General features: G+C 43.8%; 1 protein-coding gene and 1 pseudogene across 4 annotated transcripts; one reads left to right on the forward strand and one right to left on the reverse strand.

The window, feature by feature from the left end:
• Positions 1-17,065: 17,065 nt before the first annotated feature.
• On the reverse strand, positions 17,066-228,728 carry CHD6 (chromodomain helicase DNA binding protein 6). 3 transcript variants are annotated; one of them, XM_082857421.1, is made up of 38 exons: positions 188,686-188,784; positions 187,937-187,994; positions 163,583-163,639; positions 145,714-146,234; positions 130,573-130,720; positions 128,622-128,771; positions 115,317-115,379; positions 114,441-114,499; positions 113,434-113,551; positions 109,354-109,440; positions 109,016-109,150; positions 105,252-105,373; positions 103,737-103,980; positions 102,379-102,555; positions 101,530-101,673; positions 98,325-98,580; positions 97,326-97,536; positions 87,015-87,210; positions 72,753-72,917; positions 71,306-71,485; positions 70,166-70,276; positions 68,331-68,533; positions 67,058-67,257; positions 65,963-66,122; positions 60,502-60,591; positions 58,110-58,213; positions 52,165-52,294; positions 50,430-50,490; positions 37,440-37,500; positions 36,499-36,715; positions 34,718-34,926; positions 32,024-33,607; positions 29,097-29,248; positions 28,308-28,514; positions 26,846-27,298; positions 25,002-25,196; positions 23,916-24,035; positions 17,066-18,710 (listed from the first exon to the last, which is right to left on the reverse strand). In XM_082857421.1, exons 3-38 carry the CDS (start codon positions 163,613-163,615, stop codon positions 17,814-17,816), a joined length of 8,163 nt encoding a protein of 2,720 aa, XP_082713547.1. In that variant the 5' UTR covers positions 163,616-163,639; positions 187,937-187,994; positions 188,686-188,784; the 3' UTR covers positions 17,066-17,813. The 3 variants fall into 3 exon arrangements, with proteins under 3 accessions (XP_082713547.1, XP_082713548.1, XP_082713549.1); XM_082857422.1 differs by lacking the exons at positions 187,937-187,994; positions 188,686-188,784 and adding an exon at positions 228,653-228,728; XM_082857423.1 differs by lacking the exon at positions 70,166-70,276.
• On the forward strand, positions 156,379-158,205 carry LOC309973844 (cytotoxic granule associated RNA binding protein TIA1-like; annotated as a pseudogene). Its single transcript has one exon. The product of its transcript is annotated as a cytotoxic granule associated RNA binding protein TIA1-like (transcript).
• Positions 228,729-288,358: the final 59,630 nt, after the last annotated feature.

Genomic DNA, 288,358 nt, shown 5'->3' on the forward strand with positions numbered 1-288,358 from the left:
GCCTTATGCTGGGTAAAATAAGGCAGACACAAAATACATAGTGCATGAAATTCTAGAAAAGGCAAAGCTGATGTATTCACTTGCTAGGCCTGCCACAGGCTAGGAGGCTTAAACAACAGAAATTTATTTTCTTACAGTTCTGGAGGCTAGAAGTCCAAGATCAAGGTTTGGGCAGGGTTGGTTCCCTCTGAGGCCTCTCTCCTTGGCTTGTAGATAGCCATCTTCTCCCTGTGTCCTCATGTGGTCTTTCTTCCATTCATGTGCATATGTGTGTCTTGATCTCTTCTTCTAAGGACACCAGCTATACTGGATCAGGGCCCACCATATGACCTCATTTTACCTTCATCACCTCTTTAAAGGTCCTACCTCCAAATACAGCCACATTCTGAGGTCCTGGGGCTAGGGCTTCAACATATGAATTTTGGGAAAACACAGTTCAGCCCATAACACCTAATCTACGGTGAGAATAACCTGCACAGTGGTTGTCTCTGGGAGGAGTGACGCATGGGGCTTGACTGGGCAGGGCCGTGGTGAACGTTCTGGGGCTGATGGTGAATTGTCTATGGTCATAGGGGTTTGGGTCACACAGGTATTTGCGTTTGTCAGACTTGCTGGAATCTTACACTTCAGACTTGTTCATTTCATTGAATGCCAGTTTCACCTCAAAGAAAACCGAAAACAAATATTGATTTCTAGTTAATGATATGCAAGCATAGTGTTTAGAGGAATAGTATAGTGGTGCCTGTAGATTGCTTTTGAATTGACTGATGAGTAAGTAGATGGAAAGATACAGCAGTGTGTTAACAACTGCAGAATCTAGGTGGTGGTTTCATGTGGGTGTTCATGTACAGTTCTTTCAACTTTTCTGTATGTTTGAAATTTTTCATCACAAAATATTGGGGAAAAAATATTAAAAGAATAAAATTTCCACTCGAAAATATTAGCCAGACATTTCTCATAAAGCATCCTCATTGCTAGATCAAGGTCCACTCATAGAGGGAACTGCCACAGCCCCAGGCCATCATTTGTGGATGAATGCCCCCTCAATATTTTAGCCCCAGCCCGCCTGGTCCAAGGAGGAAGGGGAGGACGACAATCCAGGGAGAGGCCCGAGGGTGCTAGGGAGTTCCGGAGACTAGCTTAGGTGCTCAGGCTCCGCGTCCGAGGAAACAGAGGTGCAGAGCTGTTAAAGCATGGCTGTTTAGCACGCAGGGCAGTCCGTGATCTGTTTTCTTGAGCCATCATGGAGAAATCAGGCTTGTGGGGGGGTGTTAGGGTGGGCATGTGAATGATAGGGAGTTAGCAGCACATAGTAGGTACACAAGTGCTGAATAAATATTTGAATGAAATTGGAAAGAAGCATTCCAAGGCCGTAGCCCTCAGGAGATGGTGAAGCTGCCGGGCCGGTGGGGCGGCGTCTGTCCCCGCCTCTTCCCCGGGCCCACCTCTGGCCTGGCCTGAGATACCTTGAGAAACGGGCCCGGGAGGAGCCGCCTGGCCGGTAGGTTCCTGGACAGCCAGGGTGAGGGCTCCTTGCCACGTTCTTAGGAGAGAGCACATCCAAAACAATTTCTTTTTCTAAAAGCTCGGCGTTAACGGGTTCCAGATGTCTGTTTGTTATATAATGGGGTTTGTTTTAATAGCATCAACTTCCAGATGTGCAGCCTGGAATCAAGAAGCCCATTGGCCCCCGGAGGACACTGAGAGCCAAGCGGAGAGCTGCCCGGGGGAGAGAGGCAGACGTACGTGCAGGACCAGGCATGGGAGAGGAGCTGGCGGTGCCTCCCGCTGCCCACTGGGCCACTCACCTGCCCGGCAGCTGTGCCCCGACTGAGGGTGGGGTGGGGAGCATGATCCAGCCTCCTACTGGTCAGCCCTGACTCTGAAGAGGGGCCCCCGGGGAACAGTCACAGAAAGGCGGCCTGCGGGAGCATGTGCTCGGGAATCCGAGTCACACCAGTGCTGCCGGGTGACCTTGGTTACGTCTCTCGGCCTTGCTTAGCCTCACTGTCCGCGGAGGTGAAGTTGATTAACACCATCCCATCATGAGGGGTCACTGTGGAGACTGAAGCAAGGTGAGGGGCACAGAGGGGGTGCTGGGAAGCCTTGGACCTTCCTGCTTGGTCAGAGTGGAAGGGCTGGGCCCTGTGACCCAGCGCCCCCCCCTCCCCCCACCCAACCAGCAAGCCCTTGGGCAGCACAGGCGACATTTTCCCTGGAACACTGGAAAAGTGTCATCCGTGAAGCGCTCCCCACTTCCCCTGGTGGCTTGTTCCTCGTTCCGTGGCCCTGCAGCTCCAACAGACAGAACATTCTTCCTTTCGTGGAGCCAAAGGCGGTCTTTGTGTGACCCCCAGAGGTCCAAGGTCCATCCCTGGAGCCCTGCCGAGCATGTCTACTCCCTCTTCTACCTGAGGGCCCTCGGGTGCCAGAGGACAGTGACCAAGCCCCCCAAGTCCTCTTGCTCTCAGGGGGCGGCAGCTATAGCATCCCGTGGATGAAGATTAAGGTGCCCTGAGGAGGGATGTTCAAGATCCTGAACAAGAAATATCAGAGAACCTGAATGTAGTCTCAGGAGACAGTCATGCCCTTACTCACAATAGGAACATTCAGTCCCTCAAAGAAGATAACCAGCCCCAGATTAACCCATAAAAATAATGCAAGTCCAACAAATTTTCAGTCAAATGGGGGACGTTTACAATATAAAGTTGACATGGAAAGTAAGTGTAGAATAGCTATTGTTATGGACTGAATGTCGGCGTCTCCTCACCCCAAATTCATGTATTGAAATCCTACCCCCAATGTAATGGCATGAGGAGGCGGGGACTTCGGGAGATAATTATAACAGAAGTTAGAGCCCTCATGAATGGGATCAGTGCCTTCACGGAAGGGACCCCAGAGAGCTCCTTTGCCCCTTTTCTGCATCACGAGGACATAGTGAGAAGTTGGCAGACTGCCTGCCCAGAAGAGGGGCCTCACCAGAACCCGATCATGCTACCACCCTGATCTCAGACTTCCGGCATCCAGATCCATGAGAAATAAATGTCTGCTGTTTGAGCCACCCCGTCTATGGTACTTTGTTAGAGAAGCCAGAATGGACCAAGACAATCATGACATCCCTGTATATGAAGATCAGTAAGGGAGGCCTTACCCTCCCAGCTGTTAAAACATATGGTGAAACTCTAATACCTTAAACAGTATGGTACCAGCACCAGAATAGCAAAGAGATAAACGGCAGGGAAAATTGAAAGTCCAGAAATAGACCCATCCACAAATGAACACAGAGTGAGGTAAAGAAATGCATTTCAAACTAAAGCAAATAGGAAATGTAGCTGGTTACCTTTTGGGCAAGGGACTTGGTGTGGGAGGATAGTGAGTGAGAGAGGTGCTGGGTTTTTTTTTTTTTGGCCATGCTGTGAGGCTTGCGGGATCTTAGTTCCCCACCAGGGATTGAACCCGGGCCCTCGGCAGTGAAAGCACAGAATCCTAACCACCTAACCGCCAGGGAATTCCCTGATTTTTCATTTTGTATCTTTCAGGATGGCTTGACTTTTCCAACCCTACTATGTATTCTTCTTTTTTTTTTTAATGTCAGCAAATTTTATGTCAGTATATGTTATCTAGAGATTTTGATTCCTCTTGGGTTTTCTCCTTTGTACTTCTCTGTTTAAAGGGAAATCTAATAAGTGTTATAAAACTAATAATAAAATGATATATAACAAACTGTTGAGCCCAGGGGAGGGCTCTCACCTTTTATGTCATACATTTCCATGACATTTGGACTACTCTGCTTCCTCCTACTCCTCTTTTTTTAAAATTACAAAAAAAATTTTTTTAATTTTTAGATTACAAGTATGACTTTCAAAATCAAGAAGAGAGGAAATGAATTTTGAACAAAATAAACAAACCAGTGCAGAAGTGATGGATTACTCACTAAACAGGACTGGACAACTGGCTCACCATTTGGAAAAAATAAAGTTAGATTCCTACCTTACACCGAAATAAACCTCAGATGGCTTAAAGATTTAAATGTTGGAAGTTAAACCAGAAAAGAATTCTAATCCATATACAATTTTAGGATAGGCAATAATTTTCTAAGACAATGTCAAACGAACAGATTGATGAATATGACAACAAAAATATGTCGGGTTTCTTTCCATCAAAACAAAATAAAGGTCAAACTGCTGCAAAAAAAAAAAAAAACCAAGATAGCTACGTAACAAAGAATCAAGAGTTTCAATATATAAAGAGCTCTTACAAAAATTCCCACCCATAATTTTTTTTTTTTTTTTTTAACCTAAGCCAAGAATAGAGGGAATCTGACCACAGCGAAACCTGAGTTTCCTGGGGCAGGTGGGGACGGCAGGTGGAGGTGGGGACGGTAAGGCTGAGCCAGAGGGTTCCTTCTGATGGGAACAGGGAGAGCTCAGTGGAGCAACTCTGGGGCCAGGTTGGGTGCCCTCCATGTGGCAGGGGTTCCCTGCGCACCCTGGCATCCACAGTCCTATCTGGCGCCAGCTTCTTCTCCAGCCCAGCCTGCCACACACCTGCCCCGCCCAGCACATCTAACATTTCCCCCTTCCTTCACACACATCAGGCACTTCCCATTTCCATGACTTTTGCAAATGCTGGCGCCTTTGTCTGGATCATCCCTCTCTCATCTCTATCGGAAAAATACACCCAACGGCTCCCTGAAGTCTCAGCTCAATGTGCCCCGTCCTGCATAATTATCTTTGATCCACCCAGCCTCCCAGGGGTCTCGCTTCAGGCTCCTGCAGCACCAGCCCATCATTCCATCCACCGAATCGTGCTTTTCTGCTTACCTGTCCTGGTCCCCTGCTAGATGACAGGGGTCTCCCCGGGCTCCCGCTCCGCGACTCCGGGTCTGCCGTGGGGCAGGTGTTCAGCTAATAATGCACGAACAGATGAATCGTACCACGGGTACAGAGCAGAGCACTTGACCTGACACGCCCCACGCTAGGTTAGTTGAGCTTCAGGGTAAGTCATTTCCTAAAACAGAACAACTTTATTAACAATAGGGACACAGATCCTTTGACTATTATGTAATTATACACAATTATATAACACATTAAAAATACATTGAAAGAGAGGTGCCTAGTTACAGTTAGAGCAAAAGAAAGACACCCACCAAGGGGAACGCACTTGAGCTACTGAAAGCCATTGCTGAGTCCGACAATCATGGCTTCATACCAGATCTATGCCAGGCTCCCCCTTCCCCTTGAGATACCCATGGTCTCGGGGCAGGGTGGCCGAGGGGAGAGAAAGAGCTATGATAGTGACACGCCCAAGTTTTGTGGTGTCACAGGAAGGAAGTGCTGTCTGTGCGCGTGGGATGATTACAGCTCTCAGGGTAGACATGGGGGACCGTGTGACGCTCAAGGTCCCCAACAGTGTGCGTTATGGTAATGGTACTGGGACGTGAGCTCACAAGGGCGGAGGTTTTTGTCTATTTGTCCACTGCTGAATGTCCAGCATCTGGAACACCATCTGGCGCAGACTAGACCTTCAGTAAATATCTGTTGACTGAATGACGGGAGATAGTCCTGGCACAGTGTCTGGAGATGGCGCCGAAGTCACCTCTGGGTCTCCCTCTGCTGAATCCTACTGAGTTAGATCACGGGGCTGTTTTCGCTGGAGGCTCAGCCTGCAGAGAACCCAGCTCGGAGGGAGCAGGGGGCAGGCTGGATCTGGGGCGGGGGAGCAGGGGGGAGGCGGAGGCACCTTCAGAGTTTGACAAGGAGGCTCGCAGGGGGCCCGGGTGCCTGCAGCTGGGGGCAAGGACCACAAAGGCAGGCGGGCAAAGGGTGGAAGGAGCTCAGAGGGGGCAGCTCCAGGGACTTGGCCTGGGCAACAGAAGCTGGCAGGATGCTCTACCAGCCCCACGGCCCGGGCCCGGAGATAAAACACACAGAGAGGGCACCAGGCTCTGAGGGATCAATAAAGGGGACTTGCCTCCAGGCTCTGAGCACCGTAACAAGAACTTGAACTCAGGGCTCAAAAACATTAGGTTCATCCCGTTGGCGAGCGGCAGAGCCAGGACTCAACCTCACGTCTTTATAATTCGAGAGCCTGACCTTTCTTCACTCTGCTAAAAAAAAAAGCAAGGCCACTGGCACAAGGCGAGCGTGGAGCCTGAGGCCAGAGCCAGGCTTTGGTCTGGGTCAGCATCGCACCAGACCTGGGGGCAGAGCCACGGGGTGTTCTGGGGACAGGGCCAGACCAGGGCTGGGGGTCGGAGTGGCTTTCTGGGCTCTGAGACAGTAACCCAGGGTTGGTGCAGGGCCTGCTGGCGCTCCCACTCCGCCCTCCATCCCTGGCCCCGCCTGACCTTCCTCCCCGGGGGTGAGGAACAGAACGGAGTGGGCCTGGCCCTTATCCTGGAGGAGCTGCAGCTGCTCCTGCAGCCCCATCCCAGCACACAAAGGCGCCTTCTTTCCCAGCATGAGGTCTTGATTTCATGTTGCCCTGAGTCCAAAAGCTCCTCTGAAGGAAGTGGTTCCCTCCCAAGGGGTGTGTGTGTGTGTGTGTGTGTGCGCGCGCACGTGTGTGCGTGTGCGTGTGTGTGCGCGCGCGTGTGTGTGTGTGTGTGCTGGGTGTGAGGGAGCTGGGTCATCAGGGTGGTCAGACCCTCTCCCTCCTCCTAGGTGTGGCCTGGAACTTCTCAATATGCATCCTTTGTGTGTATGCACGTGCATATGTGTGTGTGCGGGTCTGTATGTGTGAACACGTTTGAGCACGTCTCTGCAGTGTCTGTACATGTGCCTGTGCATATTTCTGTATACACAGCACATGCCTGTCCATGTCTGCATGCCTATGGAGCTGTGTAACCAAGTCCGTAACCAAGTACTTTTGGGGGTGTGTGTGTGTGTTTCATGTGTGTCTACACAAGACACTTGGGAGCAGGCCCCCATCTCTGCTGCCCCTGGCCATGCCTCCCCACCCTCACCTCCGCCCTGAACGTGTGCAAGCCTCCTCCCCACCCGCAAGCCCGCCTCTGCGTTTGTCTGGGAACCACCTGGCCCCTTTCAGCTCCAGGAGGAAGACAGGTTAGTACAGCTTGGCTTGTCCCATACATACTTTCCCAGTTCCCTGGATCCCAGCCGAACTCTATAAAAAGGCTCTTGGGGAATAGCCGAACAGGAAGGTAGAGACCCTGCCGAGGGGCCTCAGGACCCCCACTCCAAGCCCCAGGAGGAAATGGAAGCATCAGTCAACGGAGCTTCAGCCAGAGAGAGGGCCTCGAGTCTTGAGGCTGAGCCTAGACTGAGGACCCTCCACCTGCAGAGAGAGGGACACATCATCTCAGGGCAGCAGAGCTGGCAGGGACCCCAGGAATCCCACTGAGTGCAGAGAAGGAGAGACCCAGAGAGGTGCGCTGGGCCATTCAGAAACTGAGTCCCTTCCGAGAATCCTGCTGCCCCCGGAGACCCTTCTGTGGATAAACTCTGGGCCCTCCCACCCTCAGGGAGGTGGGCACTGCTCCCGCTCTCTCTCGGCCTTGCAGGGAGGCTCCGTGGCCTGGCTGTGCTCTCTGCTCTTGGCCTGCAGAGAGCTCACAGCCGCCGGGCTCCAAGTCGGTCAGTGGGCGTTCGAGCAGCCCCCACATCACAGGGAGGGGTTTACTCAGCACCCTCTTGACTTGGGGTGCGGGGCCCTTGGGCTGCTTCCTCCCAGCCCCTCAGAGCACAGTGGGCGGATGGGCTTTCTGCACTGCTCTCCCCCCACCGATACCCAGGCCCCATCCTCTATCGGCGCAGGGCTCTGGCTGGTGTCCTGGGTGTTGGGAGGAGGGGTGTCCAATGGGGGCAAGAAGGTCTGACCCCAAGTGAAGCCTGGGGCACAGGCGACAGCCACTCTCACTGTCAGTGCATGGGGACGTGTTGCTGCTGCTGGGGGTGCCACAGCCACGCGGGAAGGGCAGCCCCACGGGCCCCCAGGGAGAAGGCCAGAGGTCTGCGGGGCTGACATCGCGTCCTGCTGCCGAGAGCCAGCTGGGCTCCAGGAGCTTCCCCGCCGGTCCCCACTGACAGACCCTCCTCTTGCCCTCAGGAATCTTTTTCTAGATGGGGCGAGGGGCGGTATGGGACGCTTTGCTCTTACCTGTCCCATTGTGTCCAGGCCAGGGGCTGCTTGTGAAAGTCAAAAGACAAGAGGAGATTCTTTTCTTTTCTTTTTCTTTTTCTTTTCTTTTTCCTTTCCTTTCCTTTCCTTTCCTTTTCTTTTTCTGCTCATTGTCATATCAAATCCCTGAGAAATGAGCACAGACCCGCTGACTGGCTTAGCACGAAAGGGAGGGGAGCCAGAGGGCGCAAAGAATAGTCGAGAACCCAAAATCACAAGGTCAGATTTGAAGAACGTTGCACCCCCACAGTCGAATGGGCAGAGACAGTGCCACTTTGGATGGATGTCTTATCTCCCAGCTCCTGCTGCTTACGAGGCTGGGGTGCCGGGGCCAGCGGAGCCAGGGGGCGGGCAGTGGACCATGGCTGCTCCCTGGGCCTGTTCGGGATGGTGGGCCGTGTACTGAGAGCGCAGCTCCAAACCCTCCCATACCCCCGTCCACGGTGGGGGGCTGCGTCTGCATCCCCTCCCTGAATGGAGGTTAATCATCTCCAACTTGTCTAGGGAAAGGAAGGAAGTGGCCACAGGAGCTCAGCTGGCGGGAACTCCTCACCAGGCCCCCCGCCCTCCAGCTGTCTCTCAGATGCACACGCACGCCAGGAGGACAGGTTGAGGGCCCTTTCCCTAGGGACACACAGCTTGCTTCCCGATGGGGAGATTCGACAAGGGACCGCTGTGAGAGTTGGAGGGTCTCCCAACTGTGGGCCCGGGGACTGGGCTTGGGGGCTTTCCTCAGGCCCCTATGATCCACCTGAGAGGCCTGCACATCCCCCCACCCCAGTCCCCCCGAAGGCATTCACTGGGGATTTGGCAGCCCCCCTGGCTCTTTGCCAGCCTGGAACGTTTGGGATCTGTGAATGGAAAAGCCTGGATCAGAGCTGGAGTGGGGATGGGGGAAGGGGTGGGCGGTGGGACCGGGATCTTGCTCTCCTGGTCGGGCCTCCTCTCGGTCAGAGCCAGGACTGAGGCTTAACACCTCTCCAGTCTCCTCTCATCACTGCCTGCCAGCTTGGCTTGGACCCCTCCCCCATCCTGCTCTCCTCCCCCACTCACACCTGCAAGGTGGCCGCAGGTGAGATCACGCACCCAGCCAGGACCCTAGCTCCAGGGGCCCAGTGATGAGACTGAGGAGATTTCGCATGGCTGCTTCAGTCCAGGGGGTGGGAGTGGGTCCCATCAGATGTTGGCAGGTCCCCAGGGTCGCCCCATGTGAGACTGCACTGCCTTCCTGGACCTTCGGGGTGGGGGGAGCTCAGTCCTCCGGGGGCTGCTAGCTGCCAGCACTGCACCGACGTGAACTCCGGAGCCTCTCCTCGTGTCCTGCTTCTGAGAGCCAGCTGAACACCCCAGTGGGGGACAGGATAGTCACCTCCCTTAAAACACATCCTGATTCTGCTTTCTCACATGTCACCTGGGGGCTGTATCGGGAGCCTGACAGCGCCCATGGCTCTGCCATCGCTCAGGTAGCAGACTTGTTCCCAGTGCCCTGGATCCAGCCTGTCAATAGACATTTGTCTGCCCCTGGAGTTTCTGAAAATCTGAACTTATTGCATACACTTAAAAATCTGGAGATTCTATACAAATATCTGAATTTCCATCCTCTGTTGAAAAACAATCACGGTATCGGGCAACACAGAGCCCCAATTCCTCTCTGGTACCAACTGGCTGCAGCTGGTAGCCGCTGCCCCTTAGTCAGGGCAAGAGGTTTCCAGTTGGTCTTACGTTTAAGTCTTAAATCTTAAATTTATTGCCTTAACTCTGGCCTGTGTCACTCATGTATGTCACCTGCCTCACCTGGGAGGCATGCGAGTTTACGAACACTGCAATATATTGAATAAAAGGGCCCATGAGCCACTGAGGTCTCCCCAGAGGGACGCATACCTGTTTCTTAGTTCTCCTTGGGCATGGCCATTCAGGTCGGGAAACACGCCCACAGCTCTCTGTTTTTTCCATCACTGTGAAAAACACCCAGCACGGCTCTCTTCACCCAAGACTCATCCTCCCAAAAAAGGATGGAGGCGGATGGGGCTTGACTTATTCTAGGTAAACCCTTGGCACAGCTTTAAAACTCCTTTCTACACTTTTGCCCACTTGCATTGATGTCAAACTTACTAGGAAGTCATTAGCCGAATTGCCCATCTTCCTCCCCTGAAAACTGCGGCACTTCCTCCCTCCCGTGCCCTCCCCCCGTCATCGCCCACATCTGCGCCCCAGCAGATGCTCCCCATGCACGATCCATGCTGGCCGGCAGGAGCCTTGGATCCATTCAGTGTCTCACGTCCCTCTGCCTGGTGCTGAGTCAGGAGAGGGCAACGTCCGGCAGATTCGGTAGTTCTGTGGGTCAGTCCTGTCCCCCAACCAGACTCTGAGGCCCCCAGCAGCAGGGTGGTGCCTGATCTGATCTGTGTCCGGAGCACAGCCCAGCCTGCCGCACAGCAGGACGGGCCGGAAGTCCCCAGGCAGTGTCCTAGGGCCCCGTGCCTTTGGGAGGCCAGTTCACCAGCTCTCTGTCACAAGAGGGTCGAGCTGGCCGTGGGCTGGGGCCCTTTGAGGTGTGCCGGCTGCCCTTAGTCACAACGTGGGAGGGTGTGTGACGGGAACTCACTTGTCCCTGCAGAGACTTGGTCCCAGCTGCTCTTTCCTGTTTCCGCTGAACTCGGCTTCCAGGATGTGGCTGCCAGTGAGCCTTGGCCAGGGCACCCGCCGGCGGCTCCCAGCCACTGCTGCCTTGCACTCAGCTCCCCGCATCTGGCCTTCCTGTTGCCTGAGCTCCAGGTGGGACCACGACCCAAGCTGGCTCGTCCGCCAGGCCCATCTTCAGCCCACACTGCAGAGAGTCAGCCCACAGCCCCTGACGGAGGACTGTCCTGGGGGCCCCTTCCCACGGCGTGGGTGGTTTTGCATTCTGGTCCTTAACCCACATCGTGTGTCTCCCTCTGCCTGTGTCCTCCGAACACGTGTCTTCCTGCCCTTGTTGGGTCCTTTCTCTAAAAATTCCTTCTCTATCGCTGGCAGCTTCACATCTGTCCTCTGGCTTCCTTCTTCTTTGCCCCAAATAGGACATGGCGTGGAGGAGAGAGAGGGCAGGACAGGCGGTTCTGACTTTTCCTCTGAAGTGAAAGGATGCCCTGGGGGTTTGGAGGCGGAAACTCGAGACAGGCCCCAAGTCCAGCACTTCTTTGAAGTCTGTTTTATCTCAGAAGTAGATGTCACTCTTCTATACTAGTGTATGGTTCATATTTATACAAAACCACGTTTGAATTAATATAAAAATACTTTAAGTGACTTGGTTTTTGCACTGAATCTGTGAATACAACGGATGCTCCAGGACAGGCGTCTGCAAGCTTTTTCTGTAAAGGGCCACAGCTTTACAGGCCACGTGGCTCTGGAACAGCCATTCAAGCCCGCTGTGTGGGGTGGAGCCAGCCCTGGACAGTACGTAAAGGAACGTGGCTGTGCTCTAAGGAAACCTCGTGGTCTCTGAAACCTGAATTTGGTATGCTTTTCATGGGTCGTGAAATAGTATTCTTTTGACTTTTCCATTATTAAAAAACATAAAAGCCCATTCTTGGCATGTGGGCTGTACCAAACCAGGCGAATGGGCTGTGTGCTCTAGGAAGACTGGGAGGGGCCTGCGCTTTTGGATTCAGACGCCCCTCTAGGTTGCTGTCCTTCCACTCACGGTGCCACTGGAGGAGGTGACAACCACCTGGGCCTCGTCCTCGTCTGGGGAACACGTTTCGGATGAGATCATGGGCGTCGAGGCCTGGCACAGTGGGCCGCAGAGCAGGCAGAGGGAGGTGGTGCTGGGGACCCTTAGCAGACGTGAGGCTGGGCCTCGCGGGGGAGGGGAGGAAGGTCACCAGGGCCTGGTGGGTGCAGACGGCACCCTAGGGTGAGAGGCGAGCAGTTTTCACACTAAAAAGCCAGACCGAAGCTCTCGCAGTTGGGGTTTCTGGTCCTGCTTTCCAGGTCCTTAGTCAAAGCTTGGGCTGAAATGAGGCTCTGGCCTTTGGAGATGGTCTGTTTGCAAGTTGCCTCAGCCAAAAAAAAAAAAAAAAAAAAAAAAAAGTACAGTTTGGGAATTCCCTGGCGGTCCAGTGGTCAGGACTCCTCGCTTTCACTGCCGAGGGCATGGGTTCAATCCCTGGTTGGGGAACTACCCGCAAGCCAAGTTGCCTCTCTCCTCTTAGCCTCAGAGGACTCCTCCCCTCCCCCCAGGCCCTTCTGGCTAAGCAGTTACACAACCCCCTGCCAGCCTTCTTTTCCACCTTCTAAGGCTGGATGCCTCCCCTTGGACCCAGGCTGGGAAGTCCAAGCACCCAGACGCCATGACCGCCCCCAGGCTCGCACAGCAGGATGGGAAGGAAATGCCTTCTTTCCTGGGTGACCTGGCTCCTCTGGCCTCAGGGCTGGCCACTGTAGCCAGGGGGCCGCACGGGCCAGATCAGCCCCTCTCCCCTTGCTCATCATCCCTGTGTACTGCTGTTTTACAAAGTTGCACTGAGGGTTAGCCTCTCCTCCACGCCTCAGACTAGATGCCCACCCTGACTCCATTATTGGCCAGTTTATGGCTCTGGAATTGGTTTCGCTGTGTCCCCAAATCCCTTGCCATTTATCAGCTGGGTGATTGGGTGTTACTTAGCCTCTCTGGGCCTCAGTTCTCTCATCTGTAAAATGGGTGTAACCTCAGTGTTACTGTGGGGATTGGGAATATGGCCATAAAGCACAAGCCCCACTCAAAGAAGTTCCTAGTAAATGTGCATCATTACATTAAGGGACCGGAGAACACAGGATGCCTGGTCCCTTAGTGGTTTGAAATCTAGATAAACCAAAAACACCTTAGCATAATTACCTACCAGATATTGCATGGGATATACGTGTACCAAGAATATTAGTTTATCTGAAATTAAAATGTAACTGGGTGTCTTTTTTCCCCTAAATCTGGCAACCCTACCCCAACGGAGGCTACACAGACCCGGGAGCTGCCCTGTCCCCCAGCCCCACAATAGTCTCCTCACCCCTTTAGTTCACTCTGATCAACGGGCTTGTGTGAAAAGGCCCCTTCTTGGGCTTCCCTGGTGGCGCAGTGGTTGAGAGTCCGCCTGCCGATGCAGGGGACGTGGGTTCGTGTCCTGGTCCGGGAAGATCCCATGTGCCGCGGAGCGGCTGGGCCCATGAGCCATGGCCGCTGAGCCTGAGTGTCCGGAGCCTGTGCTCTGCAACGGGAGAGGCCACAACAGTGAGAGGCCCGCGTACCCCCCAAAAAAAAAAAAAGGCCCCTTCTTTCCTGTGTGTAGGGTCATAGGGACAGAGGCAGTCAGAAAACCTGTTTCCTGCAGGTGCTTTGAGTCCAACCACAGATCTACTCTGTACTTGCCTCAGGGCTTGGAGCAAGATTCTCCTCACCCTTAATTCCCCTGCTACACCCCTAATTTAACTATCTTGTCGTTCCGGGACTGGCAACCCTCACCTCCCCAGCTATTTAAAAGGAGTAAAGGTACATGACTCAAATATAACAAGCAGTTGCACGCACTTGACATTTATCATTTCCATCAACCCCATCAACAACCCTATAGGTTCAAGTTATAATTAGCCCTGTTCTACAGAGGAAACTGAAGCTTAGAGAAGGTGGGAATGCTGCTCCTGCCTCGGCCAGGGGAACCACAGCTCTTCCAGGGCCTCCACTCTCCTCCCCCCGCCCCCATCCTAGTTGCTCCCTTTGTCCTTTTGACCTTGGGAGCTCGGGACACCAGGATGGGCTTCCACAGCACCAACTTCAGTCATTTCCAAACGCATCGCGGGGAACGCCTTCCTCATAGGAGCCGGTACTTTATTCATCCCTTTCCCTCATTTCCTATCTTACCCCACGGATACCCCGCTGAGCGTGGATTACGAGGGTGGTCACGATGCCGGCCACTTGGTAGCACAAGCCGTGTGTCCTGAGGACCTGCCTGCACGCTCCTGTCCCTCGGAGACTGGGTTTTGAGTAGCCACGGTCCAGAACCCAGGTGATAGTCACTGAGCTGGCTGAACCCCACTGCTGACCTGAGAAAGAGGTCCTTTTGTGGTTTCTAGACCCGGCAAATGAACAGTAATTCTTGCAAGAAACCATTTTAAGGTATAAATGAATAGAGCATAAGGTTTTCCAGAGGGTATGACACAACTGTTCCATGTTTCCCGGTGCCAATTTTCCCGAGCGTAATTCAGTCAGAGCTGGTCTCTGAGGCTGAGGGGTCCCAGACTAAGTATCACAAAGGTTGGAGTGTCCTGGCCTCAGGGTGGTGGGGTTGGGGGGTTGTCTATCCCAGCTCTGTTCTCTGTGGTTGAGATAGCTTTGCAGCCTCTCCGTTGGCTTTCGTGAGGCAGACTGGACGCCAGCATCCCTCTACCCAGCAACCAAGATGCTCTGAGGACAAATGAGGTCACTTATGGTAAACACGCACGAAACATGAAAACACTAGCTCAACGTACATGACGAATTGTACTCTCCCACCCTCATACGAGGAGGTAGACTCTACTGGGGCAGGCTTGGAGGTCAAGAGTGAAACCAAGACTCTTTACTACTTCTACCCAGGAGGGCTCCACAAATCTAAAGATCTACAAAGCAAACTGTAGCAGAGGTCCGTCAGGCCTTCTGGAACCATGGCCCACCCATGCTCCAGGCTGTCCATCCACCACCTGTTGGTACCAGCAAGAGACCCAGCAAGGGCGAGGCTGGTGGGGCTCCTCAGGCTCAGCCTCACCGAGACTCTGGCACTTCCCTGCCAGCCTCACTGATACCTCCTGACACAGCGACCCAAAGCTGAGGATCACGAAGTTCTCACAAGCCGCAAGAACTTCGGCTACTGAGAGGCATTTCTGTGTTTTGGGGCCTGTTCCAACCCACAGAGGTTCCCTCTTGAAGCCCCAGGTGTGTGACCTGAGGTGGGGCCCATGAAATGGGGCTTAAGAGAGTGGAGGCATCAGCTGCGAGCGTTCAGGCCCCAAGTCTGGGGAGCAGGTGCGGTGCTGCACCCCCTTCTACGGCATCTGTTTTAACTCGGTGTTCTGGTAGCTCAAGAGATAAATCAAGCCAACCCTCATGAATGATATTTAACAAGCCCCCAACAGGGTGCCCGGCATAACCTGGGCACCTAGGAAAGACAGTGGGTTCCTGTGTGCATATGATGCCTTCATAAAAATGCCCAGGCAGCAAGAGACATCCAAGTGCCACTGAAGTCCTCAAATAGAAATGTGACTTTTAAACTTTTTTTTTTTTTTAAATCCAGGATCAAGACCACAGACAATTTATTATGTAAGACATGGGGTGAAGAATGATCCAGGAAGGTTATGGCTGTGAGTGACATGGAATTAGATGAAAAGGCTCAAGTTTGCTGAAGAGAGTTTAAATTTGGCTTTTGCTCTTGGAAACGTCAAAATAATCATAAGAAGCACTTATGCCTTACAGAGCAAATAATCCACAGAGTGTCATTTTCATTTTGCAAACAGGGACACAATAACAGTCAAAGAGAAGCCTAAACACCCAGAGAGTTAACATACAGGTTCGATAAGATATAACACGGGATTTAGCATGCTGGTGGGTTTTTAAATCAAATCCATATTGAACCCTGTGACCTACTGTAGGCTCTAAGTGGAACCTGGGGAAAGCAGCTTTTCCATACAAAACAACGACAACAAAGAAAACCCAGGCTCTGCTGGATGTCTATAATACTCATTTGCAGTAAGGCTTTCAAGATACATGAATTTTTATAGCATTTGTATTTTAAGGATTTAGGGCAAATACAGTTTTTTTTCTACTTGATAAAAAGAAAATTAGTACTTAAAAGGTTCAAAAAATATATCAATTGAGTGATTTTTTTTTTACATAAATAAATTATATTGATTTTCAGGATTTAACAGCTGAAAAAACCTCTTCTGCTTCCACTGGAGGCAAAACTGAACAAAATGTTAGTTAAATAGAGAGAGCAGCATTTCTAAGAAATCTGTTGTCAGCATTAGAGATCATCTATGCTACAAAGATGTCATTAAATAGAATTTGTTCAATTACTGGATTCTTTCTTCTTATATGATCAGTTTACAGAATTTCTGATTTATAACTCTGATTCATAAAACTGGGATTCCAATTTTTGAAAATACAGCTGATTGATTTTTTTTTCTTTTTCCGGCCACGATTTAACAGACTTCTTTGAGATGCTCATTTTGACATTTACATAATTTATAATCCCAAATGTATAAAAGACAATGACAAAAGCATCATAAATAAATAATGCAAACTGAAATAGTTATGTCAAATTTTTGGACCTTCTGATAAATTATAGCAAAACTGTAACAGAAAAAGTAAAAAATACAGTAAATTGTGACAACAAAAGGTGAAACTGGTACTAGTAACACTTCCAACATTTCTGACGGTCCTGCACAGCCCTGTGCCCCTGGGGACTGAACCACGAGCTTCTTTCAAGTCTCAGAGTGTGAACTGTGGGTGAAAAGTGACACCATCAGAAGGGAGGGACCACGTGGGAGGGCGAAGGAAAGCAGGTGAGGGTTGCTGGGGCCGGCGGGTGCTTGCGGGCCTGGCCTGGGCAGCTGAGGAAGAAGGGGGAATGATGTTAATTTGCAACACGGTCTCCACTAAATTGATGCTTTGGGATCTGGGTCCGACTGTAAAACATAAACCGAGTAGAGAAAAATCTGGAGAGAAGAAAAACACTTTTCACAGTCGCATTCCAAGAGGTGGTACAAACCTCAAACCCTGGCGAGTCTGAGAGTGTTGAGGGACTGTTTGCTTTGCAGGCTCCAGAAAGAGCCTGATTCTTGGCGAAGGGGAGCGTGAAGTTAGGAGCCGGGAGGCCTGGCAGTGGCCAGAGCAGTCCCTAAGAGGCCTCGGCGGGGGCACAGCTAGTCGTGTGCAGTCCTCCACCCCCATCGTCGCCGGCAACGGCTCAAGGTGTGTACAGCTCTCTCGTACTGAGAACCCCGTTAACTTGGGAGAGGGGGGATGCGTGTGTATCAAGTAATGCCCCATCAGTATTTCTTCTTGCTGCAGGTGCCTGAAAACCCACAAAGGTGTTACTACCAGTAAGGTTTCTGTTTTAGAAAGAAATGAACATACGTGGTTTCAACCATTAATTATATACTTCTGCCTATCCTACTCGTTTAGTAATCATGATAAAACTGGGAAATATTTTAACTAAAAAATATGCACCAGCACTTCTTCCTCTGTGCTTTTTGGTTCCCCAACACATTCTTCCCATTCAGCACAGCTCATGGAAAAAAGAGCTGCTCTCTGCCTCTCCTTCGGCCCTTCTTCACTGGTAAATCCCTAGACGGTTTTCCTTTGCCATTTTTCCTCCTCAAATAAGTGGGAAACTTGGAAGAGAAGGGGGCAGGGCGTGTCCCCACGTCTGCACTAACTACGATTGCTGGAATGAACGACTGGGTAACGGAGTGAGGATTCTGCGCCTCCTACACTAGGTCAACGACACTTAGCTGATGACGTGGCAAGACCCTGTGACTATTAACATCTGTTACCATAGTTCTCAGACAGGAAATCAGGTAGGTAATAGTACTTATGGAAACACAGGTTCTTATGACAGTGAAGTGAGGGAAGTAACAAACCTTGATGGGATAAGAAACTTACAAGTCATAAGAATTTCTTCAATGAAAAAGTTCTAATTGGTGACACTGTTAGAGTCTTGGGGGCCCCCTTCGCCGGCCTGTGCTGCGTGTCCTCTCTCTGGAGGCGCGGGGGCCCTGGATTCGGGGCAGCTCTGGGCACCGCCCGGCTCCCTCTCCAACCCGGGTGCAGGCTCTGGGCTGGGGTCCGGGTTGTCCCCTTTTGTTTTCTTCCTCATCCTCTTCTGGCTCTCCAGACCTACTATTTCCGAGTGTCTGGCCTGCTGCATGGCCGGCAGAGCCATGCCCATGCTGGGGGAGACAAACATTGATGGGTAAATGAGTCCGGGGGACACTCCTGGGATGAGAAACGGGTTAAAAGCCACAGGACTACTCGTAGTTATTGGAGGTTCGGCCTGATCGGAAAATGGACTAGGACCGGGCTTGTCTTCGGCTGACGTGTCCGTTTTGACATCACGGCCGCTGGGCTGGTCTTCTGCAGTCTTTTCAGCCGCCGACGTGCCACTCTTCGTTGTGCTTGACAAAGGCGCTGGCACAGCCGAGGTGCAGGTGGTGGCCATGGGGGCGTTGAGGAGCCCCCCGACCCCAAACATCTGGGGCACGGCGGCCATCCCCGGCAGCACCATGGGCAGCATGCTCAACGTGCTCTTGACCTCTTCGCCCGTGGGCATCGCTGCAAAGCTGGCCGGGAACCCCACCAGCCCCGTGAGGGGGATGCTGGGCATGTTTCTCATGTTCTGAAGTCCGACCAGGTCCATCCCGGCGATCAGGCCGTTCATGAAGAGAGGCCCCATCCCGGAGGGGGAGTCCGCCACGAGGGCGGGAGCCTTCAGGAGCTCGCTCCGGGGCCGCCTGCCCCTCCGGCGGGGGCCTGAGTCTCGGAGAACAGGCTCAGGAAGGGTGTGATTGAACTTGTTTTCCGGGAGAAACCCCTGAAAAAGGACGAAGAGACACAAGATGCTGAAGGTTACTGGATGGCGGGTGAGCAGCTGGGGGCTCCTCACCGGCCTTTCCTGTCCGCCTGCCCACCCTGAGCTGCACAGCTCTGTGCCCCAAGGGCCTCTCCCTTGAGGCTGAGAGCCTGAAACCACCGAGTCGCTTCCACTGTGCTCACGGTAGAGGGGCGCCTGCCCTGCGGAGTGGCTGCCGGAGCACTGGGAGCTGCAACCAGCCAGAGACCTCAAGTCTTAGTCGAGACTTTTTTTTATCGAGGGATAACTGACATAATATTACAGTAGTTTCATGTGTAAAATACAGAAAAGGACAACTTCATGAGTTTCCGTGTCATCCTTGCACAGGGCTGTGCCAGTCTTCTCTGCTTCACCCTGATCTGAGCGCGTGTGCTGCCGAGGCTGGCGGTCGGGACCTGAGGCTGCGACCCCTCGGCCAGACCCCACATTCGCCTCCCTCCTGACACAGGGCGGTTTTTAACTGAAGCCACAAAGCAGGGCAGGAGGATGGGGCTTGGGAGCAGGAAGATCTCAGTCCTGACCTAAGCCCCCAGCTGTGGGGGGAGAGAGGACAATGGCACCTAAGTCAGATCCTCAGAAGACGCCACAGGTCTCTGCTTAAGAGGCAGTCACAGCGGCAGGTGAGTGGGCGACACGGGTCAAGCTCTCAGCGGGCTGCGTGCACGTGTGCACATCTGCCCCGACATGAGGAGTGGCTCAGATGCGCTGCTCCTCTCGGTAGTGAGGGTCTCAGCAGTGAGGGAAACTGGCCGTCGGAGGTGCTAACGAAGGGGGTGGTGATACGGAAGAGCGGCAGGGCTCTCGGCTCTCTGCTCTTTTTGGCAGTAACACGAAACAAGCATCTGCCCTGTGTCGGGCGCTGGGCGACGGGCTCTGTGTGTAGGATCTCAGTTCGTCACCACGCCCACCCTACGAGTCGCTACTACTGCTACAGCCATTTTACAGGGAGTTCAGAGATTCATACACATGTGAAAAACGTGCACTTGAATGTTCCCAAGTCCCCAGGAATAATGCTATTTTTGAGGTCTTGTATTTGTCCTTCGAAGAATTTCCCAAAGAATATTAAAGAAAAACCAGGTCATCATGGGCAAAAAGCTTTACGATGGTGAACTTTGTTTGAGGAGAAAAGTCTTCTCAAAAGGCCTTGCTTTAGAAAAGCAGAAGAGGGAATTCCCTGGCAATCCAGTGGTTGGGACTCTGCACTTTCACTGCCGAGGGCCTGGGTTTGATCCCTGGTTGAGAAGGAATGAAGATCCCACAAGCCGCACAGCGTGGCCAAAAAAAAAAAAAAGAAAAGCAGAAGAGGGAGAAACCTCTGGAACCGTTGTGTTTAGTCACCTTTCTTTCTCACAAATCAAGAAGGGCAGGATATGCCCCCAGGGCACAGTTGGTGAGTGACAGAGGCAGCAAGAACCCAGGCCCTGTGGCCCTAGCCCACCTGATTCTCACACGTGACCAGCCACTGACACTTTGAAAGCTGGTTTGTCCTCAGCTGCTGCTTGGGTCTGGGGATGATGCCTGGGGAGCTATTCCTGCTGGTTCCTGTCTCTAAAGAGAGACGGTTGGATGTGATGGACGGAGCCAGGCTAAAAGTATCATTTCTCACTGGTTTATCTTGAGCCCATCAGTGCAGATTGCCTCACTCTGGAGACCACAGCCTCAGGCCCCTGCTGGGACGCCCATCTCAGCCCAGGGCCTGGCCACGGTAACCACCACTCGATTAACAGGCTTTCCAAGACCTGTTCCCTGTAGCCCAGCCACAGCCGAGAGCCAGGGGAAGGTCCCAGCTGTGTCTTTTCCCTTTATGCTCCCAAATGCTCATCCTCACCCTCCTCATTACTCTCCAGTGGGAGGGCCTGTTCAATCTTAGAAGCCTTTCTGTTGGGAAGAAAAGGAACCTCGAACTTGATGAATAACGCTTCCATCTTCTTTTCAAACAATCTGCTATATATAAAGCAGACGTTCTTTAACATGCTTTACTTTGAGCTCATCAGGGCATCTGGGGCTGGAGAGCTCACTGCGGGCAACCTGCATCCTGCAGGACCTTTGGTCCCTGTGGCCTTGCTCACCAAGTTCAAGTCGCACTCCTCAGGTACCAGGATGTCCCCACCCTTGTTGGGAACCACTGATATAGACAACGCTGGGCCCTTTCAGAACCGGGAACTTGCCCAGAAGGCCCAGGCTGGCTGCCTGCCCCGCTTCAGAGCGGGGGAGCAGCAGCAGAAAGGCCCGGCTGAGGAGAGCAGTGCTTCATCCCCTGCACAGTGAGGCGAGCCGGCAGAGGAAGTCGGCCCCACCTCTTCCTGCGGGTGCAAGCATCACCCTAGCCAGCCCATGGCTGCCCACCCAGGGCCGACACCCCTCCCAGCAGCTTGGCGACCACACACCGCGGGCAAGGCGGGCTTTGGCAGCTCTCCTTCTTGGTAATTACACCCTGGGAACTGACCTGCTTCCTCTTCCTGGGGAGGGTGTGGGGAGGGCAAGGAGAGGCAGAGAAGAAGGGGCAGACGCTCAGCAACGCTGCAGGCGTGGATGACCGCACGGGCACTCCAACCCTAGAACATCTTTCTTCACCAATACACGGCAGCATTTATTCCAAAGCCTGCGTGTTCCAGCTCTAAAACTTAACTCCTGGGCGGAGGCAGAGAAGGAGGTGGTGACCAAAACCTACTACTCCTCCCAGGAAGGTGAGTGGGCTCGGCCAACAAACATTCCCTGAGTGGAAAGAGGCCTAACAACCAAACGCAGTATGAGGACCCTGGTTTAAAAGTCCTAAAAACAAAACAAAGCAAAACAGAAACTAGCCCTGAAAGACATTTCTGGGACAAGTGGGGTAATCAGAATATGGGCTAGCTACAACATATTACTAATAATGACGTGTGTGATGGTGGTAATAGTGATGGGGGAAAACATTCTCAGGAGACACATGCTTAAGTATTTAGGGGTGACATGGCATCTCTGCAATTTACTGTCAAATGAATGGCTCAGGAAGAAACAAGCCAAAAAAACCCCCACTACACACAAGTATGTAAAACAAACATAACTTCACATATAAAATAAGAGGCATGTGCATGTGCGTACACACATTTAATGATGAGCGACCACTATGTACCGGGCGGGCATCCCTTTTTTTTTTTTGGGCTGTGTCGGATCTTTAGTTGCAGCACGTGGGATCTTCGTTGCGGTGCTCGGGTTTCTCTCTAGTTGCAGCGCTCGGGCTTCTCTCTAGTTGTGGCGTGTGGGTTTCCTCTCTCTAATTGTGGCACGTGGGCTCCAGGGGACATGGGTTCTATAGTTTGAGGCACGTGGGCTCTCTAGTTGAGGCGTGTGGCCTCAGTAGTTGTAGCGCATAGGCTTAGTTGCCCTGTGGCACATGGGATCTTAGTTCCCCGACCAGGGATCGAACCCGGTCCCCTGCATTGCAGGACAGATTCTTTACCACTGGGCCACCACGGAAGTCCCCCAGGGGGCATTCTTAAAGCTGAGTCCCGCGGCCTGACCGCAGCCTGTGTGATGCTGTCTGTGGGGCTTGGCTGCACACATGGCAGAAAAGGCTAAAGGCAGGAAGAAGTTCCTTGCGGGATCTGAATGTGTTTCTAGGAGAAATGGTAAGGTGTCTAGGGGATGGACACAGAGGGCAGCACACCCCAGAGGCTCCGGTCCCAAGGACCAGGCAGACGCGTGCTTTCTGTTCAGGCCTTACTGTAGGCAAAGGACCCCAAGGCAGGGCCTGAGTTCATTTAACAAAGGAGGGAAAGCACACCTCTGGTAAGAGGCTGGCTCATAAGGACAGCTCAGAAATGAGTTTTCTGGCAGGGGGTCAGTGTCTGCAGGGGAGTGATGAACGTTAATTTCCAAAGAATGTGAGGGAAATTGTTAGACATGTAGAAAGAAATGAGAAAGTCAAGGGGGAAACCACGTCCTTAAACCAAGAGGTCAGAGACTCCACCAAGTAAGGACTGGGGTTGTCTCCTGACAAAAGGAGAGCGAGGGGCCGAGAGAGACAGAGGGATGAGAACCGATGCGGAATCAGTCTGTACAGCACGAGCGGGTCTAAGGTGTGGGTTCCAGAGGATAAAGCAAGAGAGGGGGGCAAAGGGCAGCTTTTCCAACGCGACAAACCTTCTAACAAGCAGTGGGCGCCAGCCATCCTCCCCGGTGGCCACAGCAGCCTGTGGGGATGAGCGAGGGCAGTGTTTGTCGGGCTGCTGGAGGAATGACCCTCCAGGCGACCAAATCAGAAACAAGCTCCTTGGGAACATTAACGAGCAGGAAATGACTAGGGTGGGTGGTCTCTTGGAATTAAAAAAAGAAACAGCATCCAGGAAATCCCCCTAAGAAGGGAATTCATACCCAGGAAAGCCGTAGCTGGCAGAGCGCTAAGGAAGGCGTTCAGGAGAGCCTGCCAGTTCAGAGGACAACCCGGGGAAGGGCAGAGCCCCATGAGGATCCTCAGAAGCGCCCTATTTGGGCAGAGCGCACTTTGAGGAGGTTAAAAGCACATTTGTGTATCATTTGCCCAAGCTCAACACATTTTCAGGTTGAAATGTTACCGCCCCCTAGAGGTTACGAGTTTTCTATTCCAAATTTGTACTCATCTGTAAACTATAATTAACTCAGATTCGTTCCACTACAAGTATCTGCAGATGTCTTTGAAGTCGCTTCCAGGCTCATGATTCTATAATAGGAAGAGGGCAATGCTTGGAGTCAGCTGTTTTTCATTGCCAGCGAGGATGGAATAGGAGGAAATGTATTAAATGGTAGCCAGAAAAACTTTGATTGGAAAATGAAAATTTCCAGTAATGAAGTTCGTTAAACGCTGGAAACAGACTCCTGATAAGGGTTAAAAGGTATTTTTTCCTGAACGGTCTAAAATGGGGGCGGTGGGGGGAGCGCGGGGCAGGGGGAGCGGGTTGGGAATCAGGCTTTGGGAATGGTTTAAGTACAGACTTAACCCAAAAGTTTCGGACGTAAAGGTTGAAAACAAACGACCACGGAGGCCATGCTGCTGGTGAAAACACCCCAACACCACTTATCACTGCTTATCACCCTCCTGTGCAGCTCCTGGTCCCCCTGGTAAGGTCGCCTGGCTACCGCCTTCCCCTGCTGGAGCTTTCTCTCTGAGTCTGTAAGGCCGGGCTCCACCGCGAGGTCCGTATTCCTTACCCTCAGGCCTGGCTCCTTGGGGACGGCAGGAACCCTCTCTTCCCCACTCAGGGAGTTGACGTCTAATTTTCCAGTATCCTTACAGCGTGGCCTCCTCTGCTTGGGTTTGTCTGAAAAATTCTAGGAGGTAAATGGAAACCAACATTACAAAACATTCTGCCACAGATTCTTCTGATGAGGGTGGTGCCTCTCAGCTGGTTTTGCTATTTTCTCGCTCGTGGCCCTCTGCACAGGACCCGTCAGGTTAGGCTGAAGGGACAGTCCCTTGGCCCTCAGCCAGGCTCTGTCCTTGAAGCCACAGTGTTTCTGCAGCAAGCCGGAAGACAAGTCTCCGGGGGGGGCCCCTGGCCCTCCAGACCAGAGCACCTGGCTGACCCACCAGTTTCCCAGGGCACCGCTTAATCCCTCCGCTTCCCCCTGATCACTGTCTCGGATTCCCTCTTCACTGCTCCCTACTTGGCGGGCTTCGTCTGTCTCTGGAGGGTGTGCATCTGTGCATGCATCCTTCTCCTTTCCTTGGGAGCTTTCTCCTGCCACGTCTTACTAATGAGATGTACCCAGGACAAAGGTGGTGGTGGGGTTGACGAGCAAACGAGAAACAAAAAAACCAAGAGAAGATTTCGGCGCTCAGGCGCCCTCTCCTCCAGGTTCTTAGTGTGGAGGACTGAGGGCAGAGGCAGTAAGGGGAACTGAGGAAAAGTTCCCGAGCAGTAACTGAAACTAACCCATCACCTCAAAGTGGCGATGCAGTAACTTGAAAAGAATACACAGGAACATTTCCACAAAGTGGCAGCGCTTATGCAACGTAAAGAATTCTCTGTGAGCTCATGAACGTTGACCATTTGGGGGAAGGGAGGGCTGAGCTTGGGCAAGTTCTGTCCTCGTAAGATTTCCACGTCTACTTTCCGGCATGGCATTCTGATCTGGCTGTAATTTCTGTTACTGGAAAACGTAACCAGAATTTAAACTGTTTTTCTCCACTTTACAATGATGTCCTCAGTGGACACCGACTTCTCTCAGGCTTCCTGGTCCTCCTGGGCCCCCCTCAGCATCTTCGCGTCAGAGACGGCACCGACACACACTCACCGCGCCAAAGCCAGGGACCTCGAGGGGGCAGTCTGCCTGCTGCCGCAGCCAGTCCAGCAGGCTCTTGCTGGGAATGGCCTTCTCGGCCTGGCTGCCGGCTACCGGGGCCGGCTCCGGGGTCGAAGTGGCAGGCACTGGCCCTTCAGGAGGGTGTGAGGTGCTCAGGGGGGCCGGCCCTGGGTCTTCGTGGACCTCCTGGACAAAGGGAAGACAAGTACGTGCAGTTCATCACGACAGAATGAAAACTAGTTTCTCAGAGGAAAACACATATGGTGCTGTTTGCATCTTCCCGCCAGAACATGACTCTGCCTGTGCCTGACTGCGAAGCCCCACAGAAGCTCTGACGTGTTGGGCGTTCCCTCCACCCGACGGCTCCTCTCCCCTCTCGTCTCCGCGGTAGACTTCCGTACCGTCCTGTCTGCTCAGGTTCCCTCTTGCCGCACCATCAGTGACAGTCCCGGCGACACTGGCCACCCCGCCCCTCTCCCCCGTAGCACTCGTCACAGGTTTTCCCACAACAGAAAGTACCATGCTGCAGCTGCCTTACCTAGTTCTCTCTCAGCACTGCCAAAGCCTGTCTTACTCATCTCTGTATTCCCAATGCCTATATGGGGTCTGCTGATAAAGTACAATGTCAGTGCTGAATAAATATCTGCATAATAAATTTTTCAAAATACTCTGAGGCCAAGGAAAAAGGTTTCACTTCTTCCATTGGAATTCTACAATCATTATAGGAAAACTGGCTTTGCACCTCTAAAAAATGGGACAACCTTCTTATAGACTTGGAGGATTGGACAGGGCAAGAACCTGCCATTTCAGCTTCCCAAATCATATACAGAGTCTAAGAGGGAAACATATACCAAGCGGAAAGTCTAAGAGGGAAACCTATACCAAGTGATACAGCAGAGCTCTCTGGCTCTAGAGAACCAAGTCCTTGGTTTGGTTCCCTGATCTGCCATTTACCACCTGGATAATCTTGGGCAAATTATTTAACGCTTGTAAGCCTCAGTTTGCTCATCTCCAAAATGGGAATAGTAACAACACCTTCACAGGGTTTTTGTGAAAATCACACAGAACAATCATGTAAAACCCTGAATGCAGTGCCTGGCAAAGGCACTCAGTAAGTACTGTTCATTATTACTCCTTTTCAAGTAAGGAAACATGAAACGTGATTCCTGTTTCGGAGCTCAAAATTCAATAGATGGGAAAAATCAAAATACAAAAAGAGAAGTCAGTGGTCTTCGACACATTAAACAAAGTCTGAGGGGACTCCTCTGGACCAGGTGTGCAGTTTCTGCCCTTTTCTGTTGTTTACAAGGATCTCTGAGCTGAGAACACCTTAGTGTGACCTCAGGAAGCCTCACAGCGACCCTCTGTGGTAGAAGCTGCAGCCCCCTCTTTACAGAGGAGCAAAGGGGGGTGGCTCAAGGTGGCCAGCAGCTCAAGCAGCAGAGCCAGGATTAATGTTCAGGACGTCCTGACTCCCAAATCCCAGCTCCTGGAAAGCCCACTGACCTGGAACAACGTTGTTGCAAACACAGCCCTGTTTCTGCTTTACTCTTTGGATCACCAGTGGCTCCGAGACACTGGAGGCGGGGCTGTTACTGTGTGAAATGGTGAGACCTCCTGGTTCGTTTTTCCAGGTTGCATGCAGGTTAAGGGCCCTCGATGGACTAATACCTATTTCTAAAAGAGACTGAGAGCAACTGATGACGAGAAGATAAGCAGGACAATTGAAATAGGGATAAAAGATCCATAATCAAAAAGCGTTGTGTCTGAGGAAAAAGGGTTTGTCGCTCAGTGTACAGAGGTCAGTGTTTGTACTTAGTGGCTCATATACCCACCAAGATCCCCGCCTGGAGTGTCGGCTCCTTCAGAAAGATGAGGTCCACGCCTCCGTCTACATGCTTCCGCCTCCCTCTCCGCCTCCTGGTGGCAGCGTCATCTCTCCTGAGGCTTCCGTTGACGATCTGTCCAGTCACTGGGTGGATCAGGCCGGCTTGCAGAATCCCAGACAAGTCCATGCCAAGGGCTCCTTGAAGTGAACCGATAGCCCCAATCTTAGGGGTGCTGGCGCTCACTGGGAAAGGGGATGTGGCCCCTGGGGACCCCTCCGATGGGCAGGAGAGGTCTATCGCTGACTCTCCGTGCCAGCCGTTGAGGACGATGGGGGGGTGCCCGTGGGTGGCGGGGAACTGCTCCAGGCCCCGGGTCTTTGCGTCCCTCTCCACCTCGAACTCATAAGGACGCCTGTGCTTCTGTTCCTCCTTTGTGAATACCGAAGCCAAGAAGCTCTCCTGCGAACACACACATGTGGCAAGAGAGGTTTGAACGCCACCTCTGTGGCTGAACGCCAGCTCTTTCTAGGCCCCATTTCCTTGGGGCTAGTAATCACCTTCTCAGAACTTCTTCTAACTCAAACCTTCTCAAACTTTACTACTAAATCACCTGGACAGCTTGTTAGAATGCAGATTCAACCTCAGCGGGCCTGAGATTCTCTGCATTTCTAACAAGTTCCCAGATGCTGTGAAAGCTGCTAGTCCATGAACTATACACCTGGAATTGCAAGATCATAGTTTAGGGAATCTCAGCCTCAGCTGTACACCAGAATCAACTGGGAAGTTAAAAAAAAAAAAAAGAAAAAAAAGCCAATATCGAGTCTACACCCTGGACCAATTCAGTCAGAATCTGGAGCTTCTCAAGATCCCCAGCGGAGTCCAGTGTGCAGCTGAGAGTGAGAGCTAGTGTGCCAATAACCACGTGTCCTTAAACTTGACCTCTGAGTTTATAAACCACAAATAAAACTCATGCCTGCTTTGACTCCCCTCCTTTCTATCTGCTGCCACCGTTCTCAGTCCTCAAGTGTTGAACATCCCGATCTGTTCACGCCTCCCCTTCCTCATATAGTCATCAGTCATCATGACATGCCAGCCAACTCCCCCCCTTTCTTTGGAGCCACTCTGCCACTAAGCTGGTCTAGAACTTATCTCTTCCTCAGATGCCCACCTGCCTCCCAGCCCTGGAGGCACAGCCCCTCCCTGACCCCCATCTCCCATGAAGCTGCACACCACTCCCGTTGAGCTGCAAACACACTTTCATCACGCACTTTCCTGCTCCAAAACTACAGCCTCTGCTGCCTACAGGATAAAATCCAGATTCCTCAATGAACACTAATGGCTTGACCCCAAAAAAAAGAAAGAAAAAAATTCCTATCCACTCAGTATTTGTTGAATAAATGACTCAATTAAGAAGTGCAAAGCGTCCTCCTCCTTTGTTTCAAGGTCAAGAACATTCTTACAGCCTCACCTTCTGCATCTGGGCCACCAACGCTGCGCCACTGCTGAAGACATGTTCTGATGCCTCTGGCTCTGAAAGGCTGCTGCGGGGACCAGCGCCGCTGGTTAACACGGGGGTGGGCAGCGCGGCCGAGGGCTCATACTGCTGGTTGGAGGGCCACTTCCCCTTTAACACCACATGGCAGATGTTATCCAGGCGGTTAATTATCACGCGATCCTATAAAAAAGAACAAAAGCTCTGAGGAATAAGTACCAAGTTACCCAAATTCACAAAACCCCTGAAATCAAGTGGCAAGTTTTTTAACCAGAAGGAACTGATTAGAAAAGGGCGCACACAAATGGACTCACTTTACAAGTCTTAAAAGAAATGGTATCGGGCTTCCCTGGTGGCGTAGTGGTTGGGAGTCTGCCTCCCGATGCAGGGGACGTGGGTTCGTGCCCCGGTCCGGGAGGATCCCACATGCCGCGGAGCGGCTGGCCCCGTGGGCCGTGGCCGCTGGGCCTGCGCGTTCGGAGCCTGTGCTCCGCGTACCGCAAAAAAAAAAAAAAAAAAAAAAAAAGCAATGGTATCGTCTAGACAACGAAGATTAAAAGCCACAGCGCTGTAAATACGAAGATAAGCTGACACTTCTGTCTTATGGTCTAATTAGGTGCAGGTATCTTTAACGTCACATAACTAGTATCTTTTAAAGATACGAAACATTTGTCTGAGCCTGTTTCTCAGAAATATTCTAAAAGGTTTAAAGGAAAGGTGTCGAAGCTGAGGATGCTCTGGGTGGAGTGTGCAAGCTCTGGGTACCTTTGGCCACTCGGAGAAGGAATAGAGGGTTTTCTCCTGGAGCAGCTGCGCAATGGTGGGAGCCCGTGCCTCCTGCAGGTTGTCCCTGAGGTCCCCTACGATGCCCGAGGTCGAGTTCTTGCTCTCCTCCTCAGAGTATTTCCCTGGATAATCTAGGAAGGAAGGTTAAAAAAATGAATTAGGCGCTCGGGAGATACTAGTGATCTGAAAGATGAGGAAGTCTGATCTTGTTTTTTAATTAGCCCAGTGTGTGCTCATTTATTTTTAATTGAATTATTAATTACCATACTTTCTATTTCCAGAAGCACTCTATCGGTTAAGCCATAAAGGCACGACCTGCTCTAGGGCTACCCATGCAAGTCATCCAATAAGAGTTTGCATCCACAACCGAACAACAACGACGACGATGAAGGACCGCAAAGAGGCTTTCCCATTTGGTGCAGTGGATGAGAGGAAAGTGAACATTATGCTCTGATACAGAAGTGGGGATAGTGTAGGAAATGTAACACAGCAAGAGGCTGGTATTAATGATGAAGGAAGAAAAGTCCTGAAACTTACAACGAAGGTAAAATAGACCTGTTTTATATAAAAAATGATGCAAAGAAACCTAGAACGTTTAAAGTACTTCACTGATGGAAAGAAATGGAAATGCCACTCATTCGTTCAGTCTTCAGTGGTGAACGTTTACTATCACTTGTGAAATGGATCTTCAAAGATGCACTTAACGGAGATGACAGGGAATGAACTGTGTGTAGCATAACGTCCAGGAAAAGTTGTGAACCTCTTTCGTGGTGAAATGACACGGAACGTCTATCCTCTGAAACGTGGTGGTCTCACTTTTGACTGTGCAACAAGTCTCCCAGGGGGCCGTAGAGATCCCCCCCCCCTCCACCAGGAGCAGGGCCTTGCTAGGCCAGGGGATTCAAGGATAAACAAGACAGATGTGGCCCTGGCTTTCTAGGCTCTTACAGCTCCATGAGGGAAAGACAGTTGGGAAAATGCACTGATTATAAACGAATAGTTACAATTATAAACCAGGGTGAGGGCCATAAAGGGAAAGAGACAAGGTGTCATGATAGGGAATAAGAGGGAAAACCGACTGGGAGGAGGGAAGGCTGGCAGAGAGGACCTGTCAAAGGAGAGACCCCCAGGAAGATGAGGAGGCAGTGGGGCAAAGTACAAAACAAAGATGAGGCGGAGGGGCAGGATCATCGGGAACATGCTGGGCTCTGCAGGCCAGGACAGAAAATTTGAATTTTATTCTAGATCCAAAGGGGAGCACCGCTGAAAGGCTTTAAGCAGAAAAGCTGAACTTAAATTTGAAGAAAAGAGCGGAATGCTGTGTGAGGGAAAACCCTGGAGAAGGAGCCAGGAGCCCAGGCGCCGGCCCTGACAGCTGCGCCAGCTGCCGCTCCTTCAGCGGCCAAGCTCCACCCTCAGAAATAGGGCAACCCCTCTGCCTCACCTCTCCCACATCTCATGTGTGGAGGAGACCCCTGAGGTCTGTCAAAGCATCTTTAAAAGCACTGGTGCTAGGGACATCCCCCGCCCCCGGCCGAGTGTGCGCGATGCTCACCAAAGCCTATCAAGTTCACTGCTGTCTCCCAGCCCAGCCCAGCCGGAAGCCACGGCCACCAGAGGAAGTCCAGGCCAGCACAGCTCTCCTCTAGCCCATCCTCACTGGACTGTCTACACTGCCCAGGACTGAGTACTTGCTGATTTTCCCCACAACAGAGTTCCAAGAGCAATGTATACATGTAATTCCACACGTGGCAGGGACCCTTCGTGGCCTGGGGCAAGGTCTGGGCTGGCTCCTTCTGGGTCGGCTGGGGCCACAGGCTGATGAAGCTCCTTTCAGTTCAGTTTCTATGTCCTCAGCTTGGCTGGCGTGTACATTTTAATTTGGGTTCAAAACCTTTCCCAAGTTATCACGAGGCTAAAACCAAAGGTGGGAGTTCAGAAATAAAAAGGAAGTGGGACAACCCAGGGCAGGGTTTCCCTCTTTAGATGAAGTCACTGTCCTGTGGGGAGGGGCTGGCCTGCCTGAATCCCTGAACATCACTCGGCCCCTGGCACCAGGCCAGGCACCTACAGGGTATTTTTTGTTTTTCTGACAAGCATAAACAGAACTATCTTTTGTTCACCTAATATGTCCTCTTGGGTCTGATGACATAAAGACAACAGTGAAAAAGTTAAGACCCATTTGTTGTTGCTCAGGATCTCTAATCACTGTATTCATATCCCTGCAAAGTATATACAAATCTCAGGGTCACCTAGATTAACATTTTAAAATCCCTTCATTACCTAAGATTTCCCTATTTAAAAAGATCAAATCTATCTGCATTTTTTATTGAGTGGCACGTAATTTGGTTATTCTTATTTCTGTTGAGTTACTTAAAGGAATCTCAACCCAATGCACCGACATTACAACACAGGGTTTTGACATACACGTGAACAAACGGCGCAGTCTTTGCTCACCTTAATAAAGATGACGGTTATTTGTATTTTTGTGGCGTTCCTGAAAAATTACCTGCACCTCCGTTAAACTGCAGGTTCTTGGCGTTCCCTGGCTGTTCTACTTTAACCCACTTTGTAGCACTTTACCTGGTGGAATAACGAATTCCTTCCCCTCAACACTGTATCTGGCATCTATCATATAACAGCACACAACCCCTGCCCAAATCACGCAGCTGACACAGCCAAGGTGCTACGATTGCCTACAATCATCCTCAGTTTTCTGGAATGATCAGAGTTAAGCTACTCTGCCTCATTTTCAGACCAAGGCCTGTGACCTTCGCTTTTAAACAACATGGTGAGTGTAAGCAGGTCCCTTCCAGAAGCTGTAAAACCCTTAACACCCCGCCGACGCGCCCTCCCTGTCTTGCGAGAACTGGCTTATCCAAAATACAAGATCCCACACACTGTACCTTGACTCTGGCAGTTCCCGTCTCTATCATAATCATCTTTACTCTCAAAATCCACGTCTTCCGCCTTGAGTTCACTCCCTTCCAGATATGTAGGGAAACCTTGTTTCCCTTCTGCACTTTCTTTCCAGGGTTCTTTCAAAAGTTCATGCTTCACCTGAAACAGCTCTGGCGGAACAGCAGTGAGCTCGCCCCCAACTGTGACATTATTGGCTTTGCTTTTGTATGGGTCTGGGTTGTAACCCTGGGGTTTCTCCACTTCAAACTGGTCATTCTCGAGGCCGTGAGTCCACCTCTCCATGTGTTTGCAGTGACACTGACAGGCTGCGGGAAGAAAAGCGCCCTGCGGTCCAGGATGCTGGCTTCTGGCCGCCAGGCTTCCTTTCTTGGCTTCGTCCACAAGAAAGCCGCTGTGGCTCTTCTTCCCTGCCATACGAGCAGTGGGCTCGGTAAGAGGCGACACCGCTGGCCTTTCCCGCGTGCCTGTGGCCAGGTCTAGGTTTTCCTCCTCATTTTCCTCCTCTTCTTCCTCCTCATCACTGTGGTTCCGACCCAAAATCAATTTACTTTCTAAACTTTTGCATTCTAATAAATCAATTAACTGCTGATCTGATGACAGGTTTCTTTTGGAGTCATAGACACTCAGATTGCACATGTCAACAAACCCGCTCTCATTTCCTTGGTCCAAGGAAGGGGAGGCTATGCATTTGGTTTCCAGCTGCCCAAGGCTTTCAGGTCTCTGCCCTGCCTCGCTGCAGCAGAGTTCCCCTTCCTGTGAAAGAGACACCAGCAAATGTTTTCCATTTTTAATGTTCATTTGAGCTACTCCTGCTTCTAATGTATCCATAAAAGAGGGGCCTGAGGCTATTTCTGCCTCGTGGCCACCAGGCTGGAAGTTGCCATCTCTGCTTGTTGCGAGAGCCACGGCATCTTGTCTGGACTCGGTATTGGTACCTGGGCTCTCCTGAAAAGAGACTTGCTCCTGGCTTAGTGCTTTCTTACCATACATCATGCTCTCCAAGGACTCAGGCAGTAGACTCTCATCATGGGTGATGGAAATGACATCCTGAACTTTAGAAATAAAGTTTTCACAAGTCATGTCAGATAAGTTGCCCCGAGGTGGACCAAGATGATCATCCCTACCTTCTATTTTCACTAGATTCTCAGGTTCATTTTCAAGGGACTCGGAAGTCCTGCTCATTTGAGTATATGCAAGAGATTCATACAGTTTGGAGTTGGTCTGGTAAAGGCAACAGAGACTCCCTGGAGCCTGGGGGTCGGTTCTTTTGTGTTGGGCATAGTTTCTGTAGGCGTCCAGGAAGGACAGCTGGGGGTCGGTCATGATGTAGTAGTCGGTGCGGTTCAGCCCGTGCTTGGCAGTGCCGATCAAAAGGTCCCGATCGTGCTTTCCACACTCCCACCAGACGGGGAGGGAGAGGCTGGGCCTGCAGAGCTGAAGGCGCTCGTGCAGCTGAGGACACTGCAGCACTTGCTCCCGGACCTTCCGCAACAGTTCAATGCGGTACAGGGTTCTCGCGGCCCGCTCTTCAGTGATGGGTTCAACGCAGATGCTGGGATCTGGGGGGCCTGCAAAGGTGAACACAGAGCCTGTCACTTAAGGTGGCCCTTGGACACTTCCTGCCCACCTGAGCACCTGCATCTTTGATCTTATAGTTTGACTCCCTGGGTCCTCAGCAAGGCAGGGCCTTAGTGGCCCCACTAAACTGAAAAGCTGAAAGAGAAGGGAAGGTTTTTATGAAACACGGACAGACCAGTGAAGGTGAAAGAAGAGCCCGAAAACTCCAGTTCGGGAAATATTAGTTCCCGGTCAATAAGGAGGACTAGGTACCTTCTAACTAGGTACTTTACGGCTGTTATTTAGTTCTCACAAGAACTCTATGCTATACCATCATTATCCTTGTGTAAGGATGAGGAAGGAGGCTCAGATAAGCTAACTTGCTCAAGGTGGCAGAACCAGGACTCCAGTCCAGGTCTTGTCAGCATGACTCCAAGGTCCAGATCTTTCCGATCTATGCAGCTCCCTGGCTTTAAAGAAAACAGCCTAAGTGTGCCACACGCGGGCAGAAGGTGGGGTGTCTGTACATGCTGCCGCCAGTCCAGAACCCACACTGAATAGGCTCAACATTTGTTTCAGTTTTCCCAGAATACAGTCATACGGTCCAGAGCGAGTTAATCTATGAGTACGAGACTGAAGAGGGACACGGAGGAAGCTGCTGCAAATTCCAACCAGGAAGAAATTTCTTAGAAAAGGTCTCTAGTAGAGCCCAGGGAGTTTAAATGACGGCCACTAGTTTTCCATAGCTACAAGTCAACACATGAGAAAACATTTAAGATTTAATCTAAGGGAAGTGCAAAGCTCATAGTAGGATAATTCTCTATGAGACTTAAAAAAAAAGCATACTTTGGAAAAGGTAATTAATAGTAGTTTCTTAATATTTCTGTGACATTTTAATCCGAATTTCAATTTTCGTTGGAATCACATCATTTTGGGAGAGAGATTTTATTTTATGAGGGTGGACCCAATTAGAAGTCCGTGGATTTGTGAAAACCCACTGGTCTTTACCTGAATTCTTCACGTCGGCTCCGCGTCTATAGTTATACCTAACTCTGTACCTTGAAAATAAGCACGTTCTCTCCTTGTCCCACCTGGGATACAGTGACAGAGAGTGTCCTCACCACCATCCTTCCAGGCTGGCAGACGACAGACGTGCCGGCACATGGCCACAAAGCTATGGAAATAGTGCTCCAGGCTCTCGTCCGACTTCTTGTCCAAACGGGAAATGATGCGAAACTGCGTCCAGTCAAAGGTTTTCTTTTCTTGATCATAAACGACACCAAAGGAAGACACTGTTCTGTAGAAGTCGGCTTGCTCTCTCCTAGTCCACCTAGAGAGGGAATCAGAGAAGGAGAGTGAGCTGTTTTCTTTCTTGTTTTTTTTTTTTTTTTTCAGTTAAAAAAAGCCAACAACTACTTACTGAGCACCTACTTGGGAGAGCCCAGGAAGTCAAGAGAGTAGGCAGAGCGGGTCTATTTTACTGTTTATTTTTATTCAGGTTGACTTGGGTGGAGGGGCTTATAACACAGCAGCCCCTCAGCCTCTACCACCACCTTCAAATCATGTGTGCGTACTTGAGATCTTACTTCGCCAATTTTATTTTATTCTCATTATTATTTTTGGCCGTACTGCACAGCATTTTTGGCCATCCTGAGCAGCGGGATCTTAGTTCCCCGACCAGGGATTGAACCTGCGCCCCCTGCAGTGGAAGCATGGAGTCCTAACCACTGGACCACCAGGCAAATCCCCTTGATTCATTCATTTTACAAATTACCTAGTTCATTTCCTCTTGTGGGAGATAAAGATTTTAATTTAAAAGCAGTCTATATGCTTAAACATTCTGCCATACAACAACAGAGAATCACAGAATCCTGGAGGGACCTTTCAAGCCCTTAAATTCACTTCCTTCATTTTACAGAGGGAGAAACTGGTCCAGAGCGGGGAGGAGACTCCCTCAGCCACCCACCTCCCTGACTCCCATCTCACACTGGCCTCCCTCCTGGTCTTACGTAGGCAGGTTGCCCACAACGATAATCTTTCCTAGGACACGAAGGTTCTCTAGATTTTATATCCTGCAGGATTAAGATAATGACTTAAGGAACATGGATTATTATATACCACTGTAGTCTTCACCAGGGGCTCTTGGGCACAGTACTCAGCTAGGAGAGGGGTGAGAGGGTCAGTGGAAGAGTGAGAAGCAGGGAAGAAGGGGCTCTGGTTCTCTCTTTGGAGCTAGATGGGAGAAATCTACTCCCTGAATTACCAAATTTCATAAAGCCAGGAGTATACAGAAGTATCAATAATTGAATTCACTATGTGGCATTCTTTCAATTCACCGGATGTTACATCAAAAGGACGGAGAGATATAAAGACTCAAAGAACAGCAGCTTTGTTGATTTGCTCTCCTGGCATCGTTCTTAGCCTGTGCTGGCCTTAGGCAGCCATTTTTACCTTAATTCTCAGATGGGCAAGTAACTCCTTCCTTCTGGGCTGGCATTTTATGGTACTTATTGTTCTCAAAGGCTCGATAAGGACTGTTGGCTACAGTAAGACAACTTCAATGCACACTATTCACTTTGCTGCTGAAAGAATATGATCTGATACATGCTAGTGTGGTGTTTAAATCACATCCCCAGAGACTGGGGTCCAACTTAGGGAAGAGGGTAAGGTTGGAAAATCACACAAGTCTGGGAACTGTGAACAGAGGGTGTCCTAGATATCACCAGACTCCCCAGTCAGCACGAAAACACCACTGCAGTTGGAGGCTGGATTTAATTCACTCTAGAGACAACCTGACTCCATATGAGAACACCGGACACACCTGCCCTCCAGCTGTTGGGTTCCCTTTGTCACCTTTGCCCATTGGGCAGCTCAGCACGCCCTTTTGGCCACTGGCTTTTACCTCTTTTGGGCTTCCTTGTTGATGAGATCCATCTCTGAGGACCTCCGGAACATCTCTTCCTGGACCCAGTATCCCTGGTTTCCTGGTCCCAGGATTTCAGGTCGGCAGAGCTCCTTGCGGTTACAGCGCTGGTAAATGGTGACCAGGCGTCGGAGACGAGCTGTGAGTGCAGACGAAACTGGCCAGGGTGATTTGTCTGGGTCGGAGCCATCCTGGGCTTCAAACATCAGTGAGGATATTAGTATTTACAAACAGAACTAAAACAAAGGCAACTGGGTTTTTTGGTTGCTGTTCTTCCCTTTCGTTTAAAGAAAACTAAAGCTGACTTAGTAACTTAGTGGAAGTAGCTGCCGTTCAACAATCAGCTCGGGAGCTAGGCACAGCCGGAAGGGCTGCAATTGCACTTTAGAAGCAGCTTTAGGTACGGTGGGTTCTGCTCTCTCTCCAGTACAAACGTGCCTGTCTGTGGGGGCAGAACTGACTCAAGGGCCTTGCTCTAAGGCATGGGCTTCAGTGGATGCTCTGGGGCCATCTCCATTTAGAACTAAAGGCTTCTGTGTAGCTGGGCCTTCTAAACATCAAAGCCTCCGTTAAGTCTGAATTCAGAAAAACAAACCAACAAGAGAACACACCAAATACCCTTAACTTTTCTCAAAAGAAAAAAAAAAAATCACTGAAACCACGATTCCTTTTTATCTCTCAGACTCCATCCTGACTTCATTTCACTGTTGAATTCAGTGCCAGGTGGAGAAAGCTGGCCAGAGCCACATTAACGCTCCCTGGGTGACTCCCGCAGAGTTTGACGAAGGTCAACTTAATTGGCTTTTAAAAAGAGCCTCCTTAAAAAACAGCATTTTTTTCTTTTTTATTACACATGAACTCCAGGATAACTACAAACAGGGACCTTACTTTTCTTTGCCTTCAGAAGGACACAGTCTCACCTGCCCGGCTGTCATCCTTCTTTTCACCAAAAATGCCATCACCTCCATCACTGGAACTCTCCTAGGGATAAATGAAGTCATGCCGTCAGCACAACTGCAGCTCTGAAGAGACCAACTCAGAAACCCAGTCCCTACACAGAAGGAGTAAAGATGCACAAGAGACATCCCCTGCCCAAGAGCATCTCAAAGATCAAGGTGGTCCCTGATGAATAAAGCTTACTTATGCACAGAGTCTTAAAAGAGCCAGAAAGCAGTTTATTTAAAATAAGCATTTTCCCCCCTGGAATTGTGTGGAATGATTCTGCCCGTAGAGAATTAGCTTTAAGAATGATGAACTGGCATGCTCCCCTGGCAACTACATTTTGCACGCACTCTTTTAGTTGAGAATTAAATATTTGCTTCACTATCATCACTTGCAGTCTAATACTGTCATTTCACAAAGCATGGGCCTGCATTTTTGGATTTCTGCTGTGAAAAACTGTCATGCTCATGTTCATTATGCTTCATTTACTTCACAGCAATAGACGCTATTTTCCTAAAACATGACTGCTCCAGACAGGAGACCTGATGGCACAAACCAGGAATTTAAAATTAAAATCATGATCTGAGGCTCAGAATCTGAAGTAATACCACAGGCACAGAGCGTATCCAAGTTGGAGTATATGTCAACCTGGCTCTAATGGATTCCTTTACGAAGCCTTTCTTGGTCCCAGGAATGGAACTTCAGAGGCTCCTTATACACAGAGCATGTGGGAGTTTGGGTGTGGGCGAAGAGACGGTGCGAGTCTTCAACTTACTCCATTTTTAACACAAAAACTTACTTTTTCTTTTTTTTTACTGAAGTAAAGTTGACTTGCGACATCATATTAGTTTCAGGTGTAAAACAGTGATTCGGTATCTTTATACAGTAAGAAATGATCACCACTATGGGTGTACTTTCTATCTGTCACCACACACAGTTATTCTAATATTATTGACTACATTCCCGATGCAGTACATCACGTCCCTGTGACTTATTTATTTTATAACTGGAAGTCTGTACTTCTTAATCCCCTTCACGTATTTCACCCATTTTCCCACCTATCTTATTGTTTTTCTTTTATCTTTTTTAAAACTAACTTTACTTTTTTATTTATTTTTTTACAAACTTATGTATTTTATTTATTTATTTTTGGCTGCTTTGGTTCTTCGTTGCTGTGCATGGCTTTCTCTAGTTGCGAGCAGGGGATACTTTTTGTTGCCGTGAGCGGAATTCTCATTGTGGTGGCTTCTCTTGTTGTGGAGCACGGGTTCTAGGCACGCGGGCTTCAGGAGTTGTGGCACATGGGCTCAGTAGTTGTGGCGCACGGGCTTAGTTGCTCCGCAGCACGTGGGACCTTCCCGGATCAGGGCTCGAACCCGTATCCCCTGCATTGGCAGGCAGACTCTCAACCACTGTGCCACCAGGGAAGCCCTCTTATTGTTTTTCTGACTTGAGTCTTTTGACGTGAATGACAGGCGAGAATAACCCCAGGATTCATGACTTCAGCTATGGTGGAGCACAGGGTCAGATTCTGTCAGAATAAGGGTCAGCAATCTGCAGCCTGTAGATTGTTTTTGTGTGGCCCTTAAGCTAAGAATGGTTTTTAAGGGAAGAAGAAGAGGAGGAGGAGGAAGGAAGGGAGGGGCAGGAGGGGGAGAAAGAGGAGGTGAAGAAGATGTGACTCTACTGGCCCCCAGGCCTAAGATATTTACTGTCTGGTCCTTTACAGAAAACTGGGACACAGCCCAGGAGAGCAGCACCTCGGCTCAGGAGGGATGGACACACACCTATGACTGGCAATAGTTAAAATTCAAACCGCTCCCTTAGGCCCCTAATACCGGGGAAGGACCTGAGAAAGGTGGAGGGGCAGGGGTTCATTTTCTGAATGCATTTCTTTCTTACCAGAGTAGTGGTAATAGCTGACGTTACCAAGAACTATGTGTGACTGTGCAAAACCCTTTACACGGCTTATCTCCTTTGGTCATCAGCACTGCTTCCCCAGGTAGAAAGTATTACTATCCTTATTTTACAGAGGCAGAAAACAAGCCCTAGAAAGTTCTGTAAGTTGCCAAGGTCACATGGCTACCAAGGGGCAGAGCTGGGCTTCAAACACGGTAGTCTGATGAGAACCTATACTGTAACCACTGAGCTGCCCAAAACAGAACAAAAAGAGAGTCCTGGCTGAAAATCTGATTTAGAGAGTGCAACATATTTAGAATTGGAGAACACTAGTTTAATCTCCCTTCTTTGCCCATGTAATATCAGTGAAGAGAAGGAACTTCAAGCTGATCTACTGTACCATTCTGAAGTGACACTTAAGTATGCCAAAGCAGCCTTTCCCACTATTTAGGTAGTTAAGAAGCAAGCAAAAACCAACAACCAGGCCTTCCATCCTTCCTGCCATAGAGAACATTTTTGGGTATTCTTAGAGTACCCGTGAAGACCCTTATAATGCTGCAAGTTGTAATTATAGACACTTCTAGACTGAGAAGTGCTGTATAGACTATGAGATGTAGGGTCAGGCGCCAGGGCTACCACGCTCCTTATTACGACGGATGTGTGGGTGCCGTGGGCACCGACTCCACAGGGGTAGCTCCGGGCTTGGTGTGAGGCAGGCACACCTGCCATGCAGGCTTCCTTTCCACCCTCCCTAACAGTTTCTGTTGGCCTTAGGCAAACCCTCAAGTAAGGAAAGATTCTGGAAGCCGTAAGTGCCTTTCTGTCTCCTGCTCTCTCTTGATGGCAGGTCCCCTCTCTATCACTGACAGAAAGGAGAAGACCTGGCTTAGCAGCAGCCGAAGTGAAAAAGATGTCATAATCTTGTGGTCACATAACCAATTTAATGTGAGTGTGACAGACCGGTATCGCAGGGAGCACATGGAAAGCCCTGCCTCTGAAGTCTGCATGTGAACATGTAGTATCCTAGTTTCTGCCTCTGTGAATCAGTCTGAAAGAAATATTCATCTCAGAAGAAGTATGAATCAATCATTTCCAAGGGCAGGGTCCCAGAGAGTGCTGACAAGTAAGACTGTCAAAGTAAGGGCAACAGGTTAGTTCCAACCTGCAGTTTCTCCATCTTGAGCCCGCCTGTGTTTGGAGTCTGACAGTCCACTGCTCTCTGGCCTTGGGCAAGGTGTTTCGACCTCTCTCAAGCTCATTTCTTCATTTGCAAAATGGAGACAATAGTACTTTACGGGTGATCGTGGGGCACAAATGAGTTGATTATGCAAAGTGTTTAACCAAATGCTGGCACAAAGCAAATGCCCGACGCACGGCAGCCGGCACCGAGGAGATACCCACGTACAGGCCCAACTGCTAGAGGATCCTTCAGCGTTTCTCTCTTTCAGCTGAAGTGTGTTCTCTAAGGACAGCTTCATGACACAGTGGCCAACAGCAGCAATAACAACAAAAGTCTACAGGTAAGTAAATGGCCAGATACCATACTGAGTACTTCACATGTGTTTTTCATTTATTCATTCTAAACGACTAAATGACCCTTTTTAGACAGAAGGAAATTGTAGAATGAGAGGTTGATAATCTAATGCTACATATAGTTATTAAGTGGTGAAGATGGAATTCAAACCTAGAAGGCCTGACCCCAGACGAGGAGCTCTAACCACTGGGATGTATTGCCTCCGGGGGCTGAAGACACACCTGGTTGGATCAAATGCACTGTCAGTCACTAGAGTAACTTAGCTTCCCGCGTGGCACTTCTCCGCCGAGGATGCAGGGCTGTTTCCTGATCTGAGAACAGCAGATCCCCCTTGCCTGTGGCTGCTCCTCCAGGCCCGGCTGCCTCCCCTCTTTGGTCTGGGTGTGGGTGCAGGCAGTGACGGCAGCACAGACCTGCAGACCCAGGGAATTTCCTCTAAGCCCTTACAAAACTCCAGGGCCAAAAGAGCGGCGATGAGCTGCCTTCCTACATTTGTTTGCCAGGAACTGTGCTGGGTTCAGGAGCTCTGACAGTGGGAAGGATGGAGTCCTTATCTTTCTAGAGCCCACATTCTGGCCATTACAAGAGACATAAAATAAATACTGGCCATGTAGTGTGATGAGTGTTCCTAAACACAGTGGGAAAACCAGAAAGGGTCACCAACTCTGCATGGCCCAAATCAGGTAGGGGAAGGACATCTGAGAGGTGACTTTTGAGCTTCACATTGAAGGACACAGGAGTTCGCCAGGAGGAGAATATAAGAACTCTTTGTGTAGAGGTAACAGGATGCGTGAAGGCGCAGTTAAAAAAAATCCCACAGCAGTTTTCATTTTGCAGAAAAATCAAGCATCCTACTACCTTCATAAATTTCATGTAGAAAGTAGATACACATCAAATGTCATTAACACAAAATTCAAGGATTTTATAATGGAAAGACTGAAGGATTTAGAAAAAGATGTGAGCGGGCAGACACTGCTCCTGAGGAGTATGACTCCTTTTGCAGCTCATTAAAACTATTTGAGCTTCCCCCGTCTAGAATAGGAATAAGAACAACGCCTAACTGAAGGGGAAACGTGCTTTGTAAGCGTGGAAGTAAGCGTGGAAGTAAGCGTGGAAGTACTCCATCTACATTCAAATATCTCTATTTGAGTTCAGAGACCCCTTGATCTCTCAACTCATAAGAATAGAGTCATTGTTCAGTTCCTCATTGAACTTTTCTTATAGTGGGATCTGACCATTTTAGGCATTAAGTTTCCCTGCAGGAGTTTCTTCCTAGTTCACTGTGCACATGAACTCACCCTCCTTTTACAGAGAGCACCTGCTGTAGGAAGTGCTGCAGAGTGAGGACAAGACTGCTGGTTAGAACACAAGGACTACACCAGGCAGAACTGGGCCGCTACTTATTACTATCTCAGTTAAAGGAGATGGTAACCTCCCTGCATACTAGGTTTGATAGAGAACGATTTCCTTTACCATTCTAGGCTCTAGACCATCCCAAACACAAGTAAACTTTCTGACTAACTGCTTTAGAAGGCATGTCCACTGACTCTAGCTGCAACTGTTTACCAATCAAAAGCTCTACTGGTATTAAACAGAAAGGGTGGGGGAAGGGAGTAGACTAATCATCTCACATGTCCCTCTAACATTCTGTGGTTCTCCAACTGCCACGTTTGAAGAGGACAACAGCACAGTGAGCTGTGGAAGGCACAAGAGTAGCAAGGGGTCTGGAGACAACATGATAAGAAGAAAGAGGAATTAAGGATACTTCACCTGAAAAGAGACTTAAAGAGATTACGGTAGCTAGTTGGTCTCAAAATTTTTTAGTCTTATCGGAGAGGAAAGTAAGAACAGTTTTGCTCTTTGCAGGACCAGAAGAAAACTAGACAGAGTCCATGGAACCAACTGGGAGTCAGATTTCTGGGTCAGAATAAGGAAATACCACCCAACAATGAAATGGGCTTCCTTGGATGATAGCACATTCCCCCTTTCCCTTCATGGATTCCTGGAAGCACCTACACCTGCCTGGTATGCCCCCACAGTGATGTCGCAGTAGAAGGGATGGAACACTGAGACCATGCAGACATGCGTTAGGGTCCTTGCAATGCTGTGATTCTCCCATCTACCAACCAGGCCCCCTCCTATGCCCAGGTCTGTTTAATTCAGATGAATTAACTTAGTGATGGATGATACGTTCTTTGGGCTTCCTTAACCTGCTGATCTGCCTGAGAACAGAACTGGGAGAAGGAAACACCCAACCAGTGTCTTCAGTACAAGGGCTGGGGCGTGGGGAGAAGGCTTGGTTCAGATGTTGGCTGTTCCTCTACATTTGTTATTCTAGCACATGGACTAGAAGTCGATCTTAATCTGTTTATAATCTGTTCACCTCAAAATCTGGGAAAGGCACTCCCCATTCCTTCTGCTTTTGATTATATTCTATAGCCCAGGTTTTAGGGATCTGAAGAGCAAAATAAATAATACAGGCATTATTTTCATAAATGAATTTAAAAAAAAGGAGTCCCAGAGGAGTTTAACCATTATAAGGAAACTTGAGTTATTTTACCAATTCTGCCACAACTCCCACTTCAGTGCCCAGATCTCTCCAAGACTGAAGTAAGCATGAGTTAAGCATGTGAACTTTACCATGAACAGCTTTCAGAGCTGGGTCTGGCCTGCGGTTGGTCTGGGGGCTGCCTTTTCATAGAGGATGCTGCTGGGAGAAGGGGTGTGTACGTACAGCTAAAACACCTCCTACTCTCTTGACTATGAAAAGAATATTTGATCAGAAAAAAAAAAAAGCCAGAACAGCTAGAGAATATCTAGTCTGAACGCTATCATCTAGTAGCTGTGAGAATCTGGCAACGTCCTTTAACTTCCTGGGCCTGAATTTCCCCAGCTCTCACATGAGGGCAATAACACCTGAAGCTCTTACTTCACATGGCTGAGGTGAGGATCAACTGAAACAAATGGGAAAAGTGCTTTGGAGAGAGTAAAGTTCCATATGAATTTAAGGTACTATTTTCATTTCTTTGGTACTCAAGTTATTTCCATGGGAAAACACATCCCACATTCCAGACAAAGGAAGTAACTGTAAAAGCTAGGCAGAGCTTCAACCAGAATGGCAGAGCTCAGATTTTAATTGTCAAGACCAAACCCAACTTCCTTCAGGTCCAGGGTCTGAAGCTTCATGCTGATTTGCTTCAATCCACTGCTTCGCAAACCTCAAGGAGATATGGAAACATATCTTCAAAAAATAATTATTTCTTACTTTGGGAAAGTGATGTCATTGTTACTGTTACAGCAATCAGAGCTGATGGAAACCAAGGTAAATACCATTCTCCAAACTAGAACCAAAAGAAGAGAATTGAAAACTTTTGGTTGGTGATCAGGAGGAGAAGAAAGATTATTCTAGTAATGGAGTCAGGCGAGGACAATGCTACAGTAACCTCTGGGATACGGAACCCATGAAATTCTAACAGATTTATTTGCTCCACTGAAAGCCAGAGAAAATGTGGTCAGATAGTGCTGGGGCCCTAGTAAGGTTTTGGTCTGCTTATGCAAAGCCCTAGAAACTCATCTGTAAAATGCAATATAGACTTCTGCTTCTGGGAAGATGCATATTTCCCTATTCCACACAATATTTACAGCTAAAACCCCTGGACATTATATATAAAACAAACCTAAGAAAACTCTGAAAGGTGAAGAGAAGGCAGACCAACCAGGGACTTTGGGACACATGGGATGACACAGTGGTGAGTTTCCTGGGTTTTCTTTTTTGCCTTATATATCCTAGATCTGGAGGTAAAGAAGCTGGCTATCTGGAAATGACAAAGGGTACAGACAAAAAAAGTCCCAACAAAAGCCTGCTCTCTCTAGTGAAGGACTAGGAAAAGGGCAAGCTAGGAATGGACAAAATGTTAAGACAAGATGTGCTACACTTCAGCTCAACATAACAGAAAAAACTTCTGCTCACCACATCCATGCCGGCAGAGGCTGAGTGGGCCTCTAGAGTCTAAAGGTGGACTCTAGACTTCCACCTTTGCCAGGCTGGAACAGGGCTCCCCATTCCCCTGCTGGGTGGTGTCAAAAAGCCAAGTAGGGAGCTGGGACTTTTATCCCTGCTAGGTGGTAATAAGGTCCCCAACACCCATGGTGTCAGCAAAGACCATGTGGAGATCTAAACTTCCATTCCTGCCCAACAGTAATGAGAAACACCCCTGCCTTGGGTATCTTCAGGGGCTGACTGGGAACATTAACTTCTACTCCCACCAAGCAGTAAAAAGGTAGTGTACTCTGCCACCCACCCTGCCCCATTCCCCTGCAACAGAAGTGTCAGAGGCAATCAGTTACAACAGAAGTTTTAAATAAGATCCTGAGTTTCACAATGTAATACCCCAAATGTTCAGGTTTCAATCAAAAATCACTTATCACATCAAGAACCAGGAAGATCTCCAACTGAATGGGAAAAGACAATCAACAGACACTAACACTGAAATGACAGAGATCTTAGAATTATCTGACATAAGAATTTAAAGCAGTCCTCAATGAGGAATTCTGAACATACTTGCCACAAATGATAACACAAGATCTCAGCAAAGAAAAAGAAGATCTCAGCAAAGAAAGAGAGATCCAAAGAAGAACCAAAGGGAAATTTTGGATTTGAAAAATACAATAATGAAATGAACCAGACCAAACAAAAACAAAAACACAATGGACAGGCTCAACAGCGAATGGAGGAGAAAGAGAAAAGAATCAGTGAGCTCTAAGAGAGAAAAATATAAAGTACCCAGTGTGACCAACAGAGAGAAACAGATTAAAAAAAACATTAAACAGGGAATTCCCTGGTGGTCCAGTGGTTAGGACTTGGCGCTTCCACTGCTGTGGCCCAGGTCCGATCCCCAGTTGGGGAACTATGATCCTGCAAGCCATGAGGCACAGCCAAAATAAACAAAACAAAACAAAACACAGAACCTCAGGGACCAGTGGGACTATAACAAAAGATTTAACATTCATACCATCAGAGTTCCAGAAGGGGAGGAAAAAGGAATTCAAGAAATAATGGCTGAAAACTCCCCAAATCTGGTGAAAGACACAAACCTACAGATTCAAGAAGATGATAAACACCAAACAGGATAAACTCAAAGAAGTCCACACACACAAAAATCACAGTTAAGCTTCTGAAAACTAAAGAAAGAAAAAAAAAATCCTGAAAGTAGCAACAGAGAAAAGACACCTTACCTAAGGGGAAAAACAACTTGAGTGACAGAAGATTTCTCATCAGAAACCAGGGAGGCCAGAAGGAAGTGGCACAACATTTTTCAAGAGCTGAAAGAAAAGAACTGTCAACCCAGAATCCTATATCCAGTGAACATATCCTTCAGGAATGAAGGGGATATTAAGATATTCTCAGATGAAGGAAAAATAAAAGAACTGTCAACAGTAGACCTATCCTAAAAGAACAGCTAAAGGAATTTCTCTCAACAGAAAGAAGAAATCTTGGGACACTAGGAAGAACAAAGTAAATAAAAATACAGTAGATGTTCCTTATCCTCTTGAATCTTCTCAATTATATTTCAGAATTGCAGCAAAAATTGTAACATTGTCCGATATGATTCTAAATGTATGTAGAAGAAATATTTAAGACAATTATATTATAAAGGGACAAAACTAGAAGTAAGGACACTATACTTCACTTGAACTGGTAAAATGATGATACCAGTGGACTGTGATATATTATATGTAATGAAATATCTAGAATAACCACTAAGAAACTTAAAAAAAACCCAACAAAACATACCCAACATAGATAAATCAAAAAAGGGATCAGAAAAAAGTTTCAAATAACCCACAAGAAGTCAGGAAAAAGAAAACAGAGAATAAAAAAATGGAGAAAACAAAATGTCAGACTTAAGGCTTAATGCATCAATAATTACATTAAATGTAAGTGGCTGAATACATCAACTATAAGACAGGGTGCATTAAAAAATATAACCCAACTAAATACTGTCTATAGAAAACTCATTTCACATAGGCAGGTTGAAAGTAAAAGGATGGAAAAAGTTATATCATGCAAACATTTATCAAAGGAAACCAGGAGTAGCTACATTAATATCAGATAAAGTACACTTCAGAGCAAAAAAAAACTATCAGACACAAGCAGGTACATTATATATTGACAGCAGAGTCAACCCACCAAGAAGACATATCCTAAATGTGTATACACCAGACAACAGAGTTGCAAAACACGTGAGGCAAAAACTGATAGAATTGAAAGGAGAAATACACAAGTCCATAATTATAGTTGGAGACTTCAATACTCCTCTCTCAACAACTAGACAGAAAATCAGCAAGAATACAGAAGAACTCAACACTATCAACTAACAGGACTGCATTGACATTTATGCAGCGCTCTGCCCAACAACAGCACAATACACATATTTTTCAAGTGCCCATGCAACATATACCAAGAGAGACCATATCCTGGGCCACAAAAATAACTTAACAAATTTAAAACCACTGAAATAATAGAGTGTATTCTCTGAGCACAATGGAATCAAACTAGAAATAAAACCCAGAAAGATTATAGGACAATCTCCAAATACTTGGAAATTAAATAACACATGTCTGATAATCCATGGGCCAAAGAAAAAGTCTCAAGGGAAAAAAAAATTAATTGAATGAAAATGAAAATACAACAAATTTTACTATTTATAATAAATAGTAAAAATTGTGGGGCCTAGCTAAAGTAATGCTGAGAGGGAAATTTATAGCACTGAATGCATACATTAAATAAGCCCAAAAGTCTCAAATCAGTAATCTAAGCTCCCACCCCAAATATCTAGAAAAAGAGGAAAATAGAACAGAGGGGCTTCCCTGGTGGCACAGTGGTTAAGAATCCGCCTGCCAATGCAGGGGACACAGGTTCAAGCCCTGGTCTGGGAAGATCCCACATGCCGCGGAGCAACTAAGCCTGTGTGCCACAACTACTGAGCCCGTATGCCACAACTACTGAAGCCTGTGTGCCTAGAGTCTGTGCTCTGCAACAAGAAGCCACGCACCACAACAAAGAGTAGCCCCCGCTCACTGCAACTAGAGAAAGCCCGTGTGCAGCAATGAAGACCCGACACAGCCAAAAAACAAACAAACAAACAAAAACACAACACAAAACCGGAAGGAAAAGAATAATAAGGAGCAGAAATCAATGAAATTTAAAATAGAAAACAGAGAAAAATCAATGAAACAAAGTTCCAATTCTTTAAAAAGATAAAGCAGACAAATTTCTAGCAAGAATAATAAGAAAAAAAGAAGACACAAATTATTAATATAAGGAATGAAACAGGAAATAGCATTATAAATTCTGCAGACATCAAAAGGATAACAAGATGATACCTCACTGTAGTTTCGATTTGCTTTTCTCTAGTAATTAGTGATGTTGAGCATCTCACACCTGTCAGAATGGCCATCATCAAAAAATCTACAAACAGTAAATGCTGGAGAGGGTGTGGTGAAAGGGAACCCTCCTAAACTGTTGCTGGGAATGTAAATTGATACAGCCACTATGGAGAACAGTATGGAGGTTCCTCAAAAAACTAAAAACAGAACTACCATATGACCCAGAAATCCCACACCTGGGCATATACCCAGAGAAAATTATAATTAAAAAAGATACACGCACCCCAATGTTCCTTGCAATGCTATTTACAACGGCCAGGACATGGAAGCAACCTAAATGTCCATCTACAGAGGAATGGATAAAGAAGATGTGGTACATATATACAATGGAATATTACTCAGCCATAAAAACGAATGAAATAGTGCCATTTGCAGAGATGTGGATAGACCTAGAGACTGTCATACAAAAGGAAGCAAGTCAGAAAGAGAAAAACAAACATTGTATATTAATGCTTATATGTGGAATCTAGAAAAATGATACAGATTAACTTATCTGCAAAGCAGAAATAGAGACACACATGTAGAGAACAAACTTACGGATACCAAGGGTGGAGAAGGGGGGGTAGGATGAATTGGGAGGCTGGGATTGACACATATACACTACTATGTATATAACAGATAACTAATGAGAACGAACTGTATAGCACAGGGAACTCTACTCATTGCTCTGTGGTGACCTAAATGTGAAGGAAATCTAAATAAGAGGGGATATATGTATATGTATGAATTTTTCATAGTTTTCCTCCTTTCCATATTTGACTGAATCATGTCAAAAGAACTCAGAAACCAACTTGAGGAGTTTTCCATAGGCCATATTTTAACAGCATTAAGAAACAGGGACTTCCCTGGCAGCACAGTGGTTAAGAATCCGCCTGCCAATGCAGGGGACATGGGTTCGAGCCCTGGTCCAGGAAGATCCCACATGCTGTGGAGCAACTAAGCCTGTGCACCACAACTACTGAGCCTGCGCTCTAGAGCCCACAAGCCACAACTACTGAGCCTGTGTGCCACAACTACTGAAGCCCGTGTGCCTAGAGCCCGTGCTCTGCAACAAAGAGAAGCTACCACAATGAGAAGCCCGTGCACCGCAATGAAGAGTAGCCCCCGCTCGCTGCAACTAGAGAAAGCCCGCGCACAGCAATGAAGACCTAACACAGCCAATAATAAATAAATAAATAAATAAAAATTAGTGACAACACCAAAAGCCAGTGAAGATGAGGAGAAAGTGGATCATTCATACATCACTGGTGGGAATGTAAAATGGTACAGCCACTCTAGAAAACAGCTTGTCAGTTTTTTGAAAATACTAAACATATAACTACTACACGACTCAGCAATTATACTCTTGGACATTTACCCCAGAGAAATGGAAATGTAAGTTCACACAAAATCTGTATGCAGCTGTTTACAGAGGTACTTGCAATAGTGAAAAACTGGAAACAACCCAGATGTTTTTCAATGGATGAAGGGAGAAATACTACTCGGTGATATAAAGGAATGAATTATCATTACACACAACAATCTGCATCAATCTACAGGGAATTACGTTGAGTGACAAAAGCCAAGCCCCTAAGGTTACATACTGTATGACTCCATTTATATAATATTCTTAACATGACAGAACTATAAAAGTGGAGAATAGGTTAGTGGTTGCTAGGGATTGAAAAGGAGGTGAAGGTAGGAGGGATGCAGATGTGGCTATAAAAGGGCAACATGATGGATCTCTGTGGTGGTGGAAATGTCCTATATCTTGATTCTGTCAATGTCACCATCCTGCCTGTGATATTGTATCATAGTTTTGCAAGATGTCCCCCTGGTGGGAAACTGGATAAAAGGTACACGGGATCACCCTGTATTGTATCTTACAATTCCATCTAAAATCTACAGTCACCTCAAAAGCAAAAGTTTCATTAGAATAAAAGGGCAACGCAGGCTGTGAGTTGACAATTTTTACAATAAAATGTTGGGGAAAATGCAATGCAACTGCAGCAATGCAGTCAAGTTCCCAAAGACCAATATACCAAGATGGGGATTTCTCTCTTGATATTAAAGATAGTGGATTACAAACACAGCACATTTGACTCACCATTTGTTTCTGGAGGCCATCTACTTTGTCTTCTGTATTGTCTTCTTTATCTGTGTTGCCTCTAAATAAAATTAAAAAAAAAAAATGCATCACACACCACCTAGAAGCTATTTTGCAACTAGGATGCTTGCATGAAAATCCCCCAGAATCACTGACCAAAGAGAATATTAGCAGATCCCTTTCCCCACAGGCCTCAAAAGCTTGGTTTTTCCAGTGTTACAATTTCTACGAGCAACAACTTCCACTCAAATGAGACTTTAGCACGAGACTCATGATCTACTCAGGCAAGTTCAGAGGCCGGCTAACAATGATGCTATCTTTAAAAAGGTAATTACTGCCCATCAAGAACTGTCTGGATAAGCGGCTCTGATAAAAGAACAGAGTCTAAGGCTGACAGCCATGCAAACTAAGAGTCCTGATGTGCTGACCCCCAGATCCCACAGTAGGATGCCATGGAGGCAGAATCGCCCCTCACATTTAGCGGCCGTCACTTCCTTGAAAGGGAGCTCTGCTGTGCGTGCTGAGGAAGGACACTGCCCTCCGGACCATCAGCTGCTCGTCCCTAGATTAGCTGCCTAACATCTTCTCCCTTGTGAGCTTAACTACTGCTGATGCCTACCTGTTTTTCACGATCCCTGGTAAAATCAACTTTGAAGGATTCCTGTCTCAAATATTCTTCTCTCTGTTGTTCAGGTCCTGGGGGCAGAAGGAGCCTCCTACCTTCATTGCTTAACCACAGAAAGAACAGCCACCCCCAAAGATACCAGCTGTAAGCCACATTCGGGCACCTCCCCCAGGTGGTGTTTTCCCTGACCCCGTGTGCCCAACATTAACACCACTGGTCCTTCGGGCATTTGTTAGTATCTCTCTGAATGCATCTTTATTGTCTTCGGGGCAGAGGACGTTACAATAGCTAGGGTGTTCACCAGGAGCCAAGGACAGATGGAAAATGCATTTCATCCTTTTCTCAGCCTTAGCACATGGTTAGGGGGCCTGGCATTGTGCACCCTCATGTCCAGGCTTGCCCGTGGCCCCAGGAAATGCTACTTTTGGGGGGAAGATCAGGCCAAAAGCTTACCAAACACAAGCTAAGAGATATATGCGATGTTTTCCAAATATATATATATATATATATGTATATGAAAACCACAGCTTTTCGCTATTTAGCTTTCCTATGAATTTACACATTTTGGAGTTATGCCCAAAGTAATTAAAACTCAACAAAGGGGATGCTTCCATATTTTTTGCGCACAACCCAGTGACAAGACCTGAATGCCACGGCCATCAAGCAGTGGCTCCTAAGTCCACCTACTCATGGACCATGAAATCTTTAAATAACACTGGAATTTCATCTGAGGCACTTCAAGGTCAGGAAGCCTGAACTTGCTGTACCGCTTCTTAACTTTCTGCCAAGTATGAGAAGTTATGAGAGGTCTGAATTCTTCCTTGAGAATCCTCTGACCAGACGAGCCTGATTAAGGAGTAGGCAGGAGGGTGGGCAGCTTGGGGAACTCAGGAAGGACAGGAACTGGTATTTGGTTCAAAGTGTTTGGGATTCAAGGGAAAAGCCTGAGGCATCGTAGGATGTAACCAAAGCAGCAATTCTGGAAGGCAGTTCAGGTTTAAGGGAGATGCCAGACCGTGAGGAAGAGACTATTATAGAGTGCTGGATGTATGCGGTCAGAGATTCGTGGCGCGACAAGTCACACTGTGGTTGGCCCATGAAGCGTCTCACCTTTCGGGAATGTCTGAGGTCCCATCTGTAACACCCTGCTCTGCAGAAAGGGACTTCTCGTCTGGCATCCCAACCTTCTCCAGGAAGCAAAGTGCTGGGTCTGCTCTCATGGCATTGTACCTCTCGTAACCTGATCAGGGGTAATGAGGAACAACGAGGTCATGTCAGAACTCACAAGATCTGCCTTGCGCCCTAGACAGTCATTTTGTTTCCCTTATTAAATAAAACGCAAAACAAACAAAAAAATACTGATTTAAAAATGACCGGATCCTGTAAGACTTCCTGTCAGGGGAAGATCCTTGCACTAAAGTGGACACCTTTGAGGAAGTAGTGCTTGCCCCAAAATGAAAGCTGATGTAAATATTCTGTGTCCGTGAAGACACACAAGATACAGATACAATTCCTACTTGTTTGCGTCTTTTGGACAGCAAGGGAATCAGGCAAGCTGGTTTTGCAATGCCTTCCCCTCACCAACCCCCCAACTCTGGACACCCTATTATCTTGTCATCTCATGAACAGGCCTAGTTTTCTTATGGTCCAATTTTATCCCATGTGTTAGAAAGGGAAGCTGAGCAAAGTAATGGATGCAAAGGATGAAATATAAAGAGGACTACTGTGATTGTCGATTGGATTAAAACAGACCCGTTCCCTCTATATTCACAAACTCAGTATGAAATCCTAATCTACTGGCCAGGGCTTTGGAACTGCCTCTCACCATATCCCCAGAGTCAAAAACAGATGGAGGATTTCTGATCCAGAACAGGGACCTCAGACAGAAGGCAAAATGATGAAAAAATATCCCTTTTAATTTGATGATGCCATGCATGACAATTTGTTATTTTATTGAATCTAATGTAATCCTATAATGAGACAGGAATATTTGGTCACAGCTATTGTCATATCGAACTATTTTGGGGGGAAACTCCTTCATGATCATCAAAACCCTTTCCATGTTGCCCCTAACTAAGTCAATTTCTAACTCTGTAGTATGTACAGAGAGACCCCATCACAGGTGGTGATGTAGGGTGCTGTACCTAAAATGAGTACCGGCTTGGCTGCTAGTAACAGACTTGATTCTACTCTGTTGGGTATTTCCCTTCTATATTGGTTTTTGTTCTGGTATCACTGTTGATGCTGTTCTAGCCCTCATGTGTAGGCAGCACCTGGTACTTTTTATCTGAGGAGCTGCAGGTGCTTTATCTTTTAATTCAAAGTGACATTTCTGTCATCTCCATGACAGGTGCTGCCTGCACGAGGCATATGGCAGGAGAAACTGGGGCCTTATGTTCTTCTTTATTCACTTATTCCTTAGGGCAATTGTTTGATTACTGTAAGCCTCTCTCATGAGACTGTGGGCTCCCCAGGGACAGAATCTGTATCTGTTTTTACTCATCATTATACATTCAGTACCTAGCACAGGGCCTGGCACTGTATACACTCAACAAACCGCTGACTGGATGTGTCAGTTTGGCCCAGACTCTCTTCCAATAATCACTGTAGGAAGAACCATTCTCACCCTCTCCCCATGGTCTGCCTCAGCTCACATCACAACAGAAATGCCCACCATGCTCCTGCTGTCTTGAGGACATGCCTGCCATCGTCTCTATCTGCCCCCTCCCCAGGAAAAGAGGGATGCTTTATCTCATAGCTGAGATGGTGAAACCTTCCTCCTCTGACCCTTTATCATGGAGGGAGGTTAACTGTCCATGAGGGTCCTGCCCTCACGCATGCTGTGCTGCACAGGGCCTGAAGCAGGCCGGTCCCTCCAGGTGCCTACTACCTGGGTGAGTCTCTGCTCTGCAGACTTCTTCTTGTCATGTGCAGGCCTGAAGTCTAGACAAATTCGGCATTTCTATTTCTCAACCAGCTATGAAGCTGGAGGCGAGGAAGAGTGATTGACCCAGTTCCCTAGAAAACCCTAACAACTGTCCTGAACAGACAGTAGTAGGAGCTGTAATAGCAACATAAAGACATAAATAGAGCAACAGGTGGCGTAGGCTGCTTGCCTCTCTCCACTTAGTCTAGAAGTTCCTCTATAAGAACATGAACAGAAATACTAAAATCCATAGCTTGATGAGTATTTCATAAATCCAGGCTGCCTATTTCCTAATGCGATCAAGAGCGGTCAACAGCACCATTCAGCACAGATTCGCTGCAGGGTCCTTCTTGCTGTAAGCGGAAGCTCCAGCCAGTTCTTCCACGGTGGTCAGCTCGGAGATGGAACCGGGGCTTTGGTCTTCCGATCTGAGCAGGGTCATAGCAGGCTATGTCTGGGATGGAGTAGAAGACCCACAAAACCTTGGACGATGAACAGCTGTGTATTTCTTAACAAAGAAAATGGCTGCAGCTCTACAGCTCATACTATGTCTCCAGGGCATGGAGGCAAGGCAGAGAGAGCTCCTGATAGAACCCTGAAAAGTAAACGCCAGACAGCTTGGCTCTCTGAAAATATCACATCTCCATCGGCTGCTGGGTATCTGGGAGTTTGTCACCTGGTAAGACACGTTCTGTGGGTTTGGTTATCCTGTGGAGAGGGCTGTTTCGTGGGGTGATGAGGTGTGTTACCCAGGTGAGGACAGGTCTAAGCCTAGGCGCACAGAATGTCTGCTGGAGCAGACCCAGCAGAGCAGCCCCCCGCCAGGAGCAGGATCTGATCTGGACTACGCAAGACACCAAGGAGGATGGGCCCACGGAGCCAAGCATCGGCATTGGTCCAACCCAGCCTAGGTTTGACTCCAATGTCACTGTCCAACTACACGGGTCTGGTCCCATCCAAGAGTGAGCCAGTCTGCATGTGTGGCTTAACACCGGTCCCCCAGCACTGGGTACAGAGGCTAAGTCTTCCCCATCTTTACAGCGTGTCTGCTAAGCTCATCACATCACACCAGGTACTTCAGGCACTGCATGCATCACCTCCCCGGCACCTGCACCCCCAGCTCTGACCCAGAGCTCACTCAACTGGGAGAACCTGAACGGAGTGGGTGATGCACCATCTTCAAGTCTCACAGGCGTGCTCAGGAAACACTTAGGAATTATTAACTTGCAACCCTGCGAGCTGCTTCACTGAGCAGAAGAATTTTAGATTTGGAAGTAACCTTAGATATCATCAGATTGACTCTACCATGTCTGATAAGAGACTGGTTCGTTGTGCTTCACGGAGAGGTCACATGGTTCCTCTTCTTATTTCAGAGCTGAGTTCTAGCCCTGCACTGTCCAGCAGAGGAGCCACATACGGCTAATTGAATTTGAACTAATTAAAATTACATGAAATTAAAAATACAGCTGCTCAGTTTTATTAGTGACATTTCAAGCGCTCAACAGCCACATGCGGCGAGCGGCATCCATAGAGGACGGCGCAGAAATGGGACACTTCCGTCACCAGTAGTGGTTCTAGTGGACAGCACTGCTTTAGCCTAACCTCAGTGATTTGAAAAATTTTCATTGAATTATAGCTGATGTACAATATTATGTTAGTTTCAGATGTACAACAGAATAACTGGACATTTAAATACATTATGAAATGATCATCACAATAAGTCTAGCAACTATCTGTCCCCACACACAAAGCTAATACAGGATTACTGACCATATTCTTTGTGACTTATTTTATAAGTAGAAGTTTGTATCTCTTAATCCCCTTTACCTATTTTGCCCACCAACCCACTTCCCTCCCTTCTGGCAACCACCATTTTGCTCTCCATATCTATAAGCACCTGTTTTGTTTGTTCATTTGTTTTGATTTTCAGTTTCCACATATAAAGTGAGGTCATGTAGCATTTGGCTTTCTCTGCCTGCTTATTTTACTTGGCATATTACTCTCTAGGTCCGTCCATGTTGTTGCATATGGTGAGATTTCATTCTTTTTTATGCTCAAATAATATTCCATTGTATATACACACCACATCTTTTTTATCCATTCACCCACTGATGGACACTTAGGCTGCTTCCATATCTTGCCTACTGTAAATAATGATGCAATGAACATATCTTTTTGGATTAGTGTATTTGTTTTCTTTGGGTAAGTATACAGAAGTGGAGTTGCTGGACCGGATGGTAATTCCATTTTTAATTTTTTGAGGAACCTCCATACTGTTTTCCATAGTGGCTGCACAAATTTACAATCCTGTCAAAAGTACTCAAAGGTTCCTTTTCTCCACATCCTCGTCCACACTCGTTCTTTGTTGTCCTCTGATGCTTGTGGGTCACCAACCCGGGCGTGTGGGTCCCAGGCTAGACTGCACCTCCGCCTCTCCTACGATTCGTGTTGTGGCTCCTTCTTTACGTCTCCATTTGGGGAACGTCTTTTCTGCTAGTCCTCAGGTCATTCTCAGAGACAGCTACTCTGCAAGCAGGTGTAATTTCCACATGCCCGTGGGAGGACGTGAGCTCAGGACGTTCCTACTCTGCCATCTTGATTCTGACTCCCTTACCCCAGTGGTTTGATAAAGGGCTCTCAACAGCACCAGACCCTCCCCCAAAGCCTGCATTTGTAACACCAGAATCTACGTTTTGAAGGGTTCTTCATTAAAATAGGTACACGCATGGTTGTTACGGAAATATTGCAGGTTGGCCTGCAAATGTTGAAGAATTCTACTCACAGGGCATGTGTTAGAAAGAGAGTTAACCTTCCAAAGGCAGAGGAATAAGTGACAGTGGACAGCACCAAACACCTGTTATGCACTAAGCACTGTTCTAGGCCACCCACATATACTGTCTCATTTAATCTTCAAACAACTCTCCAGGTAGGTTGTCTTGATACTCTCCCCAGCGTACAGGTGAGGAACTAGGTCAGGGAAGTTTATGACTTGCCCAAGGTCACACATTTAGTCACTGGCAGAGCTGGCAGTGAAAGCCAAGTACACCTAACTCTTCCCACTTTAACCCCTGCTCTCCAGTTCAAAATTTTGGCTAATTCACCTGGCAGGGAAGGTGTGTATTAGGCACATTACAGTGGATATTATCTGGGACTTTCATTATTCATTTTAACGGTTGGCTGAAAGCAAGGGCAGGTAGTTAGAACAAGGCCAGAAATGAAGAAACAGGACATTTATTTCAGTTTTTCCAAGCTATTCAAAAACCCACCTCAGTCCCCTTTAGTCTCTAGGTTACCACATTAAAAAAAAAAAAGATGTCTATGCCATCTACTATTCTTGAATTTTTATACCAATAGGGCAAAAAATACACACTAGGAATATGTAGATTAGCTAGAACGACCTTAGAATTCTGCATACATGTGACATGCTAAAACCTAACATTTCCCCCATTTATTTACTGCTTTACTCAAGAAACCCTGGGGGCCTACCACGTGACAGGCACTAGGCCGGAGGCTGGGACCGTAACAGTGAACAATCCCACGCACAATGGTGCGGTGAGGCTAGTGAGGAAGATACACACTGAACAAAGCCCTTGTGGCCACCCTTTCAAAGTGCCTCACTGATACTTATATTTGCTATATTTTCATGACTCACACATGCATCTGGCCAAATTTCTGAGAGGATGGAGGTGAGGCTCTACTTTCTAAGAGAGACAGGCAACAGGCCTATGGAATTTTTCAGGACAGAGAAAATGTTCACTGAAACACTCACCGTGTTTGAACACGCCAATCAGAATCACTGAAACACTCACCGTGCTTGAACACGCCAATCAGAATCACTGAAACACTCACCGTGCTTGAACACGCCAATCAGAATCACTGAAACACTCACCGTGTTTGAACACACCAATCAGAATCACTGAAACACTCACCGTGCTTGAACACGCCAATCAGAATCACTGAAACACTCACCGTGCTTGAACACGCCAATCAGAATCACTGAAACACTCACCGTGTTTGAACACGCCAATCAGAATCACTGAAACACTCACCGTGCTTGAACACGCCAATCAGAATCACTGACACACTCACCGTGCTTGAACACACCAATCAGAATCACTGAAACACTCACCGTGCTTGAACACGCCAATCAGAAGCGACTTGTCGGCCTCGGCATCCCACCAGTCCACTGGGATCTCCACGCAGTCGATGTCGGGCAGAGGCACGTCCAGCTCCCTGTGGAAGGAAGGGCGTGGACTCAGAGTGCCATCAACACAGACAGAAAACAACACAAGAGCTCCCGGCCTGAACCCTCATACTAAGCCACATCCCGGGCTGCATGCTTAGAAGCTGAAGCAACAACAAATGAGAGAATTCAGATAGCTGGGGGCCAAGATATCTTAACCAGGGCTCTGCCCCTGGTTTACAGAGGGAGCTACATCAGCAGATGCACTTGGTATTCAGGCTCCACTCAGACTGAATGACGCAGAATCTGAAAGCACCTCGTGGAGAACGCACAGTCAGCCAGCCTGAGGGCTCTACCCGTGTCAGGTGGCTCTAATGTGCCTCTTCGGCTGACAGCCATGGCAAAAGCCAGCAATACGTTGGTTATGTGAAGGCAGAACACCCCTTCTGACTTCATACGTGATACATGCATTCAGGTGTCTGAATTCATACAGGATCAAATGCTGCAAAGTGCCCAAATCATCTGGATTCAACCTTTGGAGACCCCGAGCACCATTCGAGAACAAGCTAGTCTGCACTGCTGCACGCGGGGTATGAAGAGAGCCTTTCAGAGGCTGGCAGCCACAAGAGGAGGCACTTCCTGGTGAGGGTCTGCTAACGGACTGCTGGGTAAAACTTCTGGCCACAGGGATGAACACAGCTCACCCCAGGGAGCTGACATGGAGGGATCAGCCCCTCGCGGAGTTTCTGTCCATGTTCTGAGAGCCCACATGGACCCTTAGCTGACTGGCTTTATTTGTCTGAGCACCGTCCTTACTCTTTTGAAGGCTCTGGGGTTTTGGGGAGAACATCCATCTGGATGGCTCTTCCCTCCAACCTCCCAGCTGCCTGGGATGGTGCCTCTGCAATGCTGAAGTTTCTTCTCCCATCAGGTTCTTCTTGTTGTGACACAGGGCTGCCTGCCCTTTGCCAGGCCCAGCTCTCCCTGTGGGGATGCGGCTCCCTGGCCCCCACCTCTCCAGGCAGTGCTCCCTAGCTGGCTCCACTTCAGGGCCCACTGCTCTGCCTGCGTGGTGCCGTGGGCTGAACAAATTTTGGGGGATGAGCTGTGATTCATTCCTCATGGCACTTTCTGCACAATAAGGCATTTAGCCTGCACGGGACCAGTGAGAGCTAAGATTGAGGGAAGCAGAGGGAAGGAGGGAAGCGGGGGGAAGGGGGTGGGCAATGGACCTACTCGTTCCATGTTCTACTAACTTCCCTCCAACTACACATCTAAGAAAGCACATGACGGGGAGGAGAAAATTCAGATACATTACTTCTGCCCAGTTAACATTGGATATAAATAAGCAAGTTGAATTCTGCTGCATATACATGACTGACAAATTGAACTTTTTAGCAACACACCCAACCTTCCTATCCTTACTAGAAATGCCCATAGTAACTACCAAGTAGTAACAGTCAATGAGATGACTGGTCCTAATTACAAAATGCCTCAGGGGTAGGACTGTCATTGCCTGTCACCTCTCTCCTTCTTTAGTGCTCCTGTGACCACTGAAGTCATTAGCACTGCCCAGTGGAAAGTAAGAGAAAGAAACCAGGGCCCCAGGGAATCTCAAAGCACAGTTCAAATACCAACACTTGCTATGTCCCCTGGGAACAAGCAGCGTTGTGGGGGCCAGAGCAAACTGCCAATCTGGGGAAGGTGAAGGAGGCCGTCTGGGGATCCCACTTATACACTGTGACTTCTGACAGTCCAATCAAGTAGTAGCTGGGGGCTCAGCAGCCTCATTCCCCCAAACCCTGGGATATTCCCACAGGATTCTACAGCTTTGGAAACACTAGCTTACAAAACTAAGGCACAACACATCACATGGTGACAAAGTATTAGTAATACGACTAGCAAATAAAGGAGAACCACTCAAAGGTAGAAGAGGACTAAGGCCAAGAGTGGGATTCCAAGTAGAGCTTTTAGTCTACACCTGTTGGATCCAATATCACTATCAATGATATCAATATCACTAATATCTATCGAACAATGATTAGTTAAGGTAGAGAAATGACTGCTTTAAAAGCAATTTTACAACACTACTGGGAGAAAAAAACCCCAACTAAGAACCTCACCAAGAGCTGTGTTTGTAAGCAGCTGTTTTCTCCTTTATTTCACTCGTGGATGACCCGGCTGAATCATCCTCATTCTGCCTGCCTGCTCTACCAGAACTGGTCCTGGGTGGGAGGGAACACGGGCCTCTTGAAACACAGGCAGGTTTGTCCATTTCCATCAACAGGCACTTCATGGCAATTCTTTAACACTGGGAGCTAAGGTTGACCTGTTTTACCTGGCCGGAGTTCCTTCAAATGCTTTATCCGCTGCTTCTCCCAGTATTTCAGCTTTTAGGTAGTACAGCATCCGGACTCGCAGTAGTACCCTATGATACGTGAACACAGTAATGAAACACATTAGAACCCATAAGCTGCCTGTGAACTGCCATCCCCATGCTGACCTGGGGGACTTCCAGGCGCTCCCGGGTTGTTAGGGCTATGAAGTTATATATGAGAAAGGACTAGAAAAAGAAAACACCAGGTATTAATGGCAGAAATTATTGTGATATCTCCATTTCACTCAAGAAAACGTATCTCATCAGTCATCTGTTAAGGTCATCCTGTGGGCGTGGGAGGTGAGGGAGGGGAGGTGAGGGCAGCAGAAACAGCATCCCACCTGGTCCTTAACAGCAGCGGTCCCCAACTTTTTAAAAAGAATAAATAAATTTATTTATTTATTTTTTGGCTGTGTTGGGTCCTCATTGCTGTGCGCGGGCTTTCTCTAGTTGTGGCGAGCAGGGGCTACTCTTCATTGTGGTGCGCGGGCTTCTCATTGCGGTGGCTTCTCTTGTTGCGGAGCACGGGCTCTAGGCGTGTGGGCTTCAGCAGTTATGGCACGCGGGCTCAGTAGTTGTGGCTTGCGGGCTCTAGAGCGCAGGCTCAGTAGTTGTGGCGCACAGGCTTAGTTGCTCTGCGGCATGTGGGATCTTCCTGGACCAGGGATTGAACCCCCGTCCCCTGCATTGGCAGGCGGATTTTTAACCACTGCGCCACCAGGGAAGCCCAGTCCCCAACCGATCCCTGGCACCAGGGACCGGTTTCGTGGAAGACAGTTTTTCCATGGACCCGGGGGGTGGGGGGTTGGGATGGTTCAGGCGGTAATGCAAGCGATGGGGAGCAGCAGATGAAGCTTCCCTTGCTCACCCGCCCCTCACCTCCTGCTGTGCAGCCTGGACCACTACCAGTCCGTGGCCTGGGCGTTGGGGACCCCTGCTTAAGAGGTCTCACCCTGTCCACACGGCCACAATGATCTCTCAGGCAAAGCTGCCTTCCAAGAGGCTCGTTACTAGTTTCCTAGTTTAGTGACGGGTGAGGTTATGTTGAATGGTGCTGTTTTCAAATAGTTTCACTTGCACATAGTTACATGTTACATGAATATTTTAAAGTCTTTTTCATGGCGATACTGCCAGAGAGCAATCCCGTCTTCTCTCCTGTGATTCGCATGGACCACACTCAGGCTTCATGCAACTGCCCCAGCAAGTTTGAGATGAGGCAATTAAGTATTTGTTGGACAACTGGTGTGTCCTGCACCGTGCTGGTATCGTGAGTATGTAACACAAGTAAACGTTAGTTTAACCTTGTTCTTGAGGAGCCTACAACAGTCCAATCGTGAAATAAGGCCAGCCACAAGAGAATCAGAGCACAGCAGACGGCCGTGGGGGTTAGGGGCAGGTGGCTGAAGGTATGCAAAACACAGAGTGAAAGCCAAGGACAGGCACAGAGAAGCCCACCACATCTGAGGAGATGCTGCAGTGAGGGTTACAAGAGTACCTGCCACTGTGTCGACACCAGGCAAGAGTGAAGGCGAGCTACTAAAGCAGAAGCCCGGTTTACACGTACTTCTGTAGGAACAGATCTCCATGTAAGTTGTTTAAAAAGAGCAACGAGGGCTTCCCTGGTGGCGCAGTGGTTGAGAGTCTGCCTGCCGATGCAGGGGACACGGGTTCGTGCCCCGGTCTGGGAGGATCCCACATGCCGCGGAGCGGCTGGGCCCGTGAGCCATGGCCGCTGAGCCTGCGCGTCCGGAACCTGTGCTCCGCAACGGGAGAGGCCACAGCAGTGAGAGGCCCACGTACCGCAAAAAAAAAAAAAAAAAAAAGAGCGACGAGAACACAAACAGCATGTAAAGTAAATACTACTTTAGAGAAGGTAAGAGGAGGCTGTGCATTCCCACTGCTGGGCCCTGCACAGAGCATCTCTGGAAGAACCCAGTTAACAGTGGTCGCCTCTGGAGAGGGAAACGGGCGCTGGAGTGGGAGGAAAACTTACTTTTGACAAAAAATATTGGTTAACACGTGTATGTATTACCTATTCAAAAGGTGTTTAAATAACGAGGGGCTGAGGCCTCTAAAACAACACAGTTTCTTAGATCTGGGTTGGAAGTGCCACTGTGGGCTTAAGTTGTAGGTGGCAACATAGAAGCCCAAACCTTTAGATGGGAAAGAACCCTTACTTTTCTGCCATACCATTCCTTACCTCAGCTGTCAATCAACTCAATTTCGAGATGTTTTTTCAAAGCTCAGAGAATGAGAACTCTAAGAATTTGCAATCGCCCCTGATCCTTCTGCCTAGCTGGCAGTAGCCGACGGCCTCCTAGCAAGAACTGGAAAGAGGCTGTCTTAGGTACAGGATTCCTGCCCGCTTGGATCTACCTCAATCAGAGGAAGGCTTCCAGAAGATGTAAGATACAGCTGTTTCTATATCTCCAAAAAGAGGCAAAGGTGTTGACATCGGGCAGTATCTGCGGCACAGGAGAACAGAACTGAAAGCCAGTAGTATTCACCTATACTGCAAATGAGAAGTAAATCAACTCAGAGGACGGACAGACAACTCCTCTTAGAGAGCCACTTCCTCGCAGGCTGAGATGATAACCCCAGGTGGCATCTGACCTCACAGGGAAGGAGAGCTGGAGCTGGTCTGTGACACCCTTCACTTCAGCCAAACAAAACCTATTAAAACTTTTGGCTGGCGGTATTCCCTTTTCTTTCATTTCTTTCTTCTTCTAGAAAACTATTCTCTTGGTATGAAATATACTTCCAGAAAGTGCATTTTGCATAAATGTACAGCTCGATGAATTTCCACATACCAAACGCACATGTGTATCCAATATCCAGATCAGGAAGCAGAACATTTCCCCGGAAGGCCCCCCCGGTAGGCCCTTCTGGTCACTATACCCACTCTGAACACACAGTCACTGTCCTGACTTCTTAGAGCTTAGATTCGAAGCAGCTGCTTTTTAACCTTTTGAAGTTCTTTTGATAACAACTTCACGGCCCTAAATACTACATGTACTACTAATTACGCAAATGCTTTGAGTACTCACTATCTGTCAGCATGTATCAGCTCACTTAATCTTCATAACGATGCTGAGGTAGGAACTATTATCCTCATTTTTAAAATAATTCACCTGCAGGTAAGTAATGGGGCCAGGATTCAAATCCAGGCAGTCCTGACCCCAGAACCTTTCTTGATATTGGGTGATATCACATCTGATATTGGGGTGGCAGTAAATTTGCTAATTAACAGAGCCCACAATTCTAGAAGCTCACAGTCCAGTTATGCTAAAGAAACTCTGCCTGTTCTCTGGTGCACCTCAGGACAGAACCAGGACCCAAGATCAAAGGGTGGAAGATTCAAGGAAGCGGATTTTAGATTCAATATACAGAAGGACAATTAATTAGAATCATCTGGTAATTAAATGAGTACTGCTGAGAAGTGGTAAACTCCCATCACTAGGAAGGCTCGAGCAGAGGCTGGAGGAGTCCCTGTTGGGACACTGCCCACAGAATCCCCACGCTGCGTGGGAGGAGCTGCAAGACCCCTGCCGGCTCTGAATCTCTTGGCTGCTGAGCCAGGACTAAAGAGGACAGTACTCTCCATCAGATTCAGATGGATAAACAGCAGTCAGCTTCTTCAAACCCAGAGGAGTGCTTTACTGCATTATTCTTTGATTCTCGGGGTAAGGCCCGCACTCAGGAAAGACCTCGGGGCTGGTGGTTAGAAATGTTAAGGAATTCCTCAAAGGTCACAGTTAGTTCGGCTCAACATCTGTGATCATCTGTGCGGGTGTCAAGCGAAGTTCTATGTTAATCTCTCCAGCTGGGGATGGGAGAGCCAAATGTTGCTGCTATGACTTAATAAGGCAAAACCCGAGTCCTTCGTGCTGCTCTTCAACGTTTACTGAATAGATTCTGATTCTGTCATGGCTACAAGCACCGCCATTCTCCAGCCTACAAGGCTAACGGCCACAGAGTTACCTGCTTTCTGTATTCCTCGTCACACATGATGGATTCTTCTTCAGTCACAGCTCTTGTATTTGACCCTTTCTCCCCAATTCTACAGTCAGCACCCTAATCTAGGTCATCACGATCAATACTTAGTATTATGACAGAACTCTCCTAGTTGGCCATTCAGCTCCAGGTAAACACCTACTCCATCTTGCAAATTGTTACCGGATTAATTTTTCTCCCCCAGTATCACTTTTTATCATGTCTCACTTGTTCAAGAAATATGGTTGCTTAGTACTTACAACAGACTCCTCAGTGAGCCTGCCATACCAGGTCTCCCATCAAGGAGCCCTCGTCCCTGCCAGCTTCCTTTCTGCTCCCTCACAGTGACTCTGATCCAGTCAGTGAACATGCCGTTGGGTCCTGCCCCAGCCAGGCTCTGCTATCAGCAGCAAGTGCCCTTTAAGTCTTGGCTTGAGACCTACTGCCCCAGAGAGCTTGTACCTTTGTGTGCGGTAGTTTTTATTACAGTATTGGGCATGAGACCTACCTTCAAATATTTGGAGGGATCAAAGGACAGGGTTAGACTTCAGCAGTAAAGGAAAAATAACCACAACCCAACAACTACAGAACCATTAGGTCGATGCTACAGGGAGGAAGAAAAGACCTAGCAAAACATCTTGATTTACAGGATAATACACTCTTTATAACCAGAGGTGTGCAAGCTGAGGCCTTCTCACTGCCTACCAGGAACACTGAGGAGGTAAGTCTTGCCTGGCCTAGGAAGCTGGGCTAGATGGTTACCAAGGGTCCTTTTACTTCTAACAGATAACACTGTACAGCGATGCAAGTACCCACATGCAAACCTGTCATTGTTTCGTGGCTGGGTGCCCTAACTCCTCCAAACTAAACTTCACAAGAACAGTTTCATTTTCTATCACTTTTTCCTTTATTTCCGCCTGCCCCACCCCAGCTCTTAGCCTCGGGATATAAAGAATACTATCTCAAATGAATGTCCACCAAACACCGGGAGGCCACGAATCTCAAAGCAAATCTGAAGAGGAAGCAACCTGGCAAGCGGGTACGGCTGAGAGCGGTGGCCACCAAGGCCAGTCTTCTGCTCTCCCTGATGTGCCCTCAGGGCTGGAGGGAGGGAAAGGAAAAGGAGAGTGAGCAGTGAAATCACCAGCGTCCTCCATGGATTTTGAGAGTCAGGTCAGAAGATCCTGTACGAACTGCTCTGGTAAGAGAGGCCGGGTTCCGGGGGAGAAAAGGGATGATTAAAGGAGGTAGAGAGGCTTCAATGCGACTGAACCCTGACCCAGTTTCGAGCACACAGCCTATCCGCCTTTCCAGACCTTGCATGGTGGTACAGGGGCATCAAGTGGCCTCCCACAGCCCCGTGGGGGGGTCCCAGGAAGCCGCGCTGTCAGAGCGGAGCTGCCACCAGGGGTGAGGGGGGCACACTCACTTGTTGCAGTGCTGTTTGAGGTGCTTCTTGTAGCCATCATCATGCAAGACCACCTCGGGATTGCAGGTGGCCAGCCAGTCTGCGTTCTTTAACTCCGGGAGCAGCAGCTGGTTCTTCGTTTTCTTCCCCTTCCTCCCTCTGGGGACTGGAGCTGACAACCCTGAGACAGAAAGGTACGGAACATGAGCCGAGACGGCTTAAACGCAGCTGTCGGAACAGAGCTGGGCTAGGGTGGCAAAGAGGCAGCCGGGCTATGCACGGTGGCCCTGGACGACAGGCCCCACTCCTCCGTCCCCCAGGCAGGGATGGCGAGGAGACAGCCGGTCCCCTACTTAGTAACCCCCAGGACCATTCAGTCAGGCAGCAAGAATCTACCGAGTGTCCTGCAGGCAGCAAGAATCTACCGAGTGTCAAGAAAGGTGTAGCAGGGCTTCCCTGGTGGCGCAGTGGTTGAGAGTCCGCCTGCTGATGGAGGGGACACGGGTTCGTGCCCCAGTCCGGGAAGATCCCACATGCTGCGGAGAGGCCGGCCCGTGAGCCATGGCCGCTGAGCCTGAGCGCCCGGAGCCTGTGCTCCAAGCGGGAGAGGCCACAACAGTGAGAGGCCCGCGTACCGCAAAACAAAACAAAACAAAAAAGAAAGGTGTAGCAGAACCTGTGCCCGTGGGGACCTCACAGCCTAGCCGGGGAAAAGGAATGCTCGGTCTGAGACGTGAAGGTGAGCTGTGTCTCAGCACAGGGAAGGAGCAGTACAACGAAACGCACAGACAGAGGTGGAACTGAGGCAGGGCACGCTGTGTGAGTCCCCATATCAGAGAAGGAACCCCTGTGACACCCAGGTTAGTGGGCAGGACCGGCAAGTGGGGAACTTCAAGAGGGCCCACCTGCACTTAAACGAAATATCACAGCTAACACTGGATGATTCTGAGGGAGAATGGACATGGAAAACACCAGCATCCTTTCCCACAGGTAGCCTTCTGGAAATACACCTGAGGAAGAGATGTGCCCAAAGCACGGCAACATGGGCCCACATGGGAGGAGAGAGGGAACCACAGGGGTCTGCGCTTCTCAGCTACGGCCCGTGCCACCCCTCACCTGAGTGGTTCTGGAGAGTCTGGGCCTGCCCATCTTTGGTAGGCGTGATCAGTTCCCAAATGAAACTCTTGATCTTCTCGTCCCCCTTGTAGTGCTTGACACAGTACACCAGCAGGGCCCGGCAAATCATCTCCATGTCCTTCTCGTTCAGATGCCACTTGAATCGTCCATGGGTCAGAATGTCCTTCCACCGGCCCCAGCTGAGAGTGGAAATACGGAACGGTGTTAGAGGGCGGAAGGGCCACGCATGCCTTCAACATGGCAGGACAAACAGGAGCCGAGTGCTTCTCGACCCCTGCTGGGCTTCCTGATCACCCTGAGGGCTTTGTCCTGAAAGACCTTCGAGGATCGCATACTGTAGCACACCAAATGTCACTGAGGTGACCGGGACACTGGACACAGAGAGCTTCATACGGCCACTAGAATGTTAAGAAGGGAGGGATGAAAATATCTGGAGCGAGGAGTAAGTCTGGAATTAAAACAGAGTCCAGGACTTCCCTGGTGGCACAGTGGTTAAGAATCCACCTGCCAATGCAGGGGACATGGGTTCAATCCCCGGTCCAGGAAGATCCCACGTGCTGTGGAGCAACTAAACGCGTGCGCCACAACTACAGAGCCTGCGCTCTAGAGCCCGCGAGCCACAACTACTGAGCCCACATGCCACAACTACTGAAGTCCGTGCACCTACAGCCCGTGCTCCACAACAAGAGAAGCCACCGCAATGAGAAGCCCGCGCACGGCAATGAAGAGTAGCCCCCACTTGCCGCAACTAGAGAAAGTCCGCGCGCAGCAACGAAGACCCAATGCTGCCAAAAACAAATAAAAATAAATAAATCTATTAAAAAATTATTAAAAAACCCAACTGACTCCAGCTGCAGTATTTGAAAGCAATGGTGAGCTCCCAGAAGCTAAACCCTCTACTTCTACCAGAGCCAGAGCCCTGCATGAATCATGCCTTAACTCTAACATCTGCTACACTGATTCCTTATATGTCCTTGGGGGAAAAAGGCAGGAAATCAGTACCAGGCAGTAAATTAGTACCAGAGATCTGCCATGACAAGCATATGAGAAAATCACGGCCCGTCTACAACATGGCAGCAGAGTGCAGTGACTGAGGGGGGCCGCGGGCAGAAGGCAACGCTCCCTCTTCTGCCAACAGACCCTCCATCAGCCCAGACCCCAGAGGTGAGTGGAGAGACACACTGGACAAATCTCTGGGACTGAACCAAAGAGGGGAAAACAACAAGAACAAACAGGTGAAGCCAATACCCACCCAAAGATGAGCAGGTTCTTCTCCACCCGGAAGCACTCGGCTCGGAGGTAGCGTCTGGTTTTGTCATTGAGGCGCCTGGACCTCGTGGGCCTCTCATCAGAGTCACTGTCCAACTCTGAAAACTCCATGAGCTCATCCTCCTCAAAAGAGTTGTAGTGTTTGGTCTGCTTCCTCACGCGCGGGCGGTCGATCACTAAGCTTTCCTGGAAACAAGAGAGGACTGCTGGGGAGAAAGTCCCCTTCACTCTCCCTGTATCACAATGCAGATCCTGCTGCTGTTCCTCAGGACACATTTGGGAAAGAACCACCCCCATCTCGTCCCCCAGCAGGAAAGCCTCTTCCCAGCACACCTGCCATGTCCACGACAAGCAGAGGGGACACTCTGGGACTTGATGAAGTTGGTGTGTCCCTCCGCCCCCAGTGCTGGCCGCCCCCATCTGCTGGTTTTGCAGTCTAACAGGGGCCTGGGCAGGCGAGGCCCCCCAGTGCCAGAGTGGCCTCCTGTTCTTGCCAAGAAGGGTGGGAGTGGTGCACCCCAGTTGTTGTGCCCGGCATGCGGAGGCCGCCTGTGCTCTGGAGACAGGAGGAGTCGGAGAGTTCCATCTGCTCAGCAACTTTTGGAAGACGAACACAAGTTACTGCCACTTCATTCTGCCTTCCACTGGTGCCACTAACCTTTTGTCTTTCATGGAAAAGATAACTTCTAGCTCAGGAAACTCACCCATTCTGGCAGCTCCCTTGGCCAAGACCATCACTTCTCTGGTCTCCATCACTTCATGCTTCTCGCCCCTCCCCCCATGCCTCTTCCCAAAGCTCAGCTAAGCTCCTGTATACTGTCTCAGGGCAAGAGCTTTTCCTTCCCCCTCTTGCCCACTGTCCTGCACACAGAGTAACTCCCTGACTGTGACATTGTTAAACACTAGAAACAGGTTATTAAGGGGACTGCAGAATCCTCCTACCAGGAGAAAAGAGGTTGGATTAAGCAACCTCTGGCGATCCTACGGAAGAATAGTTAAGGCTGGAAGCTGGTTACTGAATCAGCTAGATGTAAGCAGGGACAGTCTCCTGGGTCTGTGAGTCCATGAGAGTTCAACACTCACCCAAGAAGACAGGCAGAAAGTGATGTGTGCTCATCCCTGAGGGAGGTAACTGGGTCAGAGATGGAGGGAGGGGAAACTAACACATATGGGCTGCCTCACATGGGCTGGGCAGCCACCTTCACAATGTTATCTCTAACTCTGCCAAGTGGGCGTCACCACCTCCTTTGTTCACATGTCCTTTTTCACTCTCTCAGTGAGGTCAGTTCCCCTGCCCAAAGACATACAGCTGGTCAGTGGCAGAGCCAGTATTCAAACTCTGGTTTTATTCCAAGGCCATTCTCTTTCTCATGTTCAGAAATAGGAAAATTCAAGATACTGAAAAGAATGGAGGTGAACCCAACAAACTTTTCTTCACCATGCTTTTTTCCTCTAATGTTCGTCGGAGGTAAAGTTCCTTGCATAGGAAGTGTTGAAATAGAGGAAAACGGTCACATGCCAAGGATAGGATTTTGGCTTGGGTCAGAGGGCTGATCTTGACCTGTCTGGCCAGTTCCAGTTCTAACTGTTTTTATCGAATTTCCTGGACACCCAGCAGACTGTATGCCCCATTAGGTCACTTTAAAGATAACATTTCTCAAGCTCTACGTGCCAGGCATGTTTTAAGTGGGTTACATACAGCACCTTATTTAAGAACTAAGGCTTAGGAGTAAATAATGATTTGAGCTGGTAGGAATTTACGGTCCCATAAGACACCAGTGAAATGTTCAATGAAATAAAATATTCTCAGTGCTGTACCTTCTCACTCTTTGCTTCAGTGTCCAGTTCAGCTATTTTAGCCCATTTCTGCCAAAAGTTTGGGTCATCTAAGGAAATATCCGTTCTGTTTCCTGAAGCCACAAAGCTAGCCTGTGAAGAAGAAAGAGCCAATAAACTGTACTTGAACACAAATTGTAAAACACCTGTGTGATCTCAAATGCACCAGAGACTCAAGAGTATTCTCCATCCACATTCAAAATCAAAACCCCTAACAGAGCTGCCAAAATGAAAGTGAAAATCTTGAAGCTATTGTTTTAAAATTTTATTTTAAAGGTGGGGTGAGGATATTACAATTTCAACCTACAGGATCATTTTTTATAACTTAAACTCGGAAGCAGGAGGATAAGCCCTGGGAGATGATGGCAACGTATGTCCAGTTGCCCATGAAACGGCTGATTCTTAAAACTTCCCTGGATATAGATTTTCTTTCAGTTCACCAATCCCCAAGTTTCCACTCTGGGAAAGGCCCTGGCTGGGCCATATGAGGTGTACAGAGATGAGCTATGGCTCTAAAGCACAAAATGTCCCTGAAAAAGCCCTTCCCCCATAAGCCACCAAACAGGTGATTTGATCACACAGGTCATGAAGCTCACAGAACCTACGGTGAGAGAACCTGAGAGTGATCTGACAAGTGGTCTGGTTAGTTGAATTCTAAATCCAGCGACCTGACGGGCAGAGGAAAAAGGCACCTAGACTAGAAGCTGGGAATCTTGAATAAAATCTCTTGTCTCATGAAATGAACAAAATACGTGTTCACTGGAATTTCAACTCCCAGATCAAGGAGTGCTCTCCAAGGGACTCGGGATGACCATTCGAGGGTTCTGGAGCAGTCTCCGTGAATAGTGAAGAAGGCAAACTGCAAACCCAAGTGTCTATCCTGCCCACGGAAGATCAGCTCCAAGGATTCAGAGCGGTGATTTCTTTTCTAGCTTGTGACCCATTATTCAAAGCCTCTCTAAGAACCTGCATCTTCAGGGTGGCACACAGAACAGTTGTGTAGCCAGACCATTTCAACGGTTTGCATTTAGACAAACAGCAGCCGGGCTAATGAGGGTCAAAGAATAAAGACTTCTCTTTCCACTGCCACCCCACGTGGACTCTGCGGAGAGGGCCTTATACCTTGGCAAAAGTGGATCCTTTCCCTTCAGACTGGATGGTGATGGTGTGGGTTCTCCTCTGCAGAATCTGGTCTATGTCCTCTTCACAGAACTTGGAGCCTTCGTCTTCCTCATCCATTAAGGCACCATAAGCACCTTTCCGGAGCAAGTCCTCTACCTCCATTTTTGAAAGCTGCTGTACCTGGACAGGTCACCAAAGGCTACTCACAAAGTGGGAAACGCACAGGAGAAAAACAGCCTGAAATCTGACCTTCATGATTCAGTACCCAGTTCCTCCACTAATTGCACATGTCAGAAGACTAAAGACACAAGATTTAGAAAATGAAAACCCAGAGAGACACTCAAGAGAATGATGGGGAGGGCAGGCAGACAATCCTCCAAGGGGCTCTGGAATAAAACCCAGCACACGACCCAGTGGCCCTGACATTCCTCAGGATGCTGGTTATTATCAAGTGTCACAAACCATTAAAACTATGCACCACTGAAGAGAATATATTTCATGTTTATTTTATGTTTTAGTTTGAGTCTGTATCTTTAAAAACCTCCAGATGTACCAAATGAGCTCAAGAATAATGAGTTATTCATTATTAAATAAATACAACAGTATTGGAAATGATGTCATTTCTTAACTAAAGAAAGGATCCCATGCCAAGTGTTATCTTCTCAACTGCTTGTTGAAAACAGGAAATGGGAGTTCAAAACACCCTTTCCTGGTTCTAATTAAGAATCTGGTTCTCTTTATATCAATCACAGGAGGGAATTCCATGACTCCCAGCACTGGTAACTTGAAGTATTAAACTTAGCAACATACTCATAGCTAAGAGGATGTAGAACATCTGGACTAAAGACAACTCAGAAGGGCCAGAGATTAAGGAGATATTCGGCTTTGTTTGCCTAGACTTTAATACAATTCAAGAATCTTAGCAGCAATTTTTATCCCCTCTAGAGGGGAAAAGAAGATTGTATTAACTGCCATATTTCAAGCTGATCCTTCATTCATTCATTGTTTTCATTGATCATCATGCATTGAATGTCTTTAACATGCCAAGTACTGTTAGGGGTGCCGGGTAAGATAAAATAGCTCACCTTCAGGGAGCTCGAAGTCTGTAGTATGAGATAAAAGCATGGTGATAATTTAGAGTTAAGCGTTAAGATCTACTGATTTCCAACAGGCAATGTGTAAAACTCTATTTACTGAAATGTTACTGCAGGTTGGGCAATCCTACCACCCAACTGCTCCTACAGATTCCTTTACTCATCTATAAAATGCAGAGACCTGAACCTGAATTACCCTCTATTGCAGGGAATTACCCATTAAAGATGTGCGGCCTGACTCAATTTAGTGAAAGGGAACCTTAAAACGGCTGTAGGAATGAAGAATTCAGAGAGGCCCTGGGCTGCATGATAAATTCTTCTCTAGGCTCGAAAGCAGGTACCGGCATACTCACTCCATTCGTGCTGCCTTTTCGGTTGATGTCCTGAAGGACAGCCTTGTCCAGACCCAGCTTCAGGCTGGCCTTGTCAAACATTTCCCGCTCGTAGGAGTTCCGTGTAATGAGGCGATACACCTTCACGGCTTTACTCTGGCCTATCCGGTGACATCGGGCCTGAGCCTGGGAAGGAAGGAGGGTCACACACATCGTGTCACCAGACAGAACGGAAGCAGCCCAAGGAATGGGGAAATGCTTATATTCCACGTGGGGAGAGTGGCTGGCTCTCACAGTTACGAGTCATGGGACTGTTTCTGGAATAGAATTCACCCAAATGCCAGCTACCGCTTCAAGAGCACCCATTTCATTGCCCGTTATTTACTGAGTGACTGCTGTATGCTGGGACAAAGAGATGAGAAGGACCTGGCTTCCTACCCTCCCTAGCCTGTGGTCTGAATGCAGGCACTCATTCCCAGGATGCTGTCTCGCTCTCTGGGGAAATGTCTCACCCAGAGCAAGCAGCACCACTTTTTAAGTTTTCTCATTTTAATACAGAAATTTTCATAGACGAAAGTAGAGAAAAGTATAAGGACCTCTTATGGTCAACTCTTGCTTCATCTCTGCTATGCCTCTACCCTCCAAGATTACTATGAAGCAAACCCTTGGCATCATATTGATTCATCCTCACATATTCCAATATGTATTTCTAAACATAAGGACTCTTGTAAAATGTATTACCATCGCTATACTTCAAAAAATTAATCCTAAGTACTAACTATCTAGTGTCCCAATTTCCCTGCTCATCTCATAATATTTCTTTAAGTTTGATTGTTTGGATCAGGATCCCAATAAAGCCCATGCATTGTAACTGGCTGATGTATCTCTGCCTTTGATCTCTCCTATTCTTCCAAATGCCAGTTACTTGTTGAAGAGACCAGGTATCTGTCCTACAGTTTCTCACAGTCTATATTCTGCCGCCTGCACTTTGGCTGTGTCACTGAATGGATTCCTCCGTTCCCTTTATTTCCTCTAAACTGGAGTTATACCTTGAGACTTGATCAGGTTAAGATTTTACCTTTGGCAAGTGTAATCCATAGTTGGTGTATAAATTTCCATCAAAAGGTACATGATGTCTGGTTGTCTTTCTTTTGAATTGATGATCATTGCCTAGATCCATGATTTCATTAGCGGTTACAATTCCCCTCATCAATTTTTTGGTTACCCTGATGTACAGTTCATATAGGAGAGACAAGCTAAATGTCTGATTCTTTCTCTTTATTTAATCAGTTTCCAAATGAACACCCTCCAAAAGTGACTAATGAAGAGTTTTATAATTAGTTTCTTAAGGAATACAATGCAAGTATGCATTTAAGTAATATCTGTGCTATTTTTTACTGCATTGCTGTTTTATTTTTTTTAATAAAATTTATTTATTTATTTGTTTATTTATTTATTTATGGCTGCGTTGGGTTTTAGTTGCTGTGTGCAGGCGTTCCCTAGTTGTGGTGAGTGGGGCTACTCTTCATTGCAGTGTGCAGGCTTCTCATTGTGGTGGCTTCTCTTTGTTGCAGAGCACAGGCTCTAGGCACACAGGCTTCAGTAGTCGTGGCATGCAGGCTCAGTAGTTGTGGCTCTCGGGCTCTAGAGCACAGGCTCAGTAGCTGTGGCGCACGGGTTTAGTTGCTCCGCGGCATGTGGTATCTTCCCAGACCAGGGCTCAAACCCGCGTCTCCTGCATTGGCAGGTGGATTCTTAACCACTGCACCACCACGGAAGTCCCTGTTTCTTAATGCTATTCAAATACGGCCTATGGAAAACTCCTCAAGTTGGCTCCTGAGTTCTTTTTTTTTTTTTTTGCGGTACGCGGGCCTCTCACTGTTGTGGTCTCTCCCGTTGTGGAGCGCAGGCTCAGTGGCCATGGCTCACGGGCTCAGCCGCTTCGCGGCATGTGGGATCTTCCTGGACCGGGGCACGAACCTGTGTCCCCTGCATCGGCAGGCGGACTCTCAACCACTGCGCCACCAGGGAAGCCCGCTCCTGAGTTCTTCTGACATGATTCAGTCAAATATGGAAAGGAGGAAAACTATGAAAAATTCTGGTATTATATTTGGAGGTGTTAGTATGAACTCACAGTTAGGGGTGTGTGTGTGTGTGTGTGTGTGTGTGTGTGTGTGTGTGTGTGTGTGTGTGTGTGTGTGTGTGTGTGTGTGTGTGTGTGTGTGTGTGTGTGTGTGCGTGTGTGTGTGAATATACACATAGATAAAGAAAAAGATATGGATATGTCTGTATTTATATTTGTATGTTATATCAAAGACCAGCAGTATCTAACAGCTCCCTTGCTTTCTGGTATGACAACATGTTCCACGCTCCCATTGTATATTTCCTGCCCAAACCTGGATTCAGCCATTTTTTCAAGTAGTCCAAGAGCTTCTTTCAGTGGGAAGTGGCAGTAGAGACAACAGTCTGGATGCTCTAGGGACGCTCCCTGCCACTAGGTTGGTCATTGTTCCTGGGCCTACTCAGTGGGTAAAAGCAGAAGCGTTTGTGTGTTGTGTAGTGTATACGACCACGGGCACACATAAGACAAATTACATCATGAAATCATACTGATATTTTCATTCAAATTTGGGACTACGGGGTTTTAACTTCATTAACTCTACATCTGTATTGCTTTTTAACCATGTTGAAAAGCTCAGTTCTTAACCATGCCAATATCATTACTCATCTGATTTATCCCGCAAATACATGAAATATCAGAAAAACAGTATCATCATGATCACCACCGAAACATAACTACTGAAAACAATGTAAGGTTTACTGCCCTCCCACCCTGGGATATATCCCACCAAGAATGTACGAACTCCAGTGTTTTAAATTTTAAATACACACTGGGGCTTCCCTGGTGGCATAGTGGATAAGAATCTGCCTGCCAATGCAGGAGACACAGGTTCGATCCCTGGTCCGGGAAGATCCCACATGCTGCGGAGCAACTAAGCCCGTGCACCACAACTACTGAGCCTGTGCTCTAGAGCCTGTGAGCCATAACTACTGAAGCCCGTGTGCTTAGAGCCCGTGCACCACAATGAAGAGAAGCCCCCGCTCGCCACAACTAGAAAAAGCCTGCGCACAGCAACTAAGACCCAACACAGCCAAAAATAAATAAATTTATTAAAAAAATAAAAAATAAAAAAATAAATACACACTGGCAGATAAGTTTCTTTTTCACAGTGGCAGGATCAGCACTTTCTGTGTAATCTAGGATTGAGCAAATGTGTAAATATACTGAGGGTAACAGGAGCCAGGGTTTTCATTGCTGAAGAAGGAAGTTACAAATATGGAAAGAAGAAAAACTAGAACAACTCTGTGGCATTAGAATGGATTTGGAGGTATCAGTATTAACTCATGGTTAGATGTGCACATATGTGTATAAAACCACACAAAGACATGAATGTGTGTGCATCTGTTTATGTGGACACATGCATGTACATACACACATATACATATGAATGCATGTTATGTATATATATTCCCTGTGTTTGTATGTATGTAGTCTAGCTGTGTCCACTGAGAGGGCCTAGAAGAAATGGCATCCCAGTAGCAAAGAACATAACGAACCCTCAGATCTTGGTTTCTAAACTCCATTCTCCATAACAAGAGAGAACAAGGCATGTTAGAGAAATGATTAATTCCAGGGCCAGGGTAGTCAAAGTACAGGATGAGCCTGAAACATATCACTGTGCCGGAATATAAGGAAGTACTCAAAGAATGATGGAGACGCATCAAAATAACACCTGAAACCTAAGAGGCTTCCGCTGGTTAGGTCCAGGACTATCTGAACATCAAAATAAATATCGTATGGAATATAACCCACTGAATAAAAGAAGAACCCATGAGTACATACTGACATAAATAAACTAATGGGAGAAAAGGGAAAACTCTTCCTCAGAGTAGAAAGTAACTAAAAAATGTAGAATGACTGTTAGAAAATCACCCCTTTGCAACCATAACAGTGATGACTGATCCAGGCAAAAATAATCAAAGGAAACTAAAACCAGTGGGTGAAACTTTGATGAGGAACAGGATATTTACATAGTCTCAAAGCTTCTCTCCAAAGCTACTTAGTAATTTCAAAGGGAAAAATAGCAACTTCATAGTAGAGAAATCCGGCAGACGCCACTAACTAAGCTCAAAGTACTTATTATCAACAAATGGACATCATGTTCCTCTCGACACGACACACTGAGAAGACGTATCACTTCGAGGTATCACTAAACCTGAACTCAATCCTGAGGAAATACAGACACAAAATAAGGGCCTATCTATAAAATATCTAGCCTGTACCCTTCAAAGACATCAAGGTCGTGAAAGGAAAAGAAAGATCAAGGCACTGACCCATTAAAGGAGACATGAGAACTAAACGAAGTGGGTGATCCTAGTTTGGATCTTGGGGGACTAACAACTATAAAGAATGTTGAAAGAAATGATAAAATTTGAATATGAACTATTCTTATTTCTTTATTCTGAGAACTGAACCCTGGTTATATAAGAGAACGTCCTTGCACTTAGGAAATACACACTAAAGCACTCAGGGGACAACTTACTCTCAGATGGTTCAGACAAAAAGTGGCGTGTGTGTGCGTGCACACATGTGTGTAGGTCTCTGTATGTACTCAGAGAGACAGGAGAGAGTTAGGGCAGAAACGATAAAGTAAATGAGGCAAAATGTTAGCAGCTGGTGAATCTGGATAAAGGGTATATTGGAGTTGCAAACTGAAATTATAACACAATGAAGATACTGAAAAATGAAATACAAACATTTGAGCATAACTCTTGGGGTTATGCTGTCCACATCATATAGAGCTAGGTTCAACTGTTTCATTTCGCTTTTGAATTTTAGGGATTGATTTTTCCCACATTAATTTAACCACAATGAAGGGAGTGGGAAAGAAAAAAACTAAACCAAGTAACCTTGGAAATTGGTATTTTGATTATATACTTTAAGACCACTGACCTAAAAAACACTTTAGTCCAATATTACGCACAAGTAAATGTTTTTGTAGAATACGGGTTAGTAATTCTGAAACTACTTTATGCATATACGAAGATCGAACAAATGAGTAAATGTACTGTGTTATGACAATGAGACCAGGCTTCTCACAGCCAGAGAAAGGAGTTATGAATTCGGAAGAGTGCAGAAGGCTAGAAGGAATCCTGTGATGTTGGACTGGAAACAGAAATCTCACTACAGATGGATAGACAGGGAATAAATACAGAGGTGTGGTACCAGCGCTTGTGTCAGTATGCACATCTGTATTTCCTAGCTCTGTCTGCTCAGAGTCTAGAACCAGTAACACTCCAGTGGCAATGGGCACACCTAGTAGCCAGACCTTGGTTTCTAAATGCCATTCTCAACTAAAAGGAACCAGGGAGCCTTGGAGGAACAGTCAGTTCCATGGATATGGCAGGAAAAATGTAACATGAACCTGAGTGTCTTGTGGTGCCAGAAAATAAGAAGTGCTCACAAACTGACAGGAGCATGTCTAAAGGACAGAGGAGACAACCTGAAGGGCCTCCTAATGACCAAATCTGGACGGCAAAATAAACAGTGCGAGTAGTGGATTATAACCTGTAACGTAAAATCAATATCCAGGAATCCATACCAATACAAATACATAAAGAAATGGGGGACAAAGGACAGCTGTTCTTTACAGTAGGATTCCAACTCCTACTGTAGAAGGAATGACTGAAATAGAAAATTACCGTTTGCCAAACACCATCGTAATAATTACTGAAGGCAAGAACCACTGATGAGTGCTAAAATTAATAGGCAAAAGTATGATAGGAAACAGGATATTTATAGCATCTCAAAATATCTCCTCCCAACATACTGACTACGTTTCAAGATAAAAATAGTAACTTTACAGTGGAGAGACCTGGCAGACACCACCACAACCAAGTAATCAAGGTTAACATCACAAGTAATAAGACATATCGACATCATGTACCCCCTGAGAAGGATATAACATCACTTCTATGATATTCTTGCCAAAAATACATAACCTCAAATCTGATCATGAGAGAAACATCAGGCAAACACAAAGTGAGAAACAATTCTACAAAGCGGCTGGTCGGTATCCTCCCAAAGTGTCAAGGTCACGAAAGCTAAGGAAAGACAGGAGATGTCACAGATTGGAGGCGGCTAAGGAGTTGTAACTTCTAAAGGAGATGTGAAATCCTGAATTGGATCCCAGACCAGAAAAAAGAACACCGATAGAAAAATGAAGGAATTTGAACAGGCTCTGTAGATCAGAGCACTGTATTGATGTTAATTTCCTGGTTTCGATAATTACACTATGGTTATACAGAATGTTAACATTAAGGGAAGCGGGGCAAAGGATCCTAGAACTCTGCACTATTTTGCACCTTTTTTAAAGTTTAAAATGATTTCAGAATAAAAAGTTTTTAAAGATTTTGTTTTATAACGCTATAAAATACTTAGGATGGTTCCAAAGTCAAATATACAAAAAGGCATATTCAGAAAAACTAGCTTCTATTCGTCACTTCCCTGTTCCCTCACCGCCTCCCCCCAGGAGGTAACCATTTAAAATCTTTCCATGGCGGGGAGACATGACAGACAGACAGACAGACAGATAGACAGCCTTTTTAGGTAAATGCTAGCATACTATACATACTTTTTCCACCTTATTTTTTTTCACCCAACAATATATCCAGGAGATGACTCCATAGCGGTATGTAGAGATATTCCTCATTCTTTTATCAAAGCTGAACATACTGTTTTAGGCAGCAAGTCTCCTACTGATGGACAACCAGGTTCTTTTGTTTTTGGCTATTACAACTAGTTGCCACACCTTCTTTTACTATCTTTAGTGATTGTAAATCTTCATTATTAGGAGAAAATCTGATGGACAGCTCTGGTAAATAAAGGAAGTGATCAAGGTAAATAATATGGTTTGTGGAAACTATAAGGCAGTAATAATATGTGCTCATTAAGTACTGACACTGATTTTCTTTGTTTTGGCTTACCTGGTGTTGAGGGCAAATTACAAGAGGGAGTTTAAGAAATATTCTGAGCAAAGGTCTAATAGAGGAGAGCTACAGACATCACTAATTTATTACCTTCTTGGAATCCATATCCCCATTTGTCCTCAATACCAGAACCCTGACTCTTATACAAGGGCAGCGACGTATTCAACTGAAACCATCTCCAGCCTCCCAGGGCTGGCGAGGTAATACAGTTCTGGACAATGAGATGTAACAGCAGTCTATCAGGGATATCTGGAAAAGTTCTGCTCTCTTGAAAAAAGTGTCACACCTTCCTTCCTTATTTTTCCTACCTGGGGTCTGAAGTATCCATCTTGGAAGCAAGAGCGTGTGAACCACACTCACTGAGGATGGTGGAGCAGAGAGACAGAGGGACCTGGGACTCTCATGTCACCATGAAGCCACCTCACTAGTCCTGGGATACCCATGTCTGGAAAACAAACCTCTGCTGGGGCTGGGGGTGGGCAGGGGGCACTGTCACAAGCAGCCAGATGGTACCAGGAGATAAACACATTCTCTACCAAGACGACTTACCTGAAGGATAGCAGGATGAGTCCTGCCACATTTAAGAGACTTGCCATTTTACAGTCAAATCTCATATATTCCTTATTTTCCTTTTCAGAACTCACATACACAAAAATGTGGTAAAGAGAAACATTGAGAACTAAGTCAACAACTGAGATGAAGCGCAAACAAAACACACCAGCAAAGGTATAAACATAGAACCCTTGGAGCTAGACCACCAGTAGGAGGCAGTGGTGCTACCCCTTGTCCCCACAGCCCTCCATCCCAGGGGAAATTACAGAGCTCCAATGCTCTCCTGCATGATTTGTAGGCACCTAGTTTGTTCTGTACTTTTTAACCCATTTGAGGTGAACAAAAGCCCACAAGAAACAAGTAGTCAGGTTCAGAAAAATTTTAAACAGACACAGATCCCAATGACTGTGATGGGTAGAAAGGCGGAGTCTCCGAACAGTGACAGATTTCCAACTGATTCCAGCCCTCAATTCACTGTCGTCAGGTGCAAGTCCAGAACCTTACACCACATCTTTACAATCACGTGAAAATTAAATAGCTGGTACAAAGAACCACACATAATGTTGATTCCTCCCTTGATCCTTACATTACTCTTTCAAATTACTAGTTCTATCACATTTTAAAGGTACATTTTCTTTAATACTTTGAAATACTATTTGTACCTGAATGAAAATCTACATCATCAGAGAGGTTAAAAAATCACCTATAGGCCCACAAGAACCCAGCCACGTCTAGCATGCTGGGACACTTCCCCAGTTCATTTTCTACACATGAGTATTTTATTGCACGTCCAGCGATTTTACATTTCTCCTGGCACACAGAAAGTTTGTATCCGCTGGCCACCTACTCATCAGAAGAGGAATCAGGGGCTCTCAGTGCAGTATGGATCAGCGGGCACTGACTGGGAAGCTGCCCTCCCTCAACTATCTCCTTTGCAGGCCTACTTTGGAATCTGAAATTTCCAGCTCCAGATTTATCCTTTGGGGAGAGGTATCAACCCCTCTGAAAATGTAAACACCTCTGGGAAAGAACGCCGATATCTGCTCATTGCACTGTTATTTCCACTGCGTGGTTCAAAGCCCTGAGCACTTTTCCTTCCCCGGGGCCTGGCCTGGCGTGTAGGGCTCAATAAATGTGTCATAAGTCAGTCAAGACCTGGCTGAGAATAGGAAGCAAGGAGAGGCAAGTTAACAGCATGGGAAAAGGGAGCTTTTGGGCAGCAGAAAAAAGGAGCAGGGAGTGAGAAAGAGAGGACACTGAAAAGAGAGGCAGGAGAGTACTTAAGAGAAACTTGACTCACTTTATTTGGGACTGACGCTGTACTGTAAGCACCTGTCCCACCTGCCTCAGGTGCACCACCGACGCTCACCCCACTCTAAGTTGTCACACTTCTTGTTCCCTCTGTCTGGAACATTCTTCCTACTGATTTTATAACTTAAGATCCCCGCCCCCATCATTTAGGTCTCTGCTCAGATGTCACCTTTTTTGAAGAAGCCTTCCTACACCACCCTCTACATCAGGGCGTCCAATCCCCATTATTCGTATCCTGTTTCATTTCTTCGTAATAAGTATCGCTATCTGGGACTATTTTACTTATTTTTCCTTGTTTTTTTGCCTGCCTGCTCCACTAAAATGAAAGCTCCATGAGAGCACACACACCATGGGTCTCGGTCACTGCTGTGTCTCCAACACTTTAAACGGTGCCCGGCACATTCCAGTGTTCAACAAACATAACAAACATTCACTGAACGCCTGGACCATGAAATGAAGCACTCACAAAGCCTTACTTTGGAAGGAAAAGTAAACTCAATAGAGTTTAGTCGTCCAAGTGCAGGCATACATTTTACCAAGCAAGAGGCGGTGCCAGCAATATGATGGCGGCAGAGGGAGTGGCAAAGGGAACCAGCACCTCTCCTTTCTTGGGGCGGAGTGTCAAGCCCCTGGCTCCTCAGGCTGGATTCCCTCCTCCCTTCCACAATCCTCGGCACAGGCAGGAGCCGCATTACCCTGTGGTTGTGCTCTCGGCTAGGACACCTGCGCCCAGGCTTCCTGAATTCTCCCTTCGGGGACAACCTTATCCACAGGAAGGACGGGACCTGTGCCGTGCTACCACTGTCACCTTGTGGCCTCTGCAAGGGCGGCACGGTACCTTGCTTTTCCCACAGGCCCACTCAGCCCTCAGAGCTGGCAGCAGTGAGAAGAGGTAAAGAGAAGTAGTAAAGAAACCAGTTTTTCACTGCTCTTTTCCCTTCTCAGGCTACGGTAAGCACCCTTTGCCATTTTTTGAACTCAGGGGTTACAGGTACTATAGAAAACCTACACAAAACCTGCTGCAGCTGACGTACCAGGACTGAATCACAGCTGTCCCTCCTGGGTGAAGGCACAGTTTGATTTTTCACACACACTGATACTAACACAGACATGTTCAAGGTTTGAGAGAGGATGTGGCACTTACTTGATCCTCTAGATAAGACCTCCCTAATAAAGGGACCTAAAAATTGATTTACTAGAACGTACTGTCCTGGAACCTAAGGACCCTGTGCCTTCACTTGTCTGGAAAGGGGAGCAGAAGGATTTGGGAAGGGCTGATGGAGTAGACACGAGAGCAGGAGCCCTAGTTCTCTGTCCTCATATTTCCGGGAGGGAATGTCGGCTCCCAGGTAGGAACACAACAGTCTCTTTCGCCTCCTTCCTCTCTACTCCAAAGGAATGACTGATCTCATCAGTGAAACGGGAGATCCAGTCCGAGCTCCTATAGACTCACCCCCCCCAATCCCCTGCGGAGGGCAGAGTCCCCCCTCTGCTCTGCAGGTGGCTGCCAGCAGCTCTCAGTGGGCAAGGTTAACTGTGGCATGAGGGTGCACAGGTGCAGGAGTCCTCGGAAGTCTAAGTCTGGCTACAGGTCAAGCTATACCATCTAATCCACCATCACAATTTATTAAAGCTGATGCTTTGATCCTTTGCACTCCTGGGTCTATTTCTTAACTGGTTCTTTTGGAGGCAAAAGGGAGAGAAATACGATTTACTGGACTCCTCAGACTCTAACGAGACCAAAGGAAACAGGATGACATCCAATGTCATCTGATTTATGAACACCTAGGTTTTAAAAACATACATATTTCTCTAGCAAGTCCTAAGCCTCTAATTCTACCCCCAAAGCACAGGAAACCCCAGCAAAAAGACCAGAAGGTTGAATGAATGAACTTTTAATAATAACAAAAAAGCACCAGAAAAGGTAACTCTGCTCTCTGACTTCCAGCTGAGTTTTCAGACAGTGCAGCTCTGTTCCACAGCCATGGAAGCTGGCTTGTCTGCAGGCCTGCCTCAGGGACTGGGCTGAGCCCAGCCTCCCCCTAAGCAGGGTGGCTTCCCTGTCAAGGCTCGGAGGGGGTCTGCCTAGGGGTCGAGAAGCAGTGTCCTGGCACTGTCACTGCTTCCCCATGTTGTCCCGACTCCGGATAAGCACGAACTGCACCACATCTGTCCAGGCTGTTTGAGACCAGAGTGAACACTTACATGTTCTACCATCTGAACTTGACCTCCGGAGCTATGCTAAAATTCCACTAGGGTAGAGGGTAAGACCACGCTCATAATGGGACTCTCTTTTCGTGGCCCTGATGTTTATATCAGGCAGCATGTGCTTCAATCCACTCACAGATGAACGTTCTATGCCAAGCCCATTTCTAAAGGAAATACGATCATCTTGTATCAGAGTAGGAATTGTGGTTCTTCAATAACCATGAAGAACTAAAGATGACTGAAAGCTTTCACTCATTTACAAAAAGTATCAGAATACGTGCATATGTGTGAACGACTGTGTGCAAGTTAACATGACCTAACTTCCTAGCAAGGACAGTACCAGGGAGCCGCCTGGTTGAGTTTTCTGCTCTGTTAGGGATAGGAATGCATTTCGCTGATTTTCACAGCTGATTTAGCTGCAGTCCTGTGAACCACATGATGGTCTCAGCACCCTGCTCTCCAGACTCTGTCTTCTACATCACATTCACAGCACGTGGGTGAAGGGCAGATGCCAGGGAGAGTGTGCTGAGTGCGCACCATTCAGGGGGTGGTCTCCAGCTCTCGTGCTCTCCTCCCCATGCCAAGCAAGCCGAGAACCTAGCTCCGTCTCTGGGGGCAACTCAGAACAGCCCACCAATCCCACTCCCCAATAACCACAGACCCAATTCCCTGCCCGAAAATTACCCTATTCTTGCCAATTCTTTCATTCCTACCTAGTCTGGTCAGACATCTCAAAAATAAAGGGGGGTTTCCTCTTGGTTACCAAGTTGTAAATAAAAATAACCAAAAAAGCAGCCAGTCTGGAAGACCACAAGTTGAGGAATTCTAACTCTAACGTGGACCTGGGGCTGTTCACTGACATCGACACTCATTTACCTTCTGCTACGTTCTTCTACAAGTGTTCTCCACTCCTAGCTAAGTCGCCCGAATGTTCATGGTCTTTGTTTCTCCACTGAGGTTGAGCGTTAGAAGTTCAGAAACTGACTTGGCATACAGAACTCTCACACTATCCAATTTCAGTTTGGACTTTACTGCTATTCCTTTACTCATCTCCTGCTACTCCCCCAGCAGGGGCCATTAAAAACGGCCATTCCAAAGTTGCTCCCTTCTCCCCAGACCCTAATTCTGGACAGTGCCACCCACCCCATCTGGCTGGTACACAGACAAATCAATCACCTCAGAGGACTTTACCTTCTCCTTCAGGCCTGGACATTCTCATTCTTGCTTTTTCCATTTCTTGGCATTTCACCTTCAATGTCTAGACTTCACTAGGTGAAGCATGATGATTCCAAAATCTCTGCCTCTGACAGTGACCTGTCTCTAAATGCCAGCCCTATGCTTTCAGTTTTTCTCCTGAAAGTCCTTCAGGCGTGCCCAGCTAACAGGGCCTCCAAATGGCCACCCGTTTCTCATACCGTCACTGGCCCAGGTTCCGAGCCTCACGGTCAGGTGAGCACTGCAAAGGAGCACAGAACTTTACAGGGGTCAAGAACTTACTACTTAAGGAACCATCTGTCTCAGGGTTGGCAAACATCTTCTATAATAGTAAATATTTTAGATGTTGTGGGCTATGAGGTCTCTGTTGCAATACTCAACCCTGCCATTGTAACATGAAAGCACCCAGAGATAACAGGTATACAAATGGGTGTGGTTATATCCCAATGAAACTATTTTAAAAGCAGGCGGCTAGCCCGCTGGCAATACTCTCCCACCCCCTGATCTACATCACTATCCTAATTAGGTTCTTGCTGGTGACCTGATCAAATAGTTTCTACTGATTATTATTACTTTGGCATTGACTATGTTAACTCCTTTAAAAATTGGTTATTTGAGAAAAAAAATATTGGTTATTCGTCATATCTAGCAAGTCATCTTTGACCGAAATATCCCGTCACCAGCAGAAAGGCCTGATGGTGAGCTGGCCATAGCCACTGATTTTTCAAGTTGGATGTTGAACACAGTGCCACAGACTTTGTTTTACGATGATTTTTTTCCCTGCATTTTACCCAGCTGTCACCAACATAATAATTTAGAGCACTGGTTTTTCAGCTAGTAGATTGTTTTCTTCAAACAAAATGTTATTTTGAAACTCATTAAATGAAAAAGACAAAGCAGAATGACTCTGTGTGACATGATAGGTAGAAAAGAAGCCCGGATACCCATCACCTTAGCTCCTTTTCTCTGCATCCCTTCCCGGCAGTATCCCCTAGGGCACCTCCTCAGTTTTGTGAAACAGCAGCCTTCAAACTTCTCTTATCAATCACCTGTATCATGAAAAAGGTTTTGAGGTCCCCAACGCTCTCTGAGCCACACACTCACACTCTGAGTATCAGCAGATGTCCCAAGACCCAATACACACTCAGGATGAAGTTTGTTGTTAATGATAACGGATGTAAAACTGTCATCTAAAATAGCCTTCTTGACAAGTTAGAATCTTTCGGACTGACTTATTGTGCAATCTGGCTAGAATGTCATTGTTTTTACTTTCACACGGGGTTGATGAGGAATTCTGAACCAGAAGTGTTAGCTCTGTCATTTGCTTGTTTACACTTGCTTTTAAAATGTATTAGCTCCAATCTTTGCCATAATCTTTTCAAGCCACCATTATTCAGTTTGGTTAAAACGAGCAAATTTAATCTGCAAATACACTTAACCGGGCCCACATCAACCCTACTATGCTGCATTCACTGGAGAGCAAATGAGCTACTGGGGAAGCCTCAGTCACCCCTGCCACACCAGGGAAGTTTCCTAGCCCTCTGGGTCATCTCATGTACTGTATACGACATATGACCACCTAACAGACAAAGTGAGTGAAAACGCCAGAATCAATCCGTATGTCAAGAATTAGAGAATTAGTCAAGCTTCGTATCTTTCTTTATGTCTGATGATAAATGGTAGTTCCAATCTACATTTGGAGGCTACCACTGTGAAATACCATTTGATTTGTAGTAAAAGGGAAGAACCACTTGGATTCGTGGGAAGGCTCGATATTTACTTTTTATTCAATTGTACCCTGACCGAGGCCCTAAGCCTGCCATCTGGCCGAAGCCATAGCAATAGCATGGAGCATGGCAGACACTCTCTATAGCTAAGCCGGGCCCTGTCATGATGTTCTTGGATTCAGGGACAGCTAAGGCAAACAGCAATCATCCTAACGGTTACCTGCAAGTCATTTTGTGGGTTCCAGTCTGAATCAAATATGATGCAGGTATCGGCAGCTGTGAGATTGATCCCCAGGCCTCCCGCTCGGGTGCACAGAAGAAAGACAAAGCGGTCTGAGTCTGGCTTACAGAACCGGTCGATGGCTGCCTGGCGCAGGTTTCCCCGTACTCGCCCATCAATTCGCTCATAGGTGTATCTGAGGGGACCCAAACGAACGAAAGCCCAGGTGTTAATCATGACTTCAGTGGAGAACAAGAAACAACGCAGGAAGCTGTTGACTAACGGCCTTAAACCCGTCACTTCTAAATATGGACCTAATGTCAGAGGTCTAAAAGGAATCCCCCCTCTACATATGCAGCAGGGCAGACACCTAAAACTGTACTGCAATATGTCCCCCTCTCTCAAAACAAACGAAAACCAAATCAAAACAAAAAACCAGCCAAACTACGGAGGACTAGAGGAACTGTAAACATAAAATATCAATCCCCACTGCCCAGGCAAACTTACTCTCAAGTGTTTCCCAATTTTCTTGCACTGAATCTAATCATAAGACCAGGAAAAGCAAATAAAAGCCTCAACCATCTACTTTCAGTAGAACTCGTAACACGGAATCAGAGTTCGGATCAGGCTCCATCTGCTTTTGGATGGACTGAAAATGGGAAGCAGACTGGATGGACAGGCAGTCTTTTTATGTCTGGGTTGGTCATTTCTATCCTAACAGTTCCTCAAAGCTTCAGAGGTAGAAAGCAAAACCTCCAGGTTTGTAGCTGAAACCAAGGTCTTCTGGGCAGCATATTGCCAAGCAAGTAGGAAGAAATCACAGGAAAGGTTTCTGAGCTGTGTCAGGTTGGAAAGAAGCCAGGAGAATCTTTAGAGGAAAATAAAGTGAGGAAGCAAAGCTGAATATCATTAAGAAGGCATATACCTGTGTAGAAAGTTAAGAATTAAGGGTGGAAAGAATGGTGAGGAGAAGGTAAAAGGAAAGAGAGTAGGAAATTAAACTGCTATGGGAGCCTATTAGCATCTGTCCATCCAATTAGAAAACACAGAAGGTTTGTTTATGATGGAGATCATGTAATCAGCACAGAATTAAAACACAGTACCAATCTGGATAGCTGCTTAGTCTTATTTATTTCTTATTTACCCCTTGACAATGAACAAATTAATATGGGGATGCTACCCTGGGCCCAATTTTGACCAACAAGCAAGAAGTGGTTGGTAAAGTATATGTAATAGGAACCATGTGAGAAAAGGACGACATCCTAGACCCCACGATAGTCAAGAACATGAATCCTGACAAAAACCTTCTCAGCAGCCCAGAATCTGGGAAATCAGATCTCTAAAAATTCAGACAAACAATTGGTAAGAGACTAAGGATAGATCCTCTAGGGGTAGATGACTCTGGCGGGGAGTGGCTCTAGATAACTAAATTGGGCAACATAATCCTGACTTCCTTGAGTAAAAGGAAAATCCACGTGAGAAATCACCCAAGGAAATACAGGTAGAGAAAGCAGACCAATTCAGGCTCAGAAGGGACACGTACAAAGCAAAACCCAAGTCCAAAAAGACTGTCTTCTTTTTACAAAGCTAGAGTGCACCCACATCTGGAATTACAGGTGCAGATTTTTCCTTTCTTCTTTTTTAATGCAATAAACTTAAGAATAATACATGAGACTACAGTAGCAAATAAAAGCAGTGGTGGTTACAGGATTGTCATGAAGGCAGACTAAGAAGATTTTGTCCTAAGCTAAAAGCTAAGGGTCATAGGTTGAATTCTATACAACTATGAAGCAGTCAGATAAAATTATCATCTTTATTAATATCAGCCACAGCAACAATATTAGCAGTAAGCTCCTAAGTGCCAAGCTCTGTGCCAGGCACTGCGATACGTGATACATGCTTTATATGCATCATCACATTTACTTCTGGCAATAATCCTGTGAGGCAGTTCCCCATTTTACACTTGAGAAAACATCAAGAACAAAAACAACCACCACCACCACCACCACCAACAACAACAACAACCTCACAAGCGAAATAACTTGCTTAGTCACCCAGCTGGTAAGTGAGATCCATTTGACTCAAAAGTCCACACTCTTAACCAGTTTGCTGTATGGCCTTCACATTGTACCCTATATTTCAATGCAGTAGGAAGATTTCCCTAAAAACTTAAAAGACAAAAATAAAGGTAAGTAAGAGACTCTGGTGAACTTAGAAAACCTGTAACTCTATCGGAAGGTTAAGAAGAGAAACTACAGATATCCAAAATGACTGCGATGAATCAATGCACCTAGGAACTGAACCGAGTTACTCGTACGTTTGGCCACGTATGTGATGCAGTGGAAGAGGCACAGGATTTGGAGTCAGAAGACAGGGTTGAGATTCAATTAAATGATAGCTGCCACTACCCCACCCTCACACATGTGAACAATTAGTGCTGCAGGCACACAGGACTCAATGTTCTTTGACAAGACACCCCTAAACCAGCAGAGAGGAGCCAGATGCCCACAGATCTGAGGTGGGGAATGAGCATAATGTTAAGGAGGAGGAGAAACCAATAAATAGAGATGATGTAGCTCGGCAATCACCTAGGGAAAGAAATTCCCATAAAATTGGATAGTGTTTGGCCATCTATGATAGAACACAGTTTTAGAAATTGGGCAGGATGATTAGAACGTTAATTCTCATTTCTATCACTCAGTTTTGAGGGACTGCTCTCGAAGAACACAAAACTAAAATAAAAAGCCAGTGATCTGAGAGTTCAGTGAAATTGTTCCTCACTCCCCTCACTCCTGAGCCAGATCCTTTGGCCATGCCCTCACCCCTGTATGAGCACGGCATGAAATTAAATGGGAACAAAACCAAACTGACAGCTGGCGTGACAACGAGGCTCAAGAACAAAGAAAGTCTTGAAGGCTAGTAAATCTGAGTGAGGAAATCAGACAGCATTAAATTTTCGCACCAGACATCAGTGCAGCAATTAACCCTTTGTGTCAACTGCATTCTGAACAAAATCCCTAGGAGCTGATGTGGTCGACCAAACTGTAATTCTGAGTCGCTGTCGAATATCAACAAGAAGCAGGTGGCACTCTGGAAAACCTCTGGGTACTCGGGGGGTGGGGGCGGGGGTGGTGGTGGTGGAAATGACACGTTTTTGGCACAACAGGAAATGTTTACCTCAGAAGGCCTGAAGGGAAATGAACAACCTCATCTCCCAGCAATAACCAGCTGGAGAACATAAAGAGTGAAAAAAACACACAAAAACCTGCCGTTCGTGACTGCCATAAACATATAAAATACTTACAATTAACCTTAATAAGAAATAAGCAGGAGTTGGCAATAGGGGTCATGTCGGTTTGGTCACCATGTCCCTAACACCTATAGAGGTCTCAGCACAAGGTTGGTACCTTATAAATATTTACCAAATCAACGGTGTATACAGAAGACCTGAGTAAATGCAGTGAATATCATGTTCTTCAATTTTGCAAAGACGTCAATTCTACCCTACTACGTGTGTAAAAGCCAATCAAAATCCCAACAAATGGATATAGGTACACATAGATAAATACAGATATGTAAATATATAATTTTTTTTTTCTGTAGTGAGGACTGGAGTAGTCAGGGATATATTAAAAAATAATAATTCTGGGGACTTCCCTGGTGGCGCAGTGGTTAAGAATCTGCCTGCCAAGGCAGGGGACACGGGTTCGAGCCCTGGTCTGGGAAGATCCCACATGCCACGGAGCAACTAAGCCCGTGTGCCACAACTACTGAGCCTGCGCCCTAGAGCCTGCGAGCCACAGCTACTGAAGCCCACGCACCACAACTACTGAAGCTGGCGCACCTAGAGCCTGTGCTCTGCAACAAGAGAAGCCACCGCAATGAGAAGCCCGCACACCACAACGAAGAGTAGCCCTCGCTCACCACAATTAGAGAAAGCCTGCACACAGCAACGAAGATCCAATGCAGCCAAAAATAAAAAAATAAATTTATATAAAAAGAAAAGAATAATTCTGAACAATTCTGAAGTTCATCTGTAATAATATACGAGCAAAGGAATAGAAATATTGATCAAAAGATAGAAAGGGGGCTTCCCTGGTGGCACAGTGGTTGAGAGTCTGCCTGCTGATGCAGGGGACATGGGTTCGTGCCCCGGTCTGGGAAGATCCCACATGCTGCGGAGCAGCTGGGCCCGTGAGCCCAGAGCCTGTGCTCCGCAACAGGAGAGGCCACAACAGTGAGAGGCCCGTGTACAGCAAAAAAAAAAAAAGAATAGAAAGGTTACATACACACCCAGCAAACATCTCAATATATTTTATGCATACTGTCTTATATGAATGGGGGAAAAGATGGACTATTTAATAAACAAACAATCAAAAATATTTGGGAATAAATTAAATTAGACCCCCATTATATGCCCTCTACCAAAATTGTAGGACTGAAGACTGAAATATAAAAAATAAAATAAATCAAAGAAGTCCAATTAAAGATTATGAATTATCATGTACATTTAATTCTTTTATCTCCTCAAATGTCTAGAAAAATGATAGGTAAAGGGATTTTTAAAAAAATGCATAATAATGCCTTCCCCCCAATAAACCTACAAACAGAACAGGAGAAAATTCTGGGACTTGGAAAGTAAACCAAGTGATATTTGATTTGAAGAAAGCAGAATCCCAGGTGAGAAATAACCTAATTCAATATGGCAGAATATCCAAAGGGATCAGGCATTGGTGGCACCAGGTATCCCTGAAAGTGGAGATACAGAAAGTCTAAAAACAAGGGAACTAACTGGTTGAATATCTGTTGAAGTATCTGTTAGCCTATCCATCATCCACCCCAGTGCTGAGAGGATAAAAAAGATCTGTACCTCTCTCTACCTTAGGAGACACCACACAGTTAAAGGCAGAGGTACCATACTAAAAAAGGGAAGAGAAGCAGAGATCTTGAGACCTCCCTACCTCTCTCCACCCCTTCCCCACAGTCAGCTCCCAGTTCAATCAAGTTCCCACCCTCTGGGCAGGGGAGAGGAAGAAAAACATCCCGAAGCACTGACACTGGAGGTTCCCTGATGAAATGGTCCAGCTAGACGGACAGTGTTCACAGATGGAGAATAAGGTAGCCAACAAGCTGGCCCACATGCCCAGAGCTTCTAATCTCTGGATAGTGCCTACCATCTGGCAGCCAAAACCAGACATCTGAGGAAAGCCTCTGACCTTTGAGGCTTTGCTTCTGGTGTGGAGGGGCAAGGTCTTAACACATCAATCCTCCAGTAAACAACAACCACAAAATCTGGGCAAAATACAAAAACAAAACAAATGAACAGAAAAACCTATCTGAGGGCACCAGAGGGTTAAGGAAAGCAGGCAGATTTTGGAGAGAAACAGGAAATTGTGGTTTTGCCCAGACAGAAGCCAGAGTTATGGCAAAGGTGCAGGGCAGCTATAAATCTTGATGAGAAGCCACTATCTTTCTGACCAGAGGCAGCAAGAGAAGGAGTCTGGGGCAACCAGGACTGCCAGAGGGTGAGAGGGGATTGCCAGAAAGTAAAGAGACAGAGATGGTGAACTCCACACACCGGGTATAAACTCTTTCTAAGTCTCTGGTGGACCTCTGACCCACACATGCTTGGGGCAGACTGAAAGTAGTCTGAGCTGAAATTGGAGCTGCTACCTACCAGAGACGCTGACAGCATTTGCATTTTGAGACTCACCTACTTAACTGCCTCCAAATAAAAACCATCAACATCATCACAGCAATATAACAGAATCCTGAATCTCCACAACACAATATTCACAATGTCCAGGGGAAACATGACCCATTCTTAAAGGGAAAGACAACAGATGTCAAACCTAAGATGTTTTAATTAACAGACAAGAACTTTAAAAGCAGCTCTTATAATTATGTTCAGCAAAGTAAAGAAATGTACATAATGAATGAAAAGATAGGAAATCGCAGCAGTGAAACAAAACATCACACTAAGAAACAAACAGAAATCTTAGAACTAAAATAGAATCTCTAAAACAAAGAAAGCAATGGATGGGCTTAATAAGCATGATGGAAATGACAGACAAAAGAGTCAGTGAACTTGAAGACAGACAAAACAAGAGAGAGAAAAAGGACTGAAAAAAAAAGAAAAAACAGAACAGAGCCTATGGACCTGTGAGACAATATCTAAAGGTCAAACATACAGGTAATTGGAGTCTCACAGAGCAACAAGAAAATAGGGCAAAAGGAAAAAAGAGAAATCAAAGAACTATTGACCTAAAGCTTTCCAAACTTGATGAAAGATCTACATTATAAATTTAAGAAGGTCAGTGAACTCTGCACAGGATGAATTTCACACATCAGTCAAACTGCTGCAAATTGAAAATTAAAAGAAAATCTTAGTCGTCAGAGTGAAACAATACATTATATACAGGGGAACAGCCACTTAAATGACTACAAAACTTCTCATCAGAAATCACGGGGGTGAGAACACAACAGAGTAACTTCTAAGTGCTGAAAGGAGGGGGGAAAAAGCTAACCCAGAATTTTACTACGGAAGACAGAGACATAAACAAAAAGAAAAATTTGACTTGAGAAAACAGACACTGTAGGAAGATTGTAAAAAATCTATCGTCATTAATCTCAGAATGACAAAACACTGCACCTGTGTGATAACCGGCTGAGTGCTATAAAGACTGAAAAATTACAGAAGAAAACTAGGAAATTAAAAATATAATTACACAGTGAAAATCTAGGGATTAAAGTTGGAAGACAGAATAAAGGTATTCTACCAGAGGTACAGCAAAATATAATGAGATGGAAAGTAGAGAAAAGAGAAAATTAGGTGATCAGACCAGAAGGTCTGACATGAATAATAGGAGTTTCACAAAGAGAAAACAAAACAGAAAGAAATAATGAAAGATAAAATACAAGAAAATCCCCCAGAACTGAAGGAACATAATTTCAAATGGGAAAGACCTACAAAGCATCCAGTTCAACAGACACCATACAAAACCCAGTTCATTGTCAGATTTCACAGGACTGGGACAAAGAGGGTATATCAAAGCTTCTAAACAGAAAAAACATGTCACATACACAGACCAGGAATTGGAAGGGCTGTGAACCTCTCAACAATCCTGGAAGCTAGAAGACAGTAAACTAACATCTTCAAAATTCTGTGGCAAAGTGACTTCTGACCTAGTACCTCAAACTCAACCAAACTACTGCTCAAGAATGAGAGTAAACTGAAAACATTCTGACAAAGTCTCAAATTCATTTATCATTCACCCTTTCTAGAAGCTCCCAAAAGAGGTACATGGGATCCACCAACAAGATTTGACTCAAGAGGGAAGGAAAGAAACTTGTCAGTGTGATAAAGGAAGAGAGATCACAGATGGCAACTGTGCACTAGGCAGGAAGGGTAACTGCCCAGAGAGAAGAAAGAAGGTCCTGGGAGAGACGGCTCAGACACGAAACTGATATGCTTGAACGTAACAAGAGGAGATTTAGACAACCAGAGTAAATTCTGGAGCTGAATTACAATAAGTATATTTAAAAATATGCACCGAATAAAAAATAATTTTTAGCTTCAGGGAAAAATAAAAATTGTGCAAGAAAGAAACAGTAAACAGCATACTACATGGCTGAGCTATAACTCAGCATTTACATACATCATAATAAACACTGAATATTAATTTAACCCAAAGTATTGCATGGCAGGTTGGGAAGATGAGAGGACAGGAGTTGCACATGTGGTAATTACGAGGGGCAGTGAAAGAAGGGAAATATTCATCTTCCATAGTGAGAACAGATAATACTTAAAATGGAAAAAAAAAATTACAACTACTAACATTACTTAGAGATATAGCTATAAATACCAAAAGAAATAGCATAAGGAGTTTAAAGTAAATGCTTCAGGTGGGGGGGAACTGGGGGTATGTGGTGGTACCAGAAAATGCTATTTTTCATAGGTCTAATAGAATAATTTGGCTCTTTAAATTATGTGCATGTATAACTTTGAAGAAAATTTAAAAACTAAATCAAAAAGAGAAAAGTAATGATGATATTAAAGTCAGAAGACCCTGTTGGGTGCAGAGCTGGGGTAAAGAAGCCATAAGAGAGTGAAAAGAAAATACTTCAGAATACTGCATAGTTGAGAGGTGGGGGAAGCCTTTTTAAGCATATTAATTTAAGCATAAATAAGTACTTAAGTTTATTTAAAGCTGTTTTAAGACTGAGAGATTTGACTATTATAAAATTTAAAACTTCTAAGAATAAAATAAACAAACAAAAACCCATAGCCATAAAGAAAAAGTCAAGAACAACACTGGGGAAGTATTTGCACCATATTCTTAAGTAAACAAGCCATTCTTATAAATTAATAAACAAAAAGGCAAAGAGTAACAAAAAAAATGGAGAAAGAACATGAATAAAGCAATGCACAAAAAGAGAAATATAAACAGCTAATAAATATGAAACTGTCATTAATAATCAGAAATACAAATTAAAACAACAGACCATAATTTTGGCTTACTGAATCAGCAAAGACTAAAACGCAAAAACAGTGTTGATCAGAGTATGAAAAAAAAGTCATTCTCATACACCATTAAAAGACACAGTAAAAATGTCTTTCTAGAGGGTGTTTTGGAAATATGTATTAAATGCTTTTTAAAATATACATCATAATGTATTCTAAGGAAATAACTGGAAACGTTCACAATGAATGCAAAGTGATATTCACTGAGTTCCTTAAAATGCTGAAAAATTGAAAACAACCTATAAAATAGAGTATCATGCAGATCATCAAAACTATGTGGTAGAAGAAGAATTAAAGAAAAAAGTTCAAAGTATGTTAAATAAAAAGGTGAGTTACAAAGCAGAATGTAAAATATGATCCCAATTCAAACAAATCAACAACAATGAATATATGTATGCACAAAGAAAAAAAGACTAAAAAGATAAATGCCCAAGTGTGAATGGAAACTTCGAGCAGGTGGTGGTATTATAACGTGTCCCTATTTTCAAGAAAAACTGTAATTTTTAGACAATTTGAAAACAAAAATAACCAATAAATAATAAGGAAAAATAGCATATAAGGGAGCTAAATATAGACATCTGAACTCAGCAAAAGTCTGTTCATTACACTGTTACTCATTTTGGGGGATCTTTAATAAAAACTGCAAACTAGTAGTTGCATACATTTTGAAGAGTGAGATAATATATTTACATAAGAAGCAAGCGTTCTGGTAATTCATATATAGTGAATTTATAAAATACGAAACTGCTTTCTAGTTTCAATATATTCTTCAAAGAAAAAAAACAATGTAAGTCTCAAGAATTCCTAACCTAAAGATCTCCACTACAGGGCTCTGAGAAATTCTTTTATTGCCTAATCCGATTTTGGAGAATTATTTATGTAATATTAAATGTCAGCATAACCCATAGTTAAATTGGTCGTTTCCTTTAATACTTTTTCTATAAATTACATGTTATACGGACAAACAGACTCTTTAAGGAGCAGAACATTTAACACAACAGAGATCTGCTATGATGACTATATAAAAATAAGGATGTCCTTTAAACCTAGCAATGCCTTGGCTAACAGTTTCTAAGATCTGGAGAAGTCTTTACGATTAAGAGTAAATTTTAAAAATCCATTTGCCATTCGGATGACTGATGTATCCCAATGACTGGAGATGGAAGGTACAGTGTATAATGTAACAAATGTAGTACCCATAGAGACTCCAAACAACCCACATAACACCCCAGGCTTTTCACCTGCATAAGTAATGGAACTTAGGTTCAAGGAATTACAGGAGTATGAACAAAAAAATAAGTTGGGATGCCATAGTGAGTGTTATCATAAAACTTTAGAGCGTTAGCTAAGACATAAAACATCCCCAAGTTCTTTTTCTGGCTGTTGTCAGCTTGTGCCCTCCTTTCAGCAACTTGATATAGTGATGCTTTCCAGGGTGTATTTTTCTCATCATTAAGGGAAAAAAACAACAACATTATTTTCTTAACCTTCTGTAATGCTAACTGAATTGTTTCTTCCAACTAAAGAGAATATAAATAAACATGTAAAATTTATTTTTTAAGCAAAGCAAGGGCTCCACATCATAGGCTAGGAAATTCACTCTAGACAGTTAAAACTGGTCATAAGATTCTACTCTGAATTTTAGTCAATCTTTATGAGAAGATTTCTTATGTCTCTTTTTTAATGCTTTTTTCTTGTTAAAACATAATTTTTGAATGAATCAAAAAGGCACCAAAGAAAAGGAACTGCTTGCAGTGCTTGATGCACAGCTTTGACACAAGGCTCACCTTCTCTGGATGAGATAATCTTCCAGGATGTCGAGACAGCGCACCATCTGGGAGAAGATGAGTACTTTGTGGCCGCCAGCAATCAGCTTAGGGAGCAGTTTATCAATCAGCACCAGCTTCCCTGCTGCCTGAATCATGGCCTGCAGCTGAAAGTCGGGGGCATCAGGGCTGTGGGTTTTCCGGAAGTCCTCCAGAATTTTCTCCTCTGCCCCTGAAAAAGAATGGAACAAAACTATTCTCTGAACAAACTATAAGACTAATAGCTACCCTCTGCTTGACAGAGCCTAGAAAAAAATGAAATGAATTCTTAGGTCCCAAACCAACAGTCCAGTGAGGCAATGCTGTGTGTCCATCCCATGCCCTCAGCAGAGGGCTCTAGAGGCGGCAGGGCTGTCCTGCAGAGAACACAGGTGCTCTGCTTTCCTGGGAAGTCTGACCAAGGAGAGGAAGGATCTGAAATACCAAGCTGACTTAGGCAAGTGAAGAAACCTTCAGAGAAAGCTGACAAAAAGACACACCTCTCGTACCATAAAAGCTTGGGATCAGTAAATCCAAGCCATATTTTGATTTAAAATTTTATAAGAAGTTTTATTGTAAAATAATAAAAAAAAACCTTCCAACACGTTCTCTACTCAGTATAGTTAACTGTTAATTTATCTGCAGAGAGTTTTAATCTCATTGCACCATGATCATTTTTTCAATGAAGTAACACATCTCCCTGCACCAAGTGGAAAGTGTGGACTAGACCACAGGTACACAAAGGACAGCAGGCTGACAACTGATATTCACCTTCTGATGGGCAGAGAATTGGTAGATGTAGGCTCAAAACAGGGCTCTGTATACTCACTGGCCAGACTGCTTAGGCAGATCCATCAACCTCTTTGAACCTCAGTTTAATACTCTGTAAAAAGGTCAGAATACACACCCTGACATTCCATGGGAACTTGATAACATTAGACTGTTGGCGATCAAGATGCCTGCCCCATGTCCCCCACTCACCGTTGATCAGGTAGGGGTGGTTACAGCACTTCCTCAGCTCCATCATGGTGTTGATGAGATTGGGCATGTTGTGCTGATTGGCCCCCTTGGTCAGGAAGGAAAAGTTCTTCTCCAGGATGGCACGGTAGTACTTCTTCTGGATATTGGTCAGCTCTACTTCGATGATTGTCTCTTGTTTGGGAGCAAGGTTCTTTTCCACGTCATCTTTCAGCCGCCGAAGCATCATTGGTTTGAGGATAGACTGCAGTTTCTTCACCTGTCCAGGAAAATGAGACCTGTTCACCTGCCCCAATCCCGATTCAATAACCGTTACTGGGGTATTCCAACATTCACTACAATCTCTTCAGCATCTAATCATAGTACTGTGGCAGCAGATTAAATGAAAGATCATGCCTGATCCCCGAACATGACGAGCTTATAATAGGACTGAAGGGAAAAAAGGGATCTGGTTTTAAATTCGCAAGTAATTACTGAGAACCTATGTGGCAACCTTACAAGATAAAAAGGGAGAAAGATACAAAGACAGGACCTCTTCTGGATGGAGAAAACAAACCTCTCTCTCTCACACGCACACTTGTGCAGCAATTACCTGAGGAATATTTTAAGCCACGTCAGAAGGTACAAGTGATACCTTACAAAGGGAAGATGCTGAAAGAACAAAGTGAGAGGCAGACGGAATCTGGGGGTGGGCAACATGGATGAAGGGGGTCAAAAGGTACAAACTTCCAGTTATAAAATAAATAAGTCCTGGGGATGTAATGTGCAGCAAGGTGACTCTAGTTAGTAATACTATATTGTATATTTGAAAGTTGCTAAGAGAGTAGACCTTAAGACCTCTCATCACTAGAAAAAAGAATTTACGTATGTATGGTGATGGATGTTAACTAGATTTATTGTGGTGATCACTTTATAATATATACTACATATACTGCATCATCATGCCATATATCCGAAACTAATATAATGTTGTTGTCATTTACATCAAATTAAAAAAAGAAAAAGAAGCAGAGGCAATCTGGAAATGGATTCCTCCTACATCTAAATAACGACAGCAGCAAACAAGTTTGGGGGTAGCACTATGTAGAGCATTAATGTGGTAAGGTAACACCTCCCACTCCATCATGCAAGCTGTCATCTCAGGGGCACTTTGAGCCTGATCATATGCTTTGCTATGATTTGTCTGTTCTTCTCCTAACGGTCCAGGCCTGGACAGCAGATCTCTACGCACTTGACCGCACTGGCGCAGGGACTTGCTCACTCTCCCAAGAAGAGGGCAGAGAAGGGATTCAAAGTCAAGGCACCTGAGTTCACCCTGAGCTAAAACATGATACCAGTAAGATTAATCCTGGTGGGAAAATAAGAGAAAAGGCAAGTGCAAAAGATCAAGTTTCAAGTCATAAAGAGCTGTTCAAAAATTTCAGAAGGGGTACATTCTGCAGAAATAAATTGTGGGCTGTACCAATGCTTCCTGATGAAATATAAAGTGATTTACAGAGAGTGATTTAGAAGAGTTACTTCCTGGAGCAGGTTTTAAACAATGATGAATATGCTTTACTTTATAACCAGATATATAGACAGTTGGTGCCGTTTTTGTGGTTTGCTCCTAACTAACCCCAATCTTAAATCTAATCCATTTAATGAATGCTTTGTTTTAGCAATCATGGTACTTAGGAATGTAATCCCCCAAATGGATAAGGAATTACTATGTAAGAACCCAAAGAGGAGAGACACAGCTAGGTAATCGTTAAAGACAGGGACAAATGCCAATCTGCCACATGCTGGATTCAGCTTTTGCCCTTCACTTGGTTCATACCTTGAATCATCTAGAGTATACTACATGCCAGACACTGTGCTGGTCAATACAACAAACACAACTTTGCAGAAGATGTGGGCCTTGTCCTCAAGGAGATCATTGTCTAGGAAGAAGAAAAAATGCATACCACAAAATAAGTGCAATGGGAGAAGAGGATGCATTTCTAATGGTCCACAAATGGAGAGAGGGTTGGAGCTGGCTTTTGAAAGATCAATAGATACTGCAAATGTCGAGAAGTGGAATTAAGTTTGATTATTCACTGCTCTCAAAGTCTGACTCGCCACAGAAGAAGAAACAAACAGACTGGGACCACAGAGTGTACTCTTGATTTCTCTGTTAGTGAAATTCCCAAACCTTCTCAGTTCCCAAATTCTCGGCCCCAACCCACTCTCACACCATTGCTAGATTAATTTAGCAGAACTAATTATTCCTGCAATCAAAGCCCTGCACTGCTTCTCTAATGCTTACCAAACCCTTCAACCTGTCTTTCAAGATCTTCCCACAATATATCGCTAAACTCCTCCGGCTTCATACTCCTCAATTCATCCATCCTGTTTCCAGCTCAACCCAGATGATTCCCAACTACTGAATAAATTCCACGGCTGATGATGATTATTTTTTTCCTATGCAAAGCAGTCATCATCTCTCTCTCTCTGCCTACTGAAAACTTACCCACCCTTAAAAGTCTATTCTCAAATTATACTTTCTCCATGAAGCCGTTCCTAATTTCCAAACAGATGTGACCTTTCTCGCCTTTAAAAGTCCTCAGTTCTATTAACTGTTCCTCTTACAGCATTTAAACTTGCCTGCCTTATTTCTGCAATGTCCAGTTGAGATTTCTACCCGTAGTAGATAGATTGGTTTGTTTTGAAACAGCTTTGAGTCTAATAAGCTAGACGCAGAACCAGATCTTTGAAAACAGGACATTAGGTTGATTTGGACAAAACTGGACTTGCCCACTACTCTGGTATATACACCTGCCTTCTTTTCCTCACTACCTGTGTATTTTGTTGCACTCAAGAAAATGAGCCTGGAAACATGTTGAAGGTGATGGAGGAGGGATGAAGGATAAGAAGGCAGAGGAGGAGGGAAGAAAGTCCCTGAGGCCAGAGCTATGAACAAAATCACTGAACTTACATATGAGATCAGTGAAGGCAGGGGGCCGGATATAAGGCATTTTGGATGTTGATTCATTTATCCTTTGGAGTTATAAGAACTGCTAATAATCAGTTTATCCTCTTCAACATAAACAAATGAAATAAAGGAGGCAATGCTCATTTTACGAGAGATGTGAGAACTTGCTAACTCCTGTCCCCATGGTGACTTGTTTTTCCCTTGATGGTGAGGGTCATTACCACATTGTCTCCTCAAATCCTTCAGGCTCCTATTTACCTGCTCCTCTGTTTTCAGATCTCCAAACTCCTCCAAGAAAGCAGTCTCTGAAGGAAACTGTGACGGCTCCAGGAAGTTGAGCAGACTGAAGAGCTCCTCCACCGAGTTCTGCAAGGGCGTCCCTGTGAGCAGCACCTTGTGTTCCTGCATGGATTCACAGCACGGGATGAACGGGGTCTGAACCACCAAAGCAGCAGGTTTTGGTGGGAAAATGATGCCAGGGCATTCTGGGCTTTATTGGTGGCAATTCTGTTTTGCCAGATGATGATACTTCATCATCAATATAGGAAAGAGGCAGAGGCTGGTTATAAAACATGTGACTCTACAGAATAAGACTATAACATGTGACTATAGTCTTATAACATGTGACTCAACATCAATAACCAGATCAACCTTCCTTTCACATCCCTGAGCCCAGGAGCAATTTCACGTTAGTTAAAGCACCCATTCATTCATCCATTCATTCATTTGATATAATGGAGGGCCTGCCTGCCACAGACTGGGCACTGTGCCAAGGAGTAATGCTGAAGGCCATCACCTTTGGTACCAGATCATTCAGGGACCTGGAAACAAGCCAAAACATCTTACATTTCCAGGTCACAAATTTCATGGTATTTAAGATTTCCCTGGGTCCCTCTGGGAATCAGTCTGTGGCAAAGGCCAAATTGTTGACCCAGTTCATAACGAAAAAAATTTGCTTCCTGCACGATCAGAGCCATGGTGGGCAAAAAGAAAATCTAGGGTGAGCAGACTGTGCGCAAGTAAGCTGCATGCAGATGGCTAAAGAATGCTTCCTCTACTGTGAACAGAAGGGGCCTGTGTTTATGCAAAGAGCCTGCCAACTCTCACCAGGGCCATGAGCTTCAGGCCCTCCAGAAGTTTGCAGTTCCTATTCTTCAATCTGTGGGCTTCATCAATGATCACACAGCTCCAGTGAATCTTCTTCAGCTCTGGGCAGTCTGCCAGGATCATCTCAAACGTTGTAATGACGACATGGAACTTGAAGACTCCCGACAGTGGGTTTCCCTGAGATGACAGAAGCAAAGACAAAGCTTTACACAGGGCCAGAGAATCCAGCTACTGGGTTACCGGTTGGGTTAGAGGAGGCAACACTATAAATGCTAGGATCTAGGTGAGAGCCAATAAGCACTTCTTCTTCAGTTGAGAAGAGAGAGAATACGACAATGAACCAGCTATTTAGACAAGAGAGAGACCCCATTACATCAATGAAACAAAAGCAAGAGAGCATGTACCCTCACAAAAGTGAGACAGAGGAGCCATGTGGAAGGCCGAAAAGGAAGCTTTTTATTTATTTACTTGTCATGATAAGGAAAGCAGATGGGTGCTGATTCACACATTCCCAGCCAGAAGCTGGTCTATGCATAGCTGGAATGCCCAAGGAAACCCTCTTTGCTACTTTGCAAGTAAAATTAATTTCACCTTGTAACTTGGGTTCTAGAACAGATTCGACATCATGATCCTGATTCACCCAGGACAAGTGCTACCAGGCAGGACACACCTTTGTCTTTCAGCTTATCTTAGTGCTACCATCGCTTTAAAAAGCAGAGCTTCACGTTACAGCACATCTTAAATTTCTTCTCAGTGTCTCCTCCTGCTGTTTGTGAAACCTCTGGGGTGAGCGCTGCCTTTCCTCTGAGTTCATTTAATTTTCACCTTATTTATAAAAACCAGTGCTCCGAACAAACATACAAGGATACTCAGCAAAGTGAGATGTTCAAAAGCAAAAATGTCTTAAAAAATTCTACTGTGCCTTTAACCATTTGTTTTCTCTTCATCTTTCCACGTCAAATCTGTTAACCTTCTCTCTCTCTCCAAACTCCCTGGCTGAGAATCCTTCCTTTGTACACGAATTCCTCCGCTCACTTTCTTCACTGAGCACGTAACAACTCAGATAAAACCTTCTGCATGTAAAAGCAACTTCGTAAGCCAACCAAGAAGCCAAGCTTTCCGTGTCCTAAAGAGCCTCTGGTATGTGTCAGAGTGGAAAGCATGCCCTCCAATTCTGTGTTTTATCACAAATTAAATTACCAGGAAGGAGTAAGAAATCTACCGCAATAAACATGTGACTCTGCAGAGTAAGCCAACAGTAACCCAATGCAGGGCATTAAACTCTGGAAGACGAGGCTCTTTTGAACCATGACATCAGAAAGCTGTCCCCAGGTCTTTGTGACGGGTGGAGGGCTCACCTGTGCATCTCGGTACACCATCTCATACTGCTGGATCATCTGCCTGCTGATCTGGCTGCCGTGGTACACGATGGCGTTCATCTCTGTCCATGTCCGGAACTCCCGCTCCCAGTTAGTGATGGTGGAGAGCGGGGCAATGATGAGGAAAGGGCCGTGGATTCCCCTGAGGAATATTTCTGAAAGGAATGTGATGGACTGGATGGTTTTCCCTAGGCCCATCTCATCAGCCAAAATGCAGTTTTTTCTGCAGAGTAAGAAACACAGATATTTCATCATCAATATAGGAAAGAGGCAGAGGTTGGTTATAAATAAAAAGATACTTCAGAAGCGTACCTTGACCTGTAAGGTCATCAGTGAAGTTTTATCAGCATTTTCCAGAGATACAACGGAAGCAAGTTTCTATTATCATTGTTCACACCCTGCCTACTTCCAAAAAGGAACTATTGCAACTTGTGAGAAAATACGTGAAATAGGTCCATTTAAATATAAACTAAAAATACCAAAAATTAAAATAATACTGAAACAAGGAGAAAAAAAAAATGCCTCAAATCTAAGCCAGTTTCTCTACCTGACAAACTTCATGGAAGCCAAGGCAAAAACAGCAACATAAGTTGCATGATTCTCATTGTCTATTACTTGCGTTATCAAAGGACAAACTTTTAACCCACATACTAAGTTCCGTATCAAGAGTTAAAAACGCTGGTCTCTTGTGGTGATCCAGAATCATGGACTGCACACAGCTGTGACCCTGGAAGAGTGTGACCCCTGAAGAGTGTGGCCCCTGTCCGGTCTTGCTCCTGACTGTACAGGTGGGCAACCCCAGACCTGGAGTGTCTGAGTGAACTGTGCCCTGACTCACACTGTGAACAGGTGGCAGAGACAAGGCTAGAACACAGGTCTCCAGAGTTCCAGCTTGGTGTGTTGTTCCACTACATATTGTCTGTAAAAATCAACACCGGGGGTACACTCTAGAATGTTAAGAAAATCTCAACTCATCTTTCTCAAATTTCATCTGTTTCATTTACATTCTGATAGGAACTAAAGCACAGAGTTGAAAACTGAGTATTACAAGTCTAGGCCACCCATGGCTCATAAACAAGTAGCAGAGTCGGGGCTAGAATCCAGATCCATTCCCCTTTAGAGCCAACTTTTGCTGAAGACTGGGAGATAAAAAACAGTTTTAAAGGATCTTTTGGGTTTTGTTTCATCTAGGTTGAGCCCAACCTTTTGGTTAGACTGGCAAAGAAAAAAAAAGGACAAAGTCAGTGATGTCTAAAGATCATTCCTCTTGGTTGGAGAAACCAAACCAAACCAAACCAAACCAAATCTGACATAAAAAATAAAGTCCTGGTATGCCTGATGTGCAAAGATCACCACCAAACCAGCGGCTCCGACGCACTCCCTTGCCGCTCTGCTATTGCTACTCCATGCGGGCTAAGCCCACAATCTCCTTCCAGGCACAAACATCTGGTAGAAACATCATCCCTGAAGACAGGACCGGCTCTGGTTCCGCACCTGTTATACCAGTTAAAAAGAAGCCAGTTCATCCCCTCCAGCTGGTACTCCCGGAGCTGGTTACTGTTCTTATACTCTCGAGACTTCTCAAGTTTCTGCCAGGAGTCTGAGGCAGGTCGCTCCTAGGGAAGGAGAGCAGAGAGCACAAGACACAGAGAATGATGCTTCAGGAGCAAAATGTGCAGAGGGACACAGGGCAATGATGGGGAAGGCGGTAAATCTCAAACGCTGTCCTACAGCTGGCTGCAAACTGCAGCTACTATCTTCTGATTAATGAGCCAGTCCTGTATTTTCTAGATTTCAGCAGATTAAACTAAGAACACCTCTATAAAATTTGCAAGCAATTAATGAAGAAGAGAAACAGACCTACCTAAAATCTTGATAAGTATTATATTGCTTTATTGAGACTCTTAGAAATCACTCCCACTTACATTTTAATTTCCCTACAAGCCAGTATTAGTCAGGTTTTTTAGTTTTCTATAGACAGAATTTTTGTTGTTGTTGTTTGTCCTTGTGGTATCAGCTCAGGAAAATACACTGGGTCAAATATTTTCTTGATTAGTTTCTAGAGTAAAGCCCAAAGCCTATATAATCAAAACTGTAAATTCTTTAAATTCACCATGAACATAATAGCAATCTTATTTTATTTTCCCATATGAAACACCAATTTCTAAATGTAATTGATCTTTATTGATATGAAATGGCATTTTTATCATATAAGTTCTAATATATCCAGGGAGCTTTATCTAGAGTCTTCACTCTGTCCTACTGCACTGTCTCTTATTGCAATAGAACCACACTTTTGAATTACTACAGCTTTATATCTGATGGGGAATTATTTTTCAAAAATGTCTTGGCTATTCTGTCCTATTTAGTATTCTGTATAACTGTAGAATCAATTTCAAGTTCCCTTAAAATTCTATTGGAATTTTGATTAATCTGGGGAAAATTTTAATTTTAATTTTTAGGTATTAAGTCTTCCCACCTAAAAATTTTGTTTATTTATATTATTTGGACATAGACTTGATTATTTTGCTTCTAGACAAATTGAGCCCCTAAGTTGACACTTCAAGGTCTTAAAAATAAAACCTTTTAGCTATGCCTATAGTTATATAAATGAGAGTTTTGAGATTTAGCTTTTCTAACAGCAATTGTAGTCTTTGGTAGTTCTACTTTGGAGTATTACAATAAAGTTTACTCCTGAAATATGCCATTAACTAAAACGAAGCCTTCCACTTGTGAAATTTAATAAAATATCCCCAATCATTTCATATCACTGATATTTGGAGATAAGTGTAATCTGTCCAATCTGTTCAGACCACTGAAAGTGTGGTCTTTCAGAAACTTACATACCACAACTTACCTACAAAATTACTATAGCTGTAGTTAGGCTAAGCCCCTTGAAATAGAACTCTGTTGAATATTACTATCAGCACATAGGCAAAGGTGTTTTTAGAAATAAAGGGGAAAATAATTTATTATGTCAAAAAATTAATTTTAAAGAGAAAGCTCTTAAGCAAAGATATTCCTATAGAAACTCTCTTGCTCTGTTCCCTTAAAGAAATTACATTCTTCTCAACCTATAGGAATCATTCAGCCTGGATCCCCGAAGTCCATGTAACTCATTTTAATGGCACTCTACTCTACTAGATACTATGGGGAGACTTCCTGGAATGTTCCTCATCTCTAGCGACTGAAGTGGCTCACTCCTAGCATTGCAGATTTCTACTTTGCTGCCTTGGTAGCGCTCCTGATGTAGAGGCATCACGCTCTAACCCAGTCACTCCTCTGGGTTTTCCCTCTTTCTCCAGTGCTAAAGGTTTTAGTTTTACATCACCATTAACATGACCAGCCATCTAAGGATAAGGCTTGAAATCAGCTAGAAATTCCCGATGCCTAGTCCGGTTGGCTCCTAAGTGGTACAGACTACAGCAAGTAACTCACCCCAAGGCCCCACAACCTTTAGTGGCTACTATTAAATTCAGAAGAGAACTGATTCTTGGAGTCTCCAAGGTGGGTCTTGACTATTAAATGACTGCTACTCTCTTTGCACAATCGTTACTGACACTCATTTCTTGCTCTCCCAAAATTCCATATCTGACCTACATGTGACCAATTTTTTACCAAAAAGCTTTTAGCGATGGAATGTCCTATTCATCAAGACTGGTAGGGTTATCTCTAAACTTCAAAGCCCAGGATAAGATCCCTTAAAAAAAAAAAATTATTCAGTTAAAGTATCATTTGGAGCCAGCCCTTCTCTTAGAACATAAAAAGACAACTTTAATTATATTTTGAGCTACCATTCCGATTTAGGATGAGAAAAATTTCAAAACATTCCTTCTAAATGAGAGAACAAATAAATTAGAAACCAAAAGAGACAGGTGTGAAATGATCTCATAGTTCACTGAGAGATGAGGAGGACCGGAGCATCACAACAGCAAAGAAGGAAAGGAAAAGGGAAACTGACTGAAAACACTTGCATTCATATTCTCGCCAAGCGCAGGTAGTCAGTCTGAAGAAATAAGTGGGATTCAGGCTGAGAGAGTAAGAATCTTGATTACTTCTAGATGATAACTTAGAACTAGCTTCACAATGAAATTCTCTCGACTCTCTGCTCCCCCACTGGTTTGCTTCTGCTTTGGGCCACATGCCCCAACTAGCCTGGTGCCATATTTGTCCTGCACACACATGCTTCTTCCGTCAGCCTGTGAACTCCTGGGGCAGGGCCTGGACCTACTTTCTTACTCTGTCCCACACAAGAATCAACCTAGAGCAGGTGCTTAGTAAATGACCAACAAGTTGAATTTTAAATGGACAACTGTTATAGGAGAGGGTTGAGAGAAAAATTCATTAATCAATCATGTAGACAAACACTAAAATACACAGGTTTCTAATCACAGTTCCGCATCTCAAGATACCTCTATACCCTTCAGAGCCAAGAAACAAAAGCAAAACTGCTTTTAGATGGACTCCGACAGGGATCTAAGTTCAGTGTCAAAGTCTTGCCTTTGAAGTCCCAACTTTCCCAGTGATATATATAAAAACAACAATAAGGAACTGCATAAGAGTTTTTCATATAAAAATCGTGATTTAAAAAAAATAGAAAATGATCATTCCAGTCTATAGTTATATTCTTTCACAGCTCTGATTCTTTTCCCAAGTTAGTCACATCTTAACTGGGCTCTATCCCAATTCTGCCTCCTCTGACATTTTTGCAGCTTGGTGGTAATAATCCAGAATCAGAAAAACAAACCAATTCAACAAAAACGTACTGAAAACCTATGTTTTCTCTGCAAAGTCCCAGCGATCTATAGAGAAAGGACAGTTCTTCCCTGTAAGAATATTCCACTTGAGTAAAGGCAAAGGATAAAACTGAAGAAAAGAGATCACCAATGGAGCAAGGGATAAGAAACAGGAACAAGAGAGATGCTAACAACTTACTGAGCTTCTTTCCCAAGCCAGGCATTTCTTACCTTCTATCTTACTGACTCCATCTGACAGCCATACACCAAGAAATCAAAGCTCATAGCCAAGCTTCTGAAATGTCACATACCTCAAAGTAGAGCTGGATGTAAAGCTGACCTGAGTGCTAGCAAAGTGTGATGTGGGAGAAACACACCCTGAACCGCAGTTTCAATGGCAGTGACCAACGATAAGACACCACAGAAACCACTCAGGAGAACAGCCCAGGGGACACCCAGGATTGCCAAGCTCCTAAAATCACATGTTACAAGAGGTGCCGAACAGTGACATGGGTACATTACCACATGCTTAACTTCAGGGAGAACTTGCAGAGATTCGAATTCTTTAACTTTCGCAGGATCCACATCTTCCTCCAGTTCCCATGTACTTTCTTCGTAAGGCAGTGAGCACCACTTCACCAGGTAATGCGTCACTTCCTAGTGGGAAATGGGAGAGACACTTAACATTCTTTCTACTACATTACAGGAATCAGTCCTACACTGACAGACCTATGAAAACCTCCCTACAATACAGCACGCGAATGCCACGAGAACAAGGACCACATGCTAACGAAACGTGCAAAATATCTTCGGCAAGCAGCAAAGACACTTTGTAAGAGTCGAAACAGCAAAATACCCACCTCTCCGGTTTCTGCATCCTTGGTGTGGGCCACCTCCAAGATGCGATCAACCTCCACGTAGTCTGGGTTGAACAAGTCTTCGTCAGGCTAAGGCAAACAAAAAAGAAGAGCTAAGAAGTGTCCCCCAACCCTCCAACCCAGCATCCAGTGTTTTAAGTGACCCCCCCCCCAACTGGGCCCCACTGGGCGGGAAACACAGAATGAAAAGGTTCGCTTGAAAATAAGTCACCTCACCGACATTTCTTTACTGTCCCCAAATCCTCCTCTTCAGGACTGAATCTAAAGAAACGACCCCACCTTACAGGTTGCCCCACCAGGGTGAGATTTTCCTGTTGGTCATTACAGTACTGAGCAAAAATCAGCACAAAGAGGGTTTCCAGAGATATCCCTCGGAAATCCAGAATTACAGTTTGTTTTTCTTCTTAATACCAATAATAATAACAGTTAATACTGGAAGGAGGCATGGAAGGAGCTTCAGGGGTACTGATAATGTTTTATTTCCTGATCTAGGTGCTGGTTACACAGGAGTGTTTATTTTGCAAAAATTCACTGAGCTGTACCCTTAGGACTGCTTACTGTTAAACACACTACGCTTCAAAAAAAAAAAGCGTACTTACAAAATAATAAGATTTAGAAATATTTAATGTGTGTCCAGTGCTTTCATTTTAGCCTATAAGCTACTTTATGGAGTAGCAGGTGTCGTAATTATCTTTACAGATGAGAAAACTGACTCAGAGAGGTTAAATAAGTACCGTGACCAAGGTTGCAAAGCCACGTGAATCAGAACATTTACCCGGGTCTTTCTTGCCCAGAAGCCCTCCTCCTGAAGTGTAGGAATGTTCTTATTACCCCCTAAGCTAGAAGGCACTTTAGGAGCTGTCTAGTTTCATCTTCCAATCAACGCAGGAACACTTTTTTTTACAGCATCCCTGCAAATCCACCCTCGGATTCAATTATCCCCGTGTTCAGGAATTTATTGCCCTCTGAGACCTGACCCACGGCCAAGACAGCTTTACTTCTGCCTGTTCAGTAGTAGCATCATGATCTTTATCATTATTACTATTAAATTACAGCCTAATTTTCCTCCTGTAACTGACTCATTGGTGTGAACTGCTTCCTCTAGAGCAGCAGTAACCAAGTTGATTCGTCCCTATCGGAACACCTCCCTAACCGCAGGTGTTCAATGTTCTTCAGATGCCACATTTCTAGATCCCTTGGTGATGCAGAGCTTACCTTTGTGGAATAGTGACTATGGGTCGGGCACCATGCTTAGCACTTCTATCAACACTGTGTCATTTAATCCTCCCAGGTAGTCTGTGAGGGTGATAGTATTAGTACTGATTTACATAAACGGAGGATACTGAGTCTGAAGGAGCTACTGCAATTTGCCCAAGGCAAACTGCTATCAGGTCATTTTCCCCACTCCAAAGTTGTAAAGATCTTTATACCAATGTGTGACATTACATTTACTTATTGCCATTATTTACTTATTGCCATTTTCATTATTTCATTCATCCTCGCCTGTCCAGGTAAACCTGAACTTTGATTCTGTCATTTATTCTCCCAGCACTGGGTCTGGTGTTGAGGAGTCAGGGTCTCATAGGCCTCCAGCCCTGTGGGGCGTGGGAACTCACAGCCTTTCCAACCCCACTCTCCTTCACACGCGCCCCTGGCTACCTCATAAAGCGGCTGGAAATAATGGGTATGAAGAAGCTCTATTCAAAACTAGGTTATTATTTATTTCATAAGAATATCATTTACGCAAGTTATTAACAAAAATGTTGACGAGGTCAAGACTGAAGGTAGCGTTACAGCAACTACTCTCCACTCTCACTCCTCGTTCCTTTCATGACGGCCTCCAATCTTCTCAAAAGGCTTTCCTTCCCCAAGGGTATGAATTCCCATTACAGTATTTCTACACATCCTAACACAATTTTCTATTCCCAAGCAAGGGGGAAAAAATCATTCCCTTGGGAATAAATCAGAAACCAGATTCATGGGGCTTTGTAAGCTACATTAAGTAGTTTGGACTTTATTCCAAGACAACAGGAAGTGCTGAAGGGTCTGGAGCAGGAGTGGCATAGAAAACCCTCCTCCCTTACCTGGGCACAAACACGTGGTGACTGAGCGCTGACCCTGCGCCTAGTACCACAGATAGGAAGTACCACGAGGAAGGCTCAAAATGGAAGACACAGACACGTAAACAAGTCACTACCCTGCAAATGCTCGCTAAAATAGAGGCGTGAATAAGAAGTTCCAGGAACCGAGGGAGAGTATCCAACAGGGCTTCAGGATGGTTTTTCCAATTCTAGTCCTTCCTTTCCAATTCTCTACAGAGGAACAATGCCATAAAACACCATTCTCACAGGCTTTACAACAATCCTGGAGAGGCCTGGGGCCAAACGTTAAGGCTAAAGAAAAAGGACTCCATATTGGGACAAAAAGAACACTTATTGACGTTATCCTAAAATAGTTTTTCGTCATTTGTGGAAAAGGAGTACAGCATGAACAATGAAGTGGTAAGAATGTGCAGCAATCTGCTAAAATTTGATGGCATCTCGGTGCACTCTTAAGGTCTAGTATTTGTGACTACATTTAAAAAATAATTTTTATTGTTTTCTTCATAAGTTATCTGTATAAAATCTGTTAAAGAAAATAGAAATCACCACAATCCCATCTAATGGAGAAAATTACGTCATCATTTTCACATACACTCAGACATTTTCTATGCATTATTATGGTGATTCTTCTCTCTTGTACCCCCCAAAAATGGAACTGTCTCATATAAGAGCTTGACATTTTCAACTAACAATAGTTAACATCACTAAGCCTCTTCCTATGACGTTAATAATTGTCCTCCAATATCATTTTTACTAGCTGCACAGTACTGCATTCTGTGGGATGTATCATAACTTAACAAGTGTCTATTAACTAACATTTTGTTTGTTTTCAATTTTTCACCAATACATTTTGTTTGTTTTCAATTTTTCACCAATACAAACAACTGTTTATCATAGCTAAGTCTTTGCACAAAGACTTGATAGCTTCCTTAAAATAAATGGTGGAAACAGAACCGCTGGGACAAAGGATAGGCAAATATTGAGACATGTGATGTCTGTTGTCATCCTGCGTTCCTGATAGGTCATCCTAAGTTATGCTCCCAACCAGTGAGGACGACAGCGTCTCTTCCCTACACCTTCACCAGCAGTGGAAAATACTTATGTTTAAAACCTTCAAATATTTGATAAGTGAAAACTAGAAGATTCCCATTTTAATTTGCATTTCTTTGACTGCTAGTGAAACTGACTACATTTTTGTATGGTTGATAAGTAATTTTCCCCTCTTTTCTGAATTCCCCATTAATTTGTCCATTTTTTTCTATTTGGGATTTTGTATTTTTCTTTTTGAACTATAAGAGCATTTCTTATCATTAAAGCTAATTGTCATGTGTATATGTATGTGTATCATGCATGTGTGTATGCAAATATAAATAAGGTTTCCATACTGGAATAAGAAGAATGTATGCCTTGTATGTATGTGTGCATGTACGTAATTAGGGAATACGTCTATGTACATTATGTACTTACTCAAAGATTTATTTGTGGTATTGTCTAACTTACAGGCACTACAGATGTTTTGATATCCAAATCCATCAATCCTTCCTCTTGCTGTAGGTACCATACTTAGAAATACCCAAGTTGATATATTTATTTACTTATTTTCTAACATTTTAGCTTTGTTTTTATTTTTTACACCCAAACTTTAAGTCTTCTTGGAATTGCCCTTTTGGGGAGGGGAGAGGAGGAAATGAAAGAACTGTGTGCACATTCCTTCTGTGTGTACATTCTGCCCTAGAACGTGACCTAGATGCACGTTCTTATGAGTTATCAGTTTATAAGGTTTGATCCTTATTCCTTGGTGGATAATTTGTTTTCTTTGGCTTAAATCTGGACAAATCTTGTCACAAATCAGCAGGCACCTGAGCAATAGATCTACACAGGACTTCAATTTTAAGAAACTTAAACCCGGTATTTAATACTGCAAGAAAAGCAGTGATCAAATTAGTAAACATTGCTTCACCTCAGTAAAAATGTGCTTCATCTGGGCTTGTTTATTCCTAAATCGCTTGATCTTCTGTGCGATGCGAGGATCCTTTTCGAGTTCTTCCATTGTGGCCCATTTACAGTGTAAGTAGGAACTATCCAAAGACACACAAATTGTGAGACAAGCACAGAACCAGCAAACCATCAAGCGTTAAAGTGTTTCAATAACCGGGTGACCGTCTAACACAGCAGCAGTGGAGTGACTTGCTGTGGAACTGCTGTAGACTGGGCTTAGAAGGGCCTTGCCCTTCAGGACTAAAACAGAATACAAAACAATGCAGCAATTCCAAGCAATTCTGTGGCTTCTAGAGAAACTGGCTCAGAGCAGAGGGAGGGCAGGTATAGGCAGGCCATCGTTAATGCACATTAGTGAAAGTAGGCACACAGCAGAGAAAGAAAGAAAAACCCAAGTGGGTAGAAAAGTATAGGCTATAGGACCGTGGTTCTCCACTCTGGGTGCAAATGGGAACTGCAGAGGGAGTTTTTAAAACACACCAATCCTGGGCTTCCCTGGTGGCGCAGTGGTTGAGAGTCCACCTGCCGATGCAGGGCACACGGGTTCGTGCCCTGGTCCAGGACGATCCCACATGCCGCAGAGCGGCTGGGCCCGTGAGCCATGGCTGCTGAGCCTGCGCGTCTGGAGCCTGGCCTCCGCAATGCGAGAGGCCACAACAGTGAGAGGCCCACGTACCACACAAAAAAATATAAATTAAAACACACCAATCCTTGAGAACTACTCCCAGAGTATGAGCCAATGGGTCTCGAGTGCAGCAAGGACTTCAGTAGTTTTAAAAGGCTCTCCAGGTGATTCTATACGCAGCCAAAGTAAAGCACTGCCGCCTAAGGTGAACTTGAGCCAGTCAAGGTCTGTGGGTCATGCCTTAGGGGCCGTTCTTGGAAAATATAAAAGATAATGGTGTGATGAAAGAAGAAAGTTCTATTCATTTAAAATACACATACAAATAATACATTAAATAGACGTACAAATTCCTATACTTGACGTAGAACAGCTCCAAGTCGAATGGGGGTTCTCCCGGGTGAACCTGTAACCAAAAGCAAGCAGTTACCAGCCCAGATCCCCATGGATCACCCTTATGTGTCAAACGAAAAAGGTAAATCAATACTTCTTCCTGGTTTTAGAACATATTTCTCAAGGACATTTTCATTTTCCCAGGTCTTTTTCTGACAGGTCTGGAGCAGGCTTTCTAAAGGCTGAACACACAGTAAGCTATAAGGTTAGAAAAAAACAAAAATGATCCTCCTGGTGTCATTCTTAGGTCCAGGCTGGGAGAGCATTCAGCTGATAAAGCCAAACTGGCCCAGGGCTCTGAGAGCTGCTGCAGAAGTGAGAACATGCATTTCCGGCGTCCTCCCAACCGTCCCCCACAAACTCCAGTGATGTTCACTCTCAAAGTAAGGAAGTGTACTTTCATAAACACTTGAGGTAAAGATGAAACTATGCCTTCACTGGCACCGGCATACTCTTTCACACCAGAAATTTTCTCTAGAGGTTCTCTACACAGCCCTGAGATGTTGAAAGGAAAAGATGTTTTCATTGGGAGTCTTTTCCCATCTCTTCTTCTTGGCCCTCTGATGACTTTCAGTGGGCTATGGCAACTAAAGGATCAATACCTTTTGCTAGGATCATAAGGAAAAAAAACATCGGTTTGGGCCATACTCAAATATTTCAGAATTTTATGTCTTAAAATCTTTCATGGAGGTGAAAATAAGTGTCAACTAGCCAAACAGTGCTCTTGCCTAGCTCTCAGTCCAGCCAAGAATGACCACTCCAGAAACATCTCTCCATAGAGGGTGTAAACTGCGCTAGTGATATACAAGCCAGAAACATCAGCCACGAACCTCCTGGACAGTCTTAGATGCCAGGATCTTCTCAATGATGTTTGCGTCATCTTCTGGAGGCTCCTGGAGATGGAGGTTAAAGAGAGAGACAATTACGGCACCACAGGAGCCATGAAATAATTCTAGAAGAAATACTGTAATAGGCACTACTTTGTCCAAAAGTTCACGTTTGAGTACTGAGGTCTCCCTCCTATCAGCCCACAGAGTGATCAAAAGATCACACACTTTCTAACCTCTGGGCATTAACACCCTATCACCTTCCCCTCCCAAGTGAGCAGGGAAGTTATTCTGCTTCTTGATTTGCTTCAGATTCTTCATTTCAGATCTGCCTTTAGCATCATTAAAATTGACCCTAAGACTTCCCTTCTCTGCCAAAACTGCTTACATGTTGCTGCATAATTTTCAGAAAGGCCTAACACAGAAGAGTCTGGGGGCTTTAGAATCAGAGGGTCCCAATTCTGACACAGTCCAGCTATTGACTTTGGGCTAGTCAATTAACACCTCTTAGTTCCAAGTCTATTAAAACAGGAGTTAAAAACACGTATCTCACTGGGTTACTGGGAGGATAAAACGGCATGTGAAAACATTTTTTGGACAGTAAGCGCTATGCAAATGCAAAGTATAATTATTCTTTACTAAATTGTACCATCTTTCCCCTCTGTACCTGGAAATGGCTTTCTATTTCACTGATCATCCATTGACTACAAATCCCAACTGGAAACAAATTAATTCCTTCCTTTCTGCCCTAGATACACATCAACATTTCCTAATCGCCATGAAATCTCTTTCTACAGAGTATTTGACTTAAAAAAAAAAAATCTGCATTTAAAACACAATGAACTTAAAAAAGGATGCACTGGATCTACAAATATTTCTTTAAAATTTTATTTTGGGGCTTCCCTGGTGGCGCAGTGGTTGAGAGTCCGCCTGCCAATGCAGGGGACATGGGTTCGTGTCCCAGTCCGGGAAGATCCCACATGCCGCGGAGCGGCTGGGCCCGTGAGCCATGGCCACTGAGCCTGCGCGTGCGGAGCCTGTGCTCTGCAACGGGAGAGGCCACGGCAGTGAGAGGCCCGCATACCGCAAAAAAAAAAAAAAAAAAAATTTATTTTGTTTTAACTTTATATAAAGGGTGTCATGGTGGATGTAATCTTCTTTAACTTAATATGATATTGCCAATATTCATCCATGTTGTTCATGTTGCTTTAGCCATTCAATTTTAATGCTGTATAATATTCTATTGTATTAATAAACCAGAGTCTATTTGTCTTCTTCCTTTGATGGACATAAAAAAAAAAAAAAGGATTCATTGGGTCACAACTCTCCTGTTAAATGTTCTTCCTCGGACTTTATTTGGGCAGTTTTATTTCCATCGTTTCATATGCACTACATAACCTTACCAGATCCAGTATGTATCACAATATGAGATTTAGAACAGTATATGAAAAGAACACTCATCACAACAACCCTAACTCTCAAAATAACTATTTGGGTTCCTTATCAGAACTTTCCAAAAGGATGGTTTATGCTGCACCTCACTGCCCATTCTAGGGCTCAACTGTCCCAAAGTCATACCATTACAGAAAACATATTTTCTAAGAACTTAAATGAAGCTTTTCCCAGAAAGGTGATGGTAAAAAAAGATGAGTAGGGCGGATGGCAGAAAAGAAGTATGGGAATCAGCAGGCACTGACAGATGCTCCCAAAGGCTACAAATACTTATTACGTCCCCCTGGACACATGGCATTGTGAAGTTAATCCAAAATGACAAGTCTTTTCCCACTGCTCAACCAGAAGACAAGTGAACTGGGCCTACCATACAATAGAAGGATGGGGCGGGATACAGACTAAGCTTTTGTTTTCCTGTCAGTATGTTTCTTCTGCTTGATTCTTCTGCACAAGTAAGAAAAGGAGAAGGAGGCAGTTTACTGTGGATTGCCTGTCTTCTCCCACCACAGTATAAGCCTTGTGAGGGCAGGGATCTTTATTTCTTTTACTCACTAATGTAGCTAGATACCTTGAAAAAGCCAGGCAACAGTGGGTGATCAGTGAATATTGGTTGAATGCTAAACAACAGGGAAGAGGAAAAGAGACACAGATGGAAATACACAAGGAAAGATAAAGCATTATTCTTGATCTACATCATGTGATTAAAAAGTCTCCCCCTTCTCCATATACCAGGACTTATCTTCTACTGTACAGACGGGTAACAGCAAAGGGCCCAAGCTAGATGTACCTTCCTGAGCAGTAAAATCACTACCCCAACCTTGCAGCCAAACAGAGCTCTGACTATGACAGGTGGACGGCGAACAAAGGAACAGGGGCTGGGTTACAAGAAACTAGATTAATGAACCAACTTCCTTCCTAACTTCCTACTTCATTTCCTTCCTAAATTTCTCCCACATTATTTATTGAGTGCCTTTTGTGTTTATGCACTGGTCTTATAGAAATAAATGAGCTACAGTCTTCATCATCAAGGAACTGCCAGACATGCTAACATAATGCTTTAAGTGAGGTATGGCATACATACAGCATGCAGAGATCTCAAGTGTACAGTTGTTGAAGTTTAAGTCCCACCAAGATCACATTATATAACATTTCCAACATCCTGGAAGACCCTCTTGCCCCTACTGGAAGTAACCACTATTCAGACTTCTACTACCATTGATTAGTTCTGCCTATTATTAAGTTTCATGTAAATGGAATCACAGAGTGTGTGGTCCATTCTCCTGTATTACTGTGTAGTATTTTACCGTATAAATACACCACCATTTATTTATCCATTCTATTGCTGAGGAATATTTGGGTTGTTTTCAATGTTCACATAAATGCACTCATTTACCTTGGATATAACATAGGAGTGGAATTGCTAGGTTATGAGGTTGGTTATACGTTTAGTTTTTTTTTTGTCTTTTTTTAAAAAAAATGAAATTTTAAATTTATTTTTGGCTGTGCTGGGTCTTCCTTGCTGCGCATGGGCTTTCTCTAGTTGCGGTGAGTGGGGACTTCTGTTCGTTGCGGCGCGTGGGCTTCTCGTTGAGGGGGCTTCTCTTGCTGCGGAGCGCGGGCTCTAGGCATGCGGGCTCAGTACTTGTGGCTCGCGGGCTCTAGAGCACAGGCTCAGTAGTTGTGGTGCACGGACTTAGTTGCTCCGAGGCATGTGGGATCTTCCCGGGCCAGGGCTCAAACCCGTGTCCCCTGCATTGGCAGGTGGATTCTTAACTACTGCGCCACTAGCGAAGCCCGTGTTTAGTTTTAATGGATATTGTCAGAACTCTTCCCAAAGTGGCTGTAACAATTTTTACATCCAACAGCAGTGTATGGGAGTTGCAGCTGACTTGATACTGTCAGTCTTGAAAATTTTAGCCATTCCCAGTGGATGTGCATTATCATCTCTTTGATTCACATCTCCCTGATATCCAAGGATGCTGAGCATCTTTTCATATGCTTACTGGCGATATGGATATCCTCACTGTGAAGCTCCTGTTCAAGCCATTTGCCTATTTTAAAAATTGTCCTTTTTTCTGATTGGCAAGAGTTCTTTATATTTGCGAGAGTTTAATATACATCTTTATTTCTCAATAAGAGTCCTCTGTCACAATCCATACAAACATTTCCTACCAATCTATGGTTTGCATTTTCAACCTGTAAATGTATCTTCTGATGAACAGAAGTTCTATATAATCCACCTTATCAATCTTTTCTCTTATGTATTTTTGTGTTCTGTTTAAGGAATCTTTGCTGCCACCAATGTCATTCACTAAGCCATATATGTGGTTGTAAATCTTCTTGTAGCCACATTAAAAAACAGATGAACTTGATTTTAACAATATTTTATTTAAACTAATATACCCCAAATATTATCATTTCAATATGTAATCAATGTAAAATTATTAATGGAATAGTTTACATTATTTTTCTCACACTAACTCTTTAAAAATCTACTGTGTATTTCATACTTACAGCACATCTCAATTCAGACTAGGTATATTTCAAGTGCTTAATAGCCACACACAGCTAAGTACAAGCCATGCTGGGCAGTACATACCACTCTATTTTGTTCCATTGGTCTATTTGTTCTTATGGCAACACTACCCCTGTCTTCATTGTGGCTTGATTACAAAGTCTGGATTATGGTAAGTATTCCAATTTCTTGGAAAAGTTCTTCCTTTTCAAGACTGCCTTGGCTAATCTAGGTCTTTTGTACTTCCATCATCAATTTCTATCAGAAAAACACCCTGCTTAGATTTTGACTGGGACTGAACTATATAGACATCTTCACAATATTGAATACATGTATGTCATATATTGCTCTACTTATTTAGGTCTTCTTTAATTTCTTTCAGCAATGTTTTTCATATAGAAGGCTTGTATCCTCTGAGAGTTATTACAGGGTATCTAATACCTTGATACTATTATAAATGGTATTTTACAATTTTCCTTTCCTGATTTGATGTTGCTTGTTTATATAAATTGTTTTGTTTTGTTTTTTTTACTATATTGTAAATGGTGCCAATACATTTGCTTGACACAAGGTTACCACAAATCTTCAATTTGTTAAAAAAAAGTGCAATATCTGTGAAGTGCAATAAAGCAAACAGCAATAAAATGACGCATGCCTGTATTTTTTCTTTCATTAATTAATTAATTTTTGGCTGCTTTGGGTCTTCGTTGCTGCACGTGGGCTTTCTCTCTAGTCGCGGCGATCGGGGGCTACTCTTCGTTGCGGTGCACGGGCTTCTCATTGAGGTGGCTGCTCTTTGTTGTGGAGCTCAGGCTCTAGGTGAATGGGCTTCAGTAGTTGTGGCACGCAGGCTCAGTAGTTGTGGCGCACAGGCTTAGTTGCTCCAAGGCATGGGGGATCTTCCCAGACCAGGGCTCAAACCTGTGACCCCTGCATTGGCAGGCAGATTCTTAACCACTGTGCCACCAGGGAAGTCCTGTATTTTTTCTTTTTCCTTAGTTCAGTAGCCAGGACCTCCAGTGTATTTCTGAATATAAATGAGAATAATAGAATCTTTTTCTTACTCCCAAATTCAGAGGGAAAGTATTCAATACTGCACCATTTAATATAATATTAGCTGTCAGTTTTTATCTACTAACTTTTAAGATGTTCTTTCAGTATTTGGTTTTCTACAGTTTAAGATATGCTTAGTATGGTTTTCTTTTTTACATTTTTCCTGCTTGGGGGTTACCTGACATTGAATGTACTGGCGGATATATTCATCAGTTTATGGGAATTTCTCGTCATTCATTTTAGCTTCAAACACTCCTCTGATTCACTCTCTCCTCCACGTCTAGGACTCTAATCAGATATGTATGTGTCAGTCCTTTTCACTGCACCCCAATGTCTCTTTATCCGTTTATGCTTTGCTCTGTTCTTTCCATTCTTTTTTCTGTGTGTCAGTTTAGAAACTTTCTGTTGATCTGTCTTCAAAGTCACCAATCTTATCTTCTACTGTATCTAATCTGCTTTTAAACTCATCCACTGTGTTCTGAATTTTATAAATTGAAAATTTCGGTTTTACAGTGTTGATCTGATTCTCTTTATAGATTCAATTCTCTGTTGGAATTCTTTACTTTAGAACTTATTTTGTCCATCTTTTCCTCTAATTTCTTTAACATATTAATCATGGTTATTTAAAAGTTCTTTTCTGCCAACTCTGTTATCTGGATCATCTGGGGTCTGCTTCTATTAACATATTTATTTTCTTGATTTTCAATTTCCCAGCCTTTTCGAATGCCTAATAATTTTTTACTGTATGATGAGTACTGTGAATAGTGTGAATAAAAGAATCTTAGCAGCTCCAAACAATATCTTCTACTACAAGTGTTTCCTATTTTCTCTTATACAAACAGGGAGAAGGAGTGGGTCCCATTGGTCCAATCAGGGACTGTTGGGTCAGGACTGGGTTACCGTTAAGATTCAGTCCATCTCTTGTTTTACCTGTTCCTTGAGTATGAATGTCCAAGGTCATTGACTGTAAGTCCAGCAGGTCTTTTTTACTCCTGAGCCCTGAAGTCTCCAATTCCAAGCAGGTTAAAAATCTCTCTTAAAGGAGAGTCAGTATTTTTTGCAGTAGACCCATCCTTTTTTAGTGAGATTTTATCTCCTAAAAGTAACGTGAGACTGTGAGATTTCAATCCGCCTTCTGGCTGAGCCACTAACTTCTTGGTCTACCCCAGAATTCATCAAATGTCTCTAGGCGAAAGCTCCCTGTTTTGGGAATTCCTTTAGTTTCCAATCATTTCATCAGCCCTGCATAATCAATCACCAGCAGGGTCAGATGGTTTCCTCTTCAACCAGAATAGTCTCTGTTTGGGCCCAGCCTGATCCTCAGCCCCTGCCCAGAATTGCAGAGTGCCTCCAGAGGAGAAACAGTCAGCAACTGTCAGCTCATCTAGGAATAGCTCTTCTCTGTCTGGAATTTTAGTTCATCTAATTCTTCTTGCTTCCACAGCTATCTGATGTCTTTAAAAATATGTCCTTTGCAATTTATCTTTTTTCCCCCCTTGCAGCAAGTGTTGGCCTGCCATGCCCTACTATATACCCTTACCTGAGAATAGAATCCTCCAACACTAACTCTTATTTTTGGAGTTCCCTAGAGCCTAGTTTTTGGGCTTTCTTTTCTTTTTTATCTATACTCATTCTCTTGGTGATCTCATCTGGTCTCATGGTTTTAAATACTGGCTACGTTGTGTTGGCTGCCATATTTATTTATCCTCTCCTATGATTACAGACTCTTGTATCTAATTGTTACTTGTCATCTCCACTTGAATATCTCAGAGATATTTCACATCTAATATCCACTTGAATATCTCAGAGATATTTCACACCTAAACTAAACTCCTAGTCTCTTAGCCAACCCCCCACCCCCACCCTTCTACCTACAGTTTTCCCCAGCTGAGTTAAGAGGAACTCTATCCCTCTGGATGTTCAACCCAAAAATCTTGCTGTAATCCTGACTCTGTTCTTTCCTCTCCACACACCCTATCTCATCAGCCAAGAAATCCTGTTGAGTTTACCTTCGAAGTACATCAGGAATCCAGCCATTTCTCACCCCCTCCTCTGCTTCTACCCTGGTCTAAACCACCTTCATCTCTTACCCAGATTATTCCCAACTGCCTCCTAAGTAGTCTCCCTGTTTCCACTCCTGTCCCACTGATCCATTCTCAACATGACGTTCAGAATGGCCCTTTTTATTAAGTCACTCTTTTGCTTAAACTGCTTAAACTGCTTTTCTTTTAATTTGGAGTAAAACCAGAAGTCTCCCAAAGGTCTACAGAAGCCCACAGGATGTGTACCCAACCTCTCATCTCCTCTGTCACCTTTCAGGTCTCCTTGTCCGTCCCTCATACACACCAGGCATGTTTCCACCTCCGGGACTCTGCTATTCCCTCTGCCTGAAACACTCTTCTCCCTACACGACTCCCTCACCCCTTTACTTCCTTCACTTCTTGGATCAAATATTACCTTTGTGAGGCCAACACTGACCACCCTACTTAAAACTGCAGGCTTCATTGCTGAATTCCGTATCACGCCTATCCTGATATTTTTTTCCCCATACCACTTACCACCATTGACATACTACACAATTTTATTATTTTCAGATTGATTATCAGCCTCTCCCTAGTTATTCCTACCCTTTGGAGGTTCTGGGCTTAGCCCTTTGGCTTTCCATCCCACGTAGGTTCAAAATCTGGCAAATATCTGGAGGAGGAGATCGGTTGTGTGTATGCTGCAGGCCTCCTCTCCATTTGCTGTAGGCTCCCTCCACGAGGGCAGGGATTTCTGTCTCTTTTGTTCCTTGATGTCATCTCCAGCACTTAGAACAGTCCTTGGCGCTCAACAGTGGTAGGTGCTCAATAAATACTTTTGAATAAATAATGTTAAGAGATTTTGCAATACAACATGGGAATAGTAGTATAAAGCAAGTGCTATGGGAACACAGAGCCAGAGTACCTGGACAAATGAGGAGAGGCTTTGGAAATGAGTTGGCTGTCTATTAGCATTAAACTTTGATAATTGCTGAGCACCTTTCCTACCTACTCCCAGTTCTGTATAACCCAGACTAGCAAGCAAGCATTCATACGTGTACACCCATGCTAAAAGAACAACTGTCTCTCCTCACCAGCAGGTTGCTTCAAATAGGCTCTTACTCTTACCTACCATGAAGAGCAGAAAAAGATGGTTTCCGATGATAGGATTTTGATTGCTCTCAGAGTTTTTAACTAGGACCAAATCCAAGGAAATGTTAACATGTGGATGAAGAAAGCACAGGACTTTATTCTGAGGATTAAAAGGATGGTGGGTTTAAAGCATTCTTCATTATAGAAAATTTTCAAGTAAAAATTAAGGTATTTGAAATAAAATTTCAATTTATTTTTTTGGCACTAGTTAAAGAATAGGGGGAAACACACTAGTATTAAAAAAAAACATCAATGGTTATCATCAAAATACTGACAGCAGGTTTTTATCCTATCCTAATAAAAGGGAAAAAAGAGAGTAGCGTTTCCAAAATACACATCAAAGTAGGAAGAAAACTGGAAAATCAGGATTTTTTTTTTCCCTAAACAGAGATTGTGCATAAGCATGACCATGTGTGTATAAACACTCAGTGTATACAGATACACACAGATATAAACCAAATATGCTTGCCAAACGTACTTCCATGACAGCCATCTGTTCTCAACTGCTTGGAGTTTTCTCAAATTATCCTTCAAAGGAGACCATTTTAGTTCATTTACTTTCATGTCAGAATCTCATGGAATTAAAAATTTATTTTCTTAGGGAAAATTTCAAAAATTTTCAACCCACATACCCCCGACCCTCAACCAACCACCTGATTCACTTCTATTCAGCGAGCTGTAAGGAAAGGCTCTAGCAAGAAGAAGCAACTCCAAAACACAAGCATTTACCAAGTGCCATGGAAGGTCCAAAGTAGCATCCAACAAGGTGCCCAGTCTCAGGGGCTTACACTCAGTGAAAGCAAGATAAAACATATTCTTCTTAGAAATGTACCAGTGGTAAATCCTAATCAGTGTGACAGTAACCCTAAGTCCAGCAGCAAGAGTGCAGAAAGCAAGAATAGCTTGGATTTCACAGAACAGTAATGTTTTAGTTGGGCCCTAAAGAATGGTGGCTCAAAAGAGGACTGCAAACAGCAAGGAAACTCGAAATGCACCCAAAGGATGAAAGCACCAGGATATGGGAAGCGGGATGCAGACTTGGAACACTAAGGAACCAGTCTTGGTAGAGAAAAGCATTACACAGAATGAGGAGTGGGGATAAATGAGGGTAGACAGGTAGTATGCAGCCACATTCCTTAAAAAATCAGGCCGGAGTTTTGATCTACAACAGGAGTTAAGAGGTAACCACCTTAGATTCTTGAGTGGGACACTGAAAAAAGCCAAAAACTTCTCTGGTATTATGGGAAAATGAGTCTAGTAATGGATTGGGAAGGACAGGGACCTGGGGCAGGGAACGACAAAAGTGCAAACTGTGGTCATTTGAACACTGGCCTCAGCAAAATGGGTGGCAGCAGAAGCCAAGAGGAAACAAAGGAGACAATCTGAGGAAAGACGCGGGGTGGGGAACAGTGGTGTGGCCAGCGGAGAAGTGGGAAGAATGAAAACCATCCTGTCGGGCCGAGTGCACAGGCGCCTAAGCAGTGAATCACGCGGGCTGGTACAGAGCTAGAGCCATACAGAGCTAGAGCCATGCCAGCCAGAAGCCGCTCTGCCAAGGGGCCTGCCCACGGCTGTTGGTGTCAGAGTGAGACGTGGATGAACACCAGTGGGGAAACTATGCCAGTATGAAGAACTGGAGAAAACAAGAGCCCGAGAAAAAAGAAAAACACTTCACTCTTGTCTTTCTAATCCAGGAGTTAAGAATCACATCTGTTTCTGTAATAAGTTTTAAGCATATTTATTCATTATTCACATATTAAATAAATACATGACAAGTACAACTGAACGCAAGTCTTTATGTTAGTTACTACCCAACACAAAGCACTACCTATGTTAGGTGAAGATTGTGATAAATTAAAAGGTGAGGCTTGTTTTGTAAAAGTTTACAATCTAATGGCGGGAACAGTCAGGAGTGATATTCAGAACAGAATGGCAGAGGCACTGATGAATCAGAACAGTCACAGGCTGTGAACAAGTGGTGGGAGGATTCTGGGGACATCAGGCATAATATTATAAATACTCCACAAAACAGAAGAGGGAAAGTGTCATACTTTCATCTGAATAGTTCCTGGGGGTTAATGTAAATTTGACTTTATTGAAGCTCTTTCATGCCAGAGAGATACAAAAAAAAAAAAAAATTAAAAAAAAAAGATTATAAGCCCTACCCTAACGTAGCTCATGGCTTAGATGAAGGAAACAAAAACTGGCAGGTGTTTAAAGGACAGTGATGAAGTTAAACATATTAGAGTTAGACAGAGGAGGGGCACTTATCCCCAGCTCAGGGGGGTGCAGGGAGCTTCCTGAGGGAGGCAACAACTGCGGTCAGCTCGCCAGGCACGGGAAAAGACCAGACAAAGCAGAGGGTACCTCTGCAAAGCAGCAGGAGGCGGCACAGGAGAACACCAGGAGTGGATGCCTCATTCACATTCAAGTCCTTCTGTCTCAAAGGCAAAATCATACAAACCACACAAACTGTAGGAGGCAAAAACTGAGACAGCCTTGGAAAAATCTATACACTAAATGTACCACAACTGTGAAAGTCTGTCTCTGTTCCAGGCACTGACATCAGTCTGACAAAGAATAAGAAGGCAAAGAGTCACAGTCAGGCTGGAAACATACTTCCAGCCCTAATCCCATATACCAGCCAGGGGACGGGCCTCTAGACTCCGAAGCCGGGCTGTGCTAATCTGCCAGTCCTGAGTTAGACTGAATCATGCGTAAAGATGTTTTTAGCAACTCACCACTAGGTTAAGCACTGCTGAGGTTGCAATTTGGGGCTGGGACAGGGGCCAGCAGCCACAAAAGTGGGCTGAGCATGCCGATAAGACACTACAAAGAAAGCAAGGAGGTAGCAGTGGGGCCTTTTTGGTGCTGACTGCACACCCTTCTCTGCCCCAGGCTAAAGCCAGCAAGCAGGCAGACACCCTTTCAAAGGGCCTTGGGAGAAGGATGAAGGAAAAGCCTCATCTTCTCCCACTGATTTTCTGTGCCACTGGACACTTTGAGGATTGCTCGGAATCCTAGACGAGATCCCTGATTTCGGGGCTTTGTGTTGGCCTGGGAAATCTCTGTTCAGACCCGCCCCCCCCCCCCAGGAAGCCCACTATGTAAAACAGGTGCAAGTGGAGGGCTCCACAGAGCACTGACCGTGCAATCCGCTCGACCCCACGCAGGCTGTCCAGTCTGCCCTGTGGCGTGGAAGCCAGAGCCACATAGCTGCCTTGCTAAACATCAATGCCAAAACCTCGTATAGGGCCTCTTTCTTGTTTAAATTTAGTCACAATTTTTGAGGCGTAATTAATGCAAATTCAGATTCCAGCTTATGTTTCACCACTATAAACTTTCTCTTTGCTGTACCCTTAAGAGGACAGAAAGAGCCTTGTTAGGATATATATAAATTTCCTGAACTATTTCTGTCTGATCAGCTAATGCTGCGCTTCAGGCACCAGGGGAGAAGACAGAACAACAACTGAAATATGGTTAATGACTTGGGCTAAATGGCTACTAGGAGAAAATAAAATCCTTTAGAGTGTTTTAACTACCAAACCAACCATAAAATCTCCAAGGAAGGGAAACCCACTGTAAAACAATGTAATCCTATCACTTCACAGCAGTCTTGCAAGGGCTATTCTTAACTATTGCTTGAAAAGTAGTAGTATGTGAAAATGCATTACTCTGGAGGCAAGGTGTTTTACACAGATAAAGCATCATGAGCTCCAGGAGCCAGCCACACAGTGTCCAGGAGGAAGGACAGGTATCTGTGCTACTGCTGCACACGCAGAACATGAATCCTGCCAAGTCAGCAACAGCGACTCCATAACAAAAGACAGCCTGTGTCTCAGAATGTGCTGCCGGCAACGAGGCGCCTCCTACACGCACAGCCTGTTTCTTCTCTTGCTTCTGATTCCTCCTCCGTAAGCTCCTTGGCACAGACCTCCTCCTTCTCCACATTTACCCTCTGCCTTTCTAGCATCGGGGGTACCAGGTCCTAATGCTATCCTTTTCCTGCCTGATACTGCTGCCAATGGAAATTCCTAAACTGCATATACGGGCATCCTGCTTCTCTGCTCGAACCCATCGAAGCCTCCTGCCCCTCATTCAATCCACAGTATGAATGAAGGCCAAATACTTTAGCTGACAGCCAAAGCCGGCATAACATGACTCTTCCTACCACTCCAGGCTCGTCTCCCACCACTCCTCAAATCAGACCCCACCACCTGGCCGAGCTCATCAAGCTGCCATACCACATCCTCTGGGACCATCAGGCTGTGAGGCTGTGGTCCACGTCAGAAACGCCTCCCCTAAAACCCTGACCTCCCTCTCCTGTCCACTTTTCCTTCTGTGTAGCCACTCTAACCAGCAGCACAGACTTCTAAGACTGCACTTATCACAATATCAGCACAGCCATATGCCTCTTCTCCCAGATAAAACTCCCTGGAGGCAGGGACCATGCCTTGATACTCATCCTCGTATCCTAGGACCTGGCCCTGCAGTGGACTCTCAATACACATTTGTAATCCAACTCCCAACTGTAATTACTAGTTCATGTGATTCCATTCATGGAACAGCTATTTACTCTGTATCAGACTTTTACATTCTACTGGGAGAGACAAAGAAATAAAATGAAATCAGAAATCAGAACCCAATTATAAGCTGTAATAAGAGCTATGAAAGAAACAAACAGGAGTGAAATAAACATTAGGATGAGGGGCAGGGATCTACTTTAAACGAAAGAGTCATGTAAAGCATAGGGTCAAGAGCATTCCAGGCAAAAGGGACCCTACAGGCAAAGGCCAGTAGGTGGGAAAGAACTGCTAATTCATGGCATTAAAAGAGGCAAGTCTTTTAGCTGGAGAGTAATGAGAGAGATGGCGAAAAGCCATGTATCTGAAAAATGAATCTGGTGAATTAGGGAGAGTGTGATGACAGAGGGGCCTGCTAGGCACAGTGAGGAGTCTAAACTTTATTCTAAGTGCAACAGAAAGCCACTTGAAGGATAGAACCAGCAGTTAAGGTGATCTAACTTACGCATAAAAAAAGAGCCACAGTACAGCTCCATCAAGTAGTCAAAACGACTGTCCAGCCGAGGCCAGCAGCCCAATCTTAAGGCCGTACCTCTGCCTGCCAAGCCAGTGTAGAAGCTGAGAGGGCAGATGTCCGGCCGGCTCCAAGGACAGCGATGGTTTCCCCATCATCATCCACCACTTTGAAGTCCAGGTCCTCGTTGTATTTTCTGCGCTTCACTTGCCGTCCTGAGCGTCGTTTCTACAGGACAAACACACCCGCCAGAGAGACTATCTGTGAGTCAGAGGGAAAAGCTTGCACAAGGACACGCTCACCTACACTCACAGTCGAAGGAGACCTCTCTAACTTCGCAAAAAGAATCTTCCCTAAACATAACTCTTTTCAGGACTAAATTCACTCAAAATGGGACCCAGGTGAGGGAGGGGATTTAAATCACCAGGATCCAGTGAGAAGAAGGTGTAGCCTCAGAATCCAAGGAAGCGTGTTTTATGCATCATTGCTTCCCCCACCCCGCTTTCTGGAATCGGTTTCTATTCCAGTAAAACAGGGATGGGAAGTAACTTCATCATCTTTGAGGTCCCTTCCAGCATAGTTGGAAGCTCAGGGTTTATGACAGTGATTTAATAGTTATTTTGGGTTTGATTTTTTTTTTTTTGGCCAAATTCACCATACTTACCATGTACTTCTAAACAACTAAATAATACCAATTTTATTAGGACTTATTTTGAGAATCTCCTAACACCCTTTGAAATGCAAGCAGACATCTTAAGTGCGACAAAATAAGATTCGTGACTCACCATGAAAGGACTCATCTATAATTAAGTAGCTTGTGACCTTTTAGAGAGAGAACATTCTACAACAAAGCAACCCAGTGGCTTTCCTCAAACAGAAAAACATATGGTTCATCTCTACATACACATCATATCCAAGCAGTAGGAACCCTTCTGGGAACCATTCATCAGCTAGCTTACTCTTAGATACTTAAACCTTACAAGACAAAACGAAAAGCCAGACCTCACCCCCCCTTATCATCTAAAAGATACCTCCTGGGGCTCTCTCTGTGTTCCCATCATTTCTTCACTGTGTCACCTCTATGACATTTAATTTTTCATGAGGGATTCCACATAAAAAGCTCTCCCCCCAATCCCACGTACAAATCACCATCCTAGAAACACTGAACCCCCTGCCAACTCCCATCAACCTGATGTACTTGCTGCTCTGCCCGTCAGGACACTTAAGAGCCACTAACCCAAGTTTACAGGCAGTGAAAGGGGGTCTCTGATCTGACACTCCAGATACTACTACTTATTTACCACTACGACCTTAGGAGCTGACACCTTCCTACAACGAAGATCACCTAGGAATCTATGAGGGTCCAGATGATTCTTAAGGAGCAGTAAGTGGGTCTTACCCTAAATGGCCCCCATGCAGTAGCACAGCCCAGATAAACTGCTGTGGATGTCAGAGGAAACAGCACTCTCAAATATTAGAACTCACGTCCAAGAGAGGCAGCCTCAACTCAGACAGAAAATTCCTACCAATGTCCTGGGCACACTTTGGCATGTTTTCAGAAATCTCACTTAGGTGGGCAACTCCTTGTTTCCATGTTTCCTTACGATCTTGGCAAAATGAATCCATCCCTGGCTTTTCCAGCATCTGGAATTATGAAAGTGTCCTTGTGTAGACTGGCCCAGCACGCTGAGCCCTAAATGTATTACCTACACAGCAAAACAGGCCCTCTGAGCCTTACCTAGTTTGGATCACAACTCCACTTGCCACATTCACTCTTACTGCGGCCTAATATCATGCTACTTTGCAAGAAAGAAGCAAACACCACTAAAAAACTGGGAGATTATTAGTATAAGGACCAGGATGCTAAAGAAAAGCCTGTGGTCACCCACTAAAACACTGAAAGCCCAGCCCAGGTCTGTGTGCGAGAGATGCAGGCTGGAGACAGGGAGAGAGGACCAACAGGATCAGTGTCAGCAAGACGCCGCCCGGCAGCCGGAACGCCCACCAGGGCTTCCGGGCACAGCTGTACCTGGCTGTCTGCAGACTCAGTGGACTCCTCGGGACTCCGCAGGGATGGGTTCGGCAGGCCCTGATCCAGCTCTAAACTCTCCACTGTGGTTTCACTTTTCCTTTTTCCTTTCTTCTTTTTCTCCACTGGGGTTGGTCCTTGCTCCTTGCTACAAGGAGAAATTCAGAATTAAAACTGTTGGGCAGTTTTTAAAACTAAGATTTCTCATGTGATTACAGTTATGATAGCACATCCTGGAACTCCTGGGCCAGGATAGGCTTTAATGGAAAATCTACAAGAGTTTCTTCCCAGAAATTTGCCGAAATATGGGAAGAAATATCTACACAGGTTGATGCAAAATTCACTTTTTTTATACCCCCTATCATGACTACTATAGATATGATTAATGTGATAAGAAATAAAATAATATGAACTCCCAAAAACCTCACTTTCAGTTTCACATAAATGTCTTCTCTAGGAAGTTTAATTGCTTCACAGATATTGAGAATCATCCACTTCCAATCTCCCTTTAAGTTACATGCGAAGATGTAACTTCAATCTCCCTAATCTGTCATCACCCTCTATTGAGAATGGTCTATGCGTACGAACTTGGAGACCTAGGAGCTCAAAACCGAAGACAACACTGCCCACCCCCTGAGGAGGTTGTAACGACAGAATTCCTACAGACCACCTAGAGCTATAGCCCAGTGCAGCTGATGGATGCTTCCTGAGAGAGGTGGAAATGGGCAAAGTCCATCCACCCTGAAAGGCCCTACTAAGATGGCAACATCTCTAATAAGCCTTTTCGGGCCCTGCTGGCTGATGAAATCTCTTTTCTACACTCCCAAGCACCTCAACTGTGCTTTGCATAAGGTATTCAAACTTTAATCTTTCACCAAAGTTAGACATTACACGTGACACCAGGCTCAGAACCATAGAGGACCTGGGATCCTCTGCAGTGGCTCGATCAACATTTGCTGAATGGATGAATATTTTACACTTCTCTGAGCTGTCCTATCAGACTCTAAGTTCCCAGAGGACAGAGTATGCACTTGATTAAGTTTTGTATTCCTCACAGTGAGCAGTCTCATACCTAAAACGTACTAAGTATTCAAAATTTACTGGATAGATAGATGGATTCATCAATGGATAGATACGATTACGGGTCATTGGGGAGATTTGGAAAAACACATTTGAGCAGAGATATACACAGAATTTTGATAGACAGAAAAACAGGAATAATAACAATTACAGCTAATTCGTATATAACACCTACTACATGCAGGCACTGTTCTCTAATCCTTTACATGGATTATTTCCTTTACTCTTCACAACAACCTTATAAGGCAGATAGTATTATCATCTTAATTTTATCAAGAGGCACAGTGAGTTAAGATTTCCAGGGTAACATGGCTAGTAAATGGTAGAGAAAGTATTTAAACCAGGCATGCTCGTAACCACCATGGCATTCTTGGGGAATGGAAGAGTGTTAAAGGCACATTTAGTAAAAGACAGCCTGTGTGGCTGGATGACAGGGCAAGTGAACAGAAGCACCAAGTGATGGAGCTGGAAAGAAACCAGGAGTACATGAGGATAGAGAGCTGAGACTCACCCTGTGGGAAAAGGGCATGATGGCAAGCCCGGGCAAGAGGGAATGAAGACCTAGGCGAGATATGCTCAATGAAAACTCATCGGTGAAAAGGATTTGAAAGATCCAGCAGAAGTAGTACCAGTAAGTCTTGGCAGAACGTGGAGAATGAGGAAGAGCCACAATTACTGGTATTTCCCATCAGGTGAGTTACTGGAAAGTGTGGGGGAAGACAGGGACACCACCGGCCTTGTTCAGAGAAGGGAGATCCAATGGGATGAACCCGTAGCGGGATAGCACCCAGCAACAATGGAGAGCACCCATCACATGAGTGCAGACCCAGCCCACCCTCGATTCCCTAGGCTGAAGACTGGCTTCCCTATCAGCAAAATTCTTTATGAAAATTTTTTTGAGGAAATGAAACTCAAGGGATCCTGCCATTTTAGAGAACTGTACATTTTAACAAGAGACCTGTGCTCTCAAGCCAGGGGAAAAAGTACTTCTTATCAGTTTCAGGACAGGAGACTCAGGTAAAACAGTTTAAAAAGATGCCAAATTTTCACAGGAATATTTATCTCATGTTACATGGCTTCTCACTAAGAAAATTACATAGCAATTTATATTCTACAAAGCACTTACGTGCTTCTGTCTCATTGAACTGTTACAACCACGGTTCCGTGAGGGAGCCAGGGCAGATGAGCTTCATATTCCACATAAAGAAACAGGTTTAAAAGCAACAAAGGCCCCAAAGTTAGCAGCGGAGCAGAGGCCTGCGCTCAGCTCATGTGACTCAGCCTGTCACTGTTTATACCATATCATGTTTCCTGGCTCCTTTTTTTTTTTTTTAGCCCCAGGCTCCCTTTCAATAAATGCAAAAACTTCAAATCTCCTTTAATCTTATTTGAATCTCAAAATTATGACCAAAAGAATTGTTAACAAAACATTCCAGTGACCCAAATATACAGAAAAATTCATAAATCCATAGTTGGTTCTCTTAACAAAAGAAGGTTTGTGCTTAATTTTTTGGACACACGTTTAAAGACAGCTAATATACCGAAAGTCACCATAACGACCACATGCTCAGAACCCCATTTAATCTTCTGTAAAATCCTAAATCCTTCTCCCAACATCTGAAATCAATTTTATCTATCTACTAAATATAACTTCATATTGGAAAACTTTGTCTGTATATGTTTAATCTTCATTTTAAATATTTGTATATAGATGGGCTAGAAACATGCTTCCTTGTGAAATATCCCACTGAAAACTAAACCAAGCTCAAGACACAATTAAGGAATAGAACCTCCTCAAAATATTTTTTTAAAGGAATTTATTTTTTTATTTTTATTTTTTGGCTGTGTTGGGTCTTGGTTGTGGCATGCGGGATCTTTTGTTGCAGTGCACAGGCTCCTCTCTAGTTGTGGCCTGCGGGTTTTCTCTTCTCTACTTGTGGCACGCGGGCTCCAGTGCTTGGCTCTGAGGTTTATGGTGCGCGGGCTCAGTAGTTGTGGCATGTGGGCTTAGTTGCCCCATGGCCTGTGGGATCTTAGTTCCCTGACCAGGGATCAAACCCGCATCCCCTGCACTGGAAGGCGCATTCTTTACCATTGGACCACCAGGGAAGTCACAGAACCTCCTCAAAATGTTAAACCTTACAACAAGGCTTGTATATATTTGCCTTCCATGCTTTCAGAAACAAATTAAATGATGAAAGTAAGGAGGAACTGTAGTCAGGCACCTCCAAAGTCCAGCCTGGGGCACCACGAGATTTCCTAGCCAGAAGCTGAGGGTGGGGTGGAGTGGAGGGAAACTTCTTAAATATATGTCAGTAAAACGGGAGAATGTCTGGAGACACCTGCTTACCTATCTGGGGGTAAACAAGAAGATACTCTACCTGGGATATCTTCAAAGTGATTTTCTGGAGGTTACCTTTGACAACAGAATCAATTTTGAGTTCAAAAAATTCTTCCTGGGGCTCTTCTGATAAAGACAAATATCAGGAAGAAAAGATTTCTTATAAGCCTATAAATGGGATTTGCAAATAGGACATCAAGAAAGTATCACCTGAATTCATCCTCCAGGAAGACTAGGTGAAATGTGTTTTTCCCGTCTTTGGAATGAGCTTTGAAAACGTTATACTTGAGTGTTATCAAATGAAGACATTTTAACCTCCACATTGCTATTTTAACCTCCACCTACAGATGCATTTGGTCCATGAATGTTTTGTTTGCTCCTCGAAGTTCTACGTTCTTCAAAAATAGTGGTCAAATAATATGTAACAAAACTATGCAGGTATGTATGTATGTATGCACCCTTTAATCCAACAATTCCACCTATAGGAATATACTCTACAGATACAACTCCAACAATATGAAAATATATATGCACGTGGTTATCCAGCATTATCTGGTAATTTCAAAATAACAAAAAAGACTTAAATGTCCGAACATTAGTGCTGAATAAATGAGGATACATACAAAGAAGTACTATGTAGCTGTAAAATCAAGAAAGAATTCTGTAAACTAATATGGAATGATTTCTAAGATACATTGTTAAGTGAAAAAAGCAACGTGCAAAAGAGTATAGTAATATGCTACTTTTTGTGAAAGAATAAAGAGGAAGTAAGAAAACTTGCATATATCTACTTACTTTACAGAATGAACCAAAAAACAATGATTATCCACAAGGGATAAGTGGAGGGAATGGGGTGGAAGGAGTGACATTTCTCTATCTTTTTATATAAAATCTGACTTTTGGAAGCATGTTACATATCAAAAAATTTAAAAATGAAAGATGAAAACAAGCTGAAATAAATGAATCTAAGTATTTCAAGTGAATAACATAACCACACAGAACAGATGGAAAAAAAATCTCATAAATTTATAAACACAATATTTGACTATATACTTTCAGCTTTGGGAAGAAGTAGGGAGAACAGCAAACATATCCTGAACTCTCTCTGGTAGGTGTATAGGTGAAGCAATTCTGAAACTATTTTAGTTGTGGTATAGGATTAAACAAATGAGTAAATATGTTGGTGTTAGGAGCTGCGGTTCTCACCCAAGAAGTGGGAAGACATGAATATGAAATGGTGTAAGGCAAGGAAGATATTGTGGGATGAATCTAAACTGGAGGCCTCAGTGTACTCACATGTTTTCTAAACTAAGTATCTGTATGAACACATGCATATAAATGGGTACACATGCATTATGAATATATTGTGTGCACGTAGGTGTGTACATATGTGCGTGAACGTATATGTCCATGTGTATGTCTTGTGTATTTTTTCCCTAGCTTTGACAACTGAAGGAGCTGAAAAGCAAAGATGCTCCAAAAGCAATGTGCACACGTAGCACTCAGATTTTGGTTTCTAATACCAAAGCTCCTCACAAAAATGGCTGATTCCAAGGCAGGGGAGTTATAAGATCAGCCTGAAACATCTTGTTTTGTCAGAGAGTAAAGGAAGTGCTCAACAAAATTAAGGCAGCACGTCAAAAAGGCACACACAGGAGTCAGCTTAAAGAGCTCACAGTCACAACTGGGGCCATTTGAGCACCAAAGTAATCAAGGTCAGTAATGAATTATAAGCCATTGAAAACAACAGGAATCCATTCCAATGACAGATAGACAGATAAGTAATGAATAAATGAGGGAGAAAGGAAAGTTCTTGCTTTCAGAATACAAACAGTAAATGGAGAGGAATCGGTGAAGTTGGAAAATCATTTTGTAACCACTGTCGTAAAGATATGTACAGTCCAGAATCATCGAGGAATGCTAAATCTGGGGGGAGAACAATTTGAAGAGGAACAGGATATTTCCATGATCTTACAGTGTCTTTCCACAGATTGCGTATTAGTTGTACATAAACAAAAGCAGTAACTAGACAAATGGTCACACATAAGAAAATGGTCTTACTCCTAGGAAAGATATACTCGAGTATTTAGGGATAAAAAGGCATGATATTTGCAACTCACTCTCAAATGGTGGAGGAAAAAAACATATAAATATATATAAATATAAATTATTCTGATATATATCTATTCCACGGCTGAGGTGGATACTGTTCGCTCAGCATCTTTTTGCTAATAATCAGTACTGATCCCCCAAACCACGACAGTGAACGGAAGGTCAGGATGGGCTATGGTATCCTAGTTCTTTTACCACAGTGATGGACACATGACCCAGAGAGGCGAACCTGGGACTCTTTCCCTTAAAAAAAAAAAAAAAAAAAAAGATTAATTTTTGGTAGGAGTGGGCAGGAAAATGAATCTCTTTCCTCCTGGGGTACAAGGCTGTTAAGCTATGAGCCCACAGTTACAGGCAGGCACAGTTCGACCTTGAGAAGGAAAGCAGTTGTCAAGGATGGAGCTGACACTCAAAGAGATGCAGAAAGGTGGGAGACAAAGATCTCTGTGGAATCCTCAATGGTATAGCCCCTGGTTCTGATTCCTTAAAACCACTGAATTCACATGTTATTATTTTTTCTTTAACTTAATTCAAGTTGGGTTTATGTCACTTGTAACCAAGAGAGTTTTAAATAATACAAAGGCCGAATAATCCCACCATTTAATGGCACTTGAGGCTGGATAGAAGCAGTGTAATTTTTATAATCCTCGTTTTTCCAGCTTTCAGAGTTAGAACAAACTAACTTAGAGGACGGAAAAAATGGCAGACAAGATTTTAGAGGCTCAAAGTCCCTTTTTCAGTAACAAAACCCAAATTGATTTTATAATAAAACATATATCCATATATCCGCTTTAAAGAAGCACCTATCAAGTATTTATGATATGCAAGAAATTTCCAACATATAAACTATACCATTCATGCAGGACAACTGTTGGGAATAGCCAATTAACAGTTTATTAGTAGGCCTCGGCTCCAAAGCCCTCTCACCCTGTCTTCTACACAACTTCATTAGCCAAGATTTTATACATCTTTACTTTCCGCAGTTGCATTAGGAAAATAAATACCTTTTTTGCCTTCCATATACGTAACTGTACTATTAAATCACTAGACAGACAGACTTCCTCAACTTTCCTCCTAGCTCTATCTCCAGTTCCCAACCTCCAGCTTTCTTTGCTAGAACTGAGAGTTAGAAACGGAGCGCTAGATCTGAGTATGAGCAGGAAAGTCTGGGCATGTGTCACAACACTGTACGAGACTCACCGCTATGAGTCTTTTATTACTTTGCCCCCATGGATTCCAGCTATTGAAAAAATTTAATCTACCAAACCAAGTGCATTATTTCAAAATGACTCACCTTCCTATTTTAAAATTAAATCTTATAAAATGCCCATCGAAGTCTTAGCAGGAAACAATCAGTTACTGGCACAGTGAGTTGCCTTTACCCCCAAATTCAGGATGACTGAAAACAGCTCAGAATGCCAATTACTGCCTCCGCAGATGTGCACACACCTGGGGAGTCCAGCCCGGGATCCACTGCCCCACTCGAGGAACAACTCTCCAGAAAAGCTCCCGACCCAGGCCTTCCACGGGCTCTGATCCTCTTCCCAGAAGTACAACACTGAAAACGTGGACATTACCCCAGAGAGCTCATTTGCACACTTAATCCAACTTTTACTTAATGCCCATATTCGTCCAACCTATACAGAGAGAGCTGAGTTGCGCATAGGTTTTTTAAGATATTGGTTAAGAGGCTTCCCTGGTAGTCCAGTGGGTAAGATGCCGCGCTCCCAATGCAGAGGGCCCTGATTCGATCCCTGGTCGGGGACTAAGAGTTTGTGTGCTGCAACTAAGAAGGCTGCATGCCGCAACTAAGAAGTCCGCATGCTGCCACTAAAAGATCCCGCATGCTGCAACGAAAATCCCGTGTGCTGCAATGAAGATCCCGTGTGCTGCAACTAAGACCCGGCACAGCCAAAATAAATAAATAAATATTTTAAAAAATAGATATTGGTTAAAAGAAAAACACATATCCAAAACAAATGGTTTGGGTGCAGATATAGTCATCTGTAGACAAAATGTGAACCATATCTCCTTGTCCTCAATCCCTTTAATCATATCATTCGCACCATCAAAACAAAGATTATACAAGTCTGTGACATTATCATAGTAAAAGATGAAACAAAAACATTACATATAAGATGAAAAAAGCAGAGTTTTAACAGATAATCTTATTAAAAGTGATTAAAAGCAAATGAAAATAATTTTTTTTAATGTAGAAGGGCTTCAAACGAAACATACAATCACCAAATCCCACTTTCCAGGGAGATTTGCTTTTGACTGACACCTCTGTAACTCCAAATATGTTCATGCCTCTAGTTCTTTATTTATCAACACTAAGCAATAGCTACTCACATCCTGATACAAAAGTTGATGAATTTAGACCTCATATTATCTCCCCTATTACTCTACTCAAGTTTCTTTATGAATTCTTTTAGTTTAGGCTACCGTGCTTTACATTTATATTAGTCCTTTCTTGTTTTCTGACTGTTCCTTTCTCGTGATAGCCCATTCCTGTTTGCAGACAAGACATCATCTTGAATCTGAGGATACTAACTTAAAATCTTTACAAGTCCTTTTCCTTGAATTGTTTCTTCTGAGGACAGTTGTCCTGGTCATTCCTCTTTTTCCTGCTTCTTTGCTGCTTTTCCTCTATGGTCTCGGGATCTTTGGTGGACGATTCCTATTTAAGACGAATGAGGTTGATAATGCAGGTGGCGGATGAGGCTCTCTGCTGCTGAGTAAGTCACTTTCTCCAACAAGACTCAACCCTGAATGGGAGGCCTGGCCTGGGACTCTGCACACACAGGTGGCTGCCCCGTTCTCCCTCTTTTAGGGGTATGGGCAGGGAAAGGCAGAGAAGCCTGGGCTCCTGTGCCCCCTTGTTGTGGATGTCAGTCTCCACTTGGAGCCTAGACCCTCTTCCAGAGCAGACTGCTCAATATCTTTAGAGTAACTGTCTGACTTCAGCCTGGAGCTGAATAATCATGCGGCTACTCTGCCAACAGTCCCTTGATCAGCCACCTCCAGTTCTGGCCCTTCTCCAGGGCTGCCAGGGCCATTGTGAGGAGGAAGCACTTCTACCTCTGCTACAGACATAGCTCCTGCATGTGCTCTCAGCTGGGACTCCCTCCACAGTATTCACCCATCAGTATGATACTATGGGCCTCCCTCATCCAGAAATTCGTAACATCTCTTATCTTCGAAGAATTTATTCCCTTCTGTTCTTCCTGTCATTTCATTAAAGATCTGATGAAGGGAAAATAAATGCATGCTCGGCCTACCATTTTAAAACTGGAAATCCCGCAAAGAACATTTACTTAAATACCATTTTGCTTTAAGTCTTTTCTCATCTATTAATTCCTTTAATAACTAGCTCAATACTCACCTCTTTTAAGGGACTCCCTAGACCAGAACTGAAAGACTCTATTTTTTGGTTTCTTTTCTCTTGGCCGCACCAGGTGGCTTGTGGGAGCTCAGTTCCCTGATCAGGGCTAGAACCCAGGCCACGGCAGTGAAAGTCCAGAATCCTAACCACTAAGCCACCAGGGAACTCCCTAAATACTCTTAATCCTCTAAATCCTTTCAGCTAATTCTATATACAGTTATACTAGGTTCTTTCCTTTGTTTATATTTTTCCCTGTTTTTGGAACACTTGCAAGGCTGTTTCTCTAACTTGAGAAAGTTCCCCAATGACAAGGCTCATAGATGATACCCCTGTGATACTTTCCTTCCTCCACTATCCCATTCCCAACAAAAGTACTTATAAACAAAACAAGGCACACAGGAGGCAATAAATACATACTAGATAAATAAATGAGAAGGTATTCATCAAGCATTTTTGTTTAAGTAACTGTTTCCTTACAACCTGAGTAAAGGTCTACTATACACCAGACCCTAATTCAGAAAGCCCTGGGAATTACAGAGTAAGCACTCCAGGAGCTCTCAGAAAAACAGGAATGGTGACTTAGTCCAAAGCTTTAGAGGTGGGTCTCTGACATTATCATTTAGATTTCTTCCCTACTTAACATAACGCCCAGTGGGTTCCAAGCAGAGGGTCTCTACTCAGAACTCACTCATGTCTTTATATTTGTCTTCTTTCTTCTAATAAATGATCAGAATACAAAAAGTCTCCCAACAGAAAGAAACTTGTCAACGGACACTCTTGGGCCTCCATAAAGATCTGCACGCTGAACAAAGACAGGGGATTGACCTTCGAACAGTGAGGCACAGCTCAACTGGTTGAATTTTATTACCCTTCCTGCAACACAGTTATCAGCTGACTCACCGCTCAAACAGTGATATAATCAGGTTTGGAGCTTACCTTTCTAGAAGCAACCATCAAAGACAAAAATCAGAAAACGTAAAACTTTCCTACCAGGATGTTATCAAACCTACCGAATTTGAGAGGAAGATCTGCCTGGGTTGACAAACCCAAACAAATGGGGGTAAAAAGCTGAGGCACAGAAGCTGGGGCTAATGAGACCATTCATTTCTTTTCATCATTTTGGTTTTTTCATTCCTAGCAGATGCTAGATAGCCCTCCACTTGGGCCAGCACACTGATTCACTTCTTGACTTTGAGAGAGAACATAAACCATTCTGACGTGTGGAAATTCCAAACCTTATGCTCTGCCCTCAACCAACAACGTGGACACCAACACTCAAGACCCTGACTTACAAAGGCAACCTCCAGCGCAGTCAGAGCGCCTGGCTCCCCGGTTTGAGGGCAACCCAAAGGGCCACTGACCTACCTCCTGACGCCCTCATGCACACTGGAATGGCCCATCTTTCCTGCTCACCAAGCCATGCTTTAATGCCATGAAGCTGACTTTTACTAAAGGTCATTTCAAAAAAGAAATATGAAATTCATAGTCACATAGCAGCGTTTGACGTAAAAAAACTGTTGAGGACAGTATCCACTACATCACATAATGCTCTCAACTGGTAAAAATTTGACTTCCCTGAGGAACTGGCCCAGTGCTTTTCTAATCTCAAAGCATTTTCCCAAAGCCTTTATCAACATTACCTGACCTCGCAAACCTGAGGCCTGCCTTCCTCTCTGAGCCCCTCGCTGCAGCTATGCGGGCCGTGGGTGTCCACGTATGTACAGGTCTGCGTATGTGTTTGTAGGTGTACGTGTATTTGTGTATATCTTCTTATGCCAGCGGCCCCATCCTCTTCGGGAAAAGGTACTATAATTAAAAAAGAGTAAAAGCAAATAAACTATACTTGTGAATTTTAAATTTCAGAGTCAGGGAAGTGACAGAGAGCCTAACTTGGCTTCCTGGAGGAGCCTTCTTGCTTTTTATATAATAAAGGAGTGAACTAGGCTCATACTCCAAGATAGTTTGGAGGGAAAGGCAGAGAGGGTAGTTTTTTTTTTAACATCTTTATTGGAGTATAATTGCTTTACAATGGTGTGTTAGTTTCTGCTTTATAACAAAGTAAATCAGCTATACATATACATATATCCCCATAAGAAAGGGTAATTTTTGTTTTTGTTTTTTTAAAGGCTTCTCCAGTATACTTGAGTGTTTTTATCCGCTAAGTAGTAAGTAGATATCCGTCACTACTAATATCATCCTTGAAAAGGAACATCTGCTAGACCCTGTCATCTGTTTAGGAGGGGAACGGTGTTCAATTATCTATCTGCTGCCTCAAATGCAAAGAGAAACAGCATAGGAAAAAGCTGGGGCCATCTTAGTCCTTGAGAGGATCCTACGGAGTGTGCAGACTAAAATCCTGTAGAAGAGGGGCCGTTTCCTACAAATGAAAAACCAATTTCTCTGACACTGGAATTGCCCCACTGTTATCCATTCCTGACCTTCCCTAGCAAAGTGAAAAGAGGCGCAAAGCTGTGGAGAAAAAAGTGGGTTTTACAGGCAGGTGAGCCTAGAGCCAAATCCTGACAGCGCTACTCATTAGCTTGGTGCCTTGGACAAGCTACCTTGAAGTTTTCATTTCTAAAATTATAAAATTTATAAGAATAAAATACTTCATTATAACCACCTACTGTTATTTAACAATGGGATCTTATATGGATCTCATTTTCAGGGAGAAGAGCTCTATCCATTTGTTCTAAGAAAACAAATTATATATATAAAATATTTAAAAATAATATATAAACCACACACACACACACACACACACACACACACACACACACACACACCCCTTCTATGTGTCCAACAACCAACAAACCTCTCTGCTGAACAACCCCAGGGACATAAAAGACACAAAGCATGGTGGTCCTGACCTCAGGCACTTCACTTTTGTTGAGGAGACAGGTCATACATACAAGAAAATACTGGTTTACGATTGAGAGACAGCCTATTGCAGAGGTTAGTGTATAAGACTGAGAATCAGGAGGTCTGCGTTAATGACATACCCTTGCAAACAAGTCACTTCTTTGTGGGTCTGTTTCCCTGGCTGCATGCAGCAGGGCTGGACTAGATCTCTTTTATTCTTCAAGGTCTGAAAGTCTTTGATTTGTGATACAAGTGAGGCCCCAAGGGCTGTGGAAATTCAGAGGGGACATGCTAGCACAGGGTGTGGGAGCTCTGTGGAGGAACTGGGTGGGACTTGCACTCAGAGCTGAAGAACGGGAAGGGCTTGGGAGTCTGAGAGGAGGACAAAGGGCATCACATGCTGGAGAAGAGCGATCCAGAGAAGGGGGAGCCAAGTACCTCATTTAAGGCCTGAGGAGATGCACCTAGCCGGCCAGGTCTGCTGCCAGAGACCAGGAGGCAGGGAGAGGTCAGACCCCAAAGGGTTTGGATAACAGAGAAAAGAAGGAGTCTGGATTTTGTCCTGGAGGCAGTAGGAACAATCAGAAGTGTCTAAGCAGGTGTAATTGTTAGAGGGAATCCCATCTCCCTGCCCTCCATGTTTTCATGCTTCCCTACTCCCAAGGAGGGAACAATACCGGACACATATTTTCGGCCCTTCTTAGAATTCCTCTCACTGCCCTGACCTTCTCTCACTGGGGACCTATGGGACTGGTGAGACTTGGGAAAAGGAATGAAGCACCCAGGGCCCAGGGTCCTCCCTCTGCTTCAGGGACATGCCTGCAGTTCTGGAGGATAAACTCAACTGAGTGAGTAACAGGAAGCCCGATTCTGGCCACAAGCCAGTGCAAGTCCTTCAATCTGGTCCATCAATAATAAAGCTGATAGCTCCTATCTCCATCTCTGCTGACTATTTCCCAGCTGATCTGGAAAGGAGAGAGGGAAGAGGGGGTTTGACTGACCACCGCTACCAGCTACAAACATAAGTAAGATAACAGCAGGGCCTCAGAAAGATTAGCCAGGTGGCAGCTGGCAAGATGGACTGAAGCAGGAAAAGACCAGAAGCCCTTAAATCAGCTGTGAAGCTCCTGCAATAATCCAAGCACCCAGCGAATCATCTGTAACCACGGAGTGTCATCCAGGGGCTAATCAATAAAGGCTCAGATCAAAACATGCACTTAAGCCAATCTGCAAGAGAGTAAACCAAAGAGCACAAAAAATAAGACTTAATTACCAACATATTTCTTATCAGCTAATGTCCTTTCAGAACTAGAACTGCTTTTGCTGCCTAGTGGGAATCATAAATTAAAGGAGCCAAAGCAATTTTATAAATATATAAAAGACAAGAAAGGCTCACCAGTCCAGAACCCTATCTGGGCTACATGGAAGAATTCCACGATGTTAACAGGTCAGTCTTACACAGCCCCCAAATCAAGGAAGGTTGAGAGCCTCGTGAAACTTGTCCACATTCCCAAAGAGATAACCAGCCCTATCTGTTAGCATCCTCTCTGAGTGTTTCTCCTGGATTTCTAAACCTCAAGAGGTTCTGCTGTCTTCTAAGTTGGCAGACTCAGAAGCACTTCTCCAACACACTTATATTTTATACAACCTAACTAGATCAAAATCATTTCCCTTAATATTGCTATGCATACATTTGACATCCAGCCTTGGTTTGTGAAATGCCTCCTCCTCATTGCCCCCAAATGGAATCTATGGCAATGTCTGTATACCCGTCACCTTGTTTCATATCCCACACAAAGTAAATACGAATTCCTTTAAGAAGAAGTTGATAAAATTGTAAGCACCAGAGACCAGTGGCTAAAGTGAGCCCTGATACCTATGACTTTCTACCAAACTCCTTATTAGAGCTGTCAGACCGTCCTCTAACGGCCCTAATTCTAAAACACCATCCTTGAGGATTCTTCTTTGTTTCCTGTAATAACCAAAGTAAGTCACTCCATTAGCTCATGTCTGAATCTCCTTCACACATGCTGCCACACTGAAGAACCTCTTCAGCTTCTCCAAAATAATTTGGAAAGTTTTTGGCAGAAGAAAGAAACTCCACTCCACCCACATCAGACATCAGTGTGTGCGCACGAGGTTCACCCGGAAACAGGGCCCATACGTTGCTCGTTAGTCAGACTCCTGATTTTACCTACTTCTTTTGACCTTCCGGTGAGGTTATTTTACGCCCATTCACTGTGAACTACATTCCTGGGATCCCACCCAAGCCTCTATGATAAACAAAGGTAAAACCCCCTGCCAGGCAGAAGGCAGTGAGTATTATAAGGCGGTTTTAACTTGGATTAGAAAATTATCCATCTGGTCCCAACAAACTGTCCTTCTGAAAATGAACCGAACCATAAAATAATTTCTGAGTAGCAGCACACGCCACCTAAAATGCTTTCTCTCTTTAAAATGTACTTCCTTCATGCCCAACCCTGTACAGGTCTGATGGCCCCATTACTTTATATTCTGTTAGCAATTGCATCAACCCCTGCATCTTTAGGGGTGCTCCTGGTCTATACTCTGCCTCTGCACTTACATTTTAGAAACTTAAATTCCTTAAATTCCCCTTAAATATATAGAGGTTACATATTTTTTATTTTTTACGTCCACAAAAAGTTTAAATATTCTCCACCAAGAATTTAAAAAGAGATGAAACGAAGAACATTACATTTGTATACAGATGACAAATATTTAACTCCCCGAATAAAGTGTACTGTTGGATCCTGATAGGATCTACAGCCAGGGCCCCCAACATCACCCCGGCAGCCAATCTGTCCCCATGCCCTCTGCTCTCTCTACAGGTCACTACGGTCTGTCTCCTCTGATCTCAGTGACTCACCGTTTCCTGAGCACCTGCTGACATGTCAGGCACCGTGTTAGACACCGAATGAGAGAAACAGACCAGGCGTGGGCCTGCACTAGAGAGCTCACAGCCCAGGGGAGCCAGGCAGCCCTTTTCTGCCTGGAACTCTGCGCACACCCACGGCTCTCCCAGACCCCAGCACCGTGCACCCTCCTGACAGCTGCTCCTCTCCAGGCTACACTGCAGCCGTTCCCCAAATCGCTGCCCTCCCTGTATCACACCTGTGACGCCCCTTCCCTGACACCCTGTGTGTGCTAACATACTTCACTTCTCCTTAATCCAAAGTGAATGGCAAGAAATTGCAGGGACAGTATTAATTAAGGAGGTGAGAAGGTGGTTTACTTTGGCTGAAAGTGGGGAAGTCATGTCCAGGGGGGCTGGAGTAAGGCCAAGGCCAGCCTCTCTGTGGAGGCAGAGCCCGGAGCTCGGGACGGGAAGAAAGGGACGCACCTGGCCTTCTTGGACTTCGTCCTGGCTGCAGAGTCAGGGCCGCTCCTCTTCTCTTTGGCCTCCTTGGGGCCCGAGGCCTCCCGGGGCTTCCGCGCCTTCTTGGCCCCGTCCTTCTGCTTGGGCTCCTTGGGCTCCTTGGCCTTCCTGGGCTCCTTGGCCTTCCTGGGCTCCTTTGGCTCTCTAGGTTCACGCTTCCTCTTTGGCTTGGGCTCCCTGTCCTTGCTTCCCTTTGCTGCCCCTTCTTGCTCTCCTGGATCCTTTTTCTTCCGTTTCTTCTTCACGCCAGTGCCGCCTCCTCCACTGTCCTCCGTCCCGTTATGGGATGTCGTTTTCCTGGGGAAAAGGGTCTCAGTGTCCTCTTCAGCAGTGTGCAGGTCCTTCTGGGGCAGACAGGGACGGGCAACATCTTCAGTTTTGTCCTCCTGATCAGTGCTGTGGTCAAACGGGGAGGGGGATTTGTAGTCAAAATTGACGGAGGCATCAGACATTGGGGAGTGATTCAGAACTTTTAAGTTTGACAACTGCAAAAGAGAGAGAGACAAGCATATTACTCTTCCACTGCAAGCTTCACACAAATAGTGGTATTAACTTTGAATGCATGGACTTGTTCAACATCTCCTGAGTGCCTGCGATGTGGTAGTTCCTCCTGTGCTAGGTCATGGGCACAGAGTGGCAAACAGGACACACATTATGTTTGCTTTAGCCCTTGTGGAGCAAGGCCGTTGTGGACTAAGTTGTTAGTAATATTATGTAGGTAATTTGTATGTAAAAACCTGAAGGATTTCCATGTTACGTGCAGAAATCTGAAACACCTTTTTAAGCTCCATTTCTAGAACTGGCGACAACAGTCTCCCACAAAATACCTTTAGATTCTGCTAGCAGACACGAATCCTAGGCACACTGTTCTGACCCCGAGTGGCATTTATCATGCTGATATACAAGTTACTCTTCAAATGTATTCATGAATAAAGGTGATGTCACCAGGGTGATAAGGATGTGGGGTCAACCTCAACGTGTTGCTTTATTTCCCCAAATCTCTGCTCTCACATATCATCAAGCAGCATTAACATTCACCTGGTTTGACTGTCAATGAGAACATCTGGATCATTCAAAACTATACGTTTTATTTTTAACTAGAAATAGTGTTCTTCTGTATGATCATCTAACTCTGTCACCAGACTCAGCAGCAGATAACCTTTGACCACTTACAAAAACCAACTAACGTACGGGAGGATGCTTTACTGTGATACATGCCTTTAGAAAGGAAGTGTCATAGGTGCTGAAGGCAACGCTAAAAGAACATTTCCCAGCTGTTCTGGAGCACCACCAAATAAAAGTGAAGCCTCCTAACATGACAACATGTAAACAGCCCTTTGGAAGCAGAAGGTATATCTCATGTGTTCAGGCCTGGTGTCACAAAGTACATTTGTCATTTCATAACAAGGCTGGGGTTGCCAATAATCTGATAATAACGTGGGTGCTAGTTTCAGGAAACAAAGAAATAACTTAGGGAGAGACAAGCAGGCTTTCCAGGAAGATGGTTACAATCATCTTTGGATGATGGCTTAGGACCAGCCCCATTTGTGAGTAGCTTGCTCTCTTACCAAGGGGCCTGGCCTGTGCTGAAGGGCACAGACACTTGCCAGATGGTGTGGTTTCTCTCTGGCATTCTGGTTACCAATCTCTGCTCAGACTTCCTGGCCCACCCTGGAACTGACGGGGAGTGCAAAACTCAGCTGCGTATTTCCCTGCTGTTCTTCCCAGTTCCCTTTCATAGTCTGATACTCCCAAACATAACACTGAGAATCCCAGGAGAAAATGATGAAAGAAAAGGATTCTTTTGGATTTTTTATCATAAATGAAGTCCAGTGTCATAAACAGCCTAAATCCAGAGGGAACTGGTCATTCTGGCAGGACTCACTACTTGGGGGGCGGGGGGGGAACAAAAGGGAAAACAATTCAGTTTGACTCCCTCATTGCTGATTCAGTGCTTAAGGCTTAGGAAAAAGAGGAACTAAGTAAACTTAAAAGAAATTTAAATCAATAAAATACAAGAAGATGGTTTAGATGGTAAATTTTATAATTATGTATTTTCTACCACAATAAAAAGACAAAAAAAGGAGGAAGGGAGGGAGCAAGGAAGAGAGGAAGAGAGAGAGAGAGAGAGAGAGAAAGAAAGAAAGAAAGGAAGGAAGGAAGGAAGGAAGGAAGGAAGGAAGGAAGGAAGAAGGAAAGAAAGAAAAAAAGAAAGAAAGAAAGGAAGGAAGGAAGAAAGAAAAAGAAAGAGAAAAAAAGAAAAGACAGCAAGAAACTCAACAGTACTGTAACAGGTACCTGGTTAAAGCTGGGATCCTATGACTGCATAACCATCCCTGGGATGTTACTTAATTATGTGCCAGGGACACTTGGCCCTCAAGGAATAAGTTTTTGCTTATAATGCAAGGGTGGACACACTAAAAAAGCAAGAGACACAGGTTTGTTTATTTAAAAGGCTTTAAAAGACAATACACTGAAGACCTAATTCCATCAAGGCAGCACTCTGTAGGTCAAAGTGAGACTCTCTCCTCAACTCATACCTCATGTCAAGGTCTCTCTTTTTGGGGCTCTCCAAAAAGCTGAGCAGGTATCTCAGGCAGGCGTGGTGGTAACTGGATATTCAATCATTAGGCAATAACAGTAACAGCAGCTAGCAGCTACTGGACAGACATCAAATGGATACGCTCAGAATTATGCAAAGCACGTTTCATGACATCTCTAATCTTTTCAACAATCCTACAAACTTAGCATCATGCTGCCTATTTTGTATATGGAGAAATGATTATTGATGCTAAGTGATGTGCCCAAGGCCATACAACTAGTAAGCCGAGAAGCCTGGATCTGAATCCTCTGGCCAAATGCTTGTTTCGTTGAGTATTTCACGACATGTCAGGGAACCAGGCCACCAGGCCAGAATGATGACATTTGGTTAGAAACGTTAAATGTGATGGTGTGCACAATCGCTTTAGGAAAAGGTCAGGTAGTTCTTTATAAAACTAAACACATACCTACCTGATGTCCCAGCAATTCTATTCCCAGGAATCCTAGAGAGTTGTCTAGTCCACTTCTCATTTTACAGATAAGATAATCTGTTTAGAGATTTAGAGGTTTAGAGAGAGAAAGCAATTTGTCAAGATGTATTCCTAGGAAGTTGGTAGAGCTGGGACAAGACGTGAGGCACAATCAGCCCCGTGTTAAAAAGGAGGAAGTGTGGGCTTCCCTGGTGGGACAGTGGTTGAGAATCTGCCTGCTAATGCAGGGGACACGGGTTCAAGCCCTGGTCTGGGAGGATCTCACATGCCGCAGAGCAACTAGGCCTGTGAGCCACAACTACTGAGCCTGCGCATCTGGAGCCTGTGCTCTGCAACAAGAGAGGCTGCGATAGTGAGAGGCCCACGCACCGCGATGAAGAGTGGCCCCCGCTGGCCACAACTAGAGAAAGCCCTCACACAGAAACGAAGACCCAACACAGCAAAAATAAATAAATTAATTAATAAACTCCTACCCCCAACACCTTCTTTAAAAAAAAAAAGGAGGAAGTGTTCCAAAAGGCAGATATTAGTAACCAAAAATATGAAATTATAATCTCGAAAGTCAATAATCCACCAGAAATGCTTTTATTTATAAGGCACCTTGTTGGGAGCCTGGAAAAGATATCTGCTGAGGATTAAAAATATAAGACAAAACATATTTCTTCCATGTTTCTCAAGGTCAGTGGGGGAAAAGGTAAAGAGCCTAAATAAAGTCTTTGTTTCAACTTCTACTAAGAAGGGCATTAAATTACCTTTTTTTTTTTTTGCGGTACGCGGGCCTCTCCCATTGCGGAGCACAGGCTCCGGACGCGGAGGCTCAGAGGCCATGGCTCACGGGCCTAGCCGCTCCGCGGCATGTGGGATCTTCCCGGACCGGGGCACGAACCCGTGTCCCCTGCATCGGCAGGCGGACTCTCCACCACTGCGCTACCAGGGAAGCCCTAAATTACCATTTTGAAAATGGCCCTAAAAGGAACAGACTTCAGATGATGGACCACAGTAACAACATTTTACATTACGTTGACAATTTAAAGCGACTAGCACCTAGGAACACAAGGATAAATCTGAGAGAGACTGACTGATGAAACATGCAACAATGATAACTCATAAACTGCACTGATAGTAATAAAACACATTTCTTTGATCGAAGACCATCAACCTACAATATTCCTAGAAAAGACACTTAAAAATGTGAATCTAGATAAACAGGTTCTGGGTCAGTTGTAAAGGATTTAAGAACTAATGGAAAGATTACAGCCTAGGTCAATGCTTCCCAAACAGAGGTCCAAGGACAAACCTGGGTTATCCCCCTAAGAATCACTCAAGTACTTGAAAGCCAAATTAGAATCTAAGAAAATCACCCAGGCTACAAAATGGATAGACCCTGAAAGAATTATGCTAAGTGAAAGGAGCCAAGCACAGAAGACCACATATAGTATAATTCCATTTACATGACATACCCCAAACTGGCAAATCCATAGAGACAAAAAGTAGAGTAGAGGTTGCCAGGAGTTGAGGGAAAAAACAGAGTGACTGGTGAGGGCATAAGGTTCTTTGGGGGATGATGAAATGTTCTAGAATCAGATAGTGGTGATCTTTACACAATCTTGTGAATACACTAAAACCACTGAATTGCATGTTTTAAAAGTGTGGATTTTACAGCATGTGAATTGTATCTCAATTTTTAAAAATTCAATGTAAGAATATACTGAAAAGGGTCCTCTCATATGTTGCTGGCAGGAGCATCAACTATTAAAAGATTTTTTGTAGGAGAGAGTAGCAATAATACTAAAATTTTAATTTTGGATATGCTTTTAAAGTGAGCAATTTCTCTTTGAGAACATAAACTAAGGAAGCATTTAGATACTCCAAAGGTTTATGTATAAGAATATCTGATACAGAATTATTTTTAATAGAGTAAAAAACTGTAAATACTCTATTTGTCGACCTTTAGGAAAATGCTTAAATTAACAGCACATCCATCATACAGAATACTACTACACAGCCACTGTTACACAAAGTTTTAGTTGACATTTAAAAAGTGTCCACAACATGTGGGAAAGTAAAAAAAGAAAACCTATGATCTAATCCCATTTTTGTTTTTTTAAGAAGGCTATATCAACATTAGCTTTTTTTTTTTTTTTTTTTTTTTGCGGTACGCGGGCCTCTCACTGCTGTGGCCTCTCCCATTGCGGAGCACAGGCTCCGGATGCACAGGCTCAGCGGCCATGGCTCACGGGCCTAGCCGCTCCGTGGCATGTGGGATGTTCCTGGACCAGGGCACGAACCTGTGTCCCCTCCACCGGCAGTCGGACTCTCAACCACTGTGCCACCAGGGAAGCCCAACATTAGCTTTTTAAAATAAATTTAGGACACATACCATCATTATGTCTGGGAGATAACATTGTGGGCAACTTTCACTTCTTTTTTCAAAACTTTCTCTAAGTTATTATTTGTTTGCCTTTACCTGTTTCCCATGATTAGAAGGTAAGCTTCATGAGACAGTGACTTTGTGGTGTTCCCCAAGATCTTTGTGGCTTACAGTAAAACTCAATCATATGATTATTGGATGAAATGAATATTTTCAATTTGAAAAAAGAGAAAAAAGACATCTACAAAATTGTACGTGTAAACAAAAATGACAACAAATACCTGTGTACAGAAGAAAGAATGGGAGAAAATAAACAAAATGTTAATCGTTTGAGGCTGTGCAAATTTGGGTTTTTAAAATTATTTTTATTAAACAGACATCTAAATTTTCAATAATGAGAATATTGCTTTCAATATACTTATAATAGAAAAATTTTCACATAGATGTAATAGACTTTAATAATGAAGGAAAAATTGTTTGCCAGACAATCCACACTCCTCCAAATCATCAGTATTCAGGAATCAAAGGCAGAATATGAGAGGCGCCAGCACTATGATTACATCTGACTGAGGGCAGGGCAGAGTGTACTTTGCACTCGGGCTGGAAAGGCCCCTGCACACCCTTCACCCAGAAGCGCTTCCTCCAATTTCAACCCAGCGGTGAGCGGCCCAGGGAGCCCCTGCTGCCCATCGCTTCAGGGTCTTCCACCTTCCCCAGGGAGAGCAAAGTGTTTTCTGTGTAGACTTACTTAATATCAAGAAATCAACTAAATATAAAAATAAGCAGACAAGGGGCTTCCCTGGTGGCGCAGTGGTTGAGAGTCCGCCTACCAATGCAGGGGTCACGGGTTCGTGCCCCGGTCCGGGAAGATCCCACATGCCGCGGAGCAGCTAGGCCCGTGAGCCCTGGCCGCTGAGCCTGCGCGTCCGGAGCCTGCGTTCCGTAACGGGAGAGGCCACGGCAGTGAGAGGCCCGCATACCACACACACACACACACAAAAGCAGACAAGCTTAACTAAGTTTGAGATCTGTCTTTTTTTAAAAGTCCAAATAACAAAATGAAAATACAAAATAAGAAGTAGTTAGTTACTACTACTAACGAGTTGGTCTGTGGACATTCCAGGTGGCAAAGCTACTTTCCAGTTGGAATTAGAATTGTCTTATTGTTTCACCTTCTCTTTCTCCTTATAGTTACCGCCTGCCTGTGGAATGCAGTAAAGACAGAAAACCCCACATATCCTTGCCTTTATCACACTGCAATTGCACTGGGACTCATTCATTTGGCAAATACATTTGTGCTGAGGCTGAGTGAGCAAGACCCATCTGAGGAGGGACAGGGACAATGTCAGTGTGTGCATGTGTCTGTGTGTCCCCTCTGTGTTTGTGAGTTTTTTCCCTGTATTCAGCATATTCAATCCTTCCACACCTAGGAGTTCTGTGCTTTGGGTGATGAAGCAGGTATTTCAATCCTACATGGCTCCTCACATGGTCACAGCTGGTTCGCACCAGGAGGAGAAGAGTTCGGTTTCAGGCAGAGGTGTCCAGGACGCTCTTGGATACACTTTCCAAGGGAAATGTCTATGAGAATAAATTAGACCGCCCAAGAAGAATGGATAAAGAGAGAAGAGGAAACAGGACCTAACCTGCGGAACACTAATACTTAAGGTCCCCAGAGGGGGAAGAACCTACAGGCAGGGCGAAGGAGCAGTCAGGCCAGTGATGTAGGAGGGAAAAAGGGTAAGAAAGTGTTGCTTCACAGAAACCGGAGGATGAGAGCATTTTAAGACAGAATGATCACAGGTGTCAAATGCTGCTGAGGAGCAGGTAAGCTAAGGACTGAAGAGTGATCAACAGATTTGACGATCTAATTTCTGCAAAGTTCCTCTACCCCAAAGTCCTTGAACCTGTCAGTCAAGTCTCCACCTCTATTTTCATATTTTTGCTTTTAAAACAGGATGGGGTGGTGGTGGCTTTTTCTCTTACGATGTTTCAAGACTCTTTGACTACTTTAAATCTTTAGGCAAAGTCAACCTAAACCTTGTTAATTCCACGTGGTGACAAAAGCTGGGCGCAGGTAGATTATTAAATTTAGATGCTGACAGGAAAGAGTTAGGAAGAGAGAAGGAAAATACTTAATAAGTGCCTGTTTGTTAACAAGTGTCGTTTCTAGAAACCACGAGTTTTTTTTCCAAACAACTATGGCTTTTATGAGTAAACCAAAGGCTCAAAGTGATTCAATTATCTAATCTGTCAAAGTGCAATGATGTTTGTTTCAGCCAACCAAGGCTAAGAGAGACCTCTTCTAAAATGTTTTTGTGACATCTTCTAAGCCAAGTAGATCAACAAATACAGAGAGAATAAGACTATTTTCCTACCTCTTCCTTCCTGGCCCACCTGTAATTTCACTGTAGTCCTGGGTTACTAGAGCCCCTGAGCCCAGAACTTAAGCAAACCCTGGCCAATACCATTTCCACATACCAAGGCACAGCAAGACCATTGCCTGGAGTTAGGAATACTATGTGTGGGCAGGGAACGGTGCTTTTCATATATCTCGACCTTTAGTCACAGCTACTCTGAGTACTCAGAATTGTTTTGATATTTGAAAGATAAAATAGATGTCAGCAATGATCATTAATAATGCCTGATTTTATTAAGTAATGAGTATCAGGCAATATACTAAGTTTCTTAAACAGATTATGTCTCAAAACAACTCTAAGAGGAAGTATATTATCGTTCCACATATGACTCTATTTTATAGAGTAGAAGTTCAGAGAGGTTAAATAACTCACCCAAAGTCACACAGCTAGTGAGTACTAGAGCTAAGATTTGAACCCGGGTTTGACTCCTGGTTTTAAGAGCCACTGCTCTTGACTACTTCATGATACTGCCTCATGTTCTGCATACACCAAACTCAGAATAAGAATTAGCAAGACTCTCTAACCACCTCTACTTTATTTCCATCATCTACTCCCCAGCACCAAGGGTATCTGCCTAACCTTTCCCCCAGAAAACCGTTAACTCATTAACTTTCCTCTTCTATCCATTTCTTTATAAATCCATTTGTTCCCCAGACCAGAATGGGATAATACATGAAGAATCAAACAATCCAGCAGAACATTTAAGATTAAGTAAGTGATCTCTTTTCAACTCTACCCAGAAGGATCCCAAGATGAGGGTTAAAGAACATCAAATGTGGGCTTGGCAGCTACCAGAAGACCTACAACCACCATCCTAAGAACACATTTTGTTAGCAGTGGGTACTATATTTCCGTTTTCATCCCAAAATGAGAACTTTTGATCCTTGGTCACTACATGTTACGTAGTTTCCCAAAACTGGCAAAATTTATCCAAAACCATATCAATAGTAAAGGGACGGGCTAACTGAGGCAAAAGACAGTGAGTTAATGAGAAAATCATAAACTGTATCAAAAGTGGAAAGAAGTTCACTGCTGTTACTCCTGCTTTTTTCCCACAATACTCAGAATACCAGCTTTGGGCTACTTTGGGTCTCAAGAGTGAATCCAAGTTAGATGGAGGGAGGCAATTCTCTACACAGTGACACTTGTCAAACGTCACGGATCCCAGATCTTTTGTTGCCACTTTGATGTTGGCCCAAGGTCTCATTACCAGAGATTCCCAGAACCCTCTGGTCAGGACAGGAGATGAGGCAATTCTATTCACTGTTTAAAAGTGGTTGTGTTTATTCCAATGTTTTCTGCATGTAGACGGACTCAAAGCCACTTTATTCATAGAATTTAAAACTCAGCCGCTTATTTCTATTTTTAAAAAATTGTTTCGTGTTTATTTCACCTAGTGATATATTGAGTAATATCAGTAACATGAGCTGAAAGAACCACTATGTAATATATAACTATTATGTAATATTTTAATTAAAAATTGTATCTACTTAGACTACTATTTATGTTGATACCACAGATAAATACCATACATAAATGCCCTGGTAAACCCTAGGATTCTAGTCAGGATGTACCACTAAGGTCATCCGGGCCAAAGGCCCACTTCCTGGCCTCTGACACACAAGCAAACAGCGTTCCAGTCTCTCCCAGGAGTGGGGAGCTTAGTGCCCACAAGGTGCAGGCCACAGCTGGGCAGCTCAACTTCTCAGGACGGTCTTCTTCAGATGGAGCTAAAGCCTGTCCACCTATAACTCTCCATTCTCACCTACAGGTCCAGCAACAGACACAGTCAACCTCTTTTCCAAGAGACACTTTTAAATATTCCCTTCTTCAGGCTACGTAATCTTAGTTTCATCTATCATACCTCATGTTGAATGAGTCAACATTCTTTTATCATCCTGATCACTTTGCTCTGGCCTCTCAAGTATATGTTTCAGAGCACAAAATGAATTAGAACAAGAAAAACAAAAATATGTTAAGCTATGTCAAAAGATAGGTTTTAGAGCCCGTGGATTGCTTTAGCATGCTCAGCAACGTCTTGCAGTTCAGTCGTCGGTATGGCCCGTCACCAGTACCTATAAGAGAAGCAGGATCAACTCCTCCACTTCATTAACTTGCCCCTCCACCTATCTAATATTAACTTTTAAATAAAAACTCTGCCCTGTTCATCAACATATACTATGAGGTGTAAATGAAAACCATCTAACTGACGTTACATAATAACTGGCTGACATACCAAAGGTCTCAATATGAACTTTGAAAAGAAAAGAACCTAAATTCATGTTGGGATAATTTTGGTAAAGAATGTTTTTATTGAAATGAAAGCTTACCTTAAATAATGTTTAAAAAATTAAATTTGCAGATTGTTTTAAGAAATAAAAATCTGCCCATGTATCATAAATGACCGTAGTTTCGAGGGCTTGGGATTCTCTTCAGTAATGTGTTCTTTTTAACAGCAGCAAAATATTCCACTAGGTAGATGTGCTATGATGTATATACAGGCCTACCTCACAGATATTGCAGGTTCAGTTCCAGACCACCACAATAAAGCAAATACCGTAGTAAAGTGAGTCACACAAATTTTTTGGTTTACAGGTACATACAAAAGTTATGTTTATACTATACTGTAGTCTATTAAGTGTGCACTAGCACTATGTCTAAAAAAAAAAAATCTACATACCTTAATTAAAAAATATCTTATTGCTTGACACTGTACTCCGATTTAAAAAAATTAAATTACAGGAGGTCCAAAGTGCAAGATTCTTCTGCGCCTGCGCAGTCCGGGTCACTTCCCGGGCTGCTCTAAGGTGCCCGGCTCACCGCCATCTTGACCTGAGGCTTTGTTGTTCGCGCTGGGCTGGGCGGTTTAGTGTAACTGCCGCTGAAGAAGGGGGGCGCAGTAACCTCTAGTTGGCCGAGAAACTCCGCCATTTTGCATCCATGGCCAATCAAAAGATTTGTGAGGTAGTAAAGGGTAGAGAGCTGGAGCCAGAGGCGCCACCGCGACAGCAGCAGCCATGGAGGACGAAATGCCTAAGACTCTATATGTCGGTAAGCTTTCCTGAGATGTGACAGAAGCTTTAATTCTCCAGAATGATTATGGATACAGCTGGAAATGATCCATATTGTTTTGCAGAGTTTTATGAGCGTCGTCATGCAGCTGTGGCACTAGCTGCTAATGAATGGGTGGAAGATAATGGGTAAGGAAGTCAAAGTGAAGTGGGCAACAACCCACAGCAGTCAAAAGGAGGATACAAGCAGTAGTACCGTTGTTAGCACACAGCGTTCACAAGGTCATTTCCATGTCTTTGTTGGTGATCTCAGTCCAGAAATTACAACTGAAGATACAAAAGCTGCTTTTGCACCATTTGGAAGAATATCAGATGCCCAAGTGGTAAAAGACATGGCAACAGGAAAGTCTAAGGAATATGGCTTTGTCTCCTTTTTCAACAGATGGGATGCTGAAAACTCCATTCAACAGATGGGTGGCCAGTGGCTTGGTGGAAGAAAAATCAGAACTAACTGGGCAACCCGAAAGCCTCCAGTTCCAAACAGTACATATGAGTCAAACACCAAACAGCTATCATATGATGAGGTCGTAAATCAGTCTAGTCCAAGCAACTGTACTGTATATGATGGAGGTGTCACTTCTGGGCTAACAGAACAACTAATGCGTCAGACTTTTTCGCCATTTGGACAAATAATGGAACTTCGAGTCTTTCCAGATAAAGGATATTCTTTTGTTCGGTTCAATTCCCATGAAAGTGCAGCACGTGCAGTTGTTTCTGTTAATGGAACTACCATTGAAGGCCATGTTGTGAAATGCTACTGGGGCAAAGAAACTCTTGATATGATAAATCCCATGCAACAGCAGAATCAAATTGGATATCCACAAGCTTACAGCCACTGGGGCCAGTGGTATAGGAACACACAACAAATTGGCCAGTATATGCCTAATGGTTGGCAAGTACCTGCATATGCAATGTATGGCCAGCTATGGAACCAGCAGGGATTTAAACAGTCTTCTGCACCATGGATGGGACCAAATTATGGAGTGCAGCCGCCTCCAGGACAGAATGGCAGCATGATGCCTAATCAGTCTGCAGAGTCGCAGTGTATGAAACCCAGTGAAAAAGGACTCCAGAACCTAAAGCCAGTGGCTTAAGGCTACAGGGAGTGTAGTAAAGCCCTTGTTTACTTAAAGATTTATCAAATCAGTCAGTGCAAATGTCAGATACAATGTATTTATTTAAAAGATTCATTTTTTAATCATGAAATTACCATCCACATTGTTTTAAAAAGAAACAATATGCTGGATGTCTGCCAATTTTTGCCTTCATTACCTTTTTTGATAAAGTTTCTCAAATCCTTGTTTCATATACAAATGCAGGGATTGCTGCCACTTTTTAAAAATAGAGGCAGAAAATTGCACAATGTTCAACTTTTTTCCACTGAAGTAGTGGGCAGTTCTAGTTTGCATTCCTGATATGATTTAAAACATGTAATATAAAGACTAAAAAAAAAAAAAAAAAAGGAAAACCCAAACTGTGCCGAGTCCAGAAGTTCTTTGTATTCTTCAGCTTATGCACAATTCTATTTTAGGTTTTTCTGACATAGGCATTGTTTGAGCTGCCCCATCTCCAGTTTTCCCTTTGGGGTTTTTTAATATAAGATATTAGTTTACATCATTTTTGTATCTACATTTTTTCACAATTTGTCTTGCCTTATCAAAGTTCTATAAAATATACTTAAATGGAAAAAAAATGATCTTTAGATTGAAAACTTTTCTCAGATGGATTGATAATTGCATTCACCTTGTGTTTTATATGAGAAGGTGCCTCAAGAATTCCCTGTTGAATTTGTTTAAAAGGGTTATCTTCTGTGATAAACTTTGCTGTGTACAGGAAATATAAAAATAAAAACTTGTTACTAAAGAAAATCTCTGAAATGTGATAAGTTCTTATGAACCCATGTTAATTTCATGTGTCAACTTCTACATTTACATGTATCATTTCATTATGTAAAATGTTTTAGCAATTTAACATTTTGCACAGTTAGCAACTTTGTATGTAATTTCCTCCTTAAAGGCATCATGCAGAATTGACAGGAGATTCATAAGGTTTTGTTTGCATATAAATATCAAATGCACACTTTGGTAGTCTTTGAATACAAAGTTATCTGCTCTTGTTTTTCAAGAACTTTGAGACACAAAGTTGTATGTAAAGAAATATATTAATTTGCCATATTCTAGTTATACTTACTCAAAAAGAGTAAATCAACTTGATTTTAATATGTACAAATGATAGCTGTGAAACTGTAGCATATCCTTATGTCAGTATTAGGGTTTCTTGTGAACTCCAAAATTAGCCTAAATGACGAGCTGGGCAAAGCATTTTTAAAATGTTCAGAGGCCAAAAGATAAACAAACAAAAACCTGTGAAACCCTACCTCCTTAAACAGCCTTCAAAGAGGGGAATCCTCAGTGCATTCATTACTTTGATTCTTTTGGTACCTGTTTTCCTGGAGGTCCCAATTTTATTATTTTGGGGTGGCATTCAGAGGTTTAATCTTTGATGGCATTGTTCTAGTTTTGAAATTTCTAGTACATTTCAGTCTCTTAGAAGAATTGTGGGAGATTTTGTTTTGTTTTCAGCAAAAGTCACAAACTCTCCTCTTCTTTGACTCACAAAGGGGAAGGGTCCCCAGTGTACGTATTTGGATGCTTGGTTGTTTTTAAGACCAGAGAGCTCCTGGTGTTTTATTTAGGAACAGAAAAGGCCCATATAATCCTAAGAGTTTCCTGGCCTGTATCCTCCAGGTAGGAGCAGATGGCTCTAAGCTGGTCTCTAAGCCAATACTCCTGTAAACCAGAGCCCAGGAAAGACAGCTCATAAATGTATAATTCTCTGGAGCTCAATTCTATGCAGTTGTACTGCTGTTTCATCAAGTCACTGTGTATTTTTTAAGTGTTGACACATTAAAACTTGCTTTATAGAAGATGAGCAAATTTTTTAAACACTTGGAAATTTTATTTCCTTGTTAATTAACCTTCTACAGATCAGGGCATGCAACCAAAAGCAGCTTAAATACACAAAAAATAAAATAACAGGATGCTGTTTTTAGATTCTTCTGGTTTATGTTCCTATTTTAGGACCCTCGCTTTTCTCTTATTCAAAAATATTTTATGCCCTATACATCTGTGGACTGCAGGGTAAATTATTTGGGCATAAATAATCCAAGCAAAAGTATAGTTTTTCTTTCATTTTGACTATCTCAAGTAATACCACTTTTTATTAGCCAATATTTTCTTACTGCACAATTCTAAAATGTACACTGACTACTTTTTGAGAAGAAAGTACTATTACTCAAAGGCTTACTACTGAACAAATCTGTAATTCAGGAACATTGCTAACTTTACTTTAAATCTTATTCTCAGTGTTAAATCATTTAAAAAATTTACAGTCTAAAAATCATACTGGTATTAGTATCAGGTAAGGAAATTATAAAGTTTTTTAAATGGATTCATTCTCTGCAATATGCATTCAAATTTTACTTTAAAATACATGTTACTGTGAAGAACCTAAAGTGGTTCACACTTAATGGGTCATTAAATCCAGTATTCTTTGCCCTGACTGGATATTAATGTTCCTTTATGTTTTCTATTTTAAAAAATTAAAATAAAAATACTTTGTTGCTAAAAAAAATGCTAACCATCATCTGAACCTTCAGCAAGTCATAGTCCTTTTGCTGGTGGAGGGTCCTGCCTTGGTGCTGACAGCTGCTGACTGATCAGGGTGGTGGTTGCTGAAGCTGGGGTGTCTGTGGCAATTTCTTAAAATACAACAACAATGAAGTTTACCACATCAACGGACTCTTCCTTGCACAGTTTTCTGTAGCATGCAGTGCTGTTTGACAGCATTCTACCCACAGTAGAACTTCTTTCAAAATTGGAATCAATCCTCTCAAACCCTGCTGCTGCTTTATCAACTAAGTTTATGTAATATTCTAAATCCTTTGTTGTCATTTCAACAATCTTCACAGCATCTTTACCAGGAGTAGACTCCATCTCAAGGAACCACTTTCTATGCACATCCGTAAGAAGCAACTGTTCAAGTTTTATCATGAGATGGCAGCAATTCAGTCCCATCTTCAGCCTCCACTACTAATTCTGGTTCTCTTGTCTTTTCCACCACATCTGAAGTTATTTCCTCCACTGAAGTCTTGAACCCCTCAAAGTCACCCATAAGGGTTGGAATCAACTTCTCCCAAACTCCTGTTAATGTTGACATTTTGACCTCTTCCCATGAATCACAAATGTTCTTCATGGCATCTAGTATGGTGAATCCTTTCCAGAAGGTTTTCAACTTACTTTGCCCAGATCCATCAGAGAAATCACCATCTATGGCAGCTACAACCTTACAAAATGTATGTCCTAAATAATAAGATTTGAAAGTCAAAATTACTCCTTGATCCATGGGCTGCAGATGGATGCTGTGTGAGCAGGCATGAAAACATCATTCATCTCGCTGTACAACTCCATCAAAGCTCTTGGGTGACCATGTGCATTGTCAATGAGCCGTAATGTTTTGAAAGAAAATCTTTTTTTCTGAGCAGTAGGCCTCAACAGTGGACTTACACATACAGTAAGCCATGTTGTAAACACATATGCTATCATCCAGGCTTTGTAATTTCCATTTAGAGAGTACAGGCAGAGTAGATTTAGCATAATTCTCATGGGCCCTAGTAGTTTCAGGATGGTACATGAGCACTGGCTTCAACCTCAAAGTCAACAGCTGCATTATCCCCTAACAAGAGAGTCAGCCTGTCTTTTGAAACTTTGAAGACAGGCACTGACTTGCCCTCTCTAGCTATCAAGGTCCTAAATGGCATCTTCTTCCAATAGGAGGCTGTTTTGTCTAAACTGAAAATCTGTTGTTTAGTGTGGCCACCTTCATTAATTATCTTAGCTAGATCTCCTGGATAACTTGCTGCAGCTTCTACATCAGCACTTGCTGCTTCCCCTTGTACTTTTAGGTTATGGAGACAGCTCCTCTCCTTAAACCTCATGAACCAACCTCTGTTAGCTTTAAACTTTTCTTCTACACTTTCCTCACCTCTCTCAGCCTTCATAGAATTGAAGAGCGTTAGGGCCTTGCTCTGGATTAGGCTTTGACTTAAGAGAATGGTGTGATTTGTCTGATCTTCTATCCAGACCACTCAAACTATCTCCATGTCAGCAATAAGGCTGTTGTGCTTTCTTATTTGCATGTTCACTGGAATGGCACTTTTAATTTCCTTCAAGAATTCTTCCTTTGCATCCGCAACTTGGCTACACTGTTTAGCACAAGAGGCCTCGCTTGCAGCCTCTCTCTGCTTTCCATGTGCCTTTTTCACTAAACTTAATCACCTTTAGCTTTTGATCGAAAGTGAGAGCCGACCAACTGGTCCTTTCACTTGAACACCTAGAGGCCACTGTAGGGTTATTAAGTGGCCTAACTTCCATATTGTTGTGTCTCAAGGAATGGTTGTTTCCTGGGCTCAGAAACCGGAGGAGGAGGTGAAAGATGGAGGAACAGCCAGTCAGTTGGTGGAGCAGTCACAGACATTTATCAGTGAAGTTCACCCCAAAACAATTACAATAGTAACACCAAAGATCACGGATCACAGATCACCACAGCAAATATAATAATAATGAAAAGTTCCAAAATACTGAGAGAATTACCAAAATGTGACACCGAGACACGAAGTGAGCAAATGCTGTTGGAAAAATGGTGCCGATAGACCTACTCAAGGCAGAGCTGCCACAAGCCTTCAATTTGTAAAAAATGTAATAATACCTGCACAGTAAAATGAGGCACGCCTGTAGTCTCCTTTTTGACGGACATTTAAGTTCATTTCCATTTTCGCTATAATAAACAAAGTCGCAATGAAACCTACACACCCGTCTGAGTATATCCATAGGGTAAAATCCTGGCAGATGGAACTGCACTCTCTACAGTGTTTGTGTACTAACTTTTGACTACAGAGCCAGGACAGGAGGAAATCAGCGTGTAGACAGTGTTTAGGCACTGCTCTTCTTATTAAAATTAGCAGCAGGTGACTCAATTCTTTCCCCAAACAGGCCATTTTGTTTTGGTTTCACAAGGACCTATCCACTGGGAACAGAACAGAGGGTAGTCCTTGTAACCATATCCCTAGGTCACCCTGTATCCGACTACTCAGTGCTCTACAAGCAGAGAGGAAAGTGGCTGGTCCCACCCAACCTCTCTGCATAGGGTCCCAGCTGAAGGGCAGGGATTCAGATCTCCCCAGTCACCAGGTTGTCATTCAATTCTGTAAAAGGAAAACGAGCCCATCAGAGACAGCCTGTTTCTAAGAGACAGAGGCAGGTCCCCTCATCTCACCTCCCTGAGCCACACTGGTTTAGGTCTCTGGGATCCTCTGAAAACGTAATCACCTGGAACACATAAATACCAACTAAGGAAAAAGATTTTAGTAGGATGCGTCACAAGGGCCAAATGTTTTTATCAACTCCCCTCCAGGAAACCAAATGCCAAACAGTTAATGTTCACTATTTTCTGCAGGGACAAACTTCCAATTAGTTCACTATTTTCTGCAGGAGAAAACTTCAGCACATCATGATAAATAAGAATTCTGTAAGTGAATGCTTTTAGTTTAACCAAACATCGAAAATAATAAATACGTAAACTATAAAGAAGCGATCACTTCTCCCTTTATAAAAACTTGGTAAGCTATTTCTCTTTCGCATAGCTAATTTTGAATAATATTCTGATCTACAATCTTCATTACATTTATTCCTATAAAGAGCTGACCTGTGCATAGTAAAAATCTATATATTAAGTCATTCAGAACAGAGCTCTCAGTTACCACGTGGAGAATGGGAAACAGGCAGCAGAGGCTAGGAGATAAGCCCAAACTGCCAGCATCTCCTCTTGTAAAAAAGCACCAGTGTATGCTGGATGCATTCCCTTGGAAGATATGTGACCACTTACCTGCTTCTCTTTCTTCTGTATTTTCATTATCATCTATTAAAGGCAATTATTTTATTTCTGTAAAACATAAAAAAGGCAAAGATTATGCTAAAATCCAAAATGAAACATTTTAGATTATCTCAAGATTAAGCTGCGACACGTGAGGAAAACACAGAATAGAGGATTACTTCTCCAGAACACTTACAATTAGTGGTCTTCTAGCCCAGCACCCCCCAGAGGCCTACATATAGGCCTAAACCTACCTTCTCCCATCCTGAACCCTAGTGTTTTGCTCCAGATGGAGTGGAGTCAAAAAGATACTGTCTTTGTAGATAAAACAAGTTATAAAAGATGCTGGCATATTAAATTAAGAAGGAAATTAAAAGAGGAGCCAAAAATAATGACATGACTATATTGAGGGGGGTGGAGAGGCGGTAGAACTAAGCAAAGACCTCATTTCTTTTGGAAGAAAATCAGTAAGTAGTATCTACAATTGGAAATCAAGAAATAGAAATATACACAATATGGGCCTCCCTCATGGTGCAGTGGTTAAAAATCTGCCTGGCAATGCAGGGGACACGGGTTTGAGCCCTGGTCGGGGAAGATCCCACATGCTGCAGAGCAACTAAGCCTGTGCGCCACAACTACTGAGCCCGCAAGCCACAACTGCTGAGCCCACGTGCCACAACTACTGAAGCCCGCATGCCTAGAACCGGTGCTCCGCAACAAGAGAAGCCACCGCAGTGAGAAGCCCCTGCAGAAGCCCCCGCTCGCAGCAACTAGAGAAAGCCCGCATGCAGCAATGAAGACCCAATGCAGCCAAAAATAAATAAATAAATAAAAAGAAATATACACAATAAAATAGAGCTAAAAGAGTTAAAAGTCGTTGTCTTGAAGGAGAGAGGAGCTGGTGTGAGACAGGATAGGGCACCCTTGCATTTCATCATAAGCTCTCCTACATTACTTGATGTTTTAAACCATGTGCACTTTAAACTGATAAAATAAGTTCCATTCCAGTATTTCACATGATCTTTTTTTTATAAAATAAATTTACTTTCATTTTTGGCTGTGCTGGGTCTTCGTTGCTGCGCATGGGCTTTCTTTAGTTGCAGCAAGGGGGGGGATACTCTTTGTTGAGGTGCACGTGCTTCTCATTGCAGTGGCTTCTCTTGTTGCGGAGAATGGGCTCTAGGCACGCAGGCTCAGTAGTTGTGGCTCGTGGGCTCCAGAGTGCATGCTCAGTAGCTGTGGTACACAGGCTTAGCTGCTCCGCAGCATGTGGGATCTTCCTGGACCAGGGCTCGAACCCGTGTCCCCTGCACTGGCAGGCGGATTCTCAACCACTGCACTACCAGGGAAGCCCTCATATGATCTTTTTAAGTGATTTTACTGTACCCAGGACTTAAGCCCCATCCCCACTCCAACCATAATGCCCATGATGACACCTGAACTTTTTCTCATAAATGACTTTTCAGCACCATAGCAACAAGAGCCCAGCAAGTGGCTTGAGAGGTCACTGAAGTGCACTAAGGGCATCCCAGGGAACAGAAAGAATGCTATTTTAGGAAACCCAGAACTTGGGGCTGCCTGAATCACTCACTCTCACCTTCCCCACAGACAAACAATGGAAGGATCATAGTATCCCAGCTTCTGGTTCTAGTCTGGATGTAGACACCACCTCATATTTATTGTTTACTTTGACTTCCTGGACATCCCAGAGAGCTAGGAAAACATCCCAGAGGCACACAATTATCCTTATGTTATAATTATTTCTCATATCCAAATGAATGTGATGTGCAGGCATCAAGGAGAACTTTAAAGTGAGACAGTCCCACCTTCTAAGTGGGCTCATGGTGTGTATGATGCAACTGAGAAAAATGAAGGATTTCAATCATCCCTGGGGCCACAATTACAGTTTACCAGTTTAAAGTCTGGTAACTTTAGGGGTTTTTTCCTCCAAGAGTCAGAAGCATTTTCTATTAAAAGTACCATAAAATGCTACCAGGATATTGCTGCTTGCAAAGAGCATAGCATCCAAGGAGGTAACAAGCTGCAAAGTGGGCGCAGGAGGGGCCTAGACCAAGGGGGAAGGAGAGGAGGGCAGAGAAGGACTGGCCAAATCAAGAAAAGGGAAAGTCAGCAAACAGTGCTTCTAAGGATCAGTGTGAGGACTAGCATGTGATCGAGCAATTACCTCAAGAAAACCAGAGATTCCTGAGAAATGGCAAGGGGAGGGCTCTGAATCAGGGCAGTTCAAAGAATTTTACCACCTAAACTACATTACAGTGGAGTCGGCACTAGGTAAACTATGTTAGTACAAGTTTATCTTCTTTATCTCTCAATTTCAAATTATCAGACCCCAGAAAACCAACACTCTCAGCTATCACAAACTGCCACAAACTCTGAAACGAAGAAAGAAGTTTGGAAAATAGATTCTGGCGAATAAAAAGGGATATTATAAATAACCAGACACATACACTCAAATAAAATTCTACCCGACAAAATGAAATCAATCATTTACAAAACACAGAAAAAGTCCAGTGCCAATAAAAATTACTTTTTAATTTCTAAAAAAAATCAAGTATAATGCAATAGAGACACCAAAAAACACAATTTCTGATCAAGTACCACAAACTAGCATGCAAATAAGACGGGGCCCCCCGACACTGCCAGGAACGCGGGGAACACTGTGGACCCTGGTCCTTGCGGATGGCACCTTTCATTGTTTCAGGCTTTCTGAAAGCACTCAGGCAACGTGCCACTAGATCTATGAACTGCCGCAGTCCATTGATCTGCCAGTTCCGCTTTCAGGGATCCATCCCAAGGAAATAAGCCAGCAGGAAATAAAGCTGAGAGGAAGCTCAGCGGTGAGGTAGGGCACAACGTGAAAAGGCCTGTCACGGCAGAGCTCGGGCACTGCAGAGGGCCATGGAGGTCACATGGGCCCACCATTCCCTGGGCCCGTGTCATCACAGGGCCTGGGAAGATCAGAGACGGCACATGAGCACAAGCTGGAAAGACTGGGAAGAGGCTGACGCAAGTGTGGCTTGAATGTGGTTAGCAGAGACAAGGGTTGGAGGAAAAGAGCTGGGTGAAAGATTCTAAACCAAATCTTACTGCCCCTCCACCATCTGTTCACATGCAAGATACTGCCACCTGCACCCTCAGGGATATTCACGCTGCACAGATAACCCCCACCCCATTCTCTGAGAGAGACAGTGTGTGTGAAATCCAAGTGCATCCCAGTGATGATGCTGTAAGAATAACTGCTCTAGTTCACTGGAAGCAGTCTTTGGCCAACCTCACATTGTTACTGTGAAACCATCTCTAGCACCTGGATGGACCGCTACACACCAGCTCACAGCCACTCCACAAGATAACAAACAACATCAATACAATACAAACAAACAACAATCAATACAAACAACAATCAATACAAACAACATCAATAGGGACTTCCCTGGTGGCACAGTGGTTAAGACTCTGAGCTCCCAATGCAGGAGGCCTGGGTTCAACCCCTGGTCAGGGAACTAGATGCCACGTGCATGCTGCAAACTAAGGAGCCTGAGAGCCGCAACTAATGAGCCTGCCAGCCACAACTAATGAATGCACGTGTGTAACTAAGGAGCAGGCAAGCCACAACTAAGGGGCCCACCTGCCGCAACAAAGACCCAGCGCAACCAAATAAAGAAATTAATTAAATTAAATATTTTTTTAAAAAATCAATAGGTGTTCAATAAACATTTTGTTGACTTTTATTTCTCCAAATAGCACCTAATAGTTTACAATGCACTCTCTCTTCAGTTACCTCTACTTTTTTTTTTTTTTTACCTCTTTGATGACACACGTTTAAAAAATACAAAACCACCTAGTCTTTTCGTGAAGCTAAATGTTATGTAGCAGGAATGGAGGACCAGATATACCCTAAAGCAGGTACTTCTGCACACCACTGGACATGGAGCCTCTGCTGCTGTGCTGCCATCACCCAAAAGTTGTGATTAGAGAGATCTTTTGGGCTCGATAAAGTAAAAATTAAAACAGTAATTTCAGAGTCCCACAACTTAATTAGAAGCATAATACAAATATATTCTGAAACTCCTAACTGTGTGGACAAACCAGGAAATTTGTTAAGAGGAAAAAGTGTATGTAAAAAACGAAAAGTGTGTAACTTCTGAATTACATGAAAACTGGGAGGACTCCTCACTGCCTTTCAATGCTTATGTATGAAAGTAGCATTTAATTACCTTCACAAGAAGGTTAGCTGCTAATATAAAAAGCAAACAATATAAAAATTCCCATTCCTTCTTACACTCACCTACCTCACGATGCTTCAATTAAGAAAAATGGGTGCTAGGTTTCAATAATAATATTTTGAAATTTATTACTTTTTCTCTTTCCAGTTCAAAAATTCTGCCCCAGTGCCTGCGCCATTTCCAAGTTCCTCAGTGCTGTGTTATGGACACTTAACAAATAATAAAACGTCAGGTACACACCATTTTACCATTCATTTACGGAAATTATTTAAATTTACTCTATCTGGAGAATTCTGCCACCTGGGGTCTATTTCATTACAAGAGTGTGTGTTTACAGAAACATGGACAAGTGCACACACAGCAGACCCTGCCGTGGTCCTTATATCCACAGGGACAGCAGAAGACACAGCTGACGGCAGGAGGGATGGGGACCTTCGCTGTTAACAGGCCACCAAATCCCTTCCACGCTATCAGGCACTTTGGGACAGAGAGTAAGTGGGAAGCTACTTCAAAAATCAGATCTACCTCCAATGTTCCACAATGACCATGTACTTTTATCATCGATTCATGGCCCCCTTAGGGCAGCAGGCACAAATGAGGCAATCCCACAGTGCTGGCGGGGGGTGTGGGGATGTGAGAAGGGAGCAGGCACAGGACATGCGGAATAACAACCCACCTGAGAAAAGCGAATCAAGAAGGCAGCGAGGAGCTCCTAGGGGCCACCTCTTACCGAGACTCGGGACAGGCATCCTGGGCCACAAAGAGGGTCCGATGGACGGGGTATCCCTCAACTTCTCACTTCCCACCTCCCCACCCAACCTGCACAAACTAGACAGATTTATCTCCGTCCTTTGCTAGGCCAGAAGCAGCCCACGGGAGGGTAACAGCGAGGGTCAGAAGTGCCAAAAAGCAGAGGAGATTCAGGCTCTAAGAACGATGAGCCAGAGCCGGTAAACCCTCTTCCAGACTTTGTTTCCTCACCTATAAAAAAGGGTGACAACACCCACACCTCAGAGAGCATCAGGAGAACGTAAAGGGCTCAGAATCCAGTGTCTGTCGCACGGTGCACGTGAGCTGTCTGGCAGCCTCTAGTGTCGCCTGTCCTGTGGGCTTCCTGCCAGGGTCAGGAGAGAAGGTGGCCCCCTCTCCTGAGGACAACTACCCTTCCATCAGTACTGGGGGTCCATCCTCTCCCACTTCTCAGCCACCTCAGCCTCTGGATCACTTTGCAGTCAGTCTCTCCTCGTTTCGTTTAGGCTGCCCCTCAGCCTTCACCCAACCCCTGAAGTCTTCCCCAGCTACGCTACTCCCCCCACCCCCGCCCGCACTCTCTTATCTTCTCAGCCCAGTTTAGCTGAAGAATCCTGGCACTTGTTGCTACCTGACATTATATTATGTCTAGTTGACTACAAATTTATTACCTGTGAGACGCACACACACGAGTGTAAGCTTTGTTTTGTTCGTGCTGTACTTCCTGAGTCTGGACCAGCACTGGGCTCATAACAGGTGCTCCATAAACATCTGTTCCATGAAGAATCACTTCCTTAAATCGTCACTAAGCCTCTCTCTTTCTACAGCTCTTCTCTCAACAAAGAAACAGGCTCAACTCTATCTCAGAACAGTAACTATACCAACAAATCCCACACCTGCATTTTCACTTCCTCCCATATTACTTCCCTAAAGCTGCTGTTAGCAATGACTTCCTAGCTGCCAAATCCAAGGCTTTAGCCTGACTTCCTTGCAGTACTTTAAACTATGGACCATTTCCTCCTTTTAAAATTCTCGTCTCACTGGTTTCTTGGAAGCCATTCTCTCCTGCCCTGCCTCTGACTGCAGGCCTCCAAAGCTCAGCTTCCTCCATAGGCTCCTCCTATTATAAGGCCTAACCCTTAAATGTCAGTGCCCCCAGGGCTAAACACGCTTAATACCACAAGGGCTCCCTGAGTTCTCCACTCAACTCCCAGACTTCAACTCTACACCAGGACCACTGCACATTTCCAAATCCAAGTCCTCCTTCTGACCTACAGGTAGGCATGTCCAACCACATCCTGGCCAGTTCCAATTAGGTATTCCACAGATGCCACAAAAAACCCCCACAACTCAGTGCTGCCTTTACACACACACACACACCTGCTCCTATGTCTCCTACTAGAGGCTAGAGTCCCACGACCTGCCACCCAGCCCAGAGTTCAGTCATCCTTAACTACTTCCCTTTCCCTTAACTCCTTCCTAATTCCTGAATCCCGTGGTTCCTCCCCAGTCCACCTCTTTAGTTTACTACCACTTTTTTGGCAGGGGGATTTTTTTTTTTACCAGCTCTAGCCTCCTAAGTGTCTCTACTCTAAGTACCTTCTACCCTCATGCTATTACCCTCATTGGACCAAGAGTATGTTTTCCTAAAGTATAAACAAAATCAGATCATATCTCTGCAGTGTCTTCAAAAAGGAAAACAAATTCCTCATGGCACAGAGCCCTGCATAAGCGATCTGGCCTCTATTCCGAGTCTGCTGCTCTGATGTTACCTTCCACCATTCACCCAACTGTACTGAATACTTGAGGTTCAAGCTATGCCTCACCAGGGAAATCCTTCCACTGTCCTTCCACTCCTGTCTCTTATCCTTCGAAACTCAACTCTGGTGTCACGTTCTCCGGGATGTCTTACCTGACTTACCTAAACCCTGAAAGCAACTCGTGAGAAGCACCAAGCCATAGCAGCTATATCACCATGTCATCTTTTCCCTGTCTGTGCATGCCATCGGCTAAGGGCCTAAGCACCCTCTGGGGAAGGGACTCTGTCCTGCAGCAGCAGGCTCAGTGCCTGACATTTGGACTCATAAATGACTATCTGTGGAATGAGTGAGTGAATAAACGGGGAAGCTATGTTTACAGAAAAGGCTTTGAGCTCCTACTTTCTTCATCATAATTGGTGGCCTCTATCTTTTTTCCTTTCCTGTTTATTCTGTTCTTTTAGTCCAATTTCTCAGCATTCATCATTCATACCTTTTCAAAGTAAAAATGTACTTAGCTTAAGAATTCAAAAACATAAAGCTTAAAGCAAAAAATATTCCCCTGACTCTACTTCCCGCCATTCCTGACTCACTCTTCCCAGAGGTAGATCTGTAGCTATTCTTTCTACTACTTTCCAAAATATTTCTAAAAAACAGTGATATACCGCATTAACAAAACGAAGGATAAAAATCATAGGATTATCTCAATAGATGCAAAGAAAGCTTTTGACAAGATTCAACATCCACTCATGATAAAAACTCTCAACAAAGTGGGCACAGAAGGAACATACCTCAACATAATACAGGTCATATATGACAAACCCACAGCTAATATCATACTCAACAGTGAAAAGCTAAAAGCATTTCCTCTTAGATCAGGAACAAGACAAGGATGCCCACTCTCGCCACTTTTATTCAATATAGTATTGGAAGTCCCAGCCATAGCAATCAGACTAGAAAAAGAAATAAAAGGCATTCAAATTGGAAAGGAGCTTCCCTGATGGCAAAGTGGTTAAGCGTACACCTGCCAATGCAGGGGACACATTGGCTCGAGCCCTGGTCCAGGAAGATCCCACATGCCGTGCAGCAATTAAGCCCGTGAGCCACAACTACTGAGCCTGCGCTCTAGAGCCCGCGAGCCACAACTACTGAGCCCACACGCCACAACTACTGAAGCCCGCGCGCCTAGAGCCCGTGCTCCGCAACAACAGAAGCCACAGCAATGAGAAGCCCGCACACCACAACAAAGAGTAGCCCTCACTGGCTACAACTAGAGAAAGCCCGAGCACAGCAACAAAGCCCCAACTCAGCCAAAAATAAATAAATAAATAAATTTATTAAAAAACAAAAAAAAGAACATATGACCCAAGCTAGCCCAACGTGAGCCTTGCCTGGACCTTCAGTAGGAACTTTTAAAAAACAAACTGGAAAGTAAAACTATCACTATTTGCAGATGACATGATACTACATATAGAAAACCCTGCAGATTCCAACAAAAACCCATTAGAACTAGTAAATGAATTCAGTGAAGTTGCAGGATATAAAATTAATAATAGAAATCTATAGCATTCCTATCCACTAATAATGATCTATCAGAAAGAGAAATTAAGAAAACACAATCACATCAAAAAGAGTAAAATAGGGCTTCCCTGGTGGCGCAGTGGTTGAGAGTCCGCCTGCCGATGCAGGGGACACGGGTTCGTGCCCCGTTCTGGGAACATCCCACATACCGCAGAGCAGCTGGGCCCGTGAGCCATGGCCGCTGAGCCTGCGCGTCCGGAGCCTGTGCTCCGCAATGGGAGAGGCCCGCGTACCGAAAAAAAAAAAAGAGTAAAATACCTAGGAATAAATTGAACAAAGAAGCTGAAAGACCTGTACTCTGAGGCTATAAGACATTGATGAAACAAACTGAAAACAACACAAATAAATGGAAAGATATACTGTGCTCACAGGTTGGAAGAATCATACTGTTAAAATGACCATACTACCCAAAGCAATCTACAGATTCAATGCAATCCCTATCAAAACCAATGGCATTTTTCACAGAACTAGAACAAATAATCCTAAAATTTGTATGGGACCACAGACGACCACAAATATCCAAAGCTATCTTGAGAAAGAAGAAGAAAGCTGAAGGTATCACACTCCCTGATTTTGAAGCATACTCCTGAAACTAACAAAATATGTCCATCAACTATACTTCAAAATAAATAAACAAAATTTCTAAAAAACACGCTAATAGTGCTAGTATATTGTTTTTTCCAATTTTCAACATTATTCTATCAGCTTCTCCCTATAAAACAGGAGTTGGCAAATGTTTTTATAAAAGGTCAGGTAATAAATATTTTAGGCTTTGCAGGCCACATGGTCTCTGTTGCAACTAATCAATTTTGCCACTGTAGCATGAAAACAGCCACAGACAATATGCTAACATATGGGTTGGTCTGTGTTCCAAAGAAACTACAAAACAGGTAGCCCCCTGCTATGGAAGATGAAGCATACCTTCCCAATATAGTTATTATTACCATTATTATTAAATCAATATTCAATTCACAGCTAAGACATGAACTATATACTATGCTAAAGTTTTCTTTTTTGTGTAATTTCTTCCCTAAAGATAGTAAGTACCTTTAAATTTAAAAATTTAGAAATTTGCTTTGTTTTCTATGAATCACTAACTTATCTAAAAATGCTTCTCCGAAGCCTTAAAATTAAAATTCCTCTCAATCTAAGTTCATTTTTTCCCCCTTGGATCATTATATCTGGAGTGTTACAACTCTCTTCAATCTGTTTCAAAGGCACATTTCCTAGGACTTCTCATCACCATCCTCCTGGGGGATTCATTCCCTTTGTCCCTCTCAGTGAACTCCCAAGTTTCTTTCTTCTCTCTGAGGGTTTACTCTCTCATTCTGGTGAATCACAATGTCCACTAACTGACTAGGAAATATATGAACGAGAGGTAAGTTTCTGAGACCTTCATGCCTCACTAGGTTTGTAGTCCACCTTGATGGCTTGGTGGGTAGCAAATCACAGGTTGGAGACAGATATCGCCTCAGAATTTTGAGAGCATTTCACCACTGTCCTGTTCCTTCCACCACGTGTTAAGGAATCTGAACCACTGTGATCCCTAATCCATTATCTGTAACCTCTCTTCCTCCATAGAAAGCTTTAGCCCCAGGGAACATCTTTTCACAATGATGTACTGTGGGGCTGTTTTAATTCATGAGTTTGGGCACCTGGTGAATTCTTTCACAAACTAGAAACACCTGTCTCAGTTCTGAGAAATCCTCTTGTATTATTTCCTCATAACTTCCTCCCTAATTGTTTTCTTGTAATGGAACTCCTATTATTGTATATGAAAGACAGACCTTCGGGGCTGTACCTCTAATTTTCACATTAAAAAATGTTTTTAAATCTTGTGTTCTGCTTTCTGGGAGGTTTCCTCAACTTTATCTTCCAACCCTTCTTCTTCTTCTTTTTTTTTTTTTTTTTGCGGCTAACATGTTCACCATTCAATAATTCTTTTTTTGGGACTCTGATGTTTTACTCTTGTAGTCTCCTAAGGTTGTGCCAAATAACCAACAATAGAAGGGCGTTCAAACGACAGGCGGTGGCTCTTTCCCTTCAAAGACGACGCTGTGATCTAGTAGAAACACTTCTACTCAACCAAAACAGTCCAACTGGCAGGAGAAAACGCCTCTGTAACAATTTTAAGGATTTTTCTGTGTTTTCAAGGCTCTGAATGAGTTTTATATTTCTATCAAAGGTGGCACACCAACAAAAAATGAGGATTTTGGTTCAGATACATGAATTTTTTGATGCCTGAAAGTTTTTTTGGAATGTAGAGAATTTTTAGATTAGATCTATTTCTCTGAAAAGTTATCTTTTGTGTATAATTTAGGCTAGAGCTAATCTGTATAGGGTGAGCTATGATGCTCTCTGCAACAGGCTAGAGATAACACACCACCTTAATTTCATGACTACAAGTCAAAAGCATTCATATCTCTCAAGATGAAAAGAGGGCCATGAGGACAAAGACATCTATTTTGAATACTACTATATATCTAATTCGTAGGACAGTATTTTGTGAATGAATAAATATATTAATATTACACATGGATTTATCAATGGTGGGTCAAAAGAGAAGGATCATACTGGTATATATACCAGGTTTAGTCTAAAAACCCTTCTCTCCAAAAATGTAGGTGCCTAATTCGAAATACCTGCCGACATAACTAGGGAGAAGACACCAGTACCATCGCGACTTCCAAACTGATGCAGTGCTTTGTTTTGCCAGCTTGAAAGTACAATTACCGCCTCAAACATTAACTTAAGATGCTTCACTCCTCAAAAGAAAAGTGTTTTAAACATTCAAAGTGTTACACTAAAAGCTTTGTTACCCTGTATATGGGTAATGCAAGCCAAAAAGCAAATCAAGAGTAGTGACTTTAATCCCTATGAGAGAAGGCATAATTAGCAGTAAGAGCAATAACCTTCTAGAAAACTCTTGTTACTGGATTAAGAGTATTAGAAATGTCCATTTTAAGAGGCTTCCTATTGGTCAACTGCAAAATAACAGGACTTTAAACTCATTGCTACTGACTTCAACCAATGTCTAGCACTGCCATAATTCCTCACAATAATCTGTTTCACCTAGATGGTGTAAAGGGGTAAACTAAGGAAGCTCTCTAGAATCGACTAGAAACATTTCAATAGTGCTACATTCACAGAATCAGAACTGAATGGGACCTTTGGGATCACATAGCCAAACGCTTTGATCTTAATGATGAATGAGACACATCTGCATAATACCAAAGGAAAAAAATCAACTCCAAACCCCAGTTCATCTCTTCAATCAGAGAAAATCATTTCAACTCCTAATCTGGTGATGAAAATCAACTTGCTTGATAAGAATCACTATTAACAGTAGTAGTAGAAGCAAATGGCCAGGCATTATCAGAGCTTATCAAATAACACATTGTAAAGTAAAACCTGACTGCACTTTTTTTCTGTCATTAGACCCTACACCATAATGTCAACTGACCCAGATCAGGAATGATCCCATCTGTGAACACAGGACTGAAGAAACCAATCTTCTGACAGCCAAGCCCACTCAAAGTTCAGAGCCCTGAAAATCCAAGCTATAACCTTATGTAGGAAGACAGAGGGTTTTACAAATGACACTCATATTCAGTCTCAAGAGACCTCACCAGTAATGCAACATCTTTTTGAATCGTTACACTTTAATGCTTTTTGTAGAGGAAGAGTAATACCTGTAGGCTTGAGTGAAGATATCCAGGTTCTGAACATAAGGGTAGCATGACTTGTACAATTTATTCAATATCTCTGGGTCTTAGTTTCTCATTTACAGAATAGGGACAAAAACTATCTTTTGGGAGAGGAGATGGATGAGTTCTACTTTGGACAGGCTAAGTTTGAAGGAACAGTAAAGGCTGAAGCAAAGTGAAGGGGTGGGGAACTTAAAAGCTCAGGAAATGCAATCCTTTTATCTTAAGAATGATGAAACTAAGGATCAGAGCAGTCTGATTGCCCAAAGGCTCACAGTTTCGCAAAAAGTACAAGAATCAGGGCTTCCCTGGTGGTGCATTGATTGACAGTCCGCCTGCCAATGCAGGGGACACGGGTTTGTGCCCCGTTCCGGGAACATCCCGCATGCCGCGGAGCGGCTGGGCCCGTGAGCCATGGCCGCTGAGCCTGCGCGTCCGGAGCCTGTGCTCCGCAATGGGAGAGGCCACAACAGTGAGAGGCCCGCGTACAGCAAAAAAAAAAAAAAAAGTACAAGAATCAGATTTCCTGGGTTCCAATTCAGCCCTCTTAGCACTATATCAAGCTGCCTTGTAGGCAAATGAAAACGGCGGGAGAGGTCAGGGCTGGAGATGTTCTATTTGGGGCACGTGGAGACTGGGCAGAGATTAGAAAGATATTGTACAGACAAATTACTACAGTCTAGGGGAAGGGAGGAAGGGAAGGTGGGAGGGAGGGAGGGAAGAAAAAAAGCAGGCCGTAGCAGAGGATGGTTTCGATCCATCCTTGGGGTGAAGAGGAAGCAATTAAAAGTCTGATAAAACTATCATTCAAGAAGACCTTTTAAGCACATTTTAGACAAGGTTGGACCCTTCAGATAATATTACATACAAGTGAAAAAAAATATTTCATACAAATAATTCATACGATAAACACAGATAAAAATCTTTAGGGATATAACTGCCAAGTAATTCTGTTTAAGTTCTTTATCTACTTTCATAAAGCCTGCCATTTGAATCCTGAATTGATAAAATTGTTTTGGGGCAATTTACAGTAAGGGAAAAACTCTATTTGATGGCTAGCCAAGACAGCAGGAAACAAAGTAAACACACTAACAAAATCATAACACAGACAACACAGCAGAGTTTTTACTTTGGGGTAAATAATAGAAGAAAAATCACATATTTATGGTCATTCGGGCGCAGTACTCTTTATTCTACAGGATACAGGAGAGCCAGCCCAAGTGCAAACCAATCTACAGTCTGAAAACATCTTATCAAATAAATTTGTGGAATTCCTAGTACTACAAAGACGGGCTTTTCCCCTACTTCTACAACTCTGCTGTGTTAAGAGTAAAATAAAAACCCAGGATTTTTCCAAAGTGGTTTTTTTTCTATTGTTCAAAAATGAGACAAATAATGGATTCTGAACCTGACACAAATTCCCTACTATCCAGTTTTAAGGTGCAATCCTGAAACTGAATTTCCACATCTTACGTTAAATCACCTGCTGCAAACCCAGGAGGATGCTGCACCCTGATGGATTCCACGGTCGTTTGTCTCCTAAAAGCTGTACAACTCTGGCACCTCCTGCTCTTTCCTTAGCGTCTATGAATTTTTAACAGAATCTGAGAAGGATTTTTTTTAAGCTCTGGATTTTTAAAAGATTAAGTAGCTCTTAATCCTCTCCCACCCTCAACTTCCCCCTTCCCTGAAATCTAAAAGGAAGAGAGCACTGTGATAAACACAGAACCAGGCTGTGGGTGGGTATGTAAAACAAAACTCTGCATGATGTGACGTGACGGACTAGGGAAAAAGCTCCCTTGCGAAAGCAAGCACAGACAAGCACTGGCTGAATGGTGAGGCGGGTGGCTGGCAACCAGAATCTCCTGCCAACAAAATGCCCTGGTTCTCCAAATCTGCTTGTGCTACGCTAAGAGCAGAAACTGCAGGCAATAAGAAGAATACTCAAGAGGCCACCTGAGGCAAATTTAAGCCAGCTGACTAAAGTCTGCTAATACCATGTATGTTATGTGTGGTCCATCTAATCTGCCTAAATATTGGTATAGATGTATAGATGTAGTCACCTATTTTAAATTAATGTATTAGCAAACAACGTATTGTTAAAACTACTGACTTCTAACACCTAAATAATCACTTAACTAGAAGTAAAACTCAGCACGTTTTCAGATTGGTATGTGGTACTATTGTATTTAAGGAGGACTGGTCTGGGAGATGACAGAATTCACGTCCAGAATGAGCAAGAGAACCACAGAGAAGGGCCAGTTAGTTTACTTGGTAAATAGTACCAATTCCCAGATCAAAAGACAATCATTTTGAAATATAAATTCAACTTCGGCGAGCAGGGGCTACTCTTCGCTGCAGTACGCAGGCTTCTTATTGCGGTGGCTTCTCTTGCTGCAGAGAATGGGCTCTAGGCGCGTGGGCTTCAGTAGTTGTGGCCCACAGGCTTAGTTGCTCTGCAGCATGTAGGATCTTCCCGGACCAGGGATCGAACCCATGTCCCCTGCATTGGCAGGCGGCTTCTTAACCACTGCACCACCAGAGAAGTCCCTAAATTTAACTTCTTAATACCCATAATCTCCCACTCATATTACACTATATTTATATTACCTGTTCCAATGCTCCCTTCCATCATCAGCACAAGCACTGAGAACCAGATGTAGTGATGTGATTTAAAATTGTTCTAGATACAGATGAGCAGTTGTGGAGGACAGCAAATTTCCAACCTGCCACTCTGGAGTACACGTGCAGAATGAGATTCATACCTTCCATCACAGGCACCTTTTCCTTAAGATACTAAATTTGCTAATGAAGCTCTTTATTGGTAGCATAGTACAAGCTCAGGTTAGTAATAAAATGAAATAAATAAAAGTCAGGAAACTCTCTCATTAGCCTGGATATGAAATCCAAGTAACAGTTCTTGAAGCCTCAAGAGAATCCTAAAGGAGTTGGTGACAAAGCTGCATGTCACAGACAAGTAGAATAAAAGCAGCCCTCACACAGAGGAATACAAAACAGTAACTCCCCAGAGGGCCAAGGGACTGCATCAGTCCCTGATGCCTAGGACAGCGCCTAAGATATAGTCAATACCCATATATTTGCTTGGTGAGTACGTGGATTGAATTTATAAATAAAGGCTCACTGGCTAGTTTCACCACTCACTATTTTCTTCCCTCTACCCTCAAATGACTTAAGGGCGAAAAAATATAAGGAAACAATTTTTGCAAGGGAATCACTCCACGTTTTCAGCCTGCTGTGTTATATGTTTGTAGTAACTCTCAGCCTGGACAAAGCCTCTCTAGATATAAGAGTGCCACCAGCAATTCAAAGCACAAAAACAACCATAGCCTATATATGTGAAGATACCAAGCTCTGTACACAAAAGTAGGTAATTCCAAGTCTATTACTGTTATTCACTTTAATTTGATTTAGCAACGATTGGGCTTTACACAGCTGACTCTAAAATTCACCCTGAATTCTATCCACAGTGTAATGTCAGAGTTTCTTAGCAACCTTTGCTTTCTGGAAATTTGACTCCTATCCAGATTCCATATCCATCTTGTGGATCCAAGTTCAACTCCTAACTTGGTGAATTCTACGATTCTGCACCCAGAGTTATCTACTCCTGAACAAACCACAGTACTGACCTGCTTCTGCTTGCAGCTTTTAAAAGCCACACATTGAGACTCTCCTATCACCACAAATTCCTGAATCAAACATCTATGGTTCTCATTCCCATTAATGCTTACATGGGAGTTACCACTGTGGGCCCCCAAATTTCTTAGCCAGGCAAAAGAGGATCTGGTGATTTAACTGCTTCAAGAAGAAGGGTATATGGTGACAAAGATAAAAGCAAAGATAATGCTTACAGAGGAGAGCAGTGATATTTTATTTAAACTAAGAACAAAGAGGTATCTGAAAAGCCATAAAAAGAAAAACTTAGAAGTTCCTGTTTGAATACTTGGTAAGAAGAATGTCAACAACATAAGAAGTGTATGTTGCTCTATAGAAGACCTCAGCATTAATTATTTGATCCCAAATGGAAAAAAAAAAAGGTAGTCTGGCAAATAATATATATATATATATTTTTTTTTAATTTATCTTTTTTATTTTTGGCTGCATGGGGTCTACGTTGCTGCGTGTGGGCTTTCTCTAGTTGTGGTGAATGGGGGCTACTCTTCATTGCAGCGCGTGGGCTTAGTAGTTGTGGCTCACAGGCTCTAGAGTGCAGGCTCAGTAGTTGTGGCGCACGGGCTTAGCTGCTCTGTGGCATGTGGGATCTTCCCGGAAAAGGGCTCGAACCCATGTCACCTGCATTGGCAGGCGGATTCCTAACCACTGCGCCACCAGGGAAGCCCTAATATTTTTGCTGAATGAATCAGATACCTGTTTTTTGACATTAAGTTGAACAGCCCTCAAACAGGTTTTAAAAAATAAAAATAAGGTTGAGGGACTTCCCTGGTGGTCCAGTGGTTAAGAATCCACCTTCCAATGCAGGGGACGTGGGTACGATCCCTGGCCAGAGAACTAAGATCCCACATGCCGCGGGGCAACTAAGCCCGCGTGCCGCAACTACTGAGCCTGTGCGCCACAATTAGAGAGCCTGTGTGCCGCAACTACAGAGCCCGCGTGCTCTGGAGCCCATGCGCCGCAATGAGAGATCCTGCATGCTGCAACGAAAGATCGTGCATGCCACAGCTAAGACCCAACGCAGCCAAAAATAAAAATAAATAATTTAAAAAAAATAAAGTTGAGATACCCTGGATTATTTTGTATTTTCCCTGTTCTAGCCTGGATCTGGATCTTGTTTTTAAGTTTATACTTTTGGAATCAGACCATACCACACTTTTACTTTTATTGAAGTATAATATGCATTAAAATAAGTATAGCTCTTCACATACTGAACACCTATGTAACCAGCATCCACATCCAGAAATAGGACACTCTTAGCGATACAAAAGCCCCATCCATGCTCCTTTTTGGTCACTACTACTTTTCTCCAAGGGTAACCACCAGCCTGACTTCAAACAGTACAGATTAGTTTTGCTTGTTTCTGTACCTTATAAAAGTGGAATTATAGAGTACGTACTCTTGTGTCTGGCTTCAGTGCCAGTTATCAATTTATTGCCTCTCAACTCCAAATTCACCCTTCAGTACCTGCTCTGTGATAATGCTCTGGACTCTTAAGCCTTTTCCCTTTACAGAAAGCGTGATGTTAAGCTTCTGGTCAGTAGAGGGCGTTGGAGGGGCATCGCAGGAGGAAGGAAGCTTGTCTTTCAGGTTCAAGGGTGCAGTGCTTTTGCCCAGTGAAAGTATGTAGGGACATCTAGTGGTGCTCTGTCCCAGTAGCATCCCCAAAGCATCAGACTGTTTTCTCATATTCAAAGATCACCTGGAAGCTTTAATTTGCCAGCAAAGGTCCTACCCATACTGGAGGATAATGAAATTATCCCATAGTTTTTTCTTCTCTAGGATAAATATCCCCATGTATTTAATACCTCACATATTTTCAGCTCTCTCCTGTTCTTTTTTTTTAAATCTTTATTGGAGTATAATTGCTTTACATCTCCTGAACTTTCTATGTTGTTTCCTCCTTAATCTGCAAAATCAAAAGCTGAACTAAGACACTTTATCTAGCTAAAGTAGTATCGACTCATAAATATCCATCCAAAAGCAAATCAAACCTCCTGGTGAAATGCTACAGGCACTCTTATTAAGAAGTCTGGAAAAAGACAAGGACACCATCCATCAAGCATTGCTCTGGACATTCTAGAGAATAAATGGAAAAATTATGAGATGTATAAACTAGAAAGAGAGATACAAAATTATTATTTATATATGATGTGACTGTTCTTCTTGTAAGCCCTTAAGAAACAACTTCAAAACTATGAGAACCAAGAAACAGTTTATAAGGTCAGTAAAATATATATATCTGTACAAACATCACCCACTTTGTAGGAAACAACCTCAAGTTTTCCTCAAGGATGTAGCTGCTGCTGTTCACATCATGCATACCGAGCGAGACCTACTCTACTGCTCCGGCTGTGACCACCTACTCAAGGGACTGATGCCAAGGCCCACTTACACAGGCCAGACATGAGGCCAACCTCCCACTGTAGAGTCTGGGACCATGTTGGAACGCACTCAATCAGCCACATGAGGGTAACTCACATGTAGCTTGTCTTTATTAACTCAATTCTAGCCAGAATTGTGTTAGTATGTGCCCAACACAATATTCATCTTGTATTTCTATTACACCAAATTCAACTTCTTCCTCTGGTTTTATGGTTTATCATATCTCTGAGGAGCTGGCCACCTCACTAAGCAACCAACAAGAGCAGATATACAGGACAGTCACCAATGAAGCTAAAGAATCGACTCTGGGGCTTCCCTGGTGGTGCAGTGGTTGAGAGTCCGCCTGCCGATGCAGGGACACGGGTTTGTGCCCCGGGTCGGGAAGATCCCACATGCCACGGAGCGGCTGGGCCCCTGAGCCATGGCCGCTGAGCCTGCGCGTCCGGAGCCTGTGCTCCGCAACGGGCGAGGACACAACAATGAGAGGCCCGCGTACCGCAAAAAAAAAAAAAAAAAAAGAATCAACTCTGTTTCTTCAACTCTAAAATGAGGGTATTTGACCTCAGATTTTAAAAACCCTTTCCTAAGGATCCTATGCCCTAAAATTGTCTAATTCTGTGACCCAGTATATATAATAACCACACACCAAGAGAAAAAAAACTATGGGAAACGAATCCTGCAAAAACACTAACATATTCCCCTTTTTACCAAGTTCTCCATTCTCCAGGTGAATAAGAAAGCTAGGGTTTTTTTTTAAATATAGAAGGGTAATAATAAATTCTTTTTTTTTTCTCCAAGAGAAACTTACTAAAAAGGAAAGAAACTTACTAAAAAGGAGAGAATGCATGGAAGTCAAGAGGATGATTTAGGAAATCTGCTTCTGTTAGAAGGCATGAACATCTTTAACAAAATGTGTTAAGTACTTTAAGAAATTCTATAAATTTGGGAAAAGTTAACCATGGAATGATGATTACCAAAATTACATAAAAGTGTCAATATTTGAGTCTGTAAATAGAATAAATAAAATTAAGAAATATGCTGTTTTTAAATCCACCCTCGCTCTTACACCTAGAGAATCAATCCCTTGAGGCCTTTCCTGTTCAAGTTTACCACTGGTACACAACTGCTGGAAGCTTCACACACAGACTAAAAGACACTAGATAAATCCAGCTCATTCAGCTCCTGACCTGAGGAGGCTTCCTCATAGTTTTGTATTAACTCATCCCTATCAGTGATACCCAACTGCTTAAAACATCAGATTGTTACAACAATGTTCAGATCCTTGAGGATCTAATCATTTTCTTATCCACACAGATTAACTTCTTACCAGACTAATACAAAACAAGCACCATTCGAATATAAAAGCATAGAGAAAGGCAGTGACTTTGTTGGTGAAAGAACATGACCGCTCAGATTATTCATTTGAACTGACACTTGGTAGAAATAATGAATTTACTTGCTCAAGTAAAAACAGAATGGGGGACGCAAAAGAGGGGAAGAAAATTATTTCACAATTTGTTGAAATATGAGACACAGTACTTCAATTAAAAAAAAATTACTTAGCAAAGAGATAGCAGAGATATACTTGGGACAAATAGTCTATGGTACCTCCTGACTCTTGGTTCTATAACTGAGACCTATGGCTGCTATTTATTATGATTTGCAGAATTTGAAAAATTGTTTTTATGGTATTGGATATGAGCTATATGGCCTTCTGCTCCAAAAACAACCTGAAATTGTGTAGCTGAGATCCAGGTGGCTGCTTCACACAGGATACTACTCTGGCCATTGGACCCTTTTTGCTTTAAAGTTCAAGCTACTTGCTCTCTGAACAGACTGTGACCTCAAGCTGTCTGCCAAGTTTCTCCTGTGAACTTCCCATCTATTCTGACCCAGATGATAATACCAGAGTCTGAGGGCTGTTTCCGCCACCTCCAACTAAGGTCCAGTTAAGAGATTCACAAAAGGTTTCTGAGTAAGAAGGACCTTCCTAAAGGGAAAACCCTACATACTTGCCCTTCCAAGTGGACATATTATGTGTATATATGTGTCTCTCTATATATACAGACACAAGCAAACAAAACACATATATATGCAGATTACTGATATACAAATATAGATTATCCTCCAGGGATAGTAGGACAGTGCACCTGAGCTATTTTTCTAGTAACGGAGACACTACATAATCCACTCTGTCCTTCTGCTAAGAACATAAACCCTGCAACCGAACTGTCTGGGTCCAAAATTCTAGCTCTTGCCATTTATTAGCTGCGTGACCTAGGCAAATCACTTAATCTCCCTGACTCAGTTTCCTCATATGTAAAACAGGGATGATAATCATGTGAGGGTTAAATAAACTAGTACATGCAAATAACAAAGTACAGTGTCTGGCACATAGGAAGTACTATATAAGGTTAAATATTACTACTGATATTTATACAACAGCCATCCAGGTAGAATAACAGGAAAAATATGGGACTACAGCAGTGAGAAAAAATGACCTATAAGGATTCAAGTGACCTATATGGATTCATGATCCATAATCCCCAACCAAAGTAACCTCAGAACTTTCTTATCCTTGGAGCAAACCCCAACGTAGATAAAAATATCCATGAGATATTTTCGCAAATCCATGAGATTTGCGAAATCCATGAGAATCCAAAAGCAGGAGTCTGGCTCAAAATCTGTTCCCATACTTCCCTGGTGGTCCAGTGGTTAAGAGTCCGCCTTCCAGCGCAGGGAACGTGCGGGTTCGATCCCTGCTTGGGGAACTAAGATCCCACATGCCGCGGGGCAACTAAGCCCACACACTGCAATGAAAGATCCCGCATGCCGAAACTAAAACCCAATGCATTCAAATAAATAAATGTTAAAAAAAAAAACAAAAATCTGGGCTTCCCTGGTGGCGCAGTGGTTGAGAATCTGCCTGCCAATGCAGGGAACACGAGTTCAAGCCCTGGTCTGGGAGGATCCCACATGCCACGGAGCAACTAGGCCTGTGAGCCACAACTACTGAGCCTTCGCGTCTGGAGCCTGTGCTCCGCAACAAGAGAGGCCGCGATAGTGAGAGGCCCACGTACCGCGATGAAGAGTGGCCCCCGCTTGCCTCAACTAGAGAGAGCCCTCGCACAGAAACGAAGACCCAACACAGCCAAAAAATAAATTAAAAAAAATAAAAATCTGTTCCAGTAAAACCTGTTAAAGATAACTCATTCAAAAACAAATAAATGGAGGGGAATTTACCTAAACATACTTTTTTTTTTTTTTTGGCCGTGCTGCGCAGCAGTGGAAGCACGGAGTCCTAACCACTGGATCGCCAGGGAATTCCTAAACATACAACTTTTAAACATTCCTTTCTACACTTCTTTCACGAAACATAATCAGACAAAAAAGTACTTTGCATAAACGAATTTTTCAGACACCTCATTTTACTCTGTTTTTTTTAAAGTTCTTAGTCAAAACTTTTCATTTCATTTTCTACAAGTCTCTCTGTCTTCTTAAAGTGTAACAATAGTGAAATAAATGATTCAGGCAACAATCATCAGTAAGGGTTAAATTAGGACCATTTGATGAAAGATGGACAGACCTGGAAATCCGCAGGCTGTCAGAAATTCACCCCATGGATTTTTGTTGGCCAAACGGGGTAATACAACTTGACAACAAAAGGCTATGCCAACATGAACCCGCCAATTCTTAGCATACAAAGTAGGACAGTCAAACATGGCTTTCTAATGTGAACGGGAAGTACAATATACCACCTATGAATAATAAAAAATCTGAATGATTACAAAAATAGTTTAGCCTCCAAATCTAACTACCTGTTTACAGGTAATATGGAGAAAGAGTAACATGTTATATGATACAGGATACAATCAGCAAAATCCATAATGTGGGGAAGGGGAACAACCCAGTTTCTTCAACAAATAAATGGTGTAACAGCAACAACAACAAAGAGGGGATTTATTACAGATTAAAAGAAATTTATTACGTGATTAAAAGATATCAATCAAATGCATTAGGTGGACCTTATTTGAACCTGATTCAAAGAGTTAACTGTAAAAAGCCATTTTTGAGAAAAATCAAGGCAAGAGATTCAGTATTAGGTAATGTTAAGGAATTAGGTTATAGGGAATCTGTTAATGTGTATGATAATGTGCTTTTCTGTCCAACAGATATACACACTAAATATTTATAGGTGAAATGATAGGTTATCGGGACTTTCTTCAAAATATTCTAGGTCAAAAAGAAAGTGAGAAGGGACACAAGAATGGCATAAGGGGCTTCCCTGGTGGCGCAGTGGTTGAGAGTCCGCCTGCCGATGCAGGGGACACGGGTTCGTGCCCCGGTCCGGGAGGATCCCACATGCCGCAGAGCGGCTTGACCCATGAGCCATGGCCGCTGAGCCTGCGCATCCGGAGCCTGTGCTCCACAAGCGGACAGGCCACAACAGTGAGAGGTCCGCGTACCGCCAAAAAAAAAAAAAGAATGGCATGAGGATTCACTGTATTATTCTCTCCAGTTGCGTGTATGTTTGAAATTTCCCATAATAAAAACTGTTTTTTTCAAGGTTAAAGGAAAGAAGAGACAGGAATTCATAACCAGATCTAAGTTTGGCCACCATCCACGAGGCATGAAAAACTGCAAAAAGCCTTTATGTAAAACAAACATGAAAAAAGCTGACAGCAGTGGCCCCTAAAGACTGTATGTGAGATACTTTGGGCAGATTTCTTTTGTCAGCACAAATTCTCTTTACAACATTCCTCTCGAGGTATGCTTTCCATCAGGCAATGTACTATTACCAAGGTACAAACAGGATGTCCTGACACCAAACTGAACTCTTCAAGCCTCTACACCCTGAGAAAAGTTATTTGAGGAAACTGACTACCAAAATATATATATATTTTTAATGGCGTGTATGTATTCCTAAGTCTTTAGCAGTTTATCTATACTTTTCAGTTTTTTCCAACATTTATATAAATAAATATTTTTGTATAAGAAATACTCTTTAGTATAATGAAAAAAATCGCTGTGGTTAAAAAAAGTTTATTTAAACTTCCCTTCTTTCAATCCCTTCTCCATTCCCATTGCTCCTAACATAGTTCGTGCTATGTTATTATCACTTTATACTTGGTATCACAGCAGTTAAAACATTAACTGATTATACCACAGATGTGCAGGTCAAATATATCACCTGTTTCCTTCCAAAACTTAAAAAGTATATGAATAATTAACCTTATCCCACATATAATAGTAGTGTACTGAATTTAGAGAAGAGAGTACTGTTCAAGTATCATAACCAATAATCTAACAAAGGGGTTCAGTAATACAGGCACCAAGGCTATTCAAAGGAGAATTCTTTTTCATCTGTAATTGTGTGTTTTGTACCTTCTTGTTAGGTAAGGAAAACAGTGAATCCAGAAATTTCACCTTACCAGTTTTAACAATATTTTCCCAATAGCTGTCTGCCAAATATTTTAAGTAACTCTCACCAGGCTATCGTCACCTTTCTATAATTCCCCCTGGGCTTTATTCATCTATTGAACATGATTTGGTCAATAATGGTGGTAAAAAGGAAGAGACTATAAAAATAAACAACAATAAATAATGCCTAAAGGTAAGGATTAATATAGTTTTAAAATATGCAGTTGACCTTTGAACAATGTGAGGGTGAGGGGTGTAGATGCCCCATGTGCAGTTGAAAATTATGTATAACTTTACAGTCGACCCTCCATATCCAAGCTTCTGCACCCATGGATCATGTAGTACTTTAGCACATATTTAGAAAAAAAAAAAAAAAAAATCTGCATGTAAATGGACCCGTGCAGTTCAAACCCATGTTGTTCAACGGTCAACTGTAACTAAAAATGATCTGTAGGACTCCTCTGGTGGCGCAGTGGTTAAGAATCCACCTGCCAATGCAGGGGACATGGGTTCGATCCCTGGTCCAGGAAGAGCCCACATGCCGCGGAACAACTAAGCCCGTGCACCACAACTACTGAGCCTGCACTCTAGAGGCCGCGAGCCACAACTGCTGAGCCCACCTGCTACAGCTACTGAAGCCCGAGCACCTAGAGCCCATGCTCCGCAACAAAGAGAAGCCACCACAATGAGAAGCCCACGTACTGCAAGAGTACCCCGCTCACCACAACCAGAGAAAGCCTGCGCACAGCAACAAAGACCCAACGCAGCCAAAAATATAAATAAATAAATTTTTTTTAAAAAGAAAAAAAAATGATCTGTAAGATGAAGTACCTTTGGTCCTAGGGAAGGCTGATCTGGGAACTCTATTTCTGTATTGATCTCTATGCCCCTGGGAATAGAGAGAAGGTACAACATTGCATTATTGCTAACAAGGTAGAAATTAATTAGCTCTGCTCCCTTTTTGTTGTTAATATTCTGAGCAAAGGTTACTTCCTTATTTAATACAGAAGTAGTTATATTTATCCATCCTGAGATAGATGGTTTTCAGATAGCAAAACCCTCCTACTGAAAGAACTTAGCGTCTAAACACTTAAAGATGCCCGTCTAACATGCACTGCTAATAATAACTGAGAAGCTAGAATGCAGCAACTAACATTTACTGCATTATTTTTCTTAATCATCATAATAATCTTATGAGATAGGTACTGTTATTATTCCCATTGTATAGCTGAATAAACCAAAGCACAGGATGTTAAGAAACTTGCCAAAGAAAACAGAGCCAGTAAGGAATGGAAAAATATCATCCTCATCATTACTCAAAATTTTTTAGGGATAAACAGAAAAAGAAAAGCTACTGGCAACTCATTCCAAAATCCATTAGTATCATTAAATCTCAGAAATTTTTAATTTAATTATTTGCTGAGCATCTACCGTGTGCTCAACATTGTGCTACTTATTAAAAGACACTAGAAGAGAAGCAGAAGACAGCTATTTCCTCTCTAAACCTTACTGTCAAGGTAGAGAGACAAAATATACATATAAAACTAGTAGAGGAAAAAAAAATGTAATGCAAGAGCTACCTCTTCATAAATTCATCCATGTCCAGGCCTCACTTTCCACTCCAGAGCATTTTTTAGATACATCACAGTTGACTGGAAAACCAGAGACAATATTCCCACTAACTGGTGGCAGCGGGTGGGTGGAGGCAGTGTGGATTTCTGGCTAAGGAATAAAAATCGTTTAATAAAATCAATTCAATTCTAACCAAATATATATATATATATATTTAAAATGTAGTTAGAAGATCATAGAGATCCAAATATGAATAAGACACTCTACCTACTTTAAGAAATCATAGTCTAGTGAGAAAATACAAACCTGCTAACAAATGGCATTTGGTGTGGATGCCAACAGAACTAAGGAAGAGTTTCAGGTACAGTGGGAGCAGAAACAAAGGAGAAAGTAACTATGAGGGCAAGTTCTGATAAGATAACTCCTAGGGATGCTGTAAAAAGAACAGTAAGTTATAGAAATGTAAAATTTTATAACTGGAAAAAGTAAAATTATGTTCCCAGTCCCATAACAGATCCTGAATATTTTATATGCACAAATGTGATCTTCCTCCCCCCAAAACCTACCCTTAATGTAATCTCAGTATCAATATTTAATGTCCAACTCAGTCTCTACTGCTCTATAATAATGTCCAGCAGTTGATCAAACATTACAAGGTGTACAAAAAAGCTAAGTGGGTATGAAACAGAGACAAAGCTATCAAGAGAACCAGACTGAGAGATGACCCAGATAGGGAATTTAAAATAACAATGCTTAACATGTTAAAGAACTTAGTAGACAATACGCATGAATAGATGGCAAATTTCAACAGAAGGCCAGAATATGTAAGAAAGAGTCAAACAGAAATGCTATCTTTTTTTGTAAAGGTATCAGAGATGAAAAGTTCCTTTGATGGGCCCACGAGAACACTCAATATAATCAAGGAAGGAACCAATGAACTTGAAGACAGATCACTAGAAATCACCCAAACTAAAACACAAAGAGGGGGGAATAGGGGTGGGATAGGAAGGACACAACAGAAAGAACATTCAAGAGCTGTGATATGATCAAATGATACCACAGACATGCAACTAGAGGTGGAGAACAAGGCAGAAATAATGTTTGAAGGAAAAATGGCTGATAATTTTCCAAAAATAAAGTCATCAAACCACAGATCTAAGAAGCTCAGAGAATCCTACAGAATAAATATAAACAGTAAGCAAACAAATAAAGACAACAAAGAACACATACCTGGACACTTCACAGTTAAACTGCTAAAAATCAAAGTTAAAGAGAAAATCTGAAAAACAGCTGGAGGAAAAAGACATTACCTTCTGAGAAAAAAAAAAATTCAACAGACTACTTGCAATCCAGGAGATAACGGAGTAATACCTTTTTTGTTGTTGTTGTTTGTTTAGGAGTAATACCTTTTAAGTACTGAAAGGGGGAAAAAAAACCTTCATGACCCAGAATGCTATAGTCAGCAAAAATATCTTTCAAAAATGAAGGCAAAATAATGGCTTTTCAGATGAACAAAAGATGAGGTAATTCAATGTCAGCACACCTGCCCTACAAGAAACTGTAGAGAGGTTCTTCAAGTAAAAGGCACATGATACTTGACAAAAAATGAGGATCCAGCTATTAACATAAAAGTTAATAGCTCCAGAAATGATCAAAATGTAAGTAAATATAAAAAACCTTTCCCCCATAGTTTTAATTATTCCAAAACTATCTAAAGCAAAAATAGTAACAGTGTATTGTGGAGTTTATAATATATGTAAAAGTAAAACACACGACACCAATAGTCACACAGGATGGAAGGGGAAAACTAGAAGCATATTGTATTGTTAGCATGTGAAATGTGAAATAGTATAATATTATGTGAAGGTAGACTGTGATGTATATTGTAAACCCTAGGGCTATCACTAAAAATTTTTTAAGAGGTACAACTAACATACCCATAATAGAGATAAAATGAGGGTTTAAAACCTATCAGTCTAGAAGAAGAAATAAAGAGAGAAGAGGAAACAGATCAGATGGAACAAAGAGAAATCAACTAATATGATGATAGATTTAAATCCAACCATATCAGTAATTATGTTAAATGTAAATAATCTCAACATCTCAATTAGGGGATTCCCTGGTGGTCCAGTGGTTAAGACTTCGTCTTCCAATGCAGGGGGTGCAGGTTCGATCCCTGGTCGGGGAGCTGGGATGCTACATGCCTCCCAGACAAAAAGTCAGAACATAAAGTAGAAGGAATATTGTAACAAATTCAATAAAGACTTAAAAAAAATAAACATCTCAATTAAAAGGCAGAGATTATCACAAGACCCAGTTACATACGTTCTGTAAGAAATCTACTTTCAAGACAAGGTAAAAGAGATAGAAAATGAAATTTCCAATCAAATGATGGAAAAAGATAAACCATGCAAGTATTAATCAAAAGCAAGCCAGAGGCTCCATTAATATCAAACGATGTAGACTTCAGAAGAAGGAATATTAAGAGTCATTCACATAATGACAAAGAGGTTAATTCATCAAGAAGATATAATAATCCTTAATATGTATGCACCTGACAACAGAGTGTCAAAGCACATGAAGCAAAAATTGATAGAACTCAAAGAAGAAATATATATATATAATATATATACTATAATTTAAATCACATATAGCATATAATTATATATATTATAGTTGGAGACTCAACACTCCTCTTTCAGTAATTCAACAAGTTGACAAAGAATGGGTAAGGATATAGACGGTATGCATAACACTATCAAACAACTTGCCTAATTAACATTTACAGAACATTCCACACTACAAAGGCAGAATATTTATTTTTATTTTTTTGGCTGCGTTGGGTCTTTGTTGCTGCATGCAGGTTTTCTCTAGTTGTGGTGAGTGGGGGCTACTCTTCATTGTGGCTTGCGGCCTCTAGAGCACAGGCTCAGTAGTTGTGGTGCACGGGCTTAGTTGCTCCGCAGCACGTGGGATCTTCCCGGACCAGGAATTGAAACTGTGTCCGATCCTGCATTGGCAGGTGGATTCCCAACCACTGCACCGCCAGGCAAGTCCCAAAGGCAGAATATTTTTCAAGTGCATGGGGACATTTACCAATATAATCTATATTCTTGGCCATAAAACAGATCTCAACAAATTTAATTAAAAGAATTGAAATTGGGCTTCCCTGGTGGCGCAGTGGTTGAGAGTCCGCCTGCCGATGCAGGGTACACGGGTTCGTGCCCTGGTCCGGGAAGATCCCACATGGCGCGGAGCGGCTGGGCCTGTGAGCCATGGCTGCTGAGCCTGCGCGTCTGGAGCCTGTGCTCCACAACGGGAGAGGCCACAACAGTGAGAGGCCCGTGTACACCCCCCCCCCAAAAAATAATTGAAATTATACCAGAGTATATTCTCTGCCATAAAGTAATTAAATTTGAAATCATCAAGAAGAAGGTATCTGGAAAATCCACAAGTAATGGGAAATAAAACACATTTCTAAACAACCCTGGGTCAAAACAGAAGCGACAAGGGAAATTAGAAAAACAATTTTTTCTGGCCACATCGCACGGCATGTGGGATCTTAGTTCCCTGACCAGGGATCGAACCCACACCCCAGTGGAAGCGCAGAGTCTTAACCACTGGACCACCAGCAAAGTCACAGAAAATATTTTTAACTGAATGAACATCAAAACACAACATATAAAAATTTATGGGATGCAGCTTAAGCAGTGCCTAAAGGAAAGTTTATAGCACTAAAAGTTTATTAAAGAAAAAAAAGGAAAAAAAACCGGCTTACTCGAATTAAGCTTCCACCATAAAAAAATAAAAAGGGAGATCAAATTAAAGTAGAAGGGTAAGTTGCTGCAGCCACTATGGAAAACAGTGTGGCGGTTCCTCAGAAAACTAAAAACAGAATTACCATATGATCCAGCAATCCCACTTCTGGCATACATCCAGACAAAACTATAATTCAAAGAGATACATGCACCCCTACGTTCACAGCAGCACTATTCACAATAGCCAAAACGTGGAAACAACCCAAACGTCCATCGACAGATGGATGGATAAAGATGGGGTACATGTAAACAACGGAATATTACTCAGCCATAAAAAAAAGAATGAAATAATGCCATTTGCAGCAACATGGATGCACCTAGAGATTATCATACTAAGTGAAGTAATTCAGAAAGAGAAAGACAAATATGGCACAAATGAACCTATCTACAAAAGAGAAACAGACTCACAGACATAGAGAACAGACTCGTGGTTGCCAAGGGGAAGGGGGGTGGGGGAGGGAAGGAGTGAGAGTTCGGGATTAGCAGATGTAAACTATTACATATAGGATGGACAAACAAGGTCCTACTGTATAGCACAGGAAACTATATTCAATATCCTGTGATAAACCATAATAAAAATGAATATTTTAAAAAGTCTAAAAAAATAAAGTAGAAGGAAAGAAATCATAATAAGAACAAAAATCAATGAGGTTCAGAACAGAAAAATAAGAATAGAAAAATTAATGAAACCAAAATCCAATTCTTTGAACAGATCAATAAAGTTGATAAACCTCTAGCCAGAATGATCAAGAAAAAAAGAGAAAAGACAAAAATTACCAACATAAGGACTCAAAAAGGAGGCTCTAGGAATCTTACACACAGTTAAAAGGAAAACAATATTAACTTTGTGCCTCTAAATTTGGACATCTTAGATGAAATGGATGAGTTCCTCAAAAGACACAAACTAGCCAAGCTCACTTGAAAAGAAAAGAAAAAAAAACCTGAACAGCCTTCATCTATTAAAGATGGTGAATTTGTAGTTAAAAACCTTCTAACAAAGAAAACTCCAAGTCCAGACTGCTTCAGTGGTAAATTTTACCAACTAATTAAAGAAAAAATTACAGACATACCTCATTTTATTGTACTTCACTTCATGCACTTTACAGATATTACATTTTTTACAAATTGAAGGTTTGTGGCAACCCTGTGTTGTCAGATGATGGTCAGCATTTTTTAGCAATAAAGTATTTCTTAATTAAGTTACATACATTGTTTATTAGACATAATGCTATTGCACACTTAACAGACTATAGTATAGTATAAATATAACTTTTATATGCACTAGGAAACCAAAAAATTTGTGTGACTCACTTTACTACAATATTTGCTTTATTGCAGTGGTCTGGAACTGAACCTGCAATATCTCCTGTATACCAATATTTTACATAGACTCTTCCAAAAAAAACAGAAGAAGAGGGAACACTTCCCATCTAATTTTATGAGGGCAGCATTATGCTGACACCAAATCCAGCAACAGCAATACAAGAAGCCACAGGTCAAAGACAAAGATCAAAACAAAGACACTAAAATCCTTAACAAAATACTATCATATTGAATATGGCAATGTATAAAAAGGATAATACATCAAGACCAAGTGGGATTTATCCTGGGTATGCAAGAGGGATTCAACATCAAAAACCAACTAATGTAATTCACTGTATCAACAGACTAAAGACAGAACCCACAGGATCATCTCAACAGATACACAAAAAGTAACAAACTCCAACATTCATTTATGATGAAAACTCTCAGGAAACTAGGAGTAAAAGTGAACTTCCTCAAGCTAATAAAAAGCACTGACAAAAAAACCTACTGTTAATGGGGCTGTATAATTTTCCCCTAAACTCAGGAACAAGGCAAGGTGTCTAATCTCATCATATCACTTCAACATCATACTGGGGTCCTAGACAGTGCAATAAGACAAGAAAAAGAAATAGAAGGCATACAGATTAAACAGGAAGAAATAAAATTGTCTTTATTTGCACTCAACATAACTATCAATACAGTAAATCCCAAAGAATCTACAATAAAGTTTCTAAAATCAGTAAATTAGTTTAATAAGATCATAGGATTTAAGATCAACATACAAAAGCCAACTGTATTTCTATATACTAGCAAGGAACAATTGTAAATGAACATTTTTAAAGTACCACTTATAATAGTACCCCAAAACATAAATACTTAAGAGATAAATCTAAATTAATCACAACCATATAACTGCTATAAATCAGCTTTAACTTGACCAGTCTCTCCCCCTATACAGAAAAGCTATGGGAAAGCCTAAATAGCCTAAAACTTCAGAATAAGGCCAACTTATTTTCTTCTCAACTCTCTGGAATGTTTTGCCATGAGTCAGCTTTCCTTCCAGTAGACGGTCTCTTCTCTCACATTTTTCCTTGAAAGACGTTCATCCTGAGAACTCATGCTGTAAGGCTGGTTATCTTGGAACTAGGAAACTGAAAAATGGAATGCAGCCCCAGAAAATTTTAAACTTGCAAAAGCCAAGTTAAAAGCTTCCCCTCTGGGGAATTGATGAGGCCAGAAACTGACAAGCTTCAATACTAGCTAAAATCCCCAGATGACATACAATACTGTGTAAAAGACTTGTCTTATCACTAAGCTTTCCACACATTCATGGCCTCCATTAGTAAGGCAGTATTAGGCACTCATGTATTTCAAGACATGTCCCTCATCCCAACACGTCCCTGACACATTTAACTGGACCAGAGGTGGGCGCCTAACCTAAGGGTGGCCAATGCCTAAACAGGCCAACAACTGAGGACATGATATTTCTGGGGTGGGAAAAAAACCTGCTGGGCAACGTCGATTTTCTCTCAGAAATCTGAAATGGAAGGTACCGAAAGAATAAGGCATAAGCAACAGGAGTAGGAGCTGAGAAGTTACGAGTGTAAGGCAAACTGGAGGAGTCATAAATGGCTTTGGACATGGAAAAGTTAGGAGAGAACATAATATATAAGTAATAAAGCTATAAAGTAGAAGAGAACAATAAGGTAGAATGAGGAAAACAGTAAGTGGAAAGAAAAGGGTGGGGTGGGACAGCTGAGAATCTTGTAAATGGCCAGGTAGGAGGAAAGCCTGCTACTAAGGTCCTGGAACTGTCCTGGATGCAGCAGGGTGACTGTATTAGTCATCTATTGCCTCAATAATTCTGTACAACAACAAACTACAAAATCTCACTGGCATAAACATTTAATTTTCCCTCAGGCATCTGAGTTGCGTTGGCTCTGCTTTAAGCTACAGATGTGCTGTGGTGGCTCTGCTCTACGGTCTCACTCTGAGGCCCACACTGAAGAGCCTACAGCTACTCAGGGTTCTTCTCACGGTGATGGCAAAGGCACAAGAGGACAAGCCCACCAGCATGAGCACACTGCAGACCTCTGCTTTCATCGTGTTCACCAACAACCCACTGGCCTATAAAGCAAGTCATATAGCCAAGCCCAAAATCAAGGAGTAGGGACATAATGCCATCCACCATGACGTTATGGCAAGGGTATGAATGTAAAATACTACTAGAGAAAACTGAAGAACTGGGGTCAAAGACTCAAAGACACACTACATTGGGGGCATCCACTCCCCAGTGCAATGTTACCCTACCTCATCCTTCTTCTCTTAAGTAGGATATCATCTGTATTATTTTGTTGAATATTTCTAATTTAAAAAGGGCGGGCAGGGGGGACTCAAGAAAGTCAGGAGACATGTCTAGAAAATATGGCAGCAAATGCTCAAGGATTTCCACAGATGGAAGGTGCCAACAAAACATACCACTCTACCAAGTTACACTGAATCTCAAATCAGTCTGTTGTGGGTCCAGCAGTCGTAGGCGCCCTATATCCACAGCATTTGAGCATTGTCAGCACCTTTGTGGTTAAAAAACACTTTTCAAGAAAAGTATTATCTACCTAGTTTGTAAAAAAGAAAAAAAATCAAGGACCACCAAAAAAAGTCAATGGAGTCAAATCTAAGAGTAGAGGAGAATGAAACGGTAGGAAACAAAGTAGAAAAATGTGGAAAGTTAAAACATTTAATTTGCTGAAGGTATGAGAAATATTGTTTACTAAACAGAGAAGAACTTTGTTAAGAGAGATACAACTGAACCAAAATGGAGTCACCTGTGGAACAAAGACTTAACACCTAATTTACAGTTGCAACCTCTCCCAGGAGTGGAATCTTAAGCCAGTCCATCTGGAATTACCTGGTCAGCCCTAGTGCTTGACAGACCCCTGCAGTCCTCTAAAGGAAAGTGACCTTGCCACAAACATCCACTCTTTGCTAGTAACTTCCTCGTCCCACCCCCTTCTGCAAATTAGTCTTTCATTTTGTACAGCTCTTTAGAGCTCCTTTCCATCTGCTGGATGGGATGCTGCCCAATTCATGAATCGTCGAATAATGCCAATAGGATCTTTAAAATTTACTCAGTTGAATTTTGCTTTTTAACAGATTTGAAAGAGTTTTGTTTCTTCAAAAACTAAGTAAAATTCTGGGTACACTTTTGAACTATGACCCATTTCAAACAACTAACTTACTCCTTATAAAAGAATTAACATATACTCAGTAATATCTGTTAAAGGAACCTCATTCATCAGTAAACACCCAAGCAAGTCGAAGAGAACACGAGTATTATATTAATATAAACAGAAATTAGAGCCACAGTGCACACTACCTTAGAATGCTGTTCAAAGATTTTTATTTTTATTTTATTTTATTTTATTTTATTTTATGTTTTTGCGGTACGCGGGCCTCTCACTGCTGTGGCCTCTCCCGTTGCGGAGCACAGGCTCCGGACGCGCAGGCTCAGCGGCCATGGCTCACGGGCCCAGCCGCTCCGCGGCATGTGGGATCTTCCCAGACCGGAGCACGAACCCGTGTCCCCTGCATCGGCAGGCGGACTCGCAACCACTGCGCCACCAGGGAAGCCCCCAAAGATTTTTAAATGCTTATTTCTGACCCAGACCATCCTGGCAAAAATCAAACTCATGGTCAACCAGCCCACAGCAAAAGAACAAACAGGCGACGGAACTGCACTGGCATTTACACTGATGCAACATGAAAACACTTGGGTATTTCATGACTTCCCCAAATCCCCGCTTCACATTAGGCTGGGTCTAATATGATGTGAGCTAACACATCTCATTCAACTCTGCATGAGTTCTCTTAATAGCCTAGAAGCTTTAAAGTTCTAATTCTGAAAAAGGGTCTTACCACAGCAACTCTGGGACACACACCATTATAATAAACACTATTACACTAAAAACCAGATTTCCAGTTCCCAGGTACCTATAACAAGCCTCATCTGCCACCACAGAATCCCAATGTGGATTAAAACAAAAGCAGCCCCTACAAAATTCATCCTAACAAGACTTCTCTCTGTCTCCAATAAAACAAGTTTAAGAGGTGACTATCTAAAAGCACCTCCTTAAGATACTTCCTTAAAAGAAAAATCCCCACTCTCTACCCTCTCAGGAGGCCATCACAACAAAAAATTCAAAATAAAATCCTCTACAGAAAACAACTTTCTGCCCACAAGGATGAGGAAGTTTAAGGTGATCTGATTTAGAAACTGCTCTTTGGTATTCGAATGTTTTGACATGGAGAATGCCAAGGCTGTTTAACTTCAGCTGATCAAAGCAAAGGGTTAAACGGCAGGAGAGGGAGATGGTTTGCTCAGCACTGGAACAGATTATTAAGAGTTATGAAATCACTTTCCTTGTGACATTCACCTGGCCTTTACAGGTTGGATTCTTTTCTTCTTAGGCCCTATTTTCAATCTCTGTTAATTGACAAAATACCAGTCTTAACAGTTTTAGACATATTACCCAAGGCTCACAGGTTTATGTGTACACAGACAGCTACGAGGAAATCAAGAGACAGCAATTTAAGAGCAAGCCCAGCCCGCACAGGGGTCACAGCAGACTCTGGTCTACAACACTGCTCCCCACTTGTCTTGACGTGGTTCTGACCCCTGAGTTTCCCAGGTGACAGCCCTCACACAGCCCAACAATGCCAGAGCAGGTTCTGAAACATGGGTATGATGAACTGAACTGTGTCCTCCCCCGTCCTGAAACTCATATGTTGAAACCCTGACCCCCAGTACCTCAGAATGTGACAGTATGTGGAGAGCAGGCCTTTACAGAGATAATTATGTTAAAAATGGGGGTCACTGGAGTGGGCCCTAGTCCAATATGGCTGGTGTCCTTTTAAGAAGAGATCAGGGCTTCCCTGGTGGCGCAGAGGTTGAGAGTCCGCCTGCCGATGCAGGGGACACGGGTTCATGCCCCGGTCCGGGAAGATCCCACATGCCGCGGAGCGGCTGGGCCCGTGAGCCATGGCCGCTGAGCCTGCGCGTCCGGAGCCTGTGCTCCGCAATGGGAGAGGCCACAGCAGGGAGAGGCCCGCGTACCGCAAAAAAAAAAAAAAAAAAAAAAAAGAAGAGATCAGGACACAGACAACACAGAGAAAAGACCACGTGAGGACATAGTGAGAAAGAGGGCTGCAAGACAAAGAGAGAGGCTTCAGAAGAGACCAAACCAGCCACCCTGATCTTGGTCTTCTAGCCTCCAGAACTGTGAGAAAATAAATTTCTGTGTAAGCCACCCAGTCGGTGGTATTTTGTTATGGTAGCCTCAGCAAACTGACAGAAGGGGGAACACACTTTGCTACAAAACCCCACAATTAAGGAGAGATGCTGCATCAAAATCCACCCTTAGGAAATTTTCGATGGCTTAACGGGACATCTCAAGTCAATTCAATTATTGAAAAAAATACCACATTCATTATAAGCATCTCTGTAGTTTTATCTAACCTCATAGAAGTCTTCCACAACATCAACAATAAAGCACTGCAGGGAGTTTTTCCTTGGCTACAGCAATCACCAAATTTGACTTCCATTCTCTGCCTTCTCCATAATGATGCATTTACAACCGTTCACTAGAGTGGTCATCTCCCACAGCTCCACCTAAAACAGAAGCCAAACTTGCACACCAAGGTTTCCCTCAAAATTTCTTCCCAAAGTGATATCTTTGGCATTCTTACACATCTTAATCAATCTAAAATCAAAGCATCACTAATGCAGGTCTCTGAAGATACCATGCTGCTTCACATCTCCACACTTGTACTTGACCACCTGGAAAAAGTTTAATCCTCTGACAATCAGAAGACATTCCACCTCCTCTAGAAAATCTTTCAAAAACCATTTTCATCCATAAAAGTTGACCAATTCTTCACTTTAATTATGTGTATTATGTCTAATCATGTATGTGTCTATCTCCTTCATTAGACTGAAAGTCCCTGATGCAGGAACTTCTTCATCTTTAGTCCCAAGCCCTTGCAAAGCTCCTGGTGTATGGCACCTGTAAATGGGTACTGAATAAACAAATGCCACCAATAAATCCATACCAGCTCTCCGCGGCATAAATCACATTCTGGGTGTCTTCCTAACAGTCTGACAGGTTATCAGTGCTCTCCAGCAATTTGTATGAATCTCACAATTACAAAGCTGAGTAAAAGAAACCAGATATAAAACAGTACATTCTGTATGATTCCATTTAAATAAAGTTCATGAACAGGCAAAGCTAATTTTTGGTGACAAAGTCAGAATAGTGCTCAGGGGAGATTGTGGGGGAGTAATGGGCATTACCAGAGAAGGGGCACAAGAGAACCTTCTGGGGTGCTGGAAATGTTCTCCATCTTGATTTGAATGTGGGTGGTTACAAAGGTATACACACATGTAAAAACCCATCGAGCAGTATATTTGATATCTGTACACTTCACTGAATGCATGTTATACTTCAAAAACCCAATTTCTGTGTATGGCTCTCACCTACCCTCCATACAAAAAAGTCAGTGCTCAACAAACTTTCGTGGCTGAATGCTTAATACCTTCTCAGTAACAGCAATCAATCAACTATTTACATATAAGAGAAGAAAAATCTCACCGAGCAATTGCAATCAGTCTTGGGTTGGAGCTAGGCTACAGGGAATACTATCATCTTCTCACACAAGTAGAAAACTCTGCTCAGAGTTGCAGTGTACCTGCAGGTGCTACATGGGTAGCAATTTTGTCCCTCCTACAACCGGCCCAAAGTATAATCCCTAGTTGTCCAACCCTACCATTGAGGCATAGGATCCCAATGGCATTTCAGGACACTAGTGAAAAAGGGGAGATTTTACAACTGGAAACTCCTTCTACTACATCATTAAGAATCTAAACACACTGGCAATAATATCAGAAGGAAGCCTCTGTTCATCTCTCTAGCAATTTTCACTTAATTATTCTGCAACTACTTACCTACCAGGCAAACTCCTATTCATCCTTCAAAACACAACTCAAATGTTAACTCTTCTGGGAAGTTCTTCCTAATCTCCCATACTCCTTAATGTTCCTTTTACTGTTCTACTTATATTGTTTCACTGCAATTTAAACATTGGTTGTGTCTATTTCCCCTACCAGATTGTGATAACATTTGTCACCCTGGCACCAAGTACATCACAGGGCACTTAGGAAGCATGCAAATGTCTGTAGAACTAACTTGAAATATGACTACCACTTAACAAGTCCTACCATTTAAGTGTCCAACTCTAGAGTTCTAAAATAAGTGGTATTTCCCAGATAGGCACAGTCTGTACTCAAGAAGAGGGAGTGAAAAAACTATAAATATTCTCTAGGACAATATTATTTTTAGTATTGTGGTCACCAGCCTCTAAGAGTGAACTTCAGGGTAGCAACCTGGAGACTAAGCAACTTAAAGGAAGACCATGGGATTTGCCAGGTAGGCTATACTCCTCAGAAGTCTGGTGCCGCAGACATGGTCCCAGAGGCAGTGGATTCACCACTTCAAGTCAGGGTCTCCAGTGCCCTGCATTTACATTACATGTAAGAACAAGTAACTGTGTGACTCTGAACAAGTTTCTTTACCTCCCTGTATCTCAGTTTCTTCAACATAAAATGGGGTGTTGGGGAGCACTAACATAACCTACAGCCTCACAGTTTTAAAAGATTAAATCTGAGAATATAAAATGTTTAGTTTCTAGCATGCAGTAAGCACTCCATGAATATTTGCTCTTATTATTCTGCTGCTCTGGGATGGGATGCCTCAGTTTTATTTGGTCCTACCATATTCCTGCCCTGCCTGGCACTGGGGTCAAAAGTAAGCAGAGGCAGGGACTTCCCTGGTGGTCCAATGGTTAAGACTCCACACTTCCACTGCAGGGGGCACAGGTTTGATTCCTGGTCGGGGAACTAAGATCCTGCATGCCTCAAGGCGCGACCAAAAAAAAAATAGTAAGCAGGGGCAAAATCTCCTCTCTGGACCTTTTGACCACTCACTTCCATGTCTTCACAGCTGATTTCCTCTAGCTATAGGCAAGGCCTCCCTTTGACCATGTATAGACCCCAACAAAGCACAGCTACACCTCATTCTTTAGACCCTCTCTTCTTCCATTCTCCTAATGAAAACTTAGTAGTTTCCTAATTCACTTCCTCAGTGCTCTATCCCATTTTAACAGATTAATGACAGCAAATTAATCAAATATACAGATCCCACTCTCTCCAATATTCTTATGGATAAACCCAATCTTCCCTCCCTCCATCTCCCCACTCACCTTCTTTCGGTGGGGAGAGGGTTATGTGTGCTGGCATCACAAAACACAGAATGAAGATGCCCATTTCACCTTCCTTGGGAGGCAAGCCCTTTGGCTGCCACCAAACCAGTTTTTACCTGTGGGCTTAAAACGCTCACTGCAGCCCTCCCCTGCCATGAGCTCTCCAGCCTTCATCCCTACCAAGGAGTAAAACAGCCAGTTTGTTCAAGTGCAACGGCATTTATTAAAACAAAATCCAATGACTACAGTAACTACAGGGGTTCAAGGTTAGGACTCTGCCACATCTTCCTTCTCACCTCTCTGGTAGACTGTGGGCAGTCTCTAGACCCGCTATGCCTTGGCATTGCTCTGCTGGCTGGCTGTCATGCTTTTCCAAGTCAGTGGGTCACAACCAGCATTTCTTTTTACAACAAAAAATATATAAAATAAAAACAGCTGAATTTTACAGTATGCAAATTATCTCAATAAAACTACTTTTTTAAAGAATACAGAAAAATAGAGTACATCACAAGCAGTACGAATAAATATTGAGTATTAAAACACTTGAATTACATATATGAGTATATACTGTGCACAATATTATGTTGTTATTACTGTGAGTAAAAATCACAACCAGACGACGAAACCCTGGCTTCAGCACTCAGACGTGAGCCTAAGGTAAATTTTCTGTGGGTAGGCAAGACAGCAAGCAGACGTTTTGGTCTCGGTTGTTTCTAGACTTTAGACTGCCTCCAGCTTAGCTTAAAACATGCATTCTCAATGGGGCAATATCGCCCCAAGGGGGCAAAAACTGGTTCTCAGGGGTTAAAATACCTTACTTGTTCTTAAGCAAACATATATGCAGTACATAAACAGATACACTGTGTATTTGTGGTATTAAATCTTCATGGGTAGGAGGGTGACAATACTAAAAAAAAAAAGTCTAAAAAGCCTCCTTAAAGAAGATGTACAGATTGCCAACAAACACATGAAAGGATGCTCAACATCACAATTCATTAGAGAAATGCAAATCAAAACTACAATGAGGTATTACCTCACACCGGTCAGAATGGCTATCATCAAAAAAATCTAGGGCTTTCCTGGTGGTGCACTGGTTAAGAATCTGCCTGCTGGGAGACTGGTTCAAGATGGCGGAGTAGAAGGACATGCTCTCACTCCATCTTGCGAGAGCACCAGAATCACAACTAACCACTGAACAATCATCGACAGGAAGACACTGGAACTCACCAAAAAACACACCCCACGTCTAAACACAAAGGAGAAGCCACAATGAGACGGCAGGAGGGGCACAATCACAATAAAATCAAATCCCATAACTGCTGGGTGGGTGACTCACAAACTGGAGAACACTTATACCACTGAAGTCCACCTACTGGAGTGAAGGTTCTGAGCCCCACGTCAGGCTTCCCAACCTGGGGGTCTGCCAATGGGAGGAGGAATTCCTAGAGAATCAGACTTTGAAGCCTAGTGGGATTTGATTGCAGGACTTCAACAGGGCTGGGGGAAACAGACTCCACTCTTGGAGGGCACACACAAAGTAATGTGTGCATCGGGACCCAGGGGAAGGAGCAGTGACCCCATAGGAGACTGAACCAGACCTACCTGCTAGTGTTGGAGGGTCTCCTGCAGAGGCGGGGGGTGGCTGTGTCTCACCATGACGACAAGGACACGGGCAGCAGAAGTTCCGGGAAGTACTCCTTGGCGTGAGCCCTCCCAGAGTCTCCCATTAGCCCCACCAAGGGGCCTGGGGAAGGCTCCAGTGCTGGGTCGCCTCAGGCTAAACAACCAACAGCCCCACCCATCAGCAAACAAGCCGATTAAAGTTTTACTGAGCTCTGCCCACCACCAGTCCCTCCCATCAGGAAACTTGCAAAAGCCTTACATAGCCTCATCCACCAGACGGCAAACAGCAGAAGCAAGAACTACAATCCTGCAGCCTGTGGAACAAAAACCACATTCACGGAAAGAGAGACAAGATGAAAAGGCAGAGGGCTATGTACCAGATGAAGGAACAAGATAAAACCCCAGAAAAACAACTAAATGAAGAGGAGATAGGCAACCTTCCAGAAAAAGAATTCAGAATAATGATAGTGAAGATGATCCAGGACCTCGGAAAAGCAATGGAGACAAAGATCGAGAAGATGCAAGAAATGTTTAACAAAGACCTAGAAGAATTAAAGAACAAACAGAGATGAACAATACAATAACTGAAATGAACAATACACTAGAAGGAATCAATAGCAGAATAACTGAGGCAGAAGAACGGATAAGTGACCTGGAAGACAGAATAGTGGAATTCACTGCTGCAGAACAGGTTAAAGAAAAAAGAATGAAAAGGAATGAAGACAGCCTAAGAGACATCTGGGAAAACATTAATCACAACAACATTCGCATTATAGGGGTCCCAGAAGGAGAAGAGAGAGAGAAAGGATCCAAGAAAACATTTGAAGAGACTATAGACAAAAACTTCCCTAACATGGAAAAGGAAATAGCCACCCAAGCCCAGGAAGTGCAGAGAGTCCCATACAGGATAAACCCAAGGAGAAACACGCCAAGACACACAGTAATCAAATTGGCAAAAATTAAAGACAAAAAAAAAATTATTGAAAGCAGCAAGGGAAAAATGAAAAATAACATATAAGGGAACTCCCATAAGGTTAACAGCTGATTTCTCAGCAGAAACTCTACAAGCCAGAAAACAGTGATATGACATATTTAAAGTGATGAAAGGGAAGAACCTACAACCAAGATTACTCTACCTGGCAAGGATCTCATTCAGACTTGATGGAGAAATCAAAAGCTTTACGGACAAGCAAAAGCTAAGTGAATTCAGCACCACCAAACCAGCTCTACAACAAATGCTAAAGGAACTTCTCTAAGTGGGAAACACAAGAGAAGAAAAGGACCTACAAAAACAAATCCAAAAAAATAAAGAAAATGGTCATAGGAACATACATATTGATAATTACCTTAAACGTGAATGAATTAAATGCTCCAACCAAAAGACACTGGCTTGCTGAATGGATACAAAAACAAGACCCATATATGTGCTGTCTACAAGAGACCCACTTCAGACCTAGGGACACATACAGACTGAAAGTGAGGGAATGGAAAAAGATATTCCATGCAAATGGAAATCAAAAGTAAGCTGGAGTAGCAATACTCACATCAGATAAAATAGACTTTAAAATAAAGAATGTTACAAGAGACAAGGAAGGACACCATATAATGATCAAGGAAGCAATCCAAGAAGAAGATATAACAATTATAAATATATATGCACCCAACATAGGAGCACCTCAATACATAAGGCAACTGCTAACAGCTATAAAAGAGGAAATCGACAGTAACACAATAATAGTGGGGGACTTTAACACCTCACTTACACCAATGGACAGATCATCCAAACAGAAAATTAATAAGGAAACACAAGCTTCAAATGACACAACAGACCAGACAGATTTAATTGATATTTAAGGACATTCCATCCAAAAACAGCAGATTACACTTTCTTCTCAAGTGCACACTGAACATTCTCCAAGATAGATCACATCTTGGGTCACAAATCAAGCCTCAGTAAATTTAAGAAAATTGAAATCATATCAATCATCTTTTCTGACCACAACGCTATGAGATTAGAAATCAATTACAGGGAAAAAAACGTAAAAAACACAAACACATGGAGGCTAAACAATATGATACTACATAACCAAGAGATCACTGAAGAAATCAAACAGGAAATCAAAAAATACCTAGAGACCAATGACCATGAAAACAAGACAATCCAAAACCTATGGGATGCAGCAAAAGTGGTTCTAAGAGGGAAGTTTATAGCAATACAAGCCTACCTCAAGAAACAAGAAAAATCTCAAATAAACAATCTAACTTTACAAGTAAAGGAACTAAAGAAAGAAGAACAAACAAAACCCAAAATTAGTATGAGGAAAGAAATCATAAAGATCAGAACAGAAATAAATGAAATAGAAACAAATAAAACAATAGCAAAGATCAGTAAAACTAAAAGCTGGTTCTTTGAGAAGATAAACAAAATTGATAAACCATTAGCCAGGCTCATCAAGAAAAGGGGGAGAGGACTCAAATCAATAAAATTATAAAAGAAAAAGGAAATGTTACAACAGACACCGCAGAAATACAAAGCATCCTAAGAGACTACTACAAGCAACTCTATGCCAACCTGGAAGAAATGGACAAATTCTTAGAAAGGTATAACCTTCCAAGACTGAACCAGGAAGAAACAGAAAATATGAACAGACCACTCACAAGTAATGAAATTGAAACTGTGATTAAAAATCTTCCAACAAACAGAAGTCCAGAACCAGATGGCTTCACAGGTGAATTCTATCAAACATTTAGGGAAGAGCTAACACCCATCCTTCTCAAACTCTTCCAAAAAATTGCAGAGGAACACTCCCAAACTCATTCTATGAGTCCACCATCACCCTGATACCAAAATCAGACAAAGATACTACAAATAAAGAAAATTACAGACCAATGTCACTCATGAATATAGATGTAAAAATCCTCAACAAAATACTAGCAAACAGAATCCAAGAACACATTAAAAGGATCACACAACATGATCAAGTGAGATTTATCCCAGGGATGCAAGGATTCTTCAATATATGCAAATCAATCAATGTGATACACCATATTAACAAACTGAAGAAGAAAAACCACATGATCATCTCAATAGATGCAGAAAAAGCTTCTGACAACATTCAACACCCATTTTTGATAAAAATTCTCCAGAAAGTGGGCATAGAGGGAACCTACCTCAACATAATAAAGGCCATATATGACAAACCCACAGCAAACATCATTCTCAATGGTGAAAAACTGAAAGCATTTCCTCTAAGATTAGGAACAAGACAAGGATGTCCACTCTCACCACTATTATTCAACAGAGTTTTGGAAGTCCTAGCCACGGCAATCAGAAAAGAAAAAGAAATAAAAGGAATACAAATTGGAAAAGAAGAAGTAAAATTGTCACTGTTTGCAGATGACATGATACTATACATAGAGAATCCTAAAGATGCCACCAGAAAACTACTAGAGCTAATCAATGAATGTGGTAAAGTTGCAGGATACAAAACTAATGCACAGAAATCTCTTGCGTTCCTATACACTAATGATGAAAAATGTGAAAGAGAAATTAAGGAAACACTCCCATTTACCATTGCAACAAAAAGAATAAAATAGCTAGGAATAAACCTACCTAGGGAGACAAAAGACCTGTATGCAGAAAACTGTAAGACACTGATGAAAAAAATTAAAGATGATACAAACAGATGGAGAGATATACCATGTTCTTGGATTGAAAAATCAATACTGTGAAAATGACTATACTACCCAAAGCAATCTACAAATTTATGCAAACCCTATCAAATTACCAATGCCATTTTTTACAGAACTAGAACAAAAAAATCTTAAAATTTGTATGGAGACACAAAAGACCCCGCATAGCCAAAGAGGTCTTGAGGGAAAAAAAACGGAGCGGAGGAATCAGACTCCCTGACTTCAGACTATACCACAAAGCTACAGTAATCAAGTCAATATGGTACTGGCACAAAACCAGAAATATAGATCAATGGAACAGGATAGAAAGCCCAGAGATAAACCCACGCACCTATGGTCAACTAATCTGTGACAAAGGAGGCAAGGATATACAATGGAGAAAAGACAGTCTCTTCAATGAGTGGTGCTGGGAAAACTGGACAGCTACATGTAAAAGAATGAAATTAGAACACTCCCTAACCATACACAAAAATAAACTCAAAATGGATTAGAGGGCTTCCCTGGTGGCGCAGTGGTTGAGAGTCCGACTGCCGATGCAGGGGACATGGGTTCGCGCCCCGGTCCGGGAAGATCCCACATGCCGTGGAGCGGCTAGGCCCGTGAGCCATGGCCGCTGAGCCTGCGCATCCGGAGCCGCAACGGGAGAGGCCACAACAGTGAGAGGCCCGCGTACCGCAAAAAGAAAAAAATAAAAAAAAAAGGATTAGAGACCTAAATGGAAGACCGGACACTATAAAACTCTTAGAGGAAAACATAGGAAGAACGCTCTTTGACATAAATCACAGCAAGATTAAAACAAAATTACCATATGACCCAGCAATCTCACTACTGGGCATATACCCAGACAAAACCATAATTCAAAAAGAGTCATGTACCACAATGTTCACTGCAGCACTATTTACAATAGCCAGGACATGGAATCCACCTAAGTGTCCATCGACAGATGAATGGATAGAGAAGATGTGGCACATATATACAATAGAATATTACTCAGCCATAAAAAGACATGAAATTTCTTACTTGTAGTTATTTGTAGTGATGTGGATGGACCTATATAGTCTGTCATACAGAGTGACCTAAGTCAGAAAGAGAAAAACAAATACGGTATGCTAACACATATATATGGAATCTTAAAAAAAAAAAAGATTCTAATGAACCTAGAGGCAGGACAGGAATAAAGAGGCAGACGTAGAGAATGGACTTGAGGACACAGGGAGGGGGAAGGGTAAGCTGGGACGAAGTAAAAGAGTGGCATGGACATATATACACTACCAAATGTAAAACAGACAGCTAGTGGGAAGCAGCTGCATAGCACAGGGAGATCAGCTCAGTACTCTGTGACCACCTAGAGGGGTGGGATAGGGAGGGTGGGAGTGAGATGCAAGAGGGAGGGGATATGGGGATATATATAGCTGATTCATTTTGTTATATAGCAGATACTAACACAACATTGTAAAGCAACTATACTCCAATAAATGTGTTAAAAAAATGGACATAAAAAATTTTTTTTAAAAAGTAAAAATAAAAAGGCTCCTTAAAGGGAGTGATAATGAAAAAAAACCATGCTGAGAAACATTTCATAAAACCTAACTTCCAAGACTCCACATTCAGACGGAAATGGTCTTGTTAGCAAAGCCTTGCCTTTGGTTGGCCTATTTCCCAGTAAGTGTAGGGGGGGGGCGTGGCGGGGGGAGGAGGGAGGGGTAAGCGTTACGGAGGGCAGGAGCTGGTAAAGGACATGAGCCTAGTGTTCCTAGTCCCTTGGTCAAATACCATCTCATTCCCACCCCCCACCCAATTATTCAAACCAGGGCTCAGGTTTACACAGAAAGATACCGAGTTCAGTTTTGCACGTGGAACAGAAAGGTGAAGCTGCAAAGTATGTGGTCTGAAATGAGGGTTTGGAGCTCAGAAGAGAATGGGGGCAGAAACAAAAGACCTTAGGGTCATCAAGAGCTGAAGCAAGAAAGAAGTCTGCCCAGAACGGAGTGTAAAGCAAGAAGGGTAAAGGAGCAAAAGGACACGACCAGTAGATTATTTAAAGGTGGGGTGGGGTAGGGAAATTCTTAATAGTTAAAAAAAAATTAAAGCCCCATGAAATATGCAGAGACAAGATCATAACGATCAGTGGTCCTCAAGAAATGTCCTCAGAAGACAATTCCTAACTCCTAATGTTTCAGGTGATTTAGAGATAACTACGAAAATCTTTTCCCAAAGTCTCATCAACACTACCAAATTCTCTTTATTTTCTTAACCATTTTTTAAATTGAAGTATAATTTACAATTTTGTGTTAGTTTCAGGTGTATAGGAAAGTGATTCAGTTATGTATATGTGTGTGTGTGTATATATATATTCTTTTTCAGATTCTTTTCCATTATAGGTTATTCCAAGATATTGAATATTGTTCCCTGTGCTATACAGTAGGTCAAACACTACCACATTCTCTTAATCAGGTACCTAGGCAACCTGAATGGCTTTAATCCTAAAATGGACAGTAACTCTTTGCTTAGGACAAAGCCTCTCCAAGCATCAGGAAGATGTGTACAAGCAGGTCTGCACTGGGTGCTAGGTTCTACTTTAGAACTTTGCTATCAGTCTAAGAAGGCCAACTCCCAGACAGTGGTGGGGGGCATGGAAGGAGGTAAACATGGAAGCTGGGCCACAGCATGCTTTAAAGGGGGTTTTCATTCCTATTCCTGAAACCCTGTGACTACCAGAGCACACTAATCCATACTGAAAGGAAAGGACACATGACAACTTAATACAACGCACGATCCTTGACTGAATACTAGATCAGGAAAAATAAAAAAGCTAAAGAACCAGTGAATGGTAAGATTTAAATATGCACTACACGTTGGTTTTATGTCAAGTATCCCGAGTGACGCGACTTTATTATAGTTATGTACCCTTTCTCTCAGAATAAAGAAGCAAAAGTATTAAGGGGTGAAGTGTCACAGTGTCCGCAAGGAACTCTCAAAGGATATGGCTTTAAAAAGAACTATATATATAGACAGGAAAGAAGACATAAAGCAAATTTGGCAAAACATTAATCACTGGTGAATCTAGGTAAAGGTGAGATGGTGTTATGGTACAATTCTCATTAACTTTCTGTAGATTTGACATTTTTAAAAATAATACAAAATGGCAGGGGGGTATAAATGCTGTCAAATATTTTTAAAGTTCTTAATTTCTGTTATGTTCTAACTCCCCTCCATTAGAATACAGAATAACAAGTTGACACAAAAATGCTTCACAGCATTTTAAAATACTATCCCCATGCATAAATAAATTTGTTTGGCAAAGAGAAATTATTTCAAGTGCACAAACCAAGTCAGTTTCTGTACCACATCCTGAGTTACTACCTAGATTAACAGAACCTGGGTATTATTTTTGAGGTTTACCTTTCACATGTTGTGGAAGGTAAACCTTAAGAATACTTTAAGAATCTAGGTACTCTATCTAGATTCTTTATTTTAAAGGGTATATTAACACTACTGGGTTTTACACAAACGCCAAGAGTTAAAGGCCAACTTAATTATCTGGGCTAATGAGAGACAGTACAGATAAACCAAGTCCATATGAAGACACTGTTTTAATCACTGGATTTTAACTTCCTAAATCTTTAATCAGAATTACAAGGAAGTAAAACTGACCAAAAAGTCTCATCTCCATCCACTCTCATCCCTAAAGGAATTTCTACTTAATAGCAAAAAGGAAAGAAACAAATGAAATAAAAATGCCCTAAGAGCTCAACTATGGGTACTTGAACAGAAGAAAACTGACTTTTATCAAGGCAAATATTTATTGAGAACTTACTACCCACAGATCTCTATGAAGAATTCAAAGTACAAAGATTGGACCTTGTACCCAAGGGGCCACCACTTTATTGGAGAAGACATACAGCAAACTGAAGAACAATAATAATGGTTGACTCTGTCTTCCCTTATCCCTGCTCCCAATGCTTCAATTCAAAGACTTATCTCCTAGTCAGGCCACTGCAATGGCCTCCTCATTCATTAACCGGCTGTCACGCCTCTCCAAACCACTGGTACTTAAAACTTGGATGCACACTGGAATCACCTGAGAAGTTAACAAAAATCCAATGCCTGAGTGTCTCTTCTAGAGAATCTGATTTTCCTGTATGCAGCCTGGGCACTGGCATTTACTTCAAGCTTTCCAAATGATTCTAATATGCAGCAAAGTTTGAGTGCCACTGTTCTAAACCAATCGCTGCTACAAAGGGTAGAATACAACCTACTCTCCTGTGTTAAAACCTGACGATTCCTCATTGCCAACACAAATCTAAACTCCTTACCACGATCTCCAAAGTCCTTCGACATCTCCAACCTACTCCTCCAGCCCTACTACCCACCCAAATCCACCCACAGTGGACTAACCATTTGCCTCTGTTCCCTTGCAGGACACTTCCTATGCATAAAGGGCTTTTCACATCAGACACCAATCCCAGTCTCTGATCATTAAACTCCAAATCAGTTTTCAAGAACCAATCTAAAAGTTCCTTCCTTTCAAAAGCCTTCACCAACTCCCCTGGGGAGACGGTTGCTTCCTCTCCTTGCCTTCTAACAAAACTTTGGACATGGCTCTAACTTGACATTTATTATGATGTTTGTAGTAGCAGTTTACATTTCTCTCTTTTTTTTTTTTTTTTAAATTTTTGGCCACGTCGGGTCTTCGTTGCGGTGCGGGGCTTTCCCTAGTTGTGGAGAGCGGGAGCTACTCTTCATTGCGGTGCGCAGGCTTCTAATTTCGGTGGCTTCTCTTGTTGAGGAGCATGGGCTCTAGGTGCGCAGGCAGCACGCAGGCTCAATAGTTGCAGCACACAGGCTTTAGAGTGTGTAGGCTTCAGTAGTTGCAGTGCATGGGCTCTAGGGCAGTGGTCCCCAACATTTTTGGCACCAGGGACCGGTCTCATGGAAGACAAAACTGTGGGGGGGGGCAGGGGGATGGTTCAGGCAGTAATGCGAGTGATGGGGAGCAGCAGATGAAACTTTGCTTGCTTGCCCATCGCTCACCTCCTGCTGTGCGGCCCAGTTCCTAACAGGCCTTGAGGACCCCTGCTCTAGGGCACGCAGGCTTCAGTATTTGTGGCACACGGGCTCAGCAGTTATGGCTGTGGGCTCTAAAGCACAGGCTCTCAGTAGTTGTGGCACAGGGGCTTAGTTGCTCTGCGGCATGTGGGATCTTCTGGGACCAGGGCTTGAACCCGTGTTCCCTGCATTGGCAGGCGGATTCTTAACCACTGCGCCACCAGGGAAGTCCCTGTCTCTTCTAATAGACTGTGCATTCCTCGAGGGCAGAGACCAAGTGCGTTTATCTTCAAGTTCTAGTGCCCAGTAATGGCTGAAACAAAATGAAAGTTCAATAATTGTTTACTAAATGAATGGGCATCACATACTTGTGGAATAAACGAGTAACAGTACGAGAAAAGACAAAGGCAGTTCAATATGAAATGCCAAGTCAGTTACATAGGCAAAACCTGACTCCAGAAGTGTAGAGGGGAAAGAGGGTGCTTCGGGCACATACAGAGGGGGAAGGCCCCATGAAGACACTGGGACTTATTCTCAATCTCAAAGGAAGGAAAATATTTAGACAGGCCAGAAAACAAGGGGCAGAGAACTAGGAGCATGGGAAACCGCAGAGATATGGCCCATTGCACAAGAAAAGCCATTCGGCTCTGCCTTGGGTTTCTTCAAGAGATAACCTTAAAAAAATTTTTTTTTTAATTTAAAAAAGTTTTAGAAATTAATCACGCTTTTCTTAGTTATTTAAATCTATTTTCTGTCTTCTTATCCTGCTTTATTTTTCTTCCGAGTCCTTACCACCACTTGATACATTACAGTTCGGCATATTCAAATAACCACTAGAACATAAGGTCCCTAAGAGCAGGAACTTGGTTTTGTTTACTGCTGCATCCCCAGGGTTTACACCAGTGCTGGGCACAAAGTAAATGTTCAACACATATTTGCTGAATGGATGAAAGAACATATTTATTATGGCCTCTGATCTGATCTTTCCTTTCACGCAGAGATTGGCTACCTCACACAGTCTGCACATATCCGAATCCTGTGTATCCTTCCGACCCAAATAAATGCCCAGTCTGACTCAAAGCCTTCTCTGACTCCCCATCCCTCCCCTTTCTGAACTTTCAAAGCCCTTTAAATTTCTCATCTTGGACACTTTTTATGGGCTACCTCATAATAGCACAATTCTCTGTGCACAGGTATTTATGTATATATATCTTATCGCCCCTGTAAATTCTTCAAGGGTAAGCTCTAGGTCATTTCCCCCCCAAGAGCATCGTGCCTTATAGAGTTGCTCAGTAATTCCTACTGAATAAAATGAAAAATTAAAGGTGGTATTAAACCTCTGATATCTTTTTTATTTTTTCAGTTGCCCCGGGTCTTAGTTGCGGCTCACGGACTCCTTAGTTGCGGCTCGCCGGCTCCTCAGCTGCAGCAGGTGGGCTCCTTAGTTGCGGCAGGTGGGCTCCTTAGTTGTGGCATGCGAACTCTTAGTTGCGGCATGCATGTGGGATCTAGCTCCCTGACCAGGGAGCCTGCAGGGAACCCGGGCCCCCTGCATTGGGAGCACGGAGTCTTAACCACTGCACCACCAGGGAAGTCCCAAACCTTTGACATCTTAATATTAACCTCAGAAAGATTAAAATCAGTAATGATTTACCTCCATTCATCTTGGCCCTGTGATACCCGATTCTTTAAAATTATAATATCTAACACTTAAATCATGCTTTCAATGTGTGAGGTATTGTTCCAAGGCATAACATAAATTAACTCATTTAATCCTCAACAAAACCATATAGGACAGGTATAATCTCCATTTTACAGATGAGAAAACTGTGGCATGGAGAGGGTCACACACCCAGTGAGTGGCAGAGCTAGGATTCAAGCCCAGTGGTCTGGTTAGAGAATCCATGCACTTAACCACTATGCTGGAGTGTCTTACGACTGCTGGGCAGCCTCCTATTCATAAAGCTAAATGTGACCTTCTGAGAAATTTACTTTGAAAATATTAGAGATGTGAGGATATTGACGGCAAGGAACTGTCCTCATCACGTGAAAGATGGAATTCCAGAAGGCAGTAAAAGTAGAGAACAGATGACAGAAGAGGAATGGAGGATGTGCAGCACAACACTGGGAAGGATAAATGCTGTTAAGAGATAGACAGCCTTGGACCTAAAACTGCAGGAGCATCTGTAAGAAGGAATGGAACAGAGAGGTAAACAGAAGCTCTGGCAGGAAGTTATCATGGACAGAGCCCATATTCTAGATACAGTTGGTACTGAGATGGCACAGCATAGAGAATGGCAGCAAATCGTACTGCTTAAGAATGTAGGGCTCAAACTGCCTAGGTTACTAGCTCTGAAATTACAGACAAGTAAACTCCTTTGCCTTTTTCCTCAACTGTAAAATGGGCTAATATCAGCACTTAGCCACGAGGATCAAGGAGAATAATCCATGTACATTCATCAGGATGGGATTGGTTATGCTGCAGTTAAAATTCCTGTTTAAAAAACTCAGTGGTTTACACCGCCCCTCCCGGGAGCCTGTGCAGCCCGCCACTGCCAGGGTCCCATGATCCAGGGACAACTTCCCCGGGAGAACGCACGGCGCGCTTCAGGCTGCTGCAACGTCACGCTGGCCTCTGCCCGCCACCGGCTCGCCCCGCATCCGTACCCCTCCCACCCCCACCCCCCGGCCTGAGTGAGCCAGAGCCCCCAAAGCAGCTGCTCCTTTAACCCCGTCCTGTCTGAGTGAAGAACAGACGCCCTCAGGCGACCTACACGCAGAGGCGGAGCCAAATCCAAAGCTGAGCCCCGGGAGCTGTGCGAACAAAGAAGAGAAAGGGAAATTTCTCCCAGCAGCCTCAGGAGCAGCGGATTAAATCTCCACAATCAACTTGATGTACCTTGCATCTGTGGAATACCTGAATAGACAAGGAATCATCCCAAATGGAGGAGGTGGATTTTGGGAGCAAGATATATTATTTTTTCCCCTCTTCCTCTTTTTGTGAGTGTGTATGTGTATGCTTCTGTGTGAGATTTTGTCTGTATAGCTTTGCTTTCACCATTTGTCCTAGGGTTCTGTCCGTCCGTTTTTTTTGTTTTGTTTTACTTAAAAAAATTTTTTTTCTTAATAATTTTTATTTTAATAACTTTATTTTATTTTATCCTCTTTCTTTCTATTTTTTTCTCCCTTTTATTCTGAGCCGTGTGGATGAAAGGCTCTTGGTGCTCCAGCCAGGAGTCAGTGCTGTGCCTCTGAGGTGGGAGAGCCAATTTCAGGACACTGGTCCACAAGAGACCTCCCAGCTCCATGTAATATCAAACGGCGAAAATCTCCCAGAGATTTCCATCTCAACGCCAAGACCCAGCTTCACTCAACGACCAGCAAGCTACAGTGCTAGACACCCTATGCCAAACAACTAGCAAGACAGGAACACAGCCCCATCCATTAGCAGAGAGGCTGCCTAAAATCATAATAAGGCCACAGACACCCCAAAACACACCACCGGACGTGGACCTGCCCACCAGAAAGACAAGATCCAGCTTCATCCACCAGAACACAGGCACTAGTCCCCTCCAACAGGAAGCCTACACAACCCACTGAACCAACCTTAGCCACTGGGGACAGACACCAAAAACAACAGGAACTACGAACCTGCAGCCTGCAAAAAGGAGACCCTAAACACAATAAGATAAGCAAAATGAGAAGACAGAAAAACACACAGCAGATGAAGGAGCAAGATAAAAATCCACCAGACCTAACAAATGAAGAGGAAAGAGACAGTCTATCTGAAAAAGAATTCAGAATAATGATAGTAAAGATAATCCAAAATCTTGGAAACAGAGAAAATGCAAGAAACATTTAACAAAAACCTAGAAGAACTAAAGAGGAAACAAGCAATGATGAACAACACAATAAATGAAATTAAAAATACTCTAGAAGGGATCAAGAGCAGAATAACTGAGGCAGAAGAACGGATAAGTGACCTGGAAGATAAAATAGTGGAAATAACTACTGCAGAGCAGAATAAAGAAAAAAGAATGAAAAGAACTGAGGACAGGGCTTCCCTGGTGGTGCAGTGGTTGAGAGTCCACCTGCCGATGCAGGGGACACGGGTTCGTGCCCCGGTCCGGGAAGATCCCACATGCCGCAGAGCGGCTGGGCCCGTGAGCCATGGCCGCTGAGCCTGCACGTCCGGAGCCTGTGCTCCACAACGGGAGAGGCCACAACAGTGAGAGGCCCGCGTACCACAAAAAAAAAAAAACACAACAACAACTAAAAATAGAACTACCATACTACCCAGCAATCCCACTACTGGGCATATACCCTGAGAAAACCATAATTCAAAAAGTCATGTACCAAAATGTTCACTGCAGCTCTATTTACAATAGCCAGGACATGTAAGCTACCTAAGTGTCCATCATCGGATGAATGGATAAAGAAGATGTGGCACATATATACAATGGAATATTACTCAGCCATAAAAGGAAACGAAATTGAGATATTTGTAGTGAGGTGGATGGACCTAGAGTCTGTCATACAGAGTGAAGTCAGTCAGAAAGAGAAAAACAAATACCGTATGCTAACACATATATATGGAATCTAAGAAAAAAAAAAGGTCATGAAGAACCTAGGGGTAAGACAGGAATAAAGACACAGACCTACTAGAGAATGGACTTGAGGACACGGGGAAGGGGAAGGGTAAGCTGTGACAAAGCAAGAGAGAGGCATGGACATATATACACTAACAACGTAAAATAGATAGCTAGTGGGAAGCAGCCGCATAGCACAGGGAGATCAGCTCAGTGGTTTGTGACCACCTAGAGGGGTAGGATAGGGAGGGTGGGAAGGGAGGGAGACGCAAGAGGGAAGAGATATGGGAACATATGTATACATATGTATATGTATAACTGATTTACTTTGTTATAAAGCAGAAACTAACACACCATTGTAAAGCAATTATATTCCAATAAAGATGTTAAAAAAAAAAAAAGCTCAGTGGTTTAAAGCATGGGTTTGCTTACAACATGTAACTACTGCAGATTTTTTTCAGGAAAAAAAAAAGGTATCTGCCTAGAAGTGTCTCACATGACCTCCAGTCAAATTTCAGTATCCAAAGCAAGTCACAGAGCCATGCTCAACTTCAAGGAAATGGAGAAGTGCAATCCCACCATGTACGCAAAAGAAAGAAGAATATCGACGCACATCCCTAACCACCACCACACCACGAAAGAAGCTCAGACGACACGTGGCACACAGTAAGCACCCAATGACTGGTAGCTGCTGTTATTATTATCATGACTACTGAGGGCTCTGGGAAAAACTTATTCTAATAACCCTAAGGCATAAAGCTGAATGAACATGCAGATGTGAAAACAGCCTCTCATGCACGTTATTTGCAATAAAGCAAAGGTGAATTTATAAGTATCTCACCATGATATGATGGAGGGACATGCCAAAAAGTTTCTAGTAAGCAAAAAGTAGCAAACAAGAGTTACCAAAATAGTACCACTTATTCTGACTCCTTTAAGACATGTAAAATTTCAGTGACAATATATTTTATTTTGGAGAATATATGAAAAAATTATGCAGCCTTTCACAAATTCACTTCTAATCTCAGAGCACTGCTTCCCCTACTCTCCCTGTAAGTTCTTAAGTGAAATCCTCCTGTGTGGGTTTTTAGGACCCTAAGCATCAGAGTTAGGGAAAGAGTCTTATTTAGTGAAATGAGAGTTGAATTCTAATCCTAACTTGACCATAAACCAGTTCTATGACCTATCAAAATTTTTGACTAGGACACAACTAGTTACTCTGTTCCATCATCCATAAGATGACAATATTGACTAGATGGCCTCTGAAATCCCTTCCAACTCTACTCTTCTGCAATCCTGAGAAACCAAAAAGAAACTCTGGTTTAGCAGAATCTAGTTAAGATGCTGAATCATGTAAGACTTGACAACACTTAAATCTTAAACTAGAAGTAACTGCCACAACCACAGCTATGATGGTAGCAACAGAGCTTAGTTCAAGAGTGAACAACGGAAGAAAAGTCAGGAGCACCCGGCGAGAGCCCTGATAGCATGAAATGTTGCAGGGAGAGCAGATAAGGGTGGACAGAGCATGACTATATGTGTAAATAAGGAGTCTGGTATTTGAGCATGGTTTATGAAATCAGTCTTTTAGTAACATCTCATACCACATTCCAGCCGTAGCTCTGCAAATCAGTGAAGGTGACAGGAACAAACCTGAAGCAAAGAGCCTCCAAAACTTCAAGACTTGGGATCTGTCAACTACCAGATCTCAATTCCAACAGGCTGGGTTTTCCAATTCCTTAAGACGCCAAAGCAGTAGTCCAAATATGTGCCTAGGGATCAAGAACTTGAAATCCTTCGGAGAAAGTCAAACAAAAGAGCTCAAAGCTGCATGTTACAAAATGTTAAGCTCTCCCAATCAGTGATACTTGTGTCTCAGTTAAACAGTAGCCCCTGCCCATACAACCTACCATATACATTAACTCACTCTGAGAGTATAAGACTGTCCCCTACAACAGAATTTAAGGGAAAACAGTGCTGCTTTTTAATGAACACCAATGGAAAACAATACAACATTAATTCATGCCATAAACAAGAGACACTGCTGCATCAGTAATTTGCTCTTCCTGCAGCCCTATTTATGATCTTTAAGAAGCCTTCTGATCCTAACATCTGTGAGTGTATAAAGCATATGGGAACCCTCCTCACTGTCTCTCATGCTTCAAGAGTCACTGCTAAAAGACTAAAAATCTCCTGCTTGAAAACTTAAAACCTGGCAAACAAATTTAATAAAATTACAATATGTTTAGAAAGCTCCATTGTATTATGTCTAGACAGCATTCTAAAAAGCTGTAATTCTACATGTGGATCTTCATTTACTTCTATAGCCATACTTCCTTCCACTTGTCAATCACAAAATAATTTACAGTTCTACAATGAATATTAATCAATATATTAGAATCACTGCTATTCTTGATTTTAATGAGTTTAAAATCTGAAGTACAAGTAGATGGGGCTGGAGGCAGGGAAGCATATACAGCCCTGAATGAGTAAAAGAAATCCTTTCTTTTAACAAATCAATTTTTAAGTATATTGGAAGAGGACAGAGGATAAGGCTCAATCCTTCAAGGGAGCTTTGATGAATATTATTAAAAAAAAAGATTATACCTTTATAAACTGAAAAACCAACCTCTAAGGAAGCTGGTAAACCAAAAGTACTTTACATAGGAAAAATCTCCATTAACTAGTCTTAAAGTAATGAGAACCCTCAATAACCAGCGTTTTATATTGAGAATTAAGTATTACACTTAAAAGCTGCCTGTGTTAAATCTTTATATGAAAGAAAAAAGCTTCAGCAGTCATGCTGAAGGACATGCATGTTAGTCACAGCCATGAAGGGTCACAAGGCCTCGCTGGAACAGCTACCTTGGTATTTGCAACACCTTACAGGACACAGATCCAAATTTATTTTCTGGTCCTATTATTTTCTTAACATCAAATCAACTTTTAGATAAAAATAAATAGGTAAGCACAAATGGAAAAAATAGTGCTGAACTTTATTATATGATTTGTTTAGTCTCATTTTAGCCTAAAGGACAGTCTTGTCCCATATTGTATTTTCCTTTCTAAGTGAAAAGAAAAAAAATGTCCACTATTTTCCCCAAAAAGCGGGGGGTGGGTGGGTGGCAGGGGTGTTAAAGGGTCTAGAGTTGTGCTGTCAAATGCCAGAGCCACTAGCCGTATGTGGCTATTTAAACTTAAATTCACGGATATTAAATAAAAATTTAAATTCTGTTCCTCATACTAGCTACCTTTTAGGAGCTTCAAAAGCCACATGTGACTCGAAGTCCTGCATAGATATAGGACATGTTACATCGTAGTACAGAGTTCTACTGGACAATGATGATCTAGAACAATGTTTCTCAAATTTAAAGGTACACAAAGTCATCAGGATAGTTTGTTATAACACATACTACTGGGTCTCCACCCCGGGTAGTTTATTTCGGTTGTCTGGAACGGAGCCTAAAACCTGCATTTCTAACAAGCTCCAAGATGATACTGATACTGCCTATCATCTTGAGTAGTACTCTCTATGGTAAAGGACTAGCTTTTGTTTTTTCCTAATCCACCACTGACCAATACTTTTATAAAATACTAGAAAAGTTAATTATCAGGAAAAAATACTTTAAACAAGGACTATACCATAAACTTATACTCTTTAAATTATCAGATTCAACAGACAAATCGTTTTTCTAAAAAATGTAGTAAAAGCAGCTAAATACCTTCTCTCAAGTTCTGAACTTACCTCATCACAGACAGGTAACAAACAGTTCACAGACCTGCAGTGTGAGTAGCCCTTAGATCTAGAAGAACTTTTTTTTTACGATTATCTTTTTGGAGCTGATCATTAATGATCTCTTTCATATCCTCTACCATTTCCTCAAGGTATTTTTACAACTCCAGGCAAAAATGTTATTTCTATTAAGCAGAAACCTCCCCCCTGCCCAGTCCCTTAAAACAATAATATACAGGGTCTGCTCAAAGAAACAACCTGACAGGTCATCATTTATGTGATCCAAATCTGTCACATGGTCAACAAAGATGATGGCTTGACTTTTTCATGCTAACCCAAGGTTGAATTTAGACTGCTAACACTGCAAAAGTTGGTAAGCCAAGATACACAATGAACATTAATAGAGTCTCTGCGTTAAATCACAGAAAATTTCTTTCGGTAAATAAAGTCAACGATCTGGACCTACCTTTCCAGACACAATCCTTAAAAGGATTTCTTATGAATACTGATGATTTCCCCAAACCCAAAATGAACAGTCCAGGTACGTTTCTTTACTCTTGTATACTTAGGGAAGGAACACATCAAACAGAATCCCCTTTTAGGACTCAATGCCCTTCAGCAAACTACCTAAAGCTTAGGTGTTTTCCTCAATCCATATACCAAACCAAATAAACTGATTTTTCTTCTACTCAACTTCTGGTCTGGCCCAACAGATGGACTTCTATGAGAAAATCTCCAGGATAACTTCAGGTCGGGCACTTGCTAGAGACTACTCTTAAGAATTTTCTTATTGCTCTATAATTTTGTTTTACCAGTTTGTTTGACTATTACTTAAATAAATTATAAAATAAGGCTCTGAGAACTTTAATATGTGATCCTTTTTCCTATAGTAATATCTGGTTTAACAGAACTTCACATATATGCATGTTCTGTATAAAATAAGGTTACATGGCTCAACTAGACATTATTTTAAGAAAAATACCACTTAAAATTAACAACATTAACAGGAAAGTTACAAGGTATATATCTCATATAACATCTGAGGAATATAAAAATGGGGGGAGATTTTTTTTAAATGTACCGTTTTAACCATTTTTTAAAATAAATTTATTTATTTTTGGCTGCGTTGGGTCCTCGCTGCTGCACAGCGGGCCCTCCCCAGCTGTGGCGAGTGGGGTCCACTCCTCATTCCGGTGGTGAGGCGTGGGCTTCTCATTGCAGTGGCCTCTCCTGCTGCGGAGCACGGGCGCGCGGGCTTCAGTAGCTGTGGCTCACAGGCTCCAGAGCACAGGCTCAGACCCGCGTCCCCAGCACTGGCAGGCGGATTCCCAACTACTGTGCCACCAGGGAAGCCCCATCTTTTTAACTGTTCTGCTTACAGTGTCAGAAAGAAAACCCTTTTCCTCCTAACATATCGAATGAAGCACTAACAGAATGAGTAAGAAGTAGAATCCAAAGCAAGATAACATCAGGAGCTTCTGCCACGGCCACCCCCTCCAGTCCCATCTGCAGAGGCAGATGGCTGGGATCGAGAGGCCCAGGACCCTCTAACACTGTCTTGTCACCTGCTCCAACCTTCACTCTATCAGGCTGCATGGGCAAAGGCATGGAACAGCTTCCCATGTATAACAATAAGGTAGGGAAGAATTTGGGGGTAACCCTTGCCCGGATGTCACCCTGAAGGATGCAGAAGGACTTCCCCAAGCCTAGGACAACTGATCCAGACTGAGACTGCAGGAACTGCTAAAGGGCAAAAAAGATCCAAAGAAGTCAGCCTCTGGGCAAAAAACTTTTGCTCAAACAAAACAACTGTTTTGTAAGGACCTAAATCAATGACCCTTAATATTATTTTTGCATGCAGGTGGGAAGAGATGGGGGAGAGGAGAAGGTGGGAGCGGGTGGGGGGGCGGACCACAAATCCCTTTAAGAATCATAAGAAACGATGGATTGGCTTCCCATAAACATGCACACACAAACAATATTTTGCATACTATTTTGGGCAGTTCACAGATGAGCTAAAGACTCCCTTTGTGTCCATGAATCCCAAGATAAAAAGCATCAACCTAAATAGGTAGGAACCAAAGGTCAGTGCTACAATAGCTAGACCTTCATTTAACCTGAAGCTTGACCTTTTACAGAAAGACAATTTTGGAATTTAAAAATATAGGTATTCCAAAAATAAAATGCCTTGATCACATAGCTGTACAAGAAAATCCAAAATATATTAAAAATTTTACTGATAATATATTTGATCCATAAAATTAGATCAGTGAAAACTCCCTACAAGAATCTTTAATAGAGGAGTAAAAAAGCAGACAAACAGAAATCTCCCTTGGGAATTCCCTGGTGGTCCAGTTGTTAAGACTCCACTGCTTCTACTGCAGGGGGCATGGGTTCAATTCCTGGTGGGGAACTAGGCACCAGCATGCCGCCCCACCAAAAAAAAAAAAAAAAAGAGGGAGAAAAAGAAATCTCCCTTTACTCTTTCACAAAATTCAAACATGCACCCATCACTTTGTAAGTGTTTGGATTCATGTCCTGAAGTTATCTTAAAATTCTGCTTCCCAATTTTCCTGAAATTTTCAAACACTGTCTCAGTATGTTGTTCTTCTGAAAATAGCTAGTGGATAAAAGCACCATGGAAGTCTACTGAAAAATCAGGTTTTTTTCTTTGCTAAAAATTGTTAAGTCCTTCATTATTACTATAAAGGAAAAGGTTCATCAATTTTTAAAAACTCCTCAAAATATGAGCTATTTATGTCATATATTATCAAAGATCCTAACAGTCTCGATGGCAAATGACACAAAGAATAAAAGTAGGAGAATGTAAGGAATCACTATTACAAACTAGAAAAACCAACTAATACAGGTACCACAAGCAAAACTAAACATTTTTCTCTGGATTTTATGCAAATAATCTGGTTCAGAAATTGGAAAAGAGGTGGATATTTTAAAGTAACTCCGGTTTACTACCTTCAAGACTTTTATGGAAGTAACAGAATTTCTCATGAGCCTCCACAAAAGCCTCCACAAAATGAACTAAAGAGAAGAACATTTTGGCAAGGAAAAACTGACTGCATTCTCTCTCTGCACTTCATGGTTATTACTGTACTAGGCTAACTGTGAACTCCTAAGTGCCCTAGAAAGACCTCTCCTACACCATGGAGACAAGGGGGGGCCGGGTGCCCTCACTGTATTCCAACTTGCCTCTTCAGTGACAAATTCTCGAAATGGAGAAGTAAAAATGGACGGGTGTACAGAACTCACGCAAAGTGTGCTAGTTAATCTAGTACCATACCACGAAAGCATGACAGCACACCCCAGCTTTTTAAGAAACCTTTAGAGAGTGCTGGTGGTGAAAAGAATATGTGCTTTGGATCAAGATGATGTGGGTTCAAATTCTGACTCTAACCTGAACCAGCTCTGTGGCCTTGAACAAGTTACTTCATTTCTTTGAGCTGCAGACCATGGAGCTCATGGAGTGGCTAAGAAAACGGGGATATTTTTTCTCATCTCTGTAGTCCCAGCACCTGGCTAAGTGCTGGACACAGACCAGGTATTCATTCATTCAATGCTAGTTTTTTTGCTTCCCTCACAAGTGTGTTATATTCTACTGCAAACAAAAATGTTCTCTAGGGAACAGATATCTAAGCTCTAGCTATTTTCTATGTATTTCGAAGAGTTTTCAATATAGTAATAACCTGGTACGGGGGAATGCAGGCAGTCCCGTGGAATCCACTGTAGCTTTTCACCTGAATTAGACTAAAGCTTTGTATGAAGGATGGAAGTATAAAGAGAAATACTAAATAATTTTTAAAAATAAAACGATTTCGGGGGAGAGGGATAAATTAGGAGTTTGGGAATAACAGACACACACTACTATATATAAAATAAACAAGGACCTACTGCATAGCACATGGAACAATATTCAATATCTTGTAATAACCTATAATGAATAAGAATCTGAAATATATGTATATATAACTGAATAATTTTGCTGTACACCTGAAACTAACATATCATAGCAAATCAACTATACTTCAATTAAAAGAAAATTTTCAAGAAACTCACTAATGGAGGTATGTTTTCTCTTAAAGGTAGCTGTTATCAGTTATTACCCAAAATTTTATTTATTTATTTTTTCATCCTGCTGGCACCTGAGCTTATGTACATGAAATAAAATGGTATTGTTGGACAACTTAAAAAAAATTATTTCAGGGCTTCCCTGGTGGCACAGTGGTTGAGAGTCCGACTGCCGATGCAGGGGACACGGGTTCACCCCCTGGTCCGGGAAGATCCCACATGCTGCGGAGCGGCTGGGCCCGTGAGCCATGGCCGCTGGCCGCTGAGCCTGCGCGTCCGGAGCCTGTGCTCCGCAACGGGAGAGGCCACAACAGTGAGAGGCCCGCGTACCGCAAAAAAAAAAAAAAAAAAAAAAAAAAAAAAATTCAAACCTTGCTATACTGGAGGGACAGAGAATAGGGTGAGAACATACTCTCCTCAGTTGATTTAGATACTGTCATTGTCATATACCAAAGATATTTATGCAGGTAGAATCCTTAAATCCTAAAACCGGTTCCAAAGGGTTCAGAACATGAATCCATGTGTGATCCACTTGGTTATTACAAAGTCTTCCCATGAAAGCTGAAAAACATAGGCACCTGCAGTGAGAATCAAGCCTGAGATTGTGGAACCCTTTTTCCTCGTGGTTTAACCACAAACTCTGCTTGGGGCATTTTCCTGACCCCTAGGGCAGCATTTAGGAGAACTGGAAGAAAAGCTGGTGAGGTCAGGGAAGGCCAAGGTCAAGAAGGGGGGACGGTGGTCACAGGGCTGGATGAGGAAGGGGGGGCGGTCGTCACAGGGCTGGATGAGGGGCAGACAGGGCTGGGGGCTCAGAAGGAAGAGGAGGAGGTGGCCAGAGCTCTGATTCTGAGGAGTTTAAGCTGCACTCTTCCCCCACTGGTCACCACGTGGCTGCCTCTGGGGACAGTAACTTGGGAGGCAGCATTTGTGGTGATGTCCCATCAGCACCTCACACACAGCACGTCCTTCTGCCGGCCCTGCTCCTCTCCAGGGCCCCCCAAGCCAGGACACCCCCAGTCTGCCCATTTCTCCCCACTGCGGCCCCTCCCGTCCAGGCCACCAACATCTTGCCCGACCACTGGTCACTCTCCCTCGGCTCCCTCCTGCCCTCTGGCCACCATAGTCCACCCCTCCCCAGCAGCCAAGGGATCTTTCTAGAAAGCCAGTTGGACAAGCCCTTCCTTGCTTGGCCTCTGCAGCACTCTGAATGAAGTCCCGGCCTCTTATCACATCTCCAGCTGCTCTCTGGCTCCACCCTCTCGACACCCGCCCTGCCCTGCCCCCGCTGGCCTCAGAGTCTCTGCCCCAAGCCATACATCCATCCAAGAAAACTGAAAAACGTCTTCGAAACTTCTCTAAATCAGAGATCCCCAAGACACAGTAGCCCGAGGGCCTGTTGTTTCTGATAGATTTTCTGTAATATAATAGCAAAACTCACAAATGAGATGTAGTTTCTAAAGAGATAAGCTTCTGCTTCAGATTTTCTTTGGTATTTGAAATAGTTATGAGAAAAGTAAATCAATAAATACAAAAAACGAACTGCCAAAGGATTTTCCAGAAATGTAGTAACGTCACTTGTGGCCTCCCACTTCACTTTCAACTGGCCGTTCAATTTCTCCCGTGATTTGCCTGAAGTAATATACTGATGAGTTCAGAGAACTTCGGACTATACTAATAATAAATTATAAAAATATTTAGAAAGCTATAAAACATTAAAAAGTTGTGGGGAAAGTGATCATATTCCAAGACTTTGCAGTGCTATAACAGAAGAGCTAATGTAAAAAGCAAAAATATAAATGCAGTGTAAAAGATGAGACTCCAGGCAGACTGTAATACTGCGATGAGACACAGCTAATTTCACAACAGATCTAGATTTACTTTGCCCATGGCCACACTACAGCAAGAACAGTATCATAGTCTGGTTACTATATGGGAGAGTCCAAAGTTAGCAAAAAAAAGGGCAGGGTGGGGATTGTAAAGGTTAGCTTTTAATAGTCCATTAATCAAGAAAAAAGCTTAAATAATTCATCTAGGAAATCTGCCCTGGGACAGAAAAGATGTCCAAAATTAACCTTTTTACAACTCCACATTTTCCCAGGCCTTTTGTTACAGTCATGCATTGCTTATATGAAACCACCTGTTCTGGTTGGCATTAAACCCTTTTACTTGACATTTCACGCCTAATCATTTTATCACACATGGATCTCAAACCTTCTCTCTATTCCCAGAGAGCCACAAAGTTTAGAAAAACTATCTCCCTGAGGTTGCCAACCTGATCTTCCAATTTGGAATACCAACAGATTCTCCTGTGCCATGCACAGTCGATGGGTACAAATCCCCAGTAAGAAAGATAGCTCATAATTAGCCCTGAGAACACAACACTGTGGCCCTTGTCTGGACTCTTCTAGGGGTCACAAGCATATCCCCTTAAAGTACGTCGAAATTTGGAGCCTACCGGGATGGTATTCCTATGAGCCATTTGCGAAACAATAGTCGAATCTCAGGCAATACTGCAGACACTCTAAAAATTGTAAAAAATGTTAAATGGGTATTTTCTCCGTTCACGGATCTGCTACACCAGAAATGAGCAGTGTGGAGAATAACGTGCACACACAGTCCCAAAGATGCCTGGAGACGCCAAGGATTCACTAGAAACCTTGGCCGGACTACTAATGGTCCATAAACCCTAATTTGGAGATCACGGGCCTACAGGTTCAAAATTGAATTATACTGCCTTATTAGATCACACACTACCGAAACCACAGTCACATCAATCATAACTGGAACTAGGAACACTTTAGGTACACAAATATGAGTCTGCTTATGCATTTTTAATTGGATCAAATAAAACAAGCTGCAAACAAACTCAAATTTCAATTATCTCACTAGTGAGGGGATTTCCTAACAGCATCTTTTTAAAAACCAAGTAGCTGCCAACCCTCTACACATCTGACAGGCATATCTCTGGAAATTTGGGAACAGACTCCGTTACTTCTCAACAGCGAAGGAAATAAATACCCTGAAGGGGACAGATTCCGTTTTTGTTTTTGTTTTTTAAAGCTCAAACATGCAATCTAATAATGCACAGAACTTGGCTGCGGGGTTGCTGGACATCTCCAGGGTTCCAATTCTCGGGGCGAGTGCGCGCTAGTGCGTAAGAAGGGGGCGGAGGGGGTGCGCGCTCGGAGGACGCGCCGGGGCCCCCGCCCCCTCCCGGAGCAGCAGCCTGGCACCAGCCCACCCTCCTCCACCCCTGCAAAGAGACGCAGGACGCCAATAGAGCAACTTCTCCGCGGGGGCGGCGGCGCGAATAGCGGTCACCCCCGCCCCGCCGCTGCACGGCCGGGGGTCTCTCCTCGGCCGGGCCCCGGGGAGGCGGGAGGGAAGGGGGAGCCCTCCGCACGCCCCGCCCCCGCACGCCTGGCCCGGGGCCGGGGGCTGCCCGGACCCCCAACCCTCCGCGCGGCCCGCAGCGGCGCACTCCCAAGGACGGCCGCCTGGCCTGAGCGCGAGGCGGAGCGGAGCGCGGCGGAGGCCGGCCCCTCGCTTCAGGCCTCAGGCCGTCGCCTGCCCTCCGCCAGGCCGCCCGCCGCCGGCCCCGCTCGGACCCCGGCCCGGCCGGGCCTCGGCACCGCCGCATCCCCTCATCCTGGCTTCATTCATAGGGGCACCGCAGCCCGGCCGGCGGTGCGGGGTCGGGGACCCGCGGACAAGACCGACCCGCCAAGGCCGGGGAGGAAAATAAAAAGTTAAGAGAAGAACTTACCTAAAATGGCTCCTGCAGCAGCCAAAATACAAACAGCTATTATTTGGTGAAGTTTAGCTCAGACACCCTGCAAGGACACCCTAACCCGTCTCGGGCCCGCCTTCCCTGCCATGCCATTGGGCTTCGCCGGCCCAAAACACAGAGTCATTGGTCAGCTTGGCTGCCGCTCAGACAGAAGCCCATTTCAAGCTTGCTTGCAGGGGCGAGTGATGGGCTCGCTCCATTGTGCTCGTATTTGCATGGATGTGATAGCGGCGCTGATTGGCCGGCGCCGGGGCCGCCCCGCCCCCTGCCTCGCGCCCCCCGCCTTAGAGACGCCGCTGCGCGCGGCCCCGCCCCCCGGGACAGAGCGGCGGGGCCACGGGGGCGGGGCGGGGCCGGGGTCCTGCGGGCCGAGGGGGCGGGGCGGGGTCCTGCAGCCGCAGACAGCGGGCAGGGGGCGGGGACCTGGAGCACGCGCGCGCGGAGCGGGGCGGGGGTTCAGCCAGCAGGTGGAGGTCTCTTAGGTAGCGGGATAGCCATATGGAACACCCTGGGCTGGCGTCTCCGGGGCTGGGAGAGGTTGTGACTGGGGTGCCGCGACAGAGAGATTCCGCTGGGGCCGAGGTCCTGTTGGTCAGGAAAAGAAGATTCCGAGAAGCCAGGCGAAGAGCCAAGGAGCCCGAGCTCTGTCTCCAGCCGCATCCCTGCCGCTCCTCCTGGCTCCCGGGCACTCCTGGCACACGGGCTTCTTCCCAAGGACCCCCCGCACACCCGGGGAGTTTTTAGCCCCGGCGGTCTTGCGGCGCCTTGGATATACCTCCGTAAAATCAGGTGTCGAGCTATGGTGTGTTTATGTTCAGGCCTGTCTCCCTCACCATCCTTGTAGCATCCTCAAGGACAGGGCCCAGCATATGGCAGTGATTCAACTAATTTTTTAATATTCTTTAATTCGTTCGTTAGTAGCAAATTTTTGAATGCCCACTAAATGCCAGGCATTGATCTAAGACAGGAGATACAGCGGTCAATAAGACAAAGACCTTGCTGTCGTGGAATGGACCTGCTAAGGAGAAAGAAAGACAATAAACAAATACAGGGGGAGAGGTAGTGATAAATGTTATAAAGAAAATAGATGCAGGCAGAAAGGAATGGGGAGTTGGGCCTGTCTGGCTGAATACTCTGTATGGCATCCATTACTGCCCCCCTCCCAGATGTGGCAGTCACCTCACCACCTTACCCCCTGCTTGCCTCCATCACAGGTGTTTCCTTAACACCCACAAAAAATAAAATGGTTGGCTTCTGACTGTGGAGGCTCATTTTACCTTAATTAAAGTAGGAATGATCTGAGTCCTGATGATTCCAAGAGCTGTTTGTCTGATACTTTTAAGATGAACATGGTTTGACTTTGTCAGAGGTAGCTGTAATGATTTAGCAGAGCCTTACTGCACCCCCAGAGAGAGGATATTTTTAGTGTCTTTGAAACCCCAGCATTCCTATGATTTTCATCCCATGGCCCTAACTCTCTTCCGAGGACCACTTCTTCCCTTCTCGGCAGACACCAGAGATTTCTCCAGTTTGAAAAATACAAAGATAGCAGCCCCCGCCCCCTGCCACCTGTCTACTTCACCTGTGCACATTTCTTTCATTTGACTCAAGACTGGCCAGGATGTATCACGGTCCTTCCCTCCTCCCTCCTCTTTCTTCCTTCCTTACACAAATATTTATTAAGCACCACCTATGTTCCAGGTATTGTTCTAGATATTAAACAAGGCAGACGACATCTCTGACCTCAGGGAGCTTATAGTCTAGCTGAGGACAAGGCAGAGTTTGACACATGGATCCTGAAGAACTCCAGTCCTGCCGAGCTGCTGGTGAGTGAGTATGCAGAGAGCTGCTTGTCCCCGCTGACTCTCCCAATGCAGAGCGGACTTGCTCTCCTGAACCAGCGGCTGCAGGGGCTGAAGCAGGACCAGACGGCTGGTAGCTACAGCCTCTTCAGTCTGACACCAGGATCAAGGGTCTAAAACTGCTCATGGGACTTGGGTTTGTGAACATTAGCTTCTGGAAAGGGGCTGGGAGCAGAGTTATATCAGAGGCAGACTTGGTGAGTCCAACATGGGAGTCGAGTGGCCCTCCGTTCACACAATCAAATCCTGTGCCCACAAAAGATGACATAGCACAAATGAGGTGGGGGAGGAATGGGACTCCAGGCAGAGGGAGGAGAGTGTGCATGCCAAAGCATAAAAGCAAGGACACTGTTGTGAGGTGTGGGAGGGGGAGAGGGGAGGGAGGTAGATTTGTCAGTAATTCCTGTTCTTAAACTTGAGAAAAGTCAGTAGCACATAAGAAATTAAACACACACAAAGACACAAATGTTATATCACTAAACAAGAAATCAATAGGAATGCATGATTGATTCACAAATGAATGGTACAGGTACAAGCAAAGGAAAGATTTGGTAGCTATACTCAGGAGAGGTAGCAGGCTTGACCTTCAAAGAGTCAAGTCTGTAGAACCGACCAAGGTTAGTGGAATCTGACCCTTAAAACACTTCCGCAGTATCCAGGGGCTAGAGGGGAAACACAAACAGCTAAGTGTCTTTTAGCTGTACCCATCCATGGGGACGTATTAGCCTGGGTTCTCCACAATGCAGAGGCTGATTCTGTAGGGCAGGAGTGAGAGGCAAAAGGAGTAAGGTAGGGGACTTTCTCCTTCTGCCAGTCCAGTGGGTAAGACTCTGTGCTCCCAATGCAGGAGCCTGGGTTTGATCCCTGGTCAGGGAACTAGATGCCACATGCTGCAACTAAAAAGAGCCCCATGCCACAACAAAGATCTCATACATGGCAACTAAGATCCCACGTGCCACAACTAAGACCTGGCGCAGCCAAATAAATAAATTTTTTTTTTTTTAAAGGAGTAAAGTAGGGAAGAGGGAAGAGCCATTACCAGGATGATTATTCATGTGGCCTCCACTAAGTGTGGCTGATTGCTCCCACTCAAGGGATTATCCTCTGAGAAGCCACATAAAATGAGTCTCAGTACAGCCTGTGGGAGAGGGAAGGGAAGGAAATTTATCCACCAGCTCATCTTGACTGAATTCTTATTCATTCCAGTTTTTCACGCATAGGTGCCAAGTGGGGTTCTGTGGTGTCCCAAACTTCAGTGTTAAGGAGTGTGCAGCAGGGCCATAGGGCAAAGGATTATCAGGATGCAGCTTTGTGGAACTGGAGCCCATGCAGAGCTGGATGTCACAGCAGCGGCTGGGACAGAGATAGCTGACACTAAGAGGCCCTGAAGTTCTGACGTGGGGGTGACATCGGTGATGCATGACTTTCTGTACCACATAGTACATCCATGTTTACAAAGGGCCCCAGAAGAGCAATCCTTAGGTGCTCTGAAGGGGAGACATGAGAGGGCTGCCAACAGTTCTGGAACTTTGTGACAGTAACTCTAAAAACACAAGTTGCATCCTGCCTGACCATGTTCTCTCTTGCCTTCCTGCCTCTGTTCGCTTGTCTGTTTCCTCCATTTGACTGTGAGCTTCTATATTGTTCTTGTTTATATATCTCTGGCAGAGAAAAGGCTACTTTTCCCTGCCTATTTCATTTTCCTCCTAGGCTCATAGCAAAACTACATTTCTCAGTAATCAGATAGGTCCTTGTGACCGAACTCTAACGGAATCTGGACAGAAGTGACACAAATATATCCCATGTCTAAGCATCCCCTAAAACTTCCTATGTGATCCTCCAAACTCTTCTCCTATCCTCATCTGCTGGCCAGATGCAAAACTATCCAGTGAGGAATCAAGAGGCCCCAGAAAATGGCAATGGCATGAGTCTGCGTCACCAACTGACCGCATGGAGCAGAACCCGTGTGCTTCCCTGCACTGGACTGTGCTATGAGGGAGAAATAAACTGTCAAAATGTCAAGTCACTGAAATGTGAAGGTTGTTTGTTACGGTCATTAGTACACTCTGACTAATGCAGTTCTTATCTACATTCATTTGATTCTTTGTCCCTCCAGGGCAAGGACTATTTATTTGGCTTTGTAACTCAAGTACTAGTACAATGTCTGGCTACATAGTAGGAATTGCTCAAAGTATGAATGGATATGAATGAGCTGATACCTGAGCCTGGTCTAAAGCATCAAAGGCAGAATGGCAGGTAAGGTGGCAGGTGGAAAGTGTTCCACTCAGGAGACACAGCATGTGCTGCAGAGGCAGAGAGACTGGGGTGAACATATGCAATTCTCAGCAGTACAAATAGTTCATGATTTGAGAGTAAGATGGCTAGGGTGAGGCTAGAGAGAAGACAGGGGCCAGATTACAAAAGGTCTTATTCATTACATGAAGGAGTCTGAACTTTTTCCTACAAGAATCATTCAAACAGGGATGTGATACCATCAAGTTTATGTTTTAGAAAGATCTCTCTAGCAGCCTAGAAGAAGGATGGATTAGAAAGGAAGAGGTCAAGATGTGGATTTCTTTAAAGTAACATTTCCCTTTGCTCTAAATCATTCTTCTCATGAGATGCTCCACTAAAAAGAGTTTGGGGGTCAGGTTGGTTTGGACATTGTGCATACTTGGGCCCCTCTTGGAAGCTCCCATTGTTCATTAAAAACTCTGAGAAGTCCTGCAATAACGAAATCTGTTAAACTTCAACATAATATTTCTCAAAATTATTTGGCCCTTTTCATTTAATACCTATTTAAAGTAGTATTAGGATTAGATTTGCCTACATATCACATACACACAAAAGGACAAAGGGCATTAGTAACACTGAAGTTTATTTTTGTCTTGCATAAAAGAAATCTGGGAAGCAGGCAGTGCAAGGGAGGCATGGAGCTCTGTGGTATTGTCAGTAACCCAGGCTTCAGTATTTTTGCTCCACCATCATTGACTTTCATTCCCAAGGTCACTTCATGGTCCAAAGTGGCTGCTGGAACACCAGTCCCTATTTTTTTGGATGGAAAAAAGGAAAGACAGGAAAAAGTGGAGTTGAGTCATGTCCCTTAAACAGCCTTCCTGGAAATACTACACATCACTTCTGCTTACATCTCATTGGCCAGAACTCGGTCACATGGCCACACCAAGCTGCAGAGGAGGCTGGGAAATATGGTATTTAAAAAAATTTTGCTTGGCTATGTGTCAAGTTAAAAATTGAGGTTCTTGGGACTTCCCTGGTGGTCCAGTGGTTAAGACTCTGCGCTCCCAATGCAGACTGCCCAGGTTTGATCCCTGGTCAGGGAACTAGATCCCGCCTGCCGCAACTAAGATCCGGCACAGCCAAATAAATAAATAAATATTTTTAAAAATTGATGTTCTTAAGTTTCCATCAACAGATGAATGGATAAAGAAGATGTGCGCTATATATATATATATATATATATATATATATATATATATATATATATATATATATATATATATATATGATGGAATATTACTCAGTCATAAAAAAGAATGAAATATTGTCATTTGTAACAACATGGATGGACCTAGAGATTATCATGCTAAGTGAAGTCAGTCAGACAAAGACAATTATATATTACTTATATGTGTAATCTAAAAAATAATACAAATGAACTTATTTACAAAACAGAAACAGATTCACAGACATAGAAAACAAACTTATGGTTACCAAAGGGGGAAGCAGGGGAAGGGATAAATTAGGAGTACGGGACTAACAGATACACACTACTATCTATAAAATAGATAAACAGCAAGGACCTACTGTATAGCACAGGGAACTATATTCAACATCTTGTAATAACCTATAATGGAAAAGAATCTGAAAAAGTATATATATATATATATATATATATATATATATATATATATATATATATATATATCTGAATCACTTTGCTGTGCACCTGAAACTAGCACAATATTGTAAATCAACTATAATTCAATTTAAAAAAATTGAGATTCTGTCACTAAAGAGTTGAGAGACTCACTTAGCAGTCTCTGGCACAATGTCCCACAGAAATAGTATTCCCAGAACATAAGATGGGATAAAATGACTAAGTAAGGAGACTGATTTTTTTAAACATTTTTAACAGCTTTATTGAAGATAATTTGCATACCGTACCCCACACCTACTGCAAGTGTACAGTTTAATGATTTTTAGTAAATTTATACAGTGGTGCGACCTTTACCACAATCCAGTTTTAGAAAATTTCCACCTCCCCCAGGAGCTCCCTTCTTCCTGTCTGCAGTCACTCCCCACTCCCACTCCCAGGCCCAGGCAACCATTGATCTGCTTTCTTCTCTATAGTTTTGCCTTTTCTAGAAATTTCATCCTTACAGAACAGTGCAATATGCAGTCATTTGTGTCTGGCTTATTTCACTTAATGCAACATCTTTGTGGTTCATCCACGTTGTAGAATATATTATCTGTTTATTCCTTTTTATCACTGCAGAGTCCTCCATTGTATGGATAATGCTGTCTTTTTACAATACTTATCCACTCGCCAACTAATGGACATTTGGATTGTTTCCACTTTGGGGCTATTATGAATAACGGTGCTATGAACATTTACATGCAAGTCTTTGTGTGGACATATGTTTTCATTTATCTTGGGTGGATACCTAAGGAGATCGATGCTTACAATCGAACACATACGTTGAAAGGACATTCACTGATTACCTGCAACTGGCAAGCACTGTACTGGGTGCTGGGGATACAACGGTGAATAAAATGCAGCACAAATTCAGCCTTCCTGGAGCTTGCAATCTGTGAAGAAGACAGATGTTTAGTCAAATAATCGTGCAAACAAATGTAAAACATAACAGCAGTGGTAAGTGCCATAAAGGAAGGTCACTTGGTGCCATGAGAGCCTGTGCTGGAAGGATCTGCCTTGATCAAGGAGGTCAAGGAAAGCTGCCCATTAGCTGAGATCTGAAGTATACCAGGATGATCACCCCAATGAATTTTGTCCTTCAAAGTAGTATCTTATGAGGCCATACACTTATTTCCAATAATGCTGCCCTTGCAAGCAATTCTGAGCCAATTTATAAGCATGTTGGTCCCAGACCTCTTTGTCCTCAGATAAAGTCCTCATGTTTTAACCTCTCAGAATGTTTTGTTTTCTGATTAGACCGTGACGAATCCAACAAACCACATAAGAAAATCAACTGCATCCCTTTAGAGTCACTCTCACCAATTGCCAAAAATGGAATTCCCTGCTATATCATGGACCTCATCCTCCAAGAGCTGGTGGAGAGGGGTTCATGGCAGTTTGCAAAAATAAACTCAAAGAGGGACTTCCCTGGTGGTCCAGTGGCTAAGACGCCGTGTTCCCAATGCAGGGGGCCTGGGTTCGATCCCTGCTCAGGGAACTAGATCCCACATGCTGCAACTAAAAGATCATGCACGTGGCAATGAAGATCCCAGGTGCCGCAACTAAGACCCGGTGCAGCCAAATAAATAAATGTATAAATATTTTTTAAAATAAAAATAAAAAATGAACTCACAGATATCATCTGTAACAGGAGGAGAGTGGGCAGTATCAGCTCTATTCTCCCTTACAGCTCGAAATCATGTGCCTGTGAATTTGCCACTGAGAAAATGCCAGTGACCCATGGTGTGTGGAGGTAACTCCCAAAAAAGAAATAAAAAAAAATATGTATAGCCAGTGGCACTGCCCTGGCCTGCCAAAAGCACTTTCCCCAAGACAAAACTGGATAAGAATAGTTAAGCCCACAGGCTTTGGAGACAAAGAGATCTGGTTTCAATTCCAGCTCTACCGCTGGTGACCTTAGGAAAGTCACTTAACTTAGAGTTTTTTGATTTCGATAATAGGGTTGTTGTGTGGATTAAATTATTTGCACAAATTTAGCACATGGTAACTGCTGAACAAATTGTTAATTACATCCTTTCCTCTGGCCCCTATTTTCCCAAGTTCTGTGTAGATCTTCCCCCTTCTGTTGACTGGCTTTTTTTTTGCGGTGCGCGGGCCTCTCACTGTTGTGGCCTCTCCCGTCGCGGAGCACAGGCTCTGGATGCGCAGGCCCAGCGGCCACGGCCCACAGGCCCAGCCTCTCCGCGGCATGTGGGATCTTCCCGGACCGGGGCACGAACCCGTGTCCTCTGCATCGGCAGGCGGACTCTCAACCACTGCGCCACCAGGGAAGCCCCTGGCTTTTTTTGGAAACATATTAATTCAATTGATTCGACCCAAGTCCATCTCTGTCCTTCTTGCCTTTGGCCTGAGGGACCTTCTGTCTTTTCAAGTGCCTTCTGCTGATATATGACCTCCATCCCTTGTGTATTAATTGGGCTGATTTAACTCTTAAAGTGCTGTAGAGCTCTCTCACCCATGTACGGCACAACTACTATTTTGATTTTCTAAAATCTGAGTTTATATGTATAAATGACTGTGCTCACTTTCGGTAACTATGATTTATAGAAAGTCACACCTCAAATGTTCTTGGACAGGATTTTTTGAAAACACTGGTCACCCTACCCTGAAATAGCTCCATAAATCCTTCATTCTCACTCAGAAGTGTACTTTCCTGCAGCCACAGACCATTTTAGACATAAAAACTTGCTTAAGCTGAAGCTTTTTACCAAGCCTCAAGTTGCTGTGGAATTCTTTTCCTTATGTACACAATTCTGCCATCAACATTACTGACCAATTTAGAGACATGACTATCTGCAAATTGACTATTAAAAAAAAAAAGCAATGCTGTTTTCACTGTAGGAATAAAGCACTACAGTTTCTTTTTAATTAATTAATTAGTTTCCATGTTTTTGCCAGGGAAAAGTGTGGTAGCCATCCTCCAAGATGGCCCTCAATGGTCTCCACATGCTGAGATTCAAACTCTTATACTGTCCCCACCTATATGGGGTAAGACCAACTAGGAAGGGCTTGCAGTGTAAAACCTATTTGCCATCTCCAGACATTAACTTTGACAGTGACCACAATGATGTAGCCATTTCACCTGTAAAATGGGGATAACGTCGTCTAGGCAACTTATTAGGGTGCCGTCAGGGTCAAATGAGATGCATTTGGCATAAACCCAAGAATTATTATTGAGGATTTCAGGTGTAGTATTTTATACATGAGACATCAGAGTATAAACCCATTCTGTATAATTTGCATGTGTCTTAGTGATGACCAGAGGCCATATTCATAAACCAGTGTCCTCACATGGTTGAAATGTCAGTGCCTCCAAAATCTTTTGACGCAGGGCTGTAGAATCTTCCAACTGCTAAGATGTGACATCTTCCCAGACCAGACTACTGATCGGTCATAGAGAATTGCCAGGGCACTGTCCCTCTTCATGCATTTCTGAAATATTCTTTTGGATAACAGCACACTTTTCATTAAATTTTTCTTGAATGGTTTTGAAGAAGTGTAAACAACGCCCTCAAAGGACTGGCCAGTGTTGAGCTCCATGAAGTACCAGCACTTCTGCCTTCTGCTTACCCAACAAGTGAATGGCATTTGCAGGAGAAGAGCTGGGCTACCAAGACTTGCTCAGACAATTTCATTCCAATTTAAACATGTGCCCGTGATGGATTCTTGACCTTAAAACTATACAGGAATCTAGCAGTCATTTAGCCATGGTTCTCAGTGTTAGGTCTTGACATGGCCAGTTATGAAGTATATGGTAATTTGTCACTGATCCTATACAAAGGAGCACAGTCTAAATGATTTACCTTTTAAAAAAATAAATAAATGGGAGCAGATATTCTTATAATAATGTAACTCCTATTCATTTGTATTCTGATGTGCTCTCCTGAGCAACAGAGCAGGGGGTGGCATTTAGCTGAGCACTGGCAATGTCACATAGCCCATGGTGTACCTTGTCTATGGCTCAGCCTGTGGTGAGAGACCATTACCAGTTCTGACAACTATAAATCATGATGGTGTTGGTGAGGGAGTGGTGATTTTATAGTTATTGCCACTATTAATGCTTTTGCTTCAGTAGTAGATGCTTTCTCAACTTATTACTAGTATTTGTTGGGCAAAAGTCTGGGAGAAGAATAAAACTTGTTAAAAATAAAGTTAGCCATATTTTATTAGTTTTTCCTTATATAATGGCAATTTTTGAGATTTTTTGTAATTTTCAAAATGGTTTTATGACCATCACACCATAAATATTTTCACTACTATTTGTCTTAATTCCCTGGGGGAAAAAATCAACATAGATGGTGAGAAGTATAGTTTTCATCCAAACCTCCTCACTGGAAATGGAAATAAAAACAAAAATAAACAATGGGACTTAATGAAACTTAAAAGTTTTTGCACAGCAAAGGAAAACATAAAGGAGATGAAAAGACAACCCTCAGAATGGGAGAAAATATTTTCAAATGAAGCAACTGACAAAGGATTAGTCTCCAAAATTTACAAGCAGCTCATGCAGCTCAATATCAAAAAAAACCAAACAACCCATTCCAAAAACGGGCAGAAGACCTAAATAGACATTTCTCCAAAGAAGATATACAGATTGCCAACAAACACATGAAAGGATGCTCAACATCATTAATCATTAGAGAAATGCAAATCAAAACTATAATGAAGTATCACCTCACACCAGTCAGAATTGCCATCATCAAAAAATCTACAAACAATAAATCCTGGAGAGGGTGTGGAGAAAAGGGAACCCTCTTGCACTGTTGGTGGGAATGTAAATTGATACAGCCACTATGCAGAACAGTATGGAGGTTCCTTAAAAAATGAAAAATAGAACTACCATATGACCCAGCAATCCCACTACTGGGCATATACCCTGAGAAAACCATAATTCAAAAAGAGTCATGTACCAAAATGTTCATTGCAGCTCTATTTACAATGGCCAGGACATGGAAGAAACTTAAGTGTCCATCAACAGATGAATGGATAAAGAAGATGTGGCACATATATACGATGGAATATTACTCAGCCATAAAAAGAAACAAAATTGAGTTATTTGTAGTGAGATGGATGGACCTAGAGTCTGTCATACAGAGTGAAGTAAGTCAGAAAGAGAAAAACAAATACCGTATGTTAACACATATATATGGAATCTAAAAAAAAAAAAGGTTCTGAAGAACCTAGGGGTAGGACAGGAATAAAGACTCAGACGTAGAGAATGGACTTGAGGAAACGGGGAGGGGGAAAGGTAAGCTGGGACAAAGTGAGAGAGTGGCATGGACATATATACACTACCAAATGTAAAATAGGTAGCTAGTGGGAAGCAGCCGCATAGCACAGGGAGATCAGCTCAGTGCTTTGTGACCACCTAGAGGGGTGGGATAGGGAGGACGGGAGGGAGACGCAAGAGGGAGGAGATATGGGGATATATGTATATGTATAGCTGATTCACTTTGTTATAAAGCAGAAACTAACACACCACTGTAAAGCAATTATACTCCAATAAAGATGTTAAAAACAAAAAACAAAAAACACAAACCTCCTCATTGGGGTCACAGGGGGTATAGCAGAGAAAACATTGAGACACAGCTCTGATCCAATACCTCCCCTGCACAAATACTCACATATTGCAAGTTTGCTTATTCTCCTTACTCCTGGGCATTAACAAGGGCAAGGGCAAATCAGGGTCACCACAGGCAGAGCTCTGTAAACGAAGTAAAATTCCTGGAAGACCCATTGACATCGAGCAAGTACAAAGTACCACAGGCAAAATGGAGTCAGGATTAGGAGCCAGGAGCTCCAAGTCATTTGGAGTTAGGATCAAAAAAATAGGTGGTTGAAAACAAATGGCAAAGATCCAGGTAGGATGATCTGTTTTGGTAAGTAGGTCCAAATGGTGATCTGTGTGTGTGTGTGTGTGTGTGTGTGTGTGTGTGTGTGTGTGTGTGTGTGTAGTCTTGGAAGTGTATTGTTTAGTTAATTAAAAGAGACAAGGTAGATAAGGGTAGCTCATGAATGATTAGATGGACGGTTGGATAGTTAAAATGATGCATGGAAAATAATGAAATATCTGTGAAGCACAGGAAAGCAAAGCACAATAAAGTGAAGAAAAAATGATGCATGAATGATTGGTGGAAGAATGGATGATCGAATGGATAAATGGGAATAATGAAATTAGGATGGATGGCTAATATGACAGATGAATGAGTGGTGGGCAAGTGAATGATTAGTTGGATGAATGGATAAATAAGTGGACAATGGATGGATGAATAGATAGATAGATAGATACATACATACATACATACACATACGTACATGGGTACATAGGTACATAGGTACTAGATGAGTGAATGGATGACCAAACTGATGGATTGGTGGATGAACACAAAGACGGACTAATGAACAGACGGATGAATGAATGCATAAATGGACAGATGGTGTGGTAGAATAATGGCTCTCAAAGATGTCTTAATCCTTGAAATTTGTGAATATTTTAGTTTACATGGCAAAGGGGAATTAAGCTTACTAATCAACTGACCTTGAGATGGGGAGATAATCCTGGATTATCTGGGTTGGCCCAATGTAATCACAAGTACCCTTATAAGAGGAAGGCAGAAGGGACAGATTTAGAGATTTAAAGATGGTAGGCTGCTGGTTTTAAAGTTCAAGGAAGGAGACATGAGATCAGGAATGCAGGTGGGCTCTAGAAGCTGGAAAAGGCAAGGAAACAGATTCTCCCCTAGGACCTCCAGAAGTACTGCTGCTCTACCCACATTTTAATTTTAACCCTTAAGACCCATTTTGGACTGCTGAACTCTAGAACTGTAAGATAATAAATCTGTGTTGTTTTAAGACACTAAGTATGTGGTAATTTGTCACAGAAGCAATAGAAATGGATGAATGTATCAATGAGTCAATAAGTGGATGGAAAATGGATGAATACTTGGATGATTAAATGGATGAATGATAAATGGATGAATACACTGATAGTTGGGTGGACGAATGGATGGATGGAGGGATGGGTGAATGCAAACATGAATAAATTGTTGGTTGGTTGGAGGGGTGGGTAAAAGAAAACTTGTTTCTCCATTCACAACACTTCTGACACCAAATGTGTGGGGTTTTCCCTCGCATTAATCAATTCTGATACGAACTACCTGGAGTTAGCACAGACCCCCACAGGTTAAGGGCTCATCCCCACAAGACTGCTCCCCCAACTTTGAACGCCAGTCACAAGTAGAGTGTTCCCAGGTTACTCACACTTCTACCCAACTTGGCTACAAATCAGGGCTGCCCATGACTCTCTCCTCAGGTTTGATAATTGGCTATAATGGATCACAGAACTCAGGGAAATGTTTTAGTTATGTTTACCAGTTTATTATAAAGAATATTGTAAAGGATACAAATGAACAGGCAGATGAAGAGGTATATAGGGCAAGGTCTGGAAGGGTCCTAAGCACAGGATTTTCTGTCCAGGTGGAGTTTGGTGTGTTCTACCCTCCCACTACCTGGATACATTCACCAACCTGGAACATCTCTGAACCCCATAGCTGGAATTTTTATGGAAATTTCATCACTGTAGGTGTGATTAACTCAATCTCCAGTCCCTCCCCCCTCCCCAGAGGATGAAGGGGTGGGGCTGAAAGTTCAAAACTTCTAATCATGGCTTGATCTTTCTGGTGACCAGCTCCATTCTGAAGCTATACAGGAGCCCACCAAGAGTTGCCTTATGAGAACAAAACATTTTTCTATCCCCCAGGAAATTCCAAGGGATTTAGGAACTCTGTGTCAGGAACCAGGGGTAGAGACCAAACATATTTATTACGTCAGAGAGGGGTAAATGAATATATGGATACATCAATGGATAAATGAATTGATGGACACATGGATAAACGAATGGATGAATAGGTAGGTGGGTGGACAGATAATGGATATATAAACAAATGGTGAGATAGAATGTGAGTTGGTGTATAGATGCATGGATAGATGGATGGTTGTCTGGGGAAGGGGTAGATGACACATGGATTGATGATTGGTATGATGGATGATTAAATGGATATATGAATGGGTAATGAATGAATAGATAAATGAATAGACACTTGGTTGGAGACCTGATTGGATGGATAGGTACTTGCATGTATGTATGCATGAATAAATAAAAACCATCTTACGCTCAAAGACAAAAGCACTATCTTTGACCTGAAATGTGGACTTTTTGTCCATTAGGGAAGTTTCCAGTTAGGAAAGGAGAAATCCAGATGGACTGTAAAATGTGTACAAAGTTCTGAACTTGCACTAAGCCTCCATCCTCCAGAATGAACAATTTAAAACAAAAGACTTAGGGAGGGCGGGAGGGAGGGAGACGCAAGAGGGAAGAGATATGGGGATATATGTATATGTATAACTGATTCACTTTGTTATAAAGCAGAAACTAACACACCATTGTAAAGCAATTATACTCCAATAAAGATGTTAAAAAAAAAGAAAGAGAAAAAAAAAAAAACAAAAGACTTTTGCACTTGATGGTTTCTCCATTTGGAATGTAATATTCTTCCTTCAAATAATTAACTTCTACGCATTCCCTGCATCATAGCACAAGCATTGCTTTCTCAAGGATGCCTTATTTATTATGCTCTTACAGTATTGCAAAGCCTTCCTTTGGAGCACTTTTAAAATTTCAATTTTACCTTTATTTGTATGATCATGTGGTTAGTATCTGTCTCCTCCACTAAACTGTAGCTGCAAAGGGCAAGGATCAAATTATTTGGGCATGCCATTTTATCCCCATCTCTTAAGTCATGCCTGGCACATAGAAAAAAAAAATGTGGGGTTTTTTGGTAAGTACTTTTTGAATGGATTGAAACCTTCCTGTGGCATTCCTACTCGTATCATCAGAAAATATCTTGATGGGTTGCTGGAGCATTATTGATAACATGGTGGCTAAGTCTGGCTTTCCTGATGGAAGATTTTGACAAAGAATCTAACCCTCCAAAAGGGAGGAGCCAGGCACTGAGTTCAAGTCTTCTTCTGTGCTAGAGAGGACCAGGGCCCTTGTCTCTGCAGCAGGCCAACCATGTCTTTACCTTAACTCAGGTCCTCCTCACTCAGCTGTCCTGGAAACAACAGCCTCTCCGACTTGCTGAGGCCCTCTAGCCATCTTCCATCCTGACCTCCATCAGCACCAGCTCCAGCCACCTGCCCCTGCCCTGCTCCAAGCCGGCAGATTCAGAGGCCACACCTCTTCCTAGTGACTAGTAGAACCTCTCTGGTCACTCTGATCATCCTTCTTTTCTTCATCTCCGGTTAGTTTCATTTCGATCTTTTCAGGTCTTTGCTAGGCTTCAGTTTGAATTTTGTGATATTTTCTTCTTTCCTGTGTCCAGGGCACTGAGGGTCTAAGAGAACTGTGCTCAAATCACCTCGCTGTATGAACTGGGCAATTTACTTAACCTTTCTGAGCCTGTTTCCTAATCCACGAAATGGATGCAATAAATTTATGTCCCAGGGTGGTTGCAGAGGTTAAACAAGATGATATAAATGAAGTATCTAGCACAGTGACTGGCAACGGTAAGTGATCATCAATTATTAATTTTCCTTCTTTTCCCAAGGTTTTTCTCTCTTGTTTCTTCCTGCGGCACAATGTACTCTCCTTTTCTATTTCCCAGTTTTCTGTCTACAGAACGTTTTCTAGCCTTCATAAAAATAGCACTTCATAAAACAAAATTGCAAAGTATTTTTATATTTTTCAAATAACTTAATTCAATTATAGACTGGTCAATTTTAGTTATTTGAGCATTACTAAAACCATCTGAAGCTGATAAATAAAGTTCTATATTCACATTCAGAAAATAAAGAGCTAAAGCAATACTTTGGAAAACGGTAAGGAAAAGACATATTCCTTGAGGCCTAAGATCTCGTATGGAACATGTCAGCCTATTGCTGCTTCTTCTGGCTCGGAGACAATGCACAAGGAACTCTTTATATTTTAAATTTCACTTCACACAGCAGCCATGAAGCTAGTGGAAGAATGGAAGCCTGCATTTTCTGGGAAGAAGGATTTGGCAGGTGGTACCTGTGAGTTACCCACAAGGTGCCCACGTGCGTGATTTCGTGCTGGAGATCTGAAAATTCACAAGGAAATTAAGAAATTAGTGAGAAGGAGGTTATCAACTTATTTTTGGAATAGTGGAATAATTATGGTGAAGATCTCGAAGCTAAAGGAAGAATTCAAGACAGGGTCATAATTAACTATTACCAACATAAGCACAGAGGAAAACAGATGGTTCAGGGTTCAAATACTGACAGCACCACTTTCTGACTTAGTAACTTTGGTCAAGTTACTTACTCCATTTCTCTGGGCCCCATTTTCTTCATCTGTAAATTAGAAACTAATATTGTTGACATCATAGTAATGTTGTGGTTATTAACTAGCGCATTAAACAGTGCCAGGCACCTAAAAAGTGCTTATTTAGGGGGTAAGTGTGATTATTAATTATTATTAGTTATGGGGTTTCTGGCACATTCTCCTTCACCACCTATTATTGAGAAACGTACTTGCATAGCACTGGAAATGTTGGGGATCATCTCCAAGAAAAGGTGGTAAGACTGACCTGTCTCAAAAAGGTCTGGATGAATTAACTCAACTCAGACCCTGATTCTCAGACTTACAGCTCAGAAACCTGATTTTGTCAGTACTGAGAACAGCTTCATCTCTAGGGCAGACTCACAGTTACCAAACTCTTTAGACCTATAAACCAGATCGTAGTCAATTAATTTTCAATGAGAAACACAGCTTTTGAGAGGACTAGCATACTCAGGTGTGTGTGATCAGAGCATTTTCTCCCTGGGTTCACACCTATGCGGGAAGCCAAGTCTTCATAAGAAGACTTCACCGTGGGCTTCCCTGGTGGCGCAGTGGTTGAGAGTCTGCCTGTCGATGCAGGGGACACGGGTTTGTGCCCCGGTCCAGGAGGATCCCACATGCCGCGGAGCGGCTGGGCCCGTGAACAATGGCCGCTAAGCCTGCACGTCCGGAGCCTGTGCTCCGCAACGGGAGAGGCCACAACAGTGAGAGGCCCACATACCGCAAAAAAAAAAAGAAGACTTCATCGTAAGAAACTTAGAGTCAGAGACTAGGAGTGAGACTAGGAAGATCTATATAAAGTAGTCTCAGTCCATGCTACCCCAAGCCAGCAGTCTCATGTTAGGAATAGCCTTTCCTCTGCTGTGTATTGTGAAACTTTATCCTCTTTGCCAAGCCAAAAAGGAAAACATTCACTGGTGATTTGGACTGCATAAAAAAATTCAAACTTCTGTACAACCAAAATACCAGAAATGAAGGCAAAAGACAAATGATAAACTGGAAAAATATTTGTAACACATATGGCCATCAAAAGGTTAAACTCTAATCTATATAAAGAGCTCTTATGAACCAATAAGAAAAGAGCAACACTCCATCACAAAAATTGGCAAAAGATACAAATAGGTAGTTCACAGAAAAAGAGTACTAATGCTTTATAAATTGTGAAAGGGATCACACTGTGCTTATGACTAAATGCTTTATAAACTTTGTCAAGCTGTTATTTTATTATTGCTATAACTTACCTTTTTTGTTAATGAACTATATATATCCATATATATGGCTGTATATTTGTATGTATCTGGTATTATATTTTTATATGATTAATAGCCATTAAAATGTATTCTTCTACTAATGACTTCTATCTGTTGCCTATTTTTCTTTTGAGGTATTATTTCTCTTATTGATTTAAAAAGCTATGTATCCAGCTATTACCCTTTATACACATTGAATAAAGTCATGGGGGAGAAGCAGAAGAGAATCCCCTTTAACCAAATATCCACTGTGTGCCAGATTCTTTCACATAAATTATCTCATTTATCCTCAAAACAATCCTAGGAAACAGGTGCTCTAATCTCCATTTCACAGCTGAGGACCCCGTGGCTCAGGGACGGGGTACTTGCTCAAGGACACACAGCTAGCAAGGACGATCTGAACTCTGAAGTAAAAGCTGTGCTCTTCTCTCTCAGTCATACAAGTGCCCTCCCAGAAGGCTCCCAGCTCTCCTGACCATCACGTAATCTCTACCCTGCTATAACATCTGGGAACCCAGATGCAGGGTCAGCCCCAGCTCATTCTTGAACCAACACCAACCGGGGAGAAGTAATGGGTAGTCTAACATTAATCATACTGTCCTTGTTCCAGCACCTTGTGAGTCTGGGGTTGAGTCCTGGACACCTGAGTACCCACTGAGTTGCAATTTCCCCTCCTCACCCTGAGGTCAGGCCAAGTCAGATGCCTACAATTAAAAGAAAAAAGGAACTCATACTAAAGAGGAGTAAGCTATCACTCATCTTCTCTCCTTAAGAGGAAGAGTTGTAATTTGATCAGGTCAGATGCAAGGGCAAGGGGGTCAGGACCACTAAAGTCATAACCAGGAGTACAGCCCTTTCTTCTGCCTCCCATCCACATCTGCTACATTTGCTGCTACATTTTCATACGCACCCAGTGCATCAGTTCCATCTGATTGCCTGCAGTGCCCCAAGCAGGCTTTGCTGTAACGTACCTCCATGCCAGTACACAGGCTTCTCTCTTCCACCTAGTAAATGCTTTTACATCCTTCAATTACCAACTCGCCTCTACTGTGAAGGACCCTCAGTCCTTCCCCTCCACTATAAAGGACTCCCAGAGCCCCCCTCCATTAGGAAGGACCTCTAGACCCTCTTTCCGAAAAAGCAGAGGCAGAGCCTCATTCTCTATGCTCTGCAGCCCCTGTGCTGACTTCTGCCATAGCCTTAACCGAGTTTTACTGTGTCTGGGTTCGCCACCCAGCTCAAACAGGGATTTTCTCCAGGGTTTCAGTCACCTCAGCGCCTCCAGCGCCCAGCACAGAGTGATGAATGGATGACGGTCCTTCGGAGCCTAAGGTCTCTCCCCCCCACCCAGCGTGTGCCCAGACTCACGGGGCTCATTTCTGTTTTAGATCTCACTCTAATTTGTTTCTTTGAGTAATTTGCTTCCTTCCCCAACTTTCATGAAGACTGGTTCCTGTCTCAATCTTGATAGAAGGGCCTGATATACCTCTTGCTTTGTATCACCTGCCAGCTGGACTCCCACCACTAATTCTGGCTGCTTGCTGGGAGAGTCCTAGAGCCTGGGCTTTAGTGTGAACCCTGCAACTTTTTAAATCCTTCCTGAGCCAGCAGAGTTTCCCCAGCTCCTGCCATACTCCTGGGGTAAATTCAGGACCAGGCCCTAACCCTTCTGGCCCTCTCCATGGTCTTATGGGCGTGGGAAGAGGCCTCCTCATGACCATAAGACTCAAACTTTGGTTGCAACTTGATCCCCTACCATTCTGCCCCCCTCCTACACCACTTCAAGCATGTCAGAAGGCAAATCAGCTGAGTCACTCCTGAGCCCAGCAACATCACAAGCGAGATCAACAGAGCAAAAGGAAATTAGCTCATTGCACAGAGAGGCACTTAGACCAGGCAGGCAGTCCCAAAGCCCCAGGCAGGCCAGGAAAAGGACCACCTAGATTGTCACCGTGTTGTCCTCTCAGCTGTTGCCACTCTACGGAGAGACTTGCTCTCGGGACTTAGCCTGCAGACCCATTCACACCTGAGCAGTCTCTGGCATAGGGGAAGGACCATGGGACCCTACTCAGCTGTCTCCAGGACCCTCATTTTTACACACCTCTTCAAGATGAGCTGCTGGACCAGGGGACGGAGGGGGTGATGTATCCTGAACTCTAGGGGAAAGATCTTTGAGGGTCATCGCCGAGTTGGTCTTTAGATACTGATATCCACTCTGGACCAGGCCCAAAGATTAATAAATCATCAGTTCTGCCCTGGAGGTTCATGGTGCAGCAGATGAAGATGTTCAAGCACTCCAGACTGGGCTCTCGTAGAGAAAAGGAAATACAAGTTGAGACAGAAGTCCAAACAAAGCTCCCTTGTGTGGGGTGTGGTTGAAAGGAGAGAGCACTGGCTAGAGGGTGGGGAGAGCTGATTTCATTTTAAGAAGTACGTATTGAGAAGTTCAGATGGTTGTGATACAGAGGGAGCAAAGAGAGATGAAGCTGGAGAGGTAAGGTATAGGAGAGGACTTCCTTTTGAAGACCAGATCTCTATGGCAGAGTGTTCACTGTGCTCAGGAGAAGGAACAGACCTGGAAGTGAAGATGACAGGCTTAGGTTGGTACACGCTGAGTCTGAAATGCTGGATTGGAATGGAATCCATTTGCTCTGTGTGTTTGACACTTCTTTAGCCTTTCTGAGCAAAGTGGCCATAAACCATAGGCCTTGTGCAGGACTCTCTGGATGAGCAGTGATCACAGACTAATCACACTATCTTTTGGGAAGTTTGGATCTATAGGATCAACTTACGTAGCAGAGTGGCCTGCAGAAGCAGTGAGGCAGGAAAGTCACCGGGCAGAAGAGGCTGTGGGGTTGACAGAAGGAGCCTGGCGAGAAGCTATGACCCAGTGAGAGCAAATAGTTGGTAGGGGTAAGAGAAATCAATACACCCACCAGAGGGAGAAGCCAGGAGATGGAAGTAGAGATAGAAAGGCGATAAATCATGAGCATGGTGAAGTAAGAAAGGCAGGGAGCGATGGTGCCAATTTATCAGGGAACAACGGAATGTCTGGAAAAATAACAAACATTTTCTATTCATCCACAACTACTGGACTCCAGGGAGAGGTCCAGCTCCTCTCTCCCTGGCTTTGCCTCCAAGCAGGAGGCATGCCAATATGCATGGGCCACAGGCCAGGATACTAACTGGGCCACAGGGCCAAGGGTGAATCTCCCTCCTTTACAACTAGCTCTTTTTTGAAATACAACCTCTGGTCCTCCCATGTGGCTGAGAAGATAAATGGCCTGGATTTGTTCCCATTTAAGATCTGTGTTTCCAACCCATCAATGAAAGCCTGAGGTAGGTGGGTAAGTCAAGACCTGCTGTGGAACTATCCTGCTCAAGGATGAATATATCATCCTTGGGGTTGACATTTCGTGCCATTGGAGTGTGGACTGGGGATTGGCCCCATGGTGGGGATAAGACAGAAAGGATATTGTACCATTCAGGTTGTCTGGTTTCCAACAATAGAAACCACATCCAGTTGATGGAAGAAATTTTCACATGCTGAGGTATGGGGAAGTCATTCTGGTTCATACACGATTTGGCTTGAACTTTACGCTAACTAGAACAGCCTGTCCTATGTCCTGTCAGATATGCATTTTACATCTGCTTTAAGCATTAAAGAATGCATTTAAAAATAAAAATGGAGTGGCTCTGGTTCAGGCATCCAAAATGGGGCTGGGTGGCCATCGTGGATGTGGTCTCAGACACGTTTCCTGCATCGCTGAGAACTTGAGTTTTCTGAACTGTATCAAACTCAAGGACACCACCAGCCATTCTCAAAACAATGTCTACTAGCAGCTGCCAGCTCCAGCTTCTGGTCTCAAAGTCTCCCCCGTGTAACTGTGTGACCATTTTGACTCCCAACCAATCCTTGCTTAATAAGCATCCTTACTTCTTGCCAGCTCCAGTCCTAATTCTTGACAAACAACTGTATGTAATTTTTAAATTTTTGCCTATACTGTATAAGCCACTTCCATTCTGGAGTCTGGAGGAACACAATTCAAGCAATTCTTGAGTCTGTGTCTCCCGGGCTATAGTCTTCAGTTTGGCTCAAATAAAACTTTTCTATTCCTACTTGTTTATTATTTCTGTTGACATAGTGGTCCTAAATAGAGACAGTGACTCATTGGAAGAATATCAAGTAGCTCGTAGAACTGACAAAAGGGCTGGAAAACTGGCCTCAGAAAAGCCAGCTGAGATTCTATTGCAGGCACAGTCCAGTTAGGTCATTCCCGCCAGTGCTGCTGCCACTAGACAAACACCGCCAACGTGCTGGGCTCTGGCCTCCTCCAAATAGAATGGGTACTCAGGTGCTCAAATGGTGAATGTCCTTTTCTGAGGTCAGTTAGGTCTCCCTCCAGCCCAGGTCAAAAAAATCCACATTGTTCAATCCAGTGCAAGAGGCCAGAACCTCAGAAAAATGCACACAAAAGTGTGCATTTATCTGGCCTTGTTCTCTAGGCACATATTTCTTTCAAAGACTTGGGGAGAAGGAATGAGCAGAAGTGGTTGGGACAGGATGGGTTTCAGGTCTCAGAGAATCCTGCACCTCCTCCAAATTCCATTATCCCCATCATGACTTAACACAGTTGGCAGTCCTGGCCAAGAGAGCTCTGAGCCGAGACCTGAAGGGTGAGTAGCAATTAGCAAGGCAAAGTGATGAGGGGAGGGATCTTCCAAGATATGCAAAGGCTTGGTGCATTTAAGCCACTGAAATTGAGGGACTTCCCTGGTGGTGCGGTGTTAAGAATCCGCCTGCCAATGCAGGGGACACGGGTTCGAACCCTGGCCTGGGAAGATCCCACATGCCGTGTAGCAACTAAGCCCATGAGCCACAACTGCTGAGCCTGCGTGCCACAACTACTGAAGCCCACATGCCTGGAGCCCGTGCTCCACAACAAGAGAAGCCACGGCATTGAGAAGCCTGTGCACTGCAATGAAGAGTAGTAGGTCCCGCTCGCCACAACTTGAGAATGCCTGCGCGCAGCAACAAAGACCCAACGCAGCCAAAAATAAATAAATAAGTAAATAAATTTATAGGTCACTGAAATTGTTTCCATATGACTGGGAAGATAAGCAAAGGCGATAGTGGGATGAGATGAGCTAGAGAGGAAGAATATAGTAAAGAGTTTGGATTTTATGCTGATGGCAATGGGATGCCATTGATATAAGTTGGGGACAGACATGATGATATTTGTGCTTTAGGAAAGACAACTGACTCCTGTAAGGATGTTAGTTCCACGAGGACAAGGACTTTGTTTTGCTTTCCACTGTATCACCAGCACCTAACACACAGTAGGAGCTCGATTCATTTCACAATTGTGAAATGAATGACTGAATAAATGACCACTCTATGAAAAATGTAGCCAGATCATCAGTTAAAAGGTGACACGGAGTCCAAATATTAAATAACAGGTGTTCTGAACTATAGTGATGGAGAGAAGTGGCCAGCTTCATGCCATGTTTGGGAGACAGAATAAATTAGATGTTGGTAGGCATGTAATGATGCTGGTAGGGGGAATAAGGTAGCCAGGATGATACCCTGGTTTCTAACTTAGATAAAGGAATGGCCAGGGTACCATTACCTAAGATATGAAAGACTGGGGTAGAGATGAACAAATTCATGTGTCAGAACATTGTTTTAGGTGTCTATGAGACAGCCAGGTGGCAACTTCCCTTGGGAAGTTTATTACAAGAGAGGTCCCTGGGAAAGCACACCTACACCCAGATAGACTACAGGTGGAGATGTAGCAGTTCGTCTGGAGAGCAATGCTAGGGTTTGTGGCAGCTGGGACACATGAGTCCAGGATACTGAGACCCTGGGAAGTTCCACAGCCCAGATTCCAGTGCTGTCTCTGCCCTTGACTCCGCCATTAAAGATTTATGTAATAAATGTTTAAGTAAACATCGAGGGCTTATTCTGTGCCGGGTCCTGATGTCTTCTCTTCCCCCTCTCGTTCCCAGGCTCACCATTCTGTTACAACCGCAGGAGGACAGCCAGCCCTGATTTTTTTGGGAGACTGAGCCTAAACACTGCACCAGAACCTCTTTCTCAGAATTATGTAAGCTAGGACAGAATGCTGGAGCCTCGATTTAATACAACACAGACTGATAAAATTGAGTGCTCAAATCACATACTTGCATTACTTTTAGAGTTAAAATTGCAAAATGAAATTAAAACAAATCGTCTAACAAAATGTTTGTTTATACACATTTTAATGACTCCTTATGTAAGAAAGAGAACCCTGCTTTGTCACTGTGTTGTGGTCACATCACTCCCATTTCTCTGTGCTCTCTTGTGAGGCCAGCCTGTCTTGTAGTTGGCAGCTGGGAAATAAGCCAGGAGAAGGCAGGAGGGTAGGGGAGGAACTGTGTAATTTGCGTTACTAAGTTGCCAAATAGTAACTGCCCTGTTTTTTGGCTTCTGCAGGGTCTGGAGGTGTGGGGATACTGGGGCACTACTTCTGCTTCCAAAACTGCTCTTGGTCATGGTGGTGGGGATTACTGCATCCCTTCACTCTACAAAAGTATGAGTCAAAGAGAACAGTAAAGACAGGAACAGGTTTGTCAATTATGTTGAGACCATGGTCAAGAGACAGCTGTTGCCAGTAGAGAACACTTTTCTATTTTGCTTGGTGTGATAATGTCTGTACTTAAGAAGGAATGAAAATAATGCATGCATTTTGAACCTTGACATACACTTATTAAGTGCTATTTAAATGCTAAATTCACTTAGTTTGAAAATGAAATCATACTCTCACAAAAGTCACTGAAATAACGAAGCATGTGCTGTACAAGGTCTTTCTGCTCTCAGATCCCTTCCTTGTCTTCTCCCTGCTTTGCTCTGTCACAGCAGGGCTGACCCCGTAGCCTTCTTTCCCAGCCTCCTCTGTCAGTTGGGTGACAGTTGGGTTGAGCATGGGAGGCACTGGTAGAAGACTGGAGAGCAGGAGGAAAGGAGAACCCAGGGTGTTTATCCCCAGCTCTACCACGGGCGGCATCCTCAGCAGTAGTTGTGCCTTCTCTGTCCCTCCAGCCTAGGTGTGGTAGTGGCTTCCTGTCATTGTTAAGCTCTGAGTTGCTTTGCAGTCCTCCGTTTGGCTTATCAGTTCTTCCATCATTTATGTAACCAATTCTTTGCCTTGAATTCTCTCTCCTTTAAATATTCGGAGTGGTTCTGTTTTCCTGGTTGAGCCCTGTCTGATATGGGTAATATCGATGGAGAGGGATCACGGATGGGAGCTTTTTGTTTTTTAAACTGAGGATGGCCACTTTCTGAAAGAAGGTAACAAAGAATCAGAAGCTGTAGTTTGCCTGGGAGTTGTGGGCATGTGGCAGGGGGATGAGCCTGAACTTTCCTGCCCCTGAAATGAACCCAGGCGACAGAGCGTGGTGGAGAAAGGGCTATCCCTAGGGAATTGGGTAGGGCTCTTAGTGGCAAGCAACACATACAGACTTGGGCTAACTTAAGGTTAAAAAGGATTTATTGGAAGACTATAGGAAAAGTCACAGAACTGTCAAGAAAGCAGAACAGTCAGCTTTCAGAAAGATCGGGAACAAGGGTAGCTCCAGCATCTAGGGAGCAGGAATTAGCCTCTTTAGGAAGCTCGGTTGGAGTAGCTCTACTACACAGGAATCACTTTTGTCCTTGGATCATTCTGCTCCAGATTCAAAATCCAGGGAGGAAGGGAGAGGGTCCAATTAGCATGAATTGAGTGCCTATGATGGTCCAGGGAGAGGAGTACCCCAAGGCCAAGTGCAATGTAGGCAAGGAGTTTCCCCCCAAAGAGAGCAGGTGGAGAGCTGTGTTGTTTGCACCGTGGGCCCACAGTAAAAATAAAGAGTAAGGCAGGAAGAGGTGGCCCCAGAAGGAAACAGGAGTGTTCCCTTCTCTAGCCAAGAAACTGAGCGAGAACCAAAATGAAGGCCAGTCTGAGGGTGGCATGGCTGTAGCTGGAGATACTGGCTGGGGATCAGATGATCCATAAGGACTTGCTTCCACCTTTGAGCCAAAGACAGCTGCCTGCTTCCATGTAACTTGGGGCCTGACAGGGGAATCCTCAAACCAATCAATTATGGGGGTGGATGAGATTGGGGGGGATGGGGGATCGAGTCCCAGACCGGAGGCCAAAGCACAGGGCAGGAATAAGTCTTACTTCCTTTGTTTCTCCAATATATTAGTACAGCTCTTGTTTGTACTCAGAGCTCATTAGGACAGAGTTATTTAGCACATTGTATCACTGTTCCTGGAAGCCAAGCTCCAAAAAAGCACTCAAGGGCTCTGGTTAATAGAAGGATCATATTTTCACTCTTTAAGGTGGAATTGGTAGGTGAAGGCAGAGGCTCATGAAAGAGACTGGAAGAGATTTACAGGGATCAAGAGGGTAGCAGGGTTGCCAGCCTAGTCTAAGCTGTGTCCACGTGGGGGGTGTAGAAGTGTCTGGTTATATCTCCATAGAACTAATGGGCTTGCCAACCAGATGTCTATTGGCATGAGGCTATAAGGGGCTTCATGGGAGAAAAATCACCCTAAACGAAGAGGGAACCAGAGAACAAGAAGACCTAGTGAGTAAGGCCTTCATCCTGGGCAATTCTGAGTTCAGAGAGGGGGCTCCCACTTAGATTTGTGTCCAATGGACATCATACCTGAATCTTAGGGTGGAGTGGAGAGAGAGAGAGACTGAACTCGAAGAACTGAAAACAGACTGTAATATGAATTACAAATAATCTGAATAATCTGTTCTGAGATTCTCCCCTGGAAGTGGAAGTTTTACGTGTGAAGCTGGGGGCAAGAGCCATCAAAATACAGGTTATTGGTTGAAGAACATTCCAAACAGGGCATGGTGGCAATGATAACATGAATAGCTGCATCTTCCAGGACTAGCCCAGTTGCTATCTTTTAAAAAATGTCTAGTCATCTTCAGCTTGGTAGTGCATCTGCAGTGGAAAAACCTTGCCTGGTACACGCATTTATGATAAAGAAGGCTTGTTTCTTAAAGGCTGAGTGCAGGCTTCAGCCTGGGGGCAGGGGGTGAGGGGGTACCCTCCCTCCCTCCCTCCCTCCCTCTCTCCCTCACCACTTCTTTTTCTCCCTCCCTCCCTCTATAGCTCCTTCTCTCCCTCTCTCCATGCTTATCTCCCTCCGTCTGTCTCTATCTTTCTCTTTCTTTCCCTCTTCAGTCTTTTCCTCAACAATTTCAAGACCCTGCAGCAGTTGCTTTCACAAAACCTGGTGGCTTATGCCTTCCAAGAGGGGAAGTTTGCAAATTGCAACAGAGTGTTGTTTTGTTTTGTTTTTCTTTGTTTTAAAGCTGAGCAGCACGATCACAGAACCTGCAGGTTTGCTGCCTACTCAGCAGGACAAACAGAGCAGAGCTTGGAAGATGAAAGCCAAGCCTACCAAAGGAAAGGAAACATGAAGGAAGCTCATTGAAAGGGGGAGGAGACTTTGCTTAAGCCATTGGAATGGGAGAGGGACACTGCCCCAAGCATGTGCTGTTTCCCTCGTCCAGATGGTGTCATTTGCCCTGCAAAACAAGTAAGAGACAACATGACTTGGATGCTCAGAAATAAATGTGTGAGTAAGTCATTTGGGAAATGATGCCCACAGCAATTGTACTTAAACAGAAGAGATTCAACCATATTTGAAAACAACTGCCCTGCATTGCTAGCCTCCAGCTCATTTGAATACTCTGTGTACATTGTATGTTTACCAGCCATATTTGCACAACGAGAATTTCCACCTGCTTGTTGTTTACTTAGGGCACATACTCTATTTACATGGTATAGACCAGAGTGGGAAAACTAGTCATACCAGTTTGGGACTGGAAAGAGTGGAAGCACACATGATATGTTCATCTTGGTTTCCCCAGACTCATTCCCCCTGCCACAGGTGTTAGCACATAGTAAACACTACATCTTCATCATCATCATCACCATCATCATCATCATCACCATCCTCTCATCTCATCTCATCATCTCAGGTAGAATGGTTTACTATGTGCTAGGCACTATTCTTAGAGCTCACAACGTTCAAGGGAAGTATATACTGTTACCAACCAGGGTTCTCGGCCTTTCCCAATCAATAGAAATGGACTAGAGGACAGAGAAGAAATTCAGGCAAGGCTTTACTGGGGCTCTGGTGACTGCAGGAGGGAGTGAAAACAAGTAACAGGTTCCCTTGCGCACTCTCTGAGTAGGGGGCAAGCTGGTTCGTAATATGGGGTGAGGGTAGGGGGTGTGTCCAGGGGTCGGGCCAGAGGGCTGGCTTACGTGTTTTGCTCACCCCTTTGGTGGTGTTGAGTGCAGGAAGCATGCACAGTACCCTGCTTTTGCTCCCGACACCATTTTTGCTCTCTGCTCTTCAGAAGTGGCTGTTGGTTCTTTTGGTCTTTTTGTATCTTTTTGTCCATAATTTGCCCCAACTGCAGCATGCCACAGTTATTTTTAGTCCCTTATAGTTTCTTTGTATTTTGTAGCTCAAGGACACATTTGTCCAGGTGCAAGCACGGCAGCACTGCAGCAAAGGGTCCCAGGTCCCAGGCCTGTCTCAGTACCACTATTATCTCCATTATACAGATGAGAAAACTGAGGCAGAGTTTCTGAAACTTGCCTATGGTTAAGTAGCCAGTACATGCTACAGCCAGGATGCTAAAGCCAGCATTCAAATCCAGGCAGTCTGGGGCTTCCCTGGTGGCGCAGTGGTTGGGAGTCCGCCTGCCGATGCGGGGGATGCGGGTTCGTGCCCCGGTCTGGGAGGATCCCGCATGCCGCGGAGCGGCTGGGCCCGTGAGCCATGGCCACTGGGCCTGCGCGTCCGGAGCCTGTGCTCCGCGGGCGGGAGAGGCCGCAGCAGTGAGAGGCCCCGTACCGCAAAAAAAACCAAAACAAACAAATCCAGGCAGTCTGGACGCATGTGTTTAGTGCTGGTTGTTATTCAAGACTTTCTATTCAAGATGGCAAATTGAACAAGTGTAACTGATTACTAACCTTCTTCCCCCAAATCCTATTAAATAATCCTACTAAAGTAATAATAGTGCAGGAGTTTTTTAAAGGTTTAAATCTACAAAGATGAAGAGGGTGGGACGGGGGATAATGTCCCCAAGCAGGAATAAAATTTTAGAAGCTGGAGAGCAGATGAACGAATGCGGGTTGACTTAGGAGACCCAGAAAGCTATCTTAAACTGGCTGTGGGAAAAGCCAAGAATCAGAGACTTGTTTTCACAACAGAATTCCCCCCCTCCAAAAAAAAAGCTCGGTGATTGGTAGCACCGCCAGATGGGGCTAGAACAGGAAGATTGGTTTAAAGTCTAAAACGTGGACCCCCAGTTCTCCTCCACAGCCCCAGCAGATTGTTCAGAGAAGGTAAAATTGGGCTTCTATATTTGCGGATGCCAGGTACAACTGAGGCCAGGGGTGTCCCCTGCTGAAAACAATGTTTTCAGACTGAATGTTGAAACTCCCACTCGTTTCTTCTTTCAAAGCTGCTCAGATGCCAGGATCATACCCTCTAGGCAGGATTGTGGCCAACCCTCCTCTCTGAGGAATCTGCCCAGCCTAAGAAGGGTCTAACAAATGGATCCTGGGGGTCACCTCACAGTGAAGTTCTCAAACCACATGCCCAAGCCAAGTGTAAGGAGCTTCTGATTAGTTTTTTGGTGCTTTCCTCTTATGTGTTATCAGGCAACCTAAACTTCTAAACCTAAATCTAATCTAATCATCCAAACAACCACTAAACATCCCCAAACATTTGAGAAAAGCTCCAACGTGAAAGACAGAGATCCAAACTAACAGGTGCAATTTGAAGGAATTCAAGATGATAGACAGGAGATAAGATTAGACACTGCACCCATGAAAAAAGAACAGGGTGTTATAAAGGGGGATGCATCACATCAAGAAAGAAGTCTTGGAAATAAAAGCAGCTATAATGGAAAGGATGGAATCATTTTCCTTGGATGTTTAGTGGATGTTGCTGCATGGTCTTCCGTCTTCTACTTGCAAAGTCTGACACCATTATGATTTTGATATTTTCTATGAAAATCGTTTGAACTCCCTAGAAGCTTTTGGGATCTTCTGTCACCAGTGATCTGATATTCCTCAAAGGTGTGATTTGGGGGTAGAAATATTTTCAGTGTTGGTTTTGGCTATTCTTTAGAATCTTTGTATCTGAAAACTCACATTTTCTGGGATATTTCAAGTATTTTCAATATTTTCTACTACTTATTGGATAATTTCCTTCCGTCTGTTCTCTCTGTTCTTTATTTTTAGAACTTCTATTACTCAATTGTTGTACCTCCTCATTGGTGCCCAAATTCTCTCATATTTCCTTTCTTATTGCCCATCTCTTTATCATTTTGTCTTTCAGAGAGATTTCCTCATTTCCACCTCATTTCTGGGCCAGTCCTGTCTAGGGAACCCCAGGAAGTCTGGATTGGAGAATCCAGGGAGGCAAGCCCTCCAGGGAGACTGTGACATCCTCTGATGTGGCATCCATCACTATAGTTTGAGCTGTAGGTGTGTGGGATGGTATTGGGAGCAAACCCCTGTCTGGCTCTCTTGATGCCGTAGTACTGAGACCTCGCTATGACCCTCTTGTCCATAGCCCCTCCTCAGCTTTCCCAGTCTCCAATCCAAATCATTTTCATTCTGCCCCTAGAGCGGAAGCTACAGATAGAAGTGGGGGAATTGGGAATGTAAGATTGTCTTCTGAGTCCTGGTATATTAAAACATCCCTTTAAAGCCACTCTTGCTACTGACCATCCCAAAGAACTGGATTCTATGAATGTCCAAGGAATGACCAAGACTCCAGTTTAGGTACTCCCTTCAAAGAGCCAATGCCTGGGTAAAAGGCAGGGGTCAATCTGATAGTCTCCTATAGCAGTTTAGAGACTCACAACTCGTCAGGAACATGGGACAGGAAGATTTTTGTTAGACCTCAGGTAACACACCGTTGCCTAGGCCTTGCTGCGTCCTGGGATGCCAGAGGACTTGTTTCCTTAGCAATGATAATCATGTGACAGGAACACACAGAGATCCAGAGATGTTGCTTAGCAACTAGGCTGCACCTGCTGGGGCTCTAGGCCGGCAGCTTGGGCTGGGGAGCTTGGCTTTGAACTTGGAAACTCCCATCAGGGCTGGCAAAAGGGGGAAGACCTAATTTTGGCACATCCAGTTTTGGCCCTGGGCTTTTGCAGGGATGGCTGTGGTACAAATGGGGAAACAGAGGCAGAGGGGACTGGCTTTCCCATAGTAATGGGATGTGGGAAGTAGTGGCAGATGTGGGAAGGGCAGGGCTAGACGGGAGAAGTGACTGTTGGGCTGATGTGGGGAGCAGTTCTCTGTCTGACTCACCCTGGAGAAAACTCTGACATCTCAGACGATGGGTCTCTAGAACCTGAGGACGGATGTGTCTGGCTCAGGACCCAACTCCACAGGGCTTTTCAGGAAGTCTAATCAAGCCAGAGCATTTGGGCCCTCAGTATCAGTCCAAGGAGAATTTCCCTCTGCAAGAAATCAGAGCTCTTCACAATGGGCAGATATTGGTGGTGGTCAGGAGGAACAAGCAACCAGCCTCAGGAACCTGGCTCTTCAAGCACAGGGCCACAGGGAGCTGTCCATGGTTTGGGTGTCCTCCCCACCTGCTCTCCCTCTGACCTCTGCCAGGGCACAGTTGGCTGGAGGGAGGCTGTGGAGTTAAACTGCTCGGATTTTGAATTCAGCTTCTTTTCCCAAGGGCAAGGGATTAAATTTTGTGTTTCTGTTTCTCTATCTGTACACGGCAATGATAAGAATGACCACCTCCTGGATCATCGTTAGGATTAAATGAGTTAAAGCATGAAAGAGTGATTATCACACTTCTTGGCATATAGTATAAGTACTCAGCATACTCCCACCCCAAGCTTCTGCCCCCAGCAACTGGCCCAAGAGACAGATTCACCAGGTTTTCTCTCATCTCTCTTGATGCTCCCAAAGCCCCCTTCCCCTGAGGAGCTCGCTGAAGGTCTGAACATCCTTGATCAGGACTTTGTTTACTGAGCCAATGCTTCTCCAAACCTTGTTGCCCCAAACACCCCCACTCTTTACGCTGGTGGTGCTAGAAAATTGCATGCGTAGCATGTTGCTTTAAGAGCTCATTATTAGAGAAATGCAATTCAAAACTATAAGGAGGGGGTTTCCCTGCTGGTCCAGTGGTTAAGACTCCACGCTTCCACTGCAGGGGGCACGGGTTCAATCCCTGGTCGGGGAACTAAGATCCCTCATGCCATGCAGCGTGGCCAAAAAATTAAACAAACAAACAAAAACACTACAATGAGGTACCACCTCACACCAGTCAAAATGGCCATCATCAAAAAATCTACAAACAATAAATGCTGGAGAGGGTGTGGAGAAAAGGGAACCCTCCTACACTGCTGGTGAGAATGTAAATTGTTTCAGCCACTATGGAAAAGAGTAGGAGGTTCCTCAAAAAACCAAAAATAGAACTATCATATGATCCAACAATCCCACTCCTGGGCATATATCCGGACAAAACCACAATTCGAAAAGATACATGCATCTCAATGTTCACTGCAGCACTATTTACAATAGCCAAGACACGGAAGCAACCTAAATGTCCATTGACAGATGAATGGATATAGAAGATGTGGTATATATACACAATGGAATATTACTCAGCCATAAGAAGGAATGAAATAATGCCATTTGCAGCAACATGGATGGACATAGAGATTATCATACTAAGTAAGCCAGACATAGAAAGACAAATATCATGTAATATCACTTATATGTGGAATCTAAAAAAAATGATACAAATGAACTTATATACAAAACAGAAATAGACCCACAGACATAGAAAACATACTTATGGTTCCCAAAGGGGAAAGCAGGGGAGGGATAAATTAGGAGTTTGCAATTAACATATACACACTACTATTTGTAAAATAGATAACCAACAAGGACCTACTGTATAGCACAGGGAACCATACTCAGTACTTTGTAATAATCTATAATGGAAAAGAATCTGAAAAAAAAATAGATATATAGTACATCCCTTCTCCGAGTCTCAGTGTTCTCATCTGTAGTACAGGAAGTGACAGCACCTAACCTCCTCTGTATGCGATAGGACCGACTTTTGATAAATGTTGGCAATGTTGACGTGTGTTGATAGAGGCAGGACCTAAGATTTCTCTCTTTCTGTGGATGACACCTTTGTGAGCTGGCTCCAAATGAGACTGTGAGGCCGAAGGGGATGACTGATTCCCGCGTGTCCCTCAAAGTGAGAGAGGAAACAGTTAAAGCAGCTAGTGATTGACGTGCCCCCACCTCTACCCTGAGCGGATGCTGGCAGCTGCAATAGCAGCTCTGCCCTCCAGGACCCAAGACCCTGACTTTGCTGCTCTCTGGTACCGAGGGAATCCCGGCCAGCCTGCCTCAGGTCTTCTCCCTGCCCTTCACTCCAGCCGGCCCTGGGGCCCCCCAGCTTGCCCCCTCTCCCTCCAAGCGGAGGCTGGTGCCTGCTCTTCCTTCTTTCTCAGCTGGGCTTGTTCCCCAGATGACCCTACAGCTGCATCTTTCCAAAATTAGCTGGATCCTGCATTTGACTCTGGTAATAAATTACCCAAATGGAGAAAATTGAGTAGTTAACTGGTTCACAGGAAGATAATTAGATTTGCTGAGTCCCTGTTATAGGCAAATAAAGAGGAGGATTGTTTCTCAATCGCCTTCATTAAAGGGAGTTGCTCTCATCCAGGGGCCCTGCCCTGGAGGTCATCAGGGCCCTGTAGGGTTCCCTAGCGCTCCTGGTGCTTCATTCCCAAATAGAGAGTCAGGTGATACAGCGTAGCCAGTGCAGGCTTCCAACTCTAAAAGCCTGGGCTTGAAGCCCCAGCTCCACCACTTACCACCTTTGTGACCTTGGGCATCTGATACAACCTCTCTGAGCCTCACTTTCCTCATCTGAAAATGGGAATAGTGTTGTGTGCCTCACAGGGGTATTAGAAGAATTGAATGACATAATGTAAAAAAAATACATGGTTCTTCACTCATTGATAAATTTTTCATTGATAAAGTTCATGAAGTTCATTGTTCGTTGATGAAGTGTTCATTGGTTGGGAGCTAGTTTACCACAGTATCATCATTACTGTTGCCACCACAGCACCATGCCTCCCTATCATGGAAACAGAACAGATTCTCTCAGCCAGTGAAACATATATGGAACCAGGGGAACGTTAAGTCAACATTAAATCAAGCATTATATACTGATTGATGCAGAGCTTACACAGGATGGGGAAGACGTGAGGGTCTCTTCCAGCCTATTCAGCTCGTCCCTGTCTTCCTGATATTGGCTCTGCCTTTTGGTCCTAGGCTCTCTGGGTCACCATGTGGCCACCCATCTCTCAGCAGCAAGTTCCCAGAAAGCCCCTCCTAAACACAGCATCTCATACCCACCTATGAGCCCCAGCCCCTTGACCTTTTAAAATTTCATTTACTCCTCTCAAGCCCAGCACCCTCTAGGGTTTATCACTCTGACACTTCTGGTAGGTATAGATCTACATGTAGAAGTCAAGGGAGTTCTCTGGTGGCCTAGTGGTTAGGATTCCAGGCTTTCACTGCCATAGCCCAGGTTCAATCCCTGGTCGGGGAACTGAGATCCCTGAAGCCCCTCGGCATGGGAAAAAAAAAAAAAAAAAGGAAGTCAAAAGCCAGACCTTTGACTGGAAGTTCTGGAGCCAGACTGCTTGAGTTTGAATTCAGTGTGGGTATCTGTTGTGCCTTTCTAAAATGGGGTTGATAACAGTAGTACCCATAGAGTTATTATGACTAAATACATGTGTGGTGATTAGAGCAGTGCTTGGAATTTGTAAGTGCTCAAAAAGTGCTATCTATTATTACCATCTAGTTCTGATGTTGGATTAGGGCAAGGAGAGGTCTATAGATAGAATGGAGAAAGGCAGGGCCAGAGGGCTTCACCTGGGTGTGGACTCAGAGTGGAATATCTTAGAGACACTTGGACCATCTCCACTGGGAAGATTAACTTCTGGGTATAACTTCTCATATCCTCTTAGGTAACTATGTTGTATTGTCTCGTTTCTGCTCGAACCCTTGACAGTTAATCCTCTGGACTCACTCTCAGCGGATAATTTTGCTTTTTGTTTCACTGAGAATATACAAGTGATTGGAAAAGAACTTTGACAAGCACACATTTACTCCCCACCTGGACTCTGTCCGTATATCCTGCTTTTCTTTCTGTCACTACAGATGAACCGCCTGTGTTCTTTCCCAAGGCCATCGTTTGCCTTATCACTAGATCCCATCCTTTCTTTCTTACTCAAGGACATCACTCCAGCAATTTACTCTCTCTTTCCTGAAGCATCATTTTTTTTTCTACTGGAATATCCTATCAGCATAAAAATATGCTTTATTTCTTCATTATAAAAAACAAAGCAAGGGAGTTCCCTGGTGGTATAGTGGTTAGGATTCAGCGTTGTCACTGTTGTGGCCCAGGTTCAATCCCTGGTCGGGGAACTGAGATCCTGCAAGCTGAGTGGTAAGGCCAAAAAAAAAAAAAGAAGCAAAACCCTCTTGATCTCACAACCTTTCCAGCTATTACCTCACTGCTTGGTTTCCCTGTACAGCAAAACTTGTTGAAAGTAGTTGTTAATAATTGCTGTGTCCAAATTTTTCTCCTCCCATTCTCTCTTGAATCCACTCCACTTAGGTTTTCACAGCCACCACTCTACCAAGACTGGATTATTGTAATCACTAATGGCCTCCATATTGCTAAATCCAGTGGTCAATGGACAGTTATTATCTTGCTTGACCATGAGTTGGAGAGGGGTTATCTGGCCACCAAATCTCTCTTTCTTCCTATCTGGACCATATCTCCTAAACTTATCTGTAGTTACATATGGCCACATGACTGGGTTCTGGCCAATGGAATGTGGGTGGACGGGAGTCATGCAACTTCCAAGCCTGACTCACAGAAACGTCTCGTACTGGATACTTGCTCCTCCAGATCCACTCCTCACCTTCCTCACGCTGTTATGTGCCTCGGGAGCCTAACTGCTGGAGACTTTTATCAATGAGCCTTCTGGTTTCTGGTTGGGTTGAGTCAATGGGAGGTACCTGCAGGAGACTGAAGGGAGGGAACAGAGTGGGGTCAGGGTATTTGTCCCCCTGGCTCTCTCCTGTGGGGTTGAGTTGGCTGTTTTCCTCTGATTCAAATCAAAGCTTCAGTCTGGCATCTCTCCTCATGTAGTTCTTTCTCTCCCCCATTTCCACTACCATTTACTTTCTCTTGTCTCTTCAGACCTGGGGTGGTAATAGCTCCCACTATCAACCATATCAGAGTTACAGGAATCCTATAATAGTTTTCCTGCCCCTGCTCACAGCTTTTTTTTTTTCTTTCTTTTTTTTTACTTTTTGGCCGTACTGCACAGCATGTGGGACCTTTGTCCCCTGACCAGGGATGGAACCCGTGTTCTGTGCATTGGGAGTGCAGAGTCTTAACCCCTGGACCATCAGGGAAGTCCTGCTCACACGTTTATAGGTAGTCTCTTTGTTAAACCTTTCTCAAATTACCCAACTTGAATGTGTCCTGTTTCTTGCCAGACTCTTACCAATACATGTCCCGTGCACCATCCTCAACTGCCACCCCCATTTACTGGCTGACATCGGCACCCTTAGTGACCTTGAAAACCACAAGGTGAGGGGCTTCCTTGGTGGCGCAGTGGTTAAGAATCTGCCTGCTAATGCAGGGGAAAAGGGTTTGAACCCTGGTCTGGGAAGATCCCACATGCCGCGGAGCAACTAAGCCCGTGTGCCACTACTGAGCCTGTGCTCTAGAGCCTGCGAGCCACAACTACTGAGCCTATGTGACACAACTACTGAAGCCTGCATGCCTAGAGCCCATGCTCCACAACAAGAGAAGCCTCCACAATGAGAAGCCCATGCACCGCAATGACAAGTAGTCCCCACTCGCTGCAACTAGAGAAAGCCTGCACACAGCAGCAAAGACCCAATGCAGCCAAAAATAAATAAATAAATAAATAAATAAATAAAATTGAAAAAGAAAACCACAAGCTGAAGATGACTCAGCCTCCGGCATCATGGGACCCTGATTATCATCATGGAGCAGAGAACGGCTTCTCCTTTCCTTTTATCCTTCCCCTCTGCTGCTGAATATACTTGATACGAGTGAGAAATAAACATATTGCCTATGCCACTGAGACATGGGGATGTCTCTATCACGGCAGCTTAGTTCTGCTGGGACTAATATAACCTACCTGCAGTATTTGGCACAGTTGATGATTCTCTGTTCTTGGAAACACTTCCTGTGCTTACCTTCCATGACGGTGCATTCTTCTAGTTTTCCTTCTACTTCAGTAACTACTCTTTCTTAGTCTTCTCTGTTGCTTCTTCCTCATCTCTCCAACTAAGCTGGATTTCCCCAGACTCAGTCCTTGATGCTCTTCTTTATCTCCACTTACTTCCTGGTGACCTCATCCAGTCTCATGGCTCTAAACACCCCCAAATTTATATCTCCAACCCTGACTTCTCTCAAGAACTCTTGGCTTGCATATCCAACTGCTTGCTTGATATCCTTCTTTAGATGTCTAATAGCATCTCAGACATAACATGTCCAAAATTAAATTTCAGACCTGTTCGAAACTTGCCCATCCTATAGCATCACCATGTCAGGAAACAGCAACTCCATGCTTCCAACTGCTTAGCCCCAAAACCTTGGTCTATCTCTTTTTCTCTTATCCTATGTTCAATTTGTCAGCAAATCCTATCAGCTTTATCTTCAAAATATATTCAGAATCTAACCGTTTTACCACCTGTGCTATCTTGGCCTCAGGAGGTACCAGGATTTGAGACGGGAAACAGTCCTGCCACATCACTGTCAGCATCATCTATTACTGAATCCTAGCCTTGAACTGGTTTGATTGTGGATTCTTCCAAGAACTCTTTCCTAAACCCCATCAAATCTTCCTGGTTCTCTCCTCAGACACAGACCTATAGACCGGACTGTTTCCAGAGAACTCATTCTCCCATCCCAGCAGACACAGGGCATCAAGACTTCCTATAAGGAACATTCAGCAGAGGAATGGGATAAGCACCATTAACAGCTTTTAGCACAATTTGAACTGGCTCTGGGGTGGGAGAATAAATAGTTTTGAGGAGATCTTCACCCCCCAAACCTCAAAGAATGGTCACTGGATCCCCACTGAGCTCTGTTTCCCTAGCGTAGAAACTGACCTTCTCCTTAGGATTCCAAAGATATTTATCTGGGTCATTCCCCCAGATAAATATAGGTAAGTATAAAAGCTAGCTCATTCCTATCAACCAAAGGATGGATGTTGACACAGACAGGAGCTCACCTGGGAAGGCTGGATCCCATAGAAGCCAGAGTGATGCTTTACTGACTCCCAATAATGTTTTTTTTTTTTTTTGGCGGTACGTGGGCCTCCCACTGCCGCGCCACCCCCCCAGCCCCACCCCCACCCCCGACGCCGAGCACAGGCTCCTGACGCGCAGGCCCAGCGGCCATGGCTCACAGGCCCAGCCGCTCCGCGGCACGCGGGAGCCTCCCAGACCAGGGCACGAACCTGCGTCCCCCGCATCGGCAGGCGGACCCCCAACCACCGCGCCACCAGGGAAGCCCCCAATAATGTATTTTAAGCAGAAGAATGGCATGACTAGATTTGTAACCTAGAAAAGGTTACTCTGAAAAAACAAAACAACAAAAACAAAATAAAGGGATTACCTTGGAGGCTGATGTGAAAAATGAAATGACGAGGGACAAGAACGTATGGAGAGAGACCAGGAAGGTGTGGCAGCAATCCATATGTTGAGAGGAGATGAGTGGGGTGATCTGAGGAAAGGCGATGCAAATAAGGATGGAGGGAAATGGCTGAATTCAAGAAACAGTATTCTCTTTTCTTTAGAAGGAGTGATCTTCCTAAACAGCACCTCGAATAGCATGACTCTCTAAAGTTCTTCCATAGCTGCCCAGGGCCTCCAAGCTGGAGCTCAAAGTCCTCAGCATGGCTCATCTCAGCTCTGTGTATTGTCATTATCATCATTATCATCATCTGAAATAGATGTCACATCTTAATTAATGCATTTTTGGCATATATTGAGATGACCAGCATCCTGAGATGCTGTCAGTGCCCCGTAAGCACGAGGGGAGCTCAGGCACCCAAAGGTTTGCACAAAAAGTTCTTTCATGCCTCATGTGCCTTATTCCCAAAATTTCTGTCCTGTGGCTTCTGTCCCAACCACTAAAATACTAACACCAAGTTCATCAATGACTTTCTTCTTGTTAAATCTAAAATACATTTTGAATTCTTATCTTATTTGATCTCAGTGAACTCAACATTTGGCTACTTCTGCTTCTTCAAATATATATATATTTCCCATTTTTATAGTATGTGCTCAGCCCTATTCCGGGTGCAAGGGATAGAGTGTTGGGAAAAGTAGACATTATTCTCGGCCTCGAATAAGATGTGAAGTGGTCTAACCAAGGATAGAAGTGAAGGGGGCACTTCCCTGGTGGCACAGTGGATGAGACTCCATGCTCCCAATGCAAGGGGCCCAGGTTCGATTCCTGGTCAGGGAACTAGATCCCACATGCAACTAAGAGTTTGCATGCCGCAACTAAGGAGCCTGCCTGCTGCAACTAAGACCCGGTGCAACCAAATAAATAAATAAATATTGAAAAAAAAAAAAAAGGATAGGAGTGGAGGAACACTAGCAATTGAAGGAGAGGAATAAAAAGCCAAGCAACTTGGCCTGTTATTATTTATCATGGTTTTGGAGGTTCTAGAAAATGCCAAAAGAGAAAATGAAATAACTAACATAAGCATTGGAAATAAAAAGCTAAAAAAATCTTATTTTCCTTTTTTAAAAATTTATTTATTTATTTATTTATGGTTGCATTGGGTCTTTGTTGCTGCGCACAGGCTTTTCTCTAGTTGCAGCAAGCAGGGGCTACTCTTCGTTGCGGTGCATGGGTTTATCATTGCAGTGGCTTCTCGTTACAGAGCATAGGCTCTAGGTGCGCAGGCTTCAGTAGTTGTGGCTCATGGGCTCTGGAGCGCAGGCTCAGTAGTTGTGGCACATGGGCTTAGTTGCTCTGTGGCATGTGGGATCTTCCTGGACCAGGGATCGAACCCACGTCCCCTGCATTGGCAGGTGAATTCTTAACCACTGCACCACCAGGGAAGTCCCTAAAAATATCTTATTTTCTAATGTTATTGTTTAATAACAAAATGCAAGAGGTTCCACTAAAAAAAATATATATGAATAAGATAATTTGATAAGGCGGATTCTTACAAGATAAATATATAAAAAATCCATAGCATTTCTCTCATTTTACTAATAAATACCTAGAAATGGAAATGTGGAAATATCCTATTAATAATAACTTCAAAACATCAAGAATATTTAAGAATGCATTTAATAAGAAAGGCATAGGAGGGAACCCCCTGTCTGTCCAGTGGTTAGGACTCATTGCTCTCACTGCCGAGGGCCTGGGTTCAATTCCTGGTTGGGGGACTAAGATCCCACAAGCCACTCGGCACGGCCAAAAATAATTACATTAAATTAAAAAGTCAAAAACTTAAGAACTAATTATAAAAAAGGAAAGGCATAGGAAAAGCTGTATAAAAACTGTACAGTTTATTGGAAGACATAAAGAAATCAATAAAAAGTGGAGGGAAAGCTTAATATAAAAATGTTAATTTTCTCCAAATTTATATGTCAATTTATTGGAATTCCATTTAGATTATCATAGGGTTTTGTTTGAATTGGATAAAGTGACCTCGTGGGAAAGAACAAATGCCTGAAAACTATGAAGAGTCTTATATTATCAGATATTAATTAATAGAGAAAAGCAAATTGAGGTAACAAGATTTTACATCCACTAGACTGCTAAAGAATAAAAAGGAACTATTGCTGGTGAAGATGTGGAGAAATGGTGCTCTCATACATTGCTGATGGAAATGTAAATGATGCAGGGAATTCCCTGGCAGTCCAGTGGTTAGTACTCTACGCTTTCACTGCTGAGGGCCCAGTTTCAATCCCTGGCTGGGGAACTAAGATCCGACAAGCCACGGGGCAGAGCCAAAAAAAAAAGAAATGTAAATGATGCAGGCTTTCTGGAAATCAATCTAGTAACATCTATTAAAATTTAAAATACATACATCCTAAGAAAAAAAGTACATATACCCTTCATCCTTCATCCAGCTAGCCTACTTTTAGGATTCTATCCCTCAGAAACAACAGCAACAGTACACAAGAACATATGTTTACTATTTCATTGTGTTAATAGTGAGAGAAAAATTGGAAACAAAGCAAATGTCCAATAATGGGAGGATTGGGGAATCAGGTCTGGTACTTGTTTGAAGTCACCAAAAAATATGAATTAGAACTATACTAATTGACATGGATAGAATTTCACAAGGTTGTATTTACTGAAGAAAACAAGATGAAGAAAGTATTTTTTCCCTCCCTGAAAATAATGAAAAAAACCTATACAGTAAGTCCCCTACATATGAACCTTCAAGTTGCGAACTTTCAAAGATATGAACATGCGTTCACATGTCCAGTCACATAAGTTAGTTCACGTGTCTGGGGTACATTGTCATGTGCGTGCATCCTCTACAAGTGTTTGTGCTTTTGTGTTCTTTACTGTACAGTACTGTATAGAGTACAGTAGTACAGTATCTTTATTTCAAGCCCAGGATATCCAGAAGCGAGTGTTAAAGCAGCGGTGCTACAGCTGGTACTGCTAAAAGCGCAAAGAGAGACAAGAGGAAGAAGGAGTAACTGAAGAACCGAAGAGATTCATGACACAGGCACTGGCAAGGGGATTTTCTTTATTTGAGGAGGCACTGTTAATTTTTGAGGCACAGGATCCGAACGTAGAACAGTACACGAAGGTCGCAGCAGCCATTCAGAATGCAATCCAGTGCTACCTTTATCTATGACGAGAAAAAAAGAGCTACTACCCAAACATCACTGGATTATTTTTTCAAGAGGGTAGATAGAATTGAATCCAGCAAGGAACCAGAACCTAAGCCATCAACGTCAGGCGTGAGTGAAATGGCAGCTTGCCCTCCGTCTCCTATTGTTGACGATCCTTCAGCTCTACCATCTCCCACCTCCTCTCCCTCCTCCAGTCAGTAACTCTTCTTGCCTGTTCACTGGATGCCAACCTCTGTATGCCATCTGTTGTACTGTACTACTGTACTTTTCAAGGTAATGTACTGTAAGATTAAAAATGTTTTATTTTTGGGTTTTTTAAAAAATGTATTATTTATGTAAAAAGTATTATAAACCTATTACAGTACAGTTCTATATAGCCGATTGTGTTAGTTGGGTTTGTAAGCTAACTTTGTTGGACTTACGAACAAATCGGACTTATGAATGCACTCTTGGAACGGAACTCGTTCGTATTTACGGGACTTACTGTATAATACTTGTGTACGTGTCTTAAATAAGTCTGAATATAATTATATAAGCATGAGGGGAATATGAAAGTTTATTAAGATAGGATTAGATTCACCTGTAAACGAACAAAACCCAAAATAACAATGGCTTAAATAAGATAGTCCCAGGGGTTTCCCTGGTGGCGCAGTGGTTGAGAGTCTGCCTGCCGATGCAGGGGACACGGGTTCGTGCCCCGGTCCGGGAAGATCTCACATGCCACGGAGCTGCTGGGCCCGTGAGCCATGGCCGCTGGGCCTGCGCGTCCGGAGCCTGTGCTCCGCAACGGGAGAGGCCACAACAGTGAGAGGCCCGCGTACCGCCAAAAAAAAAAAAAAAAAAGATAGTCCCATTCTTCCCTCATGTTAAGGTCCAGATGTAGGCAATCTTGCGCTGATGTGGTTTTTCTCTTTCATAAAAACCTCTGGAACCCGGGCTCCTTCCAGCTTTCTGTTCTGCCGTAACTAGCATGTGAACGTCATCCTCAAAGTCCAGTCTACCCAGACTTATCCTCAGACTTCACGTCCCAAGCAGCAGGAAAGACAAAGTGGTTAGAGAAGGGGAAAGGATGCATGTAAGCAGTCTCTTGAGGAAGATTTCTGGATGTAGCAAAAAAACCCACGCTCATTGGTCAAAACTTAGTCACATGAACACATCTAGCTGCAAGGGAGAATGGGAAATGTAGTCTTGAGAATATCTTTTTTTTTTTTTGCGGTACGCGGGCCTCTCACTGTATTTCTTATATTGAACCACTTTATTGACTTCTCTTATTAGTTTCAGTAATATTTTCAGTTGGATTTCATGGATTTACTAAAATGAAAAGAGTATAGTCTGGACGTAAAGATAATTTGCTATTTATTTTAATATCGATCTCTTTTATTTCTTTTTCTTAACTAATGACATTGTTCTGAGACTTCAGAAACATTTTGATTAGCAGCAATAATAGTTAGCACTTCATTTAATGGAAACAATGTTTGATGTTTTACCATTAAGTTTGCTGCTGTGGCTTATGATTTAAAAAGAAAATGTGTATTCTTGGCCCTCCCGTTCTTTGCTTACTAAGATATTTACTGCCATTGTTGCCATTATTGTCAGTATCATCATTATCATCATCTGAAATAGATGTCACATCTTAATTAATGCATTTTTGGCATATATTGAGATGACCATAGGCTTTTTTCCTTTCACCATCTAATGTATTACAGGATGCTTGATTCAACACACATTATTTAATGTTGAACCAATCATTCTTCCTGGAATAAACATTATGTGATCCTGACACACAATTCTTTTAATATACTGCTGGGTATAACTTACTAATATTTTATTTAAGACTTTCATGTCTATAAATGCCTATTTAGACTTTTGTATTATAAAACACACTGCATTTTTGTATTATAAATTACATCTTTTCCTGTGCTAGTTTAAATATCTAGTTAAAATGACAGAAATAGTATTTTAAAATACGATTTCCTAGAACTCATTCATAAAACCATCTGGGTCCTGTTGCTTGTGAGCTTAGATTATTTACAACCTTTTCCATTTTATCAAGGGGTTTTGGTTCTTTAGAATCAATTTTAGGAACTTATATTTTCAAGAAAGCCATTTCAGATAAATTTTTAGACATATAACATAAATTTTAACATTGGGCATTGTGGTTTTTTTTTTTTGTTTTATCCCCTATTTTTTTGCTCATGCTTGATAGTTCTAAATTTTTCTTCTTCTGTTTTACCGCTTCCTTTTTAAAAGAGCCAGCTCTCTATTTTTTTTTGCTTTCTAATTTATTGATTTCCATTTCTATCTTTAATAAGTCCTCTTTCTTAAAATATCTGTGTTCTACTCTCACATTTGTTGATGACTCTGCTGGGAGAATTCCAGTTCAAAAAATATGTTTTTTTCACAAAGACATAAAAATGCCATTATTCCATTATAATAACGAAATAAAACTGTTTACATTAGCTACGTGTGTAATACCCAGTGATGTCAAGTATGTGAGGGAAAGCTACTTTCAGACATCAATGATAGGAATGCATGTTGATACAGCCATTCTGGCAGGCAACTTGGCAATATGTATGAAAAGTTTAAGTGGGTATGCATTTCAACAAACTATTCTACTTCTAGCAATTTATGCTTAGACAAATAACTAGTCCGGTAGGTATATATATATACATATGTGTATATATATATATATTTTTTTTTTTTGCAACACGTGGGCCTCTCACTGTTTTGGCCTCTCCCGTTGCGGAGCACAGGCTCCGGAAGCGCAGGCTCAGTGGCCATGGCTCACGGGCCCAGCCGCTCCGCGGCATGTGGGATCCTCCCGGACCGGGGCACGAACCCGCGTCCCCTGCATCGGCAGGTGGACTCCCAACCACTGCGCCACCAGGGAAGCCCGTAGATATATATTTAAAAGTATATTTTTCAGAATATCATTTCTAGCAGTGAAAATTAAGAGATTGAATAAATGATGTTATAGCCATATAATAAAAGACAATGCAGCCATTAAACAGGATGTGATAGGTTTATGTTTTGAGTTGATATAAAAAAAGCTGGTTAAAGATAACAATATATGATTCTAGTTATGTAATTACATTGCATGTAATCTGAAATGCTATTGATTCAAGTGTGAGGGTGGATATTTCTGCCAACAGGCTATGCATCTTTCCTATTCACGATTTGTGCCATTCTTTCAATAAGTATGCCTTAATAGAAAAAAGTAATTTTGAAAAAAGAATTCCCAGTTGTTCACGTATTCTGGGGTATATATAATAAACATTTACTAGATGCTATGCTGGGCATGGGAGGTGATGAGGAAAAGGAGAATTAATGCAGTTCTTCACTTGGATGGTGAAGAGAAGGTAATATTGGTTGCCTAGAGAGCACAGAGGATTAGTGGAAGGATCCCCCCATCCAGGAAGTAGAGACTTCAAAAGACAGAGCAGGAGCCCCTGAAAATCCAAAAGGGAGGGCAGGCATCTTCTCTTGCCCCAGTCTATCCAGATCTTTTAGGTTTCCTCCAACCCTGAAATACTGGCTCCTGTCTCCCTCTTTTGACTTAGCTTCCTACACATACTCAACATCTCTCACAAGTGCCCTGGGCATCTGTCCTTCAAAACACCCACAATTCCCAAAATGTCTCACACATCCTTGTGTCCCCCTGTCTTTCCTGATGTGGTTCCTCTCTAGTCATCCCTATTACTTTTCCCTAGAACAACATCCCTTGGTTCTATAAGATCCTGCTTGTGGTAGATTAGATGATTATTCAGCAGATATTCATTGCTTCTCACTACACCTCCATGGGAAGAATGTATTTCCTTGCACCTTGATTGTCAGCTTTGCCATATGACCTACTTTGGCCAATGGGATATTAGTACACATGAGGTCCAGAATGCACGGAATAGACCTGAACCAAATCCATGGCTTAGAGCCATGCTCATGTAAGCCCAGACAAGATCAAGGTCAATGGCCAGCAAACCTCCAGTCACCTGAGTGAGAAATTTACTAATACTATATGTATTGTTGCTTGACACTGAGATAATTTCAGTGTTTTTTATGCAGCAGTGGCTGACTGATACACAGTCAATAAGGTCTTTCGCCCTTGCTTGCTGTGTTTTGGACTTATCCTCTGGGTTCCCCCTCAAATCCTACCTCCCATATAGTACAACTTCAGAAAAGCTTTTATCCTACTGTATTGTGATTATCTGATTAACATGCACTGTTAAGCTTCTAAGTGCATCTAAACGTTCTGGGAGATCTGTAGTTGAATTCCTCTTTGGAAACCTAAAGACATCCATTGACACTCACTGAATAGCTAAAATTTGTGATTAGTGAGCAAGTTACACCAAAATCTATGAATCTGTGAGCATGTGAGCACAGGTTGCAACAAGTTGAATATATAACGCTTGATATTTTCATGTACCCGTTGGATAACAGAGAGAGGCCAGCCATTGAACCTACCTCAGAAAAGGGAGAATAATATGGATGGGGATCACGACCCATGAACTCTACCCTAGGGGAGGAAATAAAGGGGGCAAAACACCTCCCTTCTTTGAAGCAGTGTCTCAGTCTGTTTGGGCCACCATAACAAATTACCATAGAGGAGGTGGTTTGCAAACAACATATATTTATTTCTCACAGTTCTGGAGGCTGGGAAGTCCAAGATCAAGGTACTTGGTAGATTTGGTGTTCGGTGAGGGTCTGTTTCCTGGTTCATAGATAACCTTCTTTTAATTGTGTCCTCACATGGAGGAAGGGGTGAGGGAACTCTCTGGGGTCTCCTTTGTTATTTATTTATTTATGTTATCATTTTTAATTTTGGCCACGCCACGTGGTTTGTGTGATCTTAGTTCCCCAACCAGGAACTGAACCCGGGCCCTCAGCAGTTAAAGTGTGGAGTCCTAACCACTGGACCACCAGAGACTTCCCTGGGGTCTCTTTTATAAGGGCACTAATCACATTGGTAAAGCCTCCACCTTCATGACTTAATCACCTCCCAAAGGCCCCACCTCCTCATACCGTTAAATTGGGGATTAGGTTTCAACACTGAATTTGGGGAGGGACACAAACATTCAGTCTATAGCAAGCAGTGATTACAAATTATAGGACAGGGCTTCCCTGGTGGCGCAGTGGTTGAGAGTCCACCTCCCGATTCAGGGGACACGGGTTCGTGCCCTGGTCTGGGAGGATCCCACATGCCGCGGAGCGGCTGGGCCCGTGAGCCATGGCCGCTGAGCCTGTGCGTTCGGAGCCTGTGCTCCACAACGGGAGAGGCCACTACAGTGAGAGGCCCGCGTACCGCAAAAAAAAAAAAAAAAAAAAAAAAATTATAGGACATCCAAAGCTGTTTTGATGTTTGAAAAAAGGAGAAGCCTTGACCAATAAAGTCTGAAGGCAGTGTGGGTGAGAACTGAATGTTGTTTATGACTGTCTGTGTAGGAAAATAATGGTTGGTCAAATGATCTTTGATCACGCTCTGTCTCGCATTGTAAGAAAATTCTCATTGTTGAATTAAAAAATACCAAATGCCAGAATTGTGCCTAGTCTGAAGGAAGGAGTCACCCATGATTCTGGCAAAACTCTCAATCACCAAAGCCTAGAGGACTTCCCTGGCGGTCCAGTGGTTAAGACTTTGAGCTTCCACTGCAGGAGGCATGGGTTTGATCCCTTCTCCGGGAACTAAGATCCCACATGCCATGCTGTGTAGCCAAAAAAAATCACCAAAGTCTAGTCCAGGGTCATTACTAGCACATGGCACATGCTTGATATAAGTGTGTGCTGAACAAATCAACAAATGAATATTTAAGTGTGCAGAAAGGGGACTGGGCATGTCCTCTGCAAACCAACCAATCCACAGAGATATTCCAGAACATGAGTGTCTTCAAGGACCCTGGAGAAACATGTGTGACCCCATCTCAAATCTGAGGTTGGTATGAACTTAAAGAAGTCCAGTTACATGTGCAATATGCCTGAAAAAGCAATTTTCCAATTATATCACAAGCCTTAAAAATGCCTGTACCCTTTGACCTAAAAATACTCTTCCTAGGGAGCGCTCTTGAAGGAATTAATCAGAGACATAAAGATCTAAAATCACATTTGTTACACGGTTATTCCTAATAACAACAACAACAACAAAAATAAGGACTTGTTACCACAAACTGCTTTGTGACTTGTCAGTTACTGTGGGCACTGTCAAATTTGCTGTCATCTGTCTTCAGAGATTCAGGACAATTTCATTCAAAGGGGCCAGGACTGGGAGAAGGGATAGAGAGAGGGAAGGGGAGAAAGGTAGAGAGAGAAAGAGAGGAAAGCAGGAAAAAAAGAGTCAGGAATGGAGTCAGGGAGAGAGAGTAAAAAAGAAACAGGAACAGGGATGGAGACAGAACAAAGACAGCAGTTCCTGGTGAGTTGCATGTGGTGAATAAATGTTTGTGGAATAAAGACTTAAAAGGGGAAAGAGTCAGAGATGGGAGTGGATTGAGAGGCGGGTTCCCAGCTCCCGACCACATTAGACCTCATTCACCCTGGAACACCCGCCGCTGAGACCCTGGCACACAGGGAGAGGAAGCTGGCAGCAGGGTGGAGAAGAGGGAGGCAGGGAAGGGGCAGGGCTCTTGGCACTGCTGCTGAGACCCTGGGTGAGCAGGGCAGAGGGAGGAGGGCTGCCTGACTCTGTCATGGGCTGGGCTTGCAGGGAAAGAGCTCAGGTCACGTGAGGTGGTGGTGCCATGTTGTAAGACCCTTGTGGTGGGTTTGGATGACGCTGCCTCCCCCACCTTCCATGAACTCCTGTTTGCTGTGGGAGTCACCTTATCGATTTTCACTGGGAACTGCTGTTGCTATGCTGTAGCTGCCTTTGGATATTCTTGCAATGACTTTAGAACTCATCCTTCAGTTATTTCAAGTTTGTCCTTTTCATGCATAACTCAGATCTCAGAGGAGGAATCTTATCCCTTTCCCCTCTTGGTAGACTGGTGCGTGTGTGTGTGTGTGTGTGTGTGTGTGTGTGTGTGTGTGTGTGTGTGCAGTGCACATGTGGTGGATTATATTTTCTCTGGCTCAGAATCCCTGCTTCCACTGAATGAGCTCAGTTTCAGGACCGTCTTGCCTTCTCATCCTGCCCTTCTGGTGCGCACTGCAGCATCGCATCCCAAGCAGCCTTACCCCAAACATCACGCCCACACAGTGTCTGTATGAGTAGCAGTCCTTACTGAAGGTCTGGTGCAACAGAGACATTTTACACTGCCCTGTGGCTCATCCCCTTCTCCACCTCAAACTCCCAGCTTTTGCCTCTTCTTACCCCTCCAGGTTTCCTTCAGAAGCCCAATTCTCTCCCTTTGATTTGAAACAATTTAAGTCTCCACCCTTTCCTCATCTCAGGGTCTACCTTTCACATCTGCAGCATGCTTACAGTGCTTTATAAACAAAGGGCTGCCCACTCTGTCCCACTTTGCAGTAGCCAAGAACCAGCAAGGACTCTGAAAGATGAGGCTGTCTTAGATTGAGTTTCCAGAAGCAGAGACTTGAAGAAGAGGATTCATGTAAAAATTATTTATTTAAGAAGTGTTCCCAGAGGGCTTCCCTGGTGGTGCAGTGGTTAAGAATCTGCCTTCCAGTGCACGGGGACACGGGTTCAATCCCTGGTCCGGGAAGATCCCACACGTCGCGGAGCAATTAAGCCCGTGCGCCACAACTACTGAAGTCTGCATGCCTAGAGCCTGTGCTCCGCAACATGAGAAGCCACCGCAGTGAGAAGCCTACACACTGCAATGAAGAGTAGCCCCTGCGCACAGCAACGAAGACCCAATGCAGCCAAAAATAAATATAAATTAAATAAAATAAAATTTAAAAAAAAGAAGTGTTCCCAGAAAAAAAACTGGTTGGGCAGTGAGTGGGGAAGTGAGACCTGGGAAGAAAGGAGGCTAAGGAAACAGAGAGAGCAAGCAGAGTCCCAAGGCGGGGCAGGCCTGGAGCAATCTCTCATGGGAACTCTGGAGACATTTTAAAATTAACCCCACAGGGACTTCCCTGGTGGTCCAGTGGTTAAGACTGCACTCCCAATGCAGGGGGCCCGGGTTCAATCCCTAGGTCAGGGAACTAGATCCCGCATATACGCCGCAAATAAAGATCCTGCACGTGGCAACTAAGATCCCCGAGTGCCACAACTAAGACCCGGTGCAGCCAAATAAATAAATAAGTAAATAACAAAGGAGCAAGAAAGCTGGAGGGCTACACCCCCATGTTTTCAGTCATTTGTTAAGGGCTAATCCTGAAACCGGGCAAGACCCTGTGGGGCTTCTGGGCACAAAAGCCTTTCTGTGTCCCCTTCTCTGAGTTCCAAAGGGCAGGTTCAAACAGTTGCTAATCAGGGAAAGGAGGGGATGTGGAGATTAGGGAGGAGCAGTCAAGAGACAATACTGCAGCCTTGGGGTAGGGTCCTGCTTCCTCCTCAAGGGATATACATAATATCTTTGAGCTCTTCTGCAGAACTAAACCCCCCACCAAACGGAAGATGTTCCAGAGAGAAGGTCACAGTTCAATAACCTCGAGAACCACAGATCACGAGACCACCTGATGCCAGAAGATCTCTAGACTGAAGGAATGCAGGTCCTGCAGGCACCTGGATCCTTATCAGCAACCCCTCCCCTTGACTAAAACTCCTCACAACCCTCCCCACACCCCAACCCCCGGGTTGGGACACACAGTTTTGAGGGCATTAGCCCGCTGTGAGCCCCTTTGCCTGGCAAAGCAATAAAGCTATTCTTTTCTAGTTCACCCAAATCTCTATCTCTGAGATTTAATTTGGTGTTGGGGTACAGAGGCCAGATTCGGCGTCAGTCCTGGCGGGGGGTGGGTGGGACACACATTCCTAGATTCTCTACCAAGAGATCAGGTGCAGGCTTCTGGGAGCGACATCACAAGGAGACCTAGTGTGCATAAAAACAGTCCAGGAGTCCTGGGGGCTCTGGGCACAGCACCAACAGTATCTGCTTCGGGGCCTTTCCCTTCCCCTCCCTTCCCCATCTCTGCGAGGGAAAGGTTGCCGTGTAGAGGATGATTTCCTCACTGATGGGAGTCATGCCACCCCTTAGCAGAAGCAGCTGTCACTGAGGATATGGTGTTGGCACGTGTGGTATAATGAGAAATATACTTGGTTTCCATCCCTGGTCCCGGGAGCCGAGCTCCTAAAATCCCTGTACTTTCCTAAGGGATAGGAGTATCTTTTGTTATTCACAACAAGCCCTCTCTATGACATCTGAGTTTATGCTAATGAGATGACCTGGGGGAGAGGGCCCTGCATAGCCTCAGGAAGGGGCTGGTCACTAGAAAGACTGAGTGATTCACAAGATTGGAACTTTCAGTCCCACCCCCTGATCTACGGGAAGGGGTTGGGGGCTGCAGATCAAGTTCCATAAAAACTCTTGCACAAGGAGATTTGATGAGCTTCTGGGTTGGTGAACACACCCACTTGCTGGGAGGGCAGAGCACCCTAGACCCACAGACAGAAGAAGCTCCTGAGCTCAGGACGCTTCCTGACTTCACCTCCGTGGACCTCTTCCGTGGGCTGCTCATCTGTATCCTTTGTGATATCCTTTTTTTTTTTTTTTTTTTTTTTTTTTTTTGCGGTACGCGGGCCTGGCTCCGGACGCGCAGGCTCAGCAGCCATGGCTCACGGGCCCAGCCTCTTGGCGGCATGTGGGATCCTCCCGGACCGGGGCGCGAACCCGTGTCCCCTGCATCGACAGGCGGATTCTTAACCACTGCGCCACCAGGGAAGCCCCTGTGATATCCTTTTTAATAAACTGGTAAATGTAAGTAAATGTTTCCCTGAGCTTTGTGAGCTGTTCTAACCAATCTATAGCCGGTCGGTCAGAAGCAGAGGTGACAACCTGGACTTACACCTGAAACCGAAAAGGACCCTGTGGGGCTCCTGGGCACAAAAGAAGAATTTGACAAAAGACAATACCCATTCATGATAAAATCTCATAGCCAACTAAGAATAAAAGGGACCTTCCTTTTCCTGATAAAGAATATCTACAAGTGAAAAACACTACAGCATACATTATGCTTACTGGTAAGTTATTGAACACATTCTCTGTGGAATCAGGAAAGGGACAAGGATACGCTGTATCAACACTTCCAATTTATCATTGCATTGGAGGCTTGCCAGTAAAAATAAAATAAAATAAAGATTGAAGAAGAAAAAAAAAAAAAAGCCTTTCTGTGTCCCTCGAGTTTTGTTTGTATGAAATAGGCTTCCTTCAGCCTCCATTACCTTCCCTGAGCTCTAAAGGACAGGTTCAAACAGTCCCTAATCAGGGAAGGGAAGGGATGTGGAGACAAGGGAGGAGCAGTCAAAAAACATAGTGCAGCCTTGGGGCAGGGTCCTGGTTCCCCCTCAAGGGATACACATAACAATATTTTTGAGCTGTTTTGCAGAGACTAAAAGCCCCACCAGGTGAAAGAAGTTAACAGTATGCTGCCCACAAGCATGTAGACTCCAGACCAGCTGGAACCAGAAGGTTGATGATGATGATGACTCCCAATTACCTCACCACCAACCAATCAGAAGAATGTCCGTGAGCTGATCATGCCCTCCTCTTTGAACCATTATGATAAAACTCCTCACTACCCTCTCCAGGTCAGAGCACACAGTTTTGAGGATATTAGCCCACTGTGGCCCCCTTTGCCTGACAAAGCAATAAAGCTATTCTTTTCTACTTCACTCAAAACTGTCTCCGAGACTGAACTCAGTACTGGTGTACAGAGGCCAAATTTTGGCATCACATCTGAATTGGGGGCAGTCTTGCAGGACTGAGCCCTTAAACTGTGGCCTCTGGTGCTATGTCTAGGTAGACAGTCAGAATTGAGTTCAACTGTCGGACACCCAGTCGGTATCTGCTAAGAGCTGGAAGACTTGCTTGGTGGTATTGAAAACACCCCAGAGCATACTTCTTCCTTCTCCCATTTTCCAGCCTCTCTCAGGCATGGGTTAGCATCTCAGGAGGGCTGCAGGGTGCTCACGGTCGGAAAGGAAGGGTGAGCACTCACACCAAGTCCTGGGATCAGCCCCTCAGAACCTGCACGTGGAACTACTCAGCTCCCCTCCTAGAGGGGGAAATAAAGTCCCCACCCCAGGTCATGGAGCCCTGGCTGCACAGGCGACTACTGCTCTGTTCCTTTTCAGAACCTGCCCCACCTGACTTTGGTTTGCTAGATGCCAAGGGCAAGTTAGCATCATGTTTGAGACACAGCTCTCCTGTCTGTGGCTATCTACCCCATGCTGGAAGCAAGGTAGCCAGTGTTGTTGTTGCCCAAGTCCTGGCTTTTGGGGATGGCCCTCTGACAGAGGATGAGAAATCTGCTGTTTTCCCCACTTCATGAAGTTACCCTCAGGGACTGGAGTCGTAGCCACATGGACCCCTTGAGTCTGAGGGGCTGCTGGTGACCTCTGCGACCCTGGGCTGTCCCTCAAGAGTGTGCAACGGTGCCTCCCCTGGGATTAACTCTCCTAACGGGGGGAATGGGATGGGTGAGATACAGCTGGATCTTGGCCATCAATGCTTTTCCAGTAGACTTGCGCTTGCTCCAGCCAAGCCTGACTCTCTTTCCTCATTTCAACAGCACCCTCCTCTGCTGTTCTCCGCACAAGTGTCACTGTTCTGAACACACGCGCAGAGAACTCCTCTCTGCTCACCACAGAACTGGATACCATGTCAGGCATCTGGCCAGCCATGGCAAGGCTCTGAGAACCGGAGGCTGCTGCAGGCTTCCTGCAGTTTCCTCTGCTCCTCTCGGGTATTTTCCACATTCCAACGCCTGTGCATTGTGGAGGCAGTGACACTGAAAACACGTGCATTTCTTTCCACCTTGTCCCCAAAGCCTCAGAATGAGAGTAGAGAAATTAACAGGGATAAAGCATGTACCCACAAGGACCAAGAGGGCTGGAGAGGATGCAGGGACAGAAGACAGACGGCAAGAAAAGCTGAAAAGTCAGTGGTAACTGATTTAGGAGAGCAGAGAAGGCTGAAATCTAACCCTGAGAAGGGAGGTCGTGCACAGTAAGAGGCAGCAGGTGGACTCCTTGCCACAGGACTCCAACTGGAACAGCCCTGAAGATGGGCATGAGGGTAGGACTGAAAATAGGAAGGGAGTCCTGGCTGTGCATCTGTTTGAGGCACAGGGAGACCCCCAGACCTCCACTCCCGCCCCACACAACCAGACGACTGCCCTCCCCTGCAGTGGAAGACGATGGGCAAGTCAAACTAAGAGGTTCTGGACTCGGAGACACGAGGCACAGTTGAGAACAGGGCTAAAAATGGGCATTCAGTGAAAGCCTACCTGGAGGTGGGTGGCGAACGCCTCACTCACTTTCCCTGCCCAGCAGCCAGAATGATGGTAGATCAGCTTACATCCTCTGGGAGGAAGAATGGAAGATTCCTCTCTTGGAAATCGACTAGGCCAAGAGAAAAGACCTATTAGCATCTGGTGTTTCCCTGGTGAAATAGCCGAGTGCCCAACTGATCAGCCTACTGTAAAGCCCACGTGCAGACAAGCCCCACCCATGCACCCAGGACTCAGAATTGTGGTGCCTTTACTCATGTCAGAGACAACAGCTAAGCATCCCTTGACATGAGAGGGGAGTTTCTAACATGAAAGATAGAGACCTAAATACATTAATCACCCAACCAACCACCCTAGGAGGAAACAGGGAATGCAGAAAGCAAAAGAAAATTGCAAGAGGATTCTAAGCCTTGTTTGTTTGGGGACCCAGGGCAGGCTGCCTCAAAATATGTCTGCATGGCATACTGATTCTTTTCAATTAAGGTTACTTGAGAAACGGCTGGTAAAAAAATGATTTACATAGAAAACCCCACTCTAACTCCCTGAAAAGTGGGAAATAATTCTCCCATATGAAAGTACCCTTCCAAACCAGGAGGAAAGCAACCTTATCACCAGAATTAGGGAACTCAAGGCTAAGAAAGCTATCAACAAACTTCATTACTTATTCTTTAGTCTGTTACCTTAAGCACAAGCCCTGCTGATTTATGAAATCCTCACAAATAATTATGTATTTCTTTGTCTAAAAATGATATATAAACAGTCTGCTTTGGTCACTTAGAGGGTCCTATTTCTATGAGACCTCTGTGATCACAAATTAATTTTTTTTCTCCTGTTAATCTGTCTTGTGTCAATTTAACTATTAGAGCAGCCAAAAGAACTCAAGAGGGGAAAGGGGGAAATTTCCCCTTCCATGATATTTGCATCTACGAAAACTACAAACAGGAGCAACAGAAGAAAAGGAACTTAGAGAGAATAAGAGCTTTAAAAAATTCAAAACATCTTAGCAGAAATTTAAAAAAGCCAATAGATGATTTAGAGCATAATTTGAGAAATTCTGAGAGTAGAAAAAAACTACAAAGAAAGAGCAAACAGGACAGAAGAGCTAATAGAATTCAAGGCTTAGCCCAGAAGATTCAACAATTGACTGATGTTAAGTTTCAGAGAAGAGAGAAAATGAGGGAAGGAAATGACTGGACTAGTAGACATGATAGGGAAAAAAAAAGGAAATAACTTAATTCTCCTTTGGAGAATAGTTAAATAAATTGTACTATCTCCATACAATGGAATGCTACACTGCAATGAAGTGATACTAAACTATAGGTATGTGCATAGATGACTCTTAGGAACAATGTGGAAGGAGATGCAAGCCACAGAAGAGTGCTGTTTCTGTGTGTGATGCCATTTCTACGATGTTCAGAAGCAAGCAACAGTCAGCAAGGTACAGTTTAGCGACACATACATGAATAGTAAAACAATAAAGAAAAGCAAGTGAATTAGGAGAAAAGTCATGAGAGTGGTTATGTGGCTGGTGGAGTGTTAGGGCATGAGGGGTGGCCCTGGAAGGCAGGGCATGGGATCAGAAAAGAGCACATGGGGGACTTCCCTGGTGATCCAGTGGTTAAGAATCGCCTTCCAATGCAGGGGATGCGGGTTCGAGCCCTGGTTAGGGAACTAAGATCCCACATGATGCAGGTCAACTAAGCCCGTGCGCCACAACTCCTGAGCACGTGGGCTACAACCAGAGAGCCCACACGCCACAACTACAGAGCCCACACGCTCTGGAGCCCACTCGCCACAACTAGGGAGAAGTCTGTGCACCACAACGAGGAGCCCGCGCGCCACAGCAGAGGATCCCACGTGCCGCAACGAAGATCCTGCATGCCACAACTAAGACCCAACGCAGCCATAAATATTAAAAAAAAAGAGCACGTAGAGAAGTTCCAGGTATTGATAATATCCTACTTCCTAAGTTGGGTGGTGGGTTCATGGGTGTTTATTTTACTATGATGCTTCATAACTAATATTATTCATATTCTTATATATTGGGTTGGCTAAAAAGTTCATTCGGGTTTTCTGTAAGATGTTAACAGAAAACCTGAACGAACTTTTTTTTTTTTTTTTTTGGCAGTACGCGGGCCTCTCACTGTTTTGGTCTCTCCCATTGCGGAGCACAGGCTCCGGACGCGCAGGCTCAGCGGCCATGGCTCACGGGCCCAGCCGCTCTGCAGCCTGTGGGATCTTCCCAGACTGGGGCACGAACCCATGTCCCCTGCATCGGCAGGCGGACTCTCAACCACTGCGCCACCAGGGAAGCCCCTGAACGAACTTTTGGTCAACCCAGTATATGTCAAATGTTTCCCTTTCTCTCTCTTTCTCTGACTGTCTCTCTCTCTCTCACACAAACACTATAAGAAAATTTCTCTGAATTGGGGATATGAGTTTCTAGATTAATAGAGCCTTAGAGTCCAACGCAATGAGGGGGAAAAAACCCTACACCAAAGTACATCTTTACGAAATTTCAGAACATCAGAGATATCATACAAACAATAAGAGAGGAAAGACAACTCATATTAAAAAACAGTTGGTCCTCTCATCAGTAAGACTGAAATTAGAAGACAACAAACCTAGATTCTGAAGGAACAAGATTGCTATCTAGAATTCTAGGCCCATGAAAGTAGCAAATGAGAGAACAGAATTAAGATAAACTCAAACAAGTAAGGCCTTAAAAATTTTATTTTCTGTGTATCCCTTCTCAAAAGGAGAGAATTGTGCTCCACCAAAAATGAGCCCGTAAATCAAGAAAGAGGAAATCATGGGAACCAGGACACGGGGATTCCAAGACAGAAAAGAGGCAAAAGGAATAAAAAGGATGCTAGTTGAGGGAAATTTCCCCAAAGCAGCAGGAAGCAGGCACAGCACAATCCAGTTTGGAGCAAGGGAACAAGAAAACTCCAGGAGAGATTTCTCCATGAAAAACACACAGCTGACCGTTGCCTAATACTTAAATGAATGGAGAGGAGATTTACAGTTTTGTGCAACAGCTTCAGGAAGAATGACTGATCGGCACATAGAAAACTAAGCCAAAACCAACCAACCAAGATCCCACTTATATACTCCGAGGAAAACCAAAAGTTGTGTAGGAAAGGGTATGTAAATGTGATATACAATGTGGCTCATGAGTATATACTACTTACATAATCCTGAATATTGATGGAACCCAAAATTACAAAACAACTACATAGGAAGAATGAAGGCATTGAAAGTATGTTTGTGGGTAAGAGTGCGTGGAATTTAAGAGAATCAAATCTGTATCTTCTGTAGTTGTAAGTAAATGCTTAAGTTCTAAAATGAAAAGAATCGACCAAAATAGTAGGATAGGGAACACTCCCCAACTCAGTTTGTGAGGCTATCAAACCCTGAACCAAAACACGAGTAGGACAGCCGAAGATAGGAATTTATAGCCCGGTTGACTCATAAACATAGATGTGAAATTTTGAATTAATATTTAGCAAGGTGAATACAGCAGAAGCAAGCTGTTCTTACCTCATTAATGCAAAGTTTGTCCAACTTAAAAAAAAGTATTACTATAAATCATCACAACAATAGCTTAAAGGAGAAAATCTACATGATTATCTTGATAGGCACAGAAAAGGCATTTGATTAAATTCAGCACTCATTTATGCTAAAAATAATCTTAGCCAACTAGGAGAAGAAAGAAATTTCTTTAACTTGATGAAAATTTTCTACCTATAATTTATACATATAAAATACTCAAATGGTGAAGTATTAGACACATTCCCTTTAAAATCAGGAAGGTGACTTATCAAATCAACACATTGTACATCTTAAACTTATACAATATTATATGTCAAATACATTTGAATTAAAAAATCAGGATATAATCTTAAAAAAAATCAGGAAGATAACAAGGGTGTCCTATAAAATCTTTCTATTCAACATTGCATTTGGACAGTCTGGCCAGTACAGTAAGACAAGAAAAAGAAATGATATAAAGATCATAAAAGGAGAAAAAAACCATATCTTGTTCTGAGGCAACAAGATTCCAGCCTGGAATTCTAGAGCCAAACTCAAAAATTAGAGAGAAGAATTAAGACAAGTTGAGACAAGTATCAAAAACTGTATCTTCCATGCATCCTGTGTTAGTTTCTTATTGCTGCTATAACAAATTATCACAAATTTAGTGGTTTAAAACAACACAAATTTATTCTCTTACACTTCTGGAGGTCTGAAATTAGTCTTATGGGACTGAGGTGTCAGCAGGGCTTGTTCCTTCTAGAGGCTCTTGGGAAGGATCTGTTTTTTATTTTCTGGCTTCTAAAGACGGCTTGTGTTCCTTGGCTTGTGGCCTCTTCTGCCATCACCAAAGCACATCACCCCAACTCTTGCTTCCATCATCACATCATCTCTCCCTGCCTCTGTCATCACATAGCCTTCACTGTCTATGACAAATTCTGTCTGCCTCTTAAAAGGAACTTTGTGATAATCCAGAAAAATCTCCCCATCTCAAGACCCTTAATTTTGTCACATCTACAAAGTCCATTTTGTCACGTAAGATAACATAGTCACAGGTTTAGGAGACTGTGATGCAGGCATCTAGGATGTGGGTACTCAGTCTACTGCACATCATTCTCATGCAGTCATTCACAGGTTACATGATTGTCTGCATAGAAAAGGCCAAGATAATTTACAAACAGATTATTAGAAAAACTATGAGAGTTTAGCAAGGTGATTCAATTGTTTTCCTATAATTCAGACACAAAGATTTGGAAAATATAATTTTAAAAAGATGTTATTTACAGCATTAAAAAATTGTAAAGGACTTTTTGATAAATCTAACAAAAGATGTTTAAAACCTTTATTAAGAATTATTTTTAAAAAGACAGAAAAATCTTAACGATGACCTAAATAAAGAGAAAAACATGTTGTGAACCTGGACAGAAACAGTATCATAAAGATTCCCCAAGGGAATATATAGATTTTATTGCAATTACAATAAAAATCCTGACATGTTTCTTTGGCAACTCAACAAGCCAATTCTAAAATGTAAATGGCAATGTACAAAAACAGGTAAGACACACATGAGAAAGAAGCAGAGGATTATGGACTCACTCTAGCACACAACAAGACTTATTTTATAATAAATATTTTATAATAAATATTTTATAATAAATAAGTAATTACCATAAAGTATGGTAATTAAGACATTGTGACAATGGATCAGGGGTAGATATCTACACCACTGGAACAGAATACAGAGCCCAGAAACACAGCCATAGAGGGACATCTGACATCTTTAACAAAATGGCTTTGCAGATCAGTGGAGAAGGGACAGATTTTTCCAGAAATGAAGATGAGTAATTGGTTATTCATATAGGAAAGAATAAAACTGAAACACTTTCTTGGACCAAATACAAAAATCCAAGTGGAATTTAAGAACCCAGGAAGAAGAGAAAACTTTTAGAAGAAAATAGGAGAGCATGTATTATGATCTTTGTTTAGAGCAAAGATTTAATGAATTACGAAAAGCACAACCCATAAAGAAAAAAGCTGATAGTCAACATCATTAAAATAAAAAAATGCCTGAGTATCAAACTACATCACTAAAAATACGAAAGGACAAACTGCAGACTGTGAAAAAATATTTGCAACATACATCATTGACCAAAGATTCAAATCCAGAATATATAAATAACTTATAAATCAAAAATTAAGAACACTCAAAGAAAAATGAATAAAAGGGCATCTCTGGTGGCGCAGTGGTTGAGAGTCTGCCTGCCGATGCAGGGGACACGGGTTTGTGCCCCGGTCGGGGAGAATCCCACATGCCGTGGAGCGGCTGGGCACGTGAGC

The sequence above is a fragment of the Leucopleurus acutus genome (assembly GCF_964270905.1).
Source record: "Leucopleurus acutus genome assembly, chromosome: 16".
NCBI classification, from domain to species: domain Eukaryota; kingdom Metazoa; phylum Chordata; class Mammalia; order Artiodactyla; family Delphinidae; genus Leucopleurus; species Leucopleurus acutus.

What these genes read in the sequence shown, in the direction of transcription:
- CHD6 (XM_082857422.1), bottom strand. Translation starts at nt 163,615, where the DNA reads ATGATAATGAAAATACAGAAGAAAGAGAAGCAG. An exon ending in CACTGGCTTGGCAGGCAGAG is followed by an intron (nt 115,380 to 128,621) that starts GTACGGCCTTAA and finishes CTCCATCTCCAG; the next exon opens with GAGCCTCCAGAAGATGACGC. An exon ending in GATTATCTCATCCAGAGAAG is followed by an intron (nt 87,211 to 97,325) that starts GTGAGCCTTGTG and finishes GGGTCCCCTCAG; the next exon opens with ATACACCTATGAGCGAATTG.